This window comes from Eretmochelys imbricata, chromosome 2, assembly GCF_965152235.1.
Source record: "Eretmochelys imbricata isolate rEreImb1 chromosome 2, rEreImb1.hap1, whole genome shotgun sequence".
Lineage (NCBI taxonomy): Eukaryota > Metazoa > Chordata > Testudines > Cheloniidae > Eretmochelys > Eretmochelys imbricata.
In genome coordinates, this window is record NC_135573.1 from 233,553,638 (window position 1) to 233,841,995 (window position 288,358).

Here is a 288,358-nt window from a genome sequence, read left to right on the forward strand (position 1 = left end):
CAAAGCCTCTCCTGGGGCAGGGCAGGACGTGCCATCGCCAGCCCGGGAGCTGGGAGCACAAAGCGAACAGCCCTTCTCGGGGAGAGCGATTTGTTCCGTCTTCTTTACCTTAGGCGACAGCAGAGCTACAAGAATTAGAGGAACTTCGGCGCTAAGTGCTCCCCGGCTGGCTCTCCTCGCCTGTATCCCGAGAGCCGGGCTCACTCAGCCATGCCCCCCGCGCACTGCTCCCCCCGCCCCCCCCAGAAGAATAAATCCGGAGGGTCCCGTCCTATCCTGTAAGCAATAACGCGACACCTGTGGTATGTGGTACCCACGCACTCTGGAGCGGAGCAATGCGTGTGTCTCCTGCAGGAGCAGGGGCTGAGCCATGATGTGAACAACAAAACAGCCCCTAAAACGTAACCCAGTGAAATGACTTTGCAGACCTGCAGCTCTAGCCACCCAACCCACACCCCGGTCTACGCGCACAGAACGAGGAGTCCACTTGGAAATGCAACCTGAATTGTTCCGCTCATGAGGTTCCCGTCCCAATTAAAGCGATAGCTTGGGGCTCCCCGGCTAGCCGGGGCGGGAGTCAAACCCGGCCTGAATAATTAGATGGGCGGCAGGGAGTTTTGCGTTTTAAAATGCTGGCAATGGAAGAGATGGGACAAGTTTGCTCTTGCGGAACTGCTCCCTGCCTCTGTGCAGTGCAAATAAAACTAAAAACAACACGAGCCACTTATACATGAACTGTGGTGGGCTACGGCCCCCGTGCGGTGCCTCAGCTTACAAGGAAATCTCTGGGTTAAACAAGGGGTCCTTCAGTTAACACAACCGTATTAAAGTTTCGTGCAATTCCTAGGAAGTTTCTCAAACATGTAACACGCAGACTGGAAGCCCCTTCGATAGGCGCCCAGTAGGCACCCGCAAGGAGTTGCAAAGCTTCCCCCTTCCCAGCGTTTGCCCTGCTCCCGGTGCTGCCAGCGAGGGCTTGCACTGGGCGGGCAAAGTTTGGGAAAAGAAGCAGCAGAAGCGTTGGCGAGGCGTGGAGCCCGGGAGCCCGCGCAGGTGTAGGGCGTGTCTAGCAGCCACGCCGTGTGTGCTCCCCAGTGGCGAGGGTCTGACAGGGACAGCTGGCTCCGTGTGCGCTGTGAAAACACCCCCTCGGGTGGACCATACACAACGACACTGACCTTTCTGCAGGGGAACCAGGGATGTGCCTTTGACTGAATTAGCCACAAAGACGCCTTGCTATGACTTTTGTTCCCCCGCCAAAGCAAAGAAATATTGCGTTTAATATGAGAAGGGCTGTGCACAGCTTTTCCGTGCCCCTAAAAGAAATATGACGGTGCTGATTTCCGTGGCTGGCTCCTGGGGCGCTCTCCCCGCAGGCTTGGGGCTGAGGAGGCGCATGCCTGGTTCCAAAGCGCCCGGGCTGTGCAGCCGCGAATTTATCAATCTTTTCACCGGCAATACTTGGAAATACATCATTGTCACCGGGGTGGGGTGATAGATTATCTAGAGCACAGAGCCCCTTCCCAAGGTCAAGTTGAAGATTCTTGTTTGCTGTTTAACTGGAGTTTGTTAAAACGCCGAACAATGCCTGCCTGTTCCCTTTCCTCTTGAGCGAGTGGGGCATTGGAAAGGGGCTTTTCCTATTGCACAGACCCGCGGGTCTTTAATCCGCCTGTTTTAGCGAGTTTTTGCAAACAAGGTTTGTTAGTGTAACAAGAAATACCGAAATCAGCAAGGCTGTGAAGCGGGGAAGGCATTGCATGGTCTGTATGTGGCCTCAGAGAATGTAGCGTTTCGTTGCCCTCTACAAGGTGTGAGCCTGTCTCTGCACAATAACAGCCAAAAATCTGTTTTCCTGGGTCCTGAAGTAAGTTTTGGGAGTTGTACTTCTCCGACAAGGAGAAGCCATCCGCTTTGCTGGTTAGCTCTTTGACGGAAGCTGTTGCCAATCGTCTTATTAGCATTTAACCTGCTGTCGGAGGGGCTCATTGAAATAAACTTGTGAATGTTACGGATAAAAGTTTTATTTCGCATGGAGCAGACGTTTGAGGTCTGCCTTAAACAGTTTCCTCTTCCCTCCCCTCCCCCCCCCCGATGATTGATATTTTTTATTCAGACAACTTTTATTTACCTTGCAAAAATGTTCGGGACAAATGTGATAAATTACAGATATGCAAATTTCTTTGAATGGTGTTGTAAGTGTGTCTAGCTGGAGCTGAATAACTCCTTGCAAGTCGGTCTGTGCGCACTCAGGACCCCAGGGAGCTGATCAAAGCACCCATTCTCTTTCATCCCCAGTATTCTCCTCCAAACTATTTCGATACAATATGTTTCCATGATGCACTTAATGTGCTAGGGACATAGAACTCATTACAACCTAGCTAGTTCTGCCGACCCCTTTGTTCAGCAGCATAAAGTTAAAAGGGGAGGAGGGGGGCTCTGCCAGTTGCCAGCTTTCTGAAATGCTAAAGCATGCGTCATTTTTCACCAGGTCTCGTCTTGATATACTCAAAAGACAAACTATGAAACCGGCCTCAGCCCTTTCTGGCATTAATTACATTGCTGTCCAGCCGATCTGTTTTTCCTATTATATGCATTTCTCAGCAGGGATTTTTTTTTGCAAGCCTAATGCAGCTGCGTGTTAAACTATGAATGCATTTTTATCAGTATGGAAAGATAAGTGTAAAGACTGCAAAATGTGCAGCTCTGTGTTTAAGGTTTTCCTTGTTCCTACCATATTTTGTGGCAATGGATTTTGGGAGTGTTTTGCAATATTCTAGATCTTAAGTTATTGCTATTGTCTCACATTATGATCAGTTTAAAACATATTGTTACTGATAAGGATCCTTTATTGTTAGAGCCAGTTTTCATATGTCCTGAATTCTGATTTGACCAACAAGTACATTCTTGCATCACATGGAACATTTAAAGTATTCTTAATATCTGGGTATTAAACCCAAATTCAGAGCTATCAGTTTCAACCACGCTGCGAAGTTGTCGCTGTTTGAGGAAATTACTCCAGCAGGATGACAGTAAGAATATAAACCCGATTTCACTTGGTAGGGCATTTGTTTATGGGGTTGATTGGTTGACGGAAATGGCTGGCAGCCAGTTCTGGGAAAGATTCCAGACCTGACTCCGATTAACCCTCTCTGGTGAAACTCTGCTGGAAACCAACTCACCAGCAATTGCCATTAATCTACTTACTAATTAAGCCAATTCATTTCTAAAGGAGAAAAATTCCTTTCTTTGGCCAATGTGATGGGAGGAAATTTGAAAGAAGCGCCAAACTGTGTAACTGTAATTCAGCCAAGGACTGCTAAAACAAGGTGTTGATATATAGCAGAAGATTTAAAACACGTTTCTAGGGCAACAATCCTTTGGAGACGGTGGTATATAGTGTATAGTAGATGAAGCTCGAATAATGGTGGACTGCAGTGTGCCACTATATGGCCATGAGATGGAAATAAGGCTGGGTTTCCCAATTAAACCTTTTAAGTCTTTTACTCATCTACTCAATTATCCACCCCGGGTTAAACATTTCAAGCTCTACAGGACACCGAAAAGGAACATATTTCCTGGGACTTAATGAATAACTAGTTTTGCGAAGTATTATCAAAGTTTTGCCCAGCATAAATGATGAACATCGTAACGTTGTTCCTGTTGGAGAAGTTGAATCAAACTGCAAAACAGATAAACGGAAATGAAAATTGTGTACTGAACGCAGTCAATTATTAATGACACTAGCAAGCATTTCTTAGTTTGCTTTGGGAGTCGTCAAAAGAAATGTATGACGAATAGCTTTTCACAATCGATCAAGCAACACTTTAGGAAATTAGCACTTTTACATTTATTGGTCAGTATTTTACAACACAATATCAGATATTTATACAAACACCTTAAACACACATCTATGATACACACACAAATATGCTTGAACTATTGGCTGATAACTTGTAATTTCCCAAACTACCAGTTCATGGTAACTATGGAAATGTTTAAATTTGTATAATTTAAGTCTCTTTTGGATAGCGTTGAAAATAGAGATGTCAATGAATAAGAAAAATAAATATATGACTCAATAGCCCATAAAACATCAATGCCACTAAACTCACTCATGCTACTGGTCTAGGCAGAATCGAAGGGCCAAATCATGCAGTCTTTCTTCTCTCTGTAAGTTTTATTAAAGTCAGTGGAGCTACTGACGTAATTACAGGCTTCAAGATCGGGCTCCGTTTATGGTTCAAAAGCTAGCAATCAAAGCCTTGTACTTCCAACCGTTCATGCTTGCTCAGCCTAAGGACAAGCTCTAAATCAAACTATCAGTTAAAGCAAGGTACTTAACATTCACGTGGTGTAATTTAAGGGTTTCTAGACAAGGCTGGTGGTATATTTGATTGAAGTTCACTCTTTACTCAAAACTTTGCTCTTAAAGAAAAAGTAGAGCTACGAATCAGGCCATGCATGGAACTTATATGGAACCAAGATGGACATTTCATCGGGTACACGTTCATATCCCCATTCTGATAATCACCCAGAACTCCAAGAAAGGAAAGCGTGCAGGTGGGAGAGTTGCGTCTGTAAATTCCTGTCATTAACTTCAAATATACACTACGTTACTTTAGAGAATCAAAGTATTCACAGCTTCCTAAGGAGGCAACACGCAGAAACATTTCCGGGACCAGAGGAAGACCTCTGGGCATTTATTTCCTCACAATCCTGCTCTTTCTCTACCACAGAAGGCACTGCTCCTACCGTCAAGTTAACGTGGACGGAGGTGAAGGAAAAGGAGGACCCCCAACAAATTCTTCATCCCCAGAAACTAAAAGAGAAAAGATATAGAAGACATGAACCATCAGGGCACAAATCATGCAGGAAACATGTCAGAACAAAGTTACCCATGCTGAGGCTCAACCTTGCTCGACTTGTTGCATTATTTCAGATCACTTCCTAAACAGAATGAATGTGTTTGAGAGTTTGTTTTGTGCGTTCCCCTGATACACACTAGGTGACACCAGGAGTTTGGGGTTTCCTGTGAACAGCAGTGTAAAGCATATAGCCTGAAAGACAGAGAAAGTGACAGCATAACCGAGCCTTCTGCCTGCACACCCATACAGCCTGCTCTGCCCCCAAGTTATGCTGGACACTTGTACTATCTCATACAGCAACGCAGTTAAATGTGCAATACAGCCACCAGTGCCCCCTATTCACTACAAACCTGAAGCTCAGCTTTAACTTTGCCATTCGTTCTCTCCACTAGTTTTAACTAGTTTGGGTCATCGTTATGATCCAAGTCTCTCTTTGGTTTACCACGTAGTAGTAGCCTTGAGCCCTTAGCAATCTGCCAGCCTTTCTACAATAGCCTATAGAGAGCAGGTGAACTTGTAAAACAAAACAGCTTTTGCTTTTCCTATTGTTTTTCGGATTTAGGTTCATTTTATTCTACATTTAATGCTGATTTGCTCTACTTCTCCCATTTCTAATGAGTACATCATGATTTTCTATTTTTAAAGAGCAGCTACTGTTGGATGGGGGTCAGCACTGGGGGGGGGTTATTATGTAGACATTGCTCACTTCTGAATTGTGGGTCTAGAAGGAGAAGTGCTTAGCCATCACGCCGAGCAGTGATTTTCTGGGCCCAGGCGTTGATGCCGGAGGCAGATTTACATTCGGAGCGATCCAAAGTGGGGATGGGGATGCGGGGGGTACAGAATACCGTATATCTGGGTCTCCTACTCAGCACTACCGACTAAAGAGCGGGCACTCTCAGTTCAGATGCTAACCTACATGCAAATGTGCTGCAATACAATTTCTGTGCAAAATTGCTATTTGAAATTCAACACTGGTGATCACGTGTAAAGGAAAAGAAACGCCTATGCCATCTCATCAAGTAAGAGCTTATTATGAATTAAAGAAATGCTGCCACTTATCCCATTACGAACGCTTTGTTTTCTGAAAGTTGAAGAAACTCAACGGTCACCCACAGAACCCTGTCTAGGAAACCCAAAAGGTATCAAACGTCCCTTTTCATCTGATGAGAGCAGCACATTTCCAACTCTTTGGGGAAGGGAGTGATTTCTGCCAGACTAACGTCCTCCTGAAAGCCACTGGCTAACACAAAAGGACCTGCTTTCCGCGCTTTCTGCACAACCGCCAACACAACACTCCCGAATAACCCCAGCCGCTCAGCCTTGGCATCACTAGAAGACGGTAGGTACACAGAAGATTCAGGTGTCGATTTTTTTCAGAGAGAAGAGAGGGTGTACGCCTTTTCCGGGAACCACCAGTGCCGCACAGAGACTTTATACCTTCCCTTTGTGCGCTGGAGATCTACTAGATAGAACTTCAGTGTAAACAGAAAGCTACAGACCATACACTCAATATTATACATTTAAAATATGTACATCCCATCTTGTGTTACTTTTGGGAGGTAGATTGTGGGTGTGCGCCGGGGGAAGTAGCTAGTTAAATGGAAACAAATTAAGTACGTAATGAATACATCTATGGACAAGCAATCAAAGGGCAACACACCTAACACGAAAAGGAAGAATGTTCTTATGTTGAACTTTACATAAACTCTCTAGTGCAATGAGACAACGATAGTATTTTCCAAAGTGAGGAAAATTTATGCATCACCCAAGATCCTCAAACGGTAGTTGTGACAGTGGCTCCAAAACTATAAACGGAATTTGAAAAAGAATCAGGAAAGATCGTCCCCCAAATATTTGATACCAAACCTGAACACAAGACAATAACTAGGACAATATTCATTAATATCACAATCCAATACAGAATTTCTTCATTTTAAGCCCCTTTTAGATAGTAAAAAATAGGATGTAAATATCCTAAAAAGACTAATGACATTTCACAGGTAATGCAATTTAGAAAGAAACACTTCCATGTTTTCTTTTCCAACAATGTGCATTTTTGTAAACTGGTATAAATTGCAATTCAAAAGCACTGATCTCGCCATCCCCAATCATTTTTTATACTGATCAAATGAATGCAGATACTCCCATTTGGGAGGGGCGACATGACATTTCACTTGGCAGTTCTAAACAGGTCACAGACCTTTCACAGACCCTAAGGCAGTGGGAGGGAGCTCTTTACGAAACCGTGTAACCAAATCAAACCAATGGTTACCCCTTTTCAATACCATTGGAAAGGTTTTCACAATGCCATTCACATAGCAGCAGAGAAACTGAAAGGATGGTCATCCAATGGAAATTTCTTTTCCTTTGTTTAAACTTACAGAGCTTAAAAATACTAGAAAACAATTACATTTTGTAGGACAAAAAGGTAAACAGTACTGTACATACATGCAGCCTTGTAGGTTATAGGCCTTGGCGTGGCTAGGTGCTTATATGTATATATGCACACATATGAATTTGTATATGTACATTTATTGGAGATGTTGCTTTGTGCGAAGCCATAGGCACAAAGACACAACATGGCTGCCCTGGAGATGACCTATTGCTTTCAAGTTGCTTGAACACATCAGAATTTCTATTGTTAAGGTTGATTAATTGAAACTGATAAGTTACCATGAATAAAGATTGTTTTTCTGTTTAATGTGGTGGGCCTGATTTGGTAAATGCTTCATTCATGTAGCCTTGCAGTGCAGCATATGGGCAAGATTCATTCAGTATCACAAACATACACAATTTATTATGCTTGTATGGTCACAACCAAAAGGTCTTTCTATTTTAATGACAAAGTTTGAATGAAAAATTCTATTTAAAGAGTCACTAACATTAAATGTGATTTTGTAATTTTTTTTTGTTCTTGGCACCCATGAATTAAAATAATTTGAAAAGTATAGTTGTTAGATTCAGTAAAACAAATACATGTGCTAACAGCATTTCAGAGATCTTTAAAAGTAAGCAAACAGTTTATCTAAAATGTTTGTAGACCTATATGAAGACAGGACGTTATGGGCTGGTGCCATCTTGTGTCACATACCACTGATAAAGTTATCACTATAACGTTTCAATGAGATACTGTCAATATTGGTCTGAGTTCCACATTCCCATGGTTTATATTGGAAGAGGCACAGGAGACTATTTAGTGAATAAACAAGCCAACTTTCCAACCTTGTCCTTTTCATGAGTAAAATTAGCCGCCACAGTTCCATAAATCTTTCAGCCTCAATGCTGTCAAGAATATGTCATGTCCTACTCACATTTTGCAGTAATTTTATTAGAACATTTACAAATTAAGCTAAGTGTCTAACGTATATTTGCATTATTACAGCAGAAACACATTACATCATAAAATAGAACATCAAACAATCATTTATGGCAAACCTATTGTTTCCCTGCTTTTGTGTGTCCTGATACACAGAATATTTAAAAATATTTCCAAACAGCAATGGCTTTTTTTTTTTTTTTTTAAACCACACACACCCCCCCCCCCTCTCCCCACCCCCTGATATCTGGTATGATGATCTCCCACTGACTTCAATAGGGCCAAGATTTCATCCATAGGGTGAAAAGAGAAAGAAACCTCCCTCAAGCTCCCTTCTGAGGTACCCTTGGGGAAGAGTCTCCAATAGGAGACGAGTCAGCAAAATCTGCTACTACAACTCCTTTCCTGAAGCCCGGGACGTGTTGGAGCAGGGCAGGGGGAGTGGCCGGAGTGCGATGCGCTTTGGCAATAGCCAGCTGGTCACTACAAGACCCCACCACCTGATGGCGTTTACTGCAGCCCCCAGGCTGCTCTATCCTGTGCCTAGGGAGCATGACCAGGGACTTGGGGAGCTATAACTGACTTCTTGATAGCCCCATCTCACTGCTGCATCCAGTACTATTTGGATGCAGCAGAGAACTTGGTCCACAGTCTTCAAGCTGAGTCTCTTATGGTTGTGACAATTAATTATTTCTGTACTTGGGCCTAGGGGCTGATCTGGAGTGTGGTGTGCCTTCAATGCTAACTAAAGACAATGGGAACGGAGGATGTTCAGCACCTAGCCTGGTCAAGACTTATAAACACTTATAAAAAGACAAACTTGGTGCTCTTCTGTGCACCGTAAGGTAGCAACACAACTCTCAGACAGGAATTGGACATTTTGAGCACAAGGGGCCAAAGTGATCCCTGCTGTTATTCTACTGGAGTGCTATCAGGAATTCCTTTGGCTGTAGATGTGTAACCAAATAGAGTGCCCACTCCAAGATATATGCAAGTTCATTACATTAGATTGGTGATCTGTAGATGATAAACTTTTGTTATAACTTGTATATCTTTAATACTCAAACCTATGGGGCGCGGTACCCATGACTGAGCCCGTTTTAAAACCACTACCAATCAATTAAAAGCTCCCTTCTGCTCTTGCTATGTCCAAGTTAAACTCAGAGCCTGTCTGAAAAGGAAGACTGTTTTCCTTCTGGGACAAATAGTCCTTAGTCAGAAACAGGACCCAATGCCACTGGTAGGGTAATGCAAAGCAGCTTCTGGCACCTTTTCTGAGTGTCACTCAGACACTCTAGATTCCATAGTCATATTGTTCCTTTGTCACATATTTTGTTTAGTTCTTTTAATTAAGTCAAGTATCCTACCCTATAGTACTGGATGATATGGAAAAAAGGTCCCTGCTCAACTCTATGGAAAGGAAATTAAGTTTCTTTTATTTAAGCTAAATCCTATAGATTTATTTTAAATGTTGTCTGTACAGGTTTTATTTTTCAGAAATCTACATCTGTCTAGGTTTCCCAGTGCTGTAGCATCTGTACCACTTTGTCCAGCTGCAGGGTGATACGGATGATATCAAGACATTAGCTGCAAACGTTCTTGGAATCTTTTTTAGTCAATAGTTCCCAGTGAATCATTCTATAATGAAAACAATTTGTTTTATGGAGACTACATTTCGGGTGACAGTGTGTTCAATATCAAGACCAACATGCAATGCACCTTGGTAAAGGGAGGCAATACAGTGCCATTGATAATCAAAAGACGGAGAATATGGCTCTGCCATTGACTTCCTGTGACCATGGACAAATCACTAAACCTCTCTGCACATTAGTTTCCTTATCTAGGGAATAGGGGTATTGCTATTTACTTTCTTTTTAAAGGTAGTATGATATCTATGGATGAAATTGTTGAGTTATATAAGGAATACACATGTGGCACTCACTAGGTGTGTCAGTGGCTCTGAAGCTGGGATACAGTTAATACACCAAAGAATATGCTAACCTATGAGCTGTAGTCCATGAGAACATGGAGCTATCTAACTGTAGGGCAATATATTGCTATCTCTGGCCTTGACTAAATTCTGAGGGGTGGGCAGCCTGATTTATGTTTAGGAATGGAGTCAGCACAGACAGAGTTCACTCTCTGCACATTTGGAACGTCACTGCACAACTCCAAAGTTTATCATGGTGCACTGAAAACTGCCAGAAGAACCAACGGGGGGTGGGGTGGGGGTGAGAAGGGAGCACAAAATCAGGAAACAAAGGGTATCTCTTTACATGAACTGCTCAAGAATGTGTTTATAAATCAGTAAGAGCCAACTGTTGAAGGTGTTCAGCATCTTCAACTGCCAATGGGTTGAATCCAACACTTGTTTAAGTCAATAGGAGAGCTGCCAATCATTGCAGTAGGTGAAGGATCAAGCCCATCAATTTCAATGGGAGTTCAGAGCACTCAAAAAAAATTTCTCAACATGCTAAAGAAGCTCTTACAATCTGATCCTTTCTGTATATGGGAGGAACGTTGGTACTCAAGCAACAGTCATGCAGCTGCTGAGGCCAATGGGAGTTTTAATCCAGTATTTTTAAAGTTTCCTATAAAAAACCCACTAAAACTACCTACAGTTTTTGGCAATTATTACAATATTAAAAGGGACATTAACAAGCATAATAAGATAGGTGTAAGGAAAGAGTGCCAGGGTTGGAGTCTGTTTTCAAAGTTCATGTAATTTTCTATGTTTTCCCCCCCAGGGAAAACAAAACCAAACCCAAAACAAAAAACAAAGACTTTTTTTAAAAAAACCCAAAATCAGTTCCAGGAATGCAACATTTACTGGAGACCTTCAACAGCAAACCAGTATATCTGGTTTTAATTCAGCACATAAGGGTTTGATCCTGCTTCTATTAACATTAATGGGAGTTTTCCCACTGACTATAGTAGAAGTCTCTTAATTAGATAAGAAACTTCATTTGGTTTGTGCATCTAAGGCATTATAAATTAGTGAAATATGGATTTTGAATTTATGAAAAAATTCTTTGACAGTGTCCTTTCAAGCACTTTTAGACTGACCTCTTAACCTCCTCTTCCTGGATTGACAGAGTAATTTGAAACAAACAAACAATGTAATCTATCAGAATAATTTGTGTTACCTCTGTGCATCAGATATTTATGTTTGAGCTTTCTCTTACTGACAACCCACGTAAAGAGTCACTGTTACTTTGCATTTTTATCTCTGAGATTCGTGTCTTTTCTACTCATTAAGAATGTGTCTAGAGATTACAAAGTCAATAGTACCCACATACTGGACTGTGAGAAAAGTCTTCTAGAGTACATAAAATCAACTGCAGTGCGTGTCATACAATAGAAGGCTTAGATGTTCTTAGCTACCCAAATTTATCACTGTTACATAGAAACAGAATAAAAATTGTTGCAAATTTTTCATTCTAAAAAACATATTACACCTGTTTATACCAATTTAAAAAACATTGGAAGGTACACATTCATCCTTTGACTATACTAACTACTTCTTATATCACAGGCTTATTTATCAATTCCCTTTATACATAATTTCTGTATCTTACAGTATATTTACCAGTTTTGAAACATTTTTTTCCCCCAATGCATTGGTTTCTTTTGGCTGAAAGCATATTATTGTTCAGAATAAATCATCAACATCTTACCTTTAGATTAAAATCTTCCATCAAACATCAGTGTTTCAGAAAAGTCAAGATACTGATCTAACTGAAGCGCTAGTTATGAAACCAAGTACAATGCAGTGGAAGAGGTCACAATAATGTCACAATTATCTTGATGGATCATCCTCATTCCTCAAAGATGAGAGCTGAGGCTTGGTTTACACTGCAAAGTTTTGGCGGCACAGGTATGTTGGCAAAGAGGGTGTGACCTTTTTTTGAAAAAAAAAAAGGTCACACCCCCTTTGCTGACATAACTATGATGGCCAACCCCTTGTGGATGCAACTAAACCAACAAAAGAGTGCTTTTGCTGGTATAGCTAATGCTTTTCAGAGAGGTGGTTTAGCTATTCTGGGACAACTCTTTTTGCCAACTTATGCTGCATCTCCACTAGGAGGCTTTGCTGGCACAGATATACCGGCAGAGGCCCTGTAGTACAGATAAACCCTAATTTGTTCTTTATGGGCCCCGATTAAAACTCATTGAAGTCTATGGAGACTTATTTTTATTTAAATCTTTGGCTCAGGCCCTATGGACCTTGGTCATGCTGAGCAGTACTAAAAATGGAACTATTTGCATAAGTAAATAGAACTCAGTGAGAGTAAGATTGCAGAACAGGGCCCCCATTTGAGTACAGACGCTTGGGGATTTAGGATGTTGGTTTGTGAAATACTGTCTTCATTTTTAAAAATTATAACATTTATAAAATATAATCTTTGTTAAACATTGAAACCTTTACCCTCTTTCTCTGTGTTATATTTCCTGTATGCTCCCAATGTGTTCAGTTATAACAGGAAAGAGACTGAAGTTAAAACAAAAACAATCATGCCCAATCTACATGAAAGGGCCTTTAGATATGGGCAGTCCCAAATGTACAGTTAGATAAATATTACAAATATATTTTTTGCTAAGATTTGTTTGAACCACCTTTTTAATTTACTTTCTACAAACATTCTTCTCAGTGATTTATCTGAAAGAGTATTTGCAGAAAGTGAAAATTTCAGAAATATTCATGTGAATATAGGCTCACATAACGTTCATGCTGGAAGAGTTAGCACAGTCATCTTGAAATCTCTACGATTTTACTACTAATTCCACTAATCTAGTCAGGAAACAGAAACACCACCCTGTGAATTAGGTTTCCAGTTGTACAATTCAAATAGTCATAGTAATAGTAAACAAGCTATAGATTGATATATATTTGCACAAAATATCTGAGAAATTCTAAATAATTTACACATGCTTAAAATAAGTATTTACAGATAACCTTCACACTGAAAAAGGGCTAAAATTGTTAATCATCATCAGTCTTACCTGAATACAATGCTCCCTCTGATCCTTACACTTAAGTCAAATGTATTAGAAGATACTTATTTTTTGGGATTTGTTTGATTTTTGCAAAAAGAAAAAAAGATTTATTCTAAGATAAATGGTACCAAGAGATCTAAGTCTTCTGAACTAAACAAGCCACAGCTCCCTGGAAGATTAACAAAAGGCCACCACTAACTATGAATAATATTGACTGACCATAATTTCTGTTCAGAATTGGCTTTAGAAAATATGTGGTTACAAAACAAAGTAGATTTCTAACTAGGAAAGTGTACTTTGCTGAAAGAATGTGTGAACAGTGCAGAGTGTCCATGGTGCTGAAAGGCTAGAGTTAAATATGGTTTGGAAAGAGGTGGAAAGGGATACAGAACAAGGGCTGGATTGTGCACCATTGGGGTCAATGGAAGCTTTGGCTTTGGGACTTCAATGCAGGATCAGACCCCCAAACACACTTTCACAGATAGAGTAGGGTGAGTTAGGGAACAAACAGGAGTGAATATGTAATTTTATAAGAATGATTCTCTTTCTTCTTGAAGTTCCTTACTCACTGAAAATCAGTTGTTTTAGTGAACCATCCCCTTTAGAACGTTCTGCATATTGTTCTGAAAGTATAATTCGAAAGAAAAAGAAAGGTATTTCATACAATAATGCATAACAAGTTTGTGCGTGCTATTGGAAAGTATCCAATTATCTATGATAAAAGGACAGTTAAGGGCTTGTCCACACAGAGACTTCTTAGTGTGTGGCAAGGTAGAGTGTAAAACTACTGTGTACTAGATTGGCCTGCACTGAGTCACCATGTGGACTGTGCTACCATGCACTAAAAGTTCCATAGCACACTCCAAAACTTTTAGTACACAGTAGCAGGGTTCACATGTGACTTAGTGTGCTGTAGATTTACACCCCAGCTTGTCACCCATTTAGTCTGTGTGGACAAGCCCTAAGCTTTGGACATAGTTGGAGTTTCTCAAAGATGCCTGGGTTTAACACCTTCTTTTATTTTGATGAAGCAATTCATTTTCATAACAGTAACATGAAATGTCAGACAGGATATTTCTAGTTGATAGCTGGCCTTAAGGACATTTAAAGTTAATGTCTTATGCCTGATGCTTTGCAGCTGAAACATGATTTAATTGTTCTGAAATTCTCCACCTGCTGGATTGCTTAATTTCTCATTTGCTATACATGGTGTTATATGGTGCCTTTCAGCAGACTGTAAAGTATATACAAATGGATAACCTCACCCCAAATTTAAATACAGCTACCTCCAGAGTGCAGTGGAACTTAACAGCTATAACAGTTGTGGCAAGGCACCCCTTCTGCCTTGCCGGGCTAAGTGCTCCCTCCTCTGGCAGGGACAGGGCCTGGGGTAAATCAGCCCCCACTCTGGAGCATCTGTCTTCTCTCTTTGGGGTTTGTTTCTCAGAGCCTTTCCGGTAGGCCTCAGGGCAGGCTCGAGGAGTGCTCCTCTGCCAAACAAAGGGGAACAAGTCTATAAAGCACCAAAACAAAAGGGGAATCCCTTTCCCTGGGGCAAGTGTTGTCTTCTCGCTGGCCCCTGGGGCATCAGCTCTTCCCCTACACAGGCACTGGGTTTTGGGCATCTCCCCTATGGGGAGGACCGCAGTCTCTCATGCTGGAAAAAGAAAAGGAGTACTTGTGGCACCTTTAAATTTTAGTCTCTAAGGTGCCACAAGTACTCCTTTTCTTTTTGCGAATACAGACTAACACGGCTGCTACTCTGAAACCTATCTCTCTGCTGCCTCTAGCCTTGAAGCAATTTGTCTTCCCGCCCATCTGTCTCACCAAGAGAGATTTTAACAGGTTTCAGGCAGCCCTTAATTGGACTCAGGTGTCCCTAATTGACCTGAAGTAACCCATTGCCAGCTTGTAGGAAAAAGGGCCTTTAGCATTCTAGGGCCAACATACCTGTTTTCCCAGACCCTCTTGCAGCCACCTGGCCTGACTTTGTCACACAGTGCGTAGCAACAGAACAAAATAGTGGACAGAAGTGCAAATACTGTATCTAATTGAAAAAAAAAAAAAAGGGGGGGGGGAATTTAGGTAGGCAGGCGGCTACCTGAGCAGGAATTTGTCTAGAGCAGTGGTTCTCAACCAGGAGTATGTGTACCTCTGGTGGGTACACAGAGGTCTTCCAAGGGGTACATCAACTCTTCTAGATATTGCCTAGTTAACAGGCTACATTAAAAGCACTAGTGAAGTCAGTAAAAATTAAAATTTCATCCAGACAATGACTTGTTTATACTGCTCTATATACTACACACTGAAATGTAAGTAGAATATTTATATTCCAATTGATTATATGGGAAAAATTAGAAAGGAAGCAATTATTCAGTAATAGTGTGCTGGGACACTTGTCTTTTTATGTCTGATTTTGTAAGCAAGTAGTTTAAGTGAGGTGAAACTTGGGGGTACACAAGACAAATCAGACTCCTGAAAGGAGTACAGTAGTCTGGAAAGATTGAGAATCACTGGTCTAGAGCACCAGGGTTAACACCCATATTTATCAATAATCTGATTGTGTTATGCAGGAAGTCAGACTAGATGATAATTGTCCCTTCTGGACTTAATTTATTAAGCTATGAAAGCAAAGCATTACAAAGCTTTGATTTTAAAATCAAAATTACTTTCATATGCAAGTAATGCAAGGCAGTACTTAATTATGTTGCAAATACTACTGTATGCTTAGGTGGATGTCTACTTTGCATGGGCAGAGACAACTGGGGACTTGTGGGTACTTTAGTCCTTCCCCCCCACCCTACCCCACCAAAAAAAAAAAAATCAGATATTGCATTAACAAATAAAGGAAAGACTGAATCTTGAACAGGAGCTCAATTGTCTCACATTATCAAGAGGAGACAAATTTAGTCATGATAAAAAACTACTCAATAAAGCATTACTTTTTTTAAACAGAAGTAAAAAGAATGCCTTGCATAACTGAAAAAGTTCCAGACAATGATCTTTACCCTGGGCTTCTTGAAATTAATTCTTCTGCAGTTATTGAAAGCTATAAGTCAGTAGTTTTCTCCTTGTATACAGGTAAAATCATACACCAGTTGAGCTATGAGTCTTACACTGTGGATCAAAGCAGTGTTTTAATACTAAGTAGAGCACTGAAACTATTCTTACTTAGAACATTTGTAGCTGGTACCACCACAATAATTTTTATCAACTTCACCACTTCTGAAAACAGCTAATGTTTGGCTTGGCTGGGTGAACAGATATATTTCTGAACTGACTTCAACAATCCCTCTGGAAGATGAAAGCTTATTTGAAACAGATGAAGCTGAATAATCCAGTCAATCCTGGCTGATTTCAGAACCACATCAAGACATGCTTCAGGGATCTCACATTTCTGTCATATTTGGCCAGGTTGTGAGAACTTCAAGATTTTGAATGATTTTGTAGCCTGTTTGAGTTTTGATTGAATTCTAGACAATGTAAAAAAAAATCAGTTACTTCAAAGCAGAGGTACTTATAAAATTCCTTTACTGAATTTGGGTAGCTGGGTTCACCTGTCTCTATTTACATTTTCTTGGTAATTTCTCTCTTCCTTGAAAGCTAAGGCATTCTGGACTTTCTCCAAATTAAAACTTTTCTGGGGGATTTGCTCCCAGAATAAATTATCACTTTCTTCTGATCTGATGGACTGAAGTGAATTAGTCATTTTCATATAAGACTGTCCTTCTGTTGCTGAAAAGTCCAACCCTTGCAGAGTTTTGGTCAGATTGTCTACCATGGTTAGGACTTCTTGTCATAGTTCAATACCAAAAAGGAAGTTAAACTGCTCTGTTTGAGCTACTGTGCCACCAATTCAAACTCTTATTTCAGGATCTTTTGTTGCATCCTTCACAACTTCTCGAGTTGTACAAGGTAAGGTACTTCTTAGAAATTGTAACCAATACTGCTTCTTGGAGAGTCCATCTTGTTGGACAGAGGACACTGATACCTGGTGATGTACTTAACACTACATATTTAATGTCCTGAACTTATTTGGGTAATTACAGAAAAACCTGCTAAATTAATTTTAAAAACAGTTACAAGAGTATCTTAGAATAGTATTATTTTCAATAGCATCCTGTTATACCAAATTCAAAGCATACCCATTCCAATGAGTAGACATAATTTGTGGTTCCTCGTGTTGCCATCTGATTGTTACACCTGATACTAAGAGAGAAGGGATCAAAAGTCCTTATGCAGAGGGGGAGGGGTGACATGAAAAACTTTATTCACCAAACACATTAAAAACTACTAAAAATGTTATAATATTACCATATTTACACAGAGAGAGATGAGTGAAATAAAATGAAACCACCTTAACCATGAATCACTAAAGCATTATCATCACCACTAAGTTCACTCTAATATTGTTAACACATCAAATCAACCAAAAGTTATCCAGGTTACAAGTAATTTATAAAAGGTGTAATTGATCTGCAGCTGGGCCACAATCCACATGTGGAACAGCCCTAGCACATCACCATCTTCTACCCTGGCTATTCAGTTCTAGAGAGATTTTAGAATGGCCAATTTTTGCCTGACGCAGAAAAAAGTTAGCCAGGAATGAAACCTGCTGAATGTGAGCACTGTGTCTCGCTCCCAGAACAAAGAGAAGAAAACCATTCCCAGACCGTTGAAAAGCTGCTGAAAAACAAAAACGAGAGGAATCAAATGGGGGCAATGAAGGAAAAAATGAAACACCATGTCTGAGGCTAAACAGAAAGTGCACTGCACAGACACATCAGGACTGATATAGTCACAAAATGTTTGGTTGCTATGATGCTGTGCAGGACCCTCCAATGCAAGTCACCAGAACACTTAGAATGAGGAAGCTTCTACAGCATCCTTCAAGCTGAGGACAAAGTCACCCAGGGACAGAGCCATCCTCTGGGTTGTATCAGGGAGATCAGAGAGGGTGGCATAATGCCACACATACCACAGAGCTGCTTCGTGATCATGGCTACAAAAACATTTACCAGACCCTTCCAGGACAAGAATCTCATCCACAGAAGAGAAGAAAACCAGTGAGGGGAACAGAGGGTTCCCCCACTTGAAGGACAGTTCCTGCAAAAACTTTCTGCAAATGCTGAGTAGCCCGTTTAAGGAGTGCCACATGAAATTCAGCAAGAACCTTATCCAAAAAACACACAGACTGGTTTCTGGTCTGAGCAGCAAAAGCTGCTGCTGATTTCCAGTGTGACAAACAAGGAACAATCAGGTGGGGCAGCTTGTCAGTCCAGCCTGAGTAAAGGCAGAAAACAGGCTCCTGGCAGAAAGACCTTCAGAAAATAAAAATGGGCTGAAAAACAGTGTCCCTTAAGACCACAGGCTAAAAATGCCTGGTCAGGCTGGGCACTGCAGAGAAGTCACCAGGCATTAAAAAGGCCATTACAGAATGGAGGCAAATCTAAACTTTGTAATCAACCAGATACCAACAAGAAAATGTGAAGGTCAAAGCCCATCCCCCAACATGATGGAGGACAGAGAGGGCAAGGGTCTTCGAGGCCAGCAGGGAGTCAGAGTACAGCAACAGTTGAACAGACTGGATGCAAAAGGCCGCCACCCTCCTGACCAGGCCAATAAGCCCCAGCCACCTTCATCTAATGGCAACAGCAGCAAAGCAGGGTGCAACCAGTGGTAACGGTTTAATCAAAAAAAAATTTTTTTTGGTGGATGTGCTGAATCTGGTCCTGGAGGCCCGGAGGAGGATCCAGACACACCAGCTGGTGCTACAACACTGAGGCCACATGTTGCTAGCAATCAAAACCCATCCCTGAAAAGATCATCCAAAAAGGAGCCAGTGCCATCTCTGCAGGCAGCCCTGCACGCTCTCTTCAGTCCCCGTACAGTTCCTTAACTTGTATTGTTCAGATACGAAAAATAGCCCTACCTCCTTAATTCCAGAGGTGCCGCACCGTAATTGTTGAGGCACCAAGGGGCGTGCAGCACCGCAAAGGGCCCAATAAGATCTAATTATTCTTAGCCTAGTTAATTCGGGCAGAGGATACTTGTTCATATAGTTGTAAACAGACACAAAGTGTCCACACTTCACCTTCAGTCATGACAAAAACTGAGATTTCATCAGCATAGGTTGACAGACAACCTGGGAAAGTGTCTGGCTCTCCTGGCCCAGGTAAGCCAGTCAAATAGCTTTTTAAACAAGCACAGGAATGGCTCCAGACTCAGGGCATATAACATCCCAGACAAAGGGCACCCCAACATATGCCCCTGTGGACTGGGAAGCAGCAGCTAATACCCCCATTAATCTTTAAGAAACTAAAAACGTTATGGTACAATAAAGAAATATATGAAGTGCATTGGCCCAATCCCAAAAGCTTCTCACACTTCTAAACGATAACTATGATTAACTCTATCAAAGGCCTTCTTCTGACCCATTTAAATAAGCCCCACATCCAGATTAAAAAGTTTACTAACAGTAAAAACACCACAAATTACGAATAAATTATCAAAAATACAGGAGCTAGAAACAGAATGTTTGATCAGGATGAATCAAAGTGCCCAAACGATCCTTCAGCTGGTTGGCTAAGTCCCTGGATAAAATCTTATAACTGAAGCAGAGAAAGAAAATATGTTTACAATTCTGAAAAATCACAGAGATCTCCTTTTTTGTGCAGCAGGGTAATCACTGCCCAACAGCAGCAAAGGGGTGGCTCTTGCTCCTTGATACACTCCAACATCATTAGAAATAAGTCAGGACCAATAAGATGTCAGAAATGTTTCTAGTATCGGGGGTAGCCATGTTAGTCTGTATCCACAAAAACAACAAGGAGTCCGGTGGCACCTGTCAAGGTTCCTTCCCCACTCTGAACTCTAGGTACAGATGTGGGGACCTGCATGAAAACCCCCTAAGCTTATTTTTACCAGCTTAAGTTAAAACTTCCCCAAGGTACAAACTATTTTACCTTTTGCCCTTGGGACTTTATTGCTGCCACCACCAAGTGTCTAAAAAAATATATAACCGGGAAAGAGCCCGCTTGGAAACGTCTTTCCCCCCAAAATCCTCCCCAAACCCTACACCCCCTTTCCTGGGGAAGGCTTGATAAAAATCCTCACCAATTTGCATAGGTGAACCCAGACCCAAACCCTTGGATCTTAAGAACAATGAAAAAAGCAATCAGGTTCTTAAAAGAAGAATTTTAATTGAAGAAAAAAAGTAAAAGGATCACCTCTGTAAAATCAGGATGGTAAATACCTTACAGGGTAATCAGATTCAAAACACAGAATCCCTCTAGGCAAAACCTTAAGTTACAAAAAGACACAAAAACAGGAATATCCATTCCATTCAGCACAGCTTATTTTATCAGCCATTTAAACAAAACAGAATCTAAAGCATATCTAGCTAGATTACTTACTAAGTTACTTACTTACTAGTTCTGCTGTTTCTCTTTGAAGTCCATTTCTGAAGTTTTTTTGTTCAAGTATAGCTACTTTTAAATCTGTTACAGAATGTCCAGGAAGATTGAAGTGTTCTCCTACTGGCTTTTGTATGTTACCGTTCCTGATGTCCAATTTGTGTCCATTTATTCTTTTACGTAGGGACTGTCTGGTTTGGCCAATGTACATGGCAGAGGGGTATTGCTGGCACATGATGGCATACGTAACATTAGTAGACATGCAGGTAAATGAGCCTCTGATGGTGTGGCTGATGTGGTTGGGGCCTCTGATGGTGTCACTAGAGTAGATATGGGGACAGAGTAGGCAACGAGGTTGCTACAGGGATTGGTTCCTGAGTTAGCGTTTCTGTGGTGTGGTGTGTAGTTGTGGGCGAGTATTGGTTTCAGGTTGTGGGGCTGTCTGTAAGTGAGGACTAGCCTGCCTCCCAAGGTCTGTGAGAGAGAGGGATCATTTTCCAGGATAGGTTGTAGATAGTTGATAATGTGCTAGAGAGGTTTTAGCTGGGGGCTGTATGTGATTGCCCCTGATGTTCTGTTATTTTCCTTGTTGGGCCTGTCCTAAAGTAGGTGACTTCTGGGTACCCATCTCACTCTGTCAATCTGTTTCCTCACTTCCCCAGGTGGGTATTGTAGTTTTAAAAATGCTTGATAAAGATTTTGTAGGTGTGTGTCTCAGTCTGAGGGATTGGAGCAAATTTGGTTGTATCTTAGGCCTTGGCAGTAGACAATGGATCATGTGAGGTGTCCTGGATAGAAGCTGAAGGCATGGAGGTAAGTATAGCGGTCATTAGGGTTCCGGTATAGGGTGGTGCTTATGTGACCATCCCTTATTTGCATTGTAGTGTCCTGAAAGTGTATCTCTTGTGCGGACTGGTCCAGGCTGAGATTGATGGTGGGGTGGAAATTGTTGAAATCCAGGTGGAATTCTTCAAGGGCCTCCTTCTTGTGGGTCCATATGATGATGATGTCATCCACGCAGTGCAAGTAGAGGAGGAGGGCTAGGGAATGAGAGCTGAGGAAGTGTTGTTCTAAGTCAGCCATAAAAATGTTGGCATACTGTGGGGCCATGCGGGTACCCATAGCAGTGCCACTGACTTGAAGGTATAAGTTGTCCCCAAATCTGAAATGGGGGTGGGTGAGGACAAAGTCACAAAGCTCAGCCACCAGGTGTGCCGTGGCCTCATCTTATAGTCCATCCTCATGTGGAATATTGGTGTAAAGAGCTTCTACATCCATGGTGGCCAGGATGGTGTTTTCAGGAAGATCAATCGATGGATTGTAGCTTTTTCAGGAACTTGGTGGTGTCTCGAAGATCACTGGGAGTGCTGGTAGCATAGGATCTGAGGAGAGTCCAAATAGTCAGATAATCCTGTTGTAAGAGTGCTGATGCCTGAGATGATGGGGCATCCAGGTTTATGGAATGTTTGTAGAATTCAGATGGCAGCCCATCAGTACAGGGGGCATTGCCCGTAGAGAGCTGCTGGACTGCAACAGAGCTCCTGTAATGACAGCATGGCATCTAGGCACCACTGCACATCACCAGTTAGACAGGGTAAGCCCTAGTGCAGCTCTGCCATTGCCAGCATATCACAGGATTCAGACAAATACACAGTACTGTCAAAAGGAAAGAGCTGCTTTCCAGATCTCAGCTAGCTCAGTCATCAAATAACCATTTGGCAGCTGGAGACAAGAGACCTGCTGACAGTCTGCAGTCTTCTTCTCCAACCCCACAAAAAACCTTGTGGGAGTATCAAGGCCATGCAGCTGGATACAAAGGGCCTGAACCAGGGCATCCTTCACCTTCTCTTCCAGCAAGCATCTCAGGAGTCAGTACTTCTCAGTTGAGTTTGGTGAGTCTGCACTGGGTTCCCCACATGAAGGTCCAAGATATCTCATGCCAGGGCATACATGGCCTGATGCAAGGACCATGTGGTAGCCTGGGTATACCACTGGCAAAACAGTTTGATCTAGACTTTCATGACACACCACCACTCTCTCAATGACTCATAAAGGGGCTTCTTCTGCCGCCAGCCCTCCCAAAGCACAGTGAATATCTGGGTGAAATTCAAGTCCTGTAACAATTTGGTATTAAAGTGCCAATGGGAAGAACAGACAGGAAGAAGGAGACACACACTGACAGACATAATGATGATCAGACAAGTGAGTGGGAGACATGGAGGACTGAACAAACGTATTCACGCTGGCCTTCATGGTATAAACGCGATCCAATCTAGCCCCTGAGATGTGGCTGGGAGTAGCTTTCAGCCAAAAGTACTGCCTAACAGTGGGTTGGAGAACTTCCAAACATCTACTAGCCCAAACGTCTATAGGAGACTATACAATTCCCTGGATGATTGAGGGTGTAGCTCCTCATGGTTCCTGTCTAAAACAAACATAAAACAGTGAAAATGAAATCCCCTTCCAAGTCAGGTCACAGTCAAACATGGCATGTGCAAGTGTTTGCAAAAAGGAGACACTGTCTTGCTGCAGTGTGGGTGTATACACAGTAAAAAGATTAAAAACAGTGCCAACATGCGTCTCCGCTTTGAGGAGCTGGCCCTGCACAATCTCCTTCACAGAGAGGATCTGTGTCCCCACACCCTGGTAAAAGGAACAGCGACGCCAGCAATGACATTGGAGCCATGGCTCAAGAAAGCTTCCCCTTCTTATTCCTTCAGTTCTCCTGATTATCGGGGTCTGAGCGCGTCTCTTGCAAAAGGACATCAGCCCATTTTTGTCTGAGCAATTGAAAGAGTTGTGCCCTTTTATGACCATCCCAGCATCCATTAATATTTGCAGAGCCAAAAGTTGAGCAGCACCACAGAGACTAGAAGGAGAGCGCCAAGGAGCAGAGAAACAACGGAAAGCAGAAGTACTTGAGAAAAAAAAAAAAAAAAAAAAGAGCCAATGGGAGGCATGCTTCCTCAAAATACTCAGCAACTTTTTGAGATGGAAATGTTTCCCATGATCACCCAAGGTATCACTTAACACAAGAGTAGCTGAGTGAACAAAGTGCTGTAAGTCAGGAAAACAGGCCTTGACCTCAACTCCCCACTTCCCTTTAGTACTATACAAGAAGTCACTAATCTTCTGCACACTGTAGTCACCCTTCCTATCTAGTGATGGGCTGGGATATCAGGAATCAGTGAGGAGTCAGAGAGAGATCATCATCGTCCACTCCACCTCTCTCAGACTCTGCCAGCTTAGGAGAACATTGAACTGCTTTGTGAATAATGAGAATGTTACACAAGAAGAGAGATTCAGTGGAAGAAGCTGGCATATCTATTTTCCCAACAGTGATAGGCAGCACAGCCCCAGGCTGCGACCTGTTGTCATCACTATAGCATGCAGGATGGGGGCTTGAGGGCTCACCATGCCAGGGGAAGGCAGCACCCCACTGGGAGCTCTAGTCATGGATCCACCACCCACAGCAAAGCAATTCTTCTTAGGGCACACAGCTTCATCCTGAGCCACGGCCAGAAGCTCAGGGGCCTCCAAATTCCTAGCCCTTTTACAAATAGTCCCGCATAAATCTATTTTATTGATCTATTCTTCACCCGCATCTCTATAACGTGTGACTGCTTGCTCTGTAAGGAGAAGCGCCACAACTTCCAGGCTATCTTCTGTCCAGGCATAAGTGATAGAGTCATAACAGAGGGTTTCTCTGGGGAGTGCTGCTCCTTGGACAATGGCAGACCACATGGGCAGAGGGAATAGTCTGGCCATGCAGATGCAGGCTCTGTCTCCTGCTGGTCCCTTGGTGTCCCAACCCCTCAACACTATCCTGGGGTCCCATATTCTCACCAGGGAATCCAGAGCCAGTTGTACATGAGCAGTAACCCCTCATTTGACCAGGGTCACCACACAAGAAACATTTCAGCTTTTCAGAGATAGCAAACACTGTATACTCGACCCCATCTATATGCACCTTTAAAAACAGGTTGAAGAGCTGTTCAGGTTATTTAAGCCTGGGGCTGGAATGACATAACATGTTTCACATTTGGGTTCTTGCAATCCAACAGAATAATCCTAACAGCAGAAACAATGAGAGAGAGATCAGATACTAGGGTCTCATTGTGAATGAAGGGGGAAGGGGCGCATTGGGAAAAAAAAAAAACTATTTTAGTAGCAGGAATAAATAAGGAAAACACTGGAACAAAAGATTCCTTGACCCAAAATCCCTCCTGTACGAAATGATTCACAAACTGCTGTTGGTCAGGAAAATCACTTCAAATTTTATATTAACAGGGAGTCCGGTGGCACCGGATTTTATATTAGCACAGCCAATAGTCTTACCTACACACAGCAAACTCCACAGTGTAGGAGACAGCAGGTACACACTGAACCCCATGCTCGGGGGTCAAGCCACTAAACCCATCTGAAGTTGACCCCCATGGAGAACCCCCCCCCAAAGAAAAAAAGGGTGGGAACACAACAGCCCTAAAACAAAGGGACAGCAACAAACAAAAAACACACAAAGACTAACAGAAAACCAGCTAGTGCACATAGCACATACCAAACACAGTCTCACGCTCAGAAACTTCCACAACCCCAAGAGAGATAATCAGTAGTTTTTGTGGAGAAGGAGGGAAACAGCTAGCCTGGCTGCAGAAAGAGTGGGAGAAGCACAGACAGGTGAGCCTTACACGGGCCCACAGAATTCCCCTTCACAAGAACAGGAGACCCTGCTTGCTAAGCCACTTCCCAAACAGAAAAGAAAGGAACCAGGGCCTGCTGCAGGACATACCTAAAACCTGGCCTCAGCTACCAAGAGCCAGCTGACAAAGAGACCATCAGCAGCTGAGACCATCAGACAACAGTACCCCCATCTGGGCTGATTAGAACAAATGGAGTTATCAGGAGACTGTTGTTGCTTCAGTAATTAGATAGTGTAACACAATATTCAACTGCTATTTTTTTTTTTTTTAACTCCAGCTCCCTCAAATAAAAATAGTTGTCTAGACTTTAAAGCAGGAGCATAGTGTGTTTTATTCAGGTTCATAATTGTTTCTTTGCATCTTCTGCCCAGGGATAAGAATTCATAGATATTAAGGTCAGAAGGGACCATTATGATCATCTAGTCTGACCTCCTGCACAACGTAGGCCACAGAATCTCATCCACCCACTCCTGCGAGAAACCTCTCACCTATGTCTGAGCTATTGAAGTCCTCAAATCGTGGTTTAAAGACTTCAAGGAGCAGAGAATCCTCCAGCAAGTGACCCGTGCCCCATGCTACAGAGGAAGGCAAAAAACCTCCAGGGCCTCTTCCAATCTGCCCTGGAGGAAAATTCCTTCCCGACCCCAAATATGGCAATCAGCTGAACCCTGAGCATATGGGCAAGATTCACTAGCCAGATACCCAGGAAAGAAAAGAATTGATTCCTTTTGGGATAACCACCTTTGATCTTAAAACTTCAGGATGGTGAATCTACTTTTCCCAAGAGGAATAAAAACAGAACTGATTCAAGGAGTCAGCTCCTGATCGGAGACCTCTAAATGTAGCAGATCCAAGTAATCGTGAATGTGGCATTTATTTATTTATTTTGGAGTCTGGGACTTTTACCCTCTCTTTTTGTGGAAAGACTTATAGATAGCGACACTGAAAATTGTGCCCATGTAGATCAGAAGCCATGAAGAAAGAAGTTAGCTATGTGATTGTTTAGTTCCTAGACTCAACAAACAGCAGTGTCTGAGTGGAAGTGTCAGGGCTCTGGTTGGCCTGCCATCAGAGTACACTAGTATAGTTGTCTCTGTCAGTGGCTGCCAATACTACTATCATTTTGGTAAATAACATGGGAGCAAAGGTCAAACAGCAAGGTAGATTAAAGGTCCTAATGACAGGATTAGAAACCTATGACAACAATGGGCAAATACATATGGGTATTTTGCAGGTCCTCTGAAGCAATAAAGTTCCCAGAGCTAACTGCCAACGTTACTGACATGGAGGACTCCATTTTGAAATGCTACTTCTATATTCCTGACTTGACAAGCTTCACTTCCAAAACCTGATGTAGGTTTTGCTTGAACTTGTGCGAATAAGAGAAAGAACTGGAGGAGAGTTATGGAAGTGGGATAAACAGCAGAACAATGCCAAATGTAAAAGTTTTAACAGATTTTGCTACTTGTCAATCTAACCAAAGAGACAGAGAATACTTAAATAGCATTCAAGCATCCAGAGTGATGTATCTATACTTACAAAAGGCAGGAATGGTAGCTAGTTTCAACGTTAGTACTATTAGTGGAAAGTATGCATACTAAAGCCTTGATCCAGCAAAATGCTTAAAGCATGTGCTTAACTTTAAGCATGTGGATAATTCATTGAAGTCCAAGAACCACTCACATGCTTAAAGTTAAGCATGTACTTAAGTGCTTTGTTGGATCAGAGCCCGTGAGATCTGATTGACAAACTGCATACCAGACAAAATGAATGCTTAATGCTCCAAACTTTTATAAGAGAAGTAGTTAATTGTATTTTGCTTCTTGCCAAACTGCTGCATTGCATTTAAAATATATTTGTAGCACAGTCCATACTCACCAGTATGGCACCTCCTGCTGGTCGTCTTGGGAATTAGCTCTTGTCCAGCCCAGAGCACCCTCTGCAGGCCCCCGGCTCACCTGCCGCAGGCCCCCATGTCCCTCCCGGACCCCGGTGCCCCTTTTACATCAGAGTGCTGCTGGGGCAGAACCCCCACATGCTGGGTCTCGCCTCCCAGTGGAGCCCCCAACCCTCTAAACCCACCTTGCCTCAGTGGCTACTGCCAGTCATCATCTAGCCTCTGCTCACTGGGGCAGACTGCAGTCTGTAATGACCACTCATCATTGGAAAGGGGTTAGGACCTGCTGTCTTTGCCTATTCCCAGGCTGTATTTCTGAAGCCCCAGTACCTCTGTAGGCCTTCAACAAGGCTTGCAGCCTGGGGTTTTACCAGGCTGGAGTGCCTCAGCTCCTCTTGCCCTTCCCCAGCACTGTTCTACTTCAGGTATCTTGCTCCCAAGCAGCTAGCCCTTCCCTCTCCAGGGCTAGAGAGAGATGCCTCCAGCCCTCTTATAAGGGCCAGCTGGGCCCTGATTGAGCTGGCCACACCTGTGGCTGCTTCCCCAATCAGCCTAGCTTGGCTGCTTTTAACTCCTTTTGGGTCCCCAGGGATGTTTTAACCCCTTCAGGGCCAGAGCAGGGTGACCACCCTGCTACAATATTATTTCCTGTTTCATAACAAACAATAATAATTTAATTGAAGTTCTTATAAAGCCCTACTTAGTTTTTATGTAAACATTCTCAGGGCAGCGTGAACGGAATTGAAGGAACAGGATTCCTATCAGTCTGTTTTCCCATAAAATTATGAAGTATATTATTTTTCCTAAAAAATGTCATACTTACCATCTTCATACAAAGAGCATATTTCTGTTCCGGTTGGAATTTTTACAATATTAAGATCTGTTTCTTCCATCTCTGCAGTAGACTGGGAAGATATCTGGGGCTAGTATGGAACATTTTTTCATTTAGACTGATTAAAAGTTATTGGTTGATTAAATAACAAGAAACTTGTTAAGTTACATTTAAGGTTATTGTGTGAAATTCAAGCAAAGACATAAAAGCATCTGTAAAACCATCAAATACTATAAAAAGTGGAAATCGGAAGTCACATAAACAATTCTGACACCAGCCAGGTCTCACAGTTTCTTTGTATTTCCTTGTTTGTGTAGATCAACCTGCTGTGTCTTGTTTTATACTTAGATTGTAATCTATTTTGTGTAGAGACCATCTTTTTGTTCTGTGTATGTACAGCACCTAGCACACTGGGGGTCTTGGTCTATGACTACAGTTTCTAGGCTCTATAATAACTACAACATGTTGCAAACAAATACTGAAATATTCTCAATGAGCAGCATTTAAATAACCATAACTCTGTCCTAGTTTTTGTGTTACCATTTTTTGGCCTGATTCAACTTCCACGGAAATAGTGTTAATACTTCTTTTGATTTTTTTAGAAGGGGAATGGTCTCTTACAGACCTTTTTAACATTTGTGACAGGGTCAGGCCAGATGGTTACAAGAGAGTGCTGGAAGGCAGGTATATTAGCCCCAGGATAAGCAGGGAGGAACCCTGCTCAGGCAAGGTATGGACAGCAAGCCCAGGAGCATGGGGGAATTCTGAGGTTGAGAGGAATACCCCGGCCCACTGCTATGTGGAAGCACAGAACCCTCCAAGGCAGAGAAGGAGCTCTGTCACAACTGGTGTCAGTGGTGGGATTGTGTGACTGTGCAGCAGACTAAGCCAAAAAAAGAGAAAAAGGGGATTTTCTTGTCCTCACCACAATGGACAATGTGGTGAGGGCACTAGTACAGGCCACAGTGACCCAGCAGGAGGTCACCTAATCCCAGACGACAGCCCAGCAGGAATCGATGGGGTTGCAGCACAAGACCAACCAATTGTTGACGAATCAGGCTGCCCAGGACTGAGCCCTCCAGTGAGAGTTGATGGACCAGCTGAAAGCCCTGACCACCATAGCCCATGGGCCCAACGGGATGCGAGCCCGCAAGGCCACCACTTACCTACCAAAGATGACTGCGGAAGACTATGTGGAAGCGTACCTCCTTACCTTTGAAAGGACTGCATTGTGTAAGGCCTGGCCCAAGGACCAGGCTGACATCCTCACCTCCTTTTCGTGTGGGGAGGCCCAGAAGGCTTACCATGATATGCCTGTAAAAGTGGCGTCTGACTACCCCCAATTGAAAGCGGAGATCCTGGCCCATTCGGGGGTGATGGCAGCGGTGCAGGCCCAGAGGTATTACAAGTGGAGGTACCAACAGACCAAGCCTCCAAGGTCCCAACTATTTGACCTCACCCACCTTGCACGGAAGTGGCTGCAACCCAAGGCCAATAGTCCCGAGAAGATTCTGGTCATAGACCAGTACATGAGGGGACTGCCATCAGACCTTCATGCAAGGGTGGGCCAGAATGACCCCTCCTCCTATGATGAGGTGGTTGCACTAGTGGAGAGATGGATAATGGCCAGGGTACTTTCACGACCACCTGGGGAAGATTCATTCTGAATCAAACGATCGCCCCGATCCCAGGAATTCGGACGACCCAGCACCTGGGAAGGTCTAGGTGGGAGAAGAGGGGAGCAGAGGATCAGCCAAGGGCCATGAAGGGATGGAGTGACCTGGGCAAAGAGGACTGTGGGGCCAGTCCCCCTAGCCCAAAGGACAGGGGGTGACTAGGGCCATGTATAGATGTTATGCATGCAGAGAGTTGGGGCACATAGCAGCCCGGTGTCCCAAAGCTGAGGAGCCCATGCAGTGTAACCTGGGGAACTGGGAAGACCAGCTAATCCACACATCGGCCTTGTATATTTATGTGGCATTACCGCAATCTTTGTGGGGATTGCGGTAATGCCACATAAATATACAAGGCCGATGAAACTGAATGGGGTAGAGACCATGGCGCTTGTGGACTCCGGGAGCGCTAACCTCCTCATCTCAGGGAAGCTAGTGAAATGCAGTCAGCTGATGCAGGCCAAATGTACAGGGGTAACATGTGTCCATGGGGCGGTTAGTTATTACCCCACCATCCCGGTAAAGATTGAGATCCAGGGGAACATTACCGGGGTTCCCATACCTTAAACTCCCATACTCTGTACTCACGGAGAGATTTCCCAGGGTTTGGAAGCTTGCTCCCACCAGAGGGGTTGGAGGAAGGAGAGCATCCTGAAGTTAATGAGTCATCCACAGCAGAATGCCACCCCCTGATTTTCTCTGACATATCTCAGGATCTGTTCCCCATTCCCAGGAGGGTCAGGAATTCCAAACAGGGAGGAAGGGAGGGCAGCTAAGGCATTGGGAACCTGGATTCTGATCCAGGGCCAGAAGGCTGCACTCATAGGCATGCAGACATGGGCAGCGGATATGGAGTCCGCTCCAGCGGGAAAGGGACCCGAGGCTGGTCCCAACCATGATGCCACCAAGATGACAGAGGGGGCAGAGCCAGGCCCCCTGGAGCTCAGGCAGGTTAGTTTTGATAGAGAGAATTTTGGGCTTGACTAGGCAGAAGACTTAAGATATGATATCATCAGGAAGGAGGTGGCTAAGATAGATGGGATATCCATAGACAAAAAGGCCCGGGGACCAGGACCCTACTTCATGATCAAGAAGGATCTCCTGTGCCGAGTCATACAGATGCAAGGGCAGGAAGTACATCAGCTCCTGGTGCCATGAAACCATCTGAGGGTGGTGTTAATCCTTGCCCAAAGTCACCTTTTTGGAGGGCACCTAGGGGCAGAGAAGACCCTGACACGATTCCTACGAAGGTTCTTCTGGACAGGAATACACGAAGAAGTCCAGCGGTATTGCGCTTCTTGCCCTGAGTGTCAGCAACACAGTCCCCGCCCCCACTTGAGGGCACCTTTAGTGCCTCTGCCAATCATAGAGGTCCTGTTTGAGCGGAAAGCCATGGACTTGGTGGGCCCCCGAAGAAGACGACCTGAGGCCACCAGCATGTGCTTGTCATCCTGGATTATGCCACCCAGTACCCGAAAGCCATTCCCCATGGAACACGGCCTCCAAGTCGATAGCAAAGGAGCTAGTGAAGATCTTTGCCCTTGTAGGGGTACCAAAGGAGATACTGGCCGACCAAGGGACCCCTTTCATGTCAAAATTGATGAAGGACCTATGTGCTCTACTCCATGTCTACTACCTGCACACTGATGGTCTCGTGGTAAGGTTCAACATGACCCTCAAGGCCATGATAAGGAAGGTGGTAAGTCAGGATGAAAAAGATTGGGACACACTATTGCCTTATCTCATGTTTGCCATCCAGGAAGTTCCTCAGGCTTCCACTGGGTTTTCCCCCTTCGAGCTATTATAGGGACGCCACCCCTGTGGCGTATTAGATGTAGTCAGGGAGATCTGGGAGGAAGAACCCAACGCGGCAAGAAACATAACTGAGCATGTGCTACAAATGAGAGACCGGATAGCCTGAGTCACCCCCATCATATGGGAGCACTTGGAGAAAGCACAGGAGGCCCAATGAGACCACTACAACCTCCAAGCAAAGGTTTGACGGTTCCAACCTGGAGACTGGGTGAAGGTATTGGTACCCACGGCAGAGAGTAAGCTTTTGGCCCAGTGGCAAGGGCCCTACCAAGTGGTCAGACCTGTGGGAGAGGTGAACTACAAGGTGTGACAGCTGGGATGCCTAAAACAAGAGTAGGTCTACCATGTCAACCTCCTGAAGTCTTGGCATGCCCGAGAGACATGTGTAGTCACCCAAGACACCTGGCCCCAGGAAAGCAGCCACCCCGAGCAGGTGAGGATATCCCCAGAGTTGACGCCAGATCAAAAGACCGAGGCATCCAAGATGGTCAACTGGAACCAGGATGCGTTCTCAATGAGACCAGGCTGGATGACCAAGGCATATCACCACATCCTCACAAACCCCGGGGAAAAGGTGACGATACGGGTCCTAGTGGCCAAAAGGGAGGATGTCAAGGCCAAAGTGAAGAGAATGTTGGAATTAGGAGTCATCGAGGAATCTCACAGTCAGTGGTCCAGCCTGATCATGCTGGTACCCAAACTCGATGGCACCACAAGGTTCTGCAATGACTTTTGCCAGCTGAAAGAGGTATCCCAGTTTGATGCATACCTTATACCCTGCATAGACGTGTTAGTTGACCGATTGGGCAACGTCAGGTTCCTGACCACCCTGGATTTGACAAAGGGGTATTGGCAGATTCCTCTAGCCCAGGGATCAGCAACCTTTGGCACGTGGCCTGTAGCGTCCACAGGTTCGGCCGATTGCAGCTCCCACTGGCTGCGGTTCGCCGTTCCAGGCCAATGGGGGCTGCGGGAAGTGGCGCGGGCCAAGAATTACCTGGACTACGTGATTATCCATGCCTCAGACTAGGAGACCCACCTGGAAAAGGTAGAAGCGGTGCTGAATACCCTAAGGCGTGCTGGCCTCACAGCCAATCCTGCCCATTGTGCCATAGGGCTAGTGGAGGCTAAATACCTAGGATACATTGTAGGGAGAGGCATGGTAAAGCCCCAACTAAATAAGCTGGAAGCAATCCAAAATTGGCCCCAGCCAAACCAGAAAAAACAAATCTGAGCATTCCTGACGTAGTAGTGGGGTACTACCGGTGATTTATCCCCCACTTTGCCATGAAGGCAAGTTCCCTGAAGGACCTGACAAGGCCCGGGGACCTGACATGGTGAGATGGACCGATGTGGCAGAGGGGGCATTCACAGACCTGCGGACAGCCCACTGCAGCAACTCTGTACTCATAGCCCCAGACTTTAGTAAAGAATTCATTTTACAGATAGAGGCATACAAAGTGGGGTTGTGGGCTGTCCTGTCACAGATGGTCAGAGAAGACAAACACCCAATCCTTTACCTTAGCAGAAAACTCCTTCTGAGGGGACAGAAATATGCAGCAGTAGAGATGGAGTGCCTCACCATTAAGTGGGCCATGGAAACTCTACAATATTACCTGCTAGGCCGGCGATTTGTCCTCATGACCGACCATGCCCCCCTCCAGTGGATGCAACAGAACAAAAAGAAGATGGTTCTTGTCCCTCCAACACACAGCCGGAAGCCGCCATGGCGATGCGGATGGCTTGTCCTGGGTATACTGTCTAGCGACCCAAGTTGCCCAACCCCATGGTGCTGAGCAGGGGGGAGGGATATGTGACAGGGTCAGGCCAGATGGCTACAGGAGAGTGCTGGAAGGCAGGTATATTAGCCCCTGGATAAGCAGATCCCTTTTCCCTTGGTAACTGAACAGAGGTTGCTCTAGGTTAATTAGGACACCTGGGGCCAATCAAGGGCCTGCCAGAACCTGTTAAAAGCCTCCCCTCCAGCCAGATAGGGGTGTGTGATAGGAGTTGTGGGAGGAAAGCTTGCTACTAGAGAACTGGGTGATGCAGATGCTGACAAACACCAGGGGGGAAAACTCCACAGGTACAGAGGCGAAGGGCAAGGGAAACCCTACCCAATAGGGTGAACAGCCCTTCTGGGCCGTGGAGGTCTGAGGGAAGAGACTGAACTAGGTGCCTGGTTTGTTGCCACCATGCCCGGAGGGGCTACCAGAGACTAAGAGGCTCCCCTCTGCCTCCCCTGTCAGGGAGGAACCCTGCTCAGGCAAGGCATGGACAACAAGCTTAGGGGTGTGGGAAAATTCTGAGGTAGAGAGGAATACCCTGGCCCACCGCTAAGTGGAAGCGCAGAACCCACTGAGGCAGAGAAGGAGCTCTGTCACACATTATAAATAAAAAATTGAGTATTTTGTGTATATTCTTCTATAGTAACAAGTGTGGTGGCTTACTATCACATGAACAGGTTTTTTTTAAAGGTAATAGGGAAAGTTTTATTATCTGGTTTAAGGATTATGTTTCGTCTATTCAGTACCTTACTCTCTAATTACAGTTGTCTAATTAGGGGTATAGTGAACTATTTTTCTCAGTAAAAAAAGACTGCTATTTGACATACCTATATACTAAGTCATTGAATACCTAGTAAGTCATTTAATACCTATTTGCTATTTGAGATACAGTACCTATACACTGTTGTTTAAATTTTCATATACAGTTTTGAGAGAGCTACATGATAAAGGGATAAGGTTCATTAAGAGTTTGTTGCTGTTGCTAATGTCTTGTTAAAAGGGTAGAGCTAAGGTTGTTTAGATGCCTGCCATTGAGAATCATTCTTTTAAAATTTTTGGTCTGTATTAACTGAATGTTAAGATGGAAGACTAGAACTGTTTTTGTAACCTTATTATGTCTTTTCTTGAATTACGCATAGCAATCTTAACAGTAAATTATTTGTTATTCAATTTTCTAATTTTAAAAAAGGACATACAAATTTTATTGTTAAATGTTATTCAATTTAGTGTTGGCCTTAGATATTCTATAGATCTTCTATCATAAATTATTATTCAATATAGACCGTTTGTCTAAGTTCTGAAAAAGTAAAAGTTAATGTAAATTACAACATTCACAACTACATGTTAAAATGTACACATGTATAGTGAATTTTCTGATATATGCAATAAACAATTGTCAGATATAAGTGGTCAAAAGAATCACTAGAATTTTTTTCATTGTGAAAATCACAGATTTTTTGCTGACTCCTTGCTATGTAAAAATTTTACTTTTCAAAATTGTCAGAAAATTCTACTATACACTTGTAGTATTCACAAAAAAATTTTAAACAGTTACATTTAATGAAAAAAGAAGTTACATACCAATGGTGAAAAAGGTAAATATAAAGCACCCCTTCGTTCATTTATTTGGCTTGCACCAGTTTCAATATAGAGAGGAACAGCAAGCTGTAAAACAACAAAAACATGTTAAGCATATTTCAAGAAAACATAACTTAAGACCATGTATGCTCACAAACAACGAAGCTTCAATAATAAAATACTGAAATAGCATGCAATGTTTTGTTCATCTGACTAAATGGGGAGGTTGCATACAGTAATGACACACAAAAGCCAGTTCAAATATTGCTAAAGTAAAAAAACAGCTCTTTTACATGTAGAATCGAATATGTTCACAGCTGGACTTTGTATGTGAGCTTATGCAATAAACAATATGTATCAGTACAAAAACACAATATATGTGCAAACTATTATAATTGAATTTTTAATTGCATCAATGTCAAGAAGTTGAACATTTGGTTTGCACTAGGGCTGTTGATTAATCACAGTTAGCTCATGCGATTAACTAAAAAAATTAATTGCGATTAAAAAAATTCATCATGATTAATCACACTGTTAAACAATAGAATCTCAGTTGAAATTTATTAAATATTTTTGGATGTTTTTCTACATTTTAAAATATATTGACTTCAATTACAACACAGAATACAAAGTGTACAGTGCTCATTTTATATTATATTTATTACAAATATTTGCACTGTAAAAACGACAAAAGAAATAGTATTTTTCAATTCACCTCATGTAAGTATTGTAGTGCAATCTCTTTGTCGTGAAAGTGCAATTTACAAATGTAGATTATTTTGTTGTTACGTAACTGCACTCAAAAACAAAATGTAAAACTTTAGAGCCTACGAGCACAGCTGCCAACTTTTGTGTGTTAAATAAGCACCCTGACTTTCACAATAAGCCAGAAATCAAGCTAATCCCATTTTAAAAGAAGGCCAAAACAAGCCAATCCCTAAGAACCCCAACACTCTATGAGACTAGATCCCCCTGGCATGCAGTCTGGGACTGTGGTGGGCCCGCTGTGCACCCCGACTCTCTCCCCCACTTGCCCCTGCTTCCCGGGAACCGATCCAAAAAAAAAAATTTAAAAAAAAAGCAGCAACAAGCTACAAGCCAAAAAGCAACTCACAAGCCAATTAAGCCAAAAACAAGCCCATTTTCTGTGGGTTCCCCCCCCATCAGTTTGGCATGTCTGCCTACAAGTCCACTCAGTCCTACTTCTTGTTCAGCCAACTGCCAAGACAAACAAGTTTGTTTACATTTATGGGAGAAATTACTGCCTGCTTTTTATTTACAATGTCACCTGAAAGTGAGAACAGATGTTCACTTGGGATTTTTGTACCCAGCATTGCAAGGTATTTACGTGCCAGATATGCTAAACATTTGTATGCCCCTTCATTCTTCAGCCACCATTCCAGAGGACATATTTCCATGCTGATGATGCTCATTAAAAAAATAATGCATTAATTAAATTTGTGACTGAACTCCTTGGGGGGAGGATTGTATGTCTCCTGTTCTGTTTTACTCACATTCTGCCATATATTTCACATTATAGCAGTCTCAGATGATGATCCAGGACATGTTGTTCATTTTAAGAACACTTTCACTTCAGGTCTGACAAAATGCAAAGAAGGTACCAATATGAGATTTCTAAAGATAGAACCAGCACTCTACCCAAGGTATAAGAATTTGAAGTGCCTTCCAAAATCTGAGAGGGACAAGGAATGGAGCTTGCTTTCAGATGTCTTAAAAGAGCAACATTCCGATGTGGAAACTACATCACCTGAGCCACCAAAAAAGAAAATTAATCTTCTGCTGGTGGCATCTGACTCAGATGATGAAAATGAACATGCATTGGTCAGCACTGTTTTGGATCGTTATCGAGCAGAACCCATCATCATCATGGACACATCCTCTGGAATGGTGGTTGAAGGATGAAGGGACATAAGAATCTTTAGCACATCTGGCACATAAATATCTTGCAATACTGGTGCCATGCGAATGCTTGTTCTCACTTTCAGTTGACATAAACAAGAAGCAGGCAACATTATCTCCTGAAAATGTAAACAGATTTGTTTGTAATTGGCTGAACATGAAGTAGGACTGAGTGGCTTTAAAGTTTTACACTGTTTTATTTTTGAATGAAGTTTTTTGGTATATAATTCTACATTTGTAAATTCAACTTTCATGATAAAGAGATTGCACTACAGTACTTGTAATGGGGGAATTGAAAAATACGATTTATTTAGTTTTTTACAGTGCAAATATTTGTATTAAAAATAAATCTAATGAACATTTCGTATTCTGTGTTGTAACTGAAATCAATATATTTGAAAATGTAGAAAAAAAATCAAAAAAATATTTAAATAGATGATATTCTATTATTGTTTAACAGTGTGATTAATTGAGATTAATTTTTTTAATCGCTTGACAGCCCTAGTTTTCACAGCAACTGTAACTCATCTACTCTGCATGTTCGCATTAAGGTTCTTATTCAGCAAAGCACTTAATCTTCTAATTCCATCCCCACTCTGCAAAGCATTTTATAACTATCATGGAAAGTGGCTAGGGGTGGGGAGGAGACAGCCAACCTAATTGGTGGCAAGTTCTGGTGGCCAATGCAGGTACTCGCTCTTGTTAGGGGGCTTATTCCTTCACCTACTTACTTCCCTGGTCCTTCTCGCATGAACAGAGAGCAACAATACCTGAAGTCCAAAGGTGCAAACAATTCAATGTTTATTGGGTGAAATTCCAGCAAGCATGATTCCAGTTTCCTTCCTTAGTGTCCCCCTTCCCAGCTCTGACCCCACAGAGCCTTACACCTGTGTCCCTGTTCCCATTTCCCCCTTTAGCAAAACATGATTCCAATTTCCCCACCCTCATTCCCTGTTCCCATTTCCCCCACCCACACACCCACCCACTTCCTGATTGACTGCAGACTTATATAGTAAAACTTTAGTTCTGCTTAGCTATACCTTAACCAATCATTTTCCTAAAATTTAACTAACCAATCCTAACATGATTATTTAACCAATTATATCCCACCACCTTAATTAGTTTACACCCAGCAAAATTAATTATACAGCAGACAGAAACAATCACAGAACCAGACAGAGATTATACAGACAAACAATGGGGAAATGGGGACTACAGTGATAGAACAAACACAGAAATTGATAAGTGAGTTCTTGCCAGACAGGATGTTATCAAACTAAGTTTCCTTTTACATCTTCAAGGCACTTCCCTTTCTTTGGAGGCGATAGGCATTATCAGGACAGGATCGTATTCTTAACAGCCCAATAAAAATTATTTCACCTTATTTCAATGTGACTAGTTTGGAATGTGAGGATGTGACCGGTCACTTCCCAGCTTATGGCTGCCTCTGCTGCTTAGCCAAAGGCCTTAGCCTAAGAACAGGGCCTCAGACTGTCACAGTAAGAGAAGGACCTTACACTGGCAGACAGTGATTTTGATTCTTTCTTTTATACCTCTAACTAGCCAAGTGATAAGAATACACCTAAATTCTTAGCGTATAGGCCTTTACAGACAGGCCTGTATATCTATATCCTAACAGCTCTATAGGGGGTTTGGTTCCCTGATAAAACAGAATTGGAAGTGGACTTAGGAAAAGGCATCTCCTGAAGAAGCTGGGGAATGGGGTAGGAGCTTCCAACGTCTGATATAACAAGGAGACAACCCCCTTTACACAGCACCTTAGCCCTCATATGAGTTAAGGTCAGTGGGGTCCCAGCAATGGGGTGAGAATCAGGTGTGGAGGGGTGGGGTGGGGTGGTGGGGCTGATGGCAGTCTTCAAACAGGTGGAAATCATTAAGGAAAGAATGATGACTTCACTGTATGACCTATTTCCAGATAGTTCCCATATGAATTAAATAATTACAGTTGTGGCCTAATTATCCACATCCCTTGCATCTTGTCTTTCTCCCTGCATGTCCAGGACAATGCATGTATGCATTAAGGTTCTGATTCAGCAAAGCAATTAAGAATGTGAATAATTCCATCCCTATTCTGTAAAGCACTTAAGTACGTGTTTAGATTTAAGTGTGCGAGTAGTTCCACTAATGGAAATTCTCCCTTGCATGTACAGATATGTAACAGCTATATCATTGCCTGACTGACCTCAGCAGGGTTGATTTTACTATCTTTATGTTTGAACTATAATGTAGGGAAATATACAGACATTTTCTGACTTTATCCATTTCCTTTGAGTTGATAGTGACTATAGAAGTACTTCCCCATCCATTAGGATGGACAGCTGTAGTTAAAATGAGTCTGGCTCCAACAGAGGCATTCCTTGATGTATTCTTTGAATTTATTCACCAACTGAAGGATTTTCAAACTTATAGTGCCAAGTACTGTTGTCTGAGTGTTAAGACTTCTAGTTCTATTGGGAAAGTCCACTGGAGATGAGAGCTATGGCTGATTACAGATCTGACCAAGCTGAATGACCAGGTCATCAGACTCATCCCCTTTACATTGCCAGAGCAGCACAAATTGGACAGAGCATACACACAATTTTTTGTGAAGGAAATAAATGTTTTTCCCTTTGTATACGTTCAGTTGCCAAGCAATAAGTGAATTTTAAACAATAAACCTTCCATTTCTATTTTGCCAAGCACTTTCTCTTAGGTCCTTCTTTGAATAGTGTGCATGTGTGTGTCACATTCTTTAGGGCTACATTGTAAGAACACAGTCTGTCCCAAGTAAGGGACAGCACGTAGTTGCATTGCCTCAGGAGCAGATTAGGGAATAAATTGTGACTCAGAGTCACAATTCAATCCCTCATTCCAGAGAGGAAGCAATTTGTGCCAGGTCTTTCCCTGATGCAGATTATTATTTCCTCTTTGAGCCAGCTCAGCTCAGCTGGGTTGGCTAATGTTTTGGGGGAGGAGGGAGAGCAAGAGACAAAACTTGTCTAATTCCCCACTGCTATCCACCGACTCCCCACCTACATGTATGGGAGAGAAATTAGTGGCCCTTTGGAATCACAATGTGACCCACAATGGGAATAGCCCACACATGGGAATAACAGTCTTACAGACCCTTACTCCCCAATGGTGGGGTATAATAAACAAGCTGTGATCGTGCTTTCAGTCTCCAGATCAACTCTTGAGTATTTCATAATGATATTGCTTGTGGTACATAAGCCATTGTGGTGATTTGGCATACCCTGCACCCCAGCAAAGGTAATCTCATTTTCATCCACAACATGCACATACAAATTAGGTACACAGAACTGTGTGCATGCAATAAAACCGTATTTGAAAATCTGCTTCAATCAATGACCATGTTGGGTCAGACCAATGGTCCATCTACCCCAGTATCCTGTCTTCCAACAGTGGATAGTACCAGATGCTTCAGAGGGAATGACCAGGACAGGGCAATTATCAAGTGATCCATCCCGTTGTCCAGTCCCACCTTCTGGCAGTCAGACATTTAGGGACACCCAGAGCATAGGACTGCATCCCTGACCATCTTGGCTAATGGTCAGTGATGGACCTATTATCCATGAACTTATCTAATTCTGTTTTGTACTCAGATACACTTTTGGCCTTCACAACATCACCTGGCAATGAGTTCTACTGGTTGTGCGTTGTGTGAAGAAGTACTTCCTTATGCTTGTTTTAGACCTGCTGCCTATTAATTTCATTGGCTGACCAGTAGTTCATGTGTTATGTGGAGGCGTAAATAACGCTCTTATTCACTTTCTCACACCATTCATGATTTTATAGCCCTCTATCATATTCCCCTTACTCATCTCTTTTTGAAGATAATAGTCCCAGTCTTTTTAATCTTTCCTCATATGGATACTGTTCCTTACCCCTAATCATTATTGTTGCCATTCTGTTTTTGTTTCCTGTTCTAAGATATTGTTTTTGAGATGGGGCAACCAGAACTGCATGCAGTATTTAAGGCATGGGCATACCATGGATTTATATAGTGGCATTAGGATATTTTCTGGCTTATCTATTCCTTTCCTAATGGTTCCTAACATTTTGTTAGTTTTTTTGATTGCCACTACACTCTGAGCAGATGTTTTCAGAGATTATCCATGATGACTTCAAAATCTCTATTTTGAGTGGTAACAGCTAATTTAGACCCCATCATTTTGTATGAATAGTTCAGATTCTTTTTTGCAATATGCATTACTTTGCATTTATCAACATTGAATTTCATTTGTCATTTTGTTGCCCAGTTACCCAGTTTTGTGAAATCCCTTCGTAACTCTTCGCAGTCTGCTTTGGACCTAACTATCTTGAGTAATTTTGTATCATCTGCAAACTTTGCCACTTCACTCTTTACCCCTTTTTCCAGATCATTTATGAATATCTTGAACAGCACTGGTCCTAGTACAGATCCCTGAAGGACCTTTCTATTTACTTCTCTCCATTCTGAAAACTGACCATTCATTCCTACCCTTTGTTTCCTGTCTTTTCAGCAGTTATTGATCCATGAGAGGACCTTCCCTCTTATCCTAAGACTGCTTAGTTTGCTTAAGAGCCTTTAGTGAGGGAACTTGTCAAAGGCTTTTTGAAAGTCCAAGTATACTATATTGACTGGATCACCCTTGTCCACATTTGTTGACCCCCTCAAGATATCTGATAGATTGGTGAGACATGATTTCCATTTACAGAAGACTCTTCCCAAACAAATCATGTTAATCAATTTGTCTCATAACTCTGTTCTTTATTATAATTTCAACGAATTTTCCTGATATGGAAGATAGGCTTACTGGCCTGTAGGTGCCAGGATCACTCCTGGAGCCTTTAAAAAACCAAAAAAACCCCCCCAAAAAAACCAACCCCCAAAAACCAAAAAAACCCCCAACAACCCATCATCAGTGTTACATTAGCTGTCTTCCAGTCATCTGGCACTGATATGTTACATACCACAGTTGGAAGTTCTGCAATTTCATATTTGAGTTTCTTCAAAACTCTTGGGTGAATACCATTAGGTCCTGGTCACTCACTACTGTGTAAAAATTTATTTATTTGTTCCAAAACCCCCTCTACTAACACCTCAATTTGGGACAATTCCTCAGATTTGTCACTTAAAAAAATGGCTCAGGTGTGGGAATCTCCCTCATACTCTCTCTGTAGTGAATCACTTTTGTATCTTTCTAATTCTTGCTTTTGGATTTGCTTGGCTTCATAATCTAAGTCTATTACTAGGCTTTTGCAGCGTTAGAAGGTCCAAATACCTTCCAATAAAAACAAAACATTAAAAAACAATCGCATAGTTGTTTTTACATACCGTTTGATTGAGGGATGCCTGGTTAAATGATGCTGCCTGACGGTACAAAGCATGTCTAAGAAACATCTCATCCTTAATGGCATGCAGGCTGAAAAAAAGGGTGTTAAATTCAAAATGTAAACATATATATGTTATAGTGTAGGATGTCATTGCGGATAATTAGGATTGATGACTTCGTTAAAATATATCTCTATATATCTTGCATTAGAAACTTTCCATTTCCCTTTAGATTACACACGACGCTGTGAAGGATCCTATGATACTATATATTAAGGTATTTTAATGTATTTTAATTATGCAAATAAGTACATTTGTGAATATGGTAGCTCTCTTTGGCAAGACTTGAGGACCTTAACATATACAATAAAAAACAAGCAAGCAAAATAAAAGCTATGATTAAGGGCTTGTCTCCATAGAGAATTAGTGTGTGGCAATCCACTGTGTGCATCTACAGTGTATGAACATGCTGTGCAATAGCTTGCTATGGAGACAAGCCCTAAACATCCTGTCCTCCCATAAGATGATCAGAGCCAACACAGAGTACAGAAAATACTTTAAAAAAAATGAAAACAGAGAGAGAAAAGAAAAGATAGAGTTAAAAATGGAAAAATGTAAAGAAAAACTTTTGTGCATCTTCTATTTTTAAAATATGGTACTTCTTTTTAATACAATAGAAGGAATATGAAGACATATCTTACTTAAATGACTATATGACTTATGATGTTTGCTGTACTTGCAGAGAGAACTGAAATAATGGGATGTGACATTCTGCTAACCCCTCTCACATGCTATGACAAATACATCTTTTTACTGACCATCAAAAAATAATTCTCATGAGTGTTCCTTTCACAAGCCTCAGGCTTAACAATAAAGCAAGCACGCAGAAGAGAATGAGAGCAAAAAGTCAATAAATATTCAGCAATCAGTTGTGCGTATTGCTAGATATATACACTAAATGTATTGATACAATACCATACCCTGTGGAGTTGAAAAATCCGTGAGGAACAGAACATATCCACAGCTTTAAAATATCAGCCATTTATAAATCTATTGTAATTTTATCTCGTAGCCTCTCCCAAGGCTATTTAAGGGCAGTGCCCCCTCTGTCTCTTCCCCACCCCACCTCTTCCCGCCCCCTTTGCCCCATCCCTTGAGCACGCCCTGCCCTCTCCCTCCCCCCGCCCGCAAAGCACCTCCTGCACATGACTGAATAGCTAATCTGCGGTGGGTGGGAGATGCTGGGAGGGTGGGGGAGGAGCTGATCAGTGAGGCTGCTGGTGGGTGGGAGGCACTGGGGGAGAAGGGGAGGAGCTGATCCACAGGGCTGCTGAGCACCCACTATGTTTTTTCCGTGGGTGCTCCAGCCCCAGAGCACCCACAGAGACAACACCTATGTGTAGAAGTGAGGGAGCCTGTCCCCAAATGGAGGAGACATGGTTGGGAAGTTTACAACTGGAATGCTGCCCTTGATAGGAGAGTCAAATTGTCTGCTTGCCTAAAGCTGATGGATGACATGCTGGCTGGTGAACCAGATGGCCTTCTCCTCTGTGATTTGTGTCCCTTCCTAGAGAAGTCTTGCTGTCTAGCAGGATAAGATGCTGAAAGTACCACTGGGAGAGGTATTTCTGCTGCTGTTGCAGACTTCTATAATGGTGCCTCTTTAGTGCTGAGTTATAAGCCCCCAGTGAATTTAAAGTAGTTTGAGTCCTGTGACAGGGTTGGGACTCACCACCGCAGTGCCTCCTGCTGGCACGTCTGGGAATTAGCTCCGTCCTCTGCAGGGCACCCTCTGCTGGTGGTGTCCCATCTGTCTCTCGCCCTGCTGGCGTCTGGACCCGCGATGCTCCTCACTCGGCAGCGTCCTCTTCAGGACACTGCCCTCCAGCAGCGCCCACTGCTCTGGTCTAACCCGCTTCCGGGGATTTGGTGTTATCAGCAGTCCACCATCTGCACCTGCCATAGTGGCCGGCTGCAGCCTCTGAGTCTAGCCCCTTCATCGCAGGGGCCAGCCACAGCCTGGATCAGGCCATGCTCCTCTTCAGCCAGGCGTAGTACAAGGGAGAAGGGGGAGACCCAGGCCTACCCGCTACTCTGGGTCCTGAACCAGGGACCCTCTAGTGGCAGCTTCTCTGCCCTCCTTCTCTCCCCTTACCCTGCTATTGTCCTTGGGCCGCTTCCCCTTCGGCCCTATACACTTGCCCGGCCCTTGGTAGCTAGGCCGGCAGCCTGGGGTTTTCCTTGGCCAGAGCTTCCCAGCTCTTTCTACCCTTCCCCAGCACTGCTCTGTCCAAGGTGCTACCTTTCAGCTTAAAGAAAAGGAGTACTTGTGGCACCTTAGAGACTAACCAATTTATTTGAGCATAAGCTTTCGTGAGCTACAGCTCACTTCAGCTCACGAAAGCTTATGCTCAAATAAATTGGTTAGTCTCTAAGGTGCCACAAGTACTCCTTTTCTTTTTGCGAATACAGACTAACACGGCTGTTACTCTGAAACCTTTCAGCTTAGGAGCCAGTCCTCCTCCCTTGACCACCAGGGAGAGACTACCCTGCTCTTTGCTAGGCAGCTTTTATATAGGGCCTATGCTGGCCCCGATTGGCTGCCTCTCCCCCTGCCCTGATTGGCTCTCCTCAGGCCTTCTCTGATTGGCTGCTGCGGGTCTGCACAGCCTCTCTGGCCTGGTTCAGCCCTTCTTTTCAGGGGGTGGGGCACCACCGCACCACAAGTCCTTAAAATAATGTGATGTCTCAAGAGTTTTTTTCAGAAAACAAAAACTGATCATCAAAAGGTAAGTCCTGTATGCTTTGTTGGACTTCAGGAGCTACACCAGATTTCCGTAACCACAAAGCTCTTCTTATTGTTACAACTAAGGCCATAATCTTGCAGGAGACATCCACTATGTCCAGTGCTGATTACAGTGATGTCTTTGCCACTAGATGGCCTTCTGCAATGAAAGCCTTAAAACTGTTCCCTGAAGGATTCTGACAACTCATGTGTAAATTTGGGCATAGCCTCCCAATTTACAAAGTCATATTTTGATAACAGCACCTGCTAATTAGCAATGTGCATTTGTAAAGATAAAATTGAATAAATTTTCCTTTCCATTAAATGTAACATTTTAGACTTCTTGTCTTTAGGTGTTTACTTCTATCTCCCCGCATGTAACCGCTCAACTGTCACCATTATGACAAGAGAGGATTAGGGGCTGAATGTGAGTAGATACACTCATAACCCTGCAGAGGGTTCATACTACCACTTTTCAGTATGCTGTACTATTGACAGTAAGGAAGCTGGTATATACCACAAAACCTTTGTGGGTTCCAAAAGCACTTCATTCCTAGGGAGAGCTTCCCTCCCAGGAGTCAATGACTGGACACTGTCTACCAAAGCTGTAGCCACTAACCTCAGGAGATCTTGATATGACTTAAAGTCCTCAGACACAGGAGAAGATGAATCCAATATAGTGGAATCATCTGATGAAGAAGGAAGCCGGTCCAATGGAATTTGCTGTGACTTGCTAATGCAGTAAAGGCTCAGACTGTATCAGCTCAGGAGGACCAATATCAGTATGCATCTCCAGCCTCAGTGGGTTGGGAAATAGCAGGAAGGTTGTGTGACCGTGCTCTGGAATAAGCCCAGAATTCGGACCTTGATGATCAAGGAACATCCTAAGTGTTCCATGAAGACCACTGGGGGAAATGATATGGCACTGGTGGCTGGTAGGTACTGGGGAACCCTTATCTCTACTGCAAGAATGGTGCTGGTCCTGATACTGATGGTTAAAGCAAATACAAATTTTGTATCCACGCAGGGGTCTGCAGCACACACTCATCTGAATGGAGCGGCTGTCACCCCGCCCTCAGACTCCAGCTTGGCTCTCTGAATCACGCAGCAGTGGGCTGTGATATGTGACAAAAGCCCGCTGGGCATTCTGGGAGTTGTCCCAAGCTTGCTCAGACAGAGGTAAACTACAATTCCCAGAAGGGAGTGTGACTTTTGCACCTGATACCTGGATGGAGAAGGAAAGGCAGAGGATGACTCTGAGCTAGGAGACACGGCACTTCCCACATAGTCCAATGCAAATGGAGGAGGCACCCCTCGTGGAGGCATCACATGTCCCAGCTCATCTGAAGCCCAGTACGGGGGCCACACTGGTATTTACAGATGCATTACAGCCAGTGCTTTGACTACGAGTAGTGCCATTGAGGGAGAACTAACACTTGGTGCTGGAAAAGGCGTTGGTATCGAAGTAGGGGACGGTACTGCCTCTGCAGATCTGGTCCATACCGGGCCTGTAGACACTGAAATTGTCTCTGGTGCCAAAGAAGGAAACAGTACCAACAACAGACCCCTTGGTGCTGATACGGATTCTGGGGCCACAGACAATACCAGCACAGTCGAGGACTCAAAGGCGAGTCTGGAACAGAGAAGCAGAGTAAATCTGCTGCTACTTGAAAAGCTTGTAGGGTCAATATGGTGAGTGCTGAGACTGACTATGTCGGTATCAGATTCAATGGCCACCACACAGACAGTACAGGAGTCAATGGTACAGTGCTGGAATGATCCCATCTTGGTACTGGAGACTGGATAGACAGCCCCACTCTACCTTGAGCACTCAAGGAATCCTGGTGCTGCCCAGTACTCCTCTTAGGTGAGGAAGACTCTTTTCAAGCTTTGGTCAGTCAGTGTTATGAGTCCTCTTTCTCAGGGAAGGAAATCAAGAAGAACAGTTTCTTCCCCTCGGAGAAGAGTCAAAGTCTGGCTGCATAACAGCAACGTGTGGCAGCACCAAAGCCCTCTGAGGAGGCCGGTGATTTGAGGAGGATCCTGACACTGATGTGGGCTTCACAGTTTGCTCTATAAGGTGCTGCTTGAGGCATAATTCTCTAGCCATCTGCATTCTCTTTTTGAAGGATTTACAAATGGAGCACTTTTCCTTAATATGCCCCTATCCCAAGCACAACAAGCACCAAGTATGGGGACCGCTTTTCGGGATAGCTACCCCAAGAGGGACAGTGTTTGAAACCTGGCGAAGGCATAATGCCAGGGAAAATCTTTCTATTAAAATGACTAAACTAATCAACTACTAAGAGTACTGCTAACTCTAATTAGTTAACTATATTAAAAAAAAAAGAGATGGAAACCTCAGACAACAAAAGCATGAGGTAAGATATCATACAGAATGCTCTGACTCCAGCTGCATGCAGTGGAAAGGAACTGAGGGGGGTCAGAGTGGTGCTGCCCTTAAATAGCCGGAAGAGGGGTTACAAGGGCATGTGCACCTGCTAGACAAAGTTCTCTGGCTCCGGCATGCTGGGCATGCACACACCTGAGTGGAATATATGTCTGCAACCACCTGAAGAACTACTAGCTAATTTCTCAAGGTCCAGTTTAAATGAGGTAAGCTGAACAGCCACAATATTTTTCCAAAAAGAAAAGGAGGACTTGTGGCACCTTAGAGACTAACCAATTTATTTGAGCATGAGCTTTCGTGAGCTACAGCTCACTTCATCAGATGCATACCGTGGAAACTGCAGCAGACTTTATATATACACAGAGAATATGAAACAATACCTCCTCCCACCCCACTGTCCTGCTGGTAATAGCTTATCTAAAGTGAGTATCAGGTTAGGCCATTTCCAGCACAAATCCAGGTTTTCTCACGAAAGCTCATGCTCAAATAAATTGGTTAGTCTCTAAGGTGCCACAAGTCCTCCTTTTCTTTTTGCGAATACAGACTAACACGGCTGTTACTCTGAAATATTTTTCCATTTTCTTTAAAAAGAAGGAAAATATGCTATAGACGAGCCTACTGATGAAGGGAGGCCTAAAAGAGATGAAAAATGGTAGTTTAAGAGAACAGAACTTCATATAAGGGTAATTACTTCCTCTGCATTCTGTCTTTCTATGTCTGTCTCTTTGATTGCAAGCACTTTGGACCAGGGATGGTCTTGATTTTTTGTTGATTTATGCAGTGCTGAGCACATTTTCAGCTCTTCGCAATTAATAATACAACAACAACAACAACAATACATCTTGAGAAAGTTATTGACAAATGATAGTAGTCTTAACTCAAAAGGTAAATGCTATTTTTATTTAGATATAAATCTTCCATATCCCTCATTATTTAAGAATCAGTGTGTCACAGTGATGGGAAAGGAATACTAGTTTGTCTGGAATCTTAGGAAAAGAGACTTTTTCAAGCTTTTCAGGCTGAGGTTCTCAAATACATGCTTGTCAAAGATGGGCATTTGCTTCCTGACCACTGTTCTCTGTTTGATCTGATGCAAGGATTTTCACATGCCAGCTGTAATGTTAACAGGACCTCTCATTACAGAAAACTTTTCACAAGACATTTAGACAAAATGCCCAAGATAATAAGAGCTTTGGCTGATCAAAAAATTTAACTCTAGAAACAGTCATATCAATTAATGCAAATATAACCCCCCCCCACCTCCTGGGTGTGGTGTTCTGTCCCACCTAGTGGTACCGAGACCACATAAGGCTTTGTCTACACTACACAGCTTTTAGCGACATGGCTGTCGCCACAACTATGCCGCTAAAAGTCGTGCAGTGTAGCGGCTATTTGTCGGCTCTCCTGCCGTCAAAAAACTTCCACCCCCAAAGAGCAGCGTTTGTGCTGTCGGCAGGAGAGAGCTCCTGCCGACAACACACTGTTCACATTGGCACTTGTTGCAGCAAAACTTTTGTCTTGGGGGGGTTAACAACTCTGAAAGACAAAAGTTCTGTCATTCAATTGCCGGTGGAGGGTGGGGGGAGGGAGGGAGAGAGCTTTTAGCTCAAGCAGTAGAGGCTCATGCATTTAGCTCCATAGGTCCCAGGTTCGATCTCATTTACTGACGACTGGGGTCTGTCAGTTTTACAAATGGGGGCTTGTCCTGGCTTTCAGCTCGGAAGTCTCTGAAGCTCGGGATGCACTTCCTCAGCTAGGGGAAGTTTGTAACCCACACACCTCCTGGATGTGGTGCATTGTCCCCTCTAGTGGTAGTCCCCTTTAGAGATTAATGAGTCTACTTTACTGCCTTAGCTAACAGCCATATAGCTTTTAGCTTATGCACAAGAGGCTCATGCACAAAGCTCCACAGGTTCCAGATTTGATCCTGTCCGCCAACGACCGGGATCTGTCGACGTTACACAAAGAATCCTAGAAGCAATGCATATGGAAAGGCTCATAGATATGTCTACACTGCAATGTAAGCCCAGGGTTTCAACTCAGGTTCAACCCTAACCTCCCCTATCTGTATGTATACACATTATGCTAAGTCAAGGCTCAGAACCACGATCCCCCAGGGGTGGAGGATCTGAGCCTGAGTCAAGCCAGGACCCACGGTTCAAGTTCTATTACTTTGCAGTGCAGACGCAGCACAACTGGACTCGTACTCTGGAGGTCTTCCAAAAGTATTGCACAATTCAATGGGCTGACTTTCTTTGTCCTCTGGACAATCACATTTGGTGGACAGTCAAGTTTTCCCATACTGTACCACAAACAAAGGGCTAGAGTGGCCACATTTAGGGAGGGTGTTAGGAAGTCTGGGATATGGGGGTTTGGACTCAGGCCCCTGTAGTGCAGCGTAGACTCTGAAGCCCCAGGTTGGGACCCAGGGTTCAACAATTCCTGGGGTTACAATGAGTGTAGATGCTCAAGTCCTAGGTTAACAAAAACAGAGTCTGCTAACTGAAGTTCTACTAACCATGGGGTTACATTGCAGTGTAGATATATCCAATTAGACCAAGCACCAGAACCACAATTCAAGGTGGTTAGAATGACTGTTAATTACACTGTAAACTTGGCATCTTTAAGGAGTCCATGGTCTTTCCAGATGTGTTTACGAACTTGCTAAAAAGGTAGCACCTGTTTTGCTAATTTGAGGCGCTTATGTCCATTTCCACAGAGCATTATTAAAGGTAACAATTCCAAACTAGATAACAGGTGGCACCATTGGAAGCTTTTGGTCACAGATTAATTTAGAATTACCAGCTTTTTATTGGCTTTCTTTTTAGAACTGTGGAAATCTTCAGGCAGAATCTCACAGCTGCTAAAATATTTGATTTCCACCATATCAGGAATCAAATCCAGTTAGACGTGGTCCCTCATATCTGACCAGTTCTGGAGTTTGACTGAACAGATAACTGCCATTATTAGCAGAAGGAGAAATGTAAATATTGTCTCATCCATTATGAGGGCATGGTATATCTATAAGAACAGTAATGTTAAATGAGCAAATTAAACAAGACACAAGCAGTGCTAACTTGATCACTTTTTGCTAAGATTTATAAAACCACAAATAGGAACTCTGAATTATGGCAGAGTGAGATGGTTCAAGTTAGCCATAAATTGTGTCTTGTCTCATTTAACTATTTAAATATTTAACCTTTTCTGAATATAAAGTAACTAGTTGTTTGTTTGTTTGTTTTTCTGATGTTTCAAATTACAAGTTTAGATTATTAAAATTACCCAGTAGTTTAATTTGTCTTTTCTTGTATGTGAAATGTTTTGGTTTAGATCTTTTTCTTTTGCACGGTATGTCTTAGGTGATTAGTAATGGGATATAGGGCTAGACTCGCAAAGGAGATAGGCACCTGCCACTTTAGGCAAGTAAATCCCAGAATCAGGCACCACTGATATACACAAATACCTGCTCAGCTGCTGCTGAATCCTGCAGGAACCTAAATTTTTGCAGTAAAAAAGTTTCCCAGTTGCCTATGTTCCTCCCTCTGGGCATACACAGTGCTGCTTCAGTCTAGATATCCAGACAGCTAAGGCCAAGTGTGATGCAAGAACCAGGGGAAGATAGCATTCCTCTGCTCAACTCGCCTGTGGGGCTCAGTCCAGTAGCTAAGCTCTAATCAAGCTTATTGGATTGGGCCCTGCACACAAATGGTTGGGGGTTTGAGGGGAGAAGGACCTCCCACATAACTTTTAGCCCAGTGGTTAGGGCACTCAGCTGGGATGTGGCAGACTCCTGGTTAAGTCCCCCCTTTGCCTGAAGGGGAGAAGGGATTTGTTACTTCTCAGGTGAGTGCCCTAACCACTGGGCCATGGGATATTCTGATATGGGGCTCCCTCAATATCTCCTGTTGAAACTGTTCTACTGTGTATACATATTTAAAGAGTCATTGGGGGGAGAGAGAGACAGACAAACAAACGTGAGAATGGCCCTCACCCAGGATGTAGGAGACCCAGGTTCCAACCCCCTAATGATTCTCATTATTTATCCACAGTGGAGCAGATTCACCAGGAGAGATTGAAGGAACTCAGTGGTTAGAGCATTCACCTGAGAGATGGCAGATTCCTGTTCAAATCCCTTCTTCTCAGGCAGAGGAGAGACTGGATCCAGGGGTCTCCCACATCTCCTGTGAGTGCCCTGATTGCTGGGCTAAAAGTTATGACTGAGCTCCTCCATACCTCCCTCCCTCCCCAGCCCCAGCAGCACCTGACTTCAGGAGAGAGTTCACAGCTGAGAATTCCAAGCAGTAGGCACCAAACTCCCTGAGATGGGTGTGGCTGAGGGCAAACCCCTCTGCTTAGCATCTCCCATTAGTTAGTTTAGATGGCTCTCCATCTAGCATGCTGGTTTTTGTCAATCCCTCCCTTCCATTGTATGGGCAGCCTGAGTACCTAACTCAGTCTTTGTGACCCCCAGTGATATTCTAGGGGCCTAAGTCCCTTTGTCAATCTAGCCCATACAGTCATCTGTTCCAAAATCACCAGTCAGATTCTAGCCCCAGGTCAATAGTGGCTGAAAGACAATTCTATCTAATAGCTATTTGATAGCCTATAGGAAATAAATTGTTAGTCTTAGTAGAATTCCTAGCGTACAAGTGTCCACATCACAAAAAACACCATCACAATTGATGCTAACTGGCACCTTTCATGGCAATCTTAGAAGAAAGGCCAAAAGTGTGAGTTTGCCTTGCTGTCCTCTATTTATGTCTGTAAATGAACAGAGGACATCAATCTCCTGTACTCTCAAAGTGGTAACTTTCATGAGCACTAAAGTCACTTAAAAAGGAAAAGTGCTAACAATTAATTTTTAATTAAATTGATGGAAAAAGTTGAAAAAATAGAATAAAAAGTATAAATTTAAAAGGGCTTACACGCAATACATTCTAAATATTTGGCAGGCACTTTATCCATGGGGCCCCACAGTCTGACCAATATCTATAAAATTGACAGATATTATTTTCGCCACAAGAGGGCTCTCATATTTTACATTTATATGCAGTAGAAACATGAGAATAATAAAAAAAATATAATTTATAAAAATAACTTAAATTCAAACTCAAGCTTGTGTGCTCTTCAGGTAGTCACTACAGCTGGTCGGAAATTTCATAATGAATCTGTTCTTTTCAAAAACTGACAGTTTGTCAAAATTGAAACTATCAGTTTTGACTTAAAAAAATATCAAGAAAAAAGTTCCTAAACTGTCAAAATGAAAAGATCTGGTTTCTGGTTCTAAACAAACTTTTTGTTTTGAAATTTAAGCTAATTAAACCGAATAAAAGTTTTTCAAATAAGTCAAAACCAAAATGAAAAGTTCTGAAATTATTGAAATGAAAGGTTTTAACTACCCTCCCACCCCCACAAAAGAATTGGTTTTCTTTTTCACATGTATTTTCAAGATTTCAAATTTTGATCCAGATTCAAGGTGGGAAAAACTTTGAACTCTTAAAATATTAATGTGATAGGAAAACCATTTCCTGCCATACTCTAGTAGTCAAATTTTCATGGAAAAAACCCCAGTTTATTATGCACAGTGCTTCCATAATATATTGGAAAAAAATCAGGAAAAACAAGAATTTTTCTGTATTCTGGTTACATACCTCTCTGTAAACAGAATATCTGTCAAAATGAATCTATTTTTATGGTGTTACCATGATTAGATATGTACAAAACCACACATTCACCTCTAACTTTAGCAGGCTCAACTTTTAAAAGCACTTAGTGTTACTATTAAGAGAATACATTACATTTTTCCTCAAGTTAGATCTCCTATAGTTTATAATGATGCTAGTACTTTTTTTCTAATATGGTTCATATATTACAGTAATGGGGGGCCATATAAGTAGCTAAGCTCACGAAAGCTTATGCTCAAATAAACTGGTTAGTCTCTAAGGTGCCACAAGTACTCCTTTTCTTTTTGTGAATACAGACTAACACGGCTGTTACTCTGAAACATATAATTGTGACTGCCACTCATTGGAGCAATGAAATGCAATGCAAGAAGTCTTCCCAAACATGTTTAGTCAGGTTTGGTTTTTTGTGCGTCTTTATCTGATGATACTATCAGATGTGCGTAGAAAGATAACCACCCACACCTTACGCTAGGCAACTCTGTACACTTCACTACATGGCAGCACCAGAAGGTCCAGTATGGAGGATACTAACATGAGACTTTTGCAGTTGCAGAGGTGGCAGAGTGAAGGGAAGAGAGAAGCTTCGAGAAGACGGGTAGAACAGAGGAGAAGACTGGCTGAGGGAAAGAGATGCAGAAGGACTGGGAAGGAGTAAAAGGATCAAAAGGAAAAGACAAGGAAAAAAGAGGAAGAATATGATCCTTGAAGGAGAGAGAAAAAGTAGTGAAGGATAATGATCTAAGAGGACTGAAGGGAGATGAGAATAAAGGAAGAAAACTGGAAAAGAAGAACAGTAGAGAGGGGAGAGAAAAGAAACAGAAAAAGGAGAAAAGGAGTACTTGTGGCACCTTAGAGACTAACCAATTTATTTGAGCATAAGCTTTCATGAGCTACAGCTCACTTCATCGGATGCATACTGTGGAAACTGCAGAAGACATTATATACACAGAGACCATGAAACAATACCGCCTCATGGTCTTCTGCAGTTTCCACAGTATGCATCCGATGAAGTGAGCTGTAGCTCACGAAAGCTTATGCTCAAATAAATTGGTTAGTCTCTAAGGTGCCACAAGTACTCCTTTTCTTTTTGCGAATACAGACTAACACGGCTGTTACTCTGAGAAAAAGGAGAAAAATATGAATAATATAGGGGCCTATTGTAGCATGATATAAAAGGACTTTAACAAAAAAACACTCACCAACCCTCTGTGTAAAGGAGTTTGGATCAGAGGATCAATGTGCTGAAGTGAATGGCATGTGAACATAGGAAGAATTCTTAAAATAGTGTATACTCAAATTTGCTACTGACAAAATAATGATAATCTTTACATGCAATTTTAAAATTACTTCTGTGACATGCATAATGAATTTATTATATAATATTCTGTTTATACGTAATCTTATGAATACTGGAAACATGAAAAAATAGTAGTTTCCGTCAGTGAAAAAAACAAACAGCATTAGTTAATATGGGTATGATTACTAGGCACACTCACTTAATTGGGATGAACAGCCACCAGTTTCATGTGGTGTATTTAATAGGCTTAAAACAAATCGGAATTCTTGAGTTCATTCTGAGATCCTCTGCCAGATAACAGATAGGTGGTAAACTGGTAAATATCTACTTTTGAACGATTTTTTTCAATTACACCACAGTGACTACACATACACAGCATCTAGTGTATTCATTATGCATATCATAGAGGTATATTTTTCAAAACTGTACATTAAAAGCATGACCCTCAGTTGTGTCATTAAGAGATTTGTGTGTGAATCATTTTGAATTTTTTCTCCATATTATATGCTATTCGCTTTCTTTACACTGGTATCATTTCACTGGGACATTTAAAATTCAGCAGCATTTATTTATACTTAGAATAGAAAATAATATTTTTAATAAAGTAGTGGGGGAACCAGTGGTAAATGTTGGGATTTTAATGGTAACAACTTTAAAGATAGAAAAAAAGATATATTATTACATTTTCAATGTTCTTTCCACAGTCTTGATAAATGTTAAACTAATCATAAAATTGTGCCTGCCTCTGAAGAGTGTATTAGTACTACAACCAGATCAACAGTATACTATCCAACCAGTGACTCATTTCTTATGATCAGATTCTGCTCATTTCATACTACACCAAGCTAGGGAAATGTTTGAGTCATTGCATTATGTAGTAATATTGTATCTAGAAAATATCTATACCCTTAATATTTCCTTATATAGTTTGCAAAATTATAGACATGATTTATTTCTATGAATATGGTCAATATTATACTACCACTATACCTTTTCTTTAGAATTTGGAATTTCTTTGCCCAGCTTCGGTTAATTTGTTCAACTTCGTTTTTAAGACTGAAATAAAAAACCCCACAAAATGTTAAAATATTTATAGAGTTAAATGAATGTCTTAAAAATTCTGGCCGATACCTTTGTATGTGTTGCTTCTCTTGACCTTCCAATACCTTCAGCTTCTCAATTTCAGCAAGTAATGCTCTTTTTTCTGCTTCCTTCTCAGGTGCAAAATATATTGCAAAAAGTTAAGTAATGTATTATTTATTTTCTATGCTTAATGTACAAAAAAATACAAAATTTTACTGTTGGTATTGACACTTCTAGTTTTGGCTGTTACGGTATGGAAACTAGGTGTTTAAAGGAATTAATAACCATAGTACAAAACTTTCTAACTCTAGTCATTGTTTCAAAGCCAATCCAGGTCTGGAGTGACTGAGAATCATTACAATTTCACAGCTTTTTGGAGGGCTATCTAATAAAGATGGCAGCACAGACGAGTAAAGTGTAACTTTTGTCATGCATATCATATTTGTCTAAGGCCAATCCTACTGATATCAATGGCAAAATTTCTATTGCCTTGAATGGAAGCAGGATCAAGACCTTTGATTATAAATTCTTATGGGCAAGGACCATCCATGCCTTTTGGCAGAGAGCATACAGTCTAGTGATTAGAACATAGAACTGAATTCATGGTTCTCAGCTCTGTTACTGATTCTTTGTGTAACTTGGACCTTAGCCCTTCTGTGCCTCATTTTTTCCATCTGTAGTACAAATATAATCATACTTCTCTCACAGGAGATTAACGAATGTCTGTAAAGTGGTGCAAAATCCTTGAATGAAAGTCACTATAGAAATGAAAATTATTATTTTTACCATAGTAACTAAAAGTTTAACAAGCAATGGTTCTGAATAGTCCATAGACTGGTATCAAAGGACAAGAAATCTACATAAAATATTTACAGAGAACTTGTTGGATTTTAATAATAAAAACAACACCTTGTAACTAGGACTCTTCTTCTGTTGCTGCTTGTGATATCCCTTTTGTGATTCTCTGCTCTCATAAGGCACTGTAATTTCACTTCCACTTTTCACTTTCTCCTTCATTTTTTTTGTATCTTTTTCTTGCAATGATGGAATCTGACAATCAAAGAATCAGTGGTGATTATGTACACTAGGAAAAACAGTTTTACTCTTATGGTCATTTTAATCCACAGGAGTTAAGAAAACAAGTTAGGAAAATGACATTATAGCATAATAATTACTTCAGCTACTGTACTTCAAATAAGGACAATACCACCGGGTGTTTCAAAATAATAAAATATGCCCAAATTAAGTTACCTCAGTGATTCCACTCTCACACACACTTAGCAAAATTTCATATTTATTAGTATTATATCTGCAAATTAAACATTTTACTAAGTGTAAATCTGGCAAAACAAAGGCGATATTGTTTTAAAAAAATTCTAAGGGGCTAAATTCATCCCTGTTATATCTCTATTGAAGTCTACACTAGAGATGAATCTGGTCCACTGACTATATTATCTGTCCTATTTCAACTGAACTTTCAACTTTGCTGAAGCATATTGTATTGAATGCTGGCCCTCTCCACTTAAAGCCAGCCATTTGTTTTTTCAGCTGCTGACACATTCCACTTTCTCTGGAGGACACATGCTGATCTCTATGTGGCCAGTTCACTGATAGGGGAAAACACCAGACAGTTAGAGGATAGTTGGAGGTGAAGATACATTGCCGTATCAGACCTTTTTAAATAAAGACAAGCAGTTTAATCCACATCCTGTGAAAACTGCAAATTAAATTCATTGTAAAGATTAATTATAATATTATAAAAATGACAGCATACCAGTCACAGGTCCTAATTCTCTCCCACATTGATTTTACACTGGTGTAACTCCCTTAATTTCAATGAAGCTGCACTGGGGAAAATGAGAAATCTGTGACAGGAGAATCGGGCTTACCCTAACTTTATACACATTGGGCCAGATCTTGGGACATGCTATAGTGGTGTAAGGCAGTTATAAAGCCATTAGATTTGCTCCCCCTCCCCAGAGGTTTTCTACAGATGAATCCTCATCATTTGGAGTAAAGCCATTGTAAAAGTTCCTACAGCAATTCCCTTCCCAGCCGCTGCACTAGGAAGGCATGGCTGGGAAAAAAAGGGGCATAGCCAGAGAATCTCCATATCCTGATAATCTCCAGTTACCAGAAGGGCACCTTGAGGAACTGGTGGGCATTGTAGAATTCCAGCTCATTATGGCACTCAAAGAACTGAAGCACACCAACAACTATCATGGGGGGAAAGAAAGGCAAAAACATAGATACAGTTTACATGCAGTACCAAAGAACACGACTTGCTAGGAAATTCTGACCTTATAAATTACTCGAACTTCTCACAGTTCTCTTTTAAAGTGATCTATTCCCTCCTTTCCCATATTTTAATTCATAACCACCTATCTTATGTGGTCATCTATCCCTTCTGGTGTTTTGATGTTATCTCTCCTGATTAGAGCTGGCAGACATGTGGGATTTTTGGTTCACAGGAAATTTCACTTTTTTGAAATTTAGTTTTGTTCTGAATCAGAATTAATCAAAACAAATTTAAAAATTTCCTGTGACCTGGAAATCCTGAAAAATATCTTTTCGGAAACAATGACACATGGTCTTTCCAATAGGAAGTCTGTTCCCTGCACCTAGGGTGACCAGATAGCAAGGGTAATAGGCACCTATATAAGAAAAAGCCACAAATATCGGGACTGTCCCTATAAAATCAGGACATCTGGTCACCCTACCTGCACCTGCTGAGTAAAACTGATATTATTGTCAGTTTCATGGCTGCTTGCCCAAGAGTTGGAAGCCCTGGACTTCTTGCCCAGGGCAGTCCGCAAAGCAGGGATGCCTGGGAACTACAGATCCTGGGAGCTTATTCCAGGACTTCCAGGGTCCTAGATTCATGGCAGAAAGCATGTAAGTCCTTAGATCCCCAGATTAACTTGGGCTCTCAGCACTTCCTGACTCCCTTTTGCAGGGTTGGGAGCTGAGTCCATCTTAAAGTCAGAGCTCCCATGCCTCCCAAGTTCCATGGCATGGAGTCTGGAAGCTCTGGCGTGGCTGCCTGCTACAGAGTTGCAGACCCTGGAAGACTGGGATTTCTGGCCTTTAGGCTGCCTCAGAGCCACAGATCCTGGAAGATCTAGCAGCTTGATGAGCTGGCAGGGTTTCATGAAGGTTCCATCATAACCCAGCCTTTGATTCACCAAAAATTCATCAAACCCAAGATGCTATTGCAAAACATTCTGAGTTCAACAAACTGGCATTTTCCAATGATACTCTGTTTCATCGAAAAATTTATGACCAACTCTACTCCTGACCTTATTTGTCCACTTAAGTCTTTACCTTCAAATCTCTGCATCATAGCCACTCTCCTTTTGGCCAAAGATGATTGCAGTGAACCTCTCTGAAACATGTGAAAACCAATACTAAACTGGTCAGAAGTATGAGTTTTGAATGGTGTGTGAAATCCGTTCCCCTCTCCAAGGATCCCTCTGGATGACTAAAGAATAATGGTAACTCTGGAAGGGTTGGGCCAAAATCCAGCTGGACCAAAAAGGTGATGATTGCATTGTTGGAACTCAAGGGTATAGACTGCTGCTTGGAAAATTCAAACTGTATTTAACAACATTTCACTTTAAATACATCTGACAGAAATAAGAAAGAAATTATGTTGCATTACAGACAAGACTGACAATTATTCTAAGAAGCATTGGCATTTAATGCAACCATTTGCAGTATTATTGCCTTCTCATTTAGTTTCCCAAAAGTCATAAATTTATAATTATTTATTATTGTCAGACACATCCCTCATTCCAAAAAGACTAGCTAAACGTTATGCACACCTTAGTGAGGCTGAAACTAATACAAGTTTCTGCTCCCCTACTGATAGATTCAACTAAACATTGGCTAGCAGTTTGAAAGTTCTAAATGACCATCTTGCCATTATCTTCTTCATTCTACTCAGTTAGTGTGGCCCAAAAGCTCTCAGGTGCCTTCAAGGTGTTGTTTTTTGTTTGTTTTTTATTAATGCTCAGAGAAGGATTAGTGATGGCATATCCCTTAACCATAAGTCATTTGAATATTCTTCACTGGGAGCTCTCAACAACCACACTTGGCACACATCTGGTCTTTGGACAGCCTAGGCACATGACCATCTTATGATAACATGATACTTGCTCACAAGTGGGTCAGACCCTTGCTTGAGGGCATTAGGATCCAGGCAATATAGGTTTATATGAACAGCACAAGGGCCATATGTTTTATGGGAAATCCTTTCTCTGTATCAACAGAGAAGTATTGGAAACACATACCTCTATACATTTGTCTATTTATACAAACCTTTATGTAGTTAGAATTGTGAGGGCATATTGCTTCACATGTATAAAACTGTTTTCAGAAATACCAGATTTTATTAAAACATGTTTATTTTGATAGCTGTTTTCCATCTGTGCTCCCTCAGTATTTAGCGGAGAAAGTCATTCATAGCTATCAGTTTAGCATTGTTACAATATCTCAGTACTGTAGGCAACATACGGAGACACTGAACCTTCCTCTAAAGCTTGCTAATAAAGTCTATCTTCTCCTGGAAATCTAAATGCCCACTGACAAGGGTCACAAGATTTAACTCCAATAAGGGAATTTGACTTATCAGGAACAAAAAACAAAAAAAATTCCTGCTCTTCCACAACAGGACGGTATAAGAACACTGCATATCAACCTGCTGGTTACTATCACACTCCTGTTTCAGGAAAGAAATTTCATATATTTCAGGTAAATAGTCACAAACCCCACAACCTTTAGCAACTGAAGTGTGACCAAAGGTATTGTAAGGTTCAGTAATTGAAGTTTTACACAGACAGAGAGACAGACAGACATCACTCTTGTTCTACTTATTGCAGCAATAAACCTAGCTTTTAGGTGTTAGATGTAACCTACAAGAAGGTGAGAAGAAGAAAAGACAAGAAAGAGCATGCTGCAACCCGAGTTTTCTTGTAACACAAAAGAAACTATTATTATTAATAACTCTTTGAATTATTGTAGCACTAAGGAACCCTAGTCTTGACCAGCACTCCATTGTGCTAGGTGCTGTACAAACACTGAACAACAAGACAGTCTCTGCCCCAAAGGGCTTACAAAACTTGGATTATTTTCCTCCTAAAAAAGGAAGGCTTTAAACATGACTTGCTCTGTCTACACTAGTTGCAAAGTCCTGTTTAAAACTGTTGGTTAAAAAATATTAGCTTTTAAAACATGACCAGTTTTCAGTCTAGAGAAGCTCTCCAAACCTTTCAAAGTTTCAAGGATTCACTTGAACTGCTGCCTGAACAGCCACCAGGGCTAGAAGATAGTTGGCAGTGTCTTCAACTATATCCTGTATGTCAGAGAGCTTTAGAGGAACAGGTCTACTTTTTAACTTACATAGAATAGTACCATAAATACCAGCAATAGTGATCTGGGTTGGAGTCTCCCCATTTTGAGAATTTCAGAAATGACTCCCTTCCCCCCAATAGAGTCTTTTCTCATGACAGCCTTGAAGAATATTATGCTTATTCTGACCAACATTTTTAAACCTGGGTTCCTAAAATTTAGAAACTTAAATGTGGATTTAGGAGCCTAATGCAGTCATGGAGTTTAAGGCCACAAGGGACCATCAGATCATCTAGTCTGACCTTCTGCATATTGCAGGCCACCCACACCAACTAGCACCCACACATTAGCCCAACAACTAAAATTAAACCGAAGTCTGACAGCCCACAGAAGACTAGACTATTATGTGCCACAAACAGAGAATAGGAAGGACTGAGGTACAACAATGTCCAAGGCCCCTACAAATGGCAGGGAAATAATTAAGTGAGATATACCCCAATAATTCTGGCAAAGGACCAACACCTGTCATAATAAAAGTGGCCCGATCTTCAGGCATGTTATGTACCTACAGCTTCAACTGACTTCCAATATGATAGGTATCAAAAATGGCTCTGTGATAAATTCAGGTGAGATCACACATAGAATACCACATTCATTTCTTGTCTCTTTAGGATCAGCAAGATCTGACGAACATGAGGGAATCCAGCAAATAGAAACAAAAAAAAATGTATGAAGGAGGTAGTGAGGGAAATAATTTATCAGGAAGGATTAAAAGCTAAAAATTACATGACTACAGCGCTATAGGATACTAGTGTACAATACTTGAAGAGTACAAACATGAAGGAGGTCGGGCAACTATTCAGGGCAGTATTAGGGTGTAATTAGGAGTTATGGGATGAAAAGGAAAATGTTGGGTGAATAGAAGGAAATTTTACTGAGAGTGAGAAGCATTAGGCATTGAAATAGTCTCTCAGGGGAATAGGAGGAAGCCCCATTTCTGGAGACATTTATTCTACTCTGTTCAGTTTCTTGTATCACACCCTTCACCATATTTCTGAGTATGAGTTCTGTCCTAAATGGACAAAACATTAGAAAATATTCTGTAGGGAAAAATCTTGCATTAGCAAGGAAGATGAATGATCTAATAAGTCTTTCCATCTCTGACTTATGCTTCCATAATAATGCTATTCCTTATATTCATTACCAGTCAGTGCAGTACATGATTTTCAGTAAAAGTAATTAGCCTAGAAGGTATCACTGTAACACAGGTATCCTATTATTTTCAGTATCTTCCTCAATAACAAAGCAGATTTTCTTGTGTAAATATAATCCCTCTATATACACACATAAATCTTTAGAAAACCTCTTAAATGAATGCAGGTGTCCAGTGCTCTATCTACAGAACAAATTATTCATCTAAATCGGTGTTACAATATAAACACTGAGCAAAATGTGAGCTAATATTGTGTGTGTTTAACATTAATTGTAGTCTGTTTTCTTTAAATTTATTGAATGTACTATAGTGTATAGCCTACACCCCACCTCAAAAACTAACCAAACAGAAAACCTCAGATACTGCTGCTTACTGTTTTATTCATGAAAGGGCAGACTGCATCTTGAATGCAGTGACCTGGGAGCAGTTAAGAGCCTCTCTTATATATGAGGCCAGTGAGGAGGGGTCAGGGCCATGGACCTGCCTTCTTCTTGGCCTATAGGCTTGTTCAGTGAAGTGCAGAGACGGTAACTGCCCAGCCCTTGTGTGGAGTATCTGGGGGTGGAGAATTCATGCATCCTCCCTTCTCTTATACAAAAAGAAAAGGAGTACTTGTGGCACCTTAGAGACTAACCAATTTATTTGAGCATGAACTTTCGTGAGCTACAGCTCACTTCATCGGATTCGATGAAGTGAGCTGTAGCTCACGAAAGCTCACACTCAAATAAATTGGTTAGTCTCTAAGGTGCCACAAGTACTCCTTTTCTTTTTGCGAATACAGACTAACACGGCTGTTACTCTGAAACTTCTCTTATACAGTTACTCAAGGGTCACTTACAATACAGCTCTAAGGGGGGGTCAATTTTTAATTCAGTAAATTAAAATTTGGGGTTCTTACTCTGTTCTGAATGATAGCCAGATGAAGGGCTACAGGAATTCATTAATATGTAATCAGCAGGAGTACAGCCTGAGAACTAATGGAAACATGGTGGAATGACAACTACTATGAATATAACTCTAGAACAGCGGCGGCTCCATCCTCTTCCTGGTGAGGGGGCTGAGGTGGGCTAGTCAGAAAATTGCAGGGACGGGCTGCGGTATAAATCTTGTGGGCACACATGCTTTTTTACCCCCAGATGATACGCACTTAAATGTGTGTTTTATCTATGTTATCCTCAAAAGGAGAATAAAAATATATACTGACAGATCGGTTTTAAACTTCATCTATGGTAACACACTGGGGCAACATTTATTCACAGAAAATCAATAGGAAAAAAACCTAAGCCAATAAATAAATAAACAAACTTATAATGCTAATAATAACAATAATAACAATAAATAAATACAGACTTCTGGAAATAAATAAAATAATAACTATAATAATAATACAAGTGTGTGTAACAGAAAGTATGTGTGTTGGGGGGAGTGTGAGGGAGAATGCATGCGTGTGTGTGTGTGTGTGTTGGGGAGTGTGTGAGGAAGACTGTGCGTGTATGACACAGACTGTGTGTGTGGGAGTGTGTGTGTGAGAGAGAGAGAGAGTGTGTGTGTGTGTGTGTTTCGGGGAGTCTGTGAAAGAGAAGTGTGGGTGTTGGGGCAAGTATGTGAGAGAGACTGTGTTTGTGTATGAGTGTGTGTGTGTGTGTGTTAGGGGTGTGTATGTATGTGAGAGAGAGAGTGTGTCTGTTGGGGGAATGTGTGTGTGAGGCTGTGTGTTGGGAGAATGTGCGTGTGAGACAGTGTGTGTGTGTGTGGGATACTGTGTGTATGTATGTGTGACAGAATGTGTGTGTATTGGGGGAGTGTGTGTATAAGACTGTGTGTGTACTATGCCTGAGTGTGTCAGCGTGATGTCTCTGTAAGCTGAGCACTCAGGAGCCTGAACACTTGATCAGTACAGCAGGAGCTGCAGCTCCCACTCCTGAATCAGAGGCACCAGCATAGACAGGCTCCATGTCCCCCACGCCAGCTGAGACTCACTTGGACACAGCCACCTCAAGCATCAGGCAAGCTCCCCCCCGTGCCCTGCCAGCCATGGATCAACTTCCCAAAGAAGGGGAGACTGATTCGGCGGCAGGAGCTGGGTGGCAAGAGAGCAGCAGCTGCTGGCCGGGTGCCCAGATCTGGGAGGGGTGGCTACAGAGGGGCTAAGACAAATTTTGGAGTGGCTACAACCACCGCAAGCCCTGCCCCTGCTCTAGAAATAAAGCAAATAGTAGATGAGGTGGTGGCACAGCATTGCATTTGTCAACAACACACAACCAAGGATAAAAGAAGGCAGAGCAGAAACACGGAAAGACAAAACACTAAATACACAACTAGAAAGAACAGATAGAACAAAGGACTCCTTGGTAGAGGCTGCTGCAGCCCACCAAACCTGGGCAAAGAGTAATGAAAATAGGCCTGATGGTACTAGGGGAATGATTGTAATAATGAGCTCTTTCAACTATCTTGACATAGGCTGGATATTCACACACAGCAGGGTCTTAGCAATGATTCCATAGATAATGCTTTTTCAAACACAAAAATGAACAGGAAATTTCAGAACAAACTTAACTTTAGTGAACTATGAGAAAATACTAAATGAACTGAGAGAAAACTACACACTTTAGAGGACCACTGATGACAACAGAATAGTTGACATTATATGGGACTAAAGGGAAACTGAAATGGTCATTTTAAAAGGTTCTAATTTTAACAGGATGAAAGATGAAATCTTAAAGTACAGTTCTATTCACCAATGTCACTTTTCATAAAAGTGAAGATTACGGTGAGCAAGTAGAAAGTCTTGATTTTTTTTAAATATTATTTTTAAACATTTTAGACCCCCCTCGCCACAACTGGCCATCTTTTTTTTTTTTTTCCAGCCTGAAGCCCGGCCCCTGCTCAGACAAGCCTGGACGATACTGGAAAAGGTTTGCTGGTATAGCTATACCAATATACTGACAAATCCTCCTAGCGTAGCTACAGCTTACATTGGCAAACGAGTGCTCTTATTGATAGAGCTTAAAGCAGTTCCCCGATAAAGATATGCTGTTCTGGCAGAAGCACTTGTTTGTCAGTATAATTATCGACGGTAGGGCTTCTGGCAATACAGAACTGTCCCACGCACAAAAAACCCCCACAATACTACTACACCAGCAAAGCTTCTCATGTAGGCCTGGCCTTAGATTTGTACATCATCATCAGGACACAAGTCCAGCAGAGGCTGGAAGCTTGGTCAGTCTGGGGAATAGAGGGAGAAATGCTCCCATCCCAAAAATATGGTGTAGGAGAGGGAAAAGAAGGGGAGTGTGCTGGAGAGTTTAGCAGGCCTATTACTACGAACCTAGACCTGAGTGATGAGCTTTCTACTGTCACTCACAGTTGTCTGTAGAGCTAAGTGTCCTCCACTGTGATCCCCTCTAGCAGCCTTTCGATCTTCCTCTATGGCCTTGTCTACACTGCGGGGGGAGACCGATCTAAGTTACGCAACGTCAGCTACATGAATAACGTAGCTGAAGTCAACATACTTAGATCTATTTACTGTGGGGTCCACACTATGCTATGTCAAAGGGAGATGCTCTCCCGTCGACTCCCCTTGCACCTCTCATTCAGGTGGAGTACATGAGTTGACAGGAGAGCGATCTGCGGTCTATTTAGAGGGTCTTCACTAGTTCTGCTAAATTGACCGCCAATGCATCGATTGCCACACATAGATCCACTGATAAGTGTAGAGAAGCCCTAAGAGGGAGGAGAGAGGAGACAAGGTCAATAAATCCCCATGTCCAGAGCAGGAAATTTACTCACTCCATCCTGGAAAGAGAAGTCCTAGGCAAGAGAACTCACAGATCATACTATACATAAAAAGAAAAGGAGTACTTGTGGCACCTTAGAGACTAACACATTTATTTGAGCATAAGCTTTCGTGAGCTACAGCTCACTTGCATCTGATGAAGTGAGCTGTAGCTCATGAAAGCTTATGCTCAAATAAACTTGTTAGTCTCTAAGGTGCCACAAGTACTCCTTTTCTTTTTGCAGATACAGACTAACACAGCTGCTACTCTGAAACATACTATACGTGATGCTTCTGAACACAGGCCTGCAAAGGGCCAGATACTGCATTCATAGCACATGCAAAATTCCCACTGACTTCAACCCTCAGTGATTTCAGTGGTAGTTTTGAATTCACAAGGAATGCAGTATCAGATTCAAAGTTTTTTTCAAGATGGCAGCAATGATTTTGTGGGAAAGTATAAAAGGATACTCTTAGGCATAGTTGGCCAGACTTCGGATGTGATTTTTGCATTGCTATTGGAAATTAGGTGTTGGATTTTAAACCTATGGCATGGCTGACCATTATCTCCAGTACGTTGGGGCTCATCTCCCATATCAGGATGAGAAACTTCTTTTAATGGTCCACCCCTGGAGATTAATGGAACTAGAAAAGTTCCAGAGAGCTCCGAGGAAAAAATCTTGCTGCTCCAACAGAACATGGTCTTGATGACGTGGTAGGCATTATAATAATCTTTCTCCCTCCACCATTGGTGGGGTGGTCCTTTGGCATCATTCTCACAGGTCACCATGAGTTTACAGATGACAAATGAAGTGAAAGGAAAGATGGCTGGAGCACTTGGGGTGGATATGCTGTGGCTGACTGGTTGCAGCATAAAGATTTTTAAATGTCTACTTTGACTCTGTGTGTGGGGGGGAGGGGTGCGGCAAAGAAAAAGTTTCTTCCTCTAACATAGCATCTGTAAAATCTCAGTCAGCAGGTCTGCTTTGGGTGGTCGACAGTATGGTACATCCAAACTGTTTTAGCTTCTTAGTAGCTGGTCTGAAGCCCTCCTCCTGAGAGGAAATTGCTTGTTATTTGCGGACGAGATTGATCAGATTAGGGTTGGGGTGTCTGCTTCCATGGTGGCAGAGCAAGTGTTGATGGAGCAAGGGCCTCATCTCCTCTGCTTGACTTTCAGCAACTGATGCTCATTGAAGTTATGGAAGAGTTGAGAGAACTTTGTTCCATAACCTATGTTTTGGATCCATCTCCTTGCTGGCTGGTGAAGGCCAGTGAGGAAGTACTTGATTGTGGAGATTGTCAACACCTCTCTTGGAGAGAGCAGACTGCCTACTGCTTTGAAGGAAGCATTAGTGCAGCATTTGCTCAAGAAGTCATTGCCTGACAATGGCAATCTATTTAATTATTAACCAGTATGAAATCTTTCCTTCTTGAGTAAGATTATGGAGAAGGCTGTCATGAGACAACTTTTATAGCATCTAGATGCCTTTGATCTCCTTGAACATTGTCAGTCTGAGTCTAGACATGGCTTTGTCACAGAGATTGCACTGAATGACAACCTTCTCCTGGCAATGGATGAAAATCAGATGTTCATTATTGTCAGTCATCTTCAATACAGTTGACTGTGTGGTGTTGTTGATTAATCTGTGGACTTGGTGGGAGAGGACAGGGCTACTCTTCAGTGGCTTCATTCCTTCCTCTTGGAAAGATCTCAATGGCTAGTTGCTCCTCTTCCCAAAGAGCTCTCAAGCACAGGATCCTACAGAATATCATTCTGTCTCCTCTCCTGTTCAACATGTATATGAGGCAGTTAGGAGGGTTAGCAAGGAACCATGGGGTTTGGTGCTTTCAGTATGCTGATGGCACCTTATTGTATGTATCTATCTGATCCCACTTGGACAATATAGGTCAGCACCTCAGCTAATTTCTAAATGAATCTGAATCATGGATGAAAGAGAGCTGGGTGAAGCTTAACTCACACAAGACTGAGGTGATAATGATGGGTTGGGGGAAAAAGCCAGAGGAGATGGCAAAGGTTATATGACTCCCTTGGATTGAGGGATTATGTTGGCCTTTAGTTAGATGGATTTGCAATTTAGGAGTAATTTTAGACCCCTAGCTGTTGTTTTATGATCATACCACAGCAATAATATAGTCAGCTTTTTGCCATCTGCATCTGGCTAGGAGGCTGATGTCACAGTTAGAGGGCTAGTTGCTAGACCCCTCTGGTCTCTCTGAACACAACAGGTGTTAGGACTCATAACTCTACTTCTCCTGGAGTGGAATCATATGATTCTCCCACTCTTAGAAAGGGCCCTGGGTTTCAAACTGTGGATCCAGTGTGGTTACCTTAGCAGGTCTGACTGATTTTGGCACCTTTGGGAGTTTATGTCCAATGGTATGTACAGTGAGCAGCTAGCCTTCTCAATCCAAACAATTGTTTATACTAAACAGTAGGACCAAAGCAAAAAAGGATTTTAAACACAAACAGTCTATATGCACATCTATCTTATCTTAAGGCTTACCACCCCCCCGTGTTGGAAGTCTATGAAGGCCTAACTTTTTCAGACCATCTGGTGTGTGCATGTTCAACCTTTCTTTCTGGATGTGGACCATGTTGTTATTCAGGCTTTTGTTACCTCACGATTAAACAATTGCATGATGCACTACATGGGGCTGTGCTTTAATACTATTTGGGACTGAAGCTGGTACAAAATGCAATGGCTTGCTTACTGTGTGAGGCATCATGCTGGGTGCACATGACTCCAGTGCTCCAGGATCTGCACTGGTTTCCCATTGGGCTTTCTGCATAGAATTTATGGTGTTAGTTACAATCCATAAAATCCTAAAGGGCTTGGGACTAGCCCACCTGAGGGATCAACTTTCTGCCCATGTCATATTGCCACAGTTGTGGTCACTACCTGCATTTGAGCTGGATCCCTCTCATTATAAAAGAAAAGGAGTAGCCAACGGGGCATTCTCTGTAGGCTCCAGGACACTGAATCTTGCTCCCCCTTGGTCTGAAATAGTCCAGATTTGGTGACCTTCCGAGCATGCTGCAAAAAACATCTATTTGATCAGATTTTCTGAGAGGGCTGAGGGTAGGCTTCTCAGAATGAAAAGGTGGAAAGGAGTTTTTGTAAGTGGCAGGTTGGCTGAGTACCTGTTGAAACAATTACTGTAATGCTACTGGGGTTTCATTGTATGATTAACGGTGTATTAGGGCACCAAGAACTTTGAATAGGTGTCTTATTATTATAGAAATCTAAATAATAATTAAAGAAATACTTGAATAAAGGCATTCTGTCACTGCAACTCGCTCCTGACCTGATATACCTCCATGCTTGTAATGTTTTATTTGAGATATACTTAAAGATAGCAAACACCAAACTCAACAATATACTGTATTTTATGTATTAATAGCAACAAATCCTGCTTTGAAGTATTTTATAAACTTCAGTTTGCTGGTAATGTTTCTGTCCTTCCTTTCAGACCTGCCTCAACTTCAGTTTATCTCACCATGTGTGCTGTTCCCACCAAATGCCATGGATTTCCAAATATAAAGTATGATTAATAAGTTACACCAAATAACTGTTGTAAGAAATACAGCTTCGAAAAAGTTAAGGTGATTAATACATTGATTTAGACATTAACTTCTAAGCACTTGCTTGCTATGTGCTATTATTTGAAGTTTTAGGAAGATCAAGAATTACAGCAAACTTTAGTCAAACAAAACCTTTGTCTATCCTAAATTCAGTATGTCTTTAGACATGATGAAACAAAAGATAAATCTTTTGTTCATTAAGAGGTGTCTAGTTTTTTTCTTGCAGATATTAAACAAAGTTCTCTGAAACGTTAAGGAAGACCACAAGTGGAAGAATTTTGTTTGGCTGAAACAAAAAGACATTTTTTTCTAAAAAACCAAAACTTTGAATAACAGTATTATTCATTTACAGTCCAAAAGGCCAAACAAGTTAGCATGAGTCTCACTATACAGTCAGACTCACTATATACTCTTTGGTGAAGAGCGGAAATGAGTGAGATGTACAGAAGATGGTTCAAAAACATCAACTTTAAACATAGTTACTTTCAGATTTCTTCTGTTAGATTAGGTTCTTTGTTTCCTCCCTACAGTTAGGTTGAATAGTTCAAATTACTAATCTTAGCAGGTTATGGAGTCATACTTGCCAACCATCCCTATTTAGGAGAGACAGTCAATTTTTAGAAAAATATTAACCATTTTTCACTAAAAAACCCCTCTTAAAATAACATATTAATAGAGCCAGAAGATATGTGTATTTCTTTCTCAGTATGTACCTCTATTTATAACAAGTACGATGTGGGATTTATTATAATGGCCAGCCTGGAGATAGTGAACAAGACTTATGTATGAGATACCATACCTTCCCTCTCTACATTCACCTAGCTATAATTACACAGGAAGGTGTCTACCTCATGGAAAGAGGAAGAAAAACGAAGGGAGCCAGCCAATGATCAGGACTGAGATCGCCAGTTCATTTCATGCAGACTACCAGGGAGTCATCAGAGAGTAACTGCTTTCAGTAACTATGCTGACATGAACCAAATTAAAACTGGTGACCCTAAAGGTGGATGGTACCATATCCCTATAGTAAATCCCTGAGCCATACAGTCCCTCAGTGAGGACTGGTAATGTGCTGATGATTTAATAGTTTCACAGAAATCTTTGATTACATTTTAGTTTTATTAATAAAGCAGGCTTGAATTTTATTTTTGTAAGGTTGGTTGGGAATCTGGATGCATAAAGTGAATGAGGATTTTTTTCTGGAGAAATGTTGGCATTGGCTCAACAAAAAGAGGGAGAAGGGTATGCTGAGTATAACAGCCTGAACATCAAGAAGATTAGATAACAATTTAATTTTCTCACATCACATGCTCATTACACCTTCATGTAAACAGGTGGAGTCCTCATCTCATTCCAAATAAAAACTACACATGCAAAAGGTTACAAAAAAAAATCATTCTTTGCAAGGACTGCAAAGTTTAAGGGTTCTGGCAGCCATCACATTTACTTGACAATGGGCCAGGTTTTTCAAGGTATTTAGAAACATAAAGATGCAGATAGTGAGATTTTTAATAGACCTAGGCGCCTAATTTTTGGTGTGCTTTTGAAAATCCCACTGTCTGCATGTTTAGGTGCCTAAATATCTTGAAAAATCTGCCCATATATTCTTAGCCTCCCTCCCCGCCCCCCCATAAACACAAAAAACCCTCACATCGGTCAGTATTTTCCTCTTCGGTCAATAAATCCTAATATTCACCTCAAGAGAGTCAACAGTTACTTAATTTTTTAACATATGCTTTGAATATAGATAGGTCCACTGTAGTAAGATTAGTTAATATATTTTAACTGTTGATTAACAGATTTATCTCAGATTTATAGATTTATTTTACAAGATGGACATTGTTATTGTTTGAAAGTTGGGAACAAATGCTATGCGCAAATTTGAAACTGTCATAGAGCCATAAAATTTAAGGCCAGAGGGGACAATCAGATCATCTAGTCTGACCTCCTGTATATCACAGGTCACCAACACCACTCAGCACTCAAACACTAAACTCAACAATTGAAATTAGATCTGGGTATTACAGCCCACAGGAGACTAATCTACTATGTGCCACAGGCAGAGAATAGGGGAGACAGATGTAATCATTAATGTTGCATATTCCTATTAGTATAAAGAAAATTTGGAGTATACCCATAATAAAAAAGAAATCTCATTATTTAGATTCTTTCAGTTATTTTTAAAGTGCCTATTTACACAGCAATTTACTGCGTGGCAAACCAAGGTATGAATCTACAGCACACCAGTTTGCACACATAGTAATGTCCCATGTGGAAACTGCTCAAGCACACTGAGGGTACATCTACACTGTGATAAAAGACCCACAGCACAGCTGCAGCTGGTCTGAGTCAGCTGACCCAGCCTCTGAGACTTGGTGCTGTAGGTTTTTTATCACAATTTAGACATACCCTAAAAGTCCTGGAATATGGTTCAGCTTACAACTACCTGCCACCCAGTAACCTGCAGCGTAGAAAGGCCCTGTAAGTGTTAGACAGGGTGATAGGTCCAAATTAGGAACATAAGAACATAAGAATGGCCATATTGGGTCAGACCATCTAGTCCAGTATCCTGTCTTCCGACAGTGGCCAATGCCTGGTGCCCGAGAGGAAATGAACAGAACAGGTAATCATCAAGTGATCCATTTCCTGTTGCCCATTCCCAGCTTCTGGCAAACACAAGCTAGGAACACTCTTCTTGCCCATCTTGGCTAATAGCCATTGATGGACCTACCCTCCATGAATTTATCTAGTTCTTTTTTGAATCCTGTTATAGTCTTGGCCTTCACTACATCCTCTGGCAAAGAGTTCCACAGGTTGACTGTGTGTTTTGTGAAAAAATACTTCCTTTTGTTTGTTTTCAACCTGCTGCCTATTAATTTCATTTGGTGACCCCTAGTTCTTGTGTTATGAGGCATAAATAACACTTCCTTATTTACTTTCTCCACACCAGTCATGATTTTATAGACCTCAATCATATCCCCCCTAAGTCACCTCTTTTCCAAGCTGAAAAGTCTCAGTCTTATTAATCTCTCATCATACGGAAGTCATTCCATACCCCTAATAATTTTTGTTGCCCTTTTCTGAACCTTTTGCAATTCCAGTATATCTTTTTTGAGCTGGGGTGACCATATCTGCACACCGTATTCAAGATGATATTCTGTGATTCTATGACACTGTGATTCTATGTGGGCGTACCATGGATTTATATAGAGCAATATGATATTTTCTGTCTTATTATCTATCCCTTTCTTAATGATGCCCAACATTCTGTTTGCTTTTTTGACTGCCGCTGCACACTGAGTAGATGTTTTCAGAGAAGTACCCACAATGACTCCAAGATCTCCTTCTTGAGTGGCAACAGCTAATTTAGATCCCATCATTTTATACATATAGTTGGGATTATGTTTCCCAATGTGCATTACTTTGCATTTATCAACACTGAATTTCATCTGCAATTTTGTTGTCCAGTCATCCAGTTTTGAGAGATCATTTTGTAGCTCTTCACAGTCTGCCTGGGACTTAACTATCTTGAGTAGTTTTGCATAGTGAGTAGTTTTCTGATGTTCTTACATTCAAATTGCTTTATTAGGGCTGCCACATTTCAGCTGGACAACAACTGAACTATGCTTAGTTGCGAGTTCCTCCTACCAAACCTCACTACCATGACTAAGAATAGTGTGAGTCCATATTCATTACAAAGGGAGAGTGAGTAGAAGAGAGGACTGAGCCAATTAGATGTGTTATCTACAGCCATGTGGATGACAAGCAGAAAGTAACAAAGAGAGGAGAGTTAAACAAAATGGTATTAGTTTAGTTATCAGTGAAGTGTAGGGAAAGTAACCACTGGAGGTGGAAAAAGTCTGATAAGGCAAATATATTACAGGTACAGTGTATATGGTGTATTTCATAGTATCATATAATTAACTGAAGTATATGCTCCATCTAGGAAGTAAAATGAACGTACCTTTTTCTGTGGTTCAGTTAACTTCTTTTCCACTTCTGTCTCAGTGTCTTTTTGTTCTTTGAGCTGTTAAAATGAATGACAAAAAAGCTGAGCAAAAGTACAGACACAAACATTTATAAAATATAATACAGAGAGGATGAGGGAGACATTAATTTAATATTGTACTTCTTTGAACAATGACAATTAAAATTCTGACATTTCCAGAAATATTGCAAAAATATACATCTTTCATAAGTAATTACTAATTCTTTAAAAAATGAAATGCAGCTTTATCCAGGTTCAAAGCAAAATGTATTGGTGCTTTGATCTATTACACTGAAAATTTGTTTTCATAGTTTACTGCCTTTGAATAGGACTATATGGGAGACTTAATTATTGATCACAATTTTTCTTGGAAAGATATGCTTGATATAAACTCTGACTGGTCAAAAGATTTCAAAACAGCAGCAGCTACTTGACTTACACTGAACAATAGCAAAAAACAATAGTTTTAGTATTGTTGCATGGTATTTCTTATAGAATTGCATGGCTAAATAAGAGGAAAACAAATTTATATTTATAAATGATGGAACCAAACTGAATACTGGTATAATTGTCAAATTGGAAGAAAGTAAAGAAGGACATTTAAATTAGTACTTTCCACTTGAAATTATTTCCAGAACTTTGCAACTGATTCAGTTTTGTATACTAGCTTCTTTTCAGTATTAAATCTGTCAGTATTTACCACAGTAGGAAAAGTTAGTTTATACTGTATTTCTCAACTTTTTGTTATTAGTTATAATAAAAAGGCCAAAAGATGTAAAATCCAGAAATGACTATATTTATCTATGTCATAATCTTCATGTAATTATTTTACAATAATTTTACTAGAGCTTATAGCAGAAATTATTTGGAAGTATAAAAGCTTTAAAGAACTTCTGTCCAGTGTTCTGCTGTATCATTCATTTCTCCAGGACTGATCTTTAGTTACTAATCACATTTACATTCAATATTCAAAACATCCCCTCCCAAAAAGACACTATATAATTTGAGGATTTCTGCCTTTCCACACACACTTACACACACACACACCCCACCACTTTAATTTCCTCCCTCTCAATCAGTCACATTGTTGACATCTTCTTTCTACCCAAAGAAGACTGGACCAACAGGGCATGTAACTTCTGGCTGATGGGAGGTTCTACCCCTGCGCTTTCACTTTCCCTTTCCCAAAGGATCAACATCTGCTTTTCTGTGTGTTCCCACTCCAAGGAGAAAGAGAGTGGGAGAATGGTAATCAAACTTAATGTCTCCTACTTGGCAGAGTTGAAAACTAGTTTAGCCCAAAGGTGTACATCTCATGCAATTGTCTTTGTACAAGTAAACGCTTCCCCCCTTTCACAATAATAAAATTCCACTTCTGATGTTATGTCATGCTACTGAAATGACCTACAGTATTGTTTATAGGTTTCTGTAAAGGTGTGGGCCATCTGCATGTACCCCCTTACAGCCTGGTTTGCAGATGCACCCCACCTTAATTTTCCCCCAGTTGGGGCAGCAATTTTTTTTGCTTTAACAGCCTGGGTCAAGGAGAAGCCAACACACATTACCAAATACCAAGTCCCCTTTTAATAAGGTTTGAAAACAGGAATAATTCAGGACCATGGTTCAGAGCTCTAGAACTTAGAAAGTCCACAAAAGCGAAAGTTACTCACCTTGCAGTAACTGAGGTTCTTCGAAATGTGCATCCCTGTGGGTTCTCCACTCCAGGTGACGGTGCGTCCTGGTGCCACTGATCGAAGATCTTTGGTAGCAGTGCCTGGTCGGGAGGCACGCACTCAGTTGCTGTCTCACAGCATCATTAGGGTCTGCCTGAGCGCACGCGTCCCGGACCCCCCTCATTTCTTTCTCCAACGTAGAGTTGTCTGATTAGTACTCCAAAGTAGAGGGGAGGTGGGTGGGGAGTGGAGCACCCACAGGGACACACATCTTGAAGAACCTCAGTTACTGCAAGGTGAGTAACTTTCTCTTCTTCGAGTGCTGTCCCTGTGGGTGCTCTACTCCAGGTAAATGTGAAGCAGTACCCACTATGGTTGGTGGGATTTTGGAGTTGCGGCAGGGATAACGGTAGACAGTACCATATGGCCAACTATGGCGTCTACCATGGTATCTCGTGTGATAGCATAATGATTGGCGAATGTGTGGTCAGATGTCCATGTGGCCGCCTTGCATATGTCTGTAATAGGTACGTTGTGAAGGAAGGCAACCGATGTTGACATTGCTCTAGTAGAATGAGTTATGACATTCTCTGGTGGTTGAACACTGGATCTGGTAGCAGGATCTGATGCAGTCCAAGATCCACTTGGAGAGTCTTTGCTTAGAGATAGCATCACCCTTTGATCTCTCGGTAGTAGAAACAAATAGCCTAGGGGATTTACGAAATGGTTTAGTTCTGTCAAGATAGAATGCAAGAGCCTGTCAGATGTTGAGGGTATGTAACACCACTTCCTGTGGAGTCATGTGAGGCTTGGGATAGAATACAGGTAAATGTATTGGCTTGTAAAGGTGGAATGTAGACTGCACCTTGGGGAGGAATTTGGGGTGGGGTCACATAGTATCCTTGCCTTTGGATAAAATGGAGTAGGGAGGGTAGGCCATCAGGGCATTTATTTCACCAACCCTTCTCGTTGATGTTATGGCAACCAAGAAAGCCACTTTCATGGACATGTGGAGCAGGGATGAGGTAGCAGGGGTTGGAAAGGAGGTTTCATGAGACGGTGATGAACTAGGTTTAGACTCCAGTAGGCTACTGGTGAATGAATCTCAAGTTAGAGATTCTGCAGGCCTGTGAGGAAGCATTTCATGGCGGGGTGTGCAAAAAGTGAATAACCATCCAGAGTGTCATGGAAGGTGGTAAGGGCCACAAGGTGTACTCTGATAGAACTGAGCAAAAGCCCGTCCTGTTTTAGTTCGAAAAGGTAGTTTAAGATATCAGGGAGGGTTGCAGTCTGGGGTGTCAGGCATCTGTGGAAGTACCAGATGGAGAAGCATTTCCACTTTTGCAGGTAAGTCTTATAAGTGGAGTCCCTTCTACTGTGCAGGAGGATATATTGGACCTGTTCCGAGCAGGCTGATTTGTGGGATTGAAACCATGAAGGAACCACACCATCAGATGGAGTTTCCGGAGCTGCGGATGGAGAAGCCGACCGCAGTTCTGGGACAGCAGATCTGACCTGTCAGGGAGAGTCCTTGGAGGATGGATGGACATGAGTAGCAGGTAAAGATACCATGTCTGTCTGGGCCAAGCTGGGGCAATAAGTATGACCCGGGCCTTGTCCTCTGTGATCTTGCGTAGAACCCTGTATATCAGTGGAAAAGCATATGTCAGGGAGATGTTCCAAGGAATGAGGAACGCAACCTCTAGAGATGTATTCCTGAGTCCCGCTCTGGAGCGAAATAGATGGCATTTGCAGTTTTGAGGAGTGACAAATAGGTCTATCGATGGAGTGCCCCAGTGGAAGAAGAGCTGTCGGAGTATTGCGGGATGCAATTCCCATTCGTGTTCTTTGGAGAAGTATCTGTTGAGTGTGTCGGCAATAGTGTTGTGACACCCAGGCAGGTAGAAAGCAGTGATTTCTATGTGATGTTTTATGCACCAATTCCATAATCGGATGGTTTCTGTTCATAGGGAATGCGATCATGCTCCCCCCTGCCTGTTGATACAGAACATACATGCTATATTGTCCATCAGAACTTGAATGGACTTGTTCTTTATGGTGGGAAGAAAGTGAAGCCAAGCATACTGATGGCTCTGAGTTCTAGAAGATTGATGTGCAGATGCGTCTCTGATAGGGACCAGAGGCCCTGTACCTTGTGGTTGCCTGGGTGCACTCCCCAACCTATCAGGGATGCGTCCTTGGTGAGCCTGAGTACTGGGGAGTGTGGATGGAAGGAAACACCCATGCATAGGTTCTCTGGTTTTGTCCACCAATGTAGGGAGGCCAATATGTTCGCTGGCGGAGTCATGTTATGCAGAAACTGTGTCTGCTGGGTTTGTAGTTGGAACTGAGCCAACCCTGAAGGCATCTCATGTGCAGCCTTGCGTATTTGACCATGAAGGTGGTGGCTGCCATATAACCAAGAAGCTGTAGGCAGGTCTGTCCCTGTATTCTAGGGAGAACAGAGATTGTGCGTATGAGATGCGTAATAGTGAGGAATCTGGTGTGTGGAAGTGAGGCTCTGGTTCTAATTGAGTCCAGGTGAGCTCCAATGAACTCTATCTGCTGTGTAGGTATCAGGGTGGATTTTTGGAAATTTCTTTGCAAGCTTAGACTGTGGAAGAGGGAGATGGTAAAGTTTGTCGCTTTTAACGTCTCGTTGTAGGAACTGGCTTTGATAAGGCAGTCATCTAAGTAGGGGAAAGGTATAATCCCATGTTTGCGGAGGTGGGCTACAACTACAGCTAGGGTCTTGGAGAATATCCTCGGTGCTGTGGAGAGACTGAATGGAAGTACACTGTATTGAAAGTGATTGTGTATGAGTGTGAATCGCAGGAAGCGTCTGTGTGCTGGATGAATGGATATATGGAAATAGGTGTCTTGTAGGTCGAGGGCTGTGAACCAGTCCCCTTGTTCCAGGGTGGGTATTATTGTGCCTAATGTGACCATCTTGAATTTTTGTACATGTACAAATGTGTTCGGTTGGCATAGGTCCAGTATAGGTCTCCATCCCCCTCCCTTCTTTTGGGTCAGAAAGTAGTGGGAGTAGAACCCTTCTCCCCAATGTTGCGTTGGTACATGTTCCACTGCACCTAGGTGGAGAAGATGAGCCATCTCTACAGGGAGGAGGTGCTTGTGAGAGGGGTCCCTGAAGAGGGACAGGGAAGGGTGGGCGGGGAAGATAGGAAAGGGATGGAGTAACCTGACTGATTTCCAGGACTCAGTGGTCCTGTGTGACCTGTTGCCAGACATGTTGGAAAGCCTGGAGGCGGTGGCCAAATGGGCAAATAGGCAGCAGAGTCAAGGGATGGTCACGCAGACCCCCGAACAGCACTTCCAAATTGTTGTTTGTTTCCCGATGAGTAGGAAGTAGTTGGTTGCGCATGGTTTTGCCTGCGCCTAGGAGGTCTGTTGCGGTTTCTCCCAGTATCATACGGTCTGGACTGGGCTCGGTGATATTATTGTGCCCTGGGTCTCTGATAAGGTTGATACCATTGTCTCCTGGGGAGGGATGGTTATATGCCCAGTGTGCGCAAAGTGGCCCATGAGTCTTTCATAGTGTGAAGGACTTCATCGGTTTTTTTTTGGAAAAGAGTTTGTCTTTGTCAAAGGGAAGATTCTCCACTTTGGTTTGCAGATCTTTGGGGATACCAGATGTAGACAGCCAGGAAAACTGGCGCATCACCACTGCAGTGGCACTGGTGCCGGCTGCTGTGTCCGCCATGCCCATGGAGACTTGTAGTGCCATCCTAGACACCAACTGACCTTCGATGAGGACTGACTTAAAGTCTGTTCTCCTGTCCTCTGGGATATTGGAGGCAAAATCAAAGAGCTTGTTGTAGTTGTCATAGTCATAGCTTGCGAGGAGGGTGGAATAATTTGCAATTCTAAATTGTAGAGTGGAAGAGGTATAAACCTTGCGGACCAGGAGGTCAAGGCATTTGAGGTCCTTGTCTTGTGGAGTGGGCCGGTATTGTGGCTGCTTTGTTCTATGTGTTGCTGCCTCCACCACAAGAGAATTGGTTTGTGGATGGGAAAATAAGAAATCAACGTCCTTCACGGGCATGGGGTATTTAAGTTCAGCTTTCTTTCATGTTCATGGGATGGAGACAGGGGTCTGCCAGAGAGTATCAGCTGGTTCTAGAAGGGCTTCGTTGATGGGTAGTGAAATCTTTGAGGTTGCAGAGGGTTGGAGGAGTTTGAGGAGTCTGTGTTATGTCTCCTGGACTTCCTCCAAAGGGATGTCCTGGCTGAGTGCCACCCTCTTGAAAAGTTCCTGGAATTGCTTAAAGTCGTCCACGTTTTGTGGAGATGGAGGTAGGAGGGCATCCTCCACGGCTGATGGTGAGGCAGGAGCCGGTAAATCCAGGAAGGGTTCATAGCCTACCTCTTAAAGGGGGGTTCAGGAGCTCTAGATATCAGAGCTGGGGATATAGGTGCAGGACGAGCTTGCGATCTGGTAGAAGGGGTGCAAGGAGGAGCAGTGGCAGGAGCCGACTGTGGGTACCACTGAGGCCAGGGTATCGGGTAGGAAAACTGGGGTCCCACCCACTGGGGAACAAAGTAAAGAAACTGAGGCTGGTTCTTATGATGTGCCGTGTCTTGAGATATGCATGGCTCCAGTGGAGGGGGAGAATCAGGCGGGGAGAACTCTGCCTGCCGTTGTATGTCATTCTCACAGGCAGTGAAAGTAGCCAGGTCAGGTGGTGAGAGCTGCTGTTCAAACAGTGAGCACTCCGTGTCTAGGAATGGAGAGTCAAGCTCAGGGGCCACGGAGATATCCTCCTGGTGCAAAAATTGTTGCTGCTCCCTAAGCTAGTGTGCTGCAGTGCATGGAGTGTGAGCGGCAGCCTGGAGTGATTTTTGCTTGGCTTTAGTACAGAGATGGGCAAACTATGGCCCGTGGGCCACATCCAGCCCACGGGACTGTCCTGCCCGGCCCCTGAGCTCCCGGCCGGGAAGGCTAGCCCCCGGCCCCTCCCCCATTGTTCCCCATCCCCCACAGCCTCAGTGCGCCACCAGCGCTCTGGCCTGCTGCTCCTGCCAGACGGCGCGGGCGGTATGGCTGGCTCTGGCCAGACAGTGGGGCTGCGAGCTCCGGCTGCTCTGAGCAGCATGGTAAGGGGGCTGGTGAGAATGCAGGGGCTGGATAAGGGGCAAGGGGTTCTGGGGGGCAGTCAGGGGACAGGGAATGGGGGGGGGTTGGATAGACATGGGAGTCCCAGGGGGTCAGTCAGGGGTCGGGAGTGTGGATAGGGGTCAGGGCAGTCAGGGGACAGGCAGCAAGGGGGGTTGGATAGGGAGTGGGGTCCCAGGGGGGCGGTTAGGGTCGGGGGGTCTTGGGAGGGGGTGGTCAGGGGACAAGGAGCAGCCGGGGGTTGGATGGGTCAGGGGTTCAGAGGGGGGCAGTCAGGGGGTGGGAAGTGGGAGGGGGAAGATAGGTGGAGGGGGCCAGGCCATTTGGGGAGGCACAGCCTTCCCTACCCAGCCCTCCATAGAGTTTCACAACACCAATGTGGCCCTCGGGCCAAAAAGTTTGCCCACCCCTGCTTTAGTAGGAGCCGCGGAATGTTTGTAAGAGCCCCAAAGGGGTTCCAAATCTGCTCCAGGGATGGCGGGCAGGCTCGGTGCCAATGTTCTTGTTGACACCGGAGTGGAACTCCCTGCTGGCACAGGGTCCATCATCGTTGTTGGCGGGGCCGGTGCTGAGGAGAGCTTCCCGCTGCGGTCCTTGGCTTTGCACCCTGCGTGAGCGCTGCGCTGGTCAGAGGTGCCTGCTCTCAGTGCTGTCAGCACCAAGGGTAAAGGCACTGCGGAAGATCCTTTATCCTTTTCAGTGTCTCTGAGAGGAGACATTAGGGCTTCCTGCCTCTTTGCATGAGAGCAGGGCTGGTGCAAGGATGTTTTGCACCCTAGGCAAAACTTCCGCCTTGCACCCCCCCCGCCGTGAGGCGCCCCCCCCGTGGCAGCTCCCTGCCCCCCCCACTCTGAAGCCCCCCCCCCCCCCCCGTGGCAGCTCCCCTTCGCCCTGAGGCGCCCCCCCTGCGGCAGCTCCCCGCAGCTCCCTCTCCCCTCGGCCTGGGGAGTCGTGCGGCAACTCCCCCCCCAGCTCACCTCTGCTCTGCCTCCTCCCCAAGCACGCCGCCGCTTCTCCCGCCTCCCAGGCTTGCAGCACCAATCAGCTGTTTGGCACGCAAGCCTGGGAGGGAGAGAAGCAGAGCGGGGCGGTGCACTCAGAGGAGGAGGCAGAGCAGAGGTGAGCTGGGACGGGGAGCGGTTCCCCTGTGCGCCCAGCCCCCCCCATTACTTGCTGCAGGCGCCCCTCCCCGTGCCCCTCTGCCCCACCTCACCTCCACTCCACTGCCTCCCCGGAGCGCGCTTTTGGCTGCCCCCAACCACTTGGCGCCCTAGGCGACTGCCTAGTTCATCTAGTGATTGCACCAGCCCTGCGTGAGAGGGTGAAGCCGCACTCCCGGTCGGTTCTGACTTGGCAGGGGAGTGCGAGGGAGAGGATTTACTGCCCTTCTCCACAGGTGGCTGCAGAGCTTTCTCCATGAGAAGCCTTTGTAGCCGCAAGTCTCTGTCACAGTGAGCTCTAGTTTTTAAGTTGGTACAATGGAGACACTTCGCAGGGACTTGTGTCTCGCCAAGGCATTTGACGCAGAGTGAGTGCCCATCAGACCGCAGCACAGACTCCTTGCAGGAGCCACATTTCTTAAAGCCTGGAGACCCCGGCATCATGAAAATATAAGCAGCCAGGGACGTCTCAACGAGAAACTAACTTGAGTAAAAAAAATTTTTTTTTAAACTAACGAACTATACTAAAGGAAAGGGAGAACTGGGAAATGTCTACCTAACTATTTCTATTGTTCTCTACTTATTTCCTACAGTAACCAGGGAAGAGATGAGCACTGTCCCAAGTCCTGTCTTCAGCCAAGGATGGTTGAGTAGGAACTGGGGGAGGGTCGCGCATGCTCAGGCAGACCCTAACAACACCGCAAGTCAGCAGCTGAATGCGTGCGTCCCGACCAGGCATTGCTACCAAAGATCTCCGATCAATGGCGCAGGGACGCACCATCACCTGGAGTGAAGCACCCACAGGGACATCACTCCAAGGAGACCCTGCCCCACCCTAGGGTAGGGCTGTTTAAACAGGAAGCTGAAGCTGAGCAGGAGAGAAGGGAGTAGAAACCATGCAAGCTGTCATGGCTGGTGGTTTCTCTCTGACTCAAGGAGTCTAAACTAACGTGACTCAGAGAGCTGGTTCTTCTACATTACACCCCAGGCTGTCCTTGCATCAGCTGCAGCCTGCCCCTTAAAGGGATAGTGCACTCCTTCACAGTCTCCTATACATTTAATGTTGTTTTGTTGGGTAATATACTGTGAAAAAATATGGCTAAAAAGCCATGTATGTTAATAATATTAGAGGGTTCCACAGGTGCTCAATACTTGCCAGGATTCCTTCACCACATCTCAGAGGCAACCAGATATCTATTCTCTGTATCTTTACTATCTTTACTAAACAATAGGGTGACCAGACGTCCTGATTTTATAAGGACAATCCCGATATTTGGGGCTTTTTCTTATATAGGCACCTATTACCTCCCCACCTTCTGTCCCAATTTTTCACACTTTCTATCTGGTCACCCTACTAAAGGACCTGAGTTCAGAACTTTGCACCTAGCCAAACAGAGGTACATTCCATGAGTTTGGTACCAGATGTTCTATAACTCAATGGGGAGTGGAAGAAGAGTAAAGAAAGAGGCTGAGATTAACAGAAAAGCCTGGAGGCTCATATACTGATTTCTTTTGCATCCTTATACTAATACATCTGCAAAAAGGCAGGGTGAGCCTTAGTTTTTGTAATTTCTCCAAGAAGACACCCAAAGAAGCGTTTCCGGGTGAGCGGAGTACGTTTGGAGTAGTACTATTCTAGAAGTACACTTGGTTAAGGACCAGCATTTATTGGTATTAAAAAGAGAATTCACTTTAAAGCTTGTTTTCCTGAATATATTTTCAAGATTTTCCTCTTCTGCCCTCTCTATATACATACAGTTAGGGCCGTATTATGTCCGGTTTGCATATAGGGATGGAAGGGAGGAAGCTCAAGGAGCTTTTCTCCTCACCCCTTTTGCACCTCTGTGCAGGGACTAGCTGTAACTGCAATCTTTATTTGGTTCTGAAGGATGGAGAGAGGGAAGAGAAGAGGTGGGGCTTTGCCTCCCCACATCTGATCTCAGCTAGCCGAGCTGGCCAGTTGGAGGGAGGCACATGCTGCACCCTCTTAAGGGAAAGCTCACAGCAGATGCAGGCTAGGGAGCTCTAGGAAGTATACTATCTCCTTGCCTGCACTGAAATAATTCTACACTGCCCCTATATCGGGGTGTATCCTAAAGGCATAATATGGCCCTAAATATGTATGTGCAGTATTTCCATTCATGTTGCAGGGTCTTCTGTTTTTTTATATGCATTTTAATGAATAGTTTTTTATGTTAGAAGAACTTACAATGAATTTGAATGATCACCTCCACTTTTGCTGTGCCTTGTCTTAGGTAACAGTAAATTGAAAAAAGAGGCTCAGCCTTTGAAACACACGCTACTATAAAAGAATAGAGAGGTAATGCAGACAATCCTTTAGCGTGGTTCTGTTCTGAGGAGTGTCTCAGTAAAAGTGACATTACGTGACTGCACGTTTATTGTACCTCAGTGATTTCTGTATCTAATGAGCTCAGTTTACAAGTAAAAATGTCTTTTCTAGCTGCCAGCCCAGCAGTCTTCAACCTGGGATCTGAAGATCATTCTGGATTCTTTCCATCTCACTCATCATCTTCAGTGATAAAGGTTCAATGGGGACAAATAAGACCTTAATTATACCTATTCAACTCCAATGCCTTCAAATTATGTCCTTGGTGAAACCTGTGCAAACCCACTGGTTGAGATTTTCAAAGCCAACTAGGAAATCTGCACAGACAGATTTCAGAGTAGCAGCCGTGTTAGTCTATATTCACAAAAAGAAAAGGAGTACTTGTGGCACCTTAGAGACTAACCAATTTATTTGAGCATAAGCTTTCGTGAGCTACAGCTCACTTCATCGGATGCATACTGTGGAAAGTATAGAAGATCTTTTTATACACACAAAGCATGAAAAAATGGGTGTTTACCGCTACAAAAGGTTTTCTCTCCCCCCACCCCACTCTCCTGCTGGTAATAGCTTATCTAAAGTGATCACTCTCCTTACAATGTGTATGATAATCAACGTGGGCCATTTCCAGCACAAATCCAGGGTTTAACAAGAACGTCTGGGGGGGAAGGGGGAGGTAGGAAAAAACAAGGGGAAATAGTTTACCTTGCATAATGACTTAGCCACTCCCAGTCTCTATTCAAGCCTAAGTTAATTGTATCCAATTTGAAAATGAATTCCAATTCAACAGTCTCTCGCTGGAGTCTGATTTTGAAGTTTTTTTGTTGTAATATCGCAACTTTCATGTCTGTAATCGCGTGACCAGAGAGATTGAAGTGTTCTCCAACTGGTTTATGAATGTTTTAATTCTTGACATCTGATTTGTGTCCATTTATTCTTTTACATAGAGACTGTCCAGTTTGACCAGTGTACATGGCAGAGGGGCATTGCTGGCACATGATGGCATATATCACATTGGTGGATGTGCAGGTGAACGAGCCTCTGATAGTGTGGCTGATGTTATTAGGCCCTGTGATGGTGTCCCCTGAATAGATATGTGGGCACAGTTGGCAACGGGCTTTGTTGCAAGGATAGGTTCCTGGGTTAGTGGTTCTGTTGTGTGGTATGTGGTTGCTGGTGAGTATTTGCTTCAGGTTGGGGGGCTGTCTGTAGACAAGGACTGGCCTGTCTCCCAAGATTTGTGAGAGTGTTGGGTCATCCTTCAGGATAAGTTGTATAGGCTGCAGCTCACGAAAGCTTATGCTCAAATAAATTGGTTAGTCTCTAAGGTGCCACAAGTACTCCTTTTCTTTTTGCGAATACTCAGATTGTTCATCAAAAAAATGTATGCAAGGATTTTTAGAGACGTGATTTTATAATCTTCAGTAACACACTAATGAAATATTTTTGAAGCAAATTTTAAACTAAGGTCCTGTAGACTAACATGTTCTGAGTAAATATTACAGTAATGCACAACTGTTTTTGTCAGTAAATTCAGAAACTGAGTATATACCTGGGGGGTTGGCAAATGCCTGTTAAATGGCTTCATTACCACTTGAATGGCTCTTTAACAGTTTCAATGTTGAGCTAATAGGCCTATCAGGCTGGAAGGCTTTTTCACTTTTAAGTACTCGATTCCCTCCAGAAGAAGACTCACCAGGCTGCAGCAGCCAGCTGTGGTGGGAGCCTGCAGGAAGGGTCAGAACAGGGATAGGAAGACACTAAGGATGGTGGACACTAAGATGCAGGGATGCCCCAATTTTCGGGTGCCCTATGCAGCCGTGTATGCTGCATATGGCTAATGACAGCCCTGCAGACAGATGCTTATGATAACACAGATCCTTTTGAAAGGCCAAAGCCTATACATGAATTTCGGGTCTGAACTTTAGGCAACCAAGTTTAAAAATATTAATTGTGTGCACTCAGAATCCCTGACGCCAAGAAAATCATATTTTTCAGGTTAAAAGAAAAAAATGTAAAATGTGTTCTCAAGACTAATGTGTTTGTTAAAAAAAGAGGTCTATAGATCAACTTATTCTTACTTTTCAGCCTTTAAAAACTGGTTTCAAAGAAGGCTTCCTTTATAATCTTGAAATTCTGTTTTTCATCCATTTCTAAAGACTCAATCCGGCAGTACTTACTCAGGCAAAAGTCCCATCGAAGTCAAAGACTGAGTAAGGACTTGCAGGATTTGGCCCTATGTCAAGATAGCCCAACACACACTGTGCTAAGATTAACAAAACAAAGTAAGTAAAAGCAGCGATGACTTGGCACAAAGTTTGACAAGCTGAAAAAAAGCAAATGTTTAAGTAACTGAAGTGGTACTGATTTTCTATTCACAACCTTTTCTCTTCTAAACAGTATCATATTCTTTTCTAGCACATTTATATTGCAAATCAAGCTGTGTTTTATTTTTTATTATAATAAGCCCAGTCAGTATACTGTAACAAAGACATACTAGTGGTGACCAGTATGAAAACCACTGCGAGACCAAGTTAGAAAAAAGGTCAAATGATAAAATAAACAATCAGCCATCTGGAAAGTTCTTGAAACACGTAAAAAGAAAATAAAAGGCAGTATTCTTATGAGACTAATACAGAATACAAAAATATTTAAGATAGGGCTCCCTCTATCATTGTCTATGACATTTTGTAATCAGTAGCAGCAAACCTTTCCACATAATGTTAAATGTTTTCCAAGTTCTTCTGTGCCAAACAATATTTAAGTTCTTTTTAAAAAAATCTTTAAAAATCATTTTATATGTATGTTTCTTCCATTAATAGAGTAAAATTTAGGCTTCTGCTGAACTGATTATCCAAAAACCTCTTTAAAAATCATTTTTCTAAAAAAAAAAAAAAAAAATCAAATAGTACATATAAGCTGCATATGATACTTAGAACAAACTGAATATTTAAATAAAATAAAGAATTTATATATATATATATATGAAAACAACCATTTTTATGAAGTTTGAAACACATGGCAGCTCATAAAAATAATTTAAGCATAAGAATCTTACCATACTTTGATTTAATGACCTCTCCTTTTCAAGTTCCATCTTTATTTTTTCTTGAGCTTCGATTAACTAAAAATAAAAGCATAAAAAGTAATATTGCATTTTAGATTATAGGCAAGTAGAATTCTTCCAAAATCCTTTCTAAATATAGTTTACCAAAGAAAATACAGCATATATATAACCTAATGAATGATAGACAGACAGGCATCTTGGCACATACCTTGATACCTAGAAACAAACCTGACAGTGCACTCGGAATGCCACATGCACAATGTGCAATTCACACACCAAACATTCACACTTTCATTTTGTGTTGAACACACCCTGAACGTGCATACAAAATACACAAGATCAGATCTCTAAAGAGCTGCAGGTTAAAATGAAGGGCACTCTGAAAAACAGCTTTCTGATACAAATCCTTTGGCCCAAATAAGAACTGCATGAAGTTCTGAACACAGTCAAACTAATGATGCTCCATTGCTTAGGTGGAGGGAGTCTGACTAGAAAACCTGTACAACCTGCAAAGCATAAAGAATGGGTATAGGGAGCCCCTCCCATGGAGGGAAGTATTCAGAATGAGGATTACACTGATCCAACATCAAACCACACACCTCTAACGGGGGTGTTTGGAGAGCATTCACAAGGGCTGATGCAGTCACGATGCAGTGGCAGTTTTGGAGTAGTTCAACTGCTGCTTGGTGGCTTTCTGGGGAGGGCAAAGATGTTCTATTTTCTTTGACCCTTGAAGTCATCTTCAGTATACATAACCTGTTTACTTAGCCTTTTTAATGGGGGCATGTCAGACACCTATTGTCATTGAGGACTAAATCCGTGCATGTATAAATTTTAAAAAATTAACCCAATTTTAAAGTTATCCAAGTGCAAAAATTCTAGATATCAAGCCAAAAACAATTTTCAGCGGATTGCCCAGTGAAAAAACTTCCCGACAGTGAGATGCATTAGGCTGTGGAACAATCTCCAAAGAAGCGTCAGAAATCCCATGGATTAGGATTTGCAAATTAAACTAGACGAACTGTAGGCTGTAAACTCTTTGGCGCAGGGATTGTTTCATCTATATATAATTTGTATCGAACCTAGCACAATGGGACCCCAATCTTGTTGGAGCCTTTGGGCAGTTCAACAATCTAAATAATACACTAGAAAATGTACTGTAGGGAACAATCTACCCCTGGCTGGTAGATGTACTGGATGGACCAATAGGAGTTTCCCATATCTAATCTTAGGATTCATCTGTAGCTTCCATTTCTAATTTTAGGGTTCATCAAAAGGATCTCAAAGGTTTACAAACATTGAAAAATTTAGCCTTCCAATACCCCTCTGAGATAGGTTGGTATTATCCCCATTTAACAGAGGGGAAAGCAAGGTGTGAGAAGTGACATCTTTAAGTTTGCAAGGAAAGTCTATGGAAGAGGTGGGAATAGAACCCAGATCTCCTGACTTTCATTCCTGTGCCTCAACAAAACAGAATTCTTCCTCTCCCTGGGCAGTGAAAACAACTTGTTAATATGAAGATTTTTTAGCATTTAAAGGGTCATTACTTCCCAGAGATTTCACCACAAAGATGAAAATACCTTAATGAAAAGGGTAAGACTGTGCTAAACTGAAGTTCTTCAAAAAGGGATATAGAACACATTGAAAAATGTTTCATGGAAAGAGTCCACTTTCTACAGTGAGAAGTTCTTTGATTTCTCTTTCATTTTTAGAAAGGGAATAATGCACTGTAGAAAAGAAAACCACTTGGCATGATATCTAGGCATGTTATCTAACTAGATCTCAATGTCTTCCCAACTCTCAAGGAGGTGTTTTTGCTTTTTTAGAACTTCCCTATGCCAAGAAGCATTAATTTGTATTTACTATGTCTTGTTCAACTACTGCCTTGTACTGATAGCACATAAATAATATTGAAGACAAACTAATAACATTATCCAGAAATACAGAAAATACACAGCAAACTACAGGTTATCAAGAATAAGACTTTTCTTGCCCAGAATTAGAGATATTTCCATATTTGATCCTTGTTACTCTTCCTCTAAAAATATACGTGTGCCCTTCTTTTTAATGAAAGTACTCCACCCAACTCCAGTAAAGTTTGCTGAGGTTCAGAAGTGAGCAAGTGTCTAATTTAAAAGTGTTAAAATACAGCAAAAATAATGCTGACATGACAGAAGGACGACAATCTGAACCACCACCTTCTGCATAGGCAGGAATACCAGCTCATTTGTACTCATCACTGAGTTATACAAACATAAAACAAAACCTGAAACAATTGAAATGATATTGACTATTTTTCAGCTTTCTCATATTATTTGGAATACACTTTGTGAATAACCCAAGCCTGCTGCTTTTCTGCTTAGAGAGACGTCCATCACTGTCAAAACAGTACAGTACCTTTTGAACAGTCTTCTCATCTTTTCCCATTTTTAATTGCATACCTCGAACCTCCTTATCTGAAAACAAATAGGGAGAAAGGTAGAGCATGAAATTACAAGCCTACATCAATGAATTTATATTGTATGCTTCAGGTCAGTCTAAGCCTAGTGGAATGCACAGTGGATGAAAGTCCTAGCAGAACTCTGACCTTCACAACTGCCCTTGACATTCATAGCCTTCTTCCTGCTGTTCAGCCGGCTGGTCAGATAGAGATTAAGAAGTAAGTTCAAGAGCCAAGTGTGGCTGAGTGCCCACAGCTTTTCATTAATACTAGTTCTGGACATCCTTGCTGTTAGTCACAGCCAATACAAAGTGCTTTAGCAGGTGGTTCTTTATTGCCCAAACAAAACTATGAAAAGATGAGAGGCGCCATTAAATCAGATGATAAACAGCAATAAAGAATCCTGTTTATGTCAATTCATCTTTCTGCTATAAAAGGTACTACTATTTCTAATCTATTTGGATGTACAAAAAAGTCAGAAGCCAGATTTTCCACACAAATTCTGTTCTAATGCCATAGATTTTTAGCTTTCCATAAGGGCTTTCTAACACTGACAATATGCTAGCGGTAACTTGAAAGTAAGGACTGAACTTATTAATTGTTCTTATAACCTGAATGGTGTGTATGTGTGTTTATATATATACACACATACTCTCAATTACAGAATAAGACAAAATGAATTTTTTTAAAAAAATGTTGTAAAGTAACTGTACTGAAAACAGTGTTGATAACTTGAAAAATAAATTCATTTTTGTGGACTTCTACACAAACATATCATTCATATTTTTCCCAGAAAGTGTATGTTAATACATATGTATAAGCACAGAAACCTATTCTATATACAGTGTCCATTTTACCTCCTCCTCTTAAGGCAACTAAATTAAAACTAACAATATATTTCATCATTTACAAACATAAATATTTACATAACACTTTTCTCAGATTTTAGTAATTTTGTAGACTACAAAATAACAGTGTTATATTTTATGAACTCCAGCAACTCTGTTAACCAACATAAGAAGTCTCAACTTCCATATAAACAAATATTCTTTTATCATGAGTAAAAAAGTAAATAGACATATTCAAAAAAGTTTAGAATAATTAAAAAGCACAAAATAAGCTGATAGAAAGTCCAAGAATAACTTACCACATTTTTGGACCATACTAGATTTGCATTTTGGTTTTAACATTTAATTCATACTCTATTTAAATGTCAACTTGACCTAACATCACATGAAAATTTTACCTAATTTATTATTTTCTTTTTCACTGCGTTTCAGAGATTCTTCAAGATGTGAAATCCTATCAAGTAGTTTAGAAACCTCTCCTCTGAAATCCTCATTTTCTTTTTTGAGTATTTTTTTTTCATTGTCATCATCGCTGCCAAAAATAATCTGAAAGATTGAGAACCCTTGTATTTCTAAGTAAAGAATCAAGGATTTAAATATGCTGCACAAATATAATAATTATACAACACAGCTATCATATACTTTTCTGAATTCTATTACACAGTTATAATCTGAACACAAAAAAGTCAAGAGACTAAATAGGATCTTGCTGGAAGAAAGACTGCAGTACATTATATACAAAGCCATAACACATGGGGACATTTTATTGACAGGAATAATGCATATCATACTGTTTGTGTGCCCTCATCATTCAGGTCAATTTATTATGGAGGCTGTGTCCAGGAAGGCAGCTGGGGCCTATCCACCCACACTTCCCTCTGTGTTTATGAAGTGCCGTTGGTAACTAGGCAGGCAGGAGAGATTGCGGACAGGCAACACCAGGGGGTTGCAAAGTGCATGGCTAAGGAGGGGGGCTTGTTGCCTTTGTGCCATTTCTCAGTGACAGTGCTGCCAGTGTCATGAGGAGCACATCACATGTCAAAGTGGTGAAGTTTGCAGGCTGGGAGCCGCATGGAGTCCATCAGGCCTTCTGATACCAACACAGTTGGTTTTCTACTTGGTGTCGGAGCCACCCAGAGGCAATTCATATTCTGAACATTAACATGGCTTTGCATGCCTGTCACACATAGACCGTGCAGGGGTTTAATGCTATTGAAGACTATGGTTTAAATCTCTATGCAAACAGTGATTACCTTGTAAGAAGGTTCCAGGATAACATACAACAAAAGACTTTAAAGTTATAGTTTTAGTAAAGCAAACTCATTTACATTTTTATTATGCGTGTCCTTTGTTTAAATCTTGCCACATCCATTATGGAAAAGACTTCTTATGCAACTGAAGCTTATTGGGACAGCTACTCTTTTTTTCTTGTCTGTTTCAAAGCTATTGAAAACATTTGAATATATTGTCTTATGGCTGTCCAGATTTTACTGCCACATATTTCTTTTAAAATTACAGAAAAGCTTTCGGAAGCTGGAACAAAACTTTAGAGTAATACCAGGCTATCAGACTGAATTCTGAAAGCCTTAAAAATATTAAAAACAAAGAACAGGTTATTAATTACTTTGCTTACTAAATAAAATTTAAGATATTTGTTTCACATGGCAAAAATAAGCATGTGAAAGTAGGGCCTCCTTTTCCAGGTTACTTAATGATAAAAAGTAAGAATCTGGTACCTAAAACTTGGGAAGTAAAATTCTGAGTTTTTAAGAAAACATGTAAACCTGAACTCAGAAGCAAAATATATTTATGGCAAACTTTCTCTCCTGCACAACTATTTCGAATGTTTTTCTCAAAAAACAAAACAAAACAAAATAACCACCTCTCAGTCCCTTGTGCTCACTCAAACTTTTGGGAATAAACCTTCAAAGTGTTACATATAGTTCTGGCCACAGGACTCTCAATGATTTTACTGGGCATCAGGTGGATAAAATTCCATAGTGTTTCAAAAATTCAACCTCAAAATTAGTTTGTAGCTCCCCTTTTTTGCTAACTAAGAAGTAGCAATTTCCAGAAAGGTCAAATATTAGTTAATGAAATTATGTTAAGTTTTTATGTTAAGATTTTCAAACTAACCAAACAGCTTTTTAGTTATTCTTATTAGTTAGTTACTAGACTAGGATTAATTTTTACAAGAACTCTTTCCAGAAACTTGGAAATCCTATAGGAAGTCTCTAACAAGCTGCAGAGGGGTTGTTAATAAAACAGCCAATAAAATATTTGAGTGATTATTTATCATTATCCTCTAACATTGTTCAACTCTCAACCATTACAGAACAAACTTACAAATTCAAAAGACCTTTTAAATAACTGTTTCAGAACTTAATAGGCTTAGGCATGAGTTCCTTTGCCCAGGCAGAATTTGAGCATCAACAGCTGAAAGCATGAGGATTACCATCATCATAAATGAAACTAGAAATGTTTGACTTAGTCATGTGAATCAAACTGTAAAATTTTTAAGCGATGTTTTAAAATCAAAATATAGTCTTTTTATCTCTTACTGTTTTAATGCATCAATTCAGGAAAACATAGCAGGCTTATTTTATTCACAGATCAATTTATGGTTTGTGCTTTGCAGGGATAACCTTTAGCTCTAGCTCCACCATCTGTTATAAACAAGAACTGCAAATAATTAACTATTCAGTCTCATGCTGCAATGAGGACACTCATTAGCAAAATGAACAAAGGGACAGTTTTCTGTAGCTACAGTCATCTGTTACACTTTGAGTGGCAGGTTTTGTGGTAGTGTTCTCTCTACCATCTGTCCACAGCAGTAGTTTTGGCTTGCTTAAACCAAAGGGACTTAGACTCAAGGACGTAAGCAAAAAAGGGCTAGAAAGTGGTTGGCAATCATAAGGTTTTAAACTCTCTCACTTTATATATAAAATTACTGATTTGTTACTTTCAATCTACAATTTACCCAATAATAATTTTTAAATATCAAAACTGTTTTTTATTTAGTTTTAATTAATGCAAAAATACACAGTTGCTAAAGGTATGAACTTTTATTAAATTTCCAATAGAAAACTAGGTAAATATGAATACATTATTTTGAAATATGACGAATTTAGGGCCAGATTCTACCTTACTTCATGCTGAATAGTACCTTAGACATAAGAACGGCCATAGTAGGTCAGACCAAAGGTCCATCAACCCAGTATCCTATTTTCCAACAACAGCCAACGCCAGATGTGTCAGAGGATATGAACAGAACAGGGCAACTTATTAGTGATACATCCCATCATCTACTCCTAGCTTCTGACAAATAGAGACTTAGCACAGTGAGAGAATGGGGTTGCATCCCTGACCATCTTGGCTAATAGCCATTGACGGACCTAGCATCGTTGAACTTATCTAATTATTTTTTGAACCCAGTTACACTTTTGGACTTCACAACATGCCCTGGCAATGAGGTCCACAGGATGACTTTCTCTACATCATTCATGATTTTATAGACCTCTATCATATCCTCCCTTAGTCTTCTCTTTCCAAGATGAAAAGTCCCAGTCTTTTAAATCTCCCCTCACACAGATGCTGTTTCATACTCTTAATCATTGTTGTTGCCCTTCTCTGTATTTTTTTTCCCATTTCTAATATATCTTATTTTAAATGGAGTGACAAGAACTACACACTGCATTCAAGGCATGGGTATACAATGGATTTATATAGTGGCATTATGATATTTACTGTCTTATTATCTATTCCTTTCCTAATGGCTACTAACATTCTGTTAGCTTTTCTGACTGCCGCTGCACATTGAGCATATGTTTTCAGAGAACTAGCCACAATGATTCTGAGATGTCTTTCTTCAGTGGTGACAACTAAATTATACCTCCTCGTTTTGTATGTATAGTTGGAATGTTTTCCAATGTGCATTACTTTGTGCCATTTTGTTGCCCAGTCACCCAGTTTTATGAGATCCCTTTGTAACTCTTCACAGTCTGTTTTGGAGTTAACTATCTCGGGTAATTTTGTGTCAACTGCAAATGTTGACACCTCACTGTTTACCCCTTTTTCCAGATCATTTATGAATATGTTGAACAGCCTGATCACAGTACAGATCCCTGAGGTACACCACTATTTACCATTCTCCATTCTGAAAACAGACCATTTATTCTTACCCTTTGTTTCTTGTCTTTTCAGCAGTTATTGATCCAGGAGAGGACCTTCCCTCTTATCCCATGATTGCTTACTTTGCGTAAGAGTCTTTGATGAGGGACCTTGTCAAAGGCTTTCTGAAAGTCCAAGTATATTATATCCACTGCATCACCCTTGTCCACATTTATCTCCTCAAAGAATTTTAGTTGATTGGTGAGACATGATTTCCCTTTACAAAAGACATGTTGACTCAAAACATCATGTTCATCTATGTGTCTACAGTAAAGAACAGAATTATCAGTTTCAACCAATTTGCCTGGTACTGAAGTTAGTCCTACTGACCCCTAATTTTCAAGATCACCTGTGGAGCCTATTTAAAAAAATCGGTGTCACCAGATTAGCTATCCTCCAGTCATCTGGTACAGAAGTTGATTTAAGTGATAGGTTACATACCACAGTTAGTATTTCTGCAGTTTCATATTTGAGTTTCTCCAGAACACTTGGATGAATACCATCTGGTTCTGGTGACTTATTACTGTTTAATAAATCAATTTGTTTCAAAAAATCTAGTCTGAGTAGTCCCACTGATTTCAGCAACTGTAAGTGTGGAAGAATATAGTCTTTTATATATCCAGGTGCAGGAATCTGTATTTCTCATACTTATGTATCAGGGTGTATTCTAATATACCCTTGAAAAATAAGCAAACAGCACTTTTAGGATTAGTTATAATTATTTTTGTAAACATATCACAGTTAAAGTTATGTATAATATCAGTAAACCAATTACAGTATAAAATACTAAAGTATTTGTACATAATTTGGTTAAAAGAGTCAAACAGAAGATTTCTCAATTCTTTTGTTGCTATTGTGTGTTTGTCCTGAAAAAAAAATCATTCTTAGATTTTGTCATCCAGATTATTATGCACCTTTTCCTTTTTAAGATATATTTTAAGCACTTGTGTCTGCATTACTTATACCACAAGATGGGGCAATTGTACAATGTATTGTCCAGCCTCTGTGTAGGGACTGCACTAGATAACTGATCGAGGTCCCTTCCAGTCCTACATTTCTATGAAAAGCAAACTTTCATTTACTATACTTTAGTTAGTAGCTATTACAAGAGAAAGATACACTTTTCCATTTATTTGTAAAATAGTTATTCAACCTTATGATGTTCCAGTAGTTTATTTACCATTTCAGCTTTTTTACAGTGAATACATTTACATATTTCATAGATTCATAAAGTTTAAAGCCAGAAAGGATCATCGGATCATCTAGTTTTAGTTTAACCTCCTATATATTGCAGGACATTAAATTTCAATTACTCCTTTTATTGAACCCAATAACTTATGTTTAACGAAAGCATATCTTCCAGAAAGGAATACAATCTTGATTTGAAGACGTCAGTGTGGGAGAATGCATTACTTTCCTTGATGGTTACTTTTACTATAAAAATGTGTGCCTTAGTTCCAACTGGAATTTGTCTGGTTTCAGTTTCCAGCCAAGATTCTTGTTATCCCTCTCTCTGCTAGAGTAAAGAGCCCTTTACTACCTGGCTCTTTGATAAACTAAACACAGTGAGCTCTTTAAAGACATGTCGGCACTACAGCTAAAAACTCGCAGCTGGCCAGTGCCAGCTGACCCAGGCTCATGGGGCTTAGGCTAAGGGGCCGTTTAATTGCGGTGTACACATTCAGGCTCAGGCTGCAGCCTGAATTCTAGGCCCCTGCAAGGTGGAAGGGTCCCAGAGCTCATCTACATTGCAATTAAACAGCCCCTTAGCCAAAGCCACATGGCATGGGCCAGCCATGGGTGTCTAATTGCAGTGTAGATATACCCTAAGACTATCACTGTAAAGGCATTTACTTCAGCCCTCAGATAATTTTGTGGCTCTTTTCTACACCTCTCCAATTTTTCCAATATCACTTTTAAAATGTGGACACTGGAATGCAGTATACTAGTATTTGTCCCACCAGTACCTTACCCAGAGGCAAAATCATCTCCCTACTCCTACTCATCTGTTTACATTCAAGGATCACATTAGCTCATTTTGCCACAGTTTTGCACTGGGAGCTCACATTGAATTGCTTTCCAGTATGACCCCTTAATTCTCTTCAGAGTCACTGCTTTCCAGGATACGGTCCTCCATTCTGTAGGTATGGCATTTCTTATTCCTAGATGTATAACTTCTTTTTTGTCTGTATTAAAATACTTTTGTTTGAATGTGCCCAGCTTACCAAGTGATCCAAATCACTCTGTATGACCTATCTGTCCTCATTATTTATCACTCTGCCAATCTTTGTGCCATCTATACATTTTATCAGAAGTAATTTTAGATGTACTTCCAGACCATGATGAAAATGTTGAATTGTGTCAGGCTTAGTACCAAACCCCAGTAGAAACACCATGATTTAATGTTGATTTTCCATTGATGACTGATTTTTGAGATTTGTCTGTTCATCAGTTTTTAATCCATTTAACGTGTGCTTTTTTGATATTGTATATGGCCAATTTTATAATCAGAATGTCATGCTGTACATGGTCAAACAAAAGTCTATTACATCTATCTACTCAGTTACTTTTAACAACCAAACTTGTTATCTCCTCAAAGAATAAAATCAGGTTTGCTTGACAAGACCTATTTTCCATAAAACCATGTTGACAGGCACTCATCGTATTCCTATCTTTTAATTATTTATTAATTGAATCCCATCTCTACTTTTCCATTATTTTGCCCAGGGCTGATGTCACGCTAACCTGCCTGTAGTTAGCTGGGTGACTGGGTCATCCCACTTGCCCCTTTTGAATATTGGCACAATATTAGCACTTTTCCAGTCTTCTAGGATTTCCCCAGTATTCCAAAATTTATTAGAAATTAACATCAATGGGCTAGAGACCTCCTCAGCCAGCTCTTTTGGGACTTCTGAGTACCAGTTACTTGGGCCTACTGATTTAGACACATCTAACCCTAGCAGATGTTGTTTAAGATCTAACTTGGTTAATATTGGACTGGAAAGAACTTTATCACCCTTTTCTGATACAAGCACATCATCCTGCAGAACAGAAATACTGATTGATTACTTTTGCCTTTTCTGCATCGTTATTAACAGTTTTATCATTTACACCTAGTAACAGGCCGGCTGTCCCACTGCTAGTATTTCTTTTGTTGGAACTATACTTAAAAATACCTTCCTTATTGTCCTTAGCCCTGGTAACCATGGATTTTTCTCTGGTATCTTTCGTTTCCCTTTTCAATTTTCTAGACTTCAAAACATCTAATGTACATTAATAGATATCTATCTATTCTTTTTCCATTTTTTTTTATTTCTAATTGATGCCTTCACCTCACCACTGAACCAGGATCAGCTTTTAGCTATAGTTGTCCTCTTTCTTGGCTGATGAACTGTGGCTTTTTGGCCATCTCATATATTCCTCTTAAAGAACTCTAATTTTCATTTACCCTTTTCTATTTAAATTTTTCCTCCCAGTCAATTTCACTCATGTTTCCTCAGCTTTGGGAAATTAGCCCTTTTGGGCATTAAATATATATAAAACTGGTTGGGACAGTTCTTTGTTTGCCTATATTGAATGCAATCAGGTCATGATTACTGGTCTCATCTTGTATCTTATCCTGTTCTCTAGTGAGATTTGGTGGTCTGTAATGGACCGCAACCAGTACCTCCTCCTGGGCTTTGTCCGCACATTGATCCATATGCATTCAAGATTCTGTGGTTCTGAGTTATCAATAATTCTAAAACAAACAAGGGGTCTTTAATGGAGTGTTCTCCCCCTACCACCATTTTTAACCACTCTATCCTTCTTAAATATAAACCAGTGGTTTTAACATTCCAGTCATGCAACTCATCCCACCAGATTTCAGTAATGCCCATTATATCAAATTTCTTTGCATCAATGAGAATTTTCCAATACCTTTTGCTTGATACTCAGATTCCATTGATACAGAAGCAGTTGAAAAATGTCTTCTCTTAAAATCCTTTGCCACTTCAGTTCAATTTGTTTGTGACACAATGTGTTTGAGTTTGTACCACACTGGCCTTCTTAGCATTCTTCCTTTGCACTGCTAGTTAATGTCATCCTGGATGCCCCAGCTAGTCTCCAAATGAGATTATTAGCCCCCCATTATAGTACAGGCCATCCTGGCTTGCCCCCTGGCTGTCAGACATGGCACCGCAGGTGAGCCCTGCCTTGATTTCCCCTCACTTGGGATATAAACATGACAAAGCAGGCATTCAGGTACTGAAGAGCACCCTCTTTAAAAAATAAATGAGACCCTCTGAAAAGGTACAACACTAAACATAAGCAAACCTCCACCCCAGCATCTTAGCTGGGAGACAGGGTCATTATGAGGCTCTCTTTTCCCACCTCAGTCCACTGCTGACCTCTGTCCAGGCCCTTTACCTGCAGGGCTCTCTTGACTCAAGTGTCTGCCCCCTGGAGTCAAGTCCCGTGCCTCTACCTGGGTAGAGTCCTTCCCCAGAGTCAGGGGTCCACAGAGAACTGTCAGCTACAGCTCTTCCCCGGGACAGCACACAGTTCCTGGCAGGCTGTTTGGAGAATCTCCACTGTTTAGAGAATCCTTTTGCTGAGCCTTTCCCCAAGCCTTCCTAAATGCCTGCCTTCTGCAGATCTCCATTTAGGAACTTCTTATCTCTCCGAGCACCACCTAGGCTCCCTGCTCTGGTGGTCCCACAAGGGAGTTCCCTGTCTCCAAGAATGCTCCCTCTAGGCTCCTTGCTTTGGGGAACTCCCCCGAGAACTCCTCTCCTAAGGAGCTTCCTGTCTCTTTGGGAATGCCTTTTCTAACTAGTCTTGGATAACCTTTGCATTAGGGTCCTGGTGCTTGTTTACTACTTAACCATTAAGCAGACAGTTGGGCAGTCAATTACCCCTAGGCAGTCACAGACAGACTGGGCCCTCACTTCTCTTAAAGGTCCAATCACACCGTAACACCCCCTATCTGTGAGAGACAGGCCATCCTGCTCATATAGCTCCCTCTTCCACTGGAAAATGGTCCACTGTTCCACAAAATGAAAACCATCAGCTTCACACTAGTTGTGCAGCCCATTGTTCACTTCCAATACTTCCTGGCTTTTGCCTTCTGTCGTTGCTTGTGTGATTGGACCTCTGAAAAGATCATTTGGCCTTTTCTCTTCTTTAGCTCTCCTCCAAGATTTCTGAAGTCTTCTGTAATTTGCATAGTACCATGTGATGCTGTATCACTGGTTCCAACATGTACCACCACCAGTGAAAACTTGCGGGTACATCTCATATTTTTGCTCTAGGGAGACATCACACTGTCCTATTATCCTTATGCCCTTTGCTGAATTATCTGTCCACTCTTCTTAATATGGAGTCACTTATGACTAAGGCTCAGATTTTATTAGGGATATTTTTAGTAAAAATCATGGACAGGTCACGGGCAGTGAACAAATATTCATGGAAGCCTGTGACCTGTTTGTGATCTTTACTAAAAATATCCCTGACAAAATGGGGAGGGAGGAGGGTCCAGCACCCATAGCAGCTGTGGGTGTTGGGGTCCCCTTGTCCTCCCCCCAGTAGCTGGGAGCTGTGGAGGGTTCCACACTGCGGCTGAGCAGTGGTGGGGTCCCCTTGCCACTAGCTGGGGCTAAGCAGGGGGGCCCCCAGCCGGGGAAGTCCTGCCAATGCTGGGCTGCTGCGGGAGGATCCCCGCGCCACCTGCTGCAACTGGGCAGCTGCAGGGGCCCCCACCACCCACAGGGACTGGAAGCTCTGGGATCCCCTCACTGCCTGCAGCAGCTGGAGCTGTGGGGTGCCCCCCCGCCGCCCTCAGTGACTGGGAGCTGTGGGGTCCCCCTGCTGCAAAGGGGCTAGGAGGTACTGGGGGCCCGCCACCAGCAGCAGCTGAGAGCTGCGTGGCCTACTAGCTGACCGCTCTAGCCTGGGGCATAAAATGTCACAGAGGTCAGGTAATGCCTGGGAGGGGCAAGAAGGGTCACATGCCCCTCCCCAGACACCTGCAGGGGCATTCAGCAGGGAACCACAGTGGTGAAAGGAGCAGAATGTGAGGCCGCTGCTCCCAGGAGCCAGCGCCCCATGCAGACAGCTCTTCTAGCGCGGCTGTACTGGTACCATCCCCAGTCCCGTCCTCCAGAGGGGCTGTACAGACCTCACCCCAGACAGGAGGTGCAGCTGCGTGGAAGGGCTGGGGGCAGTATAGCTGCACCAGAGGAGCTGCTGGCATGCGGCCACCTAGCGGCCCCATATTCTGCTCCTTTTGTCGCTGCGGTTCCCGGCACAGCAGGAGGACAGAGTCCCCTCCAGGTAACATGGGATGGGGAGAGCGCAGAGCTCCCGGGCTGGGGGCAGGGTGTGGAGGAATCACGTGGGGGCTTACATGGGGAAGTCACATGTCCCCCTTTAGCTGGTGCCCTCCTTTGTGTCTCTCCCATGAGTCACCCATTCCTATTATGGCTGAAGAACCTCTCTTGGTAGCAGCCTCCTTCAGACTGCAAAGACACTCACCAGGTATGTCCCCTGCAGCTTTCTGTTTCATTTTTCCAGAGACAGGTCCCTTGGTCCCTGACTCACTGGGTATCTCAAACCAATTCAGTACTTCTACCCAAGTTGAATGCTTCCCGTTTCTCTTTCCCCTATTTGTGACAAATCACCCATCTGCTTCTTCATCTTCTACTCTCTCTAGTTCCCTTATCAATGAGCCTTCCCTTTGTGGTGTCTGTGGCATCAATTTCAGAATCTGGCTGTTCAAGAAATCTTTATTTTCTAAGATGCTATGCAGTGCTGAAATGTCCACTTCCAGACCATGTTATTTTCTCCTCCTGCACTTCATGCACCAGAAACTTCTTCAGTCTTTAAGCAGAAAGGGAGACATCGTACATCCAAAGCAGGTCATAACTTTTGTTCCCCTGTCGTCCATTCCACTACCTGGTATAGAGCTGGACCTGGGAACCCACTCCCTCCTGCAAACTCCTCTGTTTGATACTCTTGTTTGCCTCCTGAGGAATTCAGTTGGCTAAATCCTGCTGCTTCACTCCACTCCCTCAGTGACAGAGAAGGATTAATCACTCAGAGACTACAAAGAAAACATAAACAGGCCTCCCCCATCTGGGCTGTTCGGGGCCCAGAACCCCAGCCACAGGTAATAGTAATGGGGGATTTGATCATTAGAAATATATATAGCTGGGTCTGTGATGACTGGGAGAACAGCATTGTGAATTGCCTACCAGGTGTGAAAGTTGGAGCTCTCTCAAGACATCTAGACAGGCTTATGTGCAGTGCTGTGAGGAGCCAGTGGTCGCAGTGCATGTAGATACCAGTGACATAGGGAAAGGTAGGAGAGAGGTCCTGGAGGCCAAATTTAGACTACTAGGAAGACACTGAAGTCCAGGACCTCCATGGGAACGTTCTCTGAAAAGCTTCCAGTTCCACACAGGGCCAGTTAGACAGGCAAAACTGAAGGGTCTCAATATGTGGATGAGCCAAGGTTGTAGGGAGGAGGGATTTAGGTTTTTTAGGAACTAGGGAACCTTTTGGGAAATGGGGAGCCTATAAAGGAAAGATGGGCTCCACCTAAACCAAAACAGGACCAGATTGCTGGCATGTAAAATTAAAAAGGTTGAGGAGGAGTTTTTAGACTAAAGGCTGGGGGGAAGCCGAGAGGTGCGGAGAACACTCAGTTCAGACAGACATCCTGTAGGGAAGAAGCTATTAACAAGGATTCTCTATATTCCAGTGGTTCCCAAACTTTCACAACCTGTGAACCCCTTTCACTAAAATGTCAAGTCTTGCAAACCCCCTCCTAAAAATGAATAGTTCCAGGGATTTTCTCCTTTACCTGAATATATATTATAAAAGCAGTGATCTTGGAAATATAAAATTTGTTTAGGACATGCTTATTACACACTATTTATTATTAATTATTATTTATCATTACAGTATATTATGAAAACGTCAACACTCTTTGTAGCTTGTATCACTTTGAATAAGCCTGTTATAAGACAAGGCTCCTATGTTTCATCAAGGAGTATCAGATGTGAAACAGCATGAAGGTATTTAAGAAGCCAACTCAAAGGGTTTCTCCTACACAGGCATTCAGGTCTTGAGCAGTCCAGGCAAACAATGTACATTACAACAAAGCTTAAACTTTGTTTAAATTATTTATTTATTATTAATAATTAAAAAACAATACTAGCTGCCTATTTAATTTTAAAAACAGCAAAAAATATCCATCTTCCTTTCCATTTCTTATAAGGAGTCTTGAAGTTTAAATCTCCTCAGTGTGATAGATATGCTTGCTTTGATCTGCTTAGCTCTTGGAAGTCCTGGGGCTCCGGGCTGCTGGCCCTGTGCTGCCCGGAGTCCCTAGGGACAGCTCTGTCCGCCATTAGGGAATTTTTTCCAGAGAACCCCCTGTAACATTTCGCAAACCCCCAGGGGTTCATGAACCCCAGTTTGGGAACCACTGCTATATCCTAATAAGGAGGTAAGGATGGAAGTTGATAAAGTAGAGGTAGGAACTGATGAAAAACAGTGAAATGAAAAGAAAAAAAAAGAATCCAATTCAATTACATCACAAAATGGTAGACATCTGAAAAGAGACAAATTTTATAAGTGCTTAGATACAAATGCTAGAAGTCTAAATACTAAGATGAGTGAACTTCAGTGCCTAGTATTAAATGAGGATATTGATATGATAGGCATTACAGAAACTTGGCGGAATGATGATAATCAATGGAACATGGTAATAACAAGGGTAGAAAATATATAGGAATGACAGAGTAGATCATGTTAGTGGAGTAGTGTCACTACATAAGAGCAAAAGCATAGAGTCAAATACAGTAAAAATCTTACATTAATCAAACTGTACCACAGAATCTCTATGCATAGAAATGCCATCCTTGAATAATAAGAATATAGAAGTAGGGCTATACTACAGACCACCTGACCAGGATGGTGACTGTGGAATGCTCAGGGAGATTAGAAAACCTATAAAAATAGAAAACTCAATAATAATGGGGGATTTCAACTATCCCTATATTGACTGGGTACATGTCACCTCTGGAAGGGATGCAGAGATGAAATTTCTAGACACCATAAATGACTAGTTCTTGGAGCAGCCAGTTCTGGATCAAGGGGTGACACAATTCTTGATTTAGTCCTAAGTGGAGCACAGGAGCTGGTCCAAGATGTAAAAATAACTGCACCACTCGGTGGGGGACGCACCAAAGAAGCCGACCACAGTGGAATTTAACTTCAGAAAGTGGAACTAAACAAAAATGAAGAAGCTAGTTAAAGGGAAATTAAAAGGTACAATCACAAAAGTGAAATGCCTACAAGCTACATGGAAACTTTTAAAAAACACCATAATAGAGACCCAAATTAAAAAAAATACAGTAAAGTGATCAAAAAAGCGTCACTATGGTTAAACACAAAGTAAAAGAAGCTGTTAGAAGCAAAAGAGCATCCTTTATAAATTGGAAGTCAAATCCTACTGAGAAAAATAGAAAGGAGCATAAACTCTGGCAAGTTAAGTGTAAAAGTATAATCAGGCAGACCAAAAAAGAATTTGAAGACCAATTAGCCAAACATTCAAAAACTAACAGCAAAAAATGTTTACGTACATCAGAAGCAGCAAGCCTGCAAACAATCTGTGGGGCCACTGGACGATCGAGGTACTAACGGAGCACTCAAGGAAGACAAAATCACTGAAGAGAAGCTAGATGAGTTTTTTGCATCAGTCTTCACTGCAGAGGATGGAGTGAGGTTCCCACACCTGAGACATTCTATTTAGGTGACAAATCTGAGGAACTGTCCCAGATTGAGGTGTCAATAGAGGTGGTTTGGGAACAAATTGGTAAATTAAACAGTAATAAGTCACCAGGACATGATGGTATTCACCCAAGAGTTCTGAAGGAACTCAATTATGAAACTGCAGAACTACTAATTGTGGTATGTAATGTATCATTTAAATCAGCTTCTTTACCAGATGATTGGAGGATAGCTAATGTGACACCAATTTTTAAAAAAGGCAATTAGAGGCCAGTAAACCTAACTTTAGTAGCAAACAGACTGATTGAAACTATAGTAAGAACAAAATTATCAGACACATAGATGAACATGTCTTGTTGGGAAGAGTTAACACATCTTTTGTAAAGAGAAATCATGCCCCAATCTATCAGAATTCTTTGGGGAGGTCAGTAAATGTGGACAAGGGTGATCCAGTGGATGCAGTGTACTTGGACGTTCAGAAAGCCTTTGATGAGGTCCCTCACCAGAGGCTCTTTAGCTAAGTAAACTGTCATAGTATAAGAAGTACTTGTGGCTAACACGGCTGTTACTCTGAAACCTGTCATAGTATAAGTAACTGCTGAAAAGACAAGAAACAACTGGTAGAAATAAATGGCCAGTCTTCATAATGGAGAGAAGTAAATAGTGGTGTCCCCCAGGGTTCTGTACTGGTACCAGTAGTCGCAAAAAGAAAAGGAGTACTTGTGACACCTTAGAGACTAACAAATTTATTTGAGCATAAGCTTTCGTGAGCTACAGCTCACTTCATTGGATGCATTCAGTAGTGTCTGATATATTCATAAATGATCTGGAAAAAGCGGTAAAGAGTGAGATGGCAAAATTTGCAGATGATACAAAATTACTCAAGATAGTTAAATCCAAAACAGACTGCAAAGAGTTACAAAAGGATCTCACAAAACTGGGTGAGTGGGCAACAAAATGGCAGATGAAATTCAATGATGATAAATGCAAAATAATGCACATTGGAAAATATAATCCTAACTATACATACAAAACGAGGGAGCCTAAATTAGCTGTTACCACTCAAGAAAGACATACTGGAGTTCTTGTAGATAGTTCTCTGAAAATATCTGCCCAATCTGCAGCAGTAGTCAAAAAAACTAACAATGTTTGAAACTATTAGGAAAGGGATAGATAAGACAGTAAATATCATAATCCCATTATATAAATCCCTGGTACACTCACACCTTGAATACTGTGTGTAGTTCTCGTTGCCCCATTTCCAGGATAGGCAGTCAAGGTATTCCCTGAGAATGGCTCACTGAGAAGAGTTCATAAACATGCAAAGATCTGTATACAGTCAAATTATAACTCAACAGTTGTGCACAAATGAAAATTACATTTTGAGGATTTGTTCCCAAGGTGGTTCTAATTGCAAAATTTTAAAAAATCAACATAACTTAAGTAACTACTTCACACTAGATTAACATTATTCTTGGTTACAACCCTAATGTTACTCTCATATAGGATGTGTGTGTAAAAACTATTTTGGGGATACGATGTACATGCCAGTGTGTCTGTGAATTATGAAGCTTCACAGTTTGTAGGTAGCACTTTTGTTTGAATGTCTGATTCTATATGACTATTCCTAGGTGCATCTAAGTCAGTGGTTTTCAAACTTTTTTTTTCTGGCGACCCAGTTGAAGAAAATTGTTGATGCCCGCAACCCAACGGAGCTGGGGATGAGGGGTTTGAGGTGTGGGAGAGGCTCAGGGCTGGGGCAGAGGGTTGGGGTGCAGGGGTGAGGGCTGCAGGGTGGGGCTGGGAATGAATGGGTTCAGGGTGTGGGAGGGGGTAGGGGGTGCAGACTCTGGGGTGGGGCTGGGCATGAGGAGTTTGGGGTGCAGGAGGGGGCTCCGGTTTTCGGTGAGGCTCAGGCAGGAGACCGGGGCACGGGCTTACCTTGGGTGGCTCCTGGTCAGCGTCGCAGCAGGGGTGCTAACGCAGTCTTCCAGCCTGTCCTGGCACCGTGAACGGCGCTGAGCTCCAGAAGCGGCCAGCAGCTGGTCCACCTCCAAGGGGGAGGCATGCAAGCAGCTTTCGCCTGCAGGCACCCCCCCCCAGCTCCGATTGGCCAGTTCCCAGCCAATAGGAGCACAGAGCCGGTGCTCGGGGCAGGGGCAGTGCTTGTAGCCCTGTGGCCCCCGCGCCTAGGACGCAGACCTGCTGCTGGCTGCCTCTGGAGCACAGTGCGGTGTCAGAACAGGTAGGGACTAGCCTGCCTTAGCCAGGCAGCACCGCCGATGGGACTTTCAACGGCCTGGTCGGCAGTGCTGACCAGAGCCGCCATGACTCAGTGCCTTACATTTTGTGATCCAGTACTGGGTCATGACCTGCAGTTTGAAAACCACTGATCTAGGTTTCCCAGAGCCTTGAAGCATACGTCTACACCGTGATAGGAGACACGTGGCACAAATGTCTACACTGCAATTTTATAGCCCTGCAGCTTAGCCTGACCTGAGTCAGCTGACCTGAACTCTGAGCCTCTGTGCCACAGGGTTTTTATTGCAGTGTATACATACCCAAAGAAGTGCATTTAGGAAATGGGACCAGTGGATAAAGTGTGTGGATGCTAAGTGTGGGTGATATATAAATAACATTGCCTTTCTTTCCCTTGCTAGTGCAAGCTGTTCCTCAGTACCTCCTTAGTGCAACTTATTCTCTACTGCCGACCATATTTTGTAGGTCAAATTTTTAAAATTCTCACATTCCAAACCTGTAAATAATGTGACCTGATCTGCAAGGCTACTACTCTTTCCCCCTTCAAGTCCCTTTTCAAGGCCCACTTCTGCCACAATTCCTGTATGAAATCATCCATCACTGACGGCTAGACAGAGAGGAACTTGGGGAAAGTTGATACTGATTTACGTATTTGCATAAAAACAGCACATTGTATACCTGTTAAAAAGCATATACAAATTATATCCAATTGTCTCCCTACTTCCCCTTGTATGTTGCCCGTCTTCTTAAATTGTAAGATCTTTGGAACAGGAACCTTTGCTTTTCCCTAGACCTAGCACAGTGGAGTCCTGATTCTGACTAAGTGTTATTGTAATTGAAAATATGAAACAACAACTTCCACTAATGTACACCCATGGGGTCACTTCCAATAGTCTATTACACCACAGTGTTTGTTTTTCTGAGAAAGTTCATTTTTCAGGGCGTGCCTGTGCACCAATAAGTCTGGAGCAGTGGTCTTTTCTTTTGTAGAATAATGAAGTTTACTCAGTCTTATTTCTTAAATTTCTGATCACTTGATGAGAAACGTAACGTTTAATCATCATTGAGGCAACGACTTCTTTCTTTAAATACTTAATTCATATGAGGCAAGACTCTCTCTTTTGGTAGGTTATTCTCCTTGTTGCAGCTTTTATCAGTTTTTAATTAAATCTGGAAAAATCAGGTTAGGGGTATTTTTATTTCCTCCAGCAGTTTCAGTGGCTTGTTCTGACCAGAGACCTCCTTTCAGAAATTATTATTATTATAGGTTTTATATTGCAAATGCACTCAGGGGCCTCACTGATCTAGGGACTGCACAAAAACCAGACAAATATACTGTTTCTTCCCTGAAAATGATTTTCTATCTCCCAATTATCCTAATAACAGGAGAAACATTTAAAGAAAAACAATTCCAGGAGGTTCAATACATCTTCAAAACCAACTTCCAGTTGAAACAACTTTGGTCTTTTTCCACTTTGTGTTTTAATCTGCTATTTGCACAGGCTATTACAATATTCATTTGTATTTTCTATTAAGGGTATGTCTACACTTAAAATGCTACAGTGACACAGTTGCACTGCTGCTGCGCTTCAGTGTAGGCACTACCTGTGCTGACGGGGGTGCTTTTCCTGTTAGCATAGGTAATCCACTTCTCCAAGAGGTGATAGCTAGGTCAACAAAAGAATTCTTCTATTGGCTTAGCACTGTCTACACCAGGGATTAAGTTGGTATAGTGACATCTCTTAGGAGTGTTGATTTTTTACACCCCTGAGAGACGTAGCTAAAGAGATGTATGTTCCTAGTGTAAACCAGGCCTAAGATTTCACCTAAATCTCCCAAAACATGGTGGGTTTAGGGTGTAAAAGTATTACCCAAGTCCAACTCCTCGCTAGGGACTTGATCCTGCAGTCCTTATTCATGTATGAGTGATTTCAAAAGCTGTAGGATCAGATCCTTAATGAGGACCAGCCATCCACTGTCTTCCCAGTGACATCATTCAGAAACTCTATTAGACTTATTGCCACTTATCCATCAACAAAGAGGTAATGTCTCCAACTTATCAATCACTTTGTAGGTAGTCCACAGATTACTAACAAATCAGGCCTTAATGGTGCCAATAAATTCTTGATCTATGGATACTATAAGAGCAAACCATAAGGAGTCCTTTCAATCATTATTACAATATCTCATCAGTGAACATACAGAAACTTTAATAAGAAAATCCACACACTAGTAAGTCAGTCTTACTAAAAAATCTTCAGTAGTTTCTAATGAAGAGTCAATACTAGACAAACAGCATAAACATTTTCCTAAGTAAAAAACTCAGATGTTTCCATTTTAAAAAAGCCAAATAGACAATGGTCTAGTTTGCAATATAGACCAATGGTCAGCAAATTTTCACTGAAAAGGCAAAGATGTTTTTAAGAGGCCAGGGATTCAAAAAGCAAATGAAAAGAGAAAATATAGTTTTCATCCTTTCATTAAGTGAAAATTGTTTTAACCAAAAAAGCCCTTAAATTCCAGTCTCCTGCTCATAGCACTAATTTATGGCAGAATGTAATGTTAAGCTATAGGAGAAGCCCAGGTTCTTTGAGGTGTGCTGAACCAAACTTGCAGGCAGAGAGACATACACAAGTGGCAGTAGGAAAATGAGAAAGATGGTCCCAGAGGGACCTTTTTCAGCCAAATTGAGATAAGAAATATCATAGGAAGAGAGGGACAGCTGAGTAGGAACAAGGGGGAAAAAGGTCAAGCGGATAGAGATTTTATTTAGAGTAGTATTTCTCCCCCCTACTAAGAACCCAGAAGCACCCAGCTGGCTGCTCATCCCCAGTCCAGTTGGAAGCTGTATATTGATGCCAGAACTCTGGCACCTCCCCAAACCCTTCCCTTGTTGTTATGTTGATGCCAAATGTTTGGTCAGTCCTTTTTGGGGCATAGAGAAGCTCACAGAAACACTCCTGAATCCACCCACTAGCCTTATTTACTCAGTTCATTTCTTTGAGGCACTGATATCTGTCTGTGGCAACCAGGAAAGAGCATAAAAGATCAGACATCCCAATAAAATGCATAACTTGCACTTATTTCAGTACATGAAATTTCATATATACACTCACTGGTGAAGGTTCACAGTTGGTTATATTAATAAAACTTGGATCGAAAATAATGAACTACACTTAACCAGTATGTGACTAAGACCTAACTTCTTTTCTTCAAAAATGGCATTTTTCCTCACAGTGGATTAATTACACAGCATATATGAAGTTTTGAGGTGATGTTGTGTTCTCCCTTTTCACTGGGCTGTGGTTGAGTATGGTTAATTTGCTAAGGAAATGGACAAGGTTGTACCTCTGGGTGCTGACATGTACATACATGGCTGTACACTGTATTTCCAGTTTGTGAACATCATGATTGTTCTTTAGCAGCCGTAACTAGTTTTCACAAAGCATTTTTAGTTTGAAAAGGCTTACACCTGAAAAAGCCCACCAGTGCCTACTGATGGTTATACCCAAAAAATGATTACACCGTTTAAACTTTACTGCAGGAATTAATAAAAACAATTAAAAAGGAAGTGTCTCAAGTGATTTTAGTAGCTGAAGTACTGATGAGTTGATTTTACTGATCTCCATAATCTTAAAGAAAAAACCCAAAGAGACATGCTAAGTATTTATCTGAGTTGGGATTATTTAACAAGTCATAGATACACATAGACAATTTAAACTAAGTAAGAGTGGGTACTAACAGAATATAGCTGGAATTTCCTTACCTGAGGAGTTCATATTTGGAATAAACAGCTAAAAGTAATAATAAGAGCAACTACTGTTAGACAAAAACAACAAGGAGTCCAGTGGCACTTTAAAGACTAACAGATTTATTAGTCTTTATTTATTTATTTATTATTAATCTTTAAGGCGCCACCGGACTCCTTGTTGTTTTTGTGGATACAGATTAATGCGACTACCCCCTGAGACTGTTAGACAAGAATTTGAAGGGGGAAAATAGTATGGGGTATAATTGCCAGCGCTGGGCCCGAACCTCAGCAGCTGTAGCTTCAGTGTAGTTGGCGTTACATCAATTTACACCAGCTAAGAATGTGGCCCCCTAAGTGCAAGAAAAGTCCTGAACCGGTTTTCTAGCTAGTTTCCTATACCCTTATAATGAGATTAGAAAATGCTACTACAGTAAGAAAACATGTTCAAAGAATAAATTCACGATTAAAAAAAAAAACAAAAAAAACCTACCGTTTGTGTATCTTCATGTTCTGGATAGTCTTGTAATTCTGCTTCTAATTTTTGAATTTTAGATTCTTTCTCCTGGAGCGTCTTAATCAAAACCTGCCAATTCACTGCTAATGAGGAATCTGCGTCTTCCTGTATGCAATAATTTTTCTGTTACAAGAGAAGATCCCCAGGGAGATATGCTAGTTATATAAATCACACAGCACCTTTTCTTAAAGTTACAGAATTCCAGGATACTTTTCTTGTAACTTAACACTATTATTAAACATTAAATTCTGTAATCCTGTTAAATGTGATTAGCTTTTCATTAGAATAACATTTAACTGCATGTCAAGTACAGAAACGAAATGGTATTTACAGAATAATCACACAAGAAAATGCATATAAAGTAAAACATACAGAAAAAGAACAGAAAAGATGGATGGGACACTGGCAGATCAGGTGCAAACTCATGCCAAGGCCACTGGGCCTCACTGGACACTGACAAATGCATAGCTGGAAACCAGTCTGGCTTGCCTGTGTGTTAGCATTGTTAAAATAGATATTAGAGTTATAAGAATGTGTTTAGACTTTATGGAATGCTTGTAGAATGCTGCATGTATTAATCATACTTATAATATTTGTATGCCATGTTATAAGGTAGTGTTTAAGTGTTTGCTCTGTAACTGTAAAAATGTTTAAGACTGTAAGCCCTGACAGTCAAGGAAGAAGTATTTCACGCATGGTAATGCTAGTTTACCAAAAGAGGTGGTATCTCCTCCCCAACAAAAGAAGGCCTATAGACACCAGACAAGCTGTTGTGGGACAGCAGTGGATAAAAGACTCAGTTGATTGCTTTCCCCACACCTCTGAAGAGGGTACATGCATAAGCCCTTGTCCCATCATAGCCTGACTGCTGGGGGAAAGTAATAAAAATCCCTGTTAAAGAAAAATTATTATCCTTATGCTGCTTGAATTCTGAGAGGCGATGATTTCTAAGCATAAGCAAAGGGTCCCCAGTGGTTTAGCATGGGTTAGCCCTAAAGGACATATAAAGCTTGCATATTAAAGCAGCTATCATCATATTTTGGAACATAAGACAGTATCGTGTCTTTAACTTTGTAAATAACATTTCTTCTTCCTAGTTAATAAATCTTGAATTAGTGTTATAGGGTTGGCTACAAGCATTGTCTTTGGTTTGTGATCTGAGGTACAATTGACCTGGGGTATGTGAATAGTCCTCTGGGACTGGGAATAACATGAATATTGTTGTGATTTTTGGCAAAGGGGATCATATATCACAAAGGTAGGTTTGCCTAGGAGGCAAGACAGAACAGAGTACCCAAGGGGACTATTATTCCATATTAAGACTGTTATAGTTCTTTAAGAGTTCATACTTATTAATTGGTTGGTGAAATCTAATTATAGAACATACAACAAGTTTGGGGTTTATGCCCTGTTCCTTGACAGTCTGTTCTGAGGTTGGCACTCATGCTCATGAGCCACTCCAGACAGTTTGACAATGGACACAATGAATATACCTTATATATTTTTAATATATCTCTAACATGAAAAATTTACAGTTAATGTGACATTCAGTTTAATTTTGCACTGTCACAAAATCATAAGACTGGAAGGGAGCTTGACAGCTGATTTAGTCCAGTCCCCTGCACTCATGGCAGGACTAAGTACTCTCTAGACCAATGGTTTTCAAACTGCGGGTCACGACCCAAATGTAAGGCACTGGGTCACAGCGGCTCTGGTCAGCACCACCAACCAGGCCATTAAAAGTCCCATTGGCAGTGCTGCCCAGCTAAGGCAGGTTAGTCCCTACCTGTTCTGACATTGCGCTGTGCCCTGGAAGCAGCCAGCAGCAGGTCCGGCTCCTAGGTGGGGGAGCATGGGGCTCCACACACTGCCCCCACGCTGAGCACCAGCTCTGCACTCCCATACCGGCCAATGAGAGTCGGGGGCGGGGTGCAGTGCCTGTGGCCGAACACTGCACAGAGCCGTTGTGTGTCTCCGCCTAGGAGCCAGACCTGCTGCTGGCCACTTCCAGGGCACAGTGCAGTCCACGGTGTCAGGACAGGTGTTAGGATATAGATATTCAGGCCTGTCTGTAAAGGCCTATACTCTAAGAATTTAGGTGTATTCTTATCACTTAGCTAGTTATAGAGGTATAAAAGAAAGAATCAAAATCACTGTCTGCCAGTGTAAGGTCCTTCTCTTACTGTGACAGTGTGAGGCCCTGTTCTTAGGCTAAGATCTTTGGCTAAGCAGCAGAGGCAGCCATAAGCTGGGAAGCGACTGGTCACATCCTCACATTCCAACCTAGTCCCATTGAAATAAGGTGCTTCTGGGCTGTTAGGAATACAATCCTGTCCTGATAATGCCTATCGCCTCCAGAGAAAGGGAAGTGCCTAGAAGATGTAAAAGGAAACTTAGTTTGATAGCATCCTGTCTGGCAAGAACTCACTTATCAATAGCTGGGATGTGAAATCCTCATTTCTGTGTTTGTTCTATCACTGTAGTCCCCATTTCCCTATTGTTGGTCTGTATAATCTCTGTCTGGTTCTGTGATTGTTTCTGTCTGCTGTATAATTAATTTTGCTGGGTATAAACAAATTAAGGTGGTGGGATATAATTGGTTACATAATAATGTTACAATATGTTAGGATTGGTTAGTTAAATTTCAGAAAAATGATTAAGGTATAGCTAAGCAGAACTTAAGTTTTACTATATAGTCTGCAGTCAATCAGGAAGTGAGTGGGTGAGTGGATGGGTGGGGGAAATGGGAACAGGGAATGGGGGTGGGGAAATTGGAATCATGTTTGGCTAAGGGCAGGATTAGGAACAGGGACACAGGTGTAAGGCTCTGTGGGGTCAGAGCTGGGAAGGGGGACACTAAGGAAGGAAACTGGAATCATGCTTGCTGGAAGTTCACCCCAATAAACATCAAATTGTTTGCACCTTTGGACTTAGGGTATTGTTGCTCTCTGTTCATGTGAGAAGGACCAGGGAAGTAAGTGGGTGAAGGAATAAGCCCCTTAACAACAGGCAGGAAGCCTGCCTTAGCACCCCTGCTGCGCTACTTACTGGGAGCCACCTGATGTAAGCCTGTGCCCCAACCCCGCCCCCCAATCCTCTGCCCCAGCCCTGAGCCCCCCCAAACCCAGAGCGCCCTCCTGCACCCCAAACCCCTCATCCTCAGCCCCACCCCAGAGCCTGCACCTCCAGCCCAGAGCCCTGACCCCCTCCTGCACTCAAACCCCTTGCCCCAACCCAGAGCCCCCTCCCACACCCTGAACCCCTCATTCCCAGGCCCATCCCACAGCCCTCACCCCAACCCTCTGCCCCAGCCCTGAGCCCGTCCCACACCCCAAACCCCTCTGCCCCAGCTCTGCTGGGTCGTGGGCATCAACAATTTTCTTCAGCTGGGTCGCCAGAAAAAAAGTTTGAAAACCACTGATCTAGAGCACCCCGACAGGTGTTTGTCTAACCTACTTTTAAAAATCTCCAATGATGGAGACTCCACAACCTTTCTAGGCAACTTGTTCCACTGCTTAACTACCCTGACAGTTAGGAACTTTTTCCTAATGTCCAATTTAAACCCCTTTGCTGCAATTTAAGCCCATTGCTTCTTGTCCTGTCCTCAGAGGTTAAGGAGAACAATTTTTCTTCCTCTTCCCCGTAACAACCTTTTATGTACTTGAAAACTGTTATGTCCCCTCTCAGTCTTTTCTTTTCCAGACTAAACGTATCCAATCTTTTCAAACTTCCCTCAAAGGGCATGTTTTCTGGACCTTTAATCATTTTTGTTACTCACTGCATTAACAAGCCTCTGACTGCCAGAAAGCCCTGAGAGGAAGACGGGGTGGATCACTCCAACTGCCCTATTCCATACTCACTGCCCCTACTGTTTGGATACTGGCTACTGTCCAAGACAGGATAGAGGGATAGATGGACCATTGGTCTGACCCAGTATTGCAGTGCTTATGTTCTTAATTTTTCACATTGAATTTAAGAGGAGGAAAGGGCAAAAAAAGAATCTCAACTAATATGCTTTAATCTGTTCTATAAACTTAAAGCGGAATTTAACAACAACAACAAAATAATAATATTCATTATTAAGGCTGCGTGTTTGTCACGGAATCCGTGACTTCCAGGACCTTTGTGACTTCTGCAGCAGCACGGGGTTGGGGTGCAGGGTGGGGCAGCGCTTACCTGGGGAGCTTCCTGGCTCCCACTGACATGTCCCTGCAGCTCCTAGGTGGAGGGGCCGGGGGCTCCACACGCTGCCTGCACCTGCTGCCCCTGCAGCTCCCATTAGTTCCTGGCCAATGGGAGCTTCAGAGCTGGCGCTTGCGGCAGGAGCAGTGCGTGGATCCCCCCGGCTGTCCCTCCCACTAGGAACTACAGGTACACATGGAGCCAGGTAGGTAGCCTGCCAGCTATGCCACACACTCCCCTGGGGAGTCCCAGGCTGCCCGCCACCACACGTCCCCTCCACAGCACCAGCGGGGGTCCCGGGCTCAGCACCACTGTCTCCCACCCCCTGCCTAGCACCAGTGGGGGTCCTGGTCTGAGCGTTGCTGCCTCCCCCCCCCCAACACGGGTCCTGGGCCAAGCACTACCGTCCCTCTCCCCCAGCACCAGCAGGGGTCCCGGGACAAGCGCCACCACCTGCCCCCCAGCAACAGCGGGGGTCCCAGGCCGAGCGCTGCCACTCACCTCTCCCCCAGCAGCAGCAGGGGTCCTGGGCCACCCCCCCAGCACCCAGGCCACCCACAGCCCCTCCAGCCCAAGTTTTAGTTAGGTGTATATAGTAAAAGTCATGGACAAGTCACGGGCCGTGAATTTTTGTTTACTGCCCGTGACCTGTCCATGACTTTTATTAAAAATACCCGTGACTAAAACACAGCCTTATTCATTATATGTGATTCAGCAGTAGTTCTACAAGCTGTAGAGTCTGAAGTGCTATTATAGGAAAGGTAGTTATTTTTATTTCTTTAAGAAATTTAAAAGTTATTTTTAAAAAGTTTCGTCTTGTTGTATATACTGGATGATTTGTTCTAAAGAGAGATTTTAATGCAATGTATGGGTCAAGTGTAGGGGGTAGTGCCTGAAGTCCAGTAATTTAGAATATATTTTATTTTTTAAATAACAAGTTTGTTTCCAGGTTTTCTTGGGAACATATACTCCTGTTTAATTTCTTTGGGTCCAGAGAAAATAGTTTAAAAAATTAGGCTAATAGCGGCACATCTCCCTCCAGAAGTTGTAGATGAAAGGACAAAGCTCCTTGTAAATGTATGCATTCCTTCTAAGGCCTGTTTCATTTCATCTTGGAATAGAGTTGCAATATCTTTTTGCCACATTTTCTTATCTATAAAATCACGGTTTCTTTTTTCAAAATATTATACCATTGTGTGACAAACTGTACCAAATTTTTTTATGGGATGTAATTGGGATATAATGATAAAGGATTAGAATTATTAAATGGGTGTTTAACAACAACAAATATTCGAGCTGGTTGGGAATTCTACATCTGAATGGTTGTCCAATGGAAAAAGCATTTTCTGTAAAAATGAAATTTTCTACAGGAAAATTTTGATTTTGCCCTAAATTTACAATTTTCCATCAGGAAAACTGAAATATATTTCATTGTCTCAATTTGTCCCAAACTGGAATATTTTTATTTGTGGAAATGAACTAAAATGCTTTATTTCAAGTCACTTCAACTCGGATAAGTATCCTAGCATGTGCACATTTTCATATGGGAGCTGTTGTTCCAGCCCTTATTGCCTCCGATGGGCCAGGCTCCCTAGCCTGATTACATTTTTCATAATGCACCCAGTCATATGACTCCCATGATACAACATGCAGCCCAATCCCAGCCTTGCATAATGGGAGATGTAGTCTTGCCAAGGAGACTGACCCATAGGGCAGGACGGGGGCTGGAACTACAACTCCCTTAAGGCAATGTGCACATCCTAGGGAAATGTAGATTATTATGAAATTACTCAAAATGAAAAATTTTGGGTCATTTCAAACAAACCAAAACAAAACATTTCAATTTTGGGAATGTTGAAATATTTTGTTTTGATGAAAAATATCAAAACAAAATATTCTGACATTTCCAAAGTGAATATTTTTTAAATTTCTATTCTGCAGATAATTTCAAAATTTTGACTTTGCCCCAATTTGGGACTAATACAAAGTTTGTAATGTTGGAATTTCCTGCAGGAGAAGAAATTCCATTTTCTGACCAGCTCTAATAAATACCTTAGCTTGTACACAATAAAAAGTTCCGTAGTTTGGAATTTTGTTCCTTTATTTAAAAAAAAAAATCTAAAATGTAAATATTTTGCTCCTGATTTTAAAAAGCCATTATATTGCAGTATATCTTTGATTGCCTATTTTTTCTAGATGGAACTGATTCCTAGTGAAGACTGTGGAATATCCAAAAGAGGAAAGAGACAGGATATTTTACACTGGCTGAAATCTTAGCCTTTACTGAAGACAATGGCAAAATTCCCATTAAATGCAATGGGGCACAGATGTCACTCACTGTATTTTACATTTGTTTTATTTCTTCACTGTGTATTTGTATTCCCTGGCATCGGAGGGCATGTACACACCCTCTTAGGTATCTGGTCTGTTTTGCAAAATAAGGACTATGGATGAAAACCTGCTCCCACTGACGTTAACGAGAAAACTCTCCTTGACTTCAATATGGGCAGGAATTCACCACTGATCTGCCAGTTGACAGCATGCAAGGGGATTGCTTGCCCACACAGAGCCCCAGCAGTACTGGGGCCTGAAAGATTTCCCAAACAGAAGTAACCTGTGAATTACTGTTCATTTTTGTTCCAACTTGATTTCAACCTCCAACTATACAGGTGGGAAGGTACTCCTTCTGAGAAAGCCAAAAATATATTTTTGGCTCGGACAAATTAAGCCCTCTTTTGTTTTGTGCAAGTGTCAAATTTCATAAGAACTTCTTCCTGTTGCCACAAAATAAACAAAAAAAAAATCTTAAAATAGGCAAAAGTTTAATTAAGCTTGTTAAAGACTAGAGGTTGGAATTTCTATGGAAACATTTGTGCTAGGTGTAAAGAATATTCAGATTGGAGAATATTTTATTCCAAAATGTTATATCCTAATTGAGTACCTATGCCCTGTTCCCTACAGAATAGCTTCTTTGGCAACATTAACCATGGCATACTTTTCAATCACTGATAACTTCAGTAATATTCTACCAATTTTTTGTTTTCTAATTGGATTATTGACACGCTCTTCAATGAGGATTATTAAAGATTCAAGCTGCAAAATTCAGCCATTTAAAACTTAAGTATTTGTATGGGAAAAAATATTTTTCTTATCCTCAAAAGCATATGAAAAAAAAATGATTCACCTTTGACCAGAGACCAAGGAGGAAAGATAACAATCCAGAAAATAATTTTTTTTCAGAAAATTCTGAGATGTGAAGACAATGATTTATCATCAAAACTGTTCTGCAAACTTCACTATAGAATTTATTACCAAATACTATAATATTTTAATCACAAGTGCTTGATTAATACATTAATCCTGAACTTTCTGTTTCTAATTGTGAACACTGAATCTCACTAAGATAACAATAAGCTTAGATGAAAGTAGATCTGATCAGTTAATCATGAAGAGAAATTATACATCTTCACATCTCACTAATTAAGGGAAAAATGCAAATTAATATAATGTTTTGCAAACTTGAATGGCAGTAACCAGACTATGTACATTGTACAAATACTAAAGACTTTCAGCTTTGAATTGATTTTAGGTGTGTAATCAAGCAATCAAAGTAACAGAAAGCAACAAAAACAACATGAGTCAGAGATCTGGGAAAATGTCAGCTAGTCAGAAAAGTGAAGGCTAAGGGAGGCAAAAAATGCAGAAAGTTTCATACCTGATAACATCCCACAGGTTTGAATTTTGTCTAGAATTGCTCAAAAATGTAATTTCTCTTGCTTTAAAGTTTAAACATAAAAAGAACTAAGAATATAATTACTACAAAATAATGTGTGTGTTTTTCTTTCAAGACACCACCAGCAAATGGAACATGCCCAGACACCAAAACAAAGATTTAAAGGCATCGATGCTCTGGCAATACTCCAAAAATAACCTAGTTGTGCCAATTAAACCTGTTCTGAAGTTGAGTGGGGGGGATTTTTAAAGGAAATCAGTAAGGTAGTGCTAACAACCTGTGAAATTAAAATTATAGGATCACATTTTTGCCATTGTTACTGATAATTCAAATATTGAAATCAACACTTAAAACTTCTAAATGTACAACTATTTTTAATGCTAACTGTGCAATAAATGTCATTTTATGAAGAATGCTCAATGGTAGCTGTTGGCCAACATTTAGTGGGACACTAACTCATGTTAGCTGTGCATTTGCTCATTTTAATCTCAGTCCTATGGCGAGAACTTCCTCTGTATACTTCATGGCTAACAAAATCTTGTCATACTTCTTTTCTGATAGCTTGTGTAATACCATTTTAACATGCTGGATTGTCACATGACAACATGAGGGACAATTAAATTATTTCTAGGGTTGTCAATTAATCGCAGTTAACTCATGCGATTAACTCAAAAAATTAATTGCGATTAAAACTGATTGTGATTAATTTTTTTAATCACACTGTTAGATAAAAATTTATTAAATATTGTGGATGTTTTTCTACATTTTCATCTATATTGTATTTGTGTGGTAATTGAAATCAAAGTATATATTTTTATTACAAATATTTGCACTGTAAAAATGATAAACAGAAGAAATATTTTTCAGTTAACCTCATACAAGTACTGTAGTGCAATCTCTTTAACATGAAAGTGCAATTTACAAATGTAGAGGTTTGTTACATAACTGCACTCAAAACCAAAACAATGTAAAACTTCAGGGCCTACAAGTCCACTAAGTCCTACTTCTTGTTCAGCCAATCGCTAAGACAAACAAATTTGTTTACAGCTACAGGAGATAATGCTGCCCTCTTCTTATTTACAACGTCACCAGAAAGTGAGAACAGGCATTTGCACTTTTGTAGCCAGCACTGCAAGGTATTTATGTGCCAGATATGTTAAACATTCGTGTGCCCCTACTTGCTTCGGCCACCATTCCAGAGGACGTGCTTCTATGCTGAGGGCGCTCATTAAAAAAAAAGTGTTTAATTAAACTTGTGACTGAACCTCTTGGGGGAGAATTGTATGTCCCCTGTTCTGTTTTACCCATATTCTGCCACATATTTCATGTTATAGCAGTCTCGGATGATGACCTAGCACGTTCATTTTAAGAACACTTTCACTGCAGATTTGACAAAACGCAAAGAAGGTACCAATGTGAGATTTCTAAAGATATGTTACAGCACTCGACCCAAGGTTTAAGGATCTGAAGTGCCTTCCAAAATCTGAGGGAGACGAGGTGTGGAGCATGCTTTCAGAAATCTTAAGAGGAACACTCCAATGCGGAAACTACAGAACCAAAACCACCAAAACAAAAAGAAAAAAAAAATCAACATTCTGCTGGTGGCATCTGACTCAGATAATGGAAATGAACATCCTTCGGTCCACACTGCTTTGGATTGTTATCGAGCAGAACCCGTCATCAGCATGGATGCAAGTCCCCTGGAATGGTGGTTGAAGCATGAAGGGACATGAATCTTTAGCGTATCTGGCACATAAATATCTTGCGACGCTGGCTACAACAGTGCCATGAGAATATGCCTGTTCTCACTTTCAGGTGACATTGTAAACAAGAAGCAGGCAGCATTATCTCCTGCAAATGTAAACAAACTTGTCTGTCTGAGCGATTGACTGAATAAAAGTAGGACTGAGTGGACTTTCAGACTCTACAATTTTACATTGTTTTATTTTTGAATGCACTTTTTTTGTCCATAATTCTACATTTGTAAGTTCAACTTTCATGATAAAAAGATTGCACTACAGTACTTGTATTAGCTGAATTGAAAAATACTTTCTTTTGTTTTTACAGTGCAAATTCTTGTAATCAAAAATATAAAGTGAGCATTGTACACTTTGTAATGTATAATAATTGAAATTAATATATTTGAAAAATGTAGAAAACATCCAAAATATTTAAATTGTATTGTATTATCATTTAATAGTGCAATTAATCACGATTCTTTTTTTTAATTGCTTGACAGCCCTAATTATTACCCAATAGGCGGTAGTTAAATGTAAGTAATTGCTCTTTGACATCAAATTCCAAAGGGAAATCTATGAAGAAAAATACTGATTTGCATTAACTTCTTACAGTGCCACCACTTAAAACACAACTGACCCATGCTTTGTTTCATCAAAGATTCTTGTGGCCATCATCTCTTTGAAACATATTTTCAGAGAGCACAACTGGTGGTACATCATATTAAGGATTTTTTTAAAAGAAATATTTAAGCACAGAGGTAAATATGTTCAAAATACAGATGTCCCTGACAGCAGGATTGTCTGGCTATGTAGACTCACTCCTCAGGCCCCACACTACCAGCACTCCCAGCTACCTTCGAGACACCACTGACTTCCTGAGGAAACTACAATCCATCGGTGATCTTCCTGATGACACCATCCTGGCCACTATGGATGTAGAAGCCCTCTACACCAACATTCCTCACAAAGATGGACTACAAGCCATCAAGAACACTATCCCCGATAATGTCACGGCTAACCTGGTGGCTGAACTTTGTGACTTTGTCCTTACCCATAACTATTTTACATTTGGGGACAATGTATACCTTCAAATCAGCGGCACTGCTATGGGTATCCGCATGGCCCCACAATATGCCAACATTTTTATGGCTGACTTAGAACAACGCTTCCTCAGCTCTCGTCCCCTAACACCCCTACTCTACTTGCACTATATTGATGACATCTTCATCTGGACCCATGGAAAAGAAACCCTTGAGCAATTCCACCATGATTTCAACAATTTCCATCCCACCATCAACCTCAGCCTGGTCCAGTCCACACAAGAGATCCACTTTCTGGACACTACGGTGCTAATAAACGATGGTCACATAAACACCACCCTATACCGGAAACCTACTGACCGCTATTCCTACCTACATGCCTCCAGCTTTCACCCTGACCACACCACACGATCCATCGTCTACAGCCAAGCTCTGCGATACAACCGCATTTGCTCCAACCCTTCAGACAGAGACAAACACCTACAAGAGCTCTATCAAGCATTCTTACAACTACAATACCCACTTGCGGAAGTGAAGAAACAGATTGATAGAGCCAGAAGAGTTCCCAGAAGTCTCCTACTACAGGACAGGCCTAACATAGAAAATAACAGAACGCCACTAGCTGTCACCTTCAGCCCCCAACTAAAACCCCTCCAACGCATTAGCAAGGATCTACAACCTATCCTGAAGGATGACCCAACACTCTCACAAATCTTGGGAGACAGGCCAGTCCTTGCCTACAGACAGCCCCCTAACCTGAAGCAAATACTCACCAGCAACCACATACCGCACAACAGAACCACTAACCCAGGAACCTATCCTTGCAACAAAGCCCGTTGCCAACTGTGCCCACATATCTATTCAGGGGACACCATCACAGGGCCTAATAACATCAGCCACACTATCAAAGGCTCGTTCACCTGCACATCCACCAATGTGATATATGCCATCATGTGCCAGCAATGCCCCTCTGCCATGTACATTGGGCAAATTGGACAGTCTCTGCGTAAAAGAATAAATGGACACAAATCAGATGTCAAGAATTATAACATTCAAAAACCAGTCGGAGAACACTTCAATCTCTCTGGTCACTCGATTTCTGATCTCAAAGTGACTATCCTTCAACAAAAGAACTTCGAAAACAGACTCCAAGGAGAGACTGCTGAATTGGAATTAATTTGCAAATTGGCTACAATTAACTTAGGCTTGAATAGAGACTCGGGGTGGCTAAGTCATTATGCAAGGTAACCTATTTCCCCTTGTGTATTCCTCCTCCCCTCCCCCACTGTTCCTCAGACGTTCTTGTTAAACCCTGGATTTGTGCTGGAAATGGCCCACCTTGATTATCATACACATTGTAAGGAGAGTGATCACTTTAGATAAGCTATTACCAGCCGGAGATTAGGGTGGGGGGAGAGAAAACCTTTTGTAGTGATGAACACCCATTTTTTCATGGTTTGTGTGCATAAAAACATCTGTATTTTCCACAGTATGCATCCGATGAAGTGAGCTGTAGCTCACGAAAGCTTATGCGCAAATAAATTGGTTAGTCTCTAAGGTGCCACAAGTACTCCTTTTCTTTTTGTGAATACAGACTAACACAGCTGTTACTCTGAAAGATTTCACACAGAAAACTAAGTATTGCTATGGACACACTCTCTCAGAAGGAACAATTCCCAAAGAATAGCTATGAGTGTATTTCATTACAGGCTTTTTCAAAATGGAGATTTTTCTTCAAAACTCTATTCATAGTCCATAAAAATATAGTACTTTTAAAGAAGATGCCTCTATTCAAGCACCTCTAGAAGGAAAGGTTGGAACTGCTTACAACTGCCATGTTGAAATCACCATTAGGGAGGATTTTGTGACTCTTTCAGAAACTTAAAATATTTTGTACTTGACTCTGTAGCAGTTTCATTTTTCAGATGGCACTTCATGTTATTGTCCAGAAATGGTGCAGAAGAGACATGAATGGTCTCTGTCTCTACTCCACCTTAAAATATCCAGGCTGTTGCTAAATTGTGTCACTTCTCTCTCTTCAACAGCTATCTTTTTCCCGCTGCTAAAAATTCCACTAACATAGCTTCCTCCTTCCTGGATCCCTGATTCTCCCCTTGCTTCCCTTTAGGGTATACAACCCATTGATGCAAACATCATCTTCTCCTGCCACTTGGATCATGTCCCAAGTTCATGTCTCCTTTCACATCATATTCAGATGCCTCATTCTCAGCATTCTGGATCTGCACTTCTCTTTATGACTGCTCTCCTTTCCTCCTCTTCACCTTCCTCTGTCCTGCTCTGTAAGCTCCACTTCCTAAATGACTTGATTTCATTCACAACTGCACAGTTTTCCATGTCCCTCTATATGCCTGGAAGAGTCTTCATCCTCTTGTAACTATACATTCTTCCTTCTCCCCTTTAAATATCTCCCAAAATTTGCATTTTCCAGCTTGTTTTCCATTACTGTTTCCTACGATGCTCCCTGTGCTATGCTGTACACTTGCTGCTATCCACTTGCTAGTATACACCTGCACCTGACTATGCTATTTTATGCATAAATATGTACTAATATATAAAATAAACAATTATAGTTAAAGATATTGTCCTGTGTTCTACCCACATCAGAAATAAAGCAATCAAAAAAGAATGTGAAAATACTGACATTGTTTTCTGTAATGATGCAAAATCATATTTAAATTTTTTTTTTATCTGCAAATCAAAGTTCAATAACTTCCTGGCAAGAATTATTCTTACTGGTAAAATGACATCTAGAAATTTGTGAAATGAGAATTTGTGTGATCTCTTAGATCTTTAACTACAGTCTCTAGAGGGCAGAAGAATGTCATTTAGGTCAATGTCTCCCAACCTTTCCAGATTACTGTACCCCTTTCAGGAGTTTGATTTGTCCCGCATACCCCCAAGTTTCATCTCACTTAAAAACTACTTGCTTACAAAATCAGACATAAAAATACAAAAACATTACGGTACACTATTACTGAAAAATTGCTTACTTTCTCATTTTACTATGACAGGTTTCAGAGTAACAGCCGTGTTAGTCTGTATTCGCAAAAAGAAAAGGAATACTTGTGGCACCTTAGAGACTAACCAATTTATTTGAGCATAAGCTTTCGTGAGCTACAGCTCACTTCATCGGATGCATACTATGGAAAGTGTAGAAGATCTTTTCATATACATACAAAGCATGAAAAAATACCTCCTCCCACCCCACTCTCCTGCTGGTAATAGCTTATCTAAAGTGATCAATCTCCTTACAATGTGTATGATAATCAAGGTGGGCCATTTCCAGCACAAATCCAGAGTTTAACAGGAACGTCTGGGGGGGAGGGGGGAAGGAAAAAACAAGGGGAAATAGGTTACCTTTGCATAATGACTTAGCCACTCCGAGTCTCTACTCAAGCCTAAGTTAATTGTAACCAATTTGCAAATTAATTCCAATTCAACAGTTTCTCGCTGGAGTCTGGATTTGAAGTTTTTTTGTTGTAATATCACAACTTTCATGTCTGTAATCGCGTGACCAGAGAGATTGAAGTGTTCTCCGACTGTTTTATGAATGTTTTAATTCTTGACATCTGATTTGTGTCCATTTATTCTTTTACATAGAGACTGTCCAGTTTGACCAACGTACATGGCAGAGGGGCATTGTTGGCACATGATGGCATATATCACATTGGTGGATGTGCAGGTGAACGAGCCTTTGATAGTGTGGCTGATGTTATTAGGCCCTGTGATGGTGTCCCCTGAATAGATATGTGGGCACAGTTGGCAACGGGCTTTGTTGCAAGGATAGGTTCCTGGGTTAGTGGTTCTGTTGTGTGGTATGTGGTTGCTGGTGAGTATTTGCCTCAGGTTGGGGGGTTGTCTGTAGGCAAGGACTGGCCTGTCTCCCAAGATTTGTGAGAGTGTTGGGTCATCCTTCAGGATAGGTTGTAGATCCTTGCAAATGCGTTGGAGGGGTTTTAGTTGGGGGCTGAAGGTGACGGCTAGTGGCGTTCTGTTATTTTCTTTGTTAGGCCTGTCCTGTAGTAGGAGACTTCTGGGAACTCTTCTGGCTCTATCAATCTGTTTCTTCACTTCCGCAGGTGGGTACTGTAGTTGTAAGAATGCTTGATAGAGCTCCTGTAGGTGTTTGTCTCTGTCTGAGGGGTTGGAGCAAATGCGGTTGTATCGCAGAGCTTGGCTGTAGACGATGGATCGTGTGGTGTGGTCAGGGTGAAAGCTGGAGGCATGTAGGTAGGAATAGCGGTCAGTAGGTTTCCGGTATAGGGTGGTGTTTATGTGACCATCGTTTATTAGCACCGTAGTGTCCAGAAAGTGGATCTCTTGTGTGGACTGGACCAGGCTGAGGTTGATGGTGGGATGGAAATTGTTGAAATCATGGTGGAATTCCTCAAGGGTTTCTTTTCCATGGGTCCAGATGATGAAGATGTCATCAATATAGCGCAAGTAGAGTAGGGGCGTTAGGGGACGAGAGCTGAGGAAGCGTTGTTCTAAGTCAGCCATAAAAATGTTGGCATACTGTGGGGCCATGCAGGTACCCATAGCAGTGCCACTGAGCTGAAGGTATACATTGTCCCCAAATGTAAAATAGTTATGGGTAAGGACAAAGTCACAAAGTTCAGCCACCAGGTTAGCCGTGACATTATCGGGGATAGTGTTCTTGATGGCTTGTAGTCCATCTTTGTGAGGAATGTTGGTGTAGAGGGCTTCTACATCCATAGTGGCCAGGATGGTGTCATCAGGAAGATCACCGATGGATTGTAGTTTCCTCAGGAAGTCAGTGGTGTCTCGAAGGTAGCTGGGAGTGCTGGTAGTGTAGGGCCTGAGGAGGGAGTCTACATAGCCAGACAATCCTGCTGTCAGGGTGCCAATGCCTGAGATGATGGGGCGCCCAGGATTTCCAGGTTTATGGATCTTGGATAGTAAATAGAATATCCCAGGTCGGGATTCCAGGGGTGTGTCTGTGCGGATTTGATCTTGTGCTTTTTCAGGGATTTTCTTGAGCAAATGCTGTAGTTTCTTTTGGTAACTCTCAGTGGGATCAGAGGGTAATGGCTTGTAGAAAATGGTGTTGGAGAGCTGCCGAGCTGCCTCTTGTTCATATTCTGACCTATTCATGACGACAACAGCACCTCCTTTGTCAGCCTTGAGGAAAGTATCTAGATGAGCTGATGTACCCCCGGAAGATCTCTGCGTACCTCCAGAGGTACATATATCCCTGCTTAAGAACCACTGATTTAGGTTACTTATGGTCAGTCACCACTTTGTCTGCAATGACAGTTTGAGAGTGGAATTGCAAAATGCACCAAGAGACAACATGGGTGAGGTAATACCTTTTATTGGAGCAACTTCTGTTGGTGAAAGAGACAAGCTTTCTAACTTTAGAGAGTCTTATTCAGGTCTGGGAAAGGTACTCAGAAGATCATAATTAAATACAAGGTGGAATACATTGTTTAGCACAAGTAGTTAACACATATTTGTAAGAAACCATTCAATGTGAAGTGGCCTGTTACACCTCTGCAGTAATAGGACAAAATAAAAGATATTACCTCACTCACCTTGTCTCTGTAATGTTTTGGGACCAACACAGCTACTACACTGCAAAATGCACCAAGAAGCTTTTCTTTTACCTGCTGCACCACATACATAATACAAGTGTGATAATCAGAGAAAATATTGGAACAGAGCTGGTCATATGAGTGGATTTTTCTTTTCTGATCTGTGGTTACAATTCCAATTTAATAGGCTGTAAAAATGGAAGAATCTGAACTTTCTTTATTGGAAGATGCAATATTTTAAAGATGTGAATAATTTCAATTACTAAGATATATTCATTTTGTGAATTAAAGCTAAAGTTGGTTTTCCAAAGATTCCATCCTTTAAGAGGCTACGCTGATTTTCTCAGACCTCTTTCTTCAATCCTCAGAAGCCTGCAGGATTAAGCTCTAAGCAACTATTTGGGCCCAATCCTGTATTACTTGTGTACCCTGAAGTCGATGCAAGGTCAGGCTTTTCAGTAGCAGAGGAACTAATTGTTGTTGCTTAAAGTTATTAAAATATTTTTACAGTATGTTCATTTTTGCTATTTCTATTCAATATATTGTTTTTGGAATGCTTAATCTTAATATGACAAATTCACCAAACAGCTCTATCATATCCTATTTTTTTCAGCTTTGACAATGCTCCTGTACTCACAATGCTGCAGCCTGTAAATAACGTTATATCACTCTTCAAATCAATGTTATACTGAAAAAATAATTATAGTTAAAACCCACCTCATAATCTACTCTGAGAACAGCAAGTGCATCACATAGCTGCTGTTGGTAGCTTTGTCGAATTTTGACTTCTTTCTGCAATTCAAATTTTTAATGGGTTACTGAAACAATTATAATGGACTTTAAGAAAAACATTAGTTCTTATTGTTTTTCCACTGAACAAAAACCAAAATGTTGTCCAAATCCTCTGTTCTGGAAAAAAAGTTAATGAGCCAGTGCCCCTATAAAACTTTTCTGTCCCTTAGTTGTTTATATCACTGGTATATAAGGATCTCTCATTTCCACATTTGCCTAAATAATTGTACTGTATACACTTCTATATAAATGGGTTCCATGCTGTTGAAAAGAAATGACGACTACTAAATCTTTCCAAAGGAAATACTCGAAATGCAACCAATATATTTAAAAATATGCACATATGTACAAGGACTGTAAATCTGAAAATGTTTAAAAAGGGAACTCCATAAATTTCTCAATTTAAAATATGTTTTATTATTTATTGTTCATACTGATATCTTGGAAGCTTAAAACTAAACCCCCTTCCTTTACTGCTGTCTTCCCACTCATAAGCATGCACTGGACAGTTACTGTACGGTTCTCCATGAGCACTAGGACATTGGCAATTAGTTTGGTTTGTTAACAAAAAGAGTGTTAAAGCACTTATTTTGGAAGATAATACATAAAGAACTGCCTGGACTTTATAAACACATAAGAAAAGAGGTAGGTTAAATCTTAGACCTATCAACTTTAATGTCCTTTTAATTTAAAGTTCTCACTATTCTAGCATGTTTGTTACTAAAGCTTAAGATGTTTTTGTAAACATTTTTACAAATGTTTATATGTAGATGTTTTCCATATAACTACCCACTACTTTTTAAAATGCAAATCTTTGAAAATCCACATTCATATTAATCAACATATTTGTGGATTAATTTTATTTTATACTATTGCATATCAATAATCTGCCCAAATATAGACGGTAGATGAATGAGAAATTGACATTTTAAATAGGTTACTCTGTACCTGTTTATGAAAAGCTTCAATGTCTCTCAGTCTGTCATTTATCTGTCTACAGAGATTTGAAGCTTGCTCTTGTATTTTTTCCTCATACCGTGCTTGAAGGACATTTTTATAGATCATAAAATCTTGCTGGATGGAGTCAGTGAACTAAAAATGTAAAGACTGATATTACATATACACTATAAAGGACATTTTTTCTATATAATCTTCTCTGCTGATACAAAATAAACTAATCAGAAAGTATTTGTGCTTTAATGATTCTGTTTATGTAAGACATTGGATGAGTGGCAATTTTGTTGACTGAAATACCTTGGCATCCTTCTAAACAGAGGACTACAAAATACTCTATCAGAAAACTTACTGACAAAAAACAAACAACTTAGTTACATAAAGCAAACTAATTGTCTCTGTAGGGTGAAACACAAATTATAAACAGTTATGAAAACAAATTATGTATTGTATTCTCAATGTCACCACTGACAATCTCGGTCACATGCTTTATCTTGAATATGATCATTGCATCATATGATCATTACTGTGGGATGTTAAAAAGTGAAGACTGGCATCAACAATACTGCAAGCACCTCATGGTATGGAAGAATCAGATTCATAATAGTGAAGTTATACGTCTGCCACTTTGGGTGGAATTAGGCGTGCTCTGAGAACGCCTACTGGCAAGATAGGCAGGGCAATGCCTACCTTCACCTGTTAGAGGATAGCACTGAGGGTTAGAAATGACAGGTATCTGGGTGCATGTCCTGGAGCAGAAACGTAGGCTCCTGGGACTTTTACAGAAAAAAAAGTTAGGCACTCAGGAATTTTAGGCACCTCCAGAGTCAGAGAGCAGCTGAACAGGGGTTTTAAGGATCTCAGCAGCACTTAAATTTTGGACTTAGGCGCCTAAGTTAGAAATGCAAGTCTTTTTGTGGATCTGGGCCCTAATGATAATCATATATCCTACCTATACTAGTATAACTGCAGATACAACATTATTAACATTTATTTTGTCATAGTGCCTAAAAGTCACAGCCAGGCTGGGTCCTATAGTGGTAGGTAGGCACAACATATTAAACAACAGCTCCTGCCTCAAATTGCTTCCAGTCTAAAAGACAAGCTATAATAAGGGAATGAAACAATGTGAAGGCCACAATAGGTGGTGGGGGAGACAGGGTAACAAATATAATAAGATGTATGCCATTTTTAGCCATTTCATAGCTGTGGTCAAAACTTGCCACTGCTTAGACATATTAGGTTGTAGTTTTCTGCATGCCCTATGGCAGAGATGAGTTTTGAGGAGGGATTTAGAGTATAGGAAGGATAAGACTAAATTGTCAACTGTTTTGAAAGTAAGGACAAGAAATTAGCATTATGGATCCAATGAAAAGGAATTAAAGGGCATGGGGGGATGATACAGTCAGAGCAATGAGCCAAGTTGAATGGACTTGAGAGGGCTGAGGTTGTAGACTTAGAGGCCAGAGAGGAGGAGATTGCAGTAGTCAAGGTGCTACATGATCAGCGCTTGGAAAAGAATGTTGTCAGTATAGGCAGGAAGAAAAGTCAGATCTTATACATACTGTGCAAGAAGAAGCTGTAAGATGTAGAAGTGGCCTGGATGTGTGTGGGAGGAGTGGTGGAGGTGAAAGCTCACTGTCAATGGTGGGGCAGAGGGATAGAAGTGGGATTAAGGGTAGATACTGAGACTCTGTGGGGGATGGGAGTGGGCAGCGAGTTCCAGGCAGGGAAGGGGGTCCCAGCTGCTCCTTCCTGCTCTCCAGCCCAATCCTAGGCACTGAGGTGGCCACTTCAACCCCTCCAGGTCCCACTCTCACACCGACCCCTTCACACATGCATGTTTTTTACCCCTTCAATATTGCCACTGGAGAAGCACTAGCTCCCACTCCCCCTCCCATTTCTGCCCCCCTACTGTAAGGATCAAAGGAAAAGGCCTGAGTCAAAGCAAAAGCCAATAAATTAAGGGCTTGAACAACAGGGAATATAGTGGTGTTGTCTTATGTGAAAGAGAAAGGAGTGAGTGGAGGGCTCTGGAGGAAAGATCAGGAGCTCAGTTTTGGCCATGTTATGTTTCATTCGATAGCTGGACACACACTAGGAGATGTCAGAAAGACAGGCTAAGAGTTTATCTTGGATGAAAGGAGATAAATTTGGAGTAGGGAGTTGTATTTGTGAGTCATTAGCATGAAGATGGTAGTCAAAGCCCAGCTGGCAGCTGAGGTCACACAAACAGAGTGAAAGGAAGAGGGGGCCAAGAATGGAGTCCTAAGGGGCTTGAACAGAAAGAAAGAGGAAAGGAAAGAAGGAAGTTCCACTAAATGAGACTCTCAAGGAATGTCCAAAATTTGGGAGAATTAAGAGAGAATAGAGTCACAAAAGCCAAGGATGACAGCGAGTAATTAATGTGAACCTCCTTTGAAAATGAGCAAACACTCAGGTATCAAATCATTTGTATTTAATACAGTGTAACAGAACTTCTACGCTCCTTGATAATTGTCCTGTTCATCCCCTGAAGCACCTGGCGCCAGCCACTGTCAAAAGACAGGATAATGGGCTAGATGGATCATTGATCTGACCCAATATGGCCATTCTTATGTTCTTACATTTTAAGCACTGTAAGAAGGCATGATTGTGATAATTCAGTTGACTGACTAAAGAACACTACTACTTGATAAGAAAATTTAATATTTTGAATGACGGAAGAACCCAGTGAAGAATCAGGAGAATAAGAGGGTTACAACTAAAGGTTGTGGGAGTGGTATTATAAAGACAGTCACATACTATGCACCTTAGAGTTCATGTAAGATAGAAATTGTTGATTTCAATCAAACATGAACAGACTTGATCAAAATAAGAGCAACGCACTGTTTAATAATTATATAAAATCATTTTAAAACTTACCGAGCTATTTGGTGCAATAGTCTGCAGCAATAATCACAGCAGGTTAATGCACTATATTATAAATAAGGCTATGTTTTAGTCATGGGTATTTTTAGTGAAAGTCATAAACAGGTCATGGGCAGTAAACAAAAATTCATGGCCCATGACCTGTCTATGACTTTCACTAAAAATACCCCTGACTAAAACTTGGGTGTTCTGGGGGCGGGAGTGCCCCAGGTGCTCTGGGTGGGGGGTGGGCGGCAGTGGGCAGCCTGGGACCCACGCAGCTGTTGGGGGTGGGTGGGGGGAGAGAGGCAGCAGCACATGGCCCGGTCTGCTGCTGGAGGGCCGGGCGGTGGGGCACAGCCCAGGACCCCCGCTGCTGCTTGCGGGGAGGAAGGACACGGCAGTCAGAGACCTCCACTGCTGCTGCTGGGGGTGTGTGCACACAATGGCCTGAGACTGACCCAGCAGCCTCAGGGTGGCTGGACCCCAGGCCAGCTGCACCTGCAACTGCACGGAGGTCCCGGAAAGTCATAGAATCCATGACTTCCATGACAGACTCGCAGCCTTAATTATAAAGTATCTCCTTCCCTCAGTTTTCCATTTGTAGCATTTTAAAGGAATGAAAAATGTAAAAAATAAATAGTGATATCTCATACTATTTTGTAATATGGGTTTGTTAGACATGAATTTGTTAGAGATGGGCTTGTTTTAATCCAAATCTTTTATTTTTAAGCCTCTCAGTGCTTCTGCCAAAATCAGAGTAGTAAAGTGAAAGAAGACCTTAGTTACAACAAACCTTTCGCTACCCAGTTGATTTGAATATTACATTCCTATTTAATTCATCACATAATTGTTTTATTCATAATCTTTTTAAAGTAAGGGTATTACACAAGCTACTTTCTGGCATATACATACATAGTCAATTCACAGCTAGTATTAATGGAGCTGGGCCTATTTATTCCAGTGCTAAACTTCTCTTCTAGAGTCCTGGGCGTTAATATAAAAGGTTTACCATTTAAGTCTAAAAGTCTTCCCTTATGTTCATTCTCTGCTCACCATGTTTAAACTTTTTCCTTTTTTATATGCTTGATCAATCTTCTCATAGATATAATATGTACTCTGATAAGGGTAAACAAACTGTCTAGACTTTTATTCAGCTATTCCTATTTAATATAAATGTGAGTTATTGGCATATTTTAATGGAGAACTGAGATTTATTATAAATGAAACCACCATAACAGGACCAAAAAAAAGTTAGACTAGGCCCCCACCCCTCAACAACTTAAAAGGTAAAGATGACTTTGACAGAAGATCTGTCCTACAACATGGTGAAGAATATCCTGAGACATATCCAAGAAGCTCTCTTACCTGTACTAGGGCTTGTGTAGTAGTAGTCAGCTCCTTTAGTTCTACTATTTCTTTGATATCTGTTTGAGTGGCATGATCTGTGATAAAATAGCCTACTTTTAAGTCATCTGAAATGGAAGGCCTACAAAAAAAAACAAAGTTTTTTTCATTTAAGAAAGATTACTAAATTAAGTAGTCAGTTAAGGCAATTTAACTTTAAGAACTGAAATTCAAAACAGCAGTGATCCTCCAAAGCACATATTTCTTATTGTTTTACTTACCTATCTAAGATAACAATTGGGTATCATTTGGGAGAATGGAGTAAGAAGTGTACTTACAATCTGTTTTCCCTTGTAATGTTTGTTTCATAAAGAAAAGTGTTTTTGATTAGACATCCAGATAAAAACTTCAGAACAAACTTAACGTTATTTTAAACGCTATAGAAAGAGAATGCAGAGAGGAAAGAATGTATTTTAGGACCATTCTTCTATACACAACACTAATAATTTTTCATACAGTTCAGGAGATCATACTTAATTTTAGAGTTGTGTGGGAACTAGATTTTCTGTTTCCGGGAAAATCATTTTTCTATTTTGGGACAAAACAAAAATGTTGAGATTTCCCACAAAACAAAATTCTGAAAAAAAAATTCATTTCAGGTCAAAAGTGTTTTGTTTAGATGTTTTATTCCAATTCTGGCATTTTAAATCTTATTTAGAATATTTTAAAAAACCTCAAACTTGTTTTGAAACAAAATACCTAAATATTCTGTTCTGAAAATGTCAAAATATGTTTCAACATTATTGGGACAACAGGCTAGGACAAATTCTGTTGTCAAGCATCCCGAGAAAGCCAAAAACAGTTTAGCCACGTGAAATGTAATCGCTGCCTTGTTCACAACCTGCCAACCTACACTTCAAAATATTGTTGGATGCACTGACTGATTCCTATGTCCAACCTGAGGATGAACCAACAATTTCCTTGTAAATGTCACTGAACGACATAAGTAGATTATACTTGCCTGCCTCAACTGCTTTGCTAAATCCCTCCCCTGGTGCCATTTAGCCAGTTGAGCCTCAGACTACTCTTCAGGAACAGTGCATGTGGCTAATTATGCTAGGAAAAAAACTAATTATATTTTTGAGGGACAATCAAATTGAACATCCAGGTTAGTCTCGGACAAGTCACTTTAAAGATATTAAGGGGCTGGGGAAGGAAGATTTGCTAGCCTGAGTACAAAGAATCTGTCAGTTAAAACTCTAAGGGAGAGGACCAAGTCTACTCATGTTCATGCAATACCTAACAGAAAGCGGTTTGGATCGAACCTTTTCTCTCTCCTTCATAAAGGGTAATAGAACAACATTCTTCCAGAAAGTGTTCCAAATGAGATCCTCTTTACAATGCTATGATTACAAATGTCAGCTTGTCAGGCACTTTGACCCACCAACCATAACGTGCCACGGTCATGGCTAGTACTATTAATATGTTCAACAGACAAACTCTAGGGCTAATCCCAGTTCTGTCCCGGATTCATTATTTGGCCTCTGACAACTCATATCTCTGTCTCATATTCCCCATGGGACTGAGAGTCAAGAATTCTAGTTCTAATCCTGACTTTGACACTGACTACCCCAAGACAAGACACTTAACCCTTCTGGGTCTCATTTTCCACAGTTTAGAAAATGACTACTCGTTGTCATCTTAATAATATTCTATGATTAGAAGAAAATGCCAAGTTTTGACTAGTAAGCTCTAGCTAGAAATGTAGCAAGTCCTTTGTCTGATAGACTGTTGAAGAAACTTCTGTTCTTCAACAATTTCCATGAGAGATAATGGTAAACAGAGAGTTATATGTAGTCAAGTAGTCCACAGGAGTCAGGAACATCCCAGAGGACAGAAGCTGAAAAGCAAAAGCTATGATCAAGAGTCTACCACAAAACTCTGTATAAGATATCCAGTTTTATGATGTGACAATATTTTTAGTTTTAAATTGATTAGGTTTAACTACCTATCCCTTAATTGGAAAGGTGCTTAAGATGATCAGTGTAGATTAGAGAAAAGGCTATGTTCAAATTACCTAATTCATAAAGAAAGAGCCTCAGAACAGGTTTGAAACCATTCAGAGAGAACCATTTTGTGACCCTTAAAACATTTTGTTTACAGGCACAGAACACAATAACCTTGAAGTATTAAAGTGACACAAAAATGAATGATATGAATAATTGAATTTTATTTGTTCAGCTGATTACCCCTTTTTTGCTTTCTGGCATTTTTCTTATAATTCCAACAAACCTAGATACATAAACAGATTCTCAGTGACATACTCATCCCCTCATCTAGAATTTAGAGTAACAGATTTGTCACTAGTCCTGGTCAATATATAAACAAGGATATAAGCGGCTAAAATATCAGTTTTATATTTGAAAGACTGCACCAAACTCATCAGCAGAATGCCCACTAGCATCTTAATGGGGTTCAGAATCAGGACTAAAGCATGGTGAAAGAGTATCATGCACACTACTCCCATGTGCACCACTACTCAGGTGGCTGGATGCATATTATAGGATTTTTGTCTCCTAAAAACAAACTATTATTTTAGCCACTGCTGGAGGCAGATGGAAATACTCAGCTTCCTACTGAATCACTGGGCAACACATCCTATCACACATGTTCTTTAACTGTTGCTGAGTCAGATCCTACTTATCTTTTGACATTTAAAAGGATCATAACATAAGGATGGGGATAGTGGAGGGTTAAAATGTTCATTTTCTTTGAGAAAAAAGAAGATATTGTATTTATCTCACACACAGGTCTTTAGTAATACCAAAATAATGCTACATTGAGGAACATTGCACAACAGATGTCAAGCAATAGTAGGCACAACTCCTTGTAATCTTTAAAATCTTACACAAATATAAATAAAGCATTTTGAAACAGAGTTGTAAGAATAAGGTCATGTACTGCCAAGGACTGATTTAAAAGCTATTTTCGGATTATTAACAGTACATAGGGGCGATTTAATATAATTTAATCTTCCGCCATCATTTTAGAAGAATAGGTCTATGAGGGTGAATTGGTATTGCTTACAAATAGCTAGTTGGTATTTTTAATTTGAAAGGATTTCTCACAACGACCGAGAGCAGATGTACAATCCTCTGGCTTGAAACTCCCATGAAACAAGTTAGTGCATACCTTGAAGGAGCTCTTCAAAAAGGCCTTTGGAAAAAGGAGCATTACAAAAAACAACCACCACCAAGCAGTTCTTGTGTTATAAAAAAAACCTTTAATGCTAATTCTCAGAGTTTCACAACTGTTATTTAAGCATAGACAGTAAAAATATTGCTAGTGTCAAGGTGCCCTACGTCCTCTACTCAGTTGGAGGGAGTAAGGCTAGGTACAGCAAGGCAGCAGTTCCACCAAACAAGGTACCAGCTCACACTGTTCCCACCACAATGAAGAGCCAGATGTTCTCCTCCTGTATCCGTGGCATTCGTTGGTCCCCAAGTCCTCTCCACTCACTCACCAGCTTCCGCGCCTCCCTCAGATACCCCGCCCACCTCCTCCCCTCCCAGCTCCCCCGCCTCCCTCAGCTGCCCTGCCACCTCCTCCCCTCCCAGCTCCCCCGCCTCCCTCAGCTGCCCGCCACCTCCACCCCTCCCAGCTCCCCCGCCTCCCTCAGCTGCCCGCCACCTCCACCCCTCCCAGCTCCCCCGCCTCCCTCAGCTGCCCGCCACCTCCTCCCCTCCCAGCTCCCTCGCCTCCCTCAGCTGCCCGCCACCTCCACCCCTCCCAGCTCCCCCGCCTCCCTCAGCTGCCCGCCACCTCCTTCCCTCCCAGCTCCCCCGCCTCCCTCAGCTGCGCGCCACCTCCACCCCTCCCAGCTCCCCCGCCTCCCTCAGCTGCCCGCCACCTCCACCCCTCCCAGCTCCCCCGCCTCCCTCAGCTGCCCGCCACCTCCATCCCTCCCAGCTCCCCCGCCTCCCTCAGCTGCCCGCCACCTCCATCCCTCCCAGCTCCCACGCCTCCCTCAGCTGCCCGCCACCTCCTCCCCTCCCAGCTCCCCCGCCTCCCTCAGCTGTCCGCCACCTCCTCCCCTCCCAGCTCCCTCGCCTCCCTCAGCTGCCCGCCACCTCCACCCCTCCCAGCTCCCCCGCCTCCCTCAGCTGCCCGCCACCTCCTCCCCTCCCAGCTCCCCCGCCTCCCTCAGCTGCCCGCCACCTCCTCCCCTCCCAGCTCCCCCGCCTCCCTCAGCTGCCCGCCACCTCCATCCCTCCCAGCTCCCCCGCCTCCCTCAGCTGCCCGCCACCTCCTCCCCTCCCAGCTCCCCCGCCTCCCTCAGCTGCCCTGCCACCTCCTCCCCTCCCAGCTCCCCCGCCTCCCTCAGCTGCCCGCCACCTCCTCCCCTCCCAGCTCCCCCGCCTCCCTCAGCTGCCCTGCCACCTCCTCCCCTCCCAGCTCCCCCGCCTCCCTCAGCTGCCCGCCACCTCCTCCCCTCCCAGCTCCCCCGCCTCCCTCAGCTGCGCGCCACCTCCTCCCCTCCCAGCTCACCCGCCTCCCTCAGCTGCCCGCCACCTCCTCCCCTCCCAGCTCCCCCGCCTCCCTCAGCTGCCCTGCCACCTCCATCCCTTCCAACTCCCCCGCCTCCCTCAGCTGCCCTGCCACCTGCATCCCTTCCAGCTCCCCCGCCTCCCTCAGCTGCCCTGCCACCTCCTCCCTTCCCAGCTCCCCCGCCTCCCTCAGCTGCCCTGCCACCTCCATCCCTTCCAACTCCCCCGCCTCCCTCAGCTGCCCTGCCACCTGCATCCCTTCCAGCTCCCCCGCCTCCCTCAGCTGCCCTGCCACCTCCTCCCCTCCCAGCTCCCCCGCCTCCCTCAGCTGCCCTGCCACCTCCATCCCTTCCAACTCCCCCGCCTCCCTCAGCTGCCCTGCCACCTGCATCCCTTCCAGCTCCCCCGCCTCCCTCAGCTGCCCTGCCACCTCCTCCCTTCCCAGCTCCCCCGCCTCCCTCAGCTGCCCTGCCACCTCCATCCCTTCCAACTCCCCCGCCTCCCTCAGCTGCCCTGCCACCTGCATCCCTTCCAGCTCCCCCGCCTCCCTCAGCTGCCCTGCCACCTCCTCCCCTCCCAGCTCCCCCGCCTCCCCCAGCTGCCCCCCAGCTCCCCCTTCTACCTCGGCTCCTCCCCCTCAAGCTCCCCCGCCTCCCTCAGCTCTTCCCCCTCCAGGTCTGCGTGTTCACCCCACCGAGGTGCCAGCCCCGCCCCGGGATTCTCTTACCGGCAGTCGGCCTCCAGCTCCTCCAGGCAACAGGGCAGCGCCAGGAGCTCTAGGATGTGCGGAGACAGGCTGAGCTTCCGCCCGACCGAGATGCTGCTCATGGCTGGGCGCGGAGGCTCCGGCCGCGTCTCCGCTAGAGGGTCCGGGAGCGCCGCAAGAAAGGAGTCAAGCGTCCGATACCATGGCAACTAGCGCCCCGCCTTACCTCCCGGACACATTATTAATTGGAGGACAGAGAAGTGACGCCACTTCCGCTGAGAAATAGGGGAGAGTGGAGAAGGGGCGTCTGAGGAAGTCAGACTCTGAGCTGCGGTGACGCAATCAATGGAAGCCCCCTTCCAGCTATTAAATTCCCGCACTTCACCTCACAGAGTTACTCCCCCACCCCTCTCCGGGACACTCGCAATAACCCCCACCCCACACACGTCCACCAGCCCTCCCGTTTAACCTCAGTGACATCAGGCCACGCAGGACACCTGCCAACATATTTCCACACTAAGCATATTCCAGCTCCTTCTCCTGCAGTGACACCACTCCCATCTATCTGCCTCCACTTTCCAGTGACCTCTTCATACCTGCCAGCCCTCCCTCCGAGGAGCACTCCACCCATCTAACCACCCTCTACTAGTGCCAACCCTACAACTAACTACAGCTCTGCCTCCCACCAACTTTGCTACCTATCCTCCTCTCACCCTGTGAAACCCACCAGTCTAGGAAGTTCTAGGAAGAGCTGCAGTCTCTCCTTCAAGAGCAGGAGCCCTTGCTGTAATTGGTAATGGGGTGCAGCAACAAAGCATCAAATAAAAAAGAAAAATTTGACATAATTGTGCTTGTGATGTGTGGGTATGTGGTTTTTTGGAGGAGTTTGGTTTTAAATCAGTTTTCTTAATCCTATATTTAGTTTGGTTGCCAGCTTCATTAAGGAATTTAGTGTACTAATAAGCATGTAACATAAGTGCTTCGAATATGTGTCAATATGGATTCTACTGTAGGTGTGCATGTACCTAATGCACACAAGCTCAGAATGTTTTGAATACTAGCGTCTGGCAGAGCTGTGCATAAAGGGTGGCGTGGTCTTGACCCTCCCTCAGTTCCTACTTATCACTTGTGACAGGGAGATGGAATCTGGACTGTGTCTGACCTGTTCCTGAACTTCAGATCTCTGTTTTGTTGAAGAAACCATCTTTAATTCTTTGCATTAAATACTTTTATTAGACTTTTAGACATTCCCCTGCCCCCAACAAAAAAACCAAGTGGGATGAGACTGATTGGACCAACTGCTAACTATGGTGAACTTGAACCCCACTGGGTGTAAATCCTGTCCTTCTTTTGATGCCTAAATGCCCTGAATAGATGGACACTGCAGATGCCTGGTCTGTGTCAGGGAGGGTCACATCCCCAACTAGTGTTCCTTCTGCCACTCATTTTCTTCCTGCATCAAAAATCCCAAGATTTGAGGCTCAAGATACATCTCTTGGAGCAATCCATGAACGTAGCATCCGATCTAAGAGCAGAGATACTCTCCCTCCCAGAACCAATAAGACTGTCTTCGTCAAGTGCCCCAACTACTGGGCACTGCACCTCAGTTTGAGCAGGGAGAAGAAGCCAAAAAGGCACCTAGACTATTGGGACCAGAACCAATATCCCTGATGCTGATCATGCCAACCTCGGAACACAGAGAGAAGGGCACTCCCACACCAAGCACAAACACAGCATGGAACAGTCAGTGCAACCATCCTGCAGAGAGGACTCAAAGCTCAGAGAGAAGCCCCTGAAGTCCTCAGCATTGACAAGGGATAGCGCCAAGGCACTAGCAGCAAAAAAGACCCAAGAGATGGTTACACCAGTCCTGACATCAACACCAAGATTTATGCCAGTATCAACCCTAGAACTGGAACACTTCCCAGCATAGGTACCCACTTTCTAACATGCCCGGTGGGTGCTCCCACCAAACTCTGCCCCAGACCCTGCCCCCACTACACCCCTTATCCCAAGGCACCACCCCCACTCTGCCTCTTCCCACACCCACCCCACCACTTCCTGCCTCGTTCCACCCCCCCCGAGCACGCCCACCCTTGCTGCTCCCCCTACCACCCAGTGCCTCCTGCATGGGGTGGAACAGCTGATCACGGCAGGCGAGAGGCACTGGAGAGGAAGGGAAGGTGCCGACAGGGGGGCTGACAGTGGGTACTAAGCATCCACCATTTTCTCCATGGGTTCCCCAGCCCTGAAGCACCCATGGACTCGGCGCCTGTGCTTCCCAGTACTGAGATGTGTCTTCAGGGAGCCCCCCTTACCTCTTCTCTTGGCACTGTAATACTCGCAGTGGTGGTGCCAGAGCTTAAGTACTAACCTAAGGGCAGACTATTAAAAAAAACCAGGGCACAAACCCCAAATTGGTTGTGAGTTCTTAGATTTCACTAACCAACTGCATCAAGTGCAAACTCCTCAGGTATATTAAAAGCCTTAAACAGAGTCACAGACGAAGTCCCCTTGGATACTCCACTCTGTTTTGCCACCCAGGTGAGTTCATCTCTGTGATAGGTGGCCTTCAAGACCAATATTCACAGCAATGTTCAGGTTACTTTTAGTCGTGAAGGATCAGTCAATTGCTCCTTCAATCTCACACCAAGAGACATTGCTTGTTGCAAATCCTATAATAAACTTTATGAAGATTTACTAAAAGGGAAAGGAAACTAGATAGTTATTTACAGGGTTAAAGCAAGCAACAACAAAAAAGACATGAATGAGTTGCAGTTTTAGGTTTTAATAGGTAATAGAGACATCTATAATCAACAAGCTCTATTTGTCCTTTAGGGTTAACCCAAACTAAGCAGCAGACGATCTCTTGCTTATACTCAGGAAACACCTTACCTCTCCAGAATCCCAGCAACATAGAAAGCCTTAGTTTCTTTTGTTTGGGGTTTGCATCCCCCTCCTGCCACGTGCTCTCAGATGATGGGAGGAGTCCATTTGCATGACTCCTCTTTCCTGGGGAGTAGGAAAAAACCCAGAGTTTTTAGTCTTTTTGTTGATGATTCCTCAATCCAGATATAGGGAGTTTTCAGCTGTAAGATCCAACCCTAGCCTGTCTGATATCAATGGGACTCCTTTTTCAGGAGCGGCATAACAATTTTTGTAGAAGAGCAGCTCGTCACATGTCCCTCTCCTGTATGGTGAGTCATACAGACCCAGAAGCTCACACTACACCCACTCAAATACTACATTATAGTTGTAATGTAAATACAGATGGAATACAAATATTACAAGAAAGATTAATGCATGCAGCAACTCACAAGCATTCAATAGACTCAAAACAGACATTTCCTTATCATTCTAATACCTGTCCTATCAATATTAATCCACAAGTGATCCAGACAGATTTCAGCTATGTGTCTGTCAATGTTCATCTGAGACATGGAGACCTTGGCATGAGCTGGCACCTGCTCTGCCAGCATCACAAGCTCCACCAACATCAGCACCAGAACCACATCCATTACTACCACCTTTTTCAGACAGCTATTTCTTCTCCCCTGCTTTGAGCAGGGAACCATTGCCTGGGACACAAGAAGAGTACTGCAGGGATATTTCAGGGGCTTCTGGTATCAAGCTCCAATACAGGACTGGCAATGGATGAGCCTCCCATAGTCTGGCCACTACCAACACAACCTGTTGCCACGGCTGTACTGGCCTTAAGGAACCCACCTTCCCACAGATTCTGGGCCACTTCCCATGTCTCGGGAGAAAGGAGGAAATCTCTTTCACTGCCAGCATCACTGGCTAGAGTGCCATCACCAGAACCAAAGGGACCTCCTTGGGAGGTGACAGAGGTAGCTTAGGAGACACCCAGCTATCCTCCCTGCCTAACAAAAAATCCTCCTCCTCCCCATATGAAGCAGTCATAGTGGCCCTGACAATGGTTGTAGGTGACTTCCGAGCTTCCCAGAAGTTGCTCTCAATGTAGCAGACACATGGGACATTGAAACAATGCTGATCCAAGAGGATGCCCATAAATTGTTCAACCTCCTCAGCTCCTCTGCACTCACAAGAATTGTCCTTCCAATCAATAATGACATTCTTGACCCAGCAAAGGGTCTGTGGACTAAGCCAGCCTCACTCCCTACAATTTTGAAACTAGTAGAAAAGCACCATCAGGTCCCACCAAAGGGCTTCAAGCTCTTGTATGTGTACACAACTCTGGGGTCACTCATTTCTGCAGTCTAAAGAACACCAGTTCTACTAGGGGACTCTGAAAGACAATGACCCCAAGAAGTTGAATACAATAGGCTTTATTGCCCAAAGATAAACAATTAAGTTATGTTAACAAAGTACAAATTCCTGATCTGGGTGAGAGTGACCCCCTTCCTCTCTCAGCTTCTGGTCCTTGCAGCAGCTCAGACCTGGGCTCTAGCCTGAGTCTGAATGTCTGCACTGCAATTTTATAGCCCCACAGCTCAAGCCCAAGTCAGCTGGCACAGGGTAGCCACAGGCGTTTTATTCCAATGTTGGCATACCCCGTGTAGGATAAATATGAATGTAACCCCCAAGGAGATTACCTAGATTCCTGGGGCTCTGTCTGCTGACAGTTTAGGGAGAGGCACACTGTCCCTGGTAGGGAGGGGGAGCTAAGGCAGACTCAGAGTCTGCCTGGCAACCAATAGGGAGTGAGATGCCCTTCACAGGGAGCTCAGGAAAGGGGAGAAGCCATTTTTTGAGACAGTCTGGAGCCAGTCAGGGCAAGGGCAGGACTTTCTGTGTGGGGAGCTGGTGAGTCCCATGCCTGCAGGCAGGGTTCCCCCTGAGAACTGGCCTCTAGGGACCTGAAAGCAAGATCCCTCAGCTGGGCTTTTCCCTCTCCACTGATGGCTCCCAGTTTGTACAGTTTTTCTGGGAAACTTCCCCAGCCAGGGTGCATTAGCCCTCCAGCTCCCTAGGTGAGACCAGTCAGCACATGGTCAGCTCTACTCTGAATGCTAGTCCAGGGTTGCTACCTGCGGTGAGTGTGTCTGGACGCTGGGGTAGGAGACTACAGTTTGGATTTTAGTATAAGTATGTAATTTGCACCTTGAGCCCTGCACCCTTTGTGGTAAGGGGAAATCCTGGGACCGGAAGCAGCCTGACTCCTGCCTGAAGAGGATCCCTGCCAGCAGAGATCATAGAATCATAGAATATCAGGGTTGGAAGGGACCCCTGAAGGTCATCTAGTCCAACCCCCTGCTCGAAGCAGGACCAATTCCCAGTTAAATCATCCCAGCCAGGGCTTTGTCAAGCCTGACCTTAAAAACCTCTAAGGAAGGAGATTCTACCACCTCCCTAGGTAACGCATTCCAGTGTTTCACCACCCTCTTAGTGAAAAAGTTTTTCCTAATATCCAATCTAAACCTCCCCCACTGCAACTTGAGACCATTACTCCTCGTTCTGTCATCTGCTACCACTGAGAACAGTCTAGATCCATCCTCTTTGGAACCCCCTTTCAGGTAGTTGAAAGCAGCTATCAAATCCCCCCTCATTCTTCTCTTCTGCAGGCTAAACAATCCCAGCTCCCTCAGCCTCTCCTCATAAGTCATGTGTTCTAGACCCCTAATCATTTTTGTTGCCCTTCGCTGGACTCTCTCCAATTTATTCACATCCTTCTTGTAGTGTGGGGCCCAAAACTGGACACAGTACTCCAGATGAGGCCTCACCAATGTCGAATAGAGGGGAACGATCACGTCCCTCGATCTGCTCGCTATGCCCCTACTTATACATCCCAAAATGCCATTGGCCTTCTTGGCAACAAGGGCACACTGCTGACTCATATCCAGCTTCTCGTCCACTGTCACCCCTAGGTCCTTTTCTGCAGAACTGCTGCCTAGCCATTCGGTCCCTAGTCTGTAGCGGTGCATTGGATTCTTCCATCCTAAGTGCAGGACCCTGCACTTATCCTTATTGAACCTCATCAGATTTCTTTTGGCCCAATCCTCCAATTTGTCTAGGTCCTTCTGTATCCTATCCCTCCCCTCCAGCGTATCTACCACTCCTCCCAGTTTAGTATCATCCGCAAATTTGCTGAGAGTGAAATCCACACCATCCTCCAGATCATTTATGAAGATATTGAACAAAACCAGCCCCAGGACCGACCCTTGGGGCACTCTACTTGATACCGGCTGCCAACCAGACATGGAGCCATTGATCACTACCCGTTGAGCCCGACAATCTAGCCAGCTTTCTACCCACCTTATAGTGCACCTTATACCCACCTTATAGATCAGCCCCTCTGCAGTGACTGAGGAGTCCAGAGTCATCTCTGAAGCTGAGGATCATTCATGGAGTTTGTGAGTGCACCATCTTTTAGTCAGTAAGGGAATTTGTTTTGGGGACCCCCTACTCCCTGAAATGTGTCCTCAAGCAAGGGAGTAAGGGTTTGGGGATTTTATAGCCTGCTGTATATTAAACCTGTGGAGGGACTTACCACCTCCTCCCACTTGTGAGTCCTTTGGGCTGTACTGAACCCAGTCAGCAACACTGCTAAAACGCTGCAGAGAAGATATTGTCATCGGTCATCAAGGGCCCCAACAAAGTATGCAAACCAACGGGACACTAATCTTACATTTGCTACATCAGGTTCCATGACTGGAGAAAGTCGCAGGTATTATCAGCATGGGCACCAGTGACCCTAAGAATAGTGTTTTACCCTGTTATGTTATATTTGTCTCCTGTTTAATGCAATTACTGTGTTGAATACATTGTATGTATTTGTTTTATTTCTTGGGAGTCTCCAACTATCTGGCTAGTAAGTGGGGGTTACTTTGTGGTTAGAATTTTCCTCCCAAGCTGCCCTGGTGACCCTGCCAGGAAGGAGCAAGGGGGGGGGGTGGAGGCACCACCAAATAAATTCATAGGGAAAAATACAGAGGATAGACGCTGCTGAGTGGGTGGCAGGATGCAGAAGAACCCAGACCTGTCCCATAAAACCTGTAAGCAGATTGGCATTAAAGAAGGTAATCGGGTAGAGAAGGGGCACTACATGAAATTCAGGAATTAGGGTTATCTTAAGTTTGGTTAAGGAAATATGAGTTGTAAAGAAAAGTCCTGACCAGCAAGTAGAGGGAAGGCCTTGAAAATAATGAATTAAAAGGCCAGAAGGCATGAAGTAGGGAGATGTCTGGTTCAAAGAATAACTAATGAAATAACAGAAGGTTTCTAAAAAGAAGGTTTCCGACCAATATGGGTGATTGCAAATGGTTTTAAATAAGACAGAGGATCTGTGTTAAAATGAGCCAATATGGCTCTTCCAACTACACATGTCAGAGTTATCTCAAAATTAGGGCCTATGTGAACCCAGATACAGAAGAAAAAGTGTTGGTCAGCAAGAAAGAGTGGAAGAGATAGTAAGGCAAGACCTTGGGAAGAAAGCAGGCTGTAAACCCCCCTCGATTTAGTCCATTTGTAAGGACTTGATCAAATGCTTACAAATGTTGTGTTACTGTTTGGACATAGTAAATTGCTTATTATGTAGACTTTTTAGGCATGTTTAGAGTAATAGTATTAATACCTTTTGGCCTTTGAATTTAATAAAGAAATGTATGGTTAATGTTGTGGTAATAACCTGCATAAAATAATAATAATTCCAACACCCTGACAAGCCTCAATTGTGCCCTCTCCCTGTTCACCTGGCTGGGCCTCCTGGTGAAGTATGAAAAATCATCTCTCTCACCCCATCCCTGATGATAAGAGTTCATAAGGGCTATGATAGGTCCCACCACAGGAAAGGCTTACTTACCTCAAGACAGATTCCTCACTCCCCAGTTATGACTGAATACAGTGATTTTATACCTGGCTATACCAGGATGGAATTGCCTTATGTTATTAGCCCATATGTCCACGTGTACATGTGACCCTGTTTGCCAGACCTTGCCTGATGCTCCTACAACTCTGGCTCAGGTTGGTCTACTTTTCTGCAAAGTATCAGATAAGCAAGACCACTTTAATTCCATTCCATGTACTTGAAACACTGACCTGGTGGCTGCATTACAACAGAAAGGGGGCATTTGTGGCCTCTTCACCATCCAGCGCATTACTCATGGAGGTGTCTGGGATGGGCTTGGTAGCCCACCTGGATCATCTTCAAATACAAGGGACAAGGTCTCTAGAGGAAGTGAAACTATACATAAAGGTCTTAGAGTTCAGAGCCATCAGAGTGAAGTGCATGGAGTTCCTCCAGGTCCTACGACACTCTGTAGTACAGATACTGACAGACAATATGTCTCAATGCACTACATAAACAAGGGGGTGCTGGCTCTTCGCCCCATCCCCAGCCTCTCTACAAGGAAGCGATCATGCTATGGAACTAGTGTTCCCTGCAAGGCATAACCCTGTTAGCCTTACACCTCTGGAAGCTAATAATGACTTGGCAGACTTCCTATCTACCACAAACCAGGAGTGGTCTTTGCTGAAAGACATCACCAACTATGGATCCCATGACCCATGCTTCATTCCCTGCTTTGAGAGTCCTCATTTACCATGGGCTTCAAACTGCAAGGGAACTAAGGGAGGATTGGGGCCACTCCACCCTTTACGCCCTTGTATGGGAACACAAGGAGGCTCAGAGTGATGCATGGCCCCGACAGACATTGCTGTTTCTAAGCTCATGCACTTGAGGTGCATGTGTACCTATGGTGGGATCCACACTGACTACAAAATCTTGAAAAACCATTTACTGTAAAGTAAATAACCATTCTTTTCAGGTCTGCTAACACTGAGGATAGAGACCTACAGCACTTTGCTTAAGATGCCTTTCATAACATCTCATGCAGTCTCACTTGTGATTACAGGATAGTCTTTATTATTCTAACTACTACATTTGGATTAAATAAGATGATTTTTGTTTAGCACCAAATTACCGACTGCAGTCATAGTAATCTGGTCTGTTTAGAACTTGTTTTGCAGTATGGCCTGGGGAAAATTCAGGTCAGGTTTGCTACTGAATTTATGAGAGTAGTCATGCACCGTTTTTATTGGTCAATGTAACAGCGCCAGACTCACCACAGAGGCCCCTCCAGCTGGTTGGTTAGGGAATTAGCTCCTTCAGCAGCACACTTTCACTAGTAGTGTCTCAACCTCCATTACTTTCTCAGTCTCCACCATCCTCACTGTTGGAGTCCCATCACATACCACTGGACACTGCCCTCCAGCTGTGCCTGCTCCGCTGCCTCTCCCCCACTTCCGGGGGATCAGCAGCTTCTGGTTCTATCATGTGGCTCACTGCAGTCCTCAGTCTAGCCCCTTCCTCCAAGGGCAAACCTCAGTCTGGCTTAGCCACTGATCACTGGCAAGTGGGAGGGAAAGGGGGAAGCCCAGGCTCACCCACTCCTCTGGGCCCTGAGCCAGGGACCCTTTAGTGGCAGCCACTTACTGCCCTCCTCCAATTCTCCTCTACTGCCTGCTTCCCTAGGCCACTTTCCCATAGCCCCAGCACCTTCTCTGCCCCTTTGTGTCAGGGTCCCAGCCTGGCATTTGTTGGCCTGGCTCTAAGAGCCAGTTCTTCTCTTTGCCCTCCAAAGAGAGACTCAGCTCCTCTCTGCCCTGCAGCCTTCTTATAGGGCCCAGCCTGGCCCTGATGGAGGCTTGAAAGCAGCCTCCATTTGATTGGCTCTCAGTAAGTCCTTCCAGGATTGGCTGGGGCTCTGCACAGTGTCGCTGGCTTGCTTTAACCCCTTCTATGCCAGAGTTGGGGCAGCTGCCCCACTACACTCAGGTTATATGGAATTGCACCTTGTTAGATTTTTAGTCTAGTTATTAACTCCTGAAAACAGGGATTTAGATCGGAATTACTAACACATTCTGAATGCTTGTATAAATGGCACAACAAAAAAGCATATCATTGTACACGTTGAGAATTGAAGCTGATTGTATCCTCTCAAAATGAAACATGATTACCTGGTGTGCTTGTTTTAGTGCTTCAAGGGAAATGCAATAAAACTCTTTATTGCAGTACACTGAGAATCATTACACGGAGAACCATTTGGTACCTGACTTGAGGTTGTCACAACTAAGAGCTGTAGTTGTGATTCAAGCCAAGTCAGAAAAAGGGCATTACTCTTCCTATCTATACAGGATTGAGATCCTGATCATGAAATCTTTGCACACTTCAATACTCCATAGAAATTTCAGTGTGTTTTGGGTGTATATGGAATGCAGGATTTGTGAAACTTGTGTGTCTTGCACAGACCTAATCACTCTAACTGAACATCCACAAAGTCTTTTACATAGTGGTCCTATTTATGAATAAATTATTCTTCATATTTTATTTCTATTGAAGAAAAAATTTGCAGTAAAATTAAGTCCATGAAATCTGGTATGCACATAGATTTTGGTCTGAGTTAGAGAACACACTTTGAGCCCAGTTCTATAATGTGCTGACACAGTCAGCTTCCTCCAAAGCCAATGGGACTTTGAGGGTCTGGGCACCCACGTGGATGAACTCACTTGTGTGTGCTCTGCAGGTCTTAGTTGCGGTTTTTGATTACTGCTTTCTTTATTCTTCTAAATATACTTCTGTGGTATTAATGGAATACCTGTTTCCTTCTTTGATTAATTTAGGACTTATTCCTATGGGGTTGCACAGAGGACTTCAGTACAGTGGAAAAACCCTTACATTTAGATGTTACTACAGTCCAATCCTGTATGGGATCTGGTTATTTTGGAAAAATGCTATTTCCCCCCCACCCCAATATCAAATCAAACTATATTTTCTATAGATTCATCATTCAAAATTACTCTGGATTAATAATCCTTAAGCTCATCAATTAAGTAAAAAAAATACACAGTTTAAGTTTCATAAAACTTTGCCTGGATAAGAATCCAAGTGTGAACTAGGAATATACTTTATTTTATAATCCTTATTCAAGCATTTTGTGCTTATCTAGTTATTTCTTAATCACTTTTAATGCTTCAGTTGTATTATTGAACAAATATGGAGGCTCTCTAGTTGCCAGAATATTACTTCCAAATTCCCATGGATATTGTTAATCAACAAATTGTTGGCAACACTGCTTCATATTGATTGGGCATGAAAGTTTTACATTAGTGTAAATCCAGTGACTTCAGTGTACTTCCTCCCGATTTATGCCACTGTGAGATCAGAATTGGGCCCATTGAGTTTACAGCCTCTTAGTTATATTTCTAAAAAAATTCTGGAAGTATTATCTTTTTAAAAAATCAATGCTCTTATAGTTATTGTTACAAAAAACTAGCATAAATGGACAGAATAAGACCCTGCTACGGTTAAGTTGTTGTCATTCCTTCCACTCCTCCAATGGCTCTTCTGACACTATCTTTAAATAGTGGAGTTAACTACAGTTATGCTCTGACTCTGTAATAACACAGGTCTTTCCTCTGCCGATGGCAACAGTTCAAGTTATAATTGTAAATGGACTGTGTGCCTTCCCTGACCTTTAATGCTTCCAGAGCATAATTTGCTTACTTGGTAACTCTTTGGCCCTATCCACACAGGCAAGCCTAAACTGTGGAATAGCATAGTAGTTGTAATTACTATGCTACTCTGTGCTTATGAATCTGAAGCCATGAACTGTAAGGATGTAGCTCTCTGCTGCAACCATCCCTCTGTGGTGTGATAATGCCTTGGTTGTTAGTTGGTGGAGAAAAAGTATGTGGGATTGTGTTACTAAAGATCTAGGACAGAGGTTCTCAAACTGTGGTCTGCAGAGCACCAGTGATCTGTGAGCTCCATTCAGGTAGTCCGTGGATAGTTCCCTCTAAGGTGTGCACCTCAGTGGCTGCACAAAAGAGAATGAAGGGCCACCCATCTAATTAGTGGAGCCATGCAGGCATGGCTCCACTAATTAGGTGCCTGGACCCTGCAGAAGATGCACATGTAAGGTGAGTTGTGGCCTTGGGGAGAATAGGGGGTAGGTGGGAGGGGGCAGTGCGGTGAGAAGAGAGGGTGGGGGGAATTTGGGACATGCTGGACTGTGGCGGCCAGAGAAAGAGGCAACTTTCCCCAGCTCTAGGGCTGCAGCTGCCAGGGAGAGATGGCCCTCCTCCCCAGCCTCACCTCTCTGGTCAGGGAGAGACCCCCCTGTCCTTTCCAGCCCCAGCTCAGGAGCTGTTGCGGTGGGGGAGAGAGGGAGACCCTGCTCCTTCCCAGCCTCAGCTCATGGGCTGCCATGGCAGGGGAGAGAGGGAGAGACCCTCCTCCTTCCCAGCCCCAGCTTGGGGACTGCCGTGGCGGGGGAGAGATGGCACATCCATCACATGAGAAAGGTAAGACTATGGATATTAATGTGAGTTATGTGCCTTTATTTGTAGAACAAAAATCATTATTTAGCGCTTTTATCCAAAGTGCTTTACAACAGTTAGCAATAGTACAAACAACATTTGGAAAGATCATTAATTGGTCTGCTGCGACCTTCAGCAATTTTCAAGTGGTCCACAAAAAAAGAAAAGTTTGAGAACCACTGATCTAGGATTTCCCAGGATAAAGATGGACAAGACCTTCCCTTGAAGTCATTCTCATTCAGCTTTCAAGCTATTTATTCTTAAATATATTTCCTGAAAATATTGCAAGATAGTTCAAAGTGCTGTGTTCCCAGTTGTGTATATCACCTGAGAAGCATGCAGACTTGTGCCCCTTTTTTTCCCCCTCATGCAGTAACTTTATACTTGCAAATTCTATCAAGATGCTCTAGTAATGGGATTTCATCTCTAACTGTATGTACTGATTTATTGCCTCAGGTACTTCCCTCTTTCCTCACAATCTCTGTATCTGTCAAAAATCTGATCTGCAGGTATTGACCAACAATAATGCTACCTTGAAAGTACCACTTTCAGACAAACATACAGTAAGAGGGAGAGAGACTGGCTACCTTAACTTGGATAATACATTAAATGTAGCTATTTCATACATTTTTACAGTCTGTAAGGAACTTTAAACTATTTCCTGAAACAGACTATTTTCCCCCAATTCATAGGTCTTATAAAGCTTATTTACAGCCACATTTATACTTTGCTTTTAGGGAAAGTAAAATCATCATTATTAATCACTTATGTTATGGTAGTACTTAAAGGGCCCCATTCTTGAGAGAGGCCTAATTATGTTTGACACTGCACAAACACAGAAGTCCACTCATCTTTTTGTGTGCAGCTAAAAACAAAAAAACTTAGCCTGTTTGATTTATGTGTACTTGCTCACTTATCAAGAATGGGCATCTCTGAATGATGAGCTAACATCTATGTTTATCACCATTCATCAGCATTTGGCCAGGCCATGTGGAAATGAGGTCATAGTGTGGATTACATCTATGATGACTAATGCAGGCATACAGTAAACAGTATTTTTACATGACACTGTAGCAGAATTGAAGCATGTGGTAAAAAGTTCCCTTAAACATTATTCTGACATGCAACTTCTCTTGAACATTAAGATTTTTCCTTAAGATAAATTGTTGCGGTTCAAATACAAGACAGCACAGAGCTTTTAGCAAGCAAGCGAGCTGGTCTGCCAACCGACTTCTCCCTGTCAGCTTTCCACCTTCCCCTTTATTCTTTCTCTCCCCTCGCGCATTACATTCTCCAACAGATAAAAGGAATACACTGGCCTTGTTTAACATTCTTATTTACCAATTTCTGTCTACTGCATTCCTTGCTCTCGGGCCTTGAGCCCAGTCCTGGGAGGCTTCCCACGGTTCATGTCATCTGGGCGAGATTCCAAGGTTCATGCCCTTGAGAAGAGCTGTGTGTGCACAGCTCCTATACAACACTCTAGGTGTGCCCTGAATGTTGCCAAGCACATGAACCTTGTATGAATCCTACAATAAATAATAAATGTTTCTGGAAATATTATGTTCAGACCTTTGAGCAATAGAAGTATTAAGTGAATTGGAAAATCATCTTTAGTTCGCTAGGGCCACAACCAGGTTTGTTCTGTTATCACCAACAGCGTACAATTCCATTCCACCCATTGCCTTATTGTAGAATACTTAACCTCATACTTATACCTCATTGACAAGAATCTTTTAAAAGTTTGGGCTAGCGGCATACACTTCCTTACTCTTCTGACAGACATGACATCGATAAAGCCAGAGAGAAGATTAACAGTGGGCTTTTTTTAAAAGGTTGGAAAAATGAAGGGTGGTGTTACAAGTGCCTAGATTTATCTTTTTCCCACCCAGAAGCAATCAGAAGAACAACCATTTAGGAGAAACTGGACATGTACTATGGATTCATTAGCATTCTGGCAGCAATACTCTTATCCTGACTTAGAGTGTTGATTTCTTTTCCTTTTAACTATACAGTATAAATATGAAGAATACTGTGGAGCAAGATATAAACATTAAGCCAAATTGTGTGATTGAGGCATAATGTTGGACAAAGATCAAAAGGAACATATATCATTGCATGCACAGAGACACAGAAGCTTGAACTTCCAGACAGAAACTCCACCTGGACTGCTCATTCAGAACTCTGGGTGTTTGAATGTGACAGCTGGCTCCTGGAGAGGAGGAGGAGTGGGAAAGATCACTCGTTGGCTCCTGAGAAGGATTGTTGGCTGGCTCCTGGGAGGAGAAAGAGCAGGATCACAGAGGGAGCTGGAGAGCTAGACTGTGGTCATGAAGGCAAGCACTGCTGGGCCCTTATAAAGATTAGGCTTTCCCTGTAGGAGTAAGAAGTAGGAAGGTTACTGAGCGTTACTGTTTTGTTTGTTATGTTTACTTGGGTTAAAAAGTTTAGTGGCTTGTCAAACCCAGAAGCTGGAGATTTAGTCAATCAGTGGGTTTTGCAGAGACCCGCAGGGCCCACAAAACAGAGTTAGGAAAAGCAGCCAAGATCATCCAATATTTACAGGCAAGAGTCCTGAGAAGATTAGAAGGGTGAAAAGGCTGAGCCAATGATGCAGTGACACCGGTGTTCAAGGTGTGCGCCCAGAAAGGGGCAGGTCATGACAGAAATTTATTGGAATCTGTCTTATCTCCCTTTAAATTGTATCCAGAAAATGTTCAATTGAAGCAAATTTCAAACCATATTGCACCCAGTTCTCATTGCATACATCGTTTTTATACCACGCAAGCAGACTGAGGCTTCTGTGGCGAATTACAGTAACAAAGCATACACCCATACTGCATGCATCTGATGAAGTGAGCTGTAGCTCACGAAAGCTTATGCTCAAATAAATTTGTTAGTCTAAGGTGCCACAAGTACTCCTTTTCTTTTTGTGAATACAGATGAACACGGCTGCTACTCTGAAACCGGTCATTATGACAGGCACTGAATTTAGCTGTATGGAGTGGAAATTTATCAACTTCATGAAAAAACTTGTACAGATACAGACAGACATCTTCCTTTCCAAATGCAAACAGATGGACATCATACCAAAGGACTGAAGGTAAAAAATCCATTACTATCTACATACCACACAGACTATGCTGACAGATTGTGCCGCACTCTCAAAGAAACTGCGGAACCACCTGATCAACATCCTATACAGCAAATAGGGAAAGATTAAGAATGAGGTCTCAAAACTGGATACTCATAAAAAAACAACCTTCCACATAAACTTCCTCGTGGCTGGACTTTACAAAAAGTAAACACACACTTTGCTTCTCTACAAAAGAAAGAGGACACTAAACTATCTAAACTACTACATGCCACAAGGGGCCACCACAGTGGTTCCCTTAACCCACCCAGCAGTATTGTTAATCTATCCAGCTATACTCTTAGCACAGCAGAAGAATCTGTCCTATCTCTGGGCCTCTCCTTCTGCCCCTCCATCCCCACGAACATGATACAGTTCTGTGGTGACCTAGAATCCTATTTTCAACGTCTCCAACTCAAAGAATATTTCCAACACACCTCTGAACAGACTAACCCACAGAGACCTTCCTACCAACACTACAAAAAGAAGGATTCTGGGTCTAAACAGACTGGACTTCTACATAGAGTGTTTCCACAGACATGCACGGGCTGAAATTGTGGAAAAGCAGCATCACTTGCCCCATAACCTCAGCCGTGCAGAACATAATGCCACCCACAGCCTCAGAAACAACTCTGACATCATAATCAAAAAGGCTGACAAAGGAGGTGCTGTCGTCATCATGACTAGGTCGGAATATGAACAAGAGGCTGCTAGGCAGCTCTCCAACACCACATTTTACAAGCCATTACCCTCTGACCCCACTGAGGGTTACCAAAAGAAGCTATACCATCTGCTCAAGAAACTCCCTGAAAAAGCACAAGAATAAATCTGCACAGACACACCCCTAGAATACCCCTGCTTGGAGTTCTGCTACCCAATCTCCATAAACCTGGAAATCCTGGATGTCCCATCATCTCAGGTATTGGCACCCTGACAGCAGGATTGTCTGGCTATGTAGACTCCCTCCTCAGGCCCTATGCTACCAGCACTCCCAGCTATCTTCGAGACACCACTGACTTCCTGAGGAAATGACAATCCATCGGTGATCTTCCTGAAAACACCATCTGAACCACTATGGATGTAGAAGCCCTCTACACCAACATTCCACACAAAGATGGACTACAAGCCATCAGGAACAGTATCCCCCATAATGTCACGGCGAACCTGGTGGCTGAACTTTGTGACTTTGTCCTCACTCATAACTATTTCACATTTGGGGACAATGTATACCTTCAAATCAGCGGCACTGCTATGGGTACCCACATGGCCCCACAGTATGCCAACATTTTTATGGCTGATTTAGAACAACACTTCCTCAGCTGTCATCCCCCAATGCCCCTACTCTACTTGTGCTACATTGATGACATCTTCATCATCTGGACCCATGGAAAAGAAGCCCTTGAGGAACTCCACTAAGATTTCAACAATTTCCATCCCACCATCAACCTCAGCCTGGACCAGTCCACACAAGAGATCCACTTCCTGGACACTACGGTGCTAATAAGCGATGGTCACAAACACCACCTATACAGGAAACCTACTGACTGCTATACTTATCTACATGCCTCCAGCTTTCATCCAGACCACACCACACGATCCATTATCTACAGCCACACTCTATGATACAACCGCATTTGCTCCAACCCCTCAGACAGAGACAAACACCTACAAGATCTCTATCAAGCGTTCTTACAGCTACAATACCCACCTGCTGAAGCGAAGAAACAGATTGACAGAGCCAGAAGAGTACCCAGAAGTTACCTACTACAGAACAGGCCCAACAAAGAAAAAAACAGAACGCCACTAGCCATCACTTTCAGCCCCAAACTAAAACCTCTCCAATGCATCAAGGATCTACAACCTATCCTGAAGGATGACCCATCACTCTCACAGATCTTAGAAGACAGGCCAGTCCTTGCTTACAGACAACCCCCCAACCTGAAGCAAATACTCACCAGCAGCCACACAAAACACTAACCCAGGAACCTATCCTTGCAACAAAGCCCATTGCCAACTGTGTCACATATCTATTCAGGGGACACCATCATAGGCCTAATCACATCAGCCACACTATCAAAGGCTCATTCACCTGCACATCTACCAATGTGATATATGCCATCATGTGCCAGCAATGCCCTCAGCCATGTACATTGGCCAAACTGGACAGTCTCCACATAAAAGAATAAATGGACACAAATCAGACGTCAAGAATTATAACATTCAAAAACCAGTTGGAGAACACTTCAATCTCTGGTCACTTGATTACAGACCTAAAAAGTAGCAATTCAACAAAAAAAACTTCAAAACCAGGCTCCAATGAGAAACTGCTGAATTGGAATTAATTTGCAAACTGGACACTATTAACTTAGTCTTGAATAAAGACTGGGAGTCGATGTGTCATTACACAAAGTAAAACTATTTCCCCATGTTTATTTCTCCTCCCCCCCCCCCCACTGTTCCTCACATGTTCTTGTCAACTGCTGGAAATGGCCCACCTTGATTATCACTGCAAAAAGTTTTTTCATCTCCTGCTGGTAATAGCTCACCTTATCCGATTACTCTCATTACAGTGTGTATGGTAACGCCTATTGTTTCATGTTCTCTGTGTATATAAAATCTCCCCACTGTATTTTCCACTGCATGCATCTGATGAAGTGAGCTGTAGCTCTTGAAAGCTTACGCTCAAATTTGTTAGTCTCTAAGGTGCCACAAGTACTCCTTTTCTTAGTACCAAAGCTGTTACTGAATCCTAACTCACACTGAAATGAGGAAAGGGAATGAAGAAGAGATGTCAACAGAAACAGCTGCATTTCCTGGATGTTTGGAATCCCAAATATGGCAAGTACAATATGGAAGATTTAGAAGTCCTCCCCACACAGTCTTTAAAACAGATAAAACCTAGAAGTATTTTAATGAGAGACTGTAATTCCCCACTGTTTGTCTCCAATTTTCAATTATTTTCCAGTTTTCCTACTTGCCAAGTCACATGATGTATTGCTTTTCTTCTGTTCATGCATAAATAATTTCTTTAGGCAGAAACTGCTGTCAAAGTCACAGCAGAAGCTGTATCCACATATTACTACTGTCGATACTCTTTTTGCTCTCCCTATTATTTTCTCTCTTTCTCCTACCTTTCCCTTTACAGTTGTTTCTTCCCCAGCCCCACAGATGTATGCTTCCCCACTGTGGAACCACTGAGTGGTCCTAATCAATTTAGCTCTGTTCTGCTATTGCCATTGGGGAAAGGCAAAAATTTTCCACAGACATGGAAAAAATGGGATTACCAAATTCTTATGTCCAATTTAAACCTCTGCTGGACCCTACAAGAAATTGCTACATGGTAAATGGAAATCTGCAGGAATCTATAATGTACCACATCTCTTAGCTTCAAGCATATTTACCACTCTGAAGCAGTTAGCCCCTTCCCAAGCAACTGCTGCAGTTTTCCACAGTCCTACCTTATATTCGCTAGCTGTTCCCCGCCCCCATCTGCCTTCTTCTACATATCCCATAAAGAGTGCCACTTATAAAAATTTACAGAGGAAAAGACACCACTGTCATGACATGAATATTTTTCCCACTCTGATATTGCTACTTCCCTTCTAACTTTCTCTTGTTGCCACAATAGAGCAAGAGGCAAATATATTGTGTCCTCATCTTTAAGGACCTTGACAACTTAGCTCTCACGTTTTCTACACTTTTATGTTAGCACACCCTCTGAGCTCCATCAACATATTTTCATACTCTGTTCCATGTTACTCTTTGTGTGTGAAGCCACTATCCTCTCCTCCTACAAGTCCCTCCTTAAGACCCACTGTGATGCTGGCACGAGTGGCTCTTGACCGGGAGTGCCATCCTTAGGGCAGATAGCCAAAAACCTGGGCAGAACCTCCAGATTGGTTGTATGTTCTATGTAACGGAGCGCCAACTCACCACAGCAGCGCCTCCTGCTGGTTGTTCCAGGAATTAGTTCTGTCCAGTTGTGGAGCGCCCTCTGCAGGTGGTGTCTGACCTGTTGTCTGATCTGCTGTGCTGTCTGGAACCCACGTTGCTCCCTGGCTTGCAGCATCCTCTTCTGGACATAGCCCTCCAGCTCTGCCCCACTCAGTTCTCTCCCCTTCCGGGGTATCAGCAGTCCTCAGGCTGCACCTGCGCTCATAGCCAACTGCAGCCCCAAAGTGTATCTCCTTGCCACAGGGGCAATAGTCTGTATTGGGTCATGCTCCTCCATAGCCAGGTGCAGTGTGAGGGGGATGGGGGGGAACCCAGGCCCACCCACTACTCTGGGTCCCAGCCCAGGGACCGTCTGGTGGCAGCCATGTCCTGCCCTCCTTCTCTCCCCTCTACTGCTCACACTCCCTGCGCCACTTCCCTTCAGTCCTGCACCTTCTTGGCCCTTTCCGTTAGGGGCCTCTGCCTGGCAGGTATGAGGCTGGAGCTTTTCCTCTGCTCCCCTGAGCCTGGCCAGCCGTTCTCTATCCAAGGTGCTATCCCTGGGAGCCAGCCCTCCTCCCTTGCTTGTCAAGGAGAGATTCCTATGTAGTCTGCTCTGCAGCCTTTATATAGGGCCCAGCCTGGTCCTGATTGGCTGCTTCCAAGCCTTCTCTGATTGGCCGGGTTCTGAGCAGCTGCTCCAAGGGCTGCTATTAACCCTTTGTCTGCCAAAGTGGGGCAACTGCTCCCCTACATTCTATAATTAGATTTCACCAGGCATTACATAAAGTCTAAACACATTCTTATAACACTAATATCTATTTAAACTATACTAATCCACAGGTAAGATAGACTGGTTTCCAGTTATGCATTTGCCAGTGTTCAATGAGGGCCTGGGCCGTTGGCATGAGTTGGCACCTAATCTGCCAGCATCACACCTACTTCTGCTGTGATCCATGCCTATAATAAATGCCAGCTGATAATGGATAAACAGGTGGCCAGCTGGGATAACTGATATCATTATCTTATTTATTAATACTTTAAAAATACCGTGCAAATTATGTCCATAGTTAATCTATGCAATCATGTGTTCATGTTACTTGTGTTCTCCATTCCCTCCATCTGTTTCTTCTAGCCTCTTGTTATGTTTGTCTTAATCTAAACTGTAAACTCTTTGAGGCAGGACCTGTTTCTTACTGTGTATCTGTACAGTGCTCAGAACCACAGGGCCTTGATCTCATTTGGACATTGGGATGCAACTATAATACAAATAATAAATGGAAAAAATTGATATCAAACCCATTGTTTTGGGTTTTTTAGACACCATACTTTCCTAAATGTTCTTAAACTTCACAAACAACTCAGCAAAATTTCTTAGCAGTAGTAAATATAGAGCATACAACTGTCAGAAAAACATTGGCAGATATAACCAGTAAGTTTGTTACGAATTAAATTCTGTCAAGCGGCAGTGTGTATTTCTCCTCTGTAGGAAGGTCTTGAATTTCTTTATATACTCTTCTATGGAATTTTAACTTGTAGTCCCAGGTATGCTGGTTCAACATATTAAACAGTAATAAATTAAATACTGTGTTTCACAACTGTTGGCATTATCCAGCTAAATCTAAATAGTCTGTCAAATATTCCAAGCATAAATAGCCTTTTATGAAGAATTTTAAGGTAAATAGAAGAACAACAAGTTGGGGCAATACTTGTTCAGATGATCATTTAAAATATTATCTAAGCTCTTTCCCCTCCTTCCTTTCTTCACTTGTCAGTGTTCCAGCTGGCATATTTAATGTGTTGTTTATGTGTCAGTTATATATCCAGTACTTGTTAAAGTTAAAAGTGGCTCATACTCCAGCATCCAGTTTAGCATCAGTGAATGCCAGTGTTGTTCCACAATTGTTTGTATGACTCTGGTTAGCCTTCTGTACTATCTGAAAACTTCCTGGAATGTGCAGGGTAATCACTGATAACAATTATGTCAGTGGAAACTTTAGCTGTGGGAGATGTTTTCTTTTTATTACCACAAACATATCTTTAAGGTATGCTCTACAATAACAAATGGCCATGTGCTCCACTGTGCTGAATGGTGCAGAGGAGAGTGCACTCACGTAAATCCATGGAAAATGGGTGAAGAGAGTTGCTAGGAAGGGAAAAATAGCTGGTTTAACAGTATATCCTGCTCACTCTGTACAACTCTCTAGCCCTTCTGTGGCCACAACATGCCTGCTGAGCTCTACATGAATGGGGGATGAGAGAGAGTGCATGGAAAACCTGATATGGGAAGATTTAGGGAATAGTCAATCCATATGTCCTGGTCTCTCCAGAGCCAATAAGTTACACTGAAAAATAAAACATAGCCTACTCTGTTCCAGGAATTAATAATTCTCAATAATCTACAGCTTGTAAACACCATAGAGAATGCATGTCTGCTGCTAGCGCAGGGCCCCAGTCAAAGGCATAATTATGTGGCCATTGCTTTGTGGGTGGTATGAATGGGGGGAACACACTCTTCCTAAGAATCTGTTTTTCACAAGATTTGGCAGTCACACCACCTGGCAATCCCACTCTACCATTTGTTCTTCCTTTAGCAGGGGAGGATATAGTAAAACACAGACTTAGGCCAACGTTTTCAAACATGGGTGCCTAAAGATAGGCACCTAAATAAGTGGTCTGATTTTTCGGAGATGCTGAGCTCCCATAACTCCAATTGTGAGTACTGAAAACTAAGGGTAGGAGCCAGGATTTCACCCCAGGTCACTTATTGTAGCTGACTAACTGTAGGCACCTGTGTTTGGAAAATGTTGACCTTACTAAATTGTCAGCATTTAAATAATAATAACAAAGGTGACATATTTCAAGATGAAACCCCTCCTTCCATTTATTTTATGTAGGAAGAAGAAAATATTGGTACAATATACTAATGCAAAGAGATTGGTAAAAATTCTTTGGTCAGATCATAGTTGCATAACAAATAGATCTACTGTATATTGTGTGTTCTAATTTTGTTAGCGTGTTTACTATGTATATTTTAAAAATAAAAACTACTGTACTGGTAGTAAATTTATAGCATATTATAGAGCTATTAGATGAGGAAAGAGCAAGGGAACAGTAATTTTGCTAACATTACCAACAATTGTTTTAACATTTGTCAAGTATATTAAAATGCTCCCTGGCATTTTTATGTTTTGATGATGAATTACATACCTTTTTTCCAGAATGTGTTGTACTCTTATTTATTTAGCTATATGCAAATTGCTGAGTTCTGGGCATAATAATACTTATATTACATAAATACATAATACTAAAATTCACAACACCTGTACATACATAACACACATCTGCCCCTTCATCTCAAATGGCATACCCCCAAATTTACACCTCATATAGTAACAATCATAATTAATAATAAGTCTACCATACATCAGCACACCACCTTTCCAAACAATTGGTTGGTTGGGGGACAGAATGGTCTGCTGGCCCCTCTGCCAGCAGGCTGGAGGTTCTCTACAAACTCACACCATCATTCCTGACTGGTCATTAGAATACAACAAATTGATTGACTGTGTCTTTTTTCTGTCCTCAGGACTAAGCTGCCTTTCTCTGTCTAACTCAACCAAACAATTTTTCTCCAGCTGTTCATACTTTATTTTCTCCTATCTCTGTCTTCATTATTCCTTTTCCCAAAAAGAGTCTTGAGACTTTTTTCTCTGTCCTTTTCCTTCTACAGTTCTTGCTTTTACTGCTGTTGGCACTTATGCAATCCGCACTGTTACAGATCACATATATGCTACCACTCTATATGTCACAGTTCAGGGCAACTTCACCTGTGTAACTGCACCAGCCCTCAGTGGTTCAACAAAGGCACATATTGTCAGCTTCCGTCTCCCCAAACTGTTGCCTTTCTGGGTAGAGACCTGTACCTCTCTCCCTTTTGACCAGGTTATTTCCAGACTGTCCAGTTTCCTGCCTTCATTGTGTCATTCTCCGTACAGATTGTTGCCCATGGATGCCTGCTTGCTTTCTCTTTAGAGATGGTTAACAGGTGTAATTGCTATACTTATAAGGTACCACACAGCACTTACTGTGCAAGTCTACTTTATTCTTAAGATAAAAAGCATTACAGAGAGATATATTAAAAACAAAAAAAGAATCTACACACATGCTAATAAGCTTGCCAGAGTTCACCCAAACATGGATTCTGGCAGGAGCAATCCTTCAGCCCCTCATCCAAGATGATTCCTTATTGTTACAAGTTCATCAGAGTTTAAAATCAGGCTATTTATACAAAAACCCTTTGTCTGTTGGTCTGTGGATAATCCAGTTTGAGCTAGTACATGCACACTTTTCCAAAGAGGTGGCTTCTCTGGAGATGTTACAACTTGATTGAAATTGCCTAATCATCCCTTGCTTTTCTCCCATTTTACCTTTCCCATGGATCTACATACAATCAGAAGCGGATTAAGACTTTTTGGGCACAAAAAATATTTAGGCTTCCCCCACACATCCCTGCCATGGGGCTCCGCCCCCTGCTCCTCCCCTTCCACCCAAGGCCCCACCTCCTGGCCTGGCTGGAAGCTGGTAAAAGCTAACCAGGGAGCCCTGGCCACCATGGGGAGCCCTGGACTCTCTGCCTTCTCTGAGCAGTGTGCCCTGGGTAGGCAGGGACACAGGCTGAGGCCTGCTTTTGTGCATCCCAGCCCCCCGCCCAGGGTAGGTGGAGGATCTGCGGCTCCCCACAGATACCCGGGCTCCCTGGACAGCTCTTACTACAGCCTAGGGTGACTATACATCCCATTTTAGCTGGGACAGTCCCTTTTCTAAGCCCTGACCCAGACATCTTTGGCAAAACTGGCCATTTGTCCTATTTGCTAATGCCCAGTTTTGCCAAAAAGGGTCTCGGGGTGGGGGGAAGGATGAGCGGCAGGGCAAGCAGGGGGGCAGAGGGGCTCTGGCCAGCTCTGTGGAGGGGGAGGGGGGAGAGGCTCGTGCAAGCTGTGTGCAGGGGGAGGGGGGCAGAGGGGCTCAGGACAGCTCTGTGTGGGGGGAGTGGGAGGCCACAGGAGCTCAGCCCAGCTCTGTGTGGGAGGATGGGGGGTGCATAGGGGCTCAGGCCAGCTCTGTGCAGGGGGGAGTGAGGAAACGAGTAAGAAGTGATGAAGAAACTCTGAGATGCTTCATACTAATGGAAATGTAGCTATTTATTGCCCTCTGACTGGGAAAATTCTTAATATGTAATCATTGATTTGTCCAGGTCTAAAGAGTCTTAGCTGCTGGTCTCACTAACTATATTTGAAGGGAAGTTCAGAACATTCTGAAATACAAAAGTCATTCTCTAACTTTCAGAGAAGCTGTAATACTCTATGCCCTTGTGGTAGGTTGCTAGCAATGCTCCTGGCTTACTGTGACATCACCATTCATTCTAAAAGTATCAACTTTCTGGGCATGCCAGGTCAAGCAAATCATTTGGACATTAACTAGTGCCTAGTATTCCTTTTATATTTTAAATTCTGAAGTGGTAACTGTGGGAACATATTGGCCTTGTAATTTTTCACTGTAAAAGGTCCCCAGTACTACAGTGAATTCCCCAAACTTGTTGACACGTTAATGTTCTCCAAAATTAAAGATTCTGTGATAAATGGTGACAGGTTTCGGGACAACTGTCTCTCTTAAATACCTAATATTTTTAAAGCATCACAACTTTTAACAATTTTTTTCAGCCTCTCCTCTTATCTTTGTACAAAGTCAGCTAGGAAATGCTGAGTCTAGTGTCAAAGTTTATCCTTTATTGAAATACCTAATGAAATGCTATGTTGTACTATTCCAGTAGCTATGACCTCAGCTGCAGAGCATGGGAATAAAGGAAACGGTTCCCTGAAACTAAGCCAATTGATAACTAAAGAAAAAATTGCTATTTTTGATGAAGTAGTGATAAATTAACTCCGCTAGCTGAATCTTCTTTAATTTTTAGAGTATAAGAAAGCTAAAAGAGGAAAAAGAGGTCACTAGTACGATTTAAATCTTAGTGTTTTAAAGTTTTTAGGGGTTTGTCCCAATCAGATTATTGAAACTCTTCAGGAGGCATTTGATTTGTGGGATGAATTCTGGAGAAAATTTTAGAAATTTATAACAAAGTTATGAAGTATCTGTTCAAGGTAACTGGTGTATACCAGTTCCCAATTTTTATTCAGCAACTGAAAAGACTAAATGTTGGTGAAAAAATTGGATCTTAGAGTAAGTAGGTGATACTTGGCAATGTGTCTGTCAGAGCATAATCAGTGGAGTGTACAGACACTGTGTCACTGTATGTGGATGGAGAGGTAGGTATGTGTTTTATAATGCCTAGGCTGAAGTAAATTGGGGCAACTTGATACCAAGACATTACGTGCATAAATAAACCATCACAAATCATTTTGGGGACCTAAGTTTTCAAATCACATTGTTTCCACTCCTATTATTTGATGACTTCTAGTTTCGTCTTGTAGGGGTCCTCTTTGGAGACAAAGCAGTATGTGTATAGGGAGACGTATAGAACTAATAGTTGGATTTATAACAGCATATTCAGATTAACATGTGGAAATCCAATTTTTGTGTGTATTTTCTACTTAGATTTACCAGAGGGAACTAAAAATGGGTTATACACAGAAGTCTGTCGAAGTTGATGTGTTTGAACTACAGGATTGGGCCTCTGGCGGGATTAAGGGGAAAAAACAAGGGAGGCCAGAAAAAGAAAAAACAGAAAATTATGTTTAAAATAAGGGAATAATTAAAACCGTTTTTAAAGTGGTAATAACATGTTGATCAAAGATGGAGTTTGGAATCTGAGAGACAGAGCAGTACATAATGAAGATGTTTTTTACATATAGAAGTTATGCAGGTACAGGTAAATCAATACAATTATTGAGTATGTTTACAGTGTTGTGCTTGCACTCCTGCAACCCTGGGCAGTGAAGTGCAGAAAGGTTACTTGACAGGTCAATTCATGGAGCAGTGTGGGATACTAGCAGAAAACTACTTGCACTGTCACAGAGCTGCCCTTTTTATTTATTTTATTTTAAGCATAGCAAATATATTGATTTAACTATGAAAATCTATTGATGGGAGACAGATGTGTGGATGCACGCCTGCTCCCACTGAAATAAGCAGCTATATCACAGTATAATTTTTGTGTGTAGATCAGGTCTAGGTAAAGACACTGACTGAGGCAATGAATGGAGGAATTGAGTTAGAGCTGGAGGTAATTAGGAAGTTATAGAAAGGAAACAAAAGTCAGAGGAATCATGGAACTTGAAATCACCCATGGCAACATTAATGGAATGGAATAAATGGAAGAGTGAGAGCCAGGCAACTGCCAAGAGGAGCCAAAAGGACAATAGATGACAGCCACACACTGGGAACAGGGAGAGAAGAGAGAGATTAAAGCCTTATCTAAACACATTTGTTAAACCAGGACCAACACCTGTGTGGGCTAAAGTTGCCACCTGTCTGGGTTTTACTTGGACAGTCCGTTTTTTGGCTTCTATGTCCAGGTGCCATTTAGGGGTGCCAGGTGCCCGGTTTTCGACCAGAAAGTCCAGTTGAAAAGGGGACCTAGCTACCCTAAACAATGGCATCCAAACCAGAAGTCTGGTTACTGCAGGGCCAGAAGAGGCATCGGTCAATAACCTGTGTCAGCCCCTGCTCAGCTGGGGCTATCTCCTACCTGCAGGCAGGCTCCTGGAGAGGATCCAGCAAGCAACAGGAGTAGGCAGGGAAAGGCGTGAGTGACAAGGATGGACCTTGGGGGAAGGGAATGGAGCCTCCTGGAGGGGGTGGAGCCTCTGGGAGGAGGCAGAGCCGAGGGTGGGGTCTTAGGGGCCTAGAAAGGTGGCAACCTTAGTGTGGGCACTCTTATTTCAGGTGGAGAGTGTGGCTTATTTTGGTTTAGCTTAAATAAATCCTTAACATATTTAAAATAAACTGAAATATGCCTGGTTTAAACTGAAATTGTCCACACAGTCTCTTGCACCAGTTTAACGGTATGAGTTTAAAATAACAGTAGGGAGGAGCTAGAAATAGGAGACAGGTCCACAAAAAAGAAGGCAGAAAGGGCAAGTCTAAGGGATAGAGACAGGTTTTTCTTAGAACAGGGAGGTAAAGGGACATGACAGAGGTTTTGGATCAAGGTCAGCTTCTAAGATCTGAAAGGGGAGCTGCAGAGTAGCAGTGGAGATGGGAGAACAGGAAATGGGGGAAGAGGTGCCTATTTTGGCCACGCCTACTTTCCACCCCCCTCTTCCCTTTTTCAAATGTCACTGTGCTTCGCTTTCTCCCCAGACAGTTTAACAAACCTGAACTCCATTGATATTTGTGTAGGGTCTTCACCACTCCAACAAGGGCCAAATTATATGCTAGGATTTGAAGAGCCCAGGGGCACATGCGCTCCACCCAAGGCATAGGTGAAAACTTAGGAAAAAATATTCCTTGTCTGCCTTTTCTCCTCGTTCCGTGTGTTTCCCTGAAGCTAGAGAGGCGCTGTCACTTCCAAACCATGCCATTTTGCCGGAATCAGGGGCTTGTTTTTACCGCTAACGGGGGAGGAGGGGAATGTACTTTTGACACCGCACACGTGGTGGTTGGCAGTCACTGCTGGCAGGACAGTGGGGCCCGGCCGAGCCTGGGACTCCTGTGGTCTCTCTCTCTCTCTCTCACACACACACACACCCCGCCCTGGAAAGCTGCACAGCCAATGCGCAGCCCTGGAGCAGCAGCCGGGCACCCTCACGGCTCCGGGGGGAGGGGACAAACCTTCCTTTCCGCGGCGGCGGGGCGGCGCTCGGTGACGTCACAGAGGGGACGCCACCAGGCCCCGCCCTCCACATTCCAACGTGCCGAGGGAGTGAGGTAAACAAGGCCCCGCAGCCCCGCCCGGCGCGGCCCAGCAGCTTCCAGAAGGGCCGCGCGCCGGGTCCGCCCACAGCAGTGGCGCAGCAGGAATTGCCGCCCCCCCGCCGCAGTGCGGGAGGGGTGATGCCCCTGTTTATTTTTGCCCGGGTGGCTCATCCTCTCCGGCTGCCCGAGCGCGGCCGCTCCCCGCCCTGGCCCCGGCCCCGCCTATAAAAGGCCGCCTGCGGGGGGCTGAGGATGCAGCTTTACAGCTCCGTGATCACCCACTACCCGGCAGCGGGGGGAACGGCGGCGGCGGCAGCGGCAGGCGGGGCGGGCGTTTTCAAAGTCTCCCTGCCGGCGGTGCCCCCCTCTTCGGACGCAGCGGGCCAAAGCCCGGCCGCCGAGAGCCCCGCTAAGGAGAGTCTGGTGCCCGGAGGCAGCGGAGCCGCCATGACTGCCTTCTCCTCCTGCCTAGAGCTGATGCCCGGCGGGCCCGCGGCGGGCCCGGGCGGCAGGCAGGCGGCGGCCCCGCAGTACAGCTCTAGCGCGCAGATCACCGTGAGCCGCAGGAGGCCGCTGGAGAGGATCGTGCCCATCCGCATCGTGCAGCGTCCCGAGCCCCCCGTCGAGCTGGCCCCGGCCTCTCCGCAGAGCCGAGCCTGGCTCGAGGGTATCCTGGAGAGCATGAGACAGGCCGGCGGGGAGGCGGAGGCCGCCGCAGCCCCGCACCGCCCGGAGGAGCCCAGCAACCACAGCCTCCGCCTCAGCGAGCACTGCCAGGCTCTGCAGGCGGCGGCCGGCGTCCAGCCCGGCCCGGCCGCCACCTGCGGCGGCGAGGAGAGCAGCGGCCAGGCCTTGCCCCTGCCCTGCTCCCCGCTAGCGGAGGAGGAGGGCCCCAGCCCGAGGAGGACGCCGGAGCGGAGTGAGAAGCTGGCTCTGTACCTGGCCGAGGTGGAGAAGCAGGACAAATACCTGCGGCACAAGGGCCGGTTCCGCTTCCACATCATCCCTGATGGAAACTGCTTGTACCGCGCCGTCTGCAAGGCGGTGTACGGGGACCAGCGGCTGCACAGCGAGCTCCGCGAGCAGACCGTGCACTACATCGCGGACCACCTGCACCATTTCAGCCCCATCATCGAGGGCGATGTGGGTGAGTTTCTCATCGGCGCCGCCCAGGACGGCGCCTGGGCCGGCTACCCTGAGCTCTTGGCCATGGGGCAGATGCTGAACGTAAACATTCATCTCACCACGGGCGGCAGGCCAGAGAGCCCCACCGTCTCCACCATGGCCCACTACCTGGGCCCTGAGGACCCGGCCCGGCCCAGCATCTGGCTGAGCTGGCTTAGCAATGGGCACTACGACGCTGTGCTGGACTGTGTGTGTCCCAACCCGGAGTACGAGGCCTGGTGCAGGCAGACTCAGGTGCAGCGGAGGCGGGACGAAGAGCTTGCCAAATCCATGGCCATGTCACTGTCTAAGATGTACATCGAACAGAACACCTGCTCCTGAGACTGCCTAGTTTAGGGGCTCAGAGCCCTACTCCAGGTCAAGAGAGACAGTTTGCATCGGCCATGGTGATGATGCCTTAATCCTTCATAAAGCGGCGGTGCCGGAGACTGAGGAGCCTCCCTACAATATTAAACTGGGTGGGGGGAGCGAGAAATCCAAACTTGTATTTGTAATATTCTCTTGCATAAAGTTAGCCCTGGATTGTTTGGAAGCGGTTTCTCCATGTATATTTGTGGGGGTTTTTTTCCAGTTCTCTATTTTCTAGAAGAATGTATTTTTTGCACATTATTTTTTTAAACTGTTACCTCCATCTCCTACATCTCATGTTGGCATCTGGTTTTCAGCTGTGCAGCCAAAAAAGTTTGTAAGAGGTTTATTTTGTAAATAAGGTTTATGATATAACAGTTGTCTTTGTGTTTTGCTGTGATTTGACCCATACAACTTAAGTAACCTAATGAAATTGGTGTCGGCCAGTTTGAGTAGTAGCTGTACCGACTTTACTTGATTGATGGAAAGTAAATAAACTTTAGCTTAAACCATGGTTTGCATAAAAGTTCAGAAAACTTTTTAAATAGCTACTTCAAAAAGTTTTTGATTGCCTCAAGCACAGAACAAGTCTTATAAGCCAGTTGGAATGTAGCTATTCATGAATGGTACAGGGAGCAATTGTGACTCTTCTGTATTTAATTACTGCTTAGAGTAAATTGGCCTCTGGTTGCTTGGGTGACTCAACCGTTGTTCCATTTATTTTTATTCAATTGTAATAATAGAAATTTAATATAGAATGTTGTGATAAGATAATAGTTTGTAGCTTTGGCAAGAATTGGCTGTATCTCAGTATTTGGGTTTCTGAGGGTTTTTTGTTAAATGCCTTTTCTTTGCCCCTTGGCACTTGCATTGGATCAGCAGGCTGTTATCACAACATTTTACTCCTTTTGATGGTTTTTTTTTTTTTTTCTTCTAATCAAGAATATAATGCACTGTCCTATGTTATGTAAAAAGTATTTAAACCGAGACTTGTATGGTTTGCTGGGTCAAACATTAAATGTTTCCAACCTGAGAGCTATCTTCTTTAATCTCCTGTTAACTTTAATTTGTTAGACATATTTATTAAGTAATGCAGTTTGTACTTTTTTATTTTGTAATATTTTGTGATTTTTTTTTGAATTACTACTGTACTTGTATAATAGGAATATTCTTAGCTAAAATTGAATGAATAAAGTGTATAATTTTATTTGGTTTTTCTTTACATTCTTGTTAAGAGTTGCATAGTGCTGTTTGTTTATATGTCTACAGAGGAATATTTTGTCTCCTGCACAGTCACATGTGGTGGGAGGGAACAAAAAATGACTACAAAGATTCTGGTTTGGGGAGGGGAATGTAAAAATACTGTATCTGCAGGTTTAATAAAACTTGGTTTTTGCATAAATAGCTTAAGCTTTACAAACTTAAGTAATTAGGTATGCTACAATATATCTTATTAGCCAGATTTTTTGTATGCTATGCTGATAGTTTAGTGCTTAGCCAATAATGCCAGAAGACCATTCTTAGGCAGACACTTGTCTTTTGATATGCAACACAGTTACTAAGACTAGAATTGAGATATGAAATGGTTCAAGTCAGAACAACAGCTGCAGGATCAGTAGCAAGTAACATTGTGTATGTCTACACTGCAATAAAACACCATCTGCAGTTGGTCCGGGTCAGCTGACTTGGGCTCATAGGGCTATAAAATTGCAGTGTAGACCTTTTGGGTTCTGGAACTCTCCTCTTAACAGCAACTCAGAACCTGGGCTCTGGCCTAAGCCTGAACGGCTACACTACAGTTTTATAGCCTGAGCTCTGTGGAGCCGGAGTCAGCTGAGCCAGGCTAGCCACAGGTGTTTTATTGCAGTGTAGACCATACCCATTGGGTACTTATTCTCTACTCTACAATTCCATGGTGCTTGTCTTTTACAACTGTGACACTATAGACTAACTTCCTTCTGTCTTTAGTCAGCTGATGAACAAAGATTAGAATTCTACCAGTTGATGCCAGTCCACTTGTGTTTGATCATAGACTTTAATGAATCTCCTGCAACGAAATAAAATTCTGAGCTAAGTAAGCTCAAGGCAAAAATGTATGCACACATTATATTTAAAAGAAACAATAAAACATTAAACTGTAAGAATGATTACTAGGAACAACTAGATAAGATGGTAGACTTTAAGAATGCAGACTAACACGGCTGCTACTCTGAAATATTGAGTAGTTCATTACCAGTATCTAAATGATTTTTTAAAATTATGATAAACAGCAGCTGATGGTCACACAAAGACTGATCAGCTATTGGTGTATAGTGAGTTAGAGTGCAATATACTGAATAACATATCTAACAAAGCTACTGGAAGCATTCCATGCCTAAACAATTTATAAAATCCTCAGTTTCCTTTTAGGGCCTTTAAAATCCAGAAGTTGTCAGTTTCAGCTCTGCTGTGATGTAGCAATTGCAGCTAACTTGGAAGTCTCTAAAGGAGTACAGAGGTACGTAAGCTAATAAAGGGGAACTTACTGTGTATTGTGCATTTTTGGAATAATTTCTATTAAAATATAAATTGTATACCACTCAATTTGTGGTATACTAACTGAACAGTACATTATTGATTCCCCTAGGGACCAGTTCCAACCATTCCTTACTGCTGTAGTTCTGATGTCACAACAGAGCGCATGCTGGAGTGTCTAATTTTAGGAGATGTGAAGTTGGGGAGGTTCACTTTCAGACTTGGCTATTTTAAAAACTAGTTTGCAATGACATTTTGCATATATTGCTGAGGTAAACTGAACTTTGATGTTTATATTTGCAATTCATATTAAGTGTGCATCTACTATAAAAGAGGTATTTGAGTTGAATGTGAAGACTGAACCCCCACAAATTAGAGACAAAAACATTTTTACCTCCAGTGTTTCAAATTCAACCTGGACAGTGAGACCTCTACGCTTGGAGTTCTTTGCCACTGTAGCTCTGCCAGTATCCTGCACCAGCAAAGTGCTTCCGGGGACAAAAAAGTGCAGTTTTGCTGATACAGAAGAATCTCAGTTACGGAGGCCTCAGGAATGGAGGTTGTCTGTAACTCTTAAATGTTTGGTTTCAGAGTACCAGCAGGAGAGTGGGTTTGTGTGTGTGTGTTGGGGGGGGGGGGGGGGGAGGAGGTGAGAGAACCTGGATTTGTGCTGGAAATGGCCCAACTTGATTATCATACACATTGTAAGGAGAGTGATCACTTTAGATAAGCTATTACCAGCAGGAGAGTGGGGTGCGGGGAGGTAGTTTTTCATGTTTTGTGTGTATAAAAAGATCTTCTACACTTTCCACAGTATGCATCCGATGAAGTGAGCTGTAGCTCACGAAAGCTTATGCTCAAATAAATTGGTTAGTCTCTAAGGTGCCACAAGTACTCCTTTTCTTTTTTCTTAAACGTTTGTAAATCTGAACAAAGTGTAATTCAGGCTCCAGATCCAGCAGCTGATGCTCCAGGCCAGGTTTCAGCAGCTGAGCTCCCTACTCAATGCCTACATGAGGCTGGCAGCCCCAGCAACTTGCTGTCAGTGGCTGCTCCTGCATGGGGGCCAGGACGGGGAAGAGGCAGCCCAGAGGTACCTATCTTTAAGATGTAATACAGGCACAGTACAGTATTTGGGTTTTTTTGGTTTTGGTGTCTGCTTCTGCCTTATTGGTTACTTCAGGTTTCACTTGCGGTCAGTCCGTAACTCTGGTGTTCATATCTGTGAGGTTCTGCTGTATAGCTATATCTACACTAGGGGCTTTTACCACCACATTATGTCAGTCAGGGATCACACCCCTGACAGACACAAGTGTATAATGTTAAAGCTGTCCTGAGTCAACTAATTATCATTCTCATTTCCCTCTCCCACCTTTATGTAACATCCCTAGTAATTTAGGGAGGACAAATGCCTTTGATCACACCTGTGTTTTTCTGTTGTCTTCAGTTATACCTTCAGTTAACTATTAGTGCAACCCAGTTAATCTGCAGTTAATCCATACTACAGTCTGCATCTCCTGTCTGGAAGTGTGCATGCCACTTGCACCCACAAGCATGACCAGAGAGAGCTGCTGGTGAGCCTCATGCCCATCCCAGTTGACCGGCTGGGGGCATACAGTCATGCTAAAGTTGTTGCCTGGGCCTGGTGCTGGCTCCTGCGACCAGCAGCCCAACATGCTGCTGCTTTCGCTGCTGTAGTTCCTGGTAGAGCCCTGCAGCTCCACCCATATCCGCTTTAAATCCATGCATATACATTTTGTATCCACGCAGAGCTCCAGCAGTATATTATTTCTTGTTTGTACTTTTCTGTGCCCTGAGCATGTTTAACAATTACAAGTGTTTGTGATTAGTATGTTGGTAATGAGAGCACAAAAGGAGGCATTGGATCAACTTTGGCATTGGGGATCACCAGTGAGTGGCATTTTTAATAGCTACCAAAGTGATTAGTGAGCAAAAGGTGTGTGGGTGTTAGAATATTTAAAAGGACAACAGTTTTGTCAGATGTAATGTAGTCAGAATATTGTAACTCCAAAATATCTTTGAGATGGGACTTAAGTTGTGAACAGTTAAAAGAAGAGAAACTTCTCAGTTCCGGCATTTTAGTAATACTTTAATGTGTTTCATCAAATGTAGAGTATATATGTAGTACATGAATGAAAGAGCATAAAAGTGGCTTTTCAGGACCTGGTTCACTTCTAATTTGTAGTCTGTTTTTAAAATAAGCATAGCATATCTGCTGAAAGAAGACCGTATTTACATCACATAGTATACACTGCAAATTCTGTGATTCACTACTCCTGGGGAAATTTTGTGCTACTGTAGCACAGCAGAAAAATGCCCCCCAACCCCCCAGATTTTCTTTGCTTCCTGCAGAAAATGGTTTCTGTGGGGAAGCTGCACCAGCACCCAATCACCCCTCCCTGGCAGCTCAGACCCCTCTGTTTGGTGGGGAGGAGAGGTAAATTACTGGGGGGAGGTGGGTCTCGGCATTAGTCCCAGCTGGCAGGGGGAAGAGAACAGAGACAGAGTTCCCCCTTCCCTGCATGGAACAGCTGGGGCTGGGTCAGATCAAGCCCCAGAAATTTCCCCTGGCTGCAGGAAACTGCATTTTGCGGGGAGCCATCTGGGGGGGTGAGACTCAGTGGGGGTTGGGCAGACAGGAGGAGCCTCTTCCTGTACAGTGATCCCTCCCCCACCTGTGCACCCAGAACCCCCTCCACCCAGCCCTCTCTGCATCAGGAGCCACCTGCACCCAGACCTCCCCCCTCCCCCACCCCCAAGCCACCCAAACCCTCACCCCCTGCATCAGGAGCCCCCCGTACCTGGACCCCCACCCCACTGAGCCCCAACCAGCTGTACCCTGACCCCCCCCCCAAGCCCTTCTCCTCCACCTCACTGAGCTCTCACCACCTTCACCTGGACTCCCCTGCAGAGTCCCATTCCCCCTGCACCCAGAACCCCTCACTGAGCTCCTTTACATCCAGATTCCCCACTGCACCCAGACCCCCTGTAAGCTGCCTGCACCCAGAGTGTGCCACACAGAACCTTGGTACTCTTGAGGGAATTCTGCACCAAACAACTTAACATTCTGCAAAGTTCTGCATATTTTATTTGTCAAAAATAACACAATATAATCACACCATTTTCAGTTATTTGCTGACAAGTATTTTGAAATAAATTACCAAAATAATTGAAAATGGTGTGATTATATTGTGTTATTTTGACAAATAAAATATGCAGAATTTTAAATTATGTGCAGATTTTTAAATTTTTTGGTGCAGAATTCACTCAGGATTATATGATGTACAGCTATGCCAGCTTCCTTATCTTGCATCATCAGTAGGGCTTTGGACCTAAACCTTCAATGTTGCCATATAGCAGGGGTTCTCACACTGGGGGTCGGGACACCTCGGGGGGGTCGCGAGATTATTACATGGGGCATCACAAGCTGTCAGCTTCCACCACAAACCCTGCTTTGCCTCCAGTATCTATAATGATGTTAAATATATGAAAAAGTGTTTTTAATTTATAAGGGTGGGGGGGTCACACTCAGAGGTTTGCTATGTGAAAGGGGTTACTAGTACAAAAGTTTGAGAACCACAGCTGTACAGCATGAGCTACATTAGTTGGGAACAAGAGAAGGCTGTTATGCCAGAGTTGGGGATGGGCAACTGGGGCTATATGCTGGATCTGGGGGTGGGAAGTGCAGCTCTCTCTCTCCCGCCCATTCCTGGAGGTAAGGGCACTTCTGCACCATGTGGTGATGGGGACATCATGTGCTGCGGCTAAGGCTACTTTGGTGTGGTGTAGGCCTAGCTCATTAAACTGTTTGTTTGTGTTCAGTTGTTATTTTAGCATGCTGTCAACTTTCCTGATTAACGCATTTGACAGAAGGGAAATGGTGAGTTAACACTTATCTCTCACCAAAAACTTCATATGTGGTGGCGGTGCTTCACTTGAATCAGTTTTGGCTTCTTTGTTTTTCGCTTGAGGTTTGTTTTTTCTTCTTTTGCACGAATGAGCCAACCATCCATTGTAATAAGAGCAAAAGCAAAACCGCGATTGTGGCGTATGCTTATAATTAAATGTGCACACTGCATTGTAGCAAACAGATTAATGTACAGATGGCAACGACTTTGTATAATGCTGTGCAATCTTAGAAATCTGTCAAAATGCACAGCGCCAGCTGAGGACCTGGTATGTCTGGAGGAATCCACTTTGCTGGTTATTTATTGCTGTGGGTAAAATGTGCACGGTAAGTTTTTTTCCCTAAAGCTTCTCACACCCTGCCCCCCCTCCCCCAAACATTCTGTTCCTCCCAGTTTGAGAACCTCTGCTCTAGACCATGGAGCCCACCCTGCTGACTATCAAAGGCATCTTGCAAAGACTGGTAGTGTGAGAGCTGCTTGAAAAAAGTGTGAGGTAACCTAGATACAGGGTTGCTATAAGCTCCTTGTGTAACTTTGAAAAGGTCATTAATTATGAGTACTGGTGGTGTGTTGCTTAAGAAACAGTCAGTTAGGCAGAGGTGACTTGCTTTAGGAACTAAAGCTAACGCAAGTCCAGTGCCGCACAATGTGCAAGCTTACTCTCTGTGGAAAATATTTCAATACCTTTTCACTCTTATTTTTCTTGTACCTTGAATTTAACACTTCTGACCCGTAATTGCAGAATAGACTCTCTCTCATGACTTACAATAGAGGCAGAGTGTATATGATATCTGGGGGAGGGGAGGAGTGTGTGTGCATATATGCATGTATTCCTGAAGATGGATTTTTGTAACAAAATGACCTGTACTTTAATATTGGCTAGCAATAATTTAGGGTGGGATTTTAAAAGTTCTGATTTGGGAGCACAAATCCCATTGAAAATACCCTGCTCTAGTGCATAGCTTACCCAGCAGGTTGTGGCAACACAGGGCACAGTAAAGACAAATGTTGAAACAGTTAATTTTTTCCACTTTACTTTTTGGGTAGGAGAAATGTTGTTTACATCAAATTATGTGATGTGCCTGCTTCACTCAATAAAAATAATGTACATGGATTAGATTAAAAAACTACTATTGTAATTTATGGCTGCTCTAATAAATTAGGAGATTTGAAACGTTTTAAACTTTTCTTCATTTAATGCTTTTAACTTAGGACTACCAGCCAACTTCATCCAAATACGTCATTACTGGCAGCATCTTCTTTCTACATACACAAAGGGTCAGATACTATTCTTGGGCAGGTTTGTTCTTTTTTGCTGCATGTACTTCTCTTCATTTTTCAGCTTTACGCTTAACCAGTAATGTAGGACAGCCAAATGCCTGGGTTCAGATGCCTGCTCTGGATGGGGTTTAGAATTTACTATGCTTTGCCTACTTAGTATGGCCAAGAGTAGCCCTTAACTTTCACTTTTACATAGGAGTGTTTGGAACTAATGCACAATTATCTCTGGAACGCCAACAGATATTACTTTGTATATAAATGTATAAAAAGGATAAAAAAAACTTTATAAATGTTGTGTTCTATATAATGATTAAAAGATAACCAATTCATGTGTTTACATGAATTGTTCACCTTTCTTTTAAAAATTTATACTGCACTGAATTAGGGTACATCCAGGAGGAACTTCCTGTTCCTACATTTTATACCTCAAGCTAGGATTGAAAGAAAAACTCTGTCAAACTGGTCATCCTACCAAATTCCATATAGGACTCTTAATCATTTAAATGTTTGCTAAGTTAAATTAACCATCTCATATAATTTAGAAGTTGACAGAGCTGTTGTGCAGCTTACCATGGGGGGGTGGGGTAGAGGCGTTGCCCAAAATAGGGCAATTACAGAAGGAGTTGTTTTGTTTTGGAAAAGAGTTACATCAGTATATGTAACACGAGAACTGCCAATCTGAAGGAATTAGTGAAGTTCTATGTTTATTGTTATAATGCAAGTGATTCTTGCACACTGAATTATTATGAGCCATATTGCTACTTGTAGAGATTGGGTCAGGGTCAAGAGGACTAAGCCTGATAATTTGGTGGAGAATGAAGAAGTCTGCTGATTGCCATCTTACTTCTTTCTCCACTCTGGCTAAAGATCCCTAACAGCAAAAATCACTTGCAGAAATGTTAATTCAGATAATGGATGTTAGGATTTATACTGGTGTAATGGAAAACAGCATTTGACTCAATTCAGGTAGAGTAAGACCTTCCCCCGCCCCTCCCTTTAACTGTAGGTTCATAACCAACAAAGCACTACAACTGCATCTTTTCAAAACAAGAGGAGACGCTCACTGGGGCAAAGGACTCTTTATGCGTGGCATCTAGCACAACTGAACTTCAATCCTGATTGTGGTTTCAAGACACAACAGTAATACAAATAAGATTAATAATATATATTTAGTTGGTTTGAGCCTTCCAGATATCTCTAGGTTACCATTTCTGAGTACATTAGATGAAAAGCAAAAATTTATTCAAACTGTTTCTTTCTGGTACTGGTTCTTATAAAGAGTGATTTCTTTGGTACAAACTCATCCCAAGAGTAATCATAATTCCTAATGGTCTTCTGTGACTGCACAATCCCAATTGGCGGAAGGAGTTGTGGCAAGTGTAGTACCTGAAAATACTTCCAATGTATTTTTTTTTGAAGTTGACTAAACTTAAAGTTAACTTTGTACTGTAAGCTAACCCCTTTCAGTTGAATCCTATGAGAGCTTCAGAGTGACTACATTAAAGTATGTCTGATTACCACAAATATCATTTCTCTTAGCAGATTGTACCTGGTACTAAGAGATGTAGGTGACTGTGCGGGTCATTACTATTTACAAAAAATTGAATCATAGAATCATAGAATATCAGGTTTGGAAGGGACCTCAGGAGGTCATCTAGTCCAACCCCCTGCTCAAAGCAGGACCAATCCCCAATTAAATCATCCCAGCCAGGGCTTTGTCAAGCCTGACCTTAAAAACTTCTAAGGAAGGAGATTCTACCACCTCCCTAGGTAATGCATTCCAGTGTTTCACCACCCTCATAGTGAAGAAGTTTTTCCTAATATCCAACCTAACCTCCCCCACTGCAACTTGAGACCATTACTCCTTGTCCTGTCCTCTTCTACCACTGAGAATAGTCTAGAACCATTCTCTCTGGAACCACCTCTCAGGTAGTTGAAAGCAGCTATCAAATCCCCTCTCATTCTTCTCTTCTGTCCAAACAATCCCAGTTCCCTCAGCCTCTCCTCATAAGTCATGTGTTCCAGACCCCTAATCATTTTTGTTGCCCTTCGCTGGACTCTCTCCAATTTATCCACATCCTTCTTGTAGTGTGGGGCCCAAAACTGGACACAGTACTCCAGATGAGGCCTCACCAATGTCGAATAGAGGGGAACGATCACATCCCTCGATCTGCTTGCTATGCCCCTACTTATACATCCCAAAATGCCATTGGCCTTCTTGGCAACAAGGGCACACTGCTGACTCATATCCAGCTTCTCGTCCACTGTCACCCCTAGGTCCTTTTCCGCAGAACTGCTGCCTAGTCATTCGGTCCCTAGTCTGTAGCTGTGCGTTGGGTTCTTCCGTCCTAAGTGCAGGACCCTGCACTTATCCTTATTGAACCTCATCAGATTTCTTTTGGCCCAATCCTCCAATTTGTCTAGGTCGCTCTGTATCCTATCCCTGCCCTCCAGCATATCAACCACTCCTCCCAGTTTAGTATCATCCGCAAATTTGCTGAGAGTGCAATCCACACCATCCTCCAGATCATTTATGAAGATATTGAACAAAACCGGCCCCAGGACCAACCCCTGGGGCACTCCACTTGACACCGGCTGCCAACTAGACATGGAGCCATTGATCACTACCCGTTGAGCCCGACAATCTAGCCAACTTTCTACCCACCTTATAGTACATTCATCCAGCCCATACTTCTTTAACTTGCTGACAAGAATACTGTGGGACACCGTGTCAAAAGCTTTGCTAAAGTCAAGAAACAATACATCCACTGCTTTCCCTTCATCCACAGAACCAGTAATCTCATCATAGAAGGCAATTAGATTAGTCAGGCATGACCTTCCCTTGGTGAATCCATGCTGACTGTTCCTGATCACTTTCCTCTCATGTAAATGCTTCAGGATTGATTCCTTGAGGACCTGCTCCATGATTTTTCCGGGGACTGAGGTGAGGCTGACTGGCCTGTAGTTCCCAGGATCCTCCTTCTTCCCTTTTTTAAAGATTGGCACTACATTAGCCTTTTTCCAGTCATCTGGGACTTCCCCTGTTTGCTACGAGTTTTCAAAGATAATGGCTCTGCAATCACAGCCGCCAATTCCTTTAGCACTCTCGGATGCAACTCGTCCGGCCCCATGGATTTGTGCACGTCCAGCTTTTCTAAATAGTCCCTAACCACCTCTTTCTCCACAGAGGGCTGGCCATCTACTCCCCATGTTGTGATGCCCAGCGCAGCAGTCTGGGAGCTGTCCTTGTTAGTGAAGACAGAGGCAAAAAAAGCATTGAGCACATTAGCTTTTTCCACATCCTCTGTCACTAGGTTGCCTCCCTCATTCAGTAAGGGGCCCACACTTTCCTTGGCCTTCTTCTTGTTGCCAACATACCTGAAGAAACCCTTCTTGTTTCTCTTGACATCTCTTGCTAGCTGCAGCTCCAGGTGCGATTTGGCCCTCCTGATTTCATTCCTACATACCCGAGCAATATTTTTATACTCTTCCCTGGTCATATGTCCAACCTTCCACTTCTTGTGAGCTTCTTTTTTATGTTTAAGATCTGCTAGGATTTCACCGTTAAGCCAAGCTGGTCGCCTGCCATATTTACTATTCTTTTGACTCATCGGGATGGTTCGTCCCTGTAACCTCAACAGGGATTCCTTGAAATACAGCCAGCTCTCCTGGACTCCTTTCCCCTTCATGTTAGTCCCCCAGGGGATCCTACCCATCCGTTCCCTGAGGGAGTCGAAGTCTGCTTTCCTGAAGTCCAGAGTCCGTATCCTGCTGTTTACCTTTCTTCCCTGTGTCAGGATCCTGAACTCAACCAACTCATGGTCACTGCCTCCCAGATTCCCATCCACTTTTGCTTCCCCCACTAATTCTTCCCTGTTCCTGAGCAGCAGGTCAAGAAAAGCTCCCCCCACCCCCCAGTTGGCTCCTCTAGCACTTGTACCAGAAAATTGTCCCCTATGCTTTCCAAAAACTTCCTGGATTGTCTATGCACCGCTGTATTGCTCTCCCAGCAGATATCAGGAAGATTAAAGTCACCCATGAGAACCAGGGTGTGCGATCTAGTAGCTTCTGCGAGTTGCCGGAAGAAAGCCTCATCCACCTCCATCCCCCTGGTCCGGTGGTCTATAGCAGACTCCCACCACTACATCACTCTTGTTGCTCACACTTCTAAACTTAATCCAGAGACACTCAGGTTTTTCTGCAGTTTCGTACTGGAGCTCTGAGCAGTCATACTGCTCCCTTACATACAGTGCTACTCCCCCACCTTTTCTGCCCTGCCTGTCCTTCCTGAACAATTTATAACCATCCATGACAGTACTCCAGTCATGTGAGTTATCCCACCAAGTCTCTGTTATTCCAATCACGTCATAATTCCTTGACATCACCAGGACCTCCAGTTCTCCCTGCTTGTTTCCAAGGCTTTGTGCATTCGTATATAAGCACTTGAGATAACCTGCTGATCGCCCCTCATTCTCAGGATGAGGCAGGAGCCCTCCCCTCCCAGACGTTCCTGCCTGTGCTTCCACCCGGTATCCCGCTTTCCCACTTACCTCAGGACTTTGGTCTCCTTCCCCCGGTGAACCTAGTTTAAAGCCCTCCTCACTAGGTTAGCCAGCCTGCTCGCAAAGATGCTCTTCCCTCTCTTCGTAAGATGGAGCCCGTCTCTGCCCAGCACTCCTCCTTCATGGAACACCATCCCATGGTCAAAGAATCCAAAGCCTTCTCTCCGACACCACCTGCGGAGCCATTCGTTGACTTCCATGATTCAACAGTCCCTGCCCCGGCCTTTTCCTTCCACGGGGAGGATGGATGAGAACACCACTTGCGCCTCAAACTCCTTTATCCTTCTTCCCAGAGCCACGTCGTCCGCAGTGATCCGCTCAAGGTCATTCTTGCCAGTATCATTGGTGCCCACGTGGAGAAGCAGGAAGGGGTAGCGATCCGAGGGCTTGATGAGTCTCGGCAGTCTCTCCGTCACATCGCGAATCTTAGCCCCTGGCAAGCAGCAGACTTCTTGGTTTTCCCGGTCAGGGCAGCAGATAGATGACTCAGTCCCCCGGAGGAGAGAGTCCCCGACCACCATCACCCGCCTCCTTCTCTTGGGAGTGGTGGTCTTGGAACCCCTCATCTCAGGACAGTGCATCTCATGCCTTCCAACCAGCGGAGTCTCCTTCTGCTTTCTCCCCCCAGACATATCATCTGGTCCACTCACCGCAAAGGTACCTGTGGAGAGAACATGAAAGCGGTTAGTTACTTGTGTCCGCGTTGCTGGAACCCGGACATTCCCCCTTCTTCTGGAGGTCACATGTTGCCAAGCTTCTTCACTGGCCTCTTGGCTCCGCTGTGCAACCTGCTCTAAATCTTTAGAGCTTTGTGCCTGTAGAAGCATAGAACTATTGATATAAAATAGGGAAGGTACAGTAAAATAAAGGGTATTCAAAGTTAGGTAACATGAAGATTATAAAAACATTTATAGCTCATGCATAATGTTTTAGCTGACAAATTCCCCTTTGTCTCTTTTTTTTTTTTTCTTATCATATTTTATAATTTGCCTGAAAACCGAACGTTTGAGCGAATCTTTTCCTGTTAATTGTTCCTCAGCTAAAGCCATTTTATTTAAACTTTTTAAATTCCTAGATTAACGGTTGGAATATATACAAAAAAGGAAAATGACAATCAATATATTTGAACACATCCCTATGACTGAATGTTACAATACATTTAATTGGATAATACTTAGACTTTTATCTGGTTATCACTAACAAAGTCAATTATCACTAACAAAGTGAATGGCAGAGTCTAAGATCCCTCAGAGGGAATTGTTCAGCACCCCAACTGTTTGGTTTTTTTTAAATACCAAATGGTCTCAGTTTGATCAGCTGCCACAGTGTGAATGGTAGGAGAGTGACTCTTTCATAGGGCCACCAACCCTTAAGTTTTATGCATCAAAACTACACCCTAAATTCTACTTTGAAACTAACTGGCAGCTGGAGCAGTCTGTGGTGCACTGATGTGATGTGCTGTCTGCATGACTTGTTAGTAGTAAGTGGGCATTTGCTTCCTGTATCAGAACATTTCTGACTGATCTTAATCTGCATCCTCACATACTGTATTGCATTAGTCCAGGGGTTCTAAAACTGGGGGTTGTGATCCCTAAGGGGGTCACAAGGTTATTACTTGGGGGGGTGTTACGAGCTGTCAGCCTCCATCCCAAACCCTGCTTCGCCTCCAGCATTTATAATAGTATTTAAATATTTAAAAATGTGGTTTTAATTTATAAGGGGGGGGTCAGACTCATAGGCTTACTGTGTGAAACGGGTCACCAATACAAAAGTTTGAGAGCCACTGCATTAGTCTGATCTTCAGGTGATAAAGATCTGGATGACAGCAGCAAGGTTTGTATCTGAAAGGAGCAGTTGTATCCTCCTTTCCAAGTGTTGATACTAAAATGTGTCTTGGCAACAGCTTTTACCCGAACACCTAGAAGCAGTTATTCTTTTAACTAGACTTCTGGGTTATGAAGCTGAGTAACTAATGGTGGGTGGATGAACACACTACTTCAGTCAAGTGGATTGAGATAATCTCTGCTAATTCTTTTGGTTGCTTCCTCTAACCTTTGGGCATTATCTCCGTCTTCTCTGGACTGAGCTGTAACCAGCCTTGTCACACACTAATCTCATTCAGACACTAGGTTCTGACAGATGAGCTGGACATAAAAGCTGGGTATTGTCAATAGACCGAGGTTATTGTTCCCCATGCCTCCTTCCTGGTTTTCTTAAGGACATAGTATAAATGTTTAATATGAAGGGTGATAACATGCTATTTGTGAAAGCTCTGAGTCCAGTGGTCCCCAGATTTTTCAGGTTGTGCCTCCCTTACCCCTGCTCATGTCCCCACCCCGAGCCAGGGCCAGGTTGCAGCTCTGGGGACGGGGAGGCGGACAGGGTAACAGGCAGTGCTGGGAGTGGAACCCTGGCTGCAGGCCGGGAGCCAGGGCCCCAAGTGCAGGGCTAGGAGTGGGATTGGGTGATGCTCCCGCTCTGCGCCTCTTGGGGTTTGGCCTGGGCCCCAGATGTACCCCCCAAATGGTCCTCTGTTCCCCCCAGGAGGGTGCATCCCACCATTTGGGGGCCTCTGCCTTAGAGATATGAACAATTACCCATCATCTTGGGATCTCTCAGACAAAAATGTTCAAAGCTGCTTTGCTAGTCCAGGCTATGGACTGCAGATATGTTGCCATTATCTTATGCTAACCAGCATTTGACAAATCTGAAAATACCATGGATGCTTGAGATCATTAACCAATGCAATTAATGCAGTTTTTTTACCAAACCCAGGCCTGAACTCAGATTTAATTGATATCAAGGAAATCTTGAGTATTCCAGACATTTGTTTCTATCTTAAGTACTTATATGTCCCCTGTTACCACAGTATCAGCCCACCTTAATCTTTTTTAATATCTTTTGTGGCAAATTGCCAGTACAATTATGATGGGTCCTGCACTTCCTCTTCTGGGGCCGGGGGGGAGGTTTCAGGGAGGTTCAGGTTGCCCCTGAACTAGTGTATTTACTGTCCCACTAGTAACCCAGAGAAGGGTAGTGGAGAGGGAGGGACCCAGGCCCGCCCTCTACTCCGGGTCCCAGCCCGGGGCCCTAGGGATAGTGGTAAACCACTTGAACTAGGGCTTCCTTCCCCTGGGCTACTTCCCTCTCCTGCTCTTCAGCTTGTGGGGCTTCCTGTGCACACATGCACGCGTGCTCTCCCTCTCCCCCCCGCCGTCTCCTTACCTAGAGTCTTGGTCTTCTAGCCAGCCACAGCACTTCTCCAAACTGCATTCTGCTCCAAGTCCAAACCACTCTACTCCAACTCCTTCCCCTGGCTGATTGAAGCAGGGTTTTTTTATCGGGTGACTAGCTTCAAATGCTCGAATTGGCTTCAGGTGCTTTTAATTAATCTCTACAGGGAATAAGGCTTCTCCTCATCCTGAGACTTACATGTCTCTCCTATATTGCTCCCCTGCTGCCTTCTGGCCATGCTGTATCACACTTTTGAATTGATTTTCATAAAGAAACAAACAATGAAAAATACAAAACGGTAAATTACGTACAGCTTGGATATGTTTCCAAATACTGCATACTTCACTGGATCTCCAAGAGAATTAGTAAATTGTAAAAGACCACACAGTACAAAACTAGACAATACTACAGAGATATAATAGTTAGGGTGGGGATAACAGTAATACAGTAGGAGAAGACCTATATGAATAGGAAGAGGAGGGAAACCTGGGCAGAGGGAGGGAAAAAGAGGAGGGATTAGGTGAATTGAGGTCTGGCATTTTTTGATCCTTCTCAAGCTTTTTTTATCCAAATGTGTCTAGAATTGGTCTCCAAATTTCTTTGAATTCATATAATTGCTGTCCAGTGGCAGAGCATATTATGTAATATTAAAAAGTCTTCTGTGGATCTCAGGTAGTGCTTGATACAACAAAAGATTTTATATAGGATGCCACAGAGGTTGTACAAGATAAAGGCATCCTCTGCTTGTTGGCATTGTAAGAAAGAAAAAAAAGACCCCTGATGCATATGCTATGAGACTGTCCAACAGTCAGGCAGCTGTGGAAAGAGATGGACACAGGAATTAAAATAGTGCTCTTTTTTAGAAGCCAAATCTCAGCTGAAAATTATATGTAGGTTATTTACCTGCTAAGAGGGGTTTAACTCTGCCACAAAGACTTTTTGGTTTGTTGACAGCATCAATGATCACCAAGTTCATGAGTTGACAAATATGGAAGAGTAGACTTATGCCCAGAATACAGTAGAGGTATTTGGGCCTGTCTGAGTTAGCAGTTAAAGAAAGAATACAAACATAAGAAGGCTATACTGGGTCAGACCAAAGGTCCATCTAGCCCAGTATCCTGTCTTCCCACAGTGGCCAATGACCAGTGCCCCAGAGGGAATGAACAGAACAGGTAATTATCAAGTGATCCATTCCCTGTTGCTCATTCCAGCTTCTGGCAGAGGATAGGGACACCATCCCTTCCCTCTTGGCTAATAGCCATTGATTGACTGATTCTCCATGAATTTATCTTGTTCTTTTTTGAACTCTGTTATAGTCTTGGTCTTCACAACATCCTCTGGCAAAGAGTTCCACAGGTTGACTCTGCACTGTGTGAAGAAATACTTTCTTTTGCTTGTTTTAAACCTGCTGCCTATTAATTTCATTGAGTGACCGCTAGTTCTTGTGTTATGAGGAGTAAATAATGCTTCCTTATTTACTTTCTCCACACCAGTCATGATTTTATAGACCTCTATCATATCCCCCTGGGTTGTCTCTTTTCTAAGATGAAAAGTTCCAGTCTTATTAATCTCTCCTCATACAGAAGCTGTTCCATACCCCTAATCATTTTTGTTGCCCTTTTCTGAACCTTTTCCACTTCCAATATATCTTTTTTGAGATATGTCAACCACGCCTTCACAGAGTATTCAAGATGTGGGCGTGCCGTGGATTTATATAGAGGCAATATGATATTTTCTGTCTTATTTTCTATCCCTTTCTTCATGATGCCCAACATTCTGTTTGCTTTTTTAACTGCCGCTGCACACTGAGTGGATGTTTTCAGAGAACTATCCATAATGATTCCAAGATCTTTTTCCTGAGTGGTAACAACTAATTTAGACCCCATCATTTTATATGTATAGTTGGCATTATGTTTTCCAATGTGCATTACTTTGCATTATCAACATGGAATTTCATCTGTCTTTTTGTTGCCCAGTCATCCATAATCTCATAATATTACCTCATAATCTTCAATGTTTTCAGTCTCACAACATGCCAGTGAGGTAGTGGAGGCATTGTTTCCTAGTGCACAGAGCACTGATCTGGTGCTCAGGAGTCCTAGGTTCTGTTCCTGCCTCAGTCACTGGCATGCTGGGTGAACATGGGCAAGTCATTTCACTGCTCTCTGCCTGAGTTTTCCCATCTGAAAATGGGGATAATGATATTTTCTTTCTTTGTAAAGCATTTTGATAACTACTGATGAAAAGTGCTACATAAGATCAAGGTATTTTGTATTACAATTTCCAGTGCTGCGGGAGGCAGCCTGATATGGTGGAGCAGATAGAGGTCTGGAACGTGGAAGACCTGTGCTCTATTCCAGGCTCTGCCCTCGATCTGGTAGGTGACCTTGGGGAGGACATTTAACCTCTCTATGCCTGTTTTGGGCAGGTAGGCTCATCAGCCATGGCAGGCAGTCCACTTAGGAGAGGGGAAACTCTGATTTCAAACCAGGCGCATCAGATCTGGCGAGCTGTAAAAGTAGTGCCAATTGCACATGCTCTGTGAGTCTACACTGCTAACCCTGCTAACAAGGCAAAGGCAGGACTATTTCCAGTACTCTTTCATCACAACTTCACTTTTCAAAAAGAGGAGTTTTGAAGGGAGATTGATTGGGTCAAGAACTGCACTGTTATTTTAGCAGAGATCTAATATGTTCTTCATTAAAATAAGGGGGAACTCTGCTCCTGAAAGGAGGAACCACCACAACTGGTCCCCTCTCCGGACCTCCATATTCCTAGCTTCTGCTGATGGTCCATCCCCTTAACAACCCCAGGTGACTTCGAGAATGGGCTGCAAAAGGTGACTTAATAATATACCCATTCTTAAATTAGAACTGTGCAACCCCATCCTCAAAAATATATATATTGGGTGTCATTGTTTCCAGACCAACCAAGAGAGAATATAGGAGAGGAAATGGCCAGGTGGGGAATAAATAGCAAGAACGGATCAGTTTGTACAGAAAGATTCATTTTTCATGCAAACATCCTTAGTGATAGTGGAGGACAGAGAAATGGAAAAACATATGACATATTATTTACTTGTGTAACACAATAGTTAAGCTTGAGAAAGCATTTGCATCCAAAATCTCATTCCACGTCCCCTCACCACCAACTGTAATCCTTTCAGGCTGAATTTTTCAACATTTGGTCTTAGTTCTGTTAAGTTTGATGAAAACATAGGTGTGTATGTAACATTTTCTAAACATTATGTCAACATTATGTTACCAAATAATGAAAACAATGCATACATGGAAAAGGTGGAAGTGTAGTTGCTGAAGGAACCTTAACTTTGAGGTCCCTGGCTTTAGTGGGTTTGACATCGCAGTCATAACTGTATTTTCATTTTTTTTGTATTAAGTAACTTTAGTCACAGTTCTCCATAAGGCATCATCCCCTTTTTTCACAAGTGAGAATGTTACTGGTCATCTTTGTTTGAGTCAGTCCCCACAAGTTTTAGAAACATTACCCATGTGAAAAGTTCTATTTCTGAGTTTTTAATGCATGTGCTTATTATCTTCAACTACACAAAAATGATGCAAATCAAGCACCCAAATCGGACAATTCAAAGGTTAGTTTCTAATGCAGCATTAATTCAGCCTCTGTATATTTTCCAGTAAACATTAACAGGAGTATTACAATTTATATTTAGCAAAGCAATCCTGAATGGAAAGTATTATGTGAGTACCTTGTAGACAAACCACTTTAACTTTTAAAAATGTCTTGATTCTTGCATACCTGATTTCATGTTTCCACATTTAATTAAACTATGAAAGAAAAAACGGGTGTGTTGGGCCTCTGAAAGCAAGGGTTCACTGACAAAGTTTGCAGATCCTATTGGTTCTGCACAAGAAACCAGTTTCTTTCAAGGATGCTGAGTGAGCTCTCCCACCATAGTCATTCTCTTGTGGCCTTCCTGACTGCATCTGTACAGAACAGACTCTCACCCTAAGATGCAGAGCTGAAGTCAATGCATTGATTTCTACACCTATTTTTCAATGGTAAATCCACAGGATCTTGGAAGGGGGCATGTTGCAGATAGCAAATCAAATATTCCAAATCTTGTGATGCCCTGACAACATGGAAAAGCTGTAGGTGTCTACTTCTGCAGTATTTGGGCTTTATGCCCACCTTTGCCCCCTTCAACCTTACCCATGAAAAGGGAGCATCTGGGCCTTGTGATGAGGTAGGGAAATGACTCCAGTTTTTCTGGGTTGTTGTTTTTCTGGATTATTGGGGTTTTGTGATGGTGAAATAGAAATATTTTTAAATAAGGGGTTTTTTTTGTTTTAGTTGTTTCTTTGTCTAAATCTTTAGCATAATCTGCAGCTGCAAAAGTTCAGAATACTAATGGCCATGAGCATGAATACTGCTGAACCAACTATTCCTTTAAAACAAACAAACAAAACCTGTCTGCCAAGTCAACTCTCCTCTATCATTGAGTGCTCTGTTCTTGTAAGGAGCTTACAAATCCACTACTAGGCTCTTCCTACACTTTCTTGGCTATGCTGCATCAGTATGAAAGAGGAAGAAGACTCTCTGTGGAAAGAAGCAACTAAGATCCCTAGCTGCAGTCTTCTCTGTGCAGGGTAGCACTGGTCTGCACACATGGGGCCCCCTTGATTTTGGGGCTCGGTATGGACACAGGGATTCATCTGCACAGAACAACTTGCCAGATAGGAGCCTAACACATTACTATGGAACCAGCATTGCCCAGTCGTTGCTGTCTTAGGCACGTAGCTAAAAATCTAAGAATACTGAAATGTAGTAATTTTATTAACACGATGTGTGACCTGGTCAGTTAGGTGAAGTTATTGTATATTGGGTTACGGCTTCCTGTATGAATGTATAGTTCTAGCTTCATAGGGACCTGTGGGAAGAGGAAACAGGAAAACAACACAATAGGTATAGATAAGCAACCGTTTAGCAAACATTTGGGGGACAATTGGGCAATGACATATTTCCAGTGCCCGAGGCTGAAGTCACACAGCTCTGTATATATATGTTCTGCCACTGCAGGGAATTAACAGATCAAAGCACTTATAAACAGTTAAAAAGCCCTTCTCAGGAGAGAAGTGGGAGGTCAATGGCCAGGAGCTGTCCAGGGAGAGAGGTGTATATAATAACTTCGTTCTCCTACAGTATGCTGATGATCTGGCCCTTTTGACTGACATCAAAGAGGAATTGGTAAATATAGTAGCAGAGTGTTTGAAGGTAAACACAAAGAAAACTGAAATTACGCAAGTAGAGAAGGTGGAAGAAGAACTGTTTGAAATTTCAGGAGAGAAGCTGAATCAGAAGAACAGATCTGTGTATTTGGGAATACACTTAGTGCTGCTGGAGAGAGAACTGAAAAGAAGAGCCCAGTTTGCATGGATGGCAGTGAACAAGATAGCAGAAGTACTGTGGGACTGGCAATTAAGACACAAACGGAAAGGAAAGTTGTATGCTGTGACAAAGTCAGTCCTGACAGATATAAGAGAGCAGTGGAGGGCAGATATATCAGCCCAAGAATGGTGAAGGCCCTGTTCCCTATGAGCTGAACACCTCCCTATGAGGTGTTCACTGGAGACACCTGAGGCCAGATAAGGGCTGCCAGTGACCTTTAAAAACCCTTCTTCTGTTGAGAGAGAGGGAGAAGGGGAGAGAGGCTGCAGTAGGGGTAGTGACAGCAGGAAGGAATGGCTGCCATTGGGTGGACGGCTCTCCCCTCCCTAAAGGGAAACAAACTAAGTTTCTGCTTGGGGAAGAACTGGCAATTAGGAGGCAGTGTAGTAAGGTAATGCCTTGGAGAGGGGGCAGGGAAAAGTGTTTCTGTTGTGAGTTTGGGTTTTTGCTTTGTTTTGTTTTGCTTAAGGGAATTTCTTGGGCTTACCCTGAGGCCCACCATTTAAATAGGAAAAAATTAAACCAGATTGAAAAGAAAAATCCTCTGGAGTCAGTCTAATTTACTCCAGGCCCTTAGGGAGAAACACTGAGGCTAATGAGGCAAAGAAGGTACCCTGCCACAATGCTGAGTGTGTTTGTCCCTGCTTATACTATGGCTTAGAAATGGTGGGTCATACAGAGATGGAAGAAAAGAAGATACAGGAAGTAGAAAATAATATACTAAACAGAATGCCAGGCAAGTGGAGGGTAGACAGAGTGTACATGGAAGAAATTAGAGGGAAGATAAACTTGGTAGTCTCAATGATAGTTAGGCAGCAGAGCATATGTTTGAAGTGGGCTAGACATGATAAGAATGGGAGAACAACAACCAGCAAAGAAAGCATGGCAGGAAGAGGACAGCAAAAAAGGATGTGGAAGACAGAGGATTGATGGACAGACTCTGTCAAGAGAAGTTTGTAGAGAAAAAGACTACAACTCCAAGATCTATGAACCCATGCCATGAACTAGAAGGAGTGGTAAAGAATTGTAGACACCTCCAACCCCGTGTAAATGGGAAAAGGAGTCAAGATGTGAATTGAAGTGATCTTTGTCTTCCTAAGCAATGTATAAATGAATGACCTTTAACAAAAATGTCTTTGGAAACAGAGAGGGGAAAGTGAATTACACTGAGTGCCTCCTGACTTTCAGTTCTGTCATGCAAATACATACTTATGTATCTGTACTGAAATACTTCAGGCTGTATTGTTCTATTGATTTTTAACTGGAACACTCCACTAGGGATGGTCCCCTATTAATAGATGGCACAATATATTAATAAATTAATATATAAATGATTAAATGTATTGTAACTTTCATGACTACTTATCCAATATTCAGCCCTCTTGATTCTCTTACAGTATTCAGTCTTGAAATAAATGTGTTAGAAATATACATATATTGAATTGGGACTTGTTACATTTATTGTGTTTTGTGAATGTGTTTGGTGTTTCATTACCCTTCTTGCCCTGCAGAAATCTAGCTCAATTTTCAAAGCAGTGTGCGCAGAGTGTACAACTGGTTATGTACCAAATTGCCCTTTCCTTTTCATTAACTATCTTTTGGTTAGGGCGGCAGAGAAGCTCGTTGGTTTTAAGAAAGAATGGTTTCTGAAGTTAGTATCAATGCCACTACTAACAGATGCTTATGATGAAAGAATTCAAAGCTTCTTAAGGAGATGAATAGTACTGTCTGTACATTTAATGTAAAGGGTTAGAAGCCTCTTTTAACAACTGAGATTTAAAGTGATAAAAATCCAGTGTATCTGTTCCACTACTCAATTCCCTAAGATATATATTTGTGTTTGTGCTAACCTATGTAAAAGACATCTTTTGTCACTCAGGAAGGCATGTTTGAAGTCAGAACTCTTCAGCACATACCACACATGCTAATGATAGTGTATGTGTGTGTGTGTGTGTGTTTTTAAGGTTAGCTTCAGAGCATATAAGCAAATGATGCTATCATAAAGCTATTTTAAAAGTACAGTGTTTATTCCAACAAAACTCTAAATGGGTTGCAGTAATACATATCTAAAAGCGGTAAGCTCTATTACATATTTTTTAATTATGGGATGTAATAGTGTTTTAGTTAACACAGATGTTCCTAATGCCATCATACGTCTGTCATATTTTTTGTAATAGTCACATAACTGTTTAAGGCCATATAATTAAAGGGATTTTCTGCTAGTAAAATGGATGGTTTTAATCTTGTCATGTATTTAACTAGGGCTGTACAGATCGGGATCATCCCCAGAGTCAATGCACAAACACACATGAGTAATGTTGACTTCAGTGAGACAACAGAGGCAAGTAAAATACATGCATTTGCAGTATTTACCCCGAAGTAGTTATTGTGTTTTATATGTTTCAGTTTTAATTTGTATTTAGTGTCAGTAACAAAGATTTAAGTGATATTAAATCTACACATAGCTAAGTATAGCAGAAGTCAGTGGCTACAAGGATAAGATAATTGGGTAAGTAGGCCAGTCAGTAATTATGCTCAGAAGGTAAGGATAATTGATAGCTGCAGTAAATGGCTGAAGTTAGAATAACTTTTGATTTCTTTGTTCTCCATTTTTGTTGTTGTTTTAGTGGATTTTTTTTACATCTAGATTTAGTTATTGGTGGAAACAAGACAATATTTATTAATGCTGTTACACTCCTGGCAATTAGTGTTAAAGGACAATGAGAGAAAACAACTATATTTTGTTGTTCACTGGTCAAAGCGGAAGAGGATTATATTACAAGTTTTAGGACAGTGGAAGATTTTAAATTAGGATACCTATTAAATGGACACCATTAAGTAGTTCAGGCTCAATTAGGTTTATATAATTGGCTAAACAATGCAGAAGCAGCAATACATGCAAAATAAAAATGAAACTTGATTGCTATGAGTCACTCAAATGGATTTCTGGCAAGTGAAGCTATGTTTTATTCTTCTTTAGAGCTGTTTGGTTGTTAGTAACTATCTAAATGATAGTAAAGAAATGCAAGTTGTTGCCTGATCTATCCCTTATCTATTCATTCCCAGTTAGCATTCTGTAGTTTTGGCAGGGTTCTGCCTTGTGACCAGATCCAGAAATATTAATATTATTAGGAAGACCCTGGTGTGCACAAAGGAGGTAATTACATTTAGGAAAGGCATTCTGCCCTTGTAATATTTTTATTACCACCATTAGCAAAATCAGACACTCCAACCCAGCAAAGTAGACATATAATTTATAATGGTCAAAACATCCCATGTCTAAGCATCCATATACTCTCACCCTCCTTTGCAGAATAACCCGAAGTGTTAGTTATCATCCTCACCATCATCATCACCACCACCAGTGGTAGTCATCCTGGCATCTCCCAAGACACATAGGCCGGGATACAACTTTTATAATATGTTATGCTGACTCCCACTATGCCTAATGCATATTCAGGAGGGGTTTCATCCCCTTTTCCTTATCTGAATTTCCTCTCCCTAATAAGGTTGGGATGCCCTTTTCCTATAAAAAGAAAAGGAGTACTTGTGGCACCTTAGAGACTAACCAATTTATTTGAGCATAAGCTTTCGTGAGCTACAGCTCACTTCATCAGATGCATACTGTGGAAAGTGTGGAAGATCTTTTTATATACACACAAAGCATGAAAAAATACGTCCTCCCACCCACTCTCCTGCTGGTAATAGCTTATCTAAAGTGATCACTCTCCTTACAACGTGTATGATAATCAAGTTGGGCCATTTCCAGCACAAAAGAGGCTCAGCCGGAGCCTGAACCCCAACATAGTGCACCAGTGGAAAGTGGTTCACAGTCAATGGAAACAGCCCCAGCCCCTACATCGCTTCCAGAGGGACCAAACATAGGTCCACAATCTAATGAGGAACTGATGTCTCCAGCATCAAGGGAACAGTTCCAGACCGAACAGGAAGCAGAGGAAAGCCTCCAGAGAGCTTGGACGGCAGCACGGAGCAACCCACCGCCTCTCAGCTCTTCTAATCGATCCAGGTTTGTTGTAGAAAGAGGACTTTTATACAAGGAAACTCTTTCTGGTGGACACCAGGAAGACTGACATCCTCAGAGACAGTTGGTAGTTCCAACTAAATACCGGGCCAAGCTCTTGAGCTTAGCCCATGATCACCCTAGTGGCCATGCTGGGGTGAACAGGACCAAAGACCGTTTGGGGGGGTCATTCCACTGGGAGGGAATGGGCAAGGATGTTTCTACCTATGTCCGGTCTTGTGAAGTATGCCAAAGAGTGGGAAAACCCCAAGACCAGGTCAAAGCCCTTCTCCAGCCACTCCCCATCATTGAAGTTCCATTTCAGCGAGTAGCTGTGGATATTCTGGGTCCTTTTCCGAAAAAGACACCTAGAGGAAAGCAGTACATACTGACTTTCATGGATTTTGCCACCCGATGGCTGGAAGCAGTAGCTCTAAGCAACACCAGGGCTAAAAGTGTGTGCCAGGCACTAGCAGACATTTTTGCCAGGGTAGGTTGGCCCTCTGACATCCTCACAGATGCAGGGACTAACTATGGAAAACCTTTGGGAAGCTCATGGGGTAAGTCACTTGGTTGCCACTCCTTACCACCATCAAACAAATGGCATGGTGGAGAAGTTTAATGGAACTTTGGGGGCCTGATACGTAAATTCGTAAATGAGCACTCCAATGATTGGGACCTAGTGATGCAGCAGTTGCTCTTTGCCTACAGAGCTGTACCACATCCCAGTTTAGGGTTTTCCCCATTTGAACTTGTATATGGCCGTGAGGTTAAGGGGCCATTACAGTTGGTGAAGCAGCAATGGGAGGGATTTAAACCTTCTCCAGGAACTAACATTCTGGACTTTGTAACCAACCTACAAAACACCCTCCAAACCTCTTTAGCCCTTACTAAAGAAAACTTACAGGATGCTCAAAAGGAGCAAAAAGCTTGGTATGATAAATCAAAGTAGGAGACCAGGTCATGGTCTTAAAGGCGCTCCAGGCCCATAAAATGGAAGCATCGTGGGAAGGGCCATTCACGGTCCAGGAGCGCCTGGGAGCTGTTAATTATCTCATAGCATTCCCCACCTCCAACCGAAAGCCTAAGGTGTACCATAACCGCATTTGCTCCAACCCCTCAGACAAACACCTACAAGATCTCTATCAAGCATTCTTACAACTACAATACCCACCTGCGGAAGTGAAGAAACAGATTGATAGAGCCAGAAGAGTTCCCAGAAGTCACCTACTACAGGACAGGCCTAACACAGAAAATAACAGAACACCACTAGCCGTCACCTTCAGCCCCTAACTAAAACCCCTCCAATGCATTATTAAGGATCTACAACCTATCCTGAAGGATGACCCAACACTCTCACAAATCTTGGGAGACAGGCCAGTCCTTGCCTACAGACAGCCCCCTAACCTGATGCAAATACTCACCAGCAACCACATACCACACAACAGAACCACTAACCCAGGAACCTATCCTTGCAACAAAGCCCGTTGCCAACTGTGCCCACATATCTTTTCAGGGGACACCATCACAGGGCCTGATAACATCAGCCACACTATCAGAGGCTCGTTCACCTGCACATCCACCAATGTGATATATGCCATCATGTGCCAGCAATGCCCCTCTGCCATGTACATTGGTCAAACTGGACAGTCTCTACGTAAAAGAATAAATGGACACAAATCAGATGTCAAGAATTATAACATTCATTAACCAGTCGGAGAACACTTCAGTCTGCCTGGTCACGTGATTACAGACATGAAAGTTGCTATATTACAACAAAAAAAACTTCAAATCCAGACTCCAGCGAGAAACTGTTGAATTGGAATTCGTTTGCAAATTGGACACAATTAACTTAGGCTTGAATAGAGACTGGGAGTGGCTAAGTCATTATGCAAGGTAACCTATTTCCCCTTGTTTTTTCCTACCCCCTCCCCCAGACGTTCTTATTAAACCCTGGATTTGTGCTGGAAATGGCCCACCTTGATTATCATACACATTGTAAGGAGAGTGGTCACTTTAGATAAGCTATTACCAGAAGGAGAGTGGGGTGGGAGGAGGTATTTTTTCATGCTTTGTGTGTATATAAAAAGATCTTCTACACTTTCCACAGTATGCATCCGATGAAGTGAGCTGTAGCTCACGAAAGCTTATGCTCAAATAAATTGGTTAGTCTCTAAGGTGCCACAAGTACTCCTTTTCTTTTTGTGAATACAGACTAACACAGCTGTTACTCTGAAACCTTCTCCTATAGGTTACTAGGCCTTTTACCTCAAGTTTATTCACATATATATCAATTAGTTACCCTGGTATGCTTGTGATTAGACATCTGCTGAAGTTCCTAACTTAATATATCTAAAGCTGATATCATCTGGCATCTTGTGGTTCACGTGTCAGCATTTTAGTCATGCTTGTTTATTACAGTATTCTATGTTTGATATCTTTTTATCTAGGGTTACTCCTGGTTAGCTGCTTATGCTAAGGCTTTTGGAGCCTTAGGCCTTGATTAGTTTTGCTAAGCTATTGTCTTACATGCCTTGAGGCTTGTAGGCTAATTGTGTTACTGCCTTAACTTATACCCATACCTTTGCCTAGCAAATACCTATACCTGTAGGCTACAATGTGATTATCAGTTGGTTCAATATGCAGTTATTACTGTAGTACAGTGAGCTCAGCACCACAGACGCAGAAGAAGGCATGGTCTGCAAATGAAGGCTCTTACAACATAAATCAGAAAAATAAAAACTATTTAGTGAAAAACTTGAATTTATTTTCACATCTGCCCCTTCTTACCCTCTGCCCCTTTAATCTTTACCTATTTATAAAATCTCAGTCAACTCTTAGGATATATTCTGCTCCTTACTCTGCTTTCCTAGCCCTGGGCTACACTAGGAGTTGAGGTCGAATTTAGCAGCGTTAAATCGATTTAACCCTGCACCCGTCCACACGACAAAGCCCTTTTTTTTTTACTTAAAGGGCTCTTAAAATCCATTTCCTTACTCCACCCCCAGCAAGGGGATTAGCACTGAAATTGGCCTTGCTGGGTCGAATTTGGGGTACTGTGGACAAAATTAGATGGAATCAGCTTCTCTGATGAGCTGCATGCCATTTTAGGGGGTTCCCCTAAACTACCCCAGCCATGTTGTTTGACTCCTTCAATGCAGATGGAGGCAACATGGAACCAGGTTTTGGGGATGAGGAAGATGATGATGATGAGGTTGTAGATAGCTCACAGCAAGGAAGCGGAGAAACTGGTTTTCCCGACAGCCAAGAACTGTTTCTCATGCTGGACCTGGAGCCAGTACCCCCCGAACCCACCCAAGGCTGCCTCCTGGACCCGCCAGGCGGAGAAGGTACCTCTGGTGAGTGTACCTTTTAAAATACTATACATGGTTTAAAAGCAAGCATGTTTAATGGTTCATTTGCCCAGGCATTCGCGGCTCTCCTGGATGTACTCCCAAAGCCTTTGCAAAAGGTTTCTGGGGAGGGCAGCCTTATTCCATCCACCATGGAAGGACACTTTACACTCCAGGCCAGTAGCATGTACTCGGGAATCATTGTAGAACAAAGCATTGCAGTGTATGTTTGCTGGCATTCAAACAACATCCATTCTTTATCTCTCTGTGTTATCCTCAGGAGAGTGATATCATTCATGGTCACCTGGTTGAAATAGGGTGCTTTTCTTAAGGGGACATTCAGAGGTGCCCGTTCCTGCTGGGCTGTTTGCCTGTGGCTGAACAGAAATGTTCCCCGCTGTTAGCCACGGGGAAGGGGGAAGGGGAAGGGGCTAGCCACTCGCTGGGGGGAGGCAAAATGCGACCTTGGAACGAAAGCACAAGTGCTATGTATGTAATGTTAACAGCAAGGTTTACCGTGAAAGAGTGTACCCATTGTTCTAGAAAATGTGTCTTTTTAAATACCACTGTCCCTTTTTTTTTCTCCACCAGCTGCATGTGTTTCAAGGATCACAGGACCTTCTCCTTCCCAGAGGTTAGCGAAGATCAGAAGGCGAAAAAAACGCACTCGCGATGAAATGTTCTCTGAGCTCACGCTGTCCTCCCACACTGACAGAGCACAGACGAATGCGTGGAGACAGACAATGTCAGAGTGCAGGAAAGCACAAAATGACCGGGAGGAGAGGTGGTGGGCTGAAGAGAGTAAGTGGCGGGCTGAAGAGAGGGCTGAACCTGAAAGATGGCGGCAGCATGATGAGAGGAGGCAGGACTCAATGCTGAGCCTGCTGGAGGAGCAAACCAATATGCTCCAGCATATGGTTGAGCTGCAGGAAAGGCAGCAGGAGCACAGACTGCCGCTACAGCCCCTATGTAACCAACCAACCACCCTCCTCCCCAGGTTCCATAGTTTCCTCACCCAGACGCCCAAGAACAAGGTGGGGGGGCCTCCAGCCACTCCACCCGAGAGGATTGCCCAAGCAATAGAAGGCTGGGATTCAATAAGTTTTAAAGTTTTAAACTTTTAAAGTGCTGTGTGGTCTTGTCCTTCCCTCCTCCACCACCCCTCCTGGTGCTTCTCTCCTCCACCACCCCTCCTGGGCTACCTTGGTAGTTATCCCCCTATTTGTGTGATGAATTAATAAAGAATGCATGAATGTGAAGCAACAATGACTTTATTGCCTCTGCAAGTGGTGATCGAAGGGAGGAGGGGAGGATGGTTAGCTTACAGGGAAGTAGAGTGAACCAAGGGGCGGGGGGGTTTCATCAAGGAGAAACAAACAGATCTTTCACACCGTAGCCTAGCCAGTCATGAAACTGGTTTTCAAAGCTTCTCTGATGCGCACCGTGCCCTCCTGTGCTCTTCTAACCACCCTGGTGTCTGGCTGTGCGTAACCAGCAGCCAGACGATTTGCCTCAACCTCCCACCCCACCATAAATGTCTCCCCCTTACTCTCACAGATATTGTGGAGCACACAGCAAGCAGTAATAACAATGCGAATATTGGTTTCGCTGAGGTCTAACCGAGTCAGTAAACTGCACCAGCGTGCTTTTAAATGTCCAAATGCACATTCTACCACCATTCTGCACTTGCTCAGCCTGTAGTTGAACAGCTCCTGACTACTGTCCAGGCTGCCTGTGTACGGCTTCATGAGCCATGGCATTAAGGGGTAGGCTGGGTCCCAAGGATAACTATAGGCATTTCAACATCCCCAACGGTTATTTTCTGGTCTGGGAATAAAGTCCCTTCCTGCAGCTTTTGAAACAGACCAGAGTTCCTGAAGATGCGAGCGTCATGTACCTTTCCTGGCCATCCCACGTTGATGTTGGTGAAACGTCCCTTGTGATCCACAAGTGCTTGCAGCACTATTGAAAAGTACCCCTTGCGGTTTATGTACTTGCCGGCTTGGTGCTCCAGTGCCAAGATAGGGATATGGGTTCCATCTATGGCCCCACCACAGTTAGGGAATCCCATTGCAGCAAAGCCATCCACTATGACCTGCACATTTCCCAGGGTCACTACCCTTGATATCAGCAGATCTTTGATTGCGTTGGCTACTTGAATCACAGCAGCCCCCACAGTAGATTTGCCCATTCCAAATTGATTCCCGACTGACCGGTAGCTGTCTGGCGTTGCAAGCTTCCACAGGGTTATTGCCACTCGCTTCTCAACTGTGAGGGTTGCTCTCATCTTGGTATTATTGTGCTTTAGGGCAGGGGAAAGCAAGTCACAAAGTTCCATGAAAGTGCCCTTACACATGCGAAAGTTTCGCAGCCACTGGGAATCGTCCCAGACCTGCAACACTATGCGGTCCCACCAGTCTGTGCTTGTTTCCCGGGTCCAGAATCGGTGTTCCACCGCATGAACCTGCCCCATTAGCACCATGATGCCCACATTGCCAGGGCCCGTACTTTGAGAGAAGTCTGTGTCCATGTCCTCATCACTCTCGTCACCGCGCTGAAGTCGCCTACTCGCCCGGTTTCGCTTTGCCAGGTTCTGGTGCTGCATATACTGCTGGATAATGCGTGTGGTGTTTAATGTGCTCCTAATTGCCAAAGTGATGTGAGCGGGCTCCATGCTTGCCGTGGTATGGTGTCTGCACAGAAAAAAAGCACGGAATGATTGTCTGCCGTTTCCCTGACGGAGGGGGGGTGACTGACGACATGGCTTACAGAGTTGGCTTACAGGGAATTAAAATCAACAAGGGGGTGGCTTTGCGAGAAACTGAATGGCCCCCTCAAGGATAGAACTCAAAACCTCAAGGATAGAACTCAAAACTGGGTTTAGCAGGCCGTTGATTTCACAGAGAGAGGGAGGAGAAAATGAATACAAAACAAATCTGGTCTATTTCTTGTTTTGAGCCACTTCATCTATCTTTAGATGGGGGGGATAAACATGGGGAAATAGTTTTACTTTGTGTAATGACCCATCCACTCCCAGTCTCTATTCAAGCCTAAGTTAATTGTATCCAGTTTGCAAATTAATTCCAATTCAAGAGTCTCTCATTGGAGTCTGTTTTTGAAATTTTTTTGTTGAAGTATTGCCACTTTTAGGTCTGTAATCGAGTGACCAGAGATTGAAGTGTTCTCCAACTGGTTTTTGAATGTTATAATTCTTGACTTCTGATTTGTGTCCATTTATTCTTTTATGTAGAGACTGTCCAGTTTGACCAATGTACATGGCAGAGGGGCATTGCTAGCACATGATGGCATATATCACATTGGTAGATGTGCTGGTGAATGAGCCTCTGATGGTGTGGCTGATGTGATTAGGCCCTATGATGGTGTCCCCTGAATAGATATGTGGACACAGTTGGCAACGGGCTTTGAATAGAGACTGGGAGTGGATGGGTATTACACAAAGTAAAACTATTTCCCTATGTTTATCCCCACCCCTCACCCCCTACTGTTCCTCAGACGTTCTTGTCAACTGCTGGAAATGGCCCATCTTGATTATCACTACAAAAGGTTCCACCCCGCTCTCCTGCTGGTAATAGCTCACCTTAAGTGATCACTCTGGTTACAGTGGGTATGGTAACACTCATTGTTTCATGTTCTCTATGTATATAAATCTCCCCACTGTATTTTCCACTAAATGCAGCCGATGAAGTGAGCTGTAGCTCATGAAAGCTTATGCTCAAATAAATTTGTTAGTCTCTAAGGTGCCACAAGTACTCCTTTTCTTTTTGCGAATACAGACTAACACAGCTGCTACTCTGAAAATAGTCTGATGAAAGTTTGTCAGTCTTTGCTTTCAGTTGTTCCAATAAAAGGTGTCACTCACACATTTCTGCTATATTTTATCTTAAAAGATAAGGAATACACTGTTCAATACCTATCCTCATTTTGTAACTATTTCCATGTTGCATTTCTCAGTAGCTCATTGTTGCTTATGCCCTAAAATTACACTCTGAATCACGCCACGTGTGTACAGTATTTCTAAAATATGACCTAAAATGAAGTGTTGTGCAAGAGATTTCTTAAAATTGCTGAAGTGCACAATAATTTCCCTTTCTAAACAATCATCAGTGTCAACTTTAGAGACATAGAAGCCAAAATGAGGCTCTGCAGCAGTAAGCCCGGAAAGAGCTATTAAAACATCTAGTGACTATTTTACAGTTTTTAGGGGGAAGTAAAAAAACTGAGAAATTCTGTGACCATAGAGCCCGTCAGTGCCTACTGGCAAAGGGTTCAATGTAATGTAACAGCACTTCCTATCAAGCCTGACAAACTCACTGTACCTAACACTTTGGTATGATGATACCTAGCTATAAAGAATGTCATATAAGATATCAGATGAAAGCTGGTGACACACTGCTCATTAATGTCACTGTGAAATGTATATATTAATACTATGTAAGGAATTAAGGATACTTTATACTTTAAAGTCTGTAACCAAACAAAGGGAGAAACAGGTTTCCTTCCAGACAAGAGGGAGGATAGTTATCTCCCTATCTCTGATGTAAATTGAGCACGGTGATGCCAGAGATAATGGACAGTTCATTTGCATAGGAGGTAAACACGAGGACCAAATGAACATGAGGATGTGAATCAGCATGGGAAGACACTGGGGGCTGAACCTCAAGGGTTCATACTGATACTGGTGTCAAACACAATAAACTTTGGGGAATATAAGGAGAAGCAAAAAGACATTTTGGTTATCCATCACTGAGGAAACAAAGAAAGCTCTTTGCATTCCATGAACCATGAATCCCTAACAGTGTGGAGTGGGTGATGCTGAAAGGTTGCTTTAGGTAATAAACTTATCTTAGTCAAGGATTGTGGCCTGTGGAGTTAAGTTTTAATCACTAGGAAGCATGATTATACTTTTGTTTTATTTGTAACCATTTTTTGTTTCCATTATCTCTGCTTAGTGTCACTTAAATCTCTGTTCTTTTTTAATACATTTATTCTTGTTTTATTATAAATTCATCTCAGTAAGGTGTGCATCCCCAAATGAGCCACCAGACTGGGGTGTTTAGAGACAGTGTCTCTTCAGAGACACTGGTCTTGGTAATTTCTGTGAAAGTCCAGTGATGGGCTGGATGCTGCAGGGAGATGCTTCTGGAGAGTTAGGGAACTGAAGTATGCCAAGGGTTATCCTGCAAGGCAAATTTAGGACTGGCAGAATAGTTGTTTGGCTGGCTAACAGACTGGGGAGGCAGGGAGCTGTCACACAGTTTAGCACCAACAAATCCCTCTTTTGCTAAGTCTGAGGTGTAACAGGGTGACTTACAGTTCTGGATGCTCCAAGCCAGTATTGCATAGATGGAGGTAAAAAAAATATTGAGAAATTCCCCTTGCTAAACGGGAATGTAACCATTTCACTGAGGAGATGTGAAATGGTCACACATAGCCTCAACCCAGCTCACACTCACCCATGGGTTTGAGGATCTTCCACTCATGAATCTCAGCCCCCAGGCTTGAAAAAGTTCACCCTCTTCTTAGAATCATTGTCTTCAGGGAGGCCTAGACACTTTCCCACCTTCTGCTCTTTGCTGTATGGGGATAGGTGGTCCCTTATTCACCTCTTGGATATTCGAGGAGGCATTGGCTCACACCACAGAGGCTGTGAGGGTGGGAAGGCACCCTATATCTGGTCCACTGTTCCTCCATCCCCCCAATTCTTAATGGATCTTCTGGGGGAGGGGAAAAATGCACTGTATCCCAGTAATGCAGGGGGAATGCTACCAGCTGGCTTTGCTAACCTGAGCCTGAGGGGAACCCCCATAATCCCAGTGCAGGAGCTAGGTAGTTACCTTGCAATCCCATGCTAGAGATTGAGGGATCTTGCCTAGCATGATCTTTGTAAGATACCTCTAGTGTTTCAGTAGCTACTGCACTAAGGCTAATGGTGCCATCTGTAAGTGATAGTTAGGAGAACCAGCAGTGGGAGCAGGAGCATGTTCCTACTCTCCTGCTGCATTACTTTGTGTGAGGGGGAACATCTTTCTCCCCCTCCCCTTTGATTGGGGAATGTAGCAACCCCATATCGAGCAATCCTCTGAAATCGGTGCTGGGAAGAGCAGTCCATGGGAGGGCCCAGAAGGAAGGAACAAGAAAGTCAGGCCCCTAGCTTCCTTTTCCCTGGAAAACAACTAAGGTAAGAAGGGGATCCCAGAGCTTGCTGGGAGTTGGATGGGGTTGGCAGTGAGTGATTTCCCTTGAGAGACAGAGATTGTTGAACTTGAACCTCAAAGCTGAACCTGGATGTGTTGATTTGCTTCCATCCCAAGAACCCTCCAAAAACCAGCCGCTGTAGCATTCACACAAGTTCTCAAAGGAATAACATTTCCAATTGTAGAATTCTTTTAACCATTACTTTTAGCTGAATACCTTTTCGTCTACAAGTGAACCTTGTTCTCTCAGGTGGAACAAATGCAATATCAGCAGGTATATTACATCTACTAGAGGAGATTGATCCCCAAACAGTGTCTAAGAGCACACACTCCCACACTTCTGACTTAGTTACACAATCCCCCGCAGTGTACACCTTGAAATTGATTCTGCATATACACAACTTCAGATTACACGGACACATTCATGTTTCTACATATCTATGCTATTTACTAATTATTAGGGCTGTCAAGAGATTAAAAATTAATTGTGTGATTAATCACACTGATAAACAATAATAGAATATCATTTATTTAAATATTTTTGGAAATTCTCTACATTTTCAAATATATTGATTTCAATTACAACACAGAATACAAAGTGTACAGTGCTCACTTTATATTTATTTTTGATTACAGGTATTTGCAAATTGTTTTTCAATTCATCTAATACAAGTACTGTAGTATAATCTCATTATAATGAAAGTTGGATTTACAAATGTAGATTTATGTACAAAAATACTGCATTCAAAAATAAAACAATGTAAAATTTTAGAGCCTGAAAGTCTACTCAGTCCTACTTCTTGTTCAGCTACCCGCTTCTTGTTTACAATGTCACCTGAAAGTAAGAACAGGCATTCTCATGGCACTGTTGTAGCCGGCATCGCAAGATATTCACGTGCCAGATGCGCAAAAGATTTATATGTCCCTTCATGCTTCAACCACCATTCCAGGGGACATGCATCCATGCTGATGACGGGTTCTGCTCGATAACAATCCAAAGCAGTATGGACCAACACATGTTCATTTTCATTGTCTGAGTCAGATGTCACCAGCAGAAGGTTGATTTTCTTTTTTGGTGGTTCGTGTTCTGTACTTTCCACTTCAGAGTGTTGGTCTTTTAAGACTTCTGAAAGCATGCTCCACACCTCATCCCTCTCAGATTTTGGAAGGCACTTCAGATTCTTAAACTTTGGGCCGAGTGCTGTAGCTATCTTTAGATTTCTCACATTGGTACATTCTTTGCATTTTGTCAAATCTGTCAAACCCCTGATTGAGAATCACATCGCTGCTACCATTTGGAATTACAAACTGTGACTCACATATATTTTACCTGCTTTAACATCTCAATAATGCTCATTTCCTTTTCTTAGCTAATAAACCTTTACTTAGTTTACTATAGAATGGGCTATCAGCATTGTCTTTGGTGTAAGATCTAGAAAACCAGTTGATCTGGGTAAGTCACTGGTCTCTTGGGACTGGGAGCAACCTGCTGTGGTGTGATTTTTGGTTTAAGTGACCTTTTATCACAAAGTTCTGTTTGTCTGGGTTGCAAGATTGACAGGACAGTCTAAGGGGACTGTCTGTGGCAAGACCTGGTATAGTGATCCGGGAGCTCACCTTTTTTTACTGACTTGGTAAAATCTAATTATAGAACATACCACCAGCGTGGGATGTCTGCCCTTTTTGGGACAGTCTGCCCTAAGGTAGGCACTCACAGTTGTGAGCCATTCCAGATAGCATGAGAAGTGCCTAGAAGGCCCAGTCAAGGATTGTGCTAGGCACTGTACAGACAAGTAACAAAGAAGTCAGTCCCTGTCTCAGAGAGGTTACATAGATGCCAGATAAGTTGTAACAGAGGAACAAAACAGACAAATGGTGCTTGGGTGGATTTAGAGGATGTTTTAACAATAAAATTAATAGCTATCTCAGCTTGTGCTGGGGTATGTTTGGTACACACTTAGACATCCCCCCCTTTCAAAATTGGATCCTTTACAGACATCAGATCAGCTTGGACCAACATGTCACCATAGGTCAATATACCTTTGAGAAGATGATTACATGTTCCAAAATCAAAATTCAGTGATTTTTATCTTAATAGATCCACAAACATCCTGAAATAAAAGCTTCAAATGAGCTCTCCTCTGAACCAGGTTGGACAGTCTTCTACAGTCTACTGTTAGAAATCCGCCAGTGCCTGCTGCCTTCTACATCCCACACAATTACTAAATAATGATCCTCCCTCCCGCCCGGGAAGGCAAAAAATTGAATAGTACAGCATATTTGTACTCAGTTTATTACTTTTGGAAGAGCTCACACAGAGACTGATGGCAGCACACAAGCATGCGTTTTAACAAGGATTGCAGACTGGTAACCCCTTCTGTAGCTGGGGCAGCCCACAAAGGTTCTTGTGGTATCAACCACCAGTGCCCTAGGCAAAACTGGATCCCTGCTACTTCTGTATTGGGCCCCTGTGTGGTGCTTCCCTTTTGAACTCTGGCACAGACAAATAATCTTTTTACAAGAAAAAGTTAGGGAATTATCTGCTGAGATTGTATATATAGAATGCTGCCAGTCATCTGTGTTGAAAAGGCAAAATTAAAGGTTGCATCTTTGACTGCAATATTAAACAGCCTAGAAGGAGAATCCCAAATGGCACGAGAACACTGATGAGGTACGGTAACTCATCAGCATGAGCATTGCCACTTTTTCTTGTCTGGAATCTCCTTCAAGATCCTACTTGTTGGATGATGCATGTATCACTAAGCAAACAAAAACATCATAGTAGGAATTTTGTTTATCATGTGATGATTTTTCCTTTGCAAAAAAATCTCTAAGCAATGTCTAAGTAATAGTATACTTGCATTTAAAATGCTACTGGAAGTGCAAAACTAGCCTACAAACGAGAAGATTATATGAAATCGGAGCTTATTGATGTATTAGGTTGTTTAAAAGGTATTTTTAAAGCTTTAGTGGTTTAATATCTTCAGTGAAGATAGAGAAACATAACTTAAGATTTCATAATATCCTGAACGATGGCAAAAACTGACAGGATTTTGATTATAAGAGTACTGTAGAGGAAAACTGAATTTGATAGCTTGTTGAATTTTAAAAACTTTTTAAAGTGGATTTTTAGTGCAAATAAAATCAGAAAAAAGAATCAGGGGAAACATGATAACTAAAGGTTAGATGACAAAACTATAAATTACAACCCGTGCTGCTTGCTATGCAATCTTGTGTTGACCTGGGACAGCCAAATGGCACCAAAAGGCAACCAAACAACCATATCTCTGCTCTGACTCAAGCCTCCCTTGCTTTCTTCTTTTCTTACTTGAGGTTCAATCCTGAAAACTCTTACTCATTTTGTTAAGGCTTTAAGAAGTTCAGACAATGCTTGTGTGTTTTAAGTAGATCCTACTTGGCTGCTTTTTCCCACACATGTAGATGAGATGGTCTGTGTTTAGCTCTGAAGAAGTGAAAAGAAAAGATATGTAAGTGTTAGATGGATAGATAGAGGGGTGCTGGAACAATTTGTACAGTGGGGTGCTGAGAGCCGTTGAACCAAACTGTAAACACTGTATATGATGGAAACCACTTCAAGCCAGGGGTATGACAGCATCCCCAGCACCCCTAGTTCCAGCACCTATGAGTAAATGTTAGAAAATAAGCTAGCAGAAAGCAAGTACTAATTAAAAGATCCAAGAGGGAAGAGAATACCCTGGACTGTTGTTGGAGAATATGCCATATGCCATTGAAAGGAATCAAGACCAAGGGATAGACAGGGGTTAAATGGTGACAGGGAGAATGATGTGTATTGTGAGGGGGTGGTGTCAGTGATGACAAGAAAAAGAATTGAAACCAACAGCATATAGATAGCAGAGTGCATGTGAGAACTTACTGAATGGAAGAGAAATTGGCAGAAAGGAAATGGTGGAATCCAAGTGGATAAAATAAGTTTAGTTTCAGGTATTTTTCTTTTTGCTTTTCATTTTGGAAACCCTACTTCAGGACCTAGACCATGGAAATCCATGCTCATTGGAAGTGAAATTGGGCACTATATTTATATTGCAAATTTTAATCAAGTTTGTAAGCAGTTTGTAACATGGTTTGCTTTAAAAATGTGTCTACACCCAACATGGTGCTCCTCAATAATAGTGGTAGCCCACGGTGTATTGCCCTGGACACCAGCCTAGGCTGGCACATTATTGTCTTCTGATAACCTGCTCACAGAACTGCTTTTTATTTGTTTGTTTGTTTGTTTGTTTGTTTGTTTGTTTTTGCTTTGCAGACTGAACCCCCCTGCTGTGCATGTGCAATCAGTTTGACTGATCTGGCTTCCTCACTCTGTGCATGTCCTCCTTGCCCTCTATATCCCTTGAGAGGCAGGATGAAAAATCTGTCCAGAATGCACCGGTACAAACAGTTATGCAGTGTGCTAGGTGTGGATCCAGAAATGTAGCTGACATATGGTTGTATTTTGAAGAAGCTGCTACAGGGGCACAACTCAAACACAACTGTTGTAATTGGGTCAGATGAGTGACACAGACTGGTTACACAAACATGGCTGTATGTGTAGTGTGGGTAAACACTGTCGACCTATAAAGGTCTCCACTTGTTTTCTGAAGAAGTTGGCCAGCTGTCTCCCCATCACACCTAAATGAATGGCTGGGTATTGCCTGCATTGACTACGACAGTGGTTGCCAACCAGAGGGATGAGACTTGCATCTTTGTGGAGAGCAGGCTGGGCATGTTTCCCATTTTGTAATACAAAATAAGCTGTGTAAGGAGAAAAATTAATGTAATCTGGTTTTAACTTTGAGCTGCATTAAAACATAATAACCAACAAAATCTTCAGAGTGAGAGAGATCTCATATGGAAGTCTGAAGAGTAAAGCAAAAAATAACGGAAAACAAAATACACTCCTAGAGAGATTCAAGTACTGCCATGAGAAAAGGAGTACTTGTGGCACCTTAGAGACAAACCAATTTATTTGAGCATAAGCTTTCGTGAACTACAGCTCACTTCATCGGATCCGATGAAGTGAGCTGTAGTTCACGAAAGCTTATGCTCAAATAAATTGGTTTGTCTCTAAGGTGCCACAAGTCCTCCTTTTCTTTTTGCAAATACAGACTAACACGGCTGTTACTCTGAAGTACTGCCATGGTTAAAGTAGATTGAAACAGGAGAGGGAGCTCTTGCTTCACCAGCCAAAATCTTAAGAGGAGGAAAAGCTGTAGGCCTGAGCTACAGAGAGGCAGGGAAACTGCAATCCCTCTGCCCCCATCTTATTTAGCCCCCTGAGCACAACTTAATTAAAATGTTTTTGTAAGCAGTGCTTGTTTTCTTTCAAGGCTGGTTCTCCTCCTCTTACTTTTTTGTTCCCTTTCTTTCCCTCTCCCTCCACTCATCCATCACTATGTGAACTCTTCCTGCTTTCCCCTGTTGTCCAGAGAACACATGCCTGAGTAGGGAAACTCCATGTCCAGGGGGTGCTTTTCAAGTTCCACTGACTTGAAAGATTCTACTGATTATGATGGAATACCCCATTATGATGATATTCCCTATCACAGTAAAAATAAAAGGAGTACTTGTGGCACCTTAGAGACTAACACATTTATTTGAGCATAAGCTTTCGTGAGGAAAAGCTTATGCTCAAATAAATGTGTTAGTCTCCAAGGTGCGACAAGTACTCCTTTTCTTTTTGCTGATACAGACTAACACGGCTGCTACTCTGAAACCTATCACAGTAAGTGGACCTTTAAGTGCATGCACTGTAATACAGGCAAGCAAGGGAGAACAGAGAAGAGAAAAAGGAAAGTAAGAAGTACAAACGAAAGACCTAGCAATTTAGTCCAGAGAAAACATCCTGCTTAAAATAAAAGGAGTACTTGTGGCACCTTAGAGACTAACACATTTATTTGAGCATAAGCTTTCGTGAGGAAAAGCTTATGCTCAAATAAATGTGTTAGTCTCCAAGGTGCGACAAGTACTCCTTTTCTTTTTGCTGATACAGACTAACACGGCTGCTACTCTGAAACCTATCACAGTAAGTGGACCTTTAAGTGCATGCACTGTAATACAGGCAAGCAAGGGAGAACAGAGAAGAGAAAAAGGAAAGTAAGAAGTACAAACGAAAGACCTAGCAATTTAGTCCAGAGAAAACATCCTGCTTAAAATTATATTACTTCTCTTTCTCCTCTGTGCCACTCTTTCTCCATGATTCAAGTGGGCACCGAGGAACCAGTTACAAAGAGCATGATTCAGTAAATAAACAAAACCTTGTATCAAGATTGAAAAGATCAACAGATTCCAAAAGTAGGGCATGTGGGGTAAAGATATAATAATGTAGATGTATTTGTAAATGAATGTTGTTTTTCTTACCAGTTTAGGGAAAGGCTTATCACAGCAGACCAGTGGATTAGGATTTCTTTCATTATCACATAGAATTAGCTTACAGTCAAAGCAGAATAATTGCCATTTTTTAATTTTCTTACTCTGAGTGATGAAGGGGAGATTGACTCTGAGGGGACAAATAAGTCCTCAGAATGTCCATTTAATTTAGAGGAATGGTACGCTAATGTCAAGAACACAAAACCTGAACATATTTAACTTCTACAGGTTGAGAATGCATCTGCTCAAAAGGTTATTTAACTCATTATCATCACCATATTTTGAGTAATAACAACAGTACATTTGTCTTGCATATATAAAGTGCTAGCTGGAAACTGTTGTTGCTATGAGTCAATGTGGAAATGAAGCAGGTTTGTTTTTTATGTGGTTACATGTTCATATAAACAAAAATGTAGAACCATAAATGCCAGAATTAACCTTTGACTTAAAGGTCTCTAGTGGCTCAGAGGGAATGTCAGATAACACAGAAGTTGAACTGAAGCAGAATGACAATTCTTCATAAAATGGCTTTTATGTTTGGTTGATGTAAAAGTCCTACAGTTTAAGTCCATACCAGCATGCTATGGATGAATCCATATTATCTTTAAAGGTCTTCCTAATTGTGTTGTTTGAACAAAAGGCCACATGTAGACAAAATGTTGCATTATGAATTAGCATTAGAAAATCGTTGTCTGTCTTGAGGAGTCCATTAATTGCTACCCCTTTAAAACAAAAACATTCAACAACAGAAATAAATCAGAAAATCGGGGCTCAAATTTAGGAGGATATGGGACGAAACACTATTTCTCTTGTTAAAATAAGCAGTTCAGTATAGTAGAGGATAAGAGAGAAGGAAGGTTATTGTATTTTTGTTAGTTTTGTAAGCACTCAAATGATGTGCGGGCTTTAGTCTTAGAAATTTTCACTGCGGTACATCCTTAGTTGCTTAGCGTAAACATTCATAGAATCACAAAGCTGTTATTTGACTGCATTCCTTTAATGGAAATCAGAAGGCCTTCTAAAGTTATGGCCTCTTAAGGCAACCTGACGTTTTCTTTAACAGGGTATCACACTGTGTGACTGTCTATTGTGGCTAATAAATGTATTTCTTCAAAGGTTTGGATAGTGTAATTGGAAACTTGTTTTGTTAAGCGGGAGACAGGGGGAAATGTCAATCATAGTAAGTAATACTTTCAGTTTTCATATGTCACTTTACAAAATCATTTATAGGGATATGCTGGGTACTACCTAATATCTTAATTGGAACTGACAGAAAAAGCCATGGCATTATCAAACATTCTGAATGTTTAGATTGAGAGAAAGGCATTTGTCTTGAATCTTCACAAACATGCATAACACGAGAGCATTAGAACAATATTTGTTCATAAAGCCATTTTAAAGTTAACGATTCTTAATCTCTGCAGTTGGCTAGGAGTTGACTTGTATTAAACCCATGTATGTGTTTCATGCCTGCTTGTAACAAACAAATTACATTCAAATTTCAAAAATTCAGGAATCCTTATTAAACTGTAGAAGTTGCCCTCTTTGGAGAATAAAAAAAAATCCTTATTTTTCCTTCAGCTTTAAATTGTTCAGATTGGCAGTACTGAGACTGAGATGCGGAAATATAGATGACCACCTATTACCCTCACTTCCCATGGGCTGTGCCTACCCTAGCAAATGTAATATTTGTAGTTCATCATTGGTGGTAGAAATAGTGTAGGCAATAGTGTAGACAACGCTCAGATGTTTAAGATTTTAGGGGACCTAGGCCCTGATCCTGCAAATACTCACATGTGAAGTTACTCATGTGCATAAATATTAGCAGGATTGAGGCCATGCTGGTAAAATGCCTGAGCACTATCCACACTACAGCTTCTGCTGTTGCTGCCACCAGTTATCTTGCACTGATGGTGAATTACAGCTATAGGGATGGCTAGTGTAGAAAACAATTATATGTTCAGTGGGAAAAAAAGATGAAAGAATAAAATGCTTCTTGGTTTACTTGTTTAAAGTAAGATAAGTGAGCAAGAAGTAAAGTAGCTTATTTTTCTAGACTGTGACAGGGTCGGGCCAGATGGCTATAGGAGAGTAATAGAAGGCAGATATATTAGCCCCAGGCTAAGTAGGTCCCTTTTCCCTGGGTAAGGTAACAGGGAAGGTTCCAGAACAATCAGGAACATTCTGGAGACAATTAAGACAGGCTGATTAGAACATCTGCAGCCAATCAAGAAGCTGCTAGAATCAATTAAGGCAGGCTAATCAGGGCACCTCGGTTTTAAAAAGGAGCTCACTTCAGTTTGTGGTGTGCATGTGAGGAGCTGGGAGCAAGAGGCACTAGGAGCTGAGAGTGAGAACGCGGACTGTTGGAGGACTGAGGTGTACATGCATTATCAGACACCAGGAGGAAGGTCCTATGGTGAGGATAAAGAAGGTGTTGGGAGGAGACCATGGGGAAGTAGCCCAGGGAGTTGTAGCTGTCGCACAGCTGTTCCAGGAGGCACTCTAGACAGCTGCATTCCACAGGGCCCTGGGCTGGAACCCGGAGTAGAGGGTGGGCCTGGGTTCCCCCCAGATCCTCCCAACTCCTGGTCAGACACAGGAGGAGTCGACCTGGACTATGAATTCAGAAAAACGGCCAAGCTGAGGGCTGCCGTGAAGCTCCAAGGCGAGCAAATCCGCCAATAAGCGCAAGACCCACCAAGGTAGTGCAGGAACTTTGTCACAAGACTTAATAGAAAAAGTAGTGATTACTAGGGTCTGTCCATGTGGATCCCACTCTTGGTGTGCATGCATCCATCCCATGTGCATGAGATCAGAATCTTAACCAGCAGTGTTTGTTAGGGCTATTGCGTGCCCTTGTGCTTCCCTTTCCTTGCCTCCCCCAGAGGGCATAATGGTTAGACTGACCCCAACCACCACTCATTTCCTTCTTACTGCCTGTGGCAGCGAGACAGAACCTCAGTATCCATCAACTTTCTCTGTAGCAGATTGTTGCATAGTTTAGCATAATTAGTTGTGGTTGTTGTTACTAACCACTGGAACAATTTAACAAAGATTGTGATGGATTCCCCATCATTGATTCATTTTAAATTAAAATGATGGGGAAGCTCTATGGCTTGTGTTACAGACTAGATGGTCCTTTCTGCCCTTGTGATGCGTATGAATCTGTGAACAATGGTGCTAGCAGAGGAATTGGCAGCATTTCATTATGACTATATTTATACAGTCCTGAGTGCTGCAACCTACTCTTGCAAATAGTCCCACTGAAATTAGTGGAATTGCCTGTGTGTGATGGTTAGAGGATCAGGCCCATAGTCATGTCACTTTGAGCCTCTTCCAGACAGCATTGATACTATATACTGGTTTATATAAGAACCTGACTAGAAGGACTCCCACATGAATTACTATTTATTAATATACATGTACTGCTAAGTCATGTGCAAGAATATATTTCTCTTCCATAATAATTCCAGTAAATACCTTTCACCATGACACTTAAATGCCTGGGATAGTCTTGAATTCCATGACAAAGCTTAATATTCTAAGGTAGTATACATTCTATAGATTATTTTAATTTGACATATGTCCAATTATATATTCTATGGAAGAACTCTTATCAAAAACTTGATACTTGCTTTGAAGGCCATTTTACCATTCTGGATGCAAGGAATGTCAGAGGCAGAGACATGATTGGGGCCTTTTCTATTGCTTAAACAAAAGTTTACTTAGATAGGAAAGCTTAATATTTTGTAATGCTAAGAGTGTTGGTGGTATCTGCTTATTCTAGCCTTTTGCCTTAAAGCTTTGGCATTTATACCTTATTTACAGATCTCAACAGGCCTTGTCTTGCCAAATATTTTAAAAACACTAGCTGAGCAATATCTCTTTGTCTACTAGGATGCATTGCTGCTTTGTGCTTTAGTGTGTGTAATATGCTCACCTCACTCATTTTTTCAATGAGGATCTAGCAAAATTAAATTGGTCTTTGGTATTTTTTTGAAACTGCCAACAAGGGTTCTGTCTGTGATAGTGGATTTTGTAATGGGGACAAGTGTCCACTAGAAACTGAACTGTGACCAACTCATTTCAATAAATCACCAAGCAGCCATTAGCTGGTGATAACTCTTTTTAGATTGTAAGGCCAGAAGGGACCATTATGATTTTGTCTGACCTACAAAACCCAGGCCATAGATTCCCCTTTCTCCCCCCAGTAATAACTGCAACAAGCCCATAACATCTTGTTGAGCTAGAGCATTTAGAAAGACTTCCAATCTTGATGTAATGACCTGGAGTGATGGAGAATTCTCCACTTGATCACTGGTCAACTAGCCTACATTCAAACAGAAGTGAAGTAATTGGGTCGTATTTTGAAAATATATTGATAGTAAAGATGTGCAAAATGTTTCATCAAATGATAAATCTACTCATGGGAAGGAGGCTGTATATGTCAGTAATAATTGAAACACAAACGCCATTTAAAAAAAAAGAAACCTCACACTTTGTTAATTGTTTGCTCCAAAATAGCCCTTTCACCCCTGGGTAATGAACCCAGTTCTGACCAAAATGGACCTATTCCAAGTAAACTTCTGGTTTCTGAAGCTAGCTTTTGAAATTATACCTTTTTGTAGGTGTGTGTTGTGGAAACAGTAATTATGCTGAATTTCACAGAGAAGTGAAACTTGATGGGCATAAAATTGTTTGCAAACAGTGGTAAAAAAATGGCATGCAAATTTTCCTAAAGTATTTTAACCATATTCTCCACTATAGTTATTAGCCCACTGTATGTCTGGCTGCTCTGCTAAAAGCTATTGAAAAATGCCTAGTTACAGGTGTTCATGGATCTCTGAGATGTCATTAAGGGACAGAATCACAATTCCAGCAGCCAAGTCTGAGTCGAAGGTGGGTTAATGTTCTGAATGACTTTCTTTGATACTCCAATTTGATTAAATGGAGTATCCAAGCCATTCCTATTTATGGACAGGCTTTCCAGTCCAAGTTTGATGGGTTTCCTCCCAGGCATCTGGTGGTATGCTTCAGTTGGTTCACTGGTACACCTCTACCCCGATATAACGCAGTCCTTGAGAGCCAAAAAATCTTACCACTTTATAGGTGAAACCGTATTATATCAAACTTCCTTTGGCCTCAAGCATTTCCATTATTAATAGTCAGCAAATCATTTTTGTTAGAACTAACACGGTGTATGCAGTAAATATCTGTTCTACAATCATTAAATTGTATCTCCTTTCTTTAATTACAACAATTATTTTATAAGTTTACTTACAAGATACAGTGTATTAACACAGGTACTAAACACTGCCAAATGCAACCATGTGGGCTAGGTTTCATCATACATCAATCATTTGATCTGCATGTAATGCTTAGGGAAAATGCAAAATTCACACAATATCAGAAAATGCTTTTAATTACACATCCTTACAAATTGTTGTAAAAAAGGATTTTGGTATTTTAGGAAATAGGAGCATGGGCCACTTTGCCAACTATGTTATACATAGATGGTTAAGTGATAAAGTACTGTAATATGATCTGTTAACTATTAAATACACTGTAGTTTGAAACCATTTTAGAGATGGGAGTTTTTACTTATCGAAAAGGTTAAAAGGTAAAGTAATCAAGTTTTAGAGACATTGATAGCTTTTTGGGGGGTACAAGATGCTTTCTTATTTAAGATGCACCCCTTAACATTTTTTTAATTTAAAAAAAAACTTCATGTTACTGCAAGCCTTCTTTGCCAGGTCAGTTATGGATTTTTAACTGCAGTATTTGCAGTCTAGCCACATCCTGGCTTTCTAGCCACTTAAGACCAATCTCTAACCCTACAACCGCATGAGCAGCTTTGGGCAGTGGCTCTGAGGGTTCTTCGTCACTATCCTCAGGTTTAGACACATTTTCTGAGGCACCAGGTGGTTGAGAGGCAACATTATGAATTATATCTACATCCGTAAGTCGTTCATAGGTTGGACACATAGCATCCACCTCCATCCACTTGAATATCTGCTATCCCAGTTTGAGCCATAAGTTCCCTGTAGACTCCTTCTGCCTCCATGCCCTCTTCTTCCATAAAAACTTCAAAGTTGTTCTGTTCTTCATCTTCCTCATCTTGGTTGTCATCGCTTTCTGTGACAAAAGCACTTTTGAGACCACGATGCCAACTTTTCTCTATCGTTGACGGAGTGATTCCTAGCCAGGCTGTCTTGCCTAAGTTAAATACATCCAGCAAATTCAATTTCTTAGGAAGGTTAGCTCACCTTTATCTTCCCATCTTTGCTGGTTAAGGTCTCAACTGGGGGGTCAGTGGGACAGTTGTCAAGTAGGAGCAATGCCTTTGGCTCCAGGTTTTGTCTGCATAGGTGGCTCCAGACAGCTGGTACAAAATATTTCTTAAACCATTCCTCAAAAATATCCAGTGTCATCCAGGAATTTTTTTGAATGGCTATAAATGAATGAAAGCAAATCCATGTTCTTATGGTGGAAAGCCCTAGGTGACCTGGATTTGCCTATGCACAGAGGTTTAAGTTTATGTTAACCAGTTTTATTTATGCAGAAAAGTATTGTCACTTTCTTTAATCACCTTAAAATCTGCAGCCTTTTGTTCTTCGGTCCTAGAAGCAAGTGTTCTATCCGGCAGCATACGGTAACATAAGCCAGTTTCATCAGCATTATAGGTTTGCTCCGGAGCATAGTCACCTTCGATGATGATCTCTTGTAACTTTAGTTGGTATTCGTTGCAAGCTTTTATATCTGTGGAGCGCATCTCTCCTGAAATTGACTTGCCAAATGCCATGATGTTTTTAAAAACAATTAAGCCATTCAATGCTAGTTGTAAATTCGTTACCTTGATGTGCAGAAGCATCCTCGCCCAAGTGTCTAAAATCGAAATCCTTCTTCAATTTCTCCGCTTGTTTCCTTACAATGTCACTGGAAATTGGCATGCTGTTGGAGTGTTCTTGGGTAAACCACATAAATACTGCTCTATCTAGTTGATTATCCTTGGCAGTTTTTAGGTGCTTCCTTTCCAGGCCTTCACTTTCATCCAGTTCAACTAGCATTGATCGTAATTTTTCCTCATCTTTGATCCACCTTCTTAATGTTGATTTCCCTCACTCCTAGGTCTTTGGAGACCTTCGCTTGGCTCATTCCTGATTTCAGTCTGTCCAAAGCTTCCAATTTTTCTTTGACTGTCCATGCCTTTCATTTCCGTGGCTGTGAACTACTTGCCATCACGTCAATGGTATTTTAATTCTGTATTAATGATAACAGGTTTTTTTATTTGTTTAGAAAATGTCAGCGCAGAGTTGCAATGTTTCCAAAATACTAGTGAGACAACTTAAGCTCAGTCTACACTGTTCATAATTTAGAAACGAGATTAAAATAGGTGGGAGAGATGAGAATGCCTAATGTAGGGGTGGGCAAATTTTTTGGCCCGAGGGCCACATTGGGGTTCAAAATTGTGTGGAGGGCCAGGTAGGGAAGGCTGTGCCTCCCGAAACAGCCTGGCTCCTCCCCCATCAAACTCCCACCTACTTTCTGCCCCCTGACTGACCCCTCAGAACTCCTGACCCATCCAACCCCCCCCCCAGCTCCTTGTCCTCTGAAGACCCCACCCCCTATCTAAGCCCCCTCCAGAGACCTCCCTGTCCCCTGACTGCCCCCCAACACCCTTTGCCCCTTATCCAACCCCCCGGCCCAGCACCCTTAACACGCTGCTCAGAGCAGCTTGTCAGAGCCAGACACACTGATGCGCTAATCCGCCGGAGCGTTCAGCCTCGCCCCACAGAGTGCTTTTTTACCATGTTATATAGGGTTGCATTATATCAGGGTAGAGGTATATGTTGGTCAGAAAACCAGCTGGGAGGAAAAGAATCTGAAACCTAGATACTGTGTTGATTATGTTGGGTTTTTGTACTGGATAGTTAAAGCCCCTGGTAGAGTGAAACTCAAAGTATTCTATTAAGAAGAAAATGCTAAAATTGCCACTACAGACATTTCAACAGTTGCTGTAAATATCTATTTTTTACGTTGGAAATTGCTAATTGTAACAGCATTGGCACCTGCCTCTTGTGAGCGCCCCTTTCTGACTGGGTGTGAGCCTGCTTTTCTTTCAGTTCCTACAGTGGGGTGGCACTCATCTCTCAAGCACCACCCCACCCCTCCAGGCCCAGTGGTGGTTCAGCAGGTCTTCAGTGACCCAGCCCTCTGGCCAAGTCTCTCATACAGTCCCTGCTTCCGGGGTATACAGTCTCTCGTTCTTACGGCCCTCGTATGGGGCCATACCACCAAGGCTTCCTTCCTGGAGGCACTGCCTACTTTAACAACCCAATTGGGGCCCCTCTCAGTACCCTCAGCTGGTATGGCCTTTTTTGCAGCCCACCCTGGGCTCAGTCTTCAACCAGACCAGTCTGGCCCTTCACAGCACCCTTGCCCGGTCTGGCTAGGTTCTGGGCTCAGTACCTTGGGCTCAGCCTGCCTACAGAGCTGCGTGAAGTCCTGCTGCTCTTCCAGCCAGCCAGGAACCCAGTGCTCCCTCTTCAAGCTCCAGGCAGCAACTGGCTGCTCTGCCTCTGCTGCTTCCTTGTATATTACCCTTCTGGCCCTTGATGGGCTGCTGCAGCAGCCCATCGATTGGTGGCTTCTCTGTAGCCATCTTGGCCTCCTGGAAGACTTCTCTGCTCTTTCCTGGAGCAGGGTGAGCCAGGGCCTTTGAACCCAATCCACCCTGTCACACCAATGAATCAATGTTTTGTTATCTTCTTCTTGATGACTAACTGTAAAATAAACCTTAGTTTTCATTTCAAACTCGTGCAGGTTTTTAATGCAAGTTAGAGAGAACAAACAAAATCCATTCTACCTTTTGCCATGGTGAGCCTGATGAAGAGAGATCTCAATTCCATTTAAGTTAATGAGAGTTATGCACATGGAACATAATTTAGAAGCCAGGCCCTAAATGTGGAACAAATAGTGTAGTAACCTATTTTCATGCTGCTATTGGAGAAGAGTTTTGTATATATTGGCATGTACCAAAAAAAAATCAGAATGTGATCAGCAATAGAATCTGTGTTAAGTCACTTTCTTCCAGCACAGTAGGATAAAACTTTACACACAGGAAACTGTAGTAGGGATTTTAAATCCTGGGATTAGGGAAGTGTTTGCAGAATTGTGAGCATGCCGTCATACACTTACTATTAGATATAGTACTTATTGCTGTGAGTAGCACCACTCAGTTCCTGAGACTATTCCTGATAATCAGTGAATGTGGTAGTGTTGATTTGCAGGATTAATCCCTAAAAATGTTCTGAAGTTAAAATAGTTCCCTTTAGATCCATGAACAACAACTAAGTTTAGATACAGTTGATTATACTATAATTCCTTACAGCCTGAATCTCCACCATGTTTAGCCACTTACACCTGTTTAAGGTGCATGTAAAATGCTACCAATGAAAACAGTGTTTTACAGTCAGTTTGCAGATGTAAATTACTACACTAACTGCAAGACAGCAGAGAATCAAACCTTTAGTTCTTACTACTCAGATTTTTTTTTACTATGTGGGTAAAATCATGGCCCCATTGAATTCAGTGGGAAAACTCCCATTGACTGCAGTGGGAGCAGGATTTCACACAGTGATTTACCAGCAAACTGTTTTGCTATATAGCTTGTAAGGGCCTGACCCAGCTCTCAGTGACATTATTTCTGCATGATTGTTCTCATATGGTTTATTCCTACTGACTTCAATCTATTTAGAGAATGTAAACAAGTCTAAGGTAGTTAATATCCTTTTACTTTTTACTTTTACTTACATGAGAGGAAAGTGATCAGGAACAGTCAGCATGGATTCACCAAGGGAAGGTCATGCCTGACTAATCTAATCGCCTTCCATGATGAGATTACTGGTTCTGTGGATGAAGGGAAAGCAGTGGATGTATTGTTTCTTGACTTTAGCAAACCTTTTGACACTGTCTCCCACAGTATTCTTGTCAGCAAGTTAAAGAAGTATGGGCTGGATAAATGCACTATAAGGTGGGTAGAAAGTTGGCTAGATTGTCGGGCTCAATGGGTAGTGATCAATGGCTCCATGTCTAGTTGGCAGCCGGTGTCAAGTGGAGCGCCCCAGGGGTTGGTCCTGGGGCCGGTTTTGTTCAATATCTTCATAAATGATCTGGAGGATGGTGTGGATTGCACTCTCAGCAAATTTGCGGATGATACTAAACTAGGAGGAGTGGTAGATACGTTGGAGGGCAGGGATAGGATACAGAGGGACCTAGACAAATTGGAGGATTGGGCCAAAAGAAATCTGATGAGGTTCAATAAGGATAAGTGCAGGGTCCTGCACTTAGGATGGAAGAACCCAATGCACAGCTACAGATTAGGGACCAAATGGCTAGGAAGCAGTTCTGCGGAAAAGGACCTAGGGGTGACAGTGGACGAGAAGCTGGATATGAGTCAGCAGTGTGCCCTTGTTGCCAAGAAGGCCAATGGCATTTTGGGATGTATAAGTAGGGGCATAGCAAGCAGATCAAGGGACGTGATCGTTCCCCTCTATTCGACATTGGTGAGGCCTCATCTGGAGTACTGTGTCCAGTTTTGGGCCCCACACTACAAGAAGGATGTGGATAAATTGGAGAGAGTCCAGCGAAGGGCAACAAAAATGATTAGGGGTCTGGAACACATGACTTATGAGGAGAGGCTGAGGGAACTGGGATTGTTTAGTCTGCAGAAGAGAAGAATGAGAGGGGATTTGATAGCTGCTTTCAACTACCTGAGAGGTGGTTCCAGAGAGGATGGAACTAGACTATTCTCAGTGGTAGAAGAGGACAGGACAAGGAGTAATGGTCTCAAGTTGCAGTGGGGGAGGTTTAGGTTGGATATTAGGACAAACTTTTTCACTAAGAGGGTGGTGAAACACTGGAATGCGTTACCTAGGGAGGTGGTGGAATCTTCTTCCTTAGAAGTTTTTAAGGTCAGGCTTGACAAAGCCCTGGCTGGGATGATTTAATTGGGGATTGGTCCTGCTTTGAGCAGGGGGTTGGACTAGATGACCTCCTGAGGTCCCTTCCAACCCTGATATTCTATGATTCTAAGACAGAATTTTAATAACTGCCAGTGTTCCTGGGTGCATGTGGTGTTGGGGCAGGGGGGGAAAGAGAAGAAAAGTAGTGTTGCTTGCTCAGACATTTAACATTTCCAGGATATGTTTAATATGTAAAGTGGAACTTTGTTTAGCTTAGAAAATATCAGTTAAATTGTAAATAGTCTCATGACAAAGTGTCCCTTTAAAGAAATGGATTAGCATGAAGAAATATATTTCAGACCCTTTTTGTAGACAACTTGCCACAACTAGTTACCCATCAAAATGACTAGTATTATTGTACTCAAACTGGTCATAAAACTTACTAGTACAGAGCATAAATACATTAAATGAACCATCTTGTTACATATATTCTGTTCTTTACACTAGTAATTATATTGTTATAGTTGTAATGAACATATTTCAGTCACAATTGTTTAACACATCAATTTCTTTAACACAGGTTACATTTTCTCTAAAGTTATCTTTATTGTCTAATTCTTTTGACATAAGGACCTCTTCAGTAATGACTGTATGTTGGCATCTGGGTATATTTCAACATCCATTCAAATCCATGGCTGCCACTCAGTACGCTGGCTGTCCTGAAGCGCACTTCCTGAGATTTCTCTAGGTGTTTTTGAAGGAAAAGTGCTTCTCTTTTGAAGAAGCGTACCATTTCAAATCCCCTACCCAACCTTTCAAAACAAACAATAACATCCAAAAAACTCTTCCTTGTGAGTCAGGGATGTGATGATTGACATAGCAACATATGTAGCATTTACAAGACTTAAAAATACACACTTCAGAGCTGAAGAGCTTAAAGTCATAGACGAAGAGAAATTTAGAAAATAAACATAACTCTTGTTTCACTTTGCCAGTAAGTGACCAATGTCAACCTTTCAAAAAATAAAAACAAATGAGGATGAAATAGGACAGGCAAGAACTGAAGACAGACAGTCCAAAACTATGGAAACTAGCTGCCAGAGGAAATAAGAATATTGAATATTGGTGTGAATAGGGTACTAATGCAGGAAGTTGGGATGAAAAGGTGGATTTTGCATTTGGTTCTGAATGCAGAGTGGTTAGTGACATTCTCATGTTGCATTTAAGCTTTTTGTGAATTCTCTGTGGAGCTGGCAGAGAATGTGTATACATGTACACATGACCTCCCCACACATATATCCCCAGCTCTGACATGTGGTACAGAGACAGCACTGAGGGGAATACACTGAAGGTGGCAGATATCCCCTTTGTGTGGAAATGGGGAGAACTGCAGAGGGCATGACTGGTGCAAAATATAGATCCTTTCCTGACTTCTTTCACTTCTTGCCTCCCACCACCCAAATCTCAAATTCACTAGGAATTTTACACAGATCAATGGTAGGATATAGCTTGACTAAGTCAGCAAATAACAAAGCCACCTTTCTAAAGTTCTAAAAGAAAATGTCTCTTCTACTTTATTTCACCTGGAAAGAGCAAAGCCAACTGGTTTGACTGATTGCAGACATAGGCTAGCCTCTGGGAACAGAAGTATCTATAAGGTACTTCAAGTAAAGACTGTTTTGATTTGCAAGATCTGTCCCCCATCTAAGGCATAAATAAATGTAAGTACTGAGAAACAAAATAGGTTAGCTGTATAAATGATTTGCTGAAGTAAACTAAAATATAATGCAGTACTGAGACTGCTGTTCGGGTGCAACAAAGCATCCTGTTAGGTAGTTACTTCACATGGAGAGCAATTGATTTTGTTTGACATTCATTTCTGTCTGACCATCTGCCCCATATACTTCTTTGAGACAGACTGTGCTTGTTTAAGATTGTTTGACAGCTCTGCCCTCTCAAGAGATTATAGTTACTTCTAAATCTTTGTATTTACTGTTAATACAAATATGAGAAGTAGTATCAATCTTTAAACTGTTTATTTTGATCATATATTGAGAAATGTATTTCAGCTGTTTGATTTTGAGCCACCTAGTGGTAATATATAAAATAAACTCAGGAGTAGAACATTTCTCAACTATGTACAGTTTAATGGGACCAAGCTCAGTAAAGTGAATCAAAATTGGTGTATGCTGCAAGGTTCTCATTCTAATATTGAACTTTGTTATAAGAACTGGGGTATTATACATTGAACTATATATTTTAACCCTTCATTTTTTCCCCTCAAAGACAGCTTTGTCAGAAACATAGTAAAGCTTTCATGCTACTTAACAAACAGGCAGAATGCTTACCTCAGATCAGTTCATGTAAAGCATCCTCCAGGATTGAGCTCCCTGGCCTGCACTGAAAGGTCATTAGCCATCTCTGTGGTACCCCACTCCCTGCTTGTGAACCTTGGGAGGGGGATGCAGAGAGGGGTGCAAATAAATCCATTTCTGTATCCAGCCCTACAAAGAGAACCCTGAAGTGAATACAGGCAAAGTAATACAGCCTCATGCTTTATAGCTTTTGTGTAGAGCTCCCTCCTTAAAGGTTAGGGGTCTGAAAAGTAGCCACTCATGAGATTCCTTTGTAGCTCACCTACACTAGAGCTATGCTGCCTGGAGCTGGAATGGGCTGAAGGCCTTGACATTGATGTGGTGGCACAGGGCTTTGTCACAGATGTCACCAGGGCTCAGTGGTGTGTTTTCTCCCCCAAAAGCATTTTGATACACTGTAAATATGAATAAGCTGCTAACACAAGTATCTTTAAAAAGGAGTATTTTGCAAAGTGTGAATGTGACAGCTAGAAATAGCAGCAAGCATTATATATTCACGACAGAGCTGCATTTTTCCAATCCTGTTGTCTAGATGATCAATCACATGTCCTTGTGCACTCAAAACAGCAAAGTTAATTACAGACCTGCTCAGTGGTGTATGAGATACATTCAGTACCAAAAATATACTGTAGCTAATTTTAGGTTTCTTTAAATGGGAACCATAGATCAAAGTATCTTCCATTGTGTCCATGTTACAGATAATAATAATCTCAAGAGCAACCAGATCACTAAATCCTTGTTGCTAATCTTGCACATTAGAAGCCACAGTCACCTTCATACTCTGCTAACTTCTTACACTCTCTTTTTGGTCATTAGCTAACTAGACTACTAAAGGTTAAGATTGGTCAAAATAGCACTGGAGGAGTTAGCACAGAAACCCTTCTGTTTAATTAAAGATTTTCCCCTACTTCCTTAGCCATTTTAGTTGTTACACGATTTCTCAAACTTCTGACATGGCCAACTTCTGTTTCAGGTTTTTCCCCCTTCTGAATACAATACTGTCTACATAATATTAAGTAGAAAGGTAACTACTGCCAAGTCATAATGGCGGGTGCATCAGGTTCATTACAACCAAGCTAACAGTGATGTGCATATTCTGCTCAGAATAGGTAGAAGCACCATCTGCTCATGAATAGTGTTAGTAGTTGGAAAGTCTGTGTAGAAGCTGCAGGCCTAGGTATGCCAACACAAGCCAGCATTCTGGTAGAGGCACTGCAGCAAATAGAGGACTACCTGAGGCTAAGCCACCAGAGAGCATCAGCAGAGTTCCAACCAAGAGCTGAGGGACAGTCAGTGGAACAGAAGAGGAACCATCAGAGTAAAATGAAGGGAACTGGAAACTGCAAAGGAGGAACCAAAAAAGTACAAAAACATTCAAGCAGACTCTATAGGGCAGCTACCAGCCCTTCTGACTCTTTCATTTTATGGTGAACAGAAGCACATATAAAAATTCTGTCCCTTCGTGGACTATGGCTTTGCAGAGATGCTAGAAAGGGTGATAGCATCTGGCCTACTGAACTTGGAGTGCAGGAGTTTAAACATTTAATGCAGGAGAGCTTAGTCAGAACAGAGCTATTTCAGGTAGCAGAACCCATTCAGATCACCTGGGTTCAGCATGATGCCTGGACAGATACTTCTAGGGAATTACAGAAGAGGTAAGGGATCAGATATGTTGACACCAGATGAGAGCGTGACCCACTCATAACCCTGGCAGATCAATCTGGGGAGAGACTTTCATGGTCTTTCAGCTTCAAGGTGTTGAGGGGGTCATGAAACATCCTTGTTAACATAGAAGAGGAAACATGTATCTGGGGAAACAAGAACCAGAGGGAACAAGAAACTTTTGAAATTGAGTGTAAAAAGGGGTTGAGCAGAGTAGGACAAAAAAGGAGTGAGGGCATACCCAGGGCATTGCTATAGGGGGAGATGTAGGTAACAGAAGACTCTGTAAAGGAAGGCAAGATTCTTCTGAAGTAATCATGAATGGCAGGTGCTTGAACCTTTTAGTAAGATGCAGGATAATTGCTGAATCATGATAACAGGGTGATGTCTCTTAACTCCAAAAGAGCCATAGTGTCTCTCGCAGCATGTCTAGAGTCAGAAAAGAGGCTGTCTCGTTCCATAAACAGAGTCAACATCACCTCTTCACTTCTGTTCAATAACCCCAGTTTGTCCATCCAAGGATCATGGTAGCTCTTTATACTACTGCATCTCACAGGGAGTTTGGTTGATAATCAAATGTCCCCTATGTCCTTTTCAGAGTCATTGCTTTCCAGGATGCCAGATGGCAGACTGCAAGTACAGCTTACCTTTTTTTTTGTTCCTAGATGTATGACCTTGCATTTGACTGTATTAAAGAGCATATTTGATTGCACCTACCTTATCAAGTGACCTACATCACTCTGTATTAGTGGCTTGTCCTCACTTACCACTCCACCAGTCTTTGTCCTTTGCAAATGTTATCAGCAGTGATTTTATATATTTTTTTCCAGATCATTGATCAAAAAGGAGTCCAGCAGCCTTCTTGACCAGAGGAAACTTGTAGTGATGGAGAGCTTACTTAGGGATAAGGTAAGGAATTATACAAGGATAAAATAGGCTATTATAAAATGTCAAGTGAGCAGGGAAGATTTGGATTCCCCCTTGAACTATTTCATTCAGAATTTAATGGACAATACAGTTTCCATTTTTGGCAAGGAACCTGTCAGACCACTTTTTAAAGTATGGGCCACTGGCCACCCATTGGAGTACAGCTATTTAACCAAACTCATGCTGAGTTGCATTCTCAATAATAGTTCAATAACACTGCTCACTTATTTCTTCCCCTTTCATGTAACTTATTTTTTCATAGCTACATTTCAGCTCAGCTCTTGTTCAGGGAAAAATGAGTGAGTTGTGTTATCCAACAGAGTCCAGCAGGCTAGAATGATTAGAAATATAGCTGCTACTAGAAGAAATATTGGTTTGGTAAAAGGAGCTGATGGCATTCCAAGCTGCATCCTGAAAACACTGAGAAAATCAAATCTATAATTCCAGCTGTAATTCTTGTACTGTGCAGCACAAAGTTTGAATGTAACAAGCCATTGCTTCAGAAGTTATTCAGGTCTCTAATGCTGATCAGAATGGCGTGCTCAGCACTATAGTGAAATGCTGGCTTGAACAGCATCTATATGCAGGTGACCCCTCTCCTTTCTCCACCAGTCTTGATGCTGTCAGCTCCCTGCCTACACCAGAGTTTCCTGTTAGTGAAGATGCTGGACCATGCTCCTCCTGATGGAAAAGTTCCTTTTTGTTTCCTGAGTCCACTCATTTTTTCTTAAACCAGATTTTTACTTTAACTTTAGTCCCAAGGCAGACGTTTTGGAGTCCGCTCTGTGGGCCTCCTTCCCCCCTCCCTCTCTGACCTGTCTGAAATTCTGCTAGTCATGTGTAGAACTTTGCCAGTCTTCATCCCTGCTTTGATTCTACTTAGGCTGAAATCTTTAATCACTATATGTCTTGACTATTGCAGTTCTCTTTTGTTTACAGTTTTTGCATAATGCAGCATCCAGGCTACTCTTGAAATAGGTCACACAACCTCCAGCACTGTCAATGGCTTCTGACACATTTCTGAATCTGATTTTAAAACTTATTCCCTCCTGGTTTTCAGACCCCCACCCACTCCCCATTGCTCCCCTTCCTACAGCTTTCCTTAGCTGGGAAATTGCTCTTATATGTGCTGCCCCAGTGACATGTTAAACTCTTCTTCTTGTGAGCTACTAGTAACTTAGTCTCTCCTTAAATCTCCCCTGATAAGGTCTCTTTCTTGTCCCTGACCATGAACTGTTGGTAGTCCTCTATCTATGAGGGACTGTATTTTTTAAATGTTTTATACACTTCATACCTTCAATAAGGGAATGGATCTTTCTTCTGTACTGTATATATTTTCTAAAAATAACAGACCACATTATTTGACTGTCTATAGCTTAGAGATTGAGTGGGTTCTCTATTTTAAGAATTTTACCATATATCTGAAAACATGCTACATAGTTAAATAGCAAAGAGACAGAAATGGAGAGGCATAGACAAGGAAGTAGTAAAATATATATATTATGTATTTATATTTTAAAAGAAATGGCAACATTGGTGCTAAAGCCTCCTCCACTGCAGCTCTTGTATTTGGAGCAGTCCACAGCTGAAGCTAGGATAGACTGAAGAAATAAGAAAAGCCCAGTATCAGGATGGGTGGGGAGAAGCGGGGAGTTAGAGGCAAGGTCCAAGTTGTGGTATTCTGTATGCAGAATGACATCCCATTTTCTGTTTGTATGTATCTAATGAAGTAGGGAAATCATATGAGCAAACTGAAGTTTGCACATGGAATGTAAGAATGGACCCTCTGAGGGTTTACGAACATGAACTGTGATGGGGCAAGGCCAGATGGCTATAGAAAAATAGTGGGAGATATATTAGCTCCAGGCTAAACAAATCCCTGGTACCAGGATAAGTGAAATGGTAGCTGCTCCTGGTCAATTAAGACACCTGGGGCCAATTAAGAACTTTCCAGAAGGCACCTGAAGCCAATCAGGGGCTGGTTGAAACTAGTTAAAAGCCTCCCAGTTAGTCAGGTGGGGGTGCATGTCAGGAGCTGTGGAAGGAAGTTGTGCTGTTGGAGAGGCTGAGTAGTACACACCATATCAGGCATAAGGAAGGTGGCACTAAGGTAAGGGTGAAGTGGAGCTTGAGGAAGTGAGGGCTGCTGTGGGGGAAGTAGCACAGGGAATTGTACATGTCATGTTTCTAAAAGGTCCGCTACCATAGCGGATACTATTAGGGTCCCTGGGCTGGAGCCCAGAGTAGAGGGTGGGCCTGGGCTTCCCCCCCTTTAGCCCCCTGATTAATCACTGAGACTGGGAGACAACAGACTGTGCAAGGAAGGATAACTTCTCCTCACCTCCCTCACTGGCTTATGATGAAAACAGCTCAGCAGACTGTGACCCTTGTCTCTAGAGAGAAGGGTTACATAGAGGGTCACAGTGAGCCTCTGAGGCTAGCAAAATCTGCCAGGAAACATGGGACCCACAGAGGCAAGGACAGAGCTTTGTCACAGAACAAAAAGTTAGCATGAAACTCACTTTTAATCTCAAACTAATTTTTTTTAGCATATGGAGTTCATTAAAAGAGTATAAAACTTGTCAGTGGAGGCTTACTGTGCTTTATTTTTTTTAAAAAAAGATGGGATTGCTGTAATAGCAACTGCAGCTGACTTTCACCTCTAACAACAAGCGTAAATCTAGTTTAGTGCTTCATTTAATAAATCCTCAGCTGCTAGCATTTCACAGCCTGCACAAACACTGTGTGGCAGAATCTGTCTTCTAAAGCTAATATGTAATCACTGTTTTGTGCTAGAAAATGTGAAGGTCAGTAGAACTTACCTAATTTATATATTTCATGAAACAGACTATTACTGGATATCTAAATCTGCATAATGTGGGATGCTTTTAAAATCACTGGTAGCACATAGCATGATTCTAATAACCTATAGGGCCATTAGCCTTCAGATAAAACCACCCCACTTCCCTTGAAGTAAATGGGAATTGTGTGCTGAAAATGGTCACCCTTAATCTTTGCAATTGTCATAGATTACTTCAAACACTAAGAATTTTAGTTTTTCTAGGTATTTCCCATAGCCTAAGGAATACAGCAGACATGGTAGCATTTGTCTAGCTGTCCAAGGCAATTACTGGAAAATTTAAATGTGGTGATGATATGTGGGCAGAATTTGGCCCTATGGATTTAATTATATACCAGCTGAAGCTATGTCTACATTTAAAACACCACTAGAGCATTTTAGTGTAGACCCTTACAACAGTGACAGGAGGGTTCTGTCATTGCTGTGTGAAATCCATCTCGCTGAGAGGCAGTAGCTAGGGTGACAAAAGAATTCTTCCATTGACTTAGCGCTGTCTACACTGGGGTTAGGTCAGCTGACCTACGTGTCTCAGGGGTGTGGATTTTTCACTCCCTTCAGAGACGTAGCTATGCTGATCTAACTTTTCAATGTAGATCAGCCCTAAGACTAGGAAGAGTAAAAGACCAGAATAGAGGCCTACATAGACAGTGTTGTCCTTGGGTGACTAAGCACATCTGACGTATCCTTCTAAGCTTTGTGCCATTCCCCTGCCTATTGAGAAAGCACAGTGTATCTTGATTCTTATTTTGTTTAACAAAAACTGCACATGCTTAGCTTGTGACTTCTCCTATAAATAGACATCAAATCAGGAACAATATGAGAGACTCCTTTAAATTGACATACATAAAGAATTCTTAATGCCTTTTGAACCAGAACATAAAATATTACTAAATGGAAAAAACATAAACAGTAATGAGCTGTATAGGCAATCCCCCCTTTTAATCCAGCAACAAGATGAACAGGATAATATCCTAGAAGAAAGGTGAAATAAAGAACTTGTGGTGGTGGGGGCATGGGAAATGCTTCTAATATGCAGAATAGTCTTAAAGTTCCATATCGGGAGTGTTAGGGAAAACTACGATGTTAAATGAATAATGACTGTAGAATATGAAAATGGATTCTCTTCTGGCTTTCCTGAGTATGGATTATAAAGCAGATGTACATTCCGGTGAAACAAGGCCTCTTTCATTTCCGGGGTAAGAATGGTTGGTTGCATGTTAGAAAAATAATATGCTAAAGTGACTCTGTAACTCACCAGAAAAGGCAGAGGAATACCACGGGAGGGGGCACTAAAGGAGAAGGGGGAAGCAATGATAGTTTTCAAGAATGGAGGGAAGACACTCCCCTAAATTTGAATAGATTGGATTTGTCTAGATGGGGGAGAGAATCCATACTTCAAAGATAAACGTGAGCACAACTATTATCACAGCTATCATTAATAACAAAGTTCAAGGGTAGACATCCATTTACTACTATGGGAGTCACTATCCATATTCTGTAACATAATGCCAGTATAAGATGGCTATGATAATGAATGTATGAAGTCTCTGAAAATGCCCAGTTTGAAGTAGATGTTTCTAGTAGCCTGAGAAGCTAGACTTAGCTGAGTGTTTTTGTACTTAGAAAATGATGTGCCTTCTCTCCCGTATATTTACTAAGCATTAAAAATGCAGCCACTAAGTGAAAAGAATGGGCAACAAGAAGCCAATTGCATTAGTGCACAGACTATTTTAAAACAATGGTTGGAAAAAGAGAGCATGACTTCAAAACACTTTTTTTTTTTTTTTTAGAATTTTAGAGAAAACGAATGCAATAGTTTCTAGCATCTATTTAAGCAGAGCAGGCCAAATCCCATAGTCACTTCTTTTGACCACAATTAATAAGGGCACAGGCCCAAATCCACAAAGCTAGTTAGGCTCCTAACTTCCACTGACTCCCTAAATAGCTTTGTGGATATGGGCCACAGTACTCCAAATTCTTACTCATGGGAGTGGTTCTTACCCTTAAGCTTAGTCCCATTGTTTTAAGTAGGACTATTACTATGTGTGTGCAGGTATAGTAGATATTATAATTCCTTGAAGTATGCTTTAGTCAATTCTACTAGTCCAGTACTGCTATGCTCTATGAACCTATCCTTTTAAGTACTAACGGTATGGTAGGCACCATAATTTTTTATTTTATTTCACTTCTTGTGGGCAGCCTGGAGAAAGTGAGTCTTAAGGAGGAACTGGAAGATGAAGAGTGCTGTCTTGATGAACTGGGATAAGAAGGCAATTCCAAGTATGCATTGAATTTAAGTTACTCAGGGCCACTAGTACTAATATTTTCCTTTTTAATCTCACATTATAAATTCTTAAGAAGAATTAGATTCAAGATGCCTTCTCTACTGATTCTATATTCTCACTTTAGAGAACATAAGTGGACTGTATTAAGAGGTGCTCAGGAGATGAGTGCTCCCCAGAAACTAGATGTGATACAGCAGTCTTTTCTCAGCCCTGGTGCCCACTGCAGGTTGCCAGTCAACCTTGGTGGGTCTTCAGTGGCTTGGCATTCTGACCAAGTCACAAAGTCTGAGTGAACCCCTTCTGGATATTCAAGTCCAATAACTAAATAGTCTATTTGCCTTTGCCTTTGTCTTTAGCCTCACCTCTGGGCCCTTTAAAATCAGTCCTTTATTCAGACTTTCAAATAAGCCCGGTCCCCTTCTTGGGGTTTATGCCACTTTACCTGTGGCTAGTAGGGGAACCCAGGTCCACCTACTACTTCAGATTCCACTTCCCTCAATCTGTCACTACTATTTCCTGTGGCCTTTTCCTAGGGGCCCTTGTATCTCAAGCCTTACCTGACAGCCAGCATCCTCAGGTTGTTCTTTCTGTAATCTCTGTTCAGCCCACCATAAACACTGAGTGTCTGACTCCTTTGGTCAGAGCAGAGTACCCTTCCTCACCCCTCTGGTCCAAGCCAGGAACTGACCTGTGAAGGCCTGCTGCACTCTGACTGGCTGTCGCTAGCCCTTGGAGGACCAGGTCTCTCTGGCTTCCAAGATGGCTGTCAGTGTCTGGTACAGTTTACAGCTGAGAGTGCCAATCTCAGGTCAGACTGTCAGAAAACTGGGCAGGCACCCCCAAACTGGTGGTGTATTCTATTAGTAAATTTCACCAAACCAGTAACAAGTGTGACCTCCTGGATCACTATTAGTCTTACCATGGAGCCATAGACAGTCCCCCTTAGGCTCTCCAGCCCCTACTTTACTATCCAGTTTGACTTTATGATGAAAGGTTAATAAAACCAAAATTCACCACTCATTAGGTTACTCCCAACCCCAAGGTCAGTGGATACTCTTGATCTCACCAAAGACAATGCTGTAGCCAATTTCTCTAGTAAACTAACTAAAGATGTATTAGCTAAGAAAAAGAAATGAGTTATTGAGAGGCTAAAGCAGGAAAAATACATTACAGGTGAGTCTAAGTCTGCTGTCCAAATGACAGCAGAGATGTAATATCTGCTAGTTTTCCATAAGTCATTCAGGGTTACCCAAAATGGTTTTGGGGAACTATCTGTCCAGAGATGCCGGATCATTCCCTTAAGCTAGTGTGTGTGTGTGTGTGTGTGTGTGTGTGTATAGGTCATGCTCCCAGAAGACAAACACTCAGGTCCCCTAACCCATGTTGATCCTTTATTTAAGGAAGAATAAGCAATGCAGACAGTCTGAATTCCCACTGTTGCTTAATGGCCCTTGCTTTGAAGTTAACAACCTCCTGCATTTACATTCACAAGGTTTCTTTGAGGAACAACAGCAAACAATCTTTTATTAGTTTTCATGAAGCTTCCACATCAAGTAAATTCTCACTAGCATACACTTTTGATCTAGATTACATTATGTATACCCCATACTTAATTAAATGTGATAGTAAACAGGTTTATAGATAAGTGAAGACAATGCCATTAACATTTCACTAGTTTTCATTAATTTACTGCAAATGTATTTACCAGGGCATAGGCCATATAAATGTAATGTGATAACATCCCCCTTGTTCCAGTCTGACAAGTGAATTGGCTTGAACACACAATGACCTTTTTAGCATTTCTTACACACACACACACACACTAGCATCACAATGGTGTTTCCAGTGAGGCCTCTCTAAGCAGGCCTGGATAACCCATCTTTGTTCTTTTCCTCCCATCTCACTGCTCTCTGGGGCAGGGCATAGCAGAGCACCTGGGTCTCCAGTAGAGGTCCACAAAGGGCTGATACACCCCATCACATAGACCCTTTGTATAGGAAATCTGAGTTGAAACATGGTTGGATGCAATTGTTACCTAACAAGGTAGCTAATCCTCAGTTTCACAATAATTAGTCCCAGGACACTTTCATTCTTCTGATATTCCCATCCTGGAGGCTGACTGCACATTTGCATTATAGTTTATCCTTTGCTTTTATTTCTTCCTGCATCCTTATCCAAAAATTGTACAAGTGGTTTAAACAGTCATTTCTCAGAATGTGATAAACCGAGGTTATCTTGCATTTGCTGGGTATCAGGACCCATGTGGCCACCACTTTGTCAGATGCTGATTTTGATTCTCAGAAACTGCTAACCACTGTCAACAAAAGATCCCAGCACCAGGAGGGAGCATGTGGGGGAAATCTGTGGGTAGGTAGACTGTGATGACAGAACCAGGAGGGAAAGAAGGAATATAGGGAGGGAGCAGACCGAGACCTAAAATGATGGCCATGTAAATCTGAGATGCATTTAAAGAAATGAGAATCCATTCAGGATGTTACAAATACACACAGATGTGTCTGTTGGCTGAAGTGTCTTGTAGTGCAATAATCAAAGCATGTTGTTGCTGAATGGACCATTCTAGTACAAGACAATAGTACATATAAACTATTTATTACACATATAATACTGTAAAAAGAACATTATTAAGCTTGCAAAGTAAAGCATGCAATAATTAGGAAATGCAAGAATTAAGGTTGCCTGTCTGATTCTCTTTGTTTACCCATTTCCATTCACCACTCAGGCTTCTAAGATTAGTCAGTCTCCTTGCTCAACCTAACCTAGTTTCCTGCTCTGGTCCCATTGTCTGTCTGAGTCCTAATCTCCCTCTCTGCTTCCAGTTTTCCCCCTTACCCCATCCAGTCCTAACGCCCCCACTCCCACCCCAATTCCTTGTCCCCAGTCTTTTTGCCCAACCAGTCCCAACTCCCCCTTCCCAGCTCATCTGATCTCCCTTTCTCCCCTTCCTTCCTCATATCCTCTGTGGTTCCTTGTCCCAGTCCCTCCCCGGTCCAACTTTTGTCCCCTCTGCAGACTGCTTCCTCCTCTACACTGTCTAGGTGCCCGCAGAGTGGTCACTTAGGGTACATCTACACTGTGACTAACATATCCACAGCACTGAGTCTCAGAGCCTGGGTCAGCTGACTTGGGCTTGCAGGGCTTGTGCTGCAGGGCTAAAAATAGCACTGTAGACATTTGGGCTTGGGCTGGAGCCTGGGCTTTGCGATCCTGCAAGGGGGAGGATCTCAGAGCCCAGGCTCCAGCCCAAACCTGAACATCTACACTGCAGTTTTATAGAGCCACAGCCCAAGCCCTGCAAGCCCAAGTCAGCTGACACAGGCTACTCCTGGGTCTTTTATTACACTGTTGAGATACCCTGAGAGCATAGGAGAGGCATGTTCTCTACTCTCAGTTCCAGCATCTCGCCCCACCCTGGCCTAGAACAGCCATAATAGGGAAAGTCCAACTTCAACCTGTAACTCTTGGCTGGAGCATGCTCACTTGCTCTGTGGTGATCGCATGTGTGCAGTCCTGTCACATGTAGGAGCTGTGAGAGAACCAGTCATACTCAGTTGCTCTGTAGGGATGAAGTGTACACAGTCTCATCAGCACTAGAAGCTGTCAGAGGCTCAAGCATGCTCAATACAGATGGAATCTTTGGAGATATTAGCTACTAAAAATTGAAGTCTCTGCTAAGAAGTTGCAAACTGTCAGAATTTGTAAGCTGTCATGGGATAAGAGGGAAGGTCCTCTCATGGATTGGTAACTGGTTAAAAGACAGGAAGCAAGAGGTAGGAATAAATGGTCAGTTTTCAGAATGGAGAGAGCTAAATAGTTGGTATCCCCCAGTGATCTGTACTGGGACCAGTCCTATTCAACATATTCCTAAATGAATCTGGAAACGGGGTAAACAGTGAAGTGGCAAAATTTTCAGATGATACAAAACTACTCAGATAGTTAAGTCCCAGGCAGACTGTGAAAGCCTACAAGGTGTCTCACAAAACTGCGTGACTGGGCAACAAAATGGCAGATGAAATTCAATGTTGCTAAATGCAAAGTAATGCACTGGAAAAGTGGGTTGGGGGGGGGGAAGAAAACCTGGATTTGTGCTGGAAATGGCCCACTTTGATTATTATACACATTGTAAGGAGAGTGATCACTTTAGATAAGCTATGACCAGCAGGAGAGTGGGGTCGGGGGAGGTATTTTTTCATGCTTTGTGTGTATAAAAGATCTTCTACACTTTCCACAGTATGCATCCGATGAAGTAAGCTGTAGCTCACGAAAGCTTATGCTCAAATAAATTGTTAGTCTCTAAGGTGCCACAAGTACTCCTTTTCTTTTTGCACTGGAAAACATAATCCCAACTATACATATAGGATGATGGGTAATAAATTAGCTGGTACCACTCAAGAAAGACATCTTAGAGTATTTGTGGATAGTTCTCTAAAAACATCCATTCCATGTGCAGCTGCAGTGAAAAAAGCTAACAATGTTGGGAATTGTTAAAGAGCTAGATAATAAGACAGAAAATATCATATTTCCTCTATATAAATCCATGGTACACCCACATCTTGAATACTGCATGCAGATGTGGTCTCCCTAATCTCAAAAAATATATAGTGGAAAAGGTTCAGAAAAGGGCAACAAAAATTATTAGGGATATAGAACAGCTTCCGTATGGGGAGAGAATAATAAGATTGGCACTTTTCATCTTGGAAAAGAGATGACTAGAGGGAGAATATGATTGAGGTCTATAAAATCATGACTGGTGTAGAGAAAGTAAATAAGGAAGTGTTATTTACTCCTTCTCATAACACAAGAACTAGGGGTCACCCAATGAAATTAATAGGCAGCAGCTTTAAAACACACAAAAGGAAGTACTTCTTCACACAACACAGTCAACCTGTGGAACTCTTTGCCAGAGGGTGGTGTGAAGACCAAGTCTATAACAGGGTTCAAAAAAGAACTAGATGAATTTAATGGAGGACCATTCCATCAATGTCTGTTAGCCAAGATGGGCAGGGACAGTGTCAGGAGCCTCTCTTTGCAGAATCTTGGAATGGGCGACAGGAGATGGATCACTTGATGATTACCTAGGGTGACCAGATTGCAAGAGTGAAATATCAGGACACATTGGGAAAGCGAGGGGTGCGGGGGGGAAGAGACAGACAAGTGCACGGCCCCAGACAGAGCCAGAGGCACACTGGTCCGCCTGGCCCTGTACTACCAGCATGCCCCTTCCTGTTGGGGGTGGGCCCATGCTGTGCCACACTGCTCCCCTGCGCAGGGCCCCCTGGATCCACTATGTCCAGAGCCCCCCTCCAGCCCTTCCACCACAAATGCACAGTGCTGTGCACACACACCCAGCGCTCCCCTGCCCACAGCCCCACCACAGCTGCCCAGCACCCACACACAACTCCCCCCACCGCTAGTTTCCCAATATGCACGGATTGCCCGTCCCTCCCAGTGCCCTTCCCCACAGCCCCACCACCACAACTACACAATACCCCTCACAGGCCCCCAGTGCCCTGACACACACAGATCTCCCCCACTTCCCAGCACCCCTCAACAGGCCCCCATTGTCTAGCACCCCAAAACACACAAACATCCCCCACTGCCCAGCACCCCACACACCTCTCACACTCACCATCACACCCTGCCCCCTTCCCTGGCCGCACTCACCAGCCCTGCTGGGAGATCTCTGGCTCCTAGGGTGAGAGTGGCGAGGGGAGTCTCCAGACTCTCCACGTGCTGCGCCCGCCACAAGTGCAAGCTCTGTGGCTCCCCTTGGCCGGGAAAAGAGCCAGTGGGAACTGCTGGAGCCACGGAGTGAGGCTTGCAGGCGCCAGCAGCACACAGAGCACCCCCCACCCTAAGAGCTAGAGGGACCTGCCAGGGGGCGAGGTGGGGAGTCCTGGCGGGGCTTGCCTGGGGCTGCTCCCATCCCGGGAAGCATCCAGCAGGCAGGTCCCTCTGGCTCCTAGGGTCGTGTGTCAGGTCTGGTGGTGGTGGGGGGGCAGAGGGCTCTCTGCCCGCTCCCAGCTCCTGCAGGCTCCACCCCTGCAGCACACGGCACTCCTGCCGGCTGGCGGGGGCCAGGAGCTGCCCCAGGAAGTGGTGAGCAGTGGTGCCGCGGCTGCAGTCTGATCGGTCCCAATAGCGGGACGAAGGGTGTCCCGACCGATGTAAGGTCAGGACCTGGGACAAGTCCCCTAAAATTGGGACGTCTGGTCACCCTATGATTACCTGTCTTGTTCATGCCTTCTGTGACACCTGGCATTGGCCACTATGGGAAGGCAGGATACTGGGCTAGATGGACCTTTGGTCTGACCCAGTATGGCGGTTCTTATGTAAACTGCTATTTTCAAAGGTTTATAAATTGGTCAAATTTGGGATTTTCATGGGGACAAAAAAAAGGCATGATGCTTCTGCCAAATTTTGAGTCCCAGCTTGCAAGTATGGGGTCAGCAGGCCTTTTAAAAGAAAAGGTTGCTGGAAAATTTTAATATGGGCAAAACAAATTATTTTTCCCCTAGCCTCATTCTTTTCTGCTAATGGCTACACAATTTTGGCTGAAACGTTCCACAAACATAAAGTTTGAGGCAGACATCTATCATGGAAAAGTTCAGCCCAAAAGGCTAACGTTTGGCAAAATTATAAGCAACTGCAAAACAGTGTCTTATAATGGGAAGTGTCAGACTACCAGACCCGCCCATAATACAAAGCTCTTATAGTATAGATAATATGGGCTAGCATGGTCGCTCCGATTTTAAACTGAGTAGTCCACACTATGCCAATACTGTATGTGAAATTATAGTACTGGCTATGGACTCCCACATCATCCTGTACTTGGTTAGTTGCAATTAATTTCACTAACCCGGTTAGGCATTAGGGCAGCCCAGTGCAATTTAAATGATTGATTAGCATATTTTGACAATCATTTTGATTAGGTCCATTGGTTTCATATATAATTTGTTATATCTCTGCAGCAACAAAAGTTATGGCACATTACTGAAATTAGTTTTTTCAAAATAAAGATTTAGTAAAATGTGGATATATTTTGTAATTTCCAACCAACAATTTTCACAAGACACGAGCTACAGTATAAGTACTTCTAAATGATATATAACTCCAGATAATTGATTGCAATAAAACAGGTGGAGTTTCTTTAAAACTACATATTCAAAATCCAGAAGGCATGAGACTACAACACATTTAAGGTAAATAGATCATAATTATTGACCAGGTTGGGATGGGTGCAGGGGAAGTATTGGACTGGCTCACAGTTCTCTACTTCTATCCAAAATGAACCGCTAAGGACACTGAGAAACAAGTAATGTGAACATACACTGCTGACACCAGTGTATTGCAACTAATAATTCGACCTGTGGTCTACTGGTAAGTTTAGCTCTTCAGTCACTTGCTAAGTTTTGATATTGCATATTTTGGTCAGCAGTACTGCTTAATGAATCTCCGTTTTGGTGAGTTAATGATGATCACATTCTGCTTTTAAAATTATTTTAAAGAGTTGAAATGTGATTTCCTTCCCCCACCCCGCCTGATGGAGAAAGGATGTCTTTTTGGCAGGATCAGCTGTTAGCTATGCACAATCACTTTAAAATGTTTGCAATGTAAAATAGTTAATTAAATGTTGAGGGTCTTATTTAGGATAGCAGAACCTGCTAATTCTATGCCTCATATATATGGTCCACATACATAGCATTGATAAGGTTTTTTGTTTTTGTTTTTTTAAATTCTAGTTTTAGATGACATGAAGTGCAAGTTTGTCTCACACTTCAATTGATTAAGTGTAGTTCACTTCTGCAGCTAGATTTGATTTTACAGCAGGTATGAGCGTGGGCGAGTAATTAAGAGTTTCATTCTCATTCTGCATCTCCAGTTCCATATTTAGATTATTAGCAGAACCCTTCAGAGTTTATTTATTTTTTACAAGATGTCACAGATTTACATTTATTTGGCAGCAGACACAGAAGAATGTGCATTTATAAAACACCTTGAGCCCTTAATAATTAAGAGACTTCTCAGGATCGGTGACCTCCATTTTTTTTTTTTTAGTTTATCTGTAGATACAGGCAGAAGTAGTTCTGGGAGAAGTGAATCAAAGGCAGTTAAGCGGTTTAGACAGCAGCATTAATGCTGACTTTGATTACTTCTTAAATGTGTTCATAGTCTGCCATTCAAAACTGGCAGATGGCCAATAAAGCATTCAGTGAAGTTTATATCTGTCCATCCATTATTTGCATGCAGATTGTACGGTTTTTGTCTTGGACTATTATACATAGAATCATAGAATCATAGAATATCAGGGTTGGAAGGGACCCCTGAAGGTCATCTAGTCCAACCCCCTGCTCGAAGCAGGACCAATTCCCAGTTAAATCATCCCAGCCAGGGCTTTGTCAAGCCTGACCTTAAAAACTTCCAAGGAAGGAGATTCCACCACCTCCCTAGGCAACGCATTCCAGTGTTTCACCACCCTCTTAGTGAAAAAGTTTTTCCTAATATCCAATCTAAACCTCCCCCACTGCAACTTGAGGCCATTACTCCTCGTTCTGTCATCTGCTACCATTGAGAACAGTCTAGAGCCATCCTCTTTGGAACCCCCTTTCAGGTAGTTGAAAGCAGCTATCAAATCCCCCCTCATTCTTCTCTTCTGCAGGCTAAACAATCCCAGCTCCCTCAGCCTCTCCTCATAAGTCATGTGTTCTAGACCCCTAATCATTTTTGTTGCCCTTCGCTGGACTCTCTCCAATTTATCCACATCCTTCTTGTAGTGTGGGGCCCAAAACTGGACACAGTACTCCAGATGAGGCCTCACCAATGTCGAATAGAGGGGGACGATCACATCCCTCGATCTGCTCGCTATGCCCCTACGTATACATCCCAAAATGCCATTGGCCTTCTTGGCAACAAGGGCACACTGCTGACTCATATCCAGCTTCTCGTCCACTGTCACCCCTAGGTCCTTTTCCGCAGAACTGCTGCCTAGCCATTCGGTCCCTAGTCTGTAGCGGTGCATTGGATTCTTCCGTCCTAAGTGCAGGACCCTGCACTTATCCTTATTGAACCTCATCAGATTTCTTTTGGCCCAATCCTCCAATTTGTCTAGGTCCTTCTGTATCCTATCCCTCCCCTCCAGCGTATCTACCACTCCTCCCAGTTTAGTATCGTCCGCAAATTTGCTGAGAGTGCAATCCACACCATCCTCCAGATCATTTATGAAGATATTGAACAAAACCGGCCCCAGGACCGACCCCTGGGGCACTCCACTTGACACCGGCTGCCAACTAGACATGGAGCCATTGATCACTACCCGTTGAGCCCGACAATCTAGCCAGCTTTCTACCCACCCTATAGTGCATTCATCCAGCCCATACTTCCTTAACTTGCTGACAAGAATACTGTGGGAGACCGTGTCAAAAGCTTTGCTAAAGTCAAGAAACAATACATCCACTGCTTTCCCTTCATCCACAGAACCAGTAATCTCATCATAAAAGGCGATTAGATTAGTCAGGCATGACCTTCCCTTGGTGAATCCATGCTGGCTGTTCCTGATCACTTTCCTCTCATGCAAGTACTTCAAGATTGATTCTTTGAGGACCTGCTCCATGATTTTTCCAGGGACTGAGGTGAGGCTGACTGGCCTGTAGTTCCCAGGATCCTCCTTCTTCCCTTTTTTAAAGATTGGCACTACATTAGCCTTTTTCCAGTCATCCGGGACTTCCCCGGTTCGCCACGAGTTTTCAAAGATAATGGCCAATGGCTCTGCAATCACAGCCGCCAATTCCTTCAGCACTCTCGGATGCAACTCGTCCGGCCCCATGGACTTGTGCACGTCCAGCTTTTCTAAATAGTCCCTAACCACCTCTATCTCCACAGAGGGCTGGCCATCTCTTCCCCATTTTGTGATGCCCAGCGTAGCAGTCTGGGAGCTGACCTTGTTAGTGAAAACAGAGGCAAAAAAAGCATTGAGTACATTAGCTTTTTCCACATCCTCTGTCACTAGGTTGCCTCCCTCATTCAGTAAGGGTCCCACACTTTCCTTGGCTTTCTTCTTGTTGCCAACATACCTGAAGAAACCCTTCTTGTTACTCTTGACATCTCTCGCTAGCTGCAGCTCCAGGTGCGATTTGGCCCTCCTGATTTCATTCCTACATGCCCGAGCAACATCTGTCTCACAGGAACATATATGAGGTACCAAGTTCTGCACTGTACACTAACATCATAGTAATCAGACAAATGAAGAAAGTGATACTCTTTTTGTGATCTAAATAATACAATTCATTAATATACACCTTTGCTTTATACTGAGCAGTTCACTAATTAGCATCCAGTTATCCACTTATAAATATGTGATTTAAGAGAATACTTGTTCCTGCTAATATAGCCGTTCATAAAACTTCAATCTCTGTCACTTGTTTTGAATGCAAATGATTACTTTTATCAAGTACAGAGTTGAACTACCCTACTGGACTTTTTCCTCACTGCCATACTATGAAATCAAGTCTGAGCCTGACATAAAGATTAAGTAATACTTTCCCTCTTTTTCTTTTGCAAGTAATACCATTCATCATCTTCTAACTGAAAACCAGTGTAAAACAGCAGCAGCCAGGCAAACTATGTGTATATGGCTTAGTGCTGAATAAATTTCAAACTTTAGTTGAATTCAGATCTGAATCTCAGTGGAACTTATGCAAATGTCTCTGCTCTAAATGTTGGCATGAGACCCCAGCTTTCTTTCAAGAATTCTGGTGCTGCTTGATTCGGGCAGGGTCAGAAATAACAAAAGAATAGCTTTTCTCGAGGTGTTTTGGTACTTCTCCTTCCAGCTGGAAGGAGAAGTGCAAAAGGCACTTAAAACATAAATCTATCTGAATTTTTTTTTAAACCCTGAACAATCTGGTTTAAGCTTTGAGTAAAGCTTCTGGTCAGTTCTTGTTTCATCTCAACCTGTTCACCTATCCCTAAGAATGGATTTCATCCCTATTCCTTGCCCATTCCAGGTCAGAAGGGTGTTTTAGTTTACTGCTTGTTTGTATTTTGGCAATATTGAGGTTGCCTTAATGCACGCTTGTACATAGTATGTTGCTCTATAATGTAATTTCAGTTTATTCCCTTTGAGTTCCATACCAGGTCAAGAATCCTATAGAGAGGAGAGATTATTTTATCTTGGTAATGTGATACATGAGAAGCAAAAAATCGGTGTGTGTAAAATGCACCATATTCCTGTAGGCTGTGAATTGAAAATTCAAGCCATAAAAACAGGCAAAACAGGATGGCCTGATTCTCACCTGCTTTTCATCTTGCATAGTAATTTGCACCTGTGCCAGCAAAGCATATGTCAAGCACCACTATTCTGATTTAGTAACATTTTCACTCTGCACAATGTAAATGATTATACGCAGGACTGCCAACAGGAGGGGGGCAAAGGGGGCAATCTCCCGGGCGGGCCACAGGGCTCTTAGGCACACGCAGGGTGGTGCCAGCAGCGGCAAAGGCAGCCAGGCGGGCATATGGAAGCCCGGGCTGTGCCGGAAGAGCATGCCCAGAAGCGCAGCTGGCAGCAGCTTGCTGGGCACCAGCCAGAGCAGGCACAGCACGGTGCGTGCGTGCACCCACAATGCAGTGACTGCCATTGTGACTTCACATATTTGTATCTTAAAAAAATATCTAGCAATATTCAGGAAGGCATCTTTGGAAATGATGTTTTCAGGCAGTTCAGTATATCACTCTCGATAACATTGGTCTCTGTCCAGAGATACAAAGCCCCACATTCAGCACATAGATAGAAATGACTTTTCCTCTCAAGATCAGATAAAGTCCAATATTTTTCCTAGCAATGACAATTTGTGTTGAATGTTTTATTTCAACTTCCTCTGCCATAGCATATGTACTGTATGTGATCCTTCATGTCCTATAAGGAATTAATTTCATACTAGGTAGTTGAAGGCTGCTTTCAAATTTCCTCCCTGGCCCCCATTCTTCTCTGCTGCAGACTAAATTAGTGGTTTTCAAACTTTTTTCTGACGACCCAGTTGAAAAAAATTGATGCCCATGACCCAAAGGAGCTGGGGATGAGGCGTTTGGGGTATGGAAGGGGCTCAGGGCTGGGGCAGGGAGTTGGGGTGGGGCTGGGAATGAGGGGTTCAGTGTGTGGGAGAGGGATCTGGGCTGGGGCAGGGGGTTGGCATGCAGGAGGGGGGTCAGGGCTCTGGGGTGGGGCTGGAGAGGAGAGGTTTGGGGTGCAGGAAGGGGCTCTTCCTGCGTTTCCTGGTACCGTGAACCGTGCTGCACCCCAGAAGCGGCCTGCTGCAGGTCCAGCTCCTAGGTGGAGGCGTGCAAGTAGCTCCCTCCCCCCCAGCTCCCATTGGCCGGGAACCAGTCAATGGGAGTGCAGAGCCAGTGCTCAGGACTGGGGTAGTGCGCAGAGCCCTGTGGCCCCCCCCCCAGCCAAGGAACCGGACCTGCTGCTGTCAGCTTCCAGGGCGCAAGCATGGTATCAGAACAGATAAGGACTAGCCTGTCTTAGCTGGGCAGCACTGCCGACAGGACTTTTAATGGCCCGGTCAGTGGTTCTGACTAGAGCCTCTGTGACGCAGTGCCTTACATTCTGTGACCCAAAGTTTTAAAACCACTGGACTAAACAAGCCCAGTTCCCTCGGCCTCTCCTTATAAGTCATGTGCCACAGCCCCCTAATAATTTTGTTGCCCTCCACTGGACTCTCTCCAATTTCATTCCATAATGTATTTATTTAATTTAATTTAAAATAACAAATTCTGCATCTTATATTTAGGCTCACAATTTGTTTAATGCTGGTGCTGTAACTGAAAAAAGAAATTAACTACATCAAGCAACACCACAACTTATGTATAGTGGGTTCTAATGTGTAATCAATAGGATAAAAAGTAGTGTTGTAAACCTCAGTCATCCCTTTCTAGGGGGCCCATTGACTATTCTGCCCTGGGGCCCAGAATTGCTGTCAGCAGGCCTGATTATACAAAGTACGAGATGGGAGAATCAGGCTGAGTGATTTTGGTTTTGCCCAATGCAAAATCATTTAAGTGATAGTGATGTACTATTGCACTGAAAAAGCTCTCATGTGTTGTGCATCAGGTTATCATGTGTTCTATTCCATAAAGAAAAGACTGTGTTTTCACTCAATTCCTATACTACGCTGCTGCATGAATGAGTAACCCACACGGTTTTGTCTTCCAAATCCAGTGTAGGCAGCACAACCGTAATTCTCATAAAATATTTTATCATCAAACAAAATTTGAATGCGTGCATGCCTGCTGTGACCCCTACCCTGCCCTTCTTTCCTCTTTCTGGCTCTGAACAACTGGAACAATAATTGCTGTAATCTTTAACAATACGATTCTTTATGTGTTTGCTTATTTTGAATGGTAGGATATGAGGGGAGATCAGCTGTCTGCTTAACTTTTTGTCAGTGCAATCCAAATGTCAGACTTATAAAAATGTCTAAGCAGAATCAAATGTTCATTAGCATTCTGAGTGCCCACTTTAATCACAGAAAACTCCTATTTTGTATGCCTCACTGGAGGAATGCAAACTAAAATCAGAATATGAATGAGGCTATATTTCATAATAACTTAATATGACAATCTTTTTCTACTAGCAAATGGCCCAGTAAGGGTCACAGTTTAACACTAATTAGCAAAGGAAAGTGCAGGTTCAAAAAATGCATCATAGTCTGCAAATTGTTTTCAGTTATCTGGCAGAGGTGTGTGGTTTGGGTTTTTTGGTTGTTTTTTAAAGAACTGACAGATGCAGATATTTAAATATACAAACAGCTCAGCATACTGGTGTTTCTGAACCATTGGTTTAATTGCCAAAATTCTTAAATCCTTCTTGAGAGATTCACAAAGACCATAACAAGAAGCTCTAATACCGTATATAAATTAACACTGTATTCCTAATTGGGCTGGTGATTAGGTGCTATGGTGACAACTAGAGAGAGTCTGTTCTAAGTATTATCTATACAGTCTTTTTGTCTATCAATATATTCTTTAAATAGGCACCTATTTCATTCTGATGTGGATGATCAGATTTTATTTAATTAGTACTGACAACATGTTCCGTGTTGCCCAATAAACATACAGACATGTCATGCACTGAGGAGTTACCATTTAAGGAATAGATTATGGCTTTGGCCGAAGCCTTTGCAAGGGGCAGCATGTAGTTGCACTGGCCAAGGAACAGAGACCCAGAATGAGGAACAGTCTGGTTCCTGGTTCTCTCCTTGCTCTGGGTGGGGAGTGAGGGGGAAATGCAGATTATTCATTTTTACATTTTTGTTAGAAAATGGTGAATGATGCATTTCTTATTTACTAGATGATTTTTTTTTCTCATGAAGTGCATCAAACTGAATTTGGATGGAAATTGGAATTCAATTAAAATGCCCCAGAACAGCATTTTGAAGTTGTTTTTGATTAGTTAAATGAAACTGCTTTAAATGTGCTGGATACTTAAGAAAAACGTTTATCACAACATGTTTTGCATATAGAACTGAAAGATTTATTAAACAAAGGAAGTATTAATGGTAGTTAGTAAATTAATGGATTGTTTCTGGTAATCATGGGCTGGGATTTTATTGTCTAAGATTCAGATAGGTGCTCAATGAGATTTTCAAAAATGCCTGAAGTTAGGTGCTTAACTGCCATTGACTTCAATGGGGGTTAGGCAAGTAGCCTGCTTAGGAGCTTTTGAAAATCCCACTAAGCCTCCTGGCCAATGAGAGCTGCAGAGCCAGTGCTCAGGGCAGGGCAGAGTGGAGCAGGGGCAGCACACAGAGCCCCTGTGGCCATTCTTCCTCCTAGGAGCAGCAGGGACATGTTGCCGCTTCCAGGGAGCCATGCAGAGCCAGGTAGGGAGCCTGCCAGCCCCATGCCAACCGTACTTTTAATGGAGATATCAGAAATGCTGGTTTCTAGAGCTTTATGGTTGGTAGAGTGCTGGATAACCCAGCTTTTACTGTACCAGCATTCACTCCACTGAAAAGACTGAAAATAATATATACTTAATGCAGTATGTGACACTGACATATTTATAAAGCTTGAGTTGACTTCAAAAATTAAAGATGTTTTTTTCCCCTGATTCTGTAGGTAATAAAAATGCAGCACCCTTTCCTTAAAATGTGTCAAGGGCTCATTGATGCAGCATATTTTTAAAAATTATTTTTTATTTACATGATTTTAATAGACTCTAGTAAGGTTAGGCCTCAACATAGGTTGTCAGTTTCAAACAGGTTTATTCTAAAAAGAAATATTTAATTTAAATTAAAAATGTGATTCAAATAAAATCCAGGTTTAAAAATCGATGTTTACCCACCCTATTGTAAATGAAACCTGCGATTTGGGTGCCAGGCTGGGATCTCTCTTCCTTGTTCATAATCAATGGCACTAAGAGCTCTGTTAGAGTCCAAGCTTTCTGCTGGATTCCAGTGCTCTCAGTGAGCTAAGCTGTCTTTAGAAGTAAATTGCCCTAGGGTTTTATTTTAATCATATGTTTTAAAATTGATTTCTAGACAATTAAACCCCAGAAAGGCATTATATATGTAACCTTTGCTCCCCTCCACTGCCCCTCCTCTCCTCAACTATTCCAAGCAGAGCTCAGAAGCAGCCTAGTATCTAGCCCTGTGTTTATTGAGAATCAATGGGGGTGATCTTGGCAAGAAGAGGAATATGATCCAATATTCTCTCACCATAGTTGCAAAGTGTGAAGTATATTTGCTTAATGGGTAATAAGGGAGGATTCTTTTTCCAATCCTGCTTACATGGAAAACAATCCTGCAATGACTGAGGGCCACTAGAATGAACTCCCTTAAACATTTATTCATCAAGAATTGACCAAAAAGAAGAACAATTTGATAGAAAGTGCAGCTGGCACATTTGCAAGGCAACTGGGATCTCAGAGATGATTGCTTGTCGGAAGCATCAGGTATAGGGAGGTCTCTGCCATTCACAAAGATGCAGTTTGGTAGCATGCGAATTTGTATGTGTAAGCATGAATGAACTCTCCTCTGACATCTAGTGGTGAGCTGTGGAAAAATTCTTCAGGAGCTGATCTAATTTGCTTGGACATAACCACCCTGCCAGTGACAGTTGTTGGAACAGTGGTCTCTTGTTCACAAGTGCTCCACTACTCCCTAGCTACTGTACTTATCTCTGTTACCCTATTGTTAGTTAAGTGTTAGTTATCTGTTATCTTTAGTGTTGAGTATAGTCATTGACGCTTGAAGGGGTTTCATTTCCCCTTCAATGAGTGCCCTCCGGGGCATGCTGTCCCCAGGGCTTCAAACCTTGCAACTCCTGCAGCAAGCCTATGCCAACAGGCAACCCCCACGACTCCTGTCTTTGGTGTCTGGGAGAGGCCCATCAGACCAATAAGTACAGGATTTTCAAAGCATTTAAACTTCTCACTAGAAAGGAGAGGGACATTAGACTCAAACAACTCCTCATGGAGTCTGCTCTCCGTCCACCACAACACTCGGCCGCGAGCACCTCGGTGCGGAGCACTCCTCCAGCGGTGCCATCTACAGCATCGAAAAAGGACTCTGCATGCCCCTCTAGGGCCTGGCGGTCTCCCAGGGCCCAAAAGCGCTCTCCCTGGCACTGTTCTCACTCCCCGGCCACCCGTAAGAAGCAGGCCATGGAGAAGCCCCCACAAAGGCCCAAGGCGGTAGTCGCACCCCAGACAGGACACGGTGTGGACCAGGGACATAAGGCCAACAGACCTTCCAGTAGGCCTCGTCGTCCATGAGCCGATGCCTCCCCAGGAAGCCCTGTACCGCCGGACTCCCTGCAGCTGCAGGTGGAGGAGGTCACGCTGCCTTCCACACATAACACCTTTTGAGGCCGCCAGAGGGCTCAGGGAGATGACGGCATCCAAGTCTCCGGTCTCAAGGCCTAAACCATCTTGAGCCCCGGTACTGTCAAGAGGCAACCCGGCAATCTTTGGGCCATCTTCCCCCAGACCAGCATCTCCACACCACTCTGAGTCCCGGCACCACACCCATACTCTGTGCCAATCGGACTCGCGGCGCCGGTCCCACTCACAGCACTGGTCTCACAGCCCCAATCCTCGAAGCCGCTCCCACTCAAGGTGGTCATCGGCTGACAGGTCGTGGTCCCACTCAAGGTCTAGGTCAAGGTCCGAGACCTCACGGTACCGCTTGAACTGAGACTGTTCCGCGCAGCAGCACCTCTGCCCATCGCGGCACCGCACCTCTTTGTGAAACCACTCTCCATTGCGGCACTGCTCTCCATCGTGGCCCATTCACCGGCATGGCACCATTCCCCAGCACTGGTCACGGTCGCACTCCCGTGGCCGCTCTCCACCGAAGTGAAGTCCAACATCTCAGTGCCGGTTGATCTCCCCGTACTGCTCTCCACAATGGCACCGCAGATCACAGTCTGGATCTCGCCACTCCGCCCGGTACCCATTCCACCTGTCAGGGGACACGGAACCACCCCTAGCACAGCGTACTGCCCCTCCATGACCGTCCCGCTCCCAGTCATGCTCCCTTGGGTCGGGTAGGGCATTGGGAGCATTGGAGGCACCCTGATTAGGTCCAGGCAGTCTTGGACGGGATGCTTCAATGCCCCAGTGGCAGTTCTGGACTCCCTGGGCATACCACCAAGCCCAGGGCGCCCCTCCAGGCATCCCCCAGCCATCACATTCTGGGTCCTGTATTCCTGAGGCAACTATCAATCGTCCTCCTCCAGACCCCGCACAAACCCTGGATCCAGCCCCACCCCCGGTGGAGGCTATACCCAGTGCCCAGGAGGAACCGGAACCAGTGGACCAAGAGGCTATCTCGGACCCAATCCTGCTGGTTGCCTCCTTCTCATCTTCTCCTGATGAGGCGGTGGCGGGTACATCTGCATCCGGCCCCCAAACCATGGACTATCAGGTCCTACAGGAATTCCTACGGCAAGTGGCCTTAAACATGACTCTCCAGGTGGAGAAGGTCGTAGAAGAAGAGGATCCCATTGTGGACATTCTGACACCAGAAGGGCCCTCTAGGGTGGCGCTGCCCATTATAAAGACCATTCAGTCGAATGCCAAAACAATCTGGCAAACTCCGGCCTCCATTCCCCCCATGGCCAAAGGGGCCAAAAGAAAGTACTTTGTCCCCACTAAGGAGTACGAATACCTTCCCCGCCCCCCCCAGCCCCATGCTTCCTGGTGGTGGATGTGGTAAACGAGAAAGAAAGACAGGGTCAGCAGGGGCCTGCCCCTAAATCAAAAGACACAAAACATCTGGACCTCTTTGGGAGAAAGGTTTATTCTACCTGTGGCCTCTACCTACGGATCACTAATCAGCTTGCGATCCTTAGCAGATACAGCTATAATTCCTGGTCTGCTATTCAAAAGTTCAAGGAGCTCCTCCCATCTGATTCTTGGCAGGAACTGGGAGCCATTGCTGAGGAGGACAGACTAGTGGCCTGGACTGCTCTTCAAGGCTCCCTGGATGCCGCGGACATGGTGGCGCATACACTGGCATCTGGTATCGTCATGTGGCCAAACGCCTGACTTCAGTCCTTTGGTCTTCCGCCGGAAGTTCAGCAAACTATCCAAGACCTTCCGTTCGACAGTCAGGGGCTCTTCGCTGAACAGACCAACTCTAGGTTGCATAGCCTGAAAGATTCAAGGAACACAATTAAGTCTCTAGGCACGCATACCCCAGCAACTCAAAGAAAGCTGTTTAAGCCCCAGCCCACCCAGCAGCGGCCTTTCCCCACTAGGCCCAGGCAGGACTTCTCCCACAGGAGTAGTAGATACACCAGGCGCAGACCATAGCATCCTCCCTCTGGACAGGGCCAGGGACGGTTCAAGCCCCCTCCGGGCCCTAAGCACCCATTTTGAAGATGTGCACGAGAAGAGATTACCAGTTCATATCCCGGCCAGTCATGCTCTCTTCCTGAACCATCTATCCCGCTTCTACCGTGCATGGTCCTTTATTACATCGGACCAGTGGGTCTTCTGCAGAGTAGAGGCGGGCTACTCTATCCTCTTCTGCTCCTTCCCGCCCTCCCAGCCCCCTTGCCCATCCCTCTTCAGAGACCCCTCTCACAAGCAACTCCTGATTCAGGAGATCCAGTCACCCCTCACTCTAGGAGCAGTGGAGGAGGTACCTCAGGAGCTCAGAGGCAAAGGTTTCTACTCATGATACTTCCTTGTTCTCAAGGCAAAGGGGGGTCTATAGCCCATTCTGGACCTAAGGGAACTCAACAAGCACATTGTCAACTCAAAGTTCTGCATGGTCTCCTTGAGCATGATCATCCCCTCCCTGGATTCGGGAGACTGATACACCACCCTCGATATGAAGGACGCTTATTTTCACATTTCAATCAACCTGTTTTCTCCATTTCGTAGTAGACAAAAGGCATTATCAGTTCACGGCTCTCCCATTCGGCCTGTGCATGGCTCCCAGCGTCTTCACCAAATGCATGCAGTCGTGGCAGCCTTTCTTCATCACCATCATGTGCACGTTTACCCGTACCTAGACGACTGGCTCATACGAGGCCAGTCTCGCCAGTAGGTAGAATCACAGGTACAGTTGGTCAGGGACACGTTCAACCGCTTAGGCATTATTCTGAATGTCAACAAGTCTGTTCTCACCCTAATATGAACAATAGAGTTCATTGGGTCAGTCCTGGATGCAAACCAGACCAGAGCGTTTCTCCCAGAGGCCCGTTGTCTAGCCCTCATGCATGTAATCACTGTCCTTTGCAACTTTCCCACCACCACAGTGAGACAGTGCCTCAAGCTGCTGGGCCATATGGTGTCCTGCACCGACGTGGTGCAACATGCCAGGTTGCTGCTCAAGCCCCCGCAGGCGTGGCTTGCATCCATGTATCGCCTGGGTTGCAACAGTCTAAACGTGGTGCTGACCGTTCCAGGACATACCCTTGACTCCCTACAATGGTGGCTGGACCCCCACATGGTAAGCGCCAGGGTACCGTTCCACCCCCCCCAGCCCACTCTGACATTGGTAACAAATGTGTCGGCGCTCGGCTGGGGAGCACATCTCGGGAGCATGACGACTCGGGGCCTATGGCAAGTAGAGGAACTGGCTCTGCATATCAACATCGAAGAGCTCAGGACAATCTGCCTCATGTGCCAGGCGTTCCTGTCCCGCTTGCAGGGCCACTGTGTAGTGGTGCTGATGGACAATACCATGGCCATGTTTTACATAAACAAGCAAGGCGGAGCCCGGTCGTCTCCTCTCTGCCAGGAAGCTCTCCTTCTTTGGGAATTTTGTTTAGCCCACTCCATCCTTCTCCAAGCCTCATACCTGCTGGGTGTTCAAAACATACTGGCGGACAGCTTGAGGAAGCAGTTCCTCACACACAAATGGCTGATTCAGCCGGACGTCATCCACTCCCTCTTCCTGAGCTGGGGGTTTCCCCGAATCGACCTGTTCACCATGCGAGCCAACAGGAAGTGCCCAACCTTTTGCTCTTTCCGGGGTCACAGCCCGGGCTCGATTGCAGATGCCTTCCTGATTCCATGGTCCGGTCAACTACTATACGCCTTCCCGCCATTTCCTCTCATCCACAAGGTGCTTCTCAAGGTCCGCAGGGACAAGGCGGACATCATCCTGGTGGCCCCAGCTTGGGCTCGCCAGTGCTGGTATCCCACCCTCGTGGACCTATCAATCAGGTCACCCATCCGTCTACCTCTCACTTCCAACCTTATCTTGCAGAATCACAGTCACCTCCTCCACCTGGACCTTCAGTCACTTCACCTCATGGCCTGGAGGATCCGTGGTTGAACCAAGCAGAGCTCGCCTGTTTGGACCTGGTAAGTCAGGTGCTCCTGGAAAGCCTCAAGACTTCTACCAGAACTGCTTACAAAGCAAAGTGGAAAAGGTTTTCTATCTGGTATGCCCAACGGCAGGTGCTCCCACTCCAGGCTTCAATCCCATGCATCCTGGACTATTTGATGCACCTGAAAAATCAGCACCTGATTCACCTTGCAGCTATTTCGGCATTTCACCCAGGCATTTCCTAAAAGGACTAGAAAAGATCCATCCCCCAATGAAGCCCCCTGTCCCTGCCTGGGATCTCAATTTAGTCCTGTCTCATCTCATGGGTCCTCCCTTTGAGCCACTAGCTTCATGCTTGCTCCTCTACCTCTCCTGGAAGTTTGCCTTCCTAGTGGCCATCACTTCAGCACAACGGGTTTCTGAACTATGAGCCCTTACATGTGAGCCCCCGTATATCATCTTTCATAAGGACAAGGTGCAGCTTAGGCCTCACCCTGCCTTCCTACCAAAAGTCGTGCCCCGCTTCCATGTCAGCCAGGATGTTTTCCTGCTGGTTTTCTATCCAAAGCCTCATGCCACCCTCCGTGAGCAGCAGCTGCATTCGCTGGATGTTAGAAGGGCACCCGCCTTCTATATAGACCGAACAAAGCCATTCCACAAAACAACTCAGTAGTTCATCGCTCTAGCGGAGCGGATGAAAGGTTTGCTGGTCTCTTCCCAGTTTGCTGGTCTCTTTCCTCCTGGATCACGGCGTGTATTTGTACTTGTTATGACTTAGCAAAGGTCTCTCCACCTGTTGTCACGGCTCACTCCATGAGGGCTCAGGCCTCGTCAGCAGCCTTCTTGGCACATGTACCCCTCCAGGAAATCTGCAGGGCTGCCACATGGGCTTCGGTGCATACGTTCACATCGCACTACGTCATCGTCCACCAATCACGTGACGATGCAGCCTTCGGCAGGGCGATTCTCCAGCCTGCAATTTCTTGACTCCGACCCCACCTCCAAGGTAAGACTTGGGTGTCACCTAACTGGAATTGATATGAGCAAGCACTCAAAGAAAAACGGTTACTCACCTTCTTGTAACTGTTGTTCTTTGAGATGTGTTGCTCATATCTATTCTATTCCCTCCTACCTTTCCCTCTGTCGGAGTAGCCGGCAAGAAGGAACTGAATGTGGGTTGGGCCAGCAGGGTCATATATAGAGCACCATATTGGCGCCACTCCAGGGAGCTCCACAGCTGGCCCGACAGGTAGCTGCTAGGGGAAAAGTTTCCGACATCCGTGCGCGCATGCGCACCTAACTGGAATAGACATGAGCAACACATCTCGAAGAACAACAGTTACAAAAGGGTGAGTAACCGTTTTTTTTGGCTAGATCCTCAATGTGTTTCGCCAATGCAAGCTGACATGGGCATGACATCATTAGCCAAGTTTCAGGCCCACTGACCTTATCAACATGGCTTAATCTGCTCGGGTCTGTCTTCCCTAATAGTGTTGTTGAGAATTCCTTTATCAAATTTGTTGCTGGCCCACCAGCTACATGGTGATGGCGTGAGATCTGAGTTTGTGGAACCGAGTTAATGAAAAATATGCACTCACGGTTACTGTATGTCTGTAAACTTCTAAAGCCAATAAGAAGAGTTTTGGTAATTGGTTTCAGAAGTGTAACTTTAACTCTGCATTTCCTTAGTTGCTAATATTTAGGGTTAGTTTTTTTAATTCTGACGTTCTTGAAAAGTATTAGGCACTCAAACCCCTGGGATATTGTGGCAACCTTAAGTTTATTATGGGAATTTGACATTTTGATTCAGAAACTAATAATTTGCATATCCATGCCTTTTATCCAAAACTTTCACACCATTTTACAAACCTGACTACTTTGATTTAATTAAAAGATGCATAAGGATCACTTCAGCTTCCATTAGAAATGATGCTACTTCTGGAATGGAATGCAGCAACATTACACATAGGTTTAGAAGGCAACAATAAGGATCCTCTAGCTAACAGGGGCAATTAAGTAGACAGAACTACCTGAGCTGGAATATGGGAAAGACACCAGGGTTAACCAGGTTTTACTCTTGCAAAGTTTGCCATATGAAATTCAGTGGTCAGGACCTTGTTTTTATATTTTATCTCAAAGATGGCATCTCTAGCAGCACAATGCCGTAGCACCCGCCTGGTGAGTTTAGTGCTGCTGAAATATATCCAGCCGACTACACTGGAAACTCTAGTGCTGAGTTGGAGGGAAAAGCACACTCTGGTAGACCACCAGTATTTTACACATGTTGCATACATACAATTCCCTTGGGCATCACGGGGAGTCCTACATGTTGAACCACCACAGGCTATGCCAATTAACTTGTACATTTCCTCAAACACCAACTTTGGAAAGAGAACCGTATTCTAGTCAATTTACTCATGAAGGTAGCCCTAAAATAAGCAGAAATTGGCCCATACAGTGTATGGTAAAGGACTATTTTTATTGCACTGATTTCTGTCTACTGTATGATACTGTAATGTGTCTAGCACTGTAGTATGAAAGCACCAGTTAAAAATACCCCAAACCTAAATTAAGCACCTGGTTTTGATTACTCTTTATACATGTTTTAATTTTCATGCTTTGCAATATGTTAAATGCCTAATCCATAAACTTTATGGTTCACATAATTATTCTTACAATGTACAACACCATATTTATTTATGTGGACATTGAAACAATGAGACAGACACAATGGTGTGGTGCCCTCTGCATTTAACAAGTTTATTTAAAACTATTAACTAACTGGAGTAACCACTCCAACTACCCAGCAGGGTTGTTCCAGTGTGGCTCCAAGTGGCATCAAATGGCCTCTGGTGTACTATAAACCACTATGAGGCCATGCCTCCTATATACCCTCAGGCCTCCCCAGAAAGCTTAATTGGAAGCCATAGTCCTGACCTGTTCACCTCCTCTTAGCCAGACAGAGAAGAGCTAAGATGATGGCAGCTGCAAGCTGAGCAAGACGTAGAAGCCATCTCTCTCACCATGCTAGGCTGTGGCCAAGACCAATGCCCAAGACCAATGCCAGGCAGTCCACTGGACCCTGTCGAAGTTGTGACAGTTGTAATTTAATCCCCTAATACTTTACAGATGTCAGGTGAAATAATTCACACAGCAGTTTGCCAGTTTTGCCATATGGGAGAAATCATTTCAGACCCCCAAACTGGAGATCAGATAAGCCCCTGGCATCATCAGAGATCCAGTACCAGAATTATGGTGAGAAGGGTGTGGCTGAAGCGGGAAATCCACAATAGTCGTCCTAACTAGGCAGTGAACTGTAACAATCTCCCTCACACTATACTCCCACAAATGGGAGTCAGTCACCCACCCCACCACCCAATGGTGGCAGAAATGGGTGGGATGGGTCCAGAGCCTGGGCCTAAATGCAGCATGTGACCCCATCGCCTTCCTCCACCATCCTGCAGCATGAAGCAGTGGGAAAAGAGGGGGAAAAACAGGCCCCACAAACTGAAGGGGTTGTGGGGAGAGGGAGAATGCAGAACACTGTCTCAGTGGCTCCCAGTTGAGATCTGTTCCCAAGCAGAAGATGTCTCCTCTGCTTCCTGCCCTAGCAAAGCTAGCAAGATGAGCATTTCTGCTACATAAAAGGTATGTTTTTATGTGCTTTAAAGCTGTTTTATAGTATGCTGCACTATATGAAGCTTAAGCATCTGATAACTAGGCCTATTTTCCTCCTAAAGTGCTTATTTTGAATGTTCATAGAACTATTTAATTGCAACTGGACTTCCAATGCCATAAAATATTAAGTCAAAATACTGTCAATAAATTGGAAATGAAGGTGTCAGTGTTTTGCTTGTACTATTTGAGGATATCTTTTGGCCTTATTACAATTTGAGGGAAGATGATGATGTACTGTTGTTTTTGCAACATTTCAAATTTATTTCACAAAATAAATCACAAAGGCTGTTGTAATGGTCCCAATAGCAGGAAAAAGGAATTGTTACAGCCACACTTCAGTGACCAGTGAAATAGCTAACAATTTGTTAAATAACCCATGAGTGGATTAAACAGGCATATGATTAGTTATGTGACTGCCAAACCACAGCAAAAACCAATTAGAATCCACCAAAAAGAATTCCAATGAAAATGGATGCATCTATCAAAACCTAATTAGATTTATAGAAAGAAGCAAACATCCACTGAGACATTATATAACCAGTGAGGTTCTTTGTAAGCATTCTGTAGTATAAGGGATGGCTGATAAATGTAAGGCTGTATTATTCTGTCATGTTTGCAGAGTGTTGAATGTTTTTTAGCATTTTAATATTCCTCCTGTAATAGTTTCAGGACAATTACTTCAGAGGAATTGAATTAGTCAGTTTTAGATTAAATGACATGGAGTTATCCAGTAAATTGTAACTATTAATTTTTTTCATGGGCAGTCTTGCAAAAAAAAACCCCGACACATTCTTAAGTACTTCATGCATTTAAACTGAACAGAGAGATGCTATATAGATAGAAAAACTTTGTAAGGTCTGATTTTTACAACAAACTAAAAACATAGAATAATGATGGTTTTTGGTTTGTTCAGTGCTGTCGAGGAGTTACTGTTCCACAATTCTGATGCATAATATGTTTTTGTTTTGGGTTTTTTTGTAGTAATGTTTGAGATGCTGGGGAAGAAAAGGCACAAATACTGATAAATGCCTCTAGCCGAACACAAGCACCAATCTGAAATACTATTGGCTTACTCAACAACAAAACCCAAAAGGCAAAAAAGGCAAGATCTATCCAAGTCAGATTCTTCAGCGACAGTAAATATACTTGCCCCTTTTAGAGCATAGATCCTATACAGTTATTCTTACTGAGTTAGACCAAGGGATTTGCCTCAAACATTTTTGTTGATAGTCCTACTGTAGCAATGTCAGGATACATTTTTTTAAAACATGCCCCTTATGCTTCAGTTGTTTCTCAGATTCCTGGGTTGTTGACTTACCCATGAAACTGTTGTGTACCATGAACTGTAACCTGACTTCTTCAGCTATAGTTCACAATCTTTCACAGTGTACAGTGCTTTCATGCAGCATGTGTGGTGTGTGATCACTATACCGAAGGTACATCTGTATGCTGCTTTGACTTTTTTCCCCTAACAGAGAAATGAATAACAGAGGAAAAAGGTTAAACATTCTTTCCCTCTTTGTCGGTGCCTCTCTTGGTGCTAGACCAATTTTGGGCCCAGTATTCTCTCCCCATCAAACCAGCAACTCAACAATTAGTTCCCCCATCTCCTATTTCATTCTTCCAGAATTGAAGACAAGAGAAAATGAACTCTTCAAAAATACTAACCATATTTCCTCCAGACAGAAGAATCTGTTTAATTTCAGATTGGATAACAGAAAAGATGTTTCTTTTAAGGTACAGAAGGGTAGGGGAAAATGAAAAATAAAGTGTTTTAAACACAGTTCCTAACTGTCAGACAACGTTTAACATTAGCAGAATTCTTCAGTTAATGATGCCTGAATTGCCAAGGCGGAGTATAAAAGATTACCATGTTCTTCTCTGTCTGGCTCATGTTAGTGTGTCTCATTTCAGAGATGCACAGTGGAAAGACACACTCACTTACCTGTACCACACAACAAAAACACTAACCCAGGAACCTATCCTTGCGACAAAGCCCATTGCCAACTGTGTCACATATCTATTCAGGGGACACCATCATAGGGCCTAATCACATCAGCCACACTATCAGAGGCTCGTTCACCTGCACATCCACCAATGTGATATATGCCATCATGTGCCAGCAATGCCCCTCTGCCATGTACATTGGCCAAACCGGACAGTCTCTACGTAAAAGAATAAATGGACACAAATCAGACGTCAAGAATTATAACATTCAAAAACCAGTCGGAGAACACTTCAATCTCTCCGGTCACTCGATTACAGACCTAAAAGTGGCAATACTACAACAAAAAAACTTCAAAAACAGACTCCAACGAGAAACTGCTGAATTGGAATTAATTTGCAAACTGGACACCATTAAATTAGGCTTGAATAAAGACTGGGAGTGGATAGGTCATTACACAAAGTAAAACTATTTCCCCATACTTATGTTTTCCCCCTACTGTTACTCACACCTTCTTGTCAACTGTTGGAAATGGGCCATCCTGATTATTGCTACAAAAGGTTTTCTTGTTTTTTCCCCCTCCTGCAGATAATAGCTCACCTTAACTGATCACTCTCATTATAGTGGGCATGGCAACACGCATTTTTTCATGTTCTCTGTGTAGATATATATCTTCCTACTGTATTTTCCACTGCATGCATCTGATAAAGTGGGTTTAGCCCACAAAAGCTTATGCTCAAATAAATTTGTTAGTCTCTAAGATGCCACAAGTACTACTCATCCCCTTTTCTGTGGGTCAGTTATGGCCAAGTCCTGGAGATTTTGAGAATATACAAAGAGCAACGTCTCAGCTCCTGATGGAATATTCTACTGTCCTTTTAAAATGCTTCTTCCTATTTCAAACCTTCCATTAAGTTTTTTCTTTCAGTGTCAAACTGTATGCTTCTAACATGTGTATCACATGGATTTTTATAATGTCTTATCTCTGCTTATAAGATCCACAAAAGCAGTTATCAGAGACTTCATGTAAAATAATCCCCCAATGGATATGATGGCAAAGGGGACTGATCTGGACAATATCAAACCATGCTGGTCTGGGTTTCTTGAGCAATGTTCTTTTAGTCAATGACTATGTATAATTCCTCCAGTCCCTGGCAGTAGTCACTGCTAAACTAATAGCCAGATAGGTCATTTAGACCAGAGGTTCTCAAACTGTGGTCCACGGACCACCAGGGTCTGCGAGCTCCATGCAGGTGGTCCGCGGATAGTTCCCTCTAAGGTGCGCACCTGGGTGGCCGCACATAAGAGAATGAAGACCCACCCACCTAATTAGTGGAGCCGCACAGGTATGGATCCACTAATTAGGTGCCTGGACCCTGGAGAAGACGCACATGTAAGGTGAGGTGGTGGCTTGGGGGGGAATAGGTGGGAGGGGGCAGTGGGGTGAGAAGAGGGGGTGGGGGGAATTTGGGACATGCAGGGGTGCCACGGCCAGAGAAAGAGGTGACTTTCCCCAGCTCCAGGGCTGCAGCTGCCGGGGAGAGAGAGCCCTCCTTCCCAGCCCCAGCTCAGGGGCTGCCGTGGCAGGGGAGAGAGGGCACATCTATCGCATGAGAAAGGTAAGTCTACTGATATTAAAATATGAGTTGTGTGCTTTTATTTGTAGAACAAAAAACATTTATTATTAAGGGTTTTTTTTTGTACAGCGCTTTTGTCCAAAGTGCTTTACAATAGTTAGCTAACGGTACAGACAACGTTTGGAAAGATCACTAAGTGATCCTCAGCAATTTTCAAGTGGTCTGCGGGGGAAAAAAAAGGGTTGAGTTAGACTCACTGCGTTACATACGCTGACTCTGCCATATAGGGCTGGGTGAAGGCACAACATCTGTAGTAAAAATATGAAATGAAAATGTCAACAGATTAATTAGGAAGGCTATAACATGGCACAGAAGACATTGGTCTTTATATAGGTATTGGCCCATAGTGACTTTAGGTTGATTTGTTTGTTTTTAGTTTGGCACTTTGGGACATTTTTTCTTAAAAGATCACAGACAAAAAATAGCGCCCCAGATTGTTGCTGTAAGCGACTGTTTATGACAGGTGTGTGCAGAAGGTTTGCTTGCTAGGGGTAGCTGTCACAAGCAAACTAACTGTATATTAATACACACGCTGCAGGAGCGTATGGTGTTTCCCCCTGTATATTAAATGTTACTGGTTTTTAATCTTTGCTACATGTCTAGCGCATAAATCTGAATTAAGAGCTACATAATCAACTAATTCCTCTTTACAGCATGGGTGCAAGATGAGTTTACAAAATTAAAAGATCTTATTAAAATAAATTAACGTTAACCTAAAATCACACTGTATTCCTGAACAATCACACCACCTGTTCCAGAGGCATTAATATTGTCCCTAATAACCTCAACTTAACGACTCCATGAGGGAACAAGTTAAACAACAGTATCTATAATTCAAAGCAAAATGGCAGTTCCAAATATTTGCTTGGCTTTAAGGCTTGAGTTAGACGCTCTCTCTGGTATTTACATGACACCAGTTACCACAGTATTTGAGCCCCTCATGCTCTTCAATGTATTTATCTTCACAACATCCTGTGAAGTAGGAAAGTGCTATTATCCCCATCTTTGCAGAGGAGAAATGGAAGCACAGCCTGATTAAGTGACTTGCCCAGAGTTACACAGGAAGGCGGAGGCAGAGCAAGGGATCTCCTCGGTCCTAGGGAAGTACCCATCCTTCCCCTCTCTGTATTAAATGCCTAGGCCCCCTGTCATTAACTGTTGGAGAAGCTTAAAAAACTTTTTAAACTTGCTCCACTTCTACTAGCTACCTTTTCAAATTATGATTACAATAGCCATCTACATATAAATGGCTATGTAGCTGTTTGCTTCTCTCTGCATATAATGTTAGCATCCATGCAGGCAGCTATTGCAACACCCACACTGAAATACATAGCCAGAACAGAAGATACAAAATGTGAATCTTTCATTCTACACATGATGACATGCTTTAACTTTGAAGTCCAACATATAAAGTGTATTTTACACGATTTTTTTGTTTAATGCTTGTATCATTTTTTAAGCCTTCACATTCAAAACCATCCACTAATGAATTAACTGGAGACAAGTCAAAAGTGTAAGTTTTGCTTGTTAAAGTGCTATAGATATGTTGCTTTGTATAATGAAGATCTTTTCAGGATTAATGTTGTTTGATTAATTGTTAGTATATGTGGCCTTAATGACATTGCAGTGGAGAATCTGGCTTTGGCAGGGTTAGTAAGTCATTGAGCATCTTTTCTTTTCCAGCCCCTCTCTTCTGCTTTGACTCTTTACTTTTGCTGCCTTTTCATTTGTATTTTGAACTAGTTTCTGTTGCTTGCATATTTTGTTTGGAATATCTTTTTGAGATCTCAACTGGATTTAATGTGGTGTTCCACCTGGTCTCATCTTCATTCACTTATTCCTGTTCTTTATTGCTGTTGTCTTCAGTTACTCTTCTCCTGCCAGTGCATAGCAGGTTGATTTATTTTGTAAATATTACTGAGCCTTTCCAAGTTAAGCCCAACCATTATTTCCTTCAGGAGGAGACAAATTTTTGCTCCAAACAGTGAATTGGCATTTCTATTTCCACCCACAAAAGAAAATCAGCATTGATTTCTTATGAAGAACAGTATTTTATGTAATTGACTCTGAACTGCAAATGTTAGAAACCCAGGACATGTAGAGTAAAGGTTGCCTTTTAAAAACGCAGAACCCGAACTTAAACTCTGCCTCCAAGGATACGCTAGCCTACCATTTTCCTTTGTTTGCATGCTGAGTATTGAAAATGTGTATCACAGCACATAGATTTTGTATTTTTTGTTTTATGTGCTAGTCTGATATTAAATGTGGTGATTTTTCATCTACTTAACAATTAAATGTGTGATCTTGGTATATGAAGTGTACATATGGAGACATGCTAGCTCTTTGGAGAATTGGCTGTCACATGGAATCATAGGGACTTATTCTGTGAGGTGCTGTAAACCTCTGAGGTGCTGATAGCCAGATTTGTAAAAGTATTTAGGTGCCTAAATTTGAAATCAATGGAAGTTAGTGCCTAAAATACTTTTCAAAATCTGTCCCTGAGTGCCTTTGGCACCTTGCAGGATTGGGCTCTTAATGAAGAGTGTGTGTGTGTGTGTGTGTGTGTGAACGATTGCCTTTAGTATGTTATTTTTCTCATAAGGAATCTCAAATTATTGTATGTGTACTGTATACGACTCTAAAGCAGACCATCCACTCTATGGTTATGAGTGAGACATTCTAGTTTGTGTGATAAAATTAAACTGGTTTCAGAGTAACAGCCGTGTTAGTCTGTATTCGCAAAAAGAAAAGGAGTACTTGTGGCACCTTAGAGACTAGCCAATTTATTTGAGCATAAGCTTTTGCGAGCTACAGCTCACTTCATCGGATGCATACTGTGGAAAGTGTAGAAGATCTTATTATGTACACACAAAGCATGAAAAAATACCTCCTCCCACCCCACTCTCCTGCTGGTAATAGCTTATCTAAAGTGATCACTCTCCTTACAATGTGTATGATAATCAAGGTGGGCCATTTCCAACACAAATCCAGGTTTCCCCCCCCCCCCCCCCCACACAAACTCACTCTGCTGCTGGTAATAGCTTATCTAAAGTGACCACTCTCCTTACATTGTGTGTGATAATCAAGGTGGGCCATTTCCAGCACAAATCCAGGGTTTAACAAGAACGTCTGGGGGGGGGGGGGTAGGAAAAAACAAGGGGAAATAGGCTACCTTGCATAATGACTAAGCCACTCCCAGTCTCTATTCAAGCCTAAGTTAATTGTATCCAATTTGCAAATGAATTCCAATTCAGCAGTTTCTCTCTGGAGTTGGATTTGAAGTTTTTTTGTTGTAAAATAGCGACTTTCATGTCTGTAATTGCGTGACCAGAGAGATTGAAGTGTTCTCCGACTGGTTTATGAATGTTATAATTCTTGACATCTGATTTGTGTCCATTTACTCTTTTACGTTTGACCAATGTACATGGCAGAGGGGCATTGCTGGCACATTTGACCAATGTACATGGCAGAGGGGCATTGCTGGCACATGATGGCATATATCACATTGGTGGATGTGCAGGTGAACGAGCCTCTGATAGTGTGGCTGATGTTATTAGGCCCTGTGATGGTGTCCCCTGAATAGATATGTGGGCACAGTTGGCAATGGGATTTGTTGCAAGGATAGGTTCCTGGGTTAGTGGTTCTGTTGTGTGGTATGTGGTTGTTGGTGAGTATTTGCTTCAGGTTGGGGGGCTGTCTGTAGGCAAGGACTGGCCTGTCTCCCAAGATTTGTGAGAGTGTTGGGTCATCCTTCAGGATAGGTTGTAGATCCTTAATAATGCATTGGAAGGGTTTTAGCTGGGGGCTGAAGGTGACGGCTAGTGGCGTTCTGTTATTTTCTTTGTTAGGCCTGTCCTGTAGTAGGAGATTTCTGGGAACTCTTCTGGCTCTATCAATCTGTTTCTTCACTTCCACAGGTGGGTATTGTAGTTGTAAGAATGCTTGATAGAGATCTTGTAGGTGTCTGTCTCTGTCTGAGGGGTTGGAGCAAATGCGGTTGTATCACAGAGCTTGGCTGTAGACGATGGATCGTGTGGTGTGGTCAGGGTGAAAGCTGGAGGCATGTAGGTAGGAATAGCGGTCAGTAGGTTTCCGGTATAGGGTGGTGTTTATGTGACCATGGTTTATTAGCACTGTAGTGTCCAGGAAGTGGATCTCTTGTGTGGACTGGACCAGGCTGAATGTGCAAAGTGTTACTCTGTGATGTCAGTGCAGTACTAGGGGAGTGGAATTAAGGTCTATTGAGTGCCTTTTTAAAATGCACCCTTGACTCTCACTTTACTGGGGTTCTAATATTTACTTCTTTTAGCTCTAATGTTCTTGAAAGAAATATGCTCTCAAGCCGTGGATACGCCTTTACAACTTTCAACTTTCCTTTGAAGTGATTTGTGTAGAAATTTCCTTTGCTTTACAAAATTGTCATAATATGGTACTGGGGAGTGAAGATGGTTAGGGTGGTGGGCAAGGTGCTTCCCACACTCTAAATTTTTGACTTCCTTAGATCTGGAAGAAGGGAGCTCATCTCCTGAAGACATGAGCAGATGAAAAAGAATAGAGCTATATCTGGGTAAGTGCATCAACCCCATGAGAAGTCTTATGAAAGATATCGGGTTACACAATTCCCTACTACCTGTAGTGGCTTGTCATCCTCTGTAGGCCTTATGCTAATGGGACACTCTGAGCAATATCACTTCTCTGTCTTCTCCGTCCAGTTTATCAGAGAGAAGTCCCACTGGTACAAGCCACAGAAGACCTCAACAGGTCCACAAGCAGGATGACTAGGTTAGAACTGGGGTGGGGGCATAGAGCACTCCCCTCCTTCCTGTAGATTGTATCAAATCTGCAAGAGATGCAAACCCCCAGCAAGCCTTGAAAGGCTTGTTGACTCATCACACGAGCCTTCAGACATTAGTTAAATCCACCCATCTACCTTCATGAATCTTAGGAGCCTTCGGCTTCCTCCAAAGGGCCTTTTACAGGAAAAATCATCTCTTATTTATTAACTAATCCTCCCAAATGATTGGCCTATACTAAGCTCACTTGCTGTCTCTCTGCAAGAAGAGGGGCTAGAGATTCACTCTTTTGAAATAAAAATATAGGTATGCAGCAGTCATTTTGCTATCTTATGCTAAGTTCACCAGAATGGAGGTTCTCTGGTGTCAGGCCACCAGGTCAAAGGCAGTCATGCCTAGTGGTTGGAGTCCAAATGCCAAGCCTACAAGGTCAAAGTGGAGTCAGAGCCAGGGACCAGAGCCAGAGGTCAGAACTGAAGTAAGGGTCTGAATGCCAGAGTCAAGGGTCAAAACAGATTCAGAACCTATAAATAGTTAATAAATATCAGAAAAATCTGACCTTCAAGTTATGATAGACTGGAAAATGTGAAACAACTTTTACACAAGAACTTAGAACTGTTTATTTAAGTCTTCTTTCTTTTCTTTATTCTCCTGCATCCTCAGGTGCATAAGGCATCCATCAGTTTCTGCCATTTATTTTAGTCTTGTGTTGGTCTCTTCAGGCTTCCAAGTGTCATGTTGATGGATTTGGCTTCTTTCTCTATTGTTCTTCATAATGTTTCTCTAGGTTGCTTTCTTTTTCTCTCCCTGGTTGGTGTCCATATTATCACTTGATGTAGAAATCATGTTGGCAGTATGTTAAAAGCAGTATAAATATGTCGATTGTTATTGTCTTACAATGTTTGAGGCTTTAGGTTGGTTTGCTGTACTTAGAATTTTTGACGTAGCAAGAAACTCTTTCCCAATGGACTCTAAAGATCTTCCATAGGGCTTTACTTTGCAATGAATGAGTTTTTTGTTTATTTAATAGAACAGCTTAAAGATAAAAACATCTAGATCTCAATAATTTTCAGTGTGTATCACATTTTAAATACAGAGACTTTCTTGTGGATTACCTTCCTTCACATTCGCAGTTGCACGTACCACCTTCTCCAATTGGCAATTGCTGAAAGAGATGGTAGAGATTATATCTGCCCCTAAGATTGGGGACACTCAATGACCATTGACAACCAAGTTTATAACCTGGGGTCTGGCTTAGGGTGACCAGACAGCAAGTGTGAAAAATTGGGACAGGGGGTGGGCGATAATAAGAGCCTATATAAGAAAGAGCCCCAAATAGGGACATCTGGTCACCCTAGTCTGAAGCATCTGTGATCAAGCAAGTGTTTGGTTAGCTACATCTGATCTGACTGCCTTATCTTTCAGATGCAGATCTTGTTACCATCATCCATGCCTTCAAGACTTGACTATTGTAATACACTCTGCATGGGGCTACAATTTATTTTAAACAAATATTTTATTTTAGGTAATTTCTTGTTTGTCTTTAAAGATTGTTATAATATTCTTTGCAAAGTTTAAATGAATGATTTTATGTAGGATTCTAGAACTTACGTCAAATGACAATTTTCAAAGTCTTATTACCCAGGAGAAAATTATTGGTTTACTATTCCTTTTTGGTACTGATATGAAACTATTGTTGCCTAATACAGGTCTTGATTAATTTGCCAGTCAAGCTCTCTAGCAATCAAAAAGGTTATGGGACTTTCAATGATAGTTAAACCAAAAGTAATTCTAAAGTTAGAAATGTAGACATTTAAACAGTAACTAAATTAAATCTTGAAATATCATTTGAATTAAAAATTGCCTTCTGAGACCATGATAATTCATAGCCAACTCTTTTTCTGAAGTATGTCCTTAATGAGTCATTGTTACTTTAATCAAATGTTAAAACAATGTAAACTCATGAATTAATGAGCTGAGTTAATGAATACTCCTGCCACTTGACTGAGATGCTGTCAGCTTTATATGACATCACAAACTGTATTTTTATGCTGCAAGGTGTTAATGGCTGCCATCAGTCACAGACCTGATTAAAGTTGATGGGTGTCCTAATCATCCTTCACTCAATCAGGCTAAATAGAAGGGGCATTTAATTGCCCTTTATGTAGTGATAGCTGAAACACAAGCCACTGTCCAAGTCACTGGGCCTCAGAGATTCTAAGGCCAGAGGGGACCTTTGTAATCGTTGAGTCTGACCGCCTGTATAGCACAGGCCATAGAACTTCCCCCAAATAATTCGTGGAGCAGGTCATTTAGAAGGACATCCAATCTTGACTTTAAAATTGTCATGGAGAATCCACCACAACCCTTGGTAAATTGATCCAATGGTTAACTACTCTCACCATAGAAAAAATTACGCTTTATTTCCAGTTTAAAATGATAAGACCTGAGCAAGAACTTATCTAGGGAGAATAAGAGGGGTTTCCTTGTGATAAGTTGCAAAATGCAGTGGTTAGGGGATTGGCTGTAGTTGTGTGAGGCAGAAAGCAAGAGAAGCAGTGGTATGTGGCCCTGGGAGAAAGCTGAGACGCATCTTTTGGGGACGTTACTCTCTGGAAAGGAAGACTTAGATGTTTGTTCGTTTTTCTTTTATGTTCATGAAGCAGAACTTTCTGCACAGGCTTTGTAAAGGAACAGGGTTGCACCAAAGAAATACCTGACTTGCATAATCAATTTCTCTTCCTACAGGAAACAACCTGGCAAGGCCCCAAATATTGGCTGACTGCTTGGTCCAAAGTGACAATGATGATATCTGAAAGTTCTCTAGTTGCTCCATGAATGCTTTCTTTTGTGCTGTATCTAAACAGTTTCCTATTAAAGTAGTGCCCTGATGAACTAGCATAATGAATTTTCCCATCTCAGAATTTAACCACTTACTGACTCAATTATTTCTAGACCGCTGAGGTGAAACTTACTAGTGAAACAAGCACACATCAAGCATGTAAATCAATGGCGTCCAACCCGTGGCCCAGGGCCCACTTGTGACCCCCAACTTGTGTTATGAAGAAAATTTCTATTTGATTACAAATAGAAGTTTTTTGAGGCATGCCCTGCAATTTGTAAATGGAATATTTGAACAAGCCCAATCATTATGGCCATGTCTACACTACAAACTTTGGCTAACACAAAGTATGTCACATAAAGATGTCGCAGCTAGTGTATCGCTCTTGTGCATGCATACTTGGCCCCTTGTTTTGGCACTGCACATGCTCACCAGGAGTGCCGGTGTCACTGCACAGTGCAGTGCATCGTGGATCGCTATTCCAGTGTGGAATTCACCACCATCCGGTGGACTGTTTTTGAGAAGTATTGGTAGTACATGGTGGGGCAGAAACAAGTCCCTCAGGGCTGGGAGCAAGGGGTCAACTTAATGCAACTTTCTCCATCCTATAATGTCATCCATATCCGATAATTTTTGTGCCTGTTTAAAAAATCCCATGTACCTGCCCAGCCCTCCTTTCTGTCTCCCATCGCTCAGCGCAGCATGGAACCTGCACAGCTCTGCACTACTGTCATGAGCATTTCAAGCATAGGATACACAATCCTCTAGTACTGGCAGAGCAGCAAGAAGAACCAGGTCAGTGGGGAACATGACGCTGTTGTGGAGTACAGATTTCTATGACATAGTGAAAACCAATTCAAGGTCATTGGTGGCATTCACAGAGCAACTGCAGATGGTGGAGCACCACTTCTGGTCCTGAGAAACGAGCGCTGCCTGCTTGGATCATACTGTAATGCAGGCTTGGGATGATGAGCAGTCGCTGCAGAACTTTCAGATGTGAAAGGCCACGTTCCTGGATCTGTGTGCTGAGCTCGCCCCAGCCCTCCAGTGCAGGGATACCAGAATGAGAGCTGCACTGACAGTGGAGAAGTGAGTGATGATTGCATTTATACTTGCAAGGCTGGATTGCTACCGGTCAGTGGGCAATCATCTTGGAGTTGGAAAATCCACTGTGGGGGCCATTGTCATGCAAGTGTGCAGGGCCATGAATTGTCTTCTGCTACACAGGACTGTGACTCCTGGCAATGTGCAGGACATAATAGATGGATTTGCAGTAATAGGGTTCCCAAACTGCCATGGAGCAATAGATGGCATGTACATCCCTATTATGGGACTGGCCCACCTTGCCCCAAAGTATATAAAAAGAAAGCACTGCTTTCCTGTGATTATGCAAACATTGGTGGGACACTAGAGATGCTTCACTGACTTCAATGTTGGCTGGTCAGGTCTTTCAGAAAGCTGAAAGCAGAGACATTCTTTCCCAACTAGCAGATTACTACTGGCAATATTGAAATGTCAGTAATGGTTCTAGGGGACCCAGCCTACCCCTTGCCCATGAAGCCAGATGCTGGCCACCCCGAGAGCACCAAGAGAATATTCTACTACCAGCTCAGCAGGTGCACAATGATAGTTCGAAGAGACAATGGCATTAATTACTCACAAGAGTGGATCTCTGTGAGAAAAATATTCCAATGGTTATAGCTGCCTGCTGTAATAATAATATGCCTCCAGGATAATATCTGCGAGGTAAAGGGGGGACATTTCAGCCAGGGTGAAGGTGGAGTGGCTGGCTACTGGGTTTGAACAGCCAGACACAAGGGCTATTAGAAGAGCTGAGTGCAGAGCTATAGAGCGCAGGGAGGCCTTGAAAGAGCACTTTAAGAGTGAGCCACAGTAATGCAATGTGGTGGACTGTGCTCTATCTGGCTGTCGCGGGTCATGCACACCTGTCCCCTTTTGGGATGGGGCACAGGTTGTTATAGGCCCCCGGTTTGTGTGACCCCTCTGGGTCTCGGAGTAATGTGGCATAACAGCCAAAGGCAATCTACTCGCCTTCTCTATCAGGCCGGGGTGGTCTAACAGTCAGAGTCCCTCTCGCCGCCATCTCTCTCACAACTGTGTGGCCTAGCAGCCAGAGTCAGTAGAGTTGCCCTCACAATCAGGGCTGTGTGGCCTAGCAGCCAGAGTCAATAGAGCTGGTGAAATGGGCCACCACCCTATGATGGGCAGCGGCCAGGATATGGGGACCTGGGCCCTCTCTCTCTACCAGGTCCCAAACCATGGATGGCCCTATCAGTGGTGGGGTTGCCCACCACCAGCTCATCAAAGATCCGGCCAAACCACGTCAAGCTAGTCTCTTGTTCTCCCACCACCTCCCCAGATTACTTCCTACCTGCTTCTCCGCAGCTTGTGTTCTCATGGTTCCCCCATTCTCTCCTCCCTCTATGGTGTCCAGAGCCTGGGGGTCATGGGTTGCTGTCGTATGGCTGGCCTCCACATCGTGAAGTGCTGGCAGTCCTTCTGCAGGAGCCTGCAGCACACCTCCTTCCTCTCCAGTGGTCAGCCCCAAATGAACTGGGCTGCTCCCTTTTATACCTGGCCTCCAGCCAGAGCACACCCAGCAGGGTCAAGGGGACATGTCCTCCTCGGCCCAAAGAAAGGAATTGACCTCTGTCGTCCCAGTGCGGGGCATGCACACCCCATCACACTGACCCTGCAGTTTTGGGGCCTGTTAGAAATTGTGTGGTGCTTCGTGTACATATGAATATCACACTGTCAATGTACCTATCAATTTTATGGTGCTTGCTGTACATTTATGATCATTACACTGTTTGCCACTGATCCTATAGGTTTTGTCTCACACTGTATGTGGGAGCCTTCAGTACTGCTGTACACTCTGCAGCATATGTAGGGAACTAATACAGGTGAGTTATTTTCCAAAGAATTGAATTTTATTGACTAACAAAACCAGTGCAAAGAAAATTCTGTGCAATTTAAAAGAAAATATATTAAAAACTTAATAGAACCGAACTTAACAAGGGGAAGGAACATTCATGTCCATTTTGGTTCCACATACACTGACCTGTGGAAGGCCACAGTTGCTGTATGTGAAGCTGTGGTTGCCTTTACTGTCCCCTGGGGTGGAGTAATAAGGATAGGGATGTGGCCTCTGATGCTATGTGGAATATTGAGAACGGGTGTCGGGAGGTGCTAAAATGGAGTTCTCTGTGTACTGCAAAGGGAGATGAGCTTGGGATTGTTGAATCTGTAGGTCCACAAGAGTCTGCGGCGTCTGTATATGCTGCTAGAGAAGCCCATTATGTCCTGAAGTGTCTCCCTCTCCTTTTTCTGTTGGGACTTTCTTCTGTCTGGTCTTTCCTTCTCCATACAATCTGCAGTATTCACCCTCCAGGCCATCTGCTTGTGGTCCGATGCAGCACTGGCTTGCAGAATCTTGCTGAACATTTCGTCCCAAGTCCTTTTCTTTCTCCTTATGTGGCTCAGGCATTCCATGGGTGTGGACGGGGAACGCCTCAAGGCTGCAACCGCAGCAGCTGCAGATAAAACAAACAGACGTACCATGTCAATATAGTCTGTCAGGGGCTTTGCTCCACTCTCCGCGCAGTGACACCTCCTTGTGCTCATCTGGGGAATCAGCTTGCCATTGTCTGCGCCCTGTCTAGTGGTCACTCAGCCCATTACCTTAGTCACTCATCCTGTGGCCCCTCTCTCGCTGGTCTAGAACTGCAGCACCTCTACTCTGTGGCTTAGCCCACTGGCCAAGTCACCATTGTCCTTACCTTCTGGGGTATCAAAGTCTCTCAGGACCCACTGTCCCAAGCAGTCTTTCCTCTCACTGCCCCCAAACTGCACCACTGTCCAGTGACTGGTAGGGGAACCCAGACCTGCCTCACACTGGGTTCAAGCCCAGGGCCCCTACAACAAGGAGTCAAGGTCTGCACAGTTCTATCCCTTACTGCTGTATCACTGAGCTACTTTCTACCTTGCCTGCTGTCACCCTAACAGTGACTGTAGCCTCTTTCTCTGCAGCCCCCCTCTACTCTCAGCTAATGGGCTTTATACAGGCCCCTCCTGGTCCTGTCCAGCTGAGCCTCATCTCTAATTAGTCCTCACTCCCTGGCTTCTCCTTCAGGTGCAGTTTAGGTGGATAATTGGCCCACCTACCCACCTTAATTCCTTCAGGCCTTGTGTTGGGTGGACACCCTCATCATATCGTCACAACAGGAAGTGAAAGTTAAGGTTCACAGCTTTGTTCCTCTGAAGTTTTACACAAGGTCCTTGCTCACAGCATCAATGGATCCCTGGCTGCATGTCTCCCATCCTCCTCATCACTGTTCACACCAGTGATCTGTGTCTTGGGCTTCGGTGGTATTCACTGTGGTCTGCAGGGTGGTGGTGGGGTCTCTGCCAAGTATGGCATGTAGTTCTTTGTAAAAGTGGCAGGTCTGAAGCTTGGCACTGGTGTGTCAACACCCTGACCTTCTGGTATGCCTCCAACAGTTCCTTTGCCTTCACATAGCACTGCTGCTGGTCCCTGTTGTACCCCTTCTCTTGCATCCTCCATGCAATCTGCTCACAGATGTCCATATTTCTGTGGCTGATCTGGAGCTGTGCCTGCACGGCCTCTTCTCCTCACAGTCCCAGGAGATCCAATATTTATTGTCTACTCCAAACCAGAGTGCATCTGGATCATGTAGCTGGCTTGGTCAGCTGGGCAATTGCACACAACAGTGGACAGCTGCTAGGTATGCTCACCAAGCTGAACAATCAGGAAAAGGCATTTCAAAAATTTGCAGGGTTTTAAAGGTGGTAGAGGTGGGGTTTCTGTTCCTATGACCCCTGGACAGTGGAGTTCACAATTGTGAGCAGAGTGATCAGTGTCAGGCATTGTGGGACAGCTTCTGGAGGACTGTTAGGGTCGACATAGGTCACACAGTGTCTACAATTGTGCCTCATCTATCTGAGTACATCAGTCATGGCTCAACATTGCACAGGAAGGTGGTGTTACTGCGTTGCTGTAATGGAGCACTTACATCAGTGGGAGACAAATTTAAGTTTAGACCCTTGCACAACAAAGCCAATGCAAGGCATCTAATTTTGTAGTGTAGACCAGGTCTAAAGGGAAGGGTACATGACAATGCATCCCTAGCAGCAGCTCTGCTGTCCTTTCCCTACTGTAGCTTCTCATCAACTGTCCTGTCAGTCACCATCTATATAGCAACGGAGGGACAAGAGATTAACTTTGGCTGCTACTATGTCTCCCTTCTGGTTTGTGGAAGTCCCAAGAAGAGCAGGGTAGGAGTTTGACTCCCTCAGTGTTGCCTGTTCCAGCTGTTTCACTTTGTATGAAATACTTAATGATCAGTGGGTCAGGGAAAGCATGAGAATAACCCTATAGCCCAGGAGTAAGGGCACTCACCTGGGAGGGGGCAAACCTGAGTTCAGATCCCTGCACCACATCAAGCAGAGGAGGATTTGGCAGTGAGTCACTTAAATCCCTTCATGGATCTAGCCCTAAATCTTTAAAGGAAGGCACAGATATCTGCAATAATGAATTTTTCAATGAAAGTTTCCAAGGGAAATTTAAGTTCAGAATTGATATGATTCGTATTTTAGATCCTCGTGATGGGGCATCTGCCCCACACTGGCCCATAAGAGATAATCGAGCCCTAGGGAGGCTGTACAGGAGGCAGCCAGTTCGAGAGGAGCTGTGAGGAGCAGCCAGTCAGGCCTGGGCAGGCCCATATAAGAAGGACTGCAGGGCAGAGCGGCTTCTGGAGCTCAAGGAGGGAAGAACAGGCTCCTAGCAGGAAGAAGGAGCACCAGAACCCTGGACAGAGCAATGTTGCCAGCAGGGACCGGGAAAGCTAGAGAGAGCTCCTGGCTGGCTGCTAAGACTGGCATGCTGAGGCCCTGAGATAAAGGTGAAGAAGGTACTAGGGCTGTGGGGAAGTGGCCCAGGAAAGTAGACTGAGGGGTTCGAGGGGACACAGCACGTGGCTGCCATCTACAGGGTCCCTGGCCTGGGTCCCCCCCACACCACTCGCCATTGAGGAAGTGGCTGGACCATTGGACTGCAATACTGTGAGTCCAGAATGTGGCACAGCCAGAGGGTGGTGTCCTGAAGAGGATACCGAGGTTCTTGGAGTGACATGGGTCCAGGGGCAGAAGTGATGGCGGGCGAGACACCACCAAGAGTTGACATACTGACCTGTGGAGCTGATCCGCAAGATGACCAGGAGGAGGTGCTAGCGTGGTGAGTCGAACCCCATCACAACCCCATTAAGTAATTGTTAGTAAACTAATTATTTTTCTGCTGCATTCAGAGCTGCTGAATAGGTAACAGGATCATGGAAATTCCTACTTTTCCTTAAAACATTTCCCATTACAATCATAAATCTGAATCTCCAGGCTATCTTTAGGAATATCACCTTGAAAAGTCCAGGGGCTAGATTCTGTGCTTTGCCTCCTGGAAAGTGCAGCTGCAGAAGGAGAAAAAATATGGCTTAAAGATACCTTTGCATCATCTAGGTTGTGTCTGCACAGGGGAGAGTGCAGAGCAGTAAATAAGGCCCCAAATTTGGCCCCAGATACTTTGCAGGTGACTTAGTGATAAATGCTACCTGTAGCTCTCACGAATCTCTAACCAGTAAGCCCAGTTTTTGATAGTTGTGACAGGAATTGCAATTTACACTTTTAAAATGTCTATTCACAAAAATAAGCAAGAGCAGTTCGCTACATAGAATCATAGAATCATAGAATATCAGGGTTGGAAGGGACCCCTGAAGGTCATCTAGTCCAACCCCCTGCTCGAAGCAGGACCAATTCCCAGTTAAATCATCCCAGCCAGGGCTTTGTCAAGCCTGACCTTAAAAACCTCTAAGGAAGGAGATTCTACCACCTCCCTAGGTAACGCATTCCAGTGTTTCACCACCCTCTTAGTGAAAAAGTTTTTCCTAATATCCAATCTAAACCTCCCCCACTGCAACTTGAGACCATTACTCCTCGTTCTGTCATCTGCTACCATTGAGAACAGTCTAGAGCCATCCTCTTTGGAACCCCCTTTCAAAAAAGCAGCTATCAAATCCCCCCTCATTCTTCTCTTCTGCAGGCTAAACAATCCCAGCTCCCTCAGCCTCTCCTCATAAGTCATGTGTTCTAGACCCCTAATCATTTTTGTTGCCCTTCGCTGGACTCTCTCCAATTTATCCACATCCTTCTTGTAGTGTGGGGCCCAAAACTGGACACAGTACTCCAGATGAGGCCTCACCAATGTCGAATAGAGGGGAACGATCACGTCCCTCAATCTGCTCGCTATGCCCCTACTTATACATCCCAAAATGCCATTGGCCTTCTTGGCAACAAGGGCACACTGCTGACTCATATCCAGCTTCTCGTCCACTGTCACCCCTAGGTCCTTTTCCGCAGAACTGCTGCCAGCCATTCGGTCCCTAGTCTGTAGCGGTGCATTGGATTCTTCCATCCTAAGTGCAGGACCCTGCACTTATCCTTATTGAACCTCATCAGATTTCTTTTGGCCCAATCCTCCAATTTGTCTAGGTCCTTCTGTATCCTATCCCTCCCCTCCCGCGTATCTACCACTCCTCCCAGTTTAGTATCATCCGCAAATTTGCTGAGAGTGCAATCCACACCATCCTCCAGATCATTTATGAAGATATTGAACAAAACCGGCCCCAGGACCGACCCTTGGGGCACTCCACTTGACACCGGCTGCCAACTAGACATGGAGCCATTGATCACTACCCGTTGAGCCCGACAATCTAGCCAGCTTTCTACCCACCTTATAGTGCATTCATCCAGCCCATACTTCCTTAACTTGCTGACAAGAATACTGTGGGAGACCGTGTCAAAAGCTTTGCTAAAGTCAAGAAACAATACATCCACTGCTTTCCCTTCATCCACAGAACCAGTAATCTCATCATAAAAGGCGATTAGATTAGTCAGGCATGACCTTCCCTTGGTGAATCCATGCTGGCTGTTCCTGATCACATTCCTCTCATGCAAGTGCATCAGGATTGATTCTTTGAGGACCTGCTCCATGATTTTTCCAGGGACTGAGGTGAGGCTGACTGGCCTGTAGTTCCCAGGATCCTCCTTCTTCCCTTTTTTAAAGATTGGCACTACATTAGCCTTTTTCCAGTCATCCGGGACTTCCCCGGTTCGCCACGAGTTTTCAAAGATAATGGCCAATGGCTCTGCAATCACAGCCGCCAATTCCTTTAGCACTCTCGGATGCAACTCGTCCGGCCCCATGGACTTGTGCACGTCCAGCTTTTCTAAATAGTCCCTAACCACCTCTATCTCCACAGAGGGCTGGCCATCTCTTCCCCATTTTGTGATGCCCAGCGCAGCAGTCTGGGAGCTGACCTTGTTAGTGAAAACAGAGGCAAAAAAAGCATTGAGTACATTAGCTTTTTCCACATCCTCTGTCACTAGGTTGCCTCCCTCATTCAGTAAGGGGCCCACACTTTCCTTGGCTTTCTTCTTGTTGCCAACATACCTGAAAAAACCCTTCTTGTTACTCTTGACATCTCTCGCTAGCTGCAGCTCCAGGTGCGATTTGGCCCTCCTGATTTCATTCCTACATGCCCGAGCAATATTTTTATACTCTTCCCTGGTCATATGTCCAACCTTCCACTTCTTGTAAGCTTCTTTTTTATGTCTAAGATCCGCTAGGATTTCACCATTAAGCCAAGCTGGTCGCCTGCCATATTTACTATTCTTTCGACTCATTGGGATGGTTTGTCCCATCTAAGGCTTACTAGTTGTGCTGGTAGTTACTAGCTGACTAGTAATTCTTTGCAAAATCACCCTGATGGAGGCAGTGTGTTGCAGTTTGTAAAGGCTTGTAACATGCAGCCTTTAAAGGGCACTTTTTGAGAATCGGAACCTTGTGGAGAAAGTCAAGTTTAAAAAGGTAAATCACTGTGTATAAATACTGCCGAGAATTGTGTGATTATGGGAGACTTTAATTTCCCAGGTATAGACTGGAGGACGAGTGTTACTGATACTAGTAGCACCAAGATATTTCTAGACGTGACAGCTGACCGATTTTATCTACAAATCGTCACCGAACCCACAGGAGGGGATGCCATTTTAGATTTAATACTGGTAAGCAGTGAGGACCTCAGAGAAGAACTGGTTATAGAGGACAAACTTGATTCAAGCGATCATGAGTTAATTCAATTTAAACTAAACGGAAGGATAAACCAAAAGATGTCTGTGAATAGGATCCTCGATTTTAAAAGTGCAGACTTTAAAAAATTAAGGAAATTAGGGCAGAGGATTGAACTGAAGAACCCAAGGATTTGAATCTGGAGGAGGTTTGGAATTGCCTCGGTTTTTAATAAAGGTAATGAGGAGCTTGGGGGAAGTGGCAGGATGGCTAATGGGAACAAGAATACAGAAGTTGAAATTATCACATCCAAGGTGGAAGCCAAACTCAAACAGCTTAATGTGACCAAATCAAGGGGCCTGAATAATCTCCCATCCAAGACCATTAAAGGAACTGGCACATGAAATTGTAAGCCCAATAGCAAGGTGTGACCGGGGTCCCAGTGGGGGCCAGCTGAGGTCACTCAATTAGGGTGAAAAGAATGGGGCAGATAATCCCCAAAGCTGGTGGATATTTTCAATACTTAGATTTACCAAGACAGCATAAAACAGCTTCTTTATTACCTCGCTAGTTGCCCAGAAGCCAACAATAAAGTTCTCTTGAAGTAATCCAGCCTCAGGCCTCCATCCAGGTACCCCAGTCAAATATGATGAAGATTTCTGAAAATCTTATTTCATTATATAAAAGAAAAGGTTCTACCAATACCAAAGGATCGGACACATTACCTCCCAGGTTAATGAATATTCCAGATCTTACCCAAATACATGCTACAGCCAGTTCATATTAACTAAACTAAAATTTATTAAAAAAGAAAAGAGAGAGTATGGTTAAAAGATCAGTATGCATACAGACATGAGTTCAGTTCTTGAGGTGCAGATACATAGCAGAGATGTATGTAGTTGCAAAGAGTTCTTTCAGAAATAGTCAATAGATTATTGTCCAATGGTTATATTTCAGGGCAGTCCAGTCAGAACTGGGGATCTCAGTCCTTGTGGCTTAGGCTTCCCCTGTATGAAACCTCAAACAGATGTGAGATTTAAAAGGATCAGGACCCAAGGATCTTTTATACAATTTCAGGTCTTCTTTGACAAGTTGGAGTCCCTCGGGGAACAAAAGGCTCTTATTTCCTAAACATCATTGTTAATTATTCACACAGATTAACATAAAGCAGTCTATCACCGGTACTTAGCTATATGAATTAACATAAGACAATTGCCTGTTCCTCCACCATTCACCGATGATTTGCTGTACATTTCAAAGAGAGATGAATACAGTGATTTCCCGTGTTTACAATTCATTTAAATGCTAGGATGTACTTTTGATCTCTGAATGATCACAGGTTTCAGAGTAACAGCTGTGTTAGTCTGTAATCGCAAAAAGAAAAGGAGTACTTGTGGCACCTTAGAGACTAGCCAATTTATTTGAGCATAAGCTTTCATGAACTTGCAACCAATGAAGTGAGCTGTAGCTCACAAAAGCTTATGCTCAAATAAATTGGCTAGTCTCTAAGGTGCCACAAGTACTCCTTTTCTTTTTGTGAATGATCACAATACAGCATAGACAGGGACTGTTGATTACATTGTTGACCACTACTCCTATAAATGTAAATACACAGAAACACAAACATTATCTCCCCATATGCCTTTAAGGGTTGAATTTGAGTCATTTATTTTGCAGGATGCTTAACCCTTTCTGGCCGTGCATCACACAAGGATTTTTTAATGAAACCATGAACTTGGCAGGTCATACCCGATGACTGGAGAACTGAAAATATAGTAGTAGCCCCATCATTTTTATTTATTCATCTTTATTTGTCACATAATATGTCCCCAGCACATTCATCTCTTTATTGATTTGCATCCTGGATTGGAGACTTAAAATCACATTTTTGTCTTCAAGCCAAAATGCAAAAACTTCCTGTGTAGAAATTGCCTAGATTTTTGATAACCACCCAGTCCTCTTTATAATTATATTAAAAGAATTGGTAATAATGTACAGTGCCTGTCAACTCTAGGGCACTGGCTCAAATTCAGTCCGTTAGTAGGGTCAAAACGTCTTTACCACCTGGAAGTTGTCTGGTAATCCACATGAAACCACTGCCACATTTACTGTTAATTGGTACCTGGCGGGAAATTTGCGAGGATCTATACTGAAGAAATTTGACCAATAAGTGGAGTTTCAGATATGTAGCCTCAGATGTAGTACTGAACTGGAAACACCTTAGAGACTAACACATTTATTTAGGCATAAGCTTTTATGGGCTAAAACCCACTCATCAGATGCATGGAATGAAAAATACAGTAAGCAGTATATATATTACAGCACATGAAAAGATGGGAATTGCCTTACCAAGTGGGGGGTCAGTGCTAACGAGGACAATTCAATAAAGGTGGAAGTGGCCTATTCTCAACAGTTGACAAGAAGGGGTGAATATCAGAGGGAAAACTACTTTTTGTGGTGACCCATCCACTCCCAGTCTTTATTCAGGCCTCTTTTGATGGTGTCCAGGTTTCAAATTAATTCCAGTTCTGCAGTTTCTCATTGAAATCTGGTTTTGATGTTTTTTCGGTTGAAGAATTGCCACTTTTAAGTCTGTTATTGAGTGTCCAGGGAGACTGAAGTGTTCTCCTACTGGTTTTTGAATGTTACAATTCTTGATGTCTGATTTGTGTCCATTTATTCTTTTGCACAGAGACTGTCCGGTTGGCCAAGGTACATGGCAGAGAGGCATTGCTGGCACATGATGGCATATATCACATTGCTAGATGTGCAGGTGAACGAGTCCCTGATGGTGCGGCTGATGTGATTAGGTCCTATGATGATGTCCCTTGAATAGATATGCGGACAGAGTTGGCAATGCGGTTTGTTGCAGGGATTGGTTCCTGGGTTAGTGTTTTTGTTGTGTGGTGTGTGGTTGCTGGTGAGTATTTGCTTCAGGTTGGGGGGCTGTCTGTAAGCGAGGACTGGCCTGTCTCCCAAGGTCTGTGAGAATGTGGGATTGTCCTTCAGAATAGGTTGTAGATCCTTGATGATGCGTTGGAGAGGTTTTAGTTAGGGGCTGTAAGTGATGGCTAGTGGCATTCTGTTCCTTTCCTTGTTGGGCTTGTTCTGTAGTAGGTGACTTCTGGGTACCCTTCTGGCTCTGTCAGTCTGTTTCTTCGCTTCAGCAGGTGGGTACTGTAGTTTTAAGAATGCTTGATAGAGATCCTGTAGGTGTTTGTCTCTGCCTGAGGGATTAGAGCAAATGCGGTTGTATCTTAGAGCTTGGCTGTAGACAATGGATTGTGTGATGTGTCCTGGATGGAAGCTGGAGGCAAGTAGGTAAGTATAGTGGTCAGTAGGGTTCTGGTATAGGGTGGTGTTTATGTAACCATTGCTTATTTGCACTGTAGTGTCCAGGAAGTGGATCTCTTGTGTGGACTGGTCCAGGCTGTGGTTGATGGTGGGATGGAAATTGTTGAAATCCTGGTGGAATCCCTCAATGGCCTCCTTCCCGTGGGTCCATGTGATGAAGATGTCATCAATGTAGCGCAAATAGAGGAGAGGCACTAGGGGATGACAGCTGAGGAAGCATTGTTCTAAGTCATCCATAAAAATGTTGGCATACTGTGGGGCCATGCAGGTACCCATAGCAGTGCCACTCATTTGAAGGTATAAATTGTCCCCAAATCTAAATTAGTTGTGGGTGAGGACAAAGTCACAAAGTTCAGCCACCAGGTTTGCCATGACATTATCGGGGATATTGTTCCTGATGGCTTGTAGTCCATCTTTGTGTGGAATATTGGTGTAGAGAGTTTCTACATCCATAGTGGCTCGGATGGTGTTTTCAGGAAGATCACCAATGGATTGTAGGTTTCAGAGCAGCAGCCATATTAGTCTGTATCCGCAAAAAGAAAAGGAGGACTTGTGGCACCTTAGAGATTAACAAATTTATCTGAGCACAAGTTTTCGTGAGCTACACCTCACTTCATGAAGTGAGCTGTAGCTCATGAAAGCTTGTGCTGAAATACATTTGTTAAGTCTCTAAGGTGCCACAAGTCCTCCTTTTTCTTTTTTCAGTGGATTGTAGTGATGTCTCAAAGATAGCTGGTAGCCTAGGGCCTGAGGAGAGAGTCCACATAGCCAGACAATCCTGCTGTCAGGGTGCCAATGCCTGAGATGATGGGGCATCCAGGATTCCCAGGTTTATGGATCTTGGTCACAGATAGAATACCCCTGGTCAGGGCTCTAGGGGTGTGCCTGTGTAGATTTGTTCCTGTGCTTCTTCAGGGAGTTTCTTGAGCAGATGGTGCAGTCTCTTTTAGTAACCCTCAGTGGGATCATAGGGTAATAGCTTGTAGAATGTGGTGTCAGAGTTGCCTAGCAGCCTCTCGTTCATATTCCTGCTGGTGGGTGTGGAGCTAATTTTTCCCTGTGGGTGCTGCAGGGCTGCAGCACCCACGGAGTCAGCACTTATGAGGATACATCAGTAAATGCACACACAGAAGAATATTTACCAGAAGTAGCAGTAAAATCTATAACAAACTGAAAAGAAATTCAAATGTCTAGTATGCAGCTTGGTCACAGACAATGCTGCAAATGTATCCAAGATGAAGAGATTATTTAGAAGAGAGTCCCAAGCTAATAGCATACGACTGCAGTGCTCATTTGATGCACCTCCTAGCCAAAGACTTCAGTGTTCCAGAAATAAAGCTAATGCTGTTGAAACTGCAAATTACTTCCGTAACAACCACTTTGCAGCAGTTGCTCTGAAAAAAGTGGGCGGAACCAAGCTAACTCTCCCACAAGAGGTGTGCTGGAACTCAGTAGTGGACTGTTTTGAGCACGATATCGAGAACTGGCCTAATCTGATGTCAGTTTGTGAACAAAATTGTGAAAAAATAGATGGCACGGTCACAGCCAAAGTTCTCAACACTGGGCATACGAGAAATGCTGAACACATGCTGTGTACCCTGAAGCCTATTTCTGTAGCCTTGAACAAAATGCGGGGAAATAGCTGTTTTATTGCTGACGCTGTTGAAATTTGGAAGGAACTGAGTGAGATCTTAAAAAGAGAAATATGCAATGACAGAGTTAAATTACAAGTATTAAAAAAATGAATGGAACAAGCACTATTTCCAGCTAATTTTCTTGCAAATATTCTCAATACTCGGTACTGGGGTCAAACCTTCACTGCTGAAGAAGAGGAGTTGGCTATGACATGGACAACCAGCAATCATCCCTCCATAATGCCAACTATAATAAACTTCAGAGCTAAGGTTTCAGAGTAGCAGCCATGTTAGTCTGTATTAGCAAAAAAAAAAAGTACTTGTGGCACCTTAGAGACTAACAAATTTATTTGAGCAGAATGAGCTGTAGCTCATGAAAGCTTATGCTCAAATAAATTTGTTAGTCTCTAAGGTGCCACAAGTACTCCTTTTCTTTCTTCAGAGCTAAGGGTGAACCATTCAAGAAATAAATGTTTGCTGATGATGTTTTAAAGAAAGTCACACCAGTGAACTGGTGGAAGTCACTTAAGCACTTGGATTCAGAGACTGCTGACGTGATGATCTCACTTTTAACAGCAATAGCTTCTTCTGCCAGTGTAGAAAGAATATTTTCTTCCTTTGGACTAATTCATTCCAAATTGAAAAACTGTTTTGGACCTGAAAAAGCAGGAAATCTTGTTTTTTTTCTTTTCCAGATTATGAACAAACAGGAAAATGAAGGTGAAGATGACTGAGTTAGTTGCAGAAGCCAATATTTTAAGTTTCTCTTGTTGACCTGGCTGACACAGTCGATTTAATTTTTGGTGGTTTTTTAAAATATTTCATTTAACTATTTCAGTTAAAAACAATTTTAACAAAAAGAAACCTGATTTTAAAAAACTTGAATGTTGAACTAAATTAAAAAATTCATATGCTTGTTTTATAAAAATATTATGTTTGCTGTTGAAGAAAAAAACCCAGAGTACATAACGTGGTTTTAATTACATAAAATAATTTAAATGTCTGTCTGATGATGATCACCTCCTAATATAGCATGGCAAGAAAATCCTCCAAATGATTAACCTGTTGAATTGGAGATAGTTCACCTCCCAAAGACGTCATAAATATCTGCTTCAATTACCTTTGGTAAATAAAATAACCAAACAATCATTCATTTTCTGATATATCTGTATTAAGGTTATAACAACCAACAAGAATGCACTTTTATATAGAAATCCATGATTAACAGAGTCTTTCTGACTAGTGAATTAAATCAATTTGATTTAAATCAAATCCACCCTGTGTTCAACCACGCTGTTTGTTTTATCTATCTTGTGTCCACATCAGAAGTATCATCTGATATAATTCCCCAATAAAAGTGCATGTTTAGTTATGCTATGATGAGTGGCTTTACACCCCCAGGACTAGAGGGACTCTGCATTTGGAAGTCCTGTTGACTCAGTGAGAGCTCTATACGCAGAATAGGTATAGGCTGGGACCAGAGTGTGTGAACAGCTTGGTTTGTTTTTTTAAGAATCTCATTTCATGCAGTATTATGTGGGTTGATATTTTTTTTTTCAGTGCCAGGAGGGATAATGCTGAGAAATCGCCACTACAGTGGATTTTGGACATTTAATAGATGGCAAAATTCTAAAGGAATGGGGAGTTTAAATGATGATTGGTATTCCCTTAAGGATATTTGGCTATATCATTGAATATGTGGTATGCTAATGAGATTTGAGAATGTCCAGAGAACCTTAAAAGCACCCTACTTTGGATAACGGGAGGCGAGTTTGTAATCAGTTCACTTTACTTAAGCTTTGCAAGTTGAACTCTATTCTTAGTTTTAAAAAGGTCATAAACCAACAAAACAGAAATAAGCAGATAGAAATAGCTGTTTTCTTTTCCTCTCTTTTCCTTTGTATTAAAGATATGTAGTAACTCAAGAAATACCCTGTGGCAAATCATGATTGATGTATGTAAACAATGAATTTCTATCCAGTGCACAAGAGAACTTCGACAATGCTATGTACTTGCTGGTATATTCTGTTCTGTATTGTGCTCTTTACTTTGTTATTTGCAGGCCTTGGGCACAACCAAAATAGTTTATCCTGACTATAAACTTCAAGCAAAACAGGCAATTTTAGTATTTTTTTTTTTCTTTTTCTTTTTTTACTCTTCAAGCTCAGTTTTTCCTCTGTAGGCAGCCAGACAGCTGGAATCCTTGGAGGAGTACACTACAGACGTAACCAATTCAGAGAACCTAAAACCAGTGTATAATGGAGAATATTTCAAACTCTGACTCAAATGTATATTACAATGGAAAATGTGGGAGTTTTTTAAAGAATTCTTTCCTCTGCCCATAATGAAATACTCTTAGCATATTTTGTAATAGTTATTCTTATTACTGTGTATGCAATATTCTTTCATAGAGTTCTGGCATATTCCAATAATTGTACAGACTTAGCAGATAAAAGGTGCTTTTTAAAAGCCTTTTATGCTAACAAGATACAGGAATGACAATGCTAATATATTTACTATAATATTAAGATATAATATTTACCAAAATATTTATCAAAATTATAATAGTTATCAAAATAATGTTTACTTTTTCAGATGCTTTTATTTTCCTCTCTAGATTTTCCAGCTCAAATTGCTCCTCTGCAAAAGAATGCCCTGACTGTTTGCAAAGGCTTGGTCTGCACTATCCTTCTTTGGGAAGTCTACCACCACTTCACTAGCACTGGTGCAGCTGCATTGATCATAGCAACAGTTGGAGAGTTAGCGTTCTCCGGGTACCAGTGTTTTTACCACACTGTCTAGGTGCCAGGTTTATGTAACAGTGGTTAAAAACATTAGTGCTACTGCCATTGGTACCATCAGGGAGGTGAAGTAATGGGAGGTTTTCCGAAAGCGGCTGGAGTAGACAAGGCCAGAATTTGCTTCTGCTTGATCACTTACTGAATCTGTTGATGTTCGTACGAATCCTTAGAATGGAAATGCTAGTGGTTCACATATATAATCTAAAACTTGCCTCTGAAGGTTCTGAAACAGACCTGGGGATTGGAAATGAATATGGATTATTACATATCTAGGTCACCATTGTTATTACTGACCTGGAGTAGATTCACAAATACATTATTCTCTGATGGTCATTCAGTGGTCTTTATGATATGAGTTGATCTCAGTGCATTCTGCTCTAGCTCAATCAGAAGTTATGGGCTTTATGCAGGAATTATTGGGTGCGGTGCTCTGGATTATGCAGGAGGTCAGAGTAGGTGATCATTAATGATACCTTCTAACCTTAAAATCTCCGGAAAGTTGTCCACACTACAAAAAAAAAAATCACTATTTTTACAAGAACTAATTGGTGTACTTGGCACTATTAGACAGATGAAGCATTCAGTAGTCATGGTAACTGGACTATGTTATCAGTCCTGAATGTAACCTCTCCAGGTCAGGGCTGAGGCACTCACTGGGCCATATTTGGGGAGCTCTTATTGCTCCAAATGTGCAGTATCTCTTCTGTGGATGGAAAGTGACAGCTCTGGACACTGAAAATCTGGCACCTTTCACAGGTACTAAATTATATAAAATTAAACATGCCTCCAAATAAATTCTTGCACTGCTTCAGCTGTTTGGGGTGATAATTTATCATGTCCATGTCATGATACCATGTAAGGAGCCTTTTCCATAAAGGGAAAGCGGGCAGTCATCTACAGCAACAAAATATTAGGGACAGCAAAATATTTAGTGACTGCTTATACCAACAGTGGAATATTTTAATTCTGGGGCAGCTACATTAAACTATTAAGGGACTATACTAGATTAAAAATAAAACAAAAAATTATCTGGGGGGAATATCCAGTTTCATAAGCCATAGTTTGCTTAACTCAGGGGCTACAAGGAACAGACATCTTCCAATTTGTCTAGGATAGCAAAGTATGTAGAATCCACTAGTTTCAAAATAGGACACTGGTTTGTGGGCGATGAGTGATTTGAAGATAGAGGGATTAGTAGTTGAACACTTTAATAAAGTCCTTAAGTCACTATTTAACATATTTAGTTTGAATTGGCAAATCAACTTTTAAAAGTACCTTATGTGATGGTTGAATTACATTGACTTTCATAACCACTGTTTGGGGTGGGGAGGAGGAGAGGGGATGGAAAGGAAGGAAGGCATTTGTGCATCAGTCCAGGAAAATACAACAAAACTGTGGACTAATCGCTGTTCACCTGAACTGAATTGTCTGCATCCTTTTTGGAGAGATTCTCCCTTGTAGTTTAGTTTTGGATTAGAGAAATTAGTGCTTGGCACTAAGGGCAAATTCGTTCTGTGGGTGATGCAGAGAGGTTACTTGAGGTAAAAGGAAGATGTACGTTGCATTTTATTTCTCACTGTAGGGATGGGACAATAAAATTTGTATCTATTATTTTAATCGTAAACTTTGAGACTTGGGATCTGAAATACTAAGTCAGAGGTTCACAAACATCTCCACAGCACACAGAAGGGCTCTTAAACACTTTGAGAGGTCCCAGCAAAGCTTAGCTTTTCCTTGTATAACTTGTCCATTCGCATTAATGGATTTCAACGAATGCAGCAGGCATGTAACTTACTTTCAAGACTTCTAAAATGGGCCCTTGGTTTCACAATATTAACTCTGAATTACAATTTTTAAAACTGGATTGTTGAAGTTAGATACCTAAATCCATATTTAGGCACCTAAAACAAACCTGTCGTCTGACTTAAAAAAAAAAAATTCCAGAGCACTTGCAGCTCTCATTGCCTTAAGAGTATGTGTGTAGCTGTGTGCCGCACCTCTGAAAATCAGGCCTTTTTAAAAACAGGCACATAAATGTGGATTTAGGTTCCTAGCTGTCACCATCCACGTTTGGCCACTGTTCCTTCAAGAAATCTGGTAGCAGGATGACTGAGAGAGATCACTGTGAAGTACTGAGTAGTATTTGTGTGTGGGTGGTGGGAAAAGATGCTCTGTCTATTTTGTATTGTTCTTCTTGAGCCCGTCTTACATGGCTGTTCAGCCATTCTCCGTTTCTGGGCAAGTTATATTAGAAAACAAACACTTTCCTCTTTTTCTGTCACCTTGTCCACATTACAGAATGCTATTTGGCCTACAGCTGCTGTTAAATAACGTTCAGCATTGGCTCACTTACGCACTTTGACAGCAATGGGTATTTTTAGTAGTACTGTATAGACAAGGATATGGCATCAAGTTGCCCCTAAAGAGTAGGTGATAACTGCAATCTTTAAATGGCTTGCTAAATAAATCTGATTGACTAAACAAGTCCTTTTGCTACTCTTCCCATTTCAGTTATACATTATGGACTTAATTCCACTTTTTTTTGTAGACAATGGTAGTCTTACTTAAATTGAGCTTGGAACAGAATTTCAGGATATTGGGTTAGTGATTCCATTTCAGAATTAACTGGCAAGCTAAACCATTTCCATTTTCCACCCTAAAGGGTAACAAAAAGCTTTGGCTTTCTACGCTTTCAGCAATAATTAAATGGACATTGTGAAGTATGTTTGCAGTGTCATAGCTGTGTTGATACCAGCATATTAGAGCAACAAGGTGGGCAAAAGGCAATATATTTTTCACCACCAGAAGTTGGTACAATGAGAGAAACTTTAGAGCCCCGTGGACCTGAAGAAGAGCTCTGTGTAACCCAAAAGCTGGTCTCGTTCACCAATAGAAGTTGGCCCAATAAAAGATATTACCCCTCACCCATCTTGTCTCTTATTGTGAAGTATGGTAGTTCAGACCAAAAATATTAGTCTTGTGTAAAAAAAAAAAAAATTAAGAATTTTCATAATTCAAAACCAAAACATTTTTAAAGCGTCAAGGCTATCTTGCAGATGAAAACCCAGCCACTCCAACAGTGAGTTGACCGTGTGTGAGAACCAGAAAGTTAAACTGTAAATAAGGTGAAATGACCTCTTTGGGGAAGGAATTGGCTTTTCTATATGCAGTACTTGGCAGAATTAACATTACTATAATGCAATAACAATCTGCTTGGGTTTTTCATTAATCCAGTTGCATTACAGGTATAAATGAATTACATTATAGGTATAAACTGAAACTGGATTGAAAGGGAAAGTAATTTTTTTCAGACTATCTAAAATTGGTTTTGCCAAACAGTTAGAAAAAGTATTTTTGTTCCCCTCCTATCAATTGGAGCAAGGAAAGTTCCCAATCCACATCTCTGGATCCTTAAAGGAGACCTCTATAAAGCCAGGAAAGAAAAGAGACAACATTCATGGTATTCCTAAAGTTTATAAAAGGCAGAAAAACCTCCCAGTTCTTCTTTAAATCCTAATGAAGCAAAACACAAATCTATTTTAGTTCCCTTTATAGGTCACCATTAACAGATCACTAATTTTCTTGTCCAACCATGGTAAAACAGAAAAAGATAAATACCATAAACTCTGAAGTTGGATTATTTTTTAAATTATTTCAGTTTTAATAATCCATGGTGTTATACATGTAAAGAAATGTGTTATTCTTAATTTGTGACAGTTTTCCTTTACATTTATTATAGAGAGAATTTTGCATTCTTATGGTATTATTTCCATCAGAGATTAGATACTATGATGATGAGGGATATTATAAACCCGAGATAAATATTTACATATATGCCATTTTTAATTACATTATTTTCCTCTGATAGTAGTTTTAGTGAAGGGTTGTGTTCTGAAAGGAGAGAGACTGTTGCTAGGATGAACTGTAGTTTGTTGCAGTACTCCTTTCTTCTCCCTCCGTTGCAGACATTAATTGGGGAATTACTGAAGGACAGTTTTTCTGCAATTTTTCCTCACTGTGGAGATCTGAAGTTAAGTCCAACAAAATACAAAAGGATATATCTATGGGAGAAATTCAAAAGGAAGAAACAAAACATCCCCCTCTCTGCCTCCCAAAATGTCTACGACCAGAGAAAACTTTGAGCGCTAAACTAATTTTCCATTGACTGCAAAACTAGGATGACTTACACCAGGGGATAAATTTGGCTCAGAGTCTGAATTCCAAGCTCCCTGACCTCCACAGGGTTTTTGTTCTGTTGCAGTGGCTCTGCGTTGCTGTAAATGGTGCTTTCTGGGAACAGTGCCTTTGCTAAGTAATTCTGCAGCAGTGCAATACTATACTTAATCAATTCAGGTGACTTACAAATTCTTCATTGCACAGAACGATCAGTACTGCACAATTGCAGAAACAGAGCAAACGTGTTTTCTGGTCCTGATTCACAAAAAATAGCATTACTGTAACAGCAAATCCTTTGGGACAGCAGGAGGAGGAAAGTCAGCTTTTTGCCAGAAGCTGCAAATGGGCGACAGGGGATGGATCACTTGATGATTACCTGTTCTGTTCGTTCCCTCTGGGGCGCCTGGCATTGGCCACTGTCGGAAGACAGGATACTGGGCTAGATGGACCTTTGGTCTGACCCAGTATGGCCGTTCTTATGTGAGGGGAGTCTTCCATCATATTATTTCTAAACTGTTCTTAAACGGTCAAAGTGTGGAAAGTTTAACTTTTGGTAGTACTCATCTACCCTCCCCATCACTTCCTCTTCTCCCACAGTGCAAAAGGGTTCCTTTGGGCATGTCTTCCAAATGCTGAATGATTTAAGTTGCTTCCAATGCAGTGCAAACTTAATTAAAGCAAAAGCAGAGCCATTAAATCAGCAGTCCAGATACAGAAGTTTTATGGACAGTATATCTAAATAGTTTCCTCCATTTCTACATTTGATCATTGAGAATCAGAAATGGTTCATAAATGGAAAATTTTAATGTAGCACAAACCTCAAAAAGTAGGGGCATATCACATCTAAAAAGCATTTTTAAAAACATTGATCTTTAGGTGAGTACCGGTATCCAATCCTCTTAACTTATTGCTTACTGTGCTCTCCTTGAGAATAGCTATATATCAATATAGAATCTTGCTGTCCATAACAGATGTACAAGTTTATATAGAGCTTCTTTCTCTGACAAAGGCTGTATCGAATACAGACATGCTTTTCAAGAAGAAGATTCCTTTTGAAGAATTCCATGTCAACAGAGCAGAAGTATTGCTTAACTCCTTTGCAAGGACTCCAACCCTGCTTTCAGTAAATTCACTGGAAGCTTTGACATTCACTTCAATAGAAGTAGGAGCAGGTCCCAGTTTAGAGCTTGTCTACACATAGAATTGCACCATTTTAATGTAAGGGGTTATTTTGACCAGATTAGTTAAGGCAAAAGGCTGGGTGGACACTTACTCGGTTCAGCTTAAAATGATTAGGGACAGATTTAAGCTAAACTAAAATGAGTGCCTGCACATGATTTTGGAGTGGTTTAACTAAGATGGTGCAAGTATGTGTATTTACAATGCCCCGGCCCTGCATGATGATCCACACACACACAGCGCTTCCTGTAAGGTTCAAGGAGACTTCGACTCTGAAATCAATGGGAGTAGAGGTCACTCAGCAGCTGGGGAGTAGCTACAGAAGTTCTTTGCTAGAGTATTAAGTCTTTATGGTAGCTAACACTGTATTTAGATCTGAGAAGATGTTTCCATTATAGTGTCCTGGTTTCACTCACTCACTTACTTTCCTTCTAGGAAGAATCTTCCAGGCTTGGTCTCAGCCACACCCTGTATCATTTTAAAAAAAAGATGGAATCATTTCTCATCAGCTGTTTCCACATGTAGATTTTTTATATATACATAACCCCCTGTATCTTCTTAAATATGAAAAAACAGAAGACATTTGTCTCCATTTAATTTACTGTTT

General features: G+C 42.7%; 2 protein-coding genes across 2 annotated transcripts; one reads left to right on the forward strand and one right to left on the reverse strand.

Moving 5' to 3' along the window:
* Positions 1–12,005: 12,005 nt before the first annotated feature.
* On the reverse strand, positions 12,006–138,095 carry C2H10orf67 (chromosome 2 C10orf67 homolog). Its single transcript, XM_077808212.1, has 15 exons — positions 137,995–138,095; positions 132,742–132,862; positions 128,479–128,622; positions 127,456–127,530; positions 110,445–110,591; positions 90,396–90,543; positions 89,107–89,165; positions 86,701–86,766; positions 73,305–73,367; positions 56,306–56,446; positions 55,304–55,524; positions 42,141–42,228; positions 34,886–34,969; positions 28,021–28,120; positions 12,006–12,088 (listed from the first exon to the last, which is right to left on the reverse strand). The coding sequence occupies exons 1-15, from the start codon at positions 138,093–138,095 to the stop codon at positions 12,006–12,008; spliced, it is 1,641 nt and encodes a 546-aa protein (XP_077664338.1).
* Positions 138,096–166,251: 28,156 nt separating this feature from the next.
* On the forward strand, positions 166,252–168,953 carry OTUD1 (OTU deubiquitinase 1). The gene has a single exon (XM_077808213.1). It carries the CDS (start codon positions 166,466–166,468, stop codon positions 167,717–167,719), a length of 1,254 nt encoding a protein of 417 aa, XP_077664339.1. The 5' UTR covers positions 166,252–166,465; the 3' UTR covers positions 167,720–168,953.
* Positions 168,954–288,358: the final 119,405 nt, after the last annotated feature.

Coding starts and splice junctions, on each gene's coding strand:
- OTUD1 (XM_077808213.1), top strand. CDS start 166,466: ATGCAGCTTTACAGCTCCGTGATCACCCACTACCCGGCAGCGGGGGGA.
- C2H10orf67 (XM_077808212.1), bottom strand. CDS start 138,095: ATGAGCAGCATCTCGGTCGGGCGGAAGCTCAGCCTGTCTCCGCACATC. Junction 127,531..128,478: donor TTGAAGCTTTTCATAAACAG/GTACAGAGTAAC, acceptor TTTGAATTGCAG/AAAGAAGTCAAAATTCGACA. Junction 34,970..42,140: donor AGGCATCCCTCAATCAAACG/GTATGTAAAAAC, acceptor GTTGTTTTACAG/CTTGCTGTTCCTCTCTATAT.